Source organism: Zosterops lateralis, assembly GCF_965231275.1.
Source record: "Zosterops lateralis genome assembly, chromosome: 3".
NCBI lineage: Eukaryota > Metazoa > Chordata > Aves > Passeriformes > Zosteropidae > Zosterops > Zosterops lateralis.
Genome location: NC_139764.1, coordinates 31,483,798 through 31,724,711, shown reverse-complemented (window position 1 = coordinate 31,724,711; position 240,914 = coordinate 31,483,798). Strand labels below are relative to the sequence as shown.

The window sequence follows — 240,914 nt, the reverse complement described above, 5'->3', positions numbered from 1 at the left end:
CTGCTTTTTTTCTGAAGTAGGTTTAGGTTAGATATTGTGTAGAAATTCTTTACTGTGAGCATGGTGAGGCACTGGAACAGGCTGCCCAGGATACCCTGCACCTGGAAGTGTTCAAGGCCAGGTTAGATGGGGCTTTGAGCAACCTGGTCTAGTGGAAGGTGTCCCTGCCCGTGTCTGGGGATTTGGAACTAGATGATCTTAAAGTCCCTTACAACTCAGACCATTCTAAGATTCTATGACTCTATGTCTCTTTTTGCAGCAAAGATAGAACTGCAGGTGTAAAAAAGTTACCACTTTGAAAGACAGACTTCAAGAAAGAACTGGCCTGTGACAAGTATGGAATCCCTTCTGGGAACTGAGATTATAAAACATCTCATTAACTTCAGCCTCAAGTATAAAGATGTTACTTTGATATTGTCTTCTCTAAAGCCAAGAAACAAGTCATATCTCTGGGGATAAAACCTAACAATTCCAGCAAAGAATTCTCTAGCAAAATGCTACCACTGTAGCTTACAAGCTACAGTAACTAAATTTTCCCTAAAAAAGAGTTGCTTTGTTGCATGGTACCAGGGATTGGAATGTACCCTAACTATTTTCATTAACAGAAGTTGTACGAGATAGTATCTCTTTTTCCCTCTCTTTTCTTTCTTCTGGATTTCTCTTCCTGTCAGCAGATAAGTCTGACCTGAAATCAGACCAGATGTGATATTCCTTGTTGGGCTTCTCTGATTCCAATAATTTATTCACTCTTCCACCACCATCCTTCCCCTCCCCCTTTCCCAGACTCGGTGGAAATTTTGGAAAGAAAATAAGGAAATCCGTATTGTAGGCCAAGGCAAGACTGAATTAACTGCTAGTGTCTTGCCTTCAAAGGAAGCCAGATAGATGCTATTTTTGTCATGGTAGTGTGTTTTAAATTTGGACGTGAACCTTTCCACATCCGTAGGAACAAATACTTGCTTTTTTAAAGTTACTTTGTTGGTGTACTCTGCTTGCCCAGAAAGTGGAAGGCAGTGCAACTACCCTGTGAATGATGCTGATATCACATATCAGCAACTGTGATATGAAGTCCCTCTAAAAAGAGTCCATTTTGGGTTTCTCCATTTTTTTAGTCTCAAGTGCTGTTCCAGATATATTCCTAGCTGTCCAATGTGGGTTTTTATGAACACTTCTGCAATAGTGTTCCCCTTTGCTGCTAGTAGTTCCACACAGTTATATTGCCAGTTACCTCAGGCATTATTGAGAGTTTGGTCAAATAAATCTCCAGATAAAGTTTAAAGAGAAAATAAGAACATTTCAGTCGTTACATTTAACACTCAAGTCCAAAAATTACTTTCAAGTTGACCAATCTTCTTGTTAAAGGTATTTTTACAAGCTTACTCAAATTTTCTTTGTCATGAAATCTGTCCTTTCCTCCACTTTCTCACCATAATTCTTTTCCTAATATATTTGTATTACCATGCATGTCCCTTGATCTTTCATCAAACTTTGTTCAGCCTGATGTTTTTGGCTTTATATTAGTCTGGAGGTAATATAAAATAAGTATTTTTGTAATATTGAAGAATATGGTCATCTTTACAGCTCAAAATACAGTACTGGAAAAGATGCTATAAGATTAATTTCAGTTAATGGACTGCTACAAAAATTTGAGGGAAAACCCCTCATCTTGAAGATAAGGATACAAGAATGGAGCTGTGTGGCTTGATTCACTGGAGTCACCAGTGTAAATTGTTAGTGGTCTATTCATTTTCAAAACTGGTGTCAACTTTATTCATTTTCTCTGTAAGATTGTTATTCAGTTTGAAATAACTAGTCAATGAAATTTAAAATCAATATAAATAGAAGATATAACTGCACGTTTTTGCCATTGTCAACACAGAAATTTATCCTACTTACATAAAGACATTTTAGACTTTTCCATTTTATTAGTAGTTTTATTAGGATTATGACGGTGCTTCAAACAGGAGATAAACAACTGTATCAGGGGAGAAAAGAACTTATGATCAACTAATTCATTGATGGAACTTTTAGGCTATGCAGTAAGTCTATTAAATTTGACATTGGAAGGCTCCATAACTCATAAAGCAGGATTGCTCTAGATTTCCATGCCTTATAGCTGACAAAGTTCAGACCTAAGGTGAGTCTTAAGGTAGACTGAATTCAATAATTTTATAATAATTTTTATTAGATTATTATCAATAATTTATCTTATTAGTGCTACATAGAACATACATATAGATTTGAGTCTCCTTTAAACTAACATAGGACATGTACAAAAATTCCTTGTGTGTAAGAATATAGAGTCTACATAAAACATGCAAAATGAAAGTGAGACTTTGTTATTATTACTCATAATAGTAACAACTGTGTGCTGATCTGAACTTATCTGCTCTCAAATTTAAGTCCATAGGGGAGCTGAGAATGAGCATTTCAGCTCTGGTTTGGTGTAGTTACTACAGGTGGCCAAGATTTTATTTCATTATTCAGCAGTAGAAAATACTTCTAGCATTCTGAACAACTTTATCAGGAGGATATGGGGCAGAGAAACCTCCATCTTATTACCTTATAAGCCTATAGTATGAACAAATGTTGATGAAGTAGAAATAACAGTGTTCAGTCATAAAAAGAGATAGAGTCCATCAGGATTTATGCCATTGGAAAGAGTATTTTATTCTACTGGGGCTGAGAAACTAGTAGAGGTGGATTAACTTTTAAAAAACTGTACATGAAATTTTTATCTAATTTTCATTACTTAAAATGCAATATCATGGATTTTTTTCATTTTTTTATGTTTCAGCTCATTATCTGATATTCGGTTAATCATTAAATGAAGCTTCTTTAATTTAAATTTTGCTTGGAGAAGGACAATTACAAAATTTTCTGTTGAAAATGTGAAAACACTTTCAAATTCAGACAGATAATTATATAGCTTGATTTTAAACTATCACATGGGAATATGCAGACCATCCTGTATTGCAACCCAAGGTTGAAATTAATTTGCAAAAGCAAATAAATCTGTTGGTTGAAATAGCTTTATTATGAAGGAATCTTGACATTTTACTAGCAATATTAGCACATTGCTTTCTGTGGCTTAAGCTTTTGCTATTGTATATTTCCTAAATAATGAAGCAGCTCTTTTCTGAGAATCTTGACCTTTGGGAGAGCTGGAAACTAATACACTTTTATTTTTTTTAATCCACTTGAAATTATAAAGACATTCTGGTACAACACTTCTGATTACATTGCTGAAAAGGGGGCTGGCTATAAATTTTATTGTAGTACAGTGAGGTAGAAGATACAGTATGGATTTTCCTTTGATTTCATCCAGGAATTAGTAAAAAGGCTTTGGTGACTGTGATAATAATGGAAGCCATATTACCATGTTTGCTGTATCTTTAAAAATTGAGATAATTAATTTATTTTTCTAGCAGAATTCAGATACTTGATTTAACTGCTAAACAATATGAACTGTGACCATTTTTGTTCTTTTTTATTGTTCTCTAAATACAAAAGCACTCCATGTATTACATTTCTGAGTTATCTGAAGGGACAGATCTAAGTAAGGTATGTGAGACAAACCCAGCATCCTCATGAAGACATATCTGACCAAAGCAGCCACCTAATTGGGAACTCTGCTCTTCTCAAATATGTACTTTTTGTCTTCTGCTTCAGCTTATCATCACTAGGGAAAACATTTAGTTTCTCTTGGCACCTATCCAAATTCAGACTGCAACTGCGAAACGTGAGATAAAATATTAGGTGTGTTCTGGGCAGTTCTGAATATATATTCTGCGCTGAACACTGTAAATGTGCTAGGACCAAACTATTTCCTTACGTGTCTAACAGACATGCTTATCTGTAATGTGTTTTCTAAAGGAAAATAGAAAACAAAGAGTCTAAGTTTATAAGATTCTCTCTGTAGTATTTATAACTCCTTTTTTTTTTTTTTTAATTTATGGGGTAAACCAAATTGATTTGTTGAGAAGCAGCTATGTTAAACATGGCCCACAGTACAGAAAAATTATATTGTGTTTGATATATTGATAATTTCTGGTCATTTGAGGCATTATATCACAATCTCGATGATGTTTGTGGGCAATATTTTATTGCTGGAAGAAGACATTACATATACACAGTAATATTATTTATTGTTCTTTGGGCCATAGAAGTTAGGAATAGAAAATGACCTATTAGATCATGCAATTTATCTCCCCACAAAGCAAAGGACATCTCTGCAAGTGCAACTTGATGAGAGCTAGATAAATAATCATGGCAAGAGTGCTATGACTCTAGGAAGGCAAATATGCAGTCTTAATTAATTTTCCTAAAGCATGCAAATTTTTACAAGTTGATGCACTGCATTCACCAATACAACCAATACAATCCCATATATATATATATATACACATGATCTCAAGAAGTATTACAAATGTCGAAATTTACCTTTTGGCATCATGTCAAAACATGGAATTCAATTTCATACTGAACTGATAACCAATTGAAGAAAAATTGATAAATCCTTCATCTAGAATGTGCTCTCCTGGGAAAATTTCGGAACAGATAACCAACAATTTTTGCTGTAAGGTCTGAACCAAAATCTATCTGCTTTCCCTTAATAATGAAATTTATTCTCAGCAATAAGGACTCTAAAAAGTATTAAGTTACTTTTAGTTTAGGATGCAACCAGTGTTTAGTGCAGGGCAATTGTGTACTCTTGTTAAATTTTCCATAAATAATTTCTCCTGTGCAGTAGGCAAAATTAAAATGTTAGTGCAAGTCCTGATAGAAGAGGATAGATTTGTTTTGATATTGTAATGAGAATGGATCTTGAGAATATCTGAAAACTCTCCACAGTCATCAACACAATGATGATGGAAAATGAGAAAATGTTTTGCAAATATGAAAATGGACATTCTGTCTTTCAGAAAGATCTCTGCTTCCCTGCCCCAAACTGTAGACACAGCAAGCCAGTGTAAAAAGGCTGCATTTGCCCTACTTTCAACAGAGACTAGTCAAGATCTAAAATTACTAATTAAAATGTGCTTAAGGGAGATTGTCATAAAAAGAAAAAAATCCCCAAAACCTAAAAGACAGAAGTTTCAAAATAATCATGTAGTCATGATACATGCAAATAAAAATGCTTTGTTGTATACAACTCTGTAAAAATATGTGTGTTCCTATCAGTAAGTGAATTCTGATAAGAATAATGCATTTTTGGGTCTGAACACCCAAACTCATTATTTGTAAGATGAAAAGCCTGTCATGGCTTCTACTATTTATAGTGCCTTTTTTTGTTTATTTAGGGATCCATTCAAGAATTTCACTCCCTTTGAGTTGTACCAGTATCAGTAAAATAACTTGTTCATATTACTAGGAAAGTATACAGAGTAAATTATCCCTCAGCACGTGTGAGGTTGACAGAATCATTACCTCATTAAGTATAATGCATAATTACTGTAGCACTTCTTGTGCTATTACTTTTTTATTGGATATTAACTAGAAGTAAGTAGCTAGTATTAACTGTAATGTCAAAAAAAAAAAAAGATTTCCAGAGAATCACTTTTGTTAACAAATACTTATCTTCATTTTTTTTCTCTTTATTTCTGTCTGATGCAAAAAAAAAAAAAAAAAAAAAAAAAAAAAAAAAAAAAAAAAAAAAAAAATTGAACCTGGCAATCTTTTTCTTTATTTATTTTTTTAATTAAATATGCATTATATTAAAAATTGCTGCTTTGTAAAACAATCCAAGCCAAGCCTATGATTTCTGCTTACTTATTTCTGAAGGAAGCTCCAAGCACAAGAGCAAGTGGGAACATAATTGAGGTTATGTACGCATGATGAAGTGGAAGCTCATACCTTGGCTTGGATTTCTTCCATTAAGCTTAACGAATTGAATTTGAATAGCAGTTTTGAGAGCTCCCCCTGCTCATCTGTCAGCCTAAAATATATTTGTCAGCTCCATCTGGGAGCTTGCCAGCCTTCTTTCTCCAGCCGTTGTTTTTCAACAGTGGCATACTTTTACTAAAGAATCTGGGTAAATAAGGCAAAATAAATGCTCCAAATTTTACTTCAGAAGTTATTTAGCTGCTTTTTTCTCTCACATACAAACATATATAAATGATATATTAATCTATAGTTGAAATTTGAGAGACACTATTAAGTATTTGTTCAATTGTTTATGCATGGGATTTGTAATTCTTAGAAAAGTTGAACCATTTGTAATGGGACTTACATTTCTTTACATTAATCCTTTACACTTCTTTACAATGTAAAGTTAAGAGGTTGTCTGCTTGTATAGATCCTATTTAAATCAGCAACTACAGAAACAATCTAATTGAATGAAGTTGTTCTCCAGCAGAACTTGAAGGAATCTTCTCTCATGAAAAATCAGTGTGATTTTTTCACTTTACTTTGGTAGAAAATGATCTATAGGTCATTAGGATTTATAGGCTCATCATGCACAAAACCAAAAATACAGCAAGATATAAAGTTTAAAGGTACCCAACCAACAGCAGTAGTTGGAGTGATATTCCTGAATTTATATTAAGGAGAGATTGAAATATCTGCTTTGAGATACTGTAGGGGAGAAAGAAAAGGTTACTTGATATTTACTGTCATGATCTTGTTTTCTCAGAAGATTTTTCCACAATTTTGTTGGAACAATTGGTGGCTTGTACAGCTTGTGGCATGGACCCTTATATCACCTTGTCCTATTAATGCAACTGTTACACAACTGCACTTAAAATAAAGATGAAAGGGAATATTCCATGTGCACAAGGTACTTGTAGTTGTCTTAGTTCATAAATGTATGCATTCTTTGTTGCAGATCAGAAGGTAAATCTCTAACTCCTAATTTTAGATGCGTTTTCAAATGAGCCCCGTAGGGAGGGAAAACAGAAACAATTCTAATATCTGTATATGAGGTTGCTTAATAGCACATCTGCCCTTGGTAGCTAACTGGGAAATGGACTTATCTTTATCCTTATCCCTCATCCCTCAACCCTTTAAAACCACCTGTTTGAAGACTCAGTGACCTAGCATGGACAGGAGTACCTAAATTAGACTTCTGATGCTGGCAAGGTGTTCACAAAAACGCCTGTCCAGTGGTTGGGGAGCCTTCTAATGTTCAGGCCACAGGCACCTGAATCTGCACCAGCAACCTGTAGTTTTGCTCTTGCATGTGCCCAGTTGGAATACCATCCTGGTGAAGTGCTCATCAGGAAACTTCTGTGCAATTCTGGCATTAATCTCCCAGAGAGCTGCGGTTTTCAATCTTGATCTTGTTGTTTTAATGCCAGCTTTCAGATGTGTAATTTCCAGTCTAAACAAACAAACATGCAAAACTGAGCTGAGTCATTTGAAACAGAATCATGTTAATAACTACAATCAGCAGGGCTGAAACCTTTTCAGGCTGACAGCTGCTACTTTAGCTAATGAAGTATTAAGAGCAGCAGCTGGGTGTTGTCTTTCACGTAGAGTTGGAAGTGCTTTGGTAGAGTATCTAACTGATTGTGCAGGTCAGAATTAAGAGTCTTGGTTTAATGTAATTAATGCACCGTGGCTGCACTTCACATAATTTGTTCAGATTTTATATGTTTTAGTTTATTTCCTAATTTTTGAGCCCGTATTTACTATTCCAACCCCAATATTCCATTCTACCTCCTTGGAAAATACAATTTCAACTTTTCAGGCACTACATGTTGGGGTCAGACTTTCTGTCTAGTAATGATCCTCCCACATGGCACATACTTCTTAGATGTAATACATCTAGACCCATCTGTAGGTGTGTTATACGGGTGGCAGAATTCAACTTGAGCTCTTGTCTCTAGAGAAAGAGCGAGAAATCTCAAGATGATAGTTAAGAAAATGTAAGAATATTTGTAGATCTTTTGATTTTACAGAGTCTGCAGCAATTGTATTTCTAGATGGACAAGTATCTGGGATTAGGAGTATAAAATTCTGGCTATAGGCCATAATGACTTTATTGCTTTCCTGGTACACTGTTCTCTTCCTTAGGCTTCTTCAATCGGAACGACAGAACAGAATTCATTGCACAAAACCTTACAGGATAAGCATCCTTTCTGTTCTGCCAGTTCAACAACCTGGCCTGAAATGAACTCTCAAAAGCAAGAAAAATCCTTCTGTTTTTCTATAGACTTGGTTCCAAATTCAACTGTGTTACAAGAACAAAGCTTCCTAGGTTAGGGAGAAATAGGCCTATAGAAAACTGTAGGCTTGTTTATAAGCTAAATAATGATTTTCACTTCTCTGGGATCAGTGCAAGACAGCAAACCTAATTAATGCAAGCCCGAACTACTGGCAGCAGACTTTAGATTGAAAATGATAGCACTTTGTAGTAGGTGAGGCTTCCAATACAACACAAATAAAAATATATTAAGAATTCAAATTAATAAAACAATGAAAGGAAAATGAACTCTTAAAATTTTAATTGAAAATCTGTGCTAAAATCACCTTAGCATATGTTCTGAGCATTATGTAAATCTAGTGGCCTAATTGCCCCATTTCTATGTGGCTTAAAACTTGTGGGAGGCCCTATTTAAATGCACACATCAATTTCTATTATCTTTGTGAGTGAAAGGGGCCTAGGTAAAGCCATAGGAAATAATAAATACGCTATTGTATTACATTTCCCAATATGTATACACATATATCATCCAGGGATAAGACCATGGCATGCCCTTCGTGATTTTACTTCTAGCTACTGTCATAAATATTCCTGCTGGGTGCTAACAGCAGAGAAAGCTGAGCATGATTCATTGCATATTCCCAGTCACATAGGAATTTCCAAATTACAGCGGATCCAATTAGTATCTTAAAACTTCTGATGTATTTACTGCAGATACTGTAATCTCTGCACAGCTTTGAACACCAGCTGTGTTCTGTCAGCAGTGAAGCCTGTTGGCTGCAGACTTCAAATGTATGATGATACTTCGAGGTGTAGTAAAATGTTGTGACCATTTTCTGACATTTACTGCCAGTCTGTAGGTCTAAGACTTCAGTGGATGACAAGCAATACTCTATTATTGTTCCAGTCTTGGAGGAAAATGATTTGGCTTCCTGATCAGTGCTTTCTTGCAAAATATTGTGTTTAAACAGGAAATGGCCAAATCAAATCCTAGAAGTCTAAGGTCCTTGGGCAGAATTGTCTAAAGCCACTACCAAAATGATGTTATTGGCTCTGGGGTTTAATACTTCTATTACACAAATCAAAAGGATATAATTTTATAAATCTGTAGGAAGAATGTTGCTGTGGCACATCTGAAATAAAGATTTGGCTGAAAATATGAACCTTGTGTTAGCTTTATACATCAAACTCCCATTCCAACAATTCAGGTTGCACATGGAAATCACCCAGCCTCCAGCCACAGAACCTGCACATAAACAGTGGCAGAAGGACTCTCCTACCTGATGTCAGCTATTGCACTGCAACAGCAGTAACACTCTTACATAAAATTGGCTGCTGGTTTATGTGGAAAATAGGTGTTATTTAACTTATAGAAGGGCACATCAAACCAGGAACCAGGAGATAAAGATGTTCCACTTAATATTTTTTAGACTTCACTGGTGGTGCATTCTGCATAATTAACTCATTGAAGTGATCTCTAAAGGAAAGTCTGCCAAACCTGCGTGTTTAATTAAAACATCTGTAGTTCCTATGCAACACTGCTTCAAGAACTGGAATTTGAAATCAGGGGTTTTGTTTCCCTGTATTCTGCAGCTGAATAAGAATGAATAGGCTTATACCAACATAAATAAATCTGCACTTCTGTGCCTGTACATGTTGAGCAGTAAAAAGACAGTAACTCTTTCAGCTTGAGTGCCTAAGGCATGGTTGCTGCCTTACTGAGAATAATTTTGTAGCAGCACAGGACAGAAATTTTAAAGTTGGACAGGACTTCAGATTTGCCTGGATTATTTCTAGTTTTTGGAGATTTCTATGATTTTAATATTGAAGAGAGAGAAACAGTAGCATCAAGGCTTCTCTTTCTATGTAGGAGAAATTAGGGTAATCTATGATGATGAACCAAGCAGAGAATGTTCCTCTCATATTTTAGCAGAGACCAAGAGATGTGACAGTTAAGATTGTTTTTCAAATATTGACAGGCTTCTGTTGACAAGAAAATATGCTTTTTTACCATCAGAAGTGGGAGCCTCTTCTTTCCTTGATTAAGAAAAATTCCATTATCTTCATGACAGGAATTTTGCTGTTGTGTTTATAGAGAACTGAAGTCTCACTGGGCAATGTTACCATAATATATGTGGTGAAAAATAGCATAAGTTTAGAAATGCATTAGAGTATGAAAAATAATGAGAGAAAAATTGCCAATGTCTTTACAGATTTATGCTGATGTATGCCTGAAGAATTTAATTGTTAAAATAATACTGCCTTAGAAATTGTAGCAGGCTTACTTGAATATCTAGAAGGAATTAAATTTTTATTCCTAGATTTGTGGTGTTAGTTGGCAAAGTATAAAATAATTTTTTCACACCAAAAGGGTGATATATTTGTCTTTAAAATAAAAGAGTATTAATTTTAATAAAGAAATTGCTGCTGCATTTATCTAATTATATTGAAGCACACACGATGGGAGAAATAGACACAACAAGGCTGATTCTTTCACTGTGTCACTTTTAATCTAAATACCTGCATTAAAATAAATATTAATAAGAATACCTGGCTTCAGGATCCCAGTACACCTTATTGTTTATATTTATTAAGTAAGGAAGAAATCAGGTAAAAGAGGCAACCTTGCAAAAACCTTTGAAAAGATGAAAAAAATCTGCCTGATCCTCACACTTAATTTCCCTATAGTCATTCAGGAGCTTTTAGACAAAATGTACATTTATTTCAAACTAAGAAAAAAAGTAAAAATGTGAAAATTCTTTATTTATGACCACACTGCTTCTTCTGTGACATTTAAAGATGAAGTTCTGCCTGCAAAGTAGTTATATCTGTCTATAATTTCCACTTTCCTACTATACAGGTGGAGCGAATAATTCATCCATTCTTTAGATTATTAAGTTTTTCATTAGCATTTTCATTTTTAGGATGTTTTCTGTGGTAACATCCTATTTTGTTATGATACTCTGTCACTATTTGCATTACAAAGGCCCTGTTTTTTATGTGCCTCAGTTCTAAACATTTTTGCTTGGTTTAGAAAAAAGTCTTACTACAAGTGACCACTTCACAGTTGCCATATGTTGCAACAGCTCCAATACTTAAATTTTGGTTTTTTTAAGTGGCATGTGATGTTACTTGCCAAATTCAGAGCTGACACAATGCCACTGAATTACACCTTTAGTATAAAATTAGTATAAATATAGATCATTTGTTTCATCATTCAGTATTAATATAGATACCCTTTAAAAATCTTAATGTATCTTATCACCTTCTTTTGGGTCACAGCCATGAGATGTCTAAATTTTTGTGTACCAGGCTCAAGATATGCTTGTCCTCATTCTCCAGAGACATTGAAATACGTAACTTCAATTTCAATGAAAATTCAAAAGATTTCTTTCCAGAAGAATCATAACCTGAATATTCCACAACTGCAGTGCTCAACATTGTACTATTTTTTGAAAGTTTGAATCCTACCATTCAGGTTTTTGCTTGTGTTTTAAGTTTGTTGCAAGGGGATAGGCTCATGGTACAAGCAATGTAAGAAATGAGTCAACCTGGAACCAGAAAACTCTAATATGATAGCAACTCTGCTCATGGGGAAGGAATAACTTTTCTCATAGCAGATGTGCTCTTGATCTGTGTCACACTAAATTGACACAGAAAACATGATGGAAAAAGCTTTCTAGGTCACTTAGGAGGTATTTATTTGCCTACAGCTGTAATTTCATTAGAATTCTGAAACCTCCAACCGAAGGTTACAAAGTTAGTCTATTATGGCAATTTGTTCTGAAGATAGAAAAAAGACTTCAACAATAGTTTACCCTTACTTAGCAGATTGGTTTCTCTCTCAAAAAAACCTTTTTTGTTAAAACAAATAAGAAAATGATACGGCAGGAAAAAACCACCAATTGTTCCTTTGTTGAAGTATCAAGTGGAGGATCCATTAAACTACAGCTATTATCAGCTGACCATAGCTCCTCAGGCTCCTGATATCGCTGAAGCAGAGAATTAACTATCTTAGCTGTATTTTGTTCTCATTCTGGCACCTAGAATTGCAGCTGAGCATGGAGTGTTTTTGCCATACTTTGTTTTGACAGGTTTCTGATCTGCTTAACAATCTGAGAGAGGAGGATTTGTACATACATTCCGGTGCTTACGAACTTAGAAGGAAACTTTCAAGATCTCTTTGGAAGTTTTTACAAATATCTTAAATACTGATGTTACAGATACCTTCAAAGAGGAAAGCATTAATAAATCCTTAGATATATAGGTAGCTGTTGGCATGAAAGATTCTATCAATTTCATTATGAGAGGGTATGTAGTTTTCACTATCCTGGTCAGCAAAATTGCCCAGAAATTTCTGCTGATTGCTTGATTCTCTAGGTGTTTAAACACAACTAAGACATTAAAATGGAACGTATTTATATGAAATGTAACAACTTTTAGTACAGGATGTAAAGAAGCTGTATTCTAGGTAGGTAAATCTTGGGTTTAGGTTTCTTTCTTCCTGAGATTTTAAGGCTGGTGGTTCAAGTGGGTCTTTTTCTGTCTCTGTGCTCTCTGACCTCTGAAGGTTTTGAATCTGGCGCGAGAATGATGAGGAGTCTCAAGGTCCTGGTTTTCTTGGTTTCTCACGTTGTTTATTAATTCATATCTTACAAGTTCTTTGTGTCTGGCCAAGGTGTTCACAGCAGCTCGGACATGGTGCGACTCCCCTCGTGATGGGAGGTCACTCTCCTTTTATTCAGATAACTACGTGGTTATTATTAACAATTCTGTGCCAATGTCTAACACCTATACAGGAAGGGTCATTTCTACTTGTATCCTAGCAAACTACTTTGTGCCCACATCACTGCAGAAAATGGATGCCAAGGGAGAAGGAGAAGGACTCAGGGTTCCACCCTAATTCCACCATCTTGTCTCCTTGCACCTACATTCTAAAAATCCCCAAACTACAGAATCTTCCACACAGCGATAAAGTATACTACTGTCTGTTACACATTTGTGACTTGCAATTCTTCTCTGTGTTGGATGATTTTCACGTGGACCAAAATCAAAGATTGTGTCCTCCTGGGCTCTGTGCCAGGCAAACCCCCCTGCACAGACCCCAGACCCTCTTTTTCGGGTCCCAGGCCTCTCTACCGAGGTCTGTGACTTCCCAGGGCACCTAGAGGGATGCCCTCGCCTTCAACAGGTAAATACACTTTGATGCTCCTCTTACTAGGAAAATCTTTCCATTGCAATGTCTCAGGTAAATAGTAGGAAATGTCTCTCACTTTATAAGTATAGACAGAATTTCTTTCTGGCCATCTACTCTATGAATCTTTCCCTATGCCTTTCTGGTATTGCAAATCCTTGCCAAAGCAGATGTACTTCTCAAAATGATGAATTTTCACCTTTCCACATAGGAACAAAGTAGAGTAGCAATTTCTTACACCACTCTTTGGGAAGTATTAATGAAAATAATAAAACCAAAAGCTCTGCGCCTTTAATACAAGATTTTTTTAGGGATGTTTCATTGCTTCTTGAATATTATTTAACCTAGAATTATAAAGTCTATTTATAACTGGACAAGATGTAGTATCACTGGACTATATAGAATAAGATGAGCACATTGCATAAGCTGCGTCTCTTTTAAACTGCACTAGATTTTTGCTAAAAAAAATTTATATTGTGAATGTGCTAGTGCCTTGTCAACTCAGAAAAGTTATACCTTCAGTTAAACAGTATGTATTGTAAGGTTATTTGAATGTTACTGTAGCATAAAAAAATCCCGTTTGCACAGTAATTCCTTCAATCTGGAGCAGCAACTTGATGCAGTGTTGAAAACCTCTTGAAAACAAAATTGTTTTAAATTTGAAAGTAACATGACTAATTAGTGCCATTATAAGTCACTAATAATATTTTAACAATCATGATTTTACCGTTAAGGCTCAAGTTATTTGTCAAGAGGTCCCAAACTGAAATTGGAGTATTTTCTGCAGCTGTTACACGTTGTCACAAAATTGTTCTCTTTTTCTCTGTAAGCACTGGGTATGAGATGCCTTTCTGCCTTAGGATTAAATTCACTCTGTGTGAAAAATTATGGCCATTTATGTACTACTCAAGTTTTAGATTGTTCTACAATCTTACCTGAGTTATGAAGCTCCAGATCTGTGAGCTAAAAAGTGGCTCCCAGCCATATTTTCACACATAAAGGGTGAATTTCTCTTCAGGCAGAGGATTTATATAAGTAGGTGTTGAGTCAAAAGAAAGGTTCAATTAAGTGTCTGATAACCCAAATCTTTGGTATGACTTCTCCTTAGATCAAAGCTGGAGGAAAGAAAAGCTTTTGTTTAACTATATGTTGTCAGAAATTGAGGATCTGGTCTTTGCCTTCAGCCTACTTGAGACTTACCTATTCTAATTTGGGATGTTTTAGGCTTTACTCAAATGTTACCTGTATAATACAATGTGATATTGCAGTAACAGTTGTAACAGCTCTAGATCAGGGTGGGTATATCTGGAACTGGGACAGCAGCAGAAAGTGAATCAGAATGACTTTAGGCTAGTGTAAACACATGGTTTTGAAAAAATGTAACTAATAAGTTAACCTTTAAAAGCTTGCAAATTGGTGTGTCTTACTGACTGAAAAAAACCTGAACAGACAAATGCTTATTCTAGTTTATAGACCAATATCCTCTCTATGCATATAATTTGTCTGGGGAAAGAAGTGCCCTGCAGAGGAAAGTGGTAGTGTAGTTAACATGAATGGTGAAAATCCTAATTTATGTGTGAGTTAGACTAATCCAATGCTTTAAGTTCACAGAAAATTCATTCTTATGATAACACTAAACATTTTCTTATGAAAACTTAACTGACTACTTTAAAATGTCTATGATAATATTAGAGGAAATAGGAGGGTTTCCTCAACGTGTGATTCCAGGGAGGAAAATGATATATTGAAATTGCAGCACATTCTTAGTATTAGAAAAAGTGAACATTAAATAGTCATGAGTACACTTCATGAGAGCTGGGAACAGCTTCCCAATAATGATTAGTGCAGTGGTGGAAAGCACTCAGTACTGCTAAGTGGTGTGTCATCACCTCATGAAAAACACTGCATGATGTAATTGCTTGTGAAAGCTGACCCTATGAACTTGGCAGTTCCCTCAAGCCCCAAGGCTATTTCTACTTCCTTTTAACATTTGATCTTTTCTTTTAAGTGGACATAATTTTTTAGAGAGGATACCATATATCACTCCATCTTATTGTGGACTAAGCAGAGGCAAAGGGCACAGAGGATTGCCTCAGGTTGTGTTAGACAATGTGAAAATGCTCCATATTTTATTCATCACCCATGTTTTGTCATGGTGTCTGTAAAAATGGATGATCAACGTTTGCTATGATTAAACTTAATTTAATGCTAGGTTATGGTAATTCTCCTCTCCCACTTTTGGGGAAACAATACATTTTGTTAGCTGTGAATCTTTTTGCTACATAGAGGAATATTTGCAGATTGTTTAAATTTGAAAAAAACTGATGTTTTAGTTGTAGAAATGTTCATTCAGTTGAGAAACAAGGAATTACTTAATTTATTCAATATGTTACAAGCTTTAAATATCTGTTATCAATACTCTATGCAAATACAGAGCAAACATGAAAAAAGTGTTAGATTCTGAAGAACCTGGAAATAAGAGAAAAAAACCTCACTATCTTGTAAATTAGTCCTTCAGCTCTCAAAGCAGAAGAAATGGCTCATATCTCCATATTTATTTAGTAAATCTCTATACATCACCAGGACTAAAATAAGGACTGGAATTTTCTGTCAGAACAAAGTGAGGTCCTGCAGTATAGCAGAGCTCCTTGCTACTCTCCTCTTGTTTCTGTTTTCTTACACTCTTCAATGTTGCAGTGCAAAACAGTTCAGCAGTTTGGCTGAGAATAAGAAAGAAAATTCATTGCATAATCACTAGTTTCACATTTATCCCTGATGTATTTTTTCTAGAAAGCTGATTTTCCTTCATTTTCACAATCTATATTCAAGCTTCAAATAAAGAAACTGCAGCATTGACAATGAGAAGATACTGTATACTGTAATTATGACTATTTTAAAAAGCATGTGCTTTCTGTTATAGCATACAAAGCTCTAGCAAGCCTTTTGATCAATTTATCCAGTACTATCTTACCAGTTTTGTGACAAAAATAGCTTTTCTTTACTAGTTCATCCAAATTGTAGTGACATTTATCACTTCATTCTGTTCTTCTTTGTGCATTGCAAAGAGATAAATAATGAAAGAACTTCTGTTTGTCAAACGCTGTTCTTCTAGTCTCTGTTCATGAAAGTCCCAGTAATGCCAGTGAGATTTACACCTTGTGATGGTGGGAAGGAAGAATTTTTAATTCATATTTCAGTGTTTAGCAGAGTATGGCTTAGAGGTACTCATCTGCTCTCAGCTGTGGTAACTGATTGGAGTGAGACTTGAAGGAGAATTTGGTAAAAATTAAAGAGATAATTAAAGAAATGTTTTTAGAAACATTAATCTCATAAGAGTTACATAAAAGTTGAAGCCCTGTCACTGGAGTGCCTGATAAATGTGTCCATAAGCCATCTGTGCTCCCTTCCTAAAGTAAATGGCTCAGTGAGTCCAATTTTGCCTTCTGAATAAAGCAGTCTGGTCTCTGTTGTCTCAAAATCACCCCTTTTACTGTTGCACCCTTCTATGTTGAGTCCACTAACTCTTACCAGCAGCTCCATACCCTTCTGCAGTGAGGAGAACTGATTATCCCATTCAGTCCATCTTAATGTTTCCCTGGAGGCCTGGAGCTAGGCATACACTAGCTTGCTTTTCCCTTACAAGTATAAAGCATTAATGCCAGATAAGTCACCCATCAGACATTTGTTCCATGCTCACTCTCATTTAGTTTCCCAATACCTTGAAAAGATAGATAGCACTCATCTGAAACAGGCTGGTAGGTGGAAAGGTTGACATAGTTGCTACTGTCTTTTCATCTTATGGAGTTTCATAGCAGTGGATTAGATGGTATCAATCATACAGAGCTTTGTACAATATATGGTGTTTTCTCTTTTATGCTTTAAAGTAGAAAATCCAGAGGGTCTGTTTCATAAGCTCAGTGTACAGTCATATATGTGGTACCTCATCAGAGCAGCTGTTAGCAGTTTGGAGTTTTAATTTTCTATGACATAATAGCTTGGAAACATCTATTCTGGAAGCTATTGATTTTGTCTGAATTGCACAACTTAGTTTTTAAAATTTACATAGATTTCTACAGCTGCACTGATTAAATTTTCTATTTGCATGACAAGGTCAGGTACTTCTTCGTAAAATGCATTTTATAATATGCAAGCAGCAAAAGGAAGCATCTCTCTGTAGGGTTTTGCTGTTAGATTCTTAAGGTCTTTGTATATAAAGGTACATCCTTCTTAGACTCAAATTATTATTCTGTAAGTTGAACTCTATTAGAAGACCACTAGATGCTCATACTCTCACAATGCTATTTTGATCTGGGATACATTAATCAAATTCCAGTGACTTTAGATAGTGATTATGTGCTTTGTTTCCCCAGTGAACCAACTGGAGAGAGATGTTTGTCTATAAAACCAGATAATGCCATATCTCAGTGTTTGGAAGGCCTCCCTCTCCTATATCCCTTAAAGTATTCATTGAGATCTCCTTTAAATTATGCAGTGGGAAGAGACTCATAGAGCATTGATAATTATGAGGAGAATCAGCTATGAAAGAACAACTTTAAAATGCATACAGCAGAATATATTTCTGTGCATCTGTGTGTGCCAGAACCCTCACCTGAGAAAAAACAAAATTAATCCATATTTGCACTGAAGAAATTGCTTTCAGACCAAAGTAGTTTGGATTTATCAGAATTCAGCCACCTCACCCAAATTCAGAGAGATCTACAAGAGTTCCTCCTCTATTCTTGTGTGATTCTTATGAGGAGAAAGCCTGGGTGATGGATAGCCACAGAAAAGCAAAAACAGTGTGTGATCAGAGCTATAAGAAGGAGCTGCTATCAGAGCTTCTAAAAACTGCATCCAGTGAGGAGCTCACATTCAGGGTCCAGACCTCCAGATGTTACTTTTATGAGACTAACACATGAGTGACCTGCATTACTTCAAAGTTCTTTAGGTAATTTTCAATGTTCAAACACACATTTATATGCAAGCTGATAGCAGACTGGCAGAAAATACATATAATACAATATTCATGGTAAATTATTGTAGCAGTTTAACTTAGCCCATAGAGGTTTTTTCTATTCCAGTTTTAATGACCATATTTCTCAGCGTAGCTAAAATGTTCAAGGAAGTATGACAGGAGCAGCATCAGTGGTAAAGGGAGGGCAGAATCACAATCAAGGAAATTTTAATAAAAGGTCCTTAGTCTTGAATAAATCCAGAAAGGATTAGTAGATGTCAGAGGAAGGGACCAGGACAAGGCAGACCTGGATTCACTGAATCATGGGACACTGGTGTTTTTTTCAGCCTTTTATCTGAGCTAAAACAGATAATTGTAATGCTTTAGGGGTTTGGTTGGGTTTTTTTCCCTGAATCATTTCTTGCTACTTCTCACTCTTATTTTTAGCAAAGCTCTTAACAAAGAAGATAAAGCTAATCAACCCACAGAATAAATATGGAATTCCTCTGCGTAAAACCCAAATGGTAGCATGAATTTGATTAATCTTTTTTTTTTCTTTGCATATACTTGGTAACTTGCTAATAAAATATAGTATAAAATAAAGGCAGAGCATATAAACAAGCAGTGATGTAGCGTGTCATCCAAAGTGTGTTTAATCTGTATAACTTTAACACTCTTAAAGATTTCTAAACCAGATAATATATTGGGAACAGTGTTTCTTTTGAATTGCTCTGTGGTGTTCACCTGTTCATTTCAGGGCTAGCCTAAAGGTGAACATTAAGTTCCAGCTGTTAGTTGTGGTGCTGCTTCATTTACATTGAATTGTGCAGGTATCAGCTCTTCTCCTTATCACTGCTTAGGAAGCAGCATGGGATTCTGCAAATGAGCAAAAAAGAACGTGTGTAAAGAAAAAAACAGCAATGAAAAAAATCATGTCTAAGACTCATGCAACTTCAGTGTTCAGTTTTTCATGGAGATAAAATCATCCCTTTGAAAGAACACGCGTGTATATACACCATGGAGCAAGAGTTTTACTTCTGTAGCTAAGCTTGAATTGTGCTGTGTTTGGAGATCAAGGTTTCCATCTCTTGCTTATACCTGAAGAAAATAATGTGTTACTGCATACATCTGCTGCAAACTTTACTTTCTCTTTGAATAAGTGATTGATTTTACAAAGAGGACTGTTCATTAGATTTACATTTCTTTTTAAACTAGATTATTGAAGAACCTTAACATATTTTGACAGGGTTTTCATTATTCCAATTGATTTCATTAGAAACATTCAGGCACCTTGAATCTTCTAAATAATTTACATTCAGTGCAGAGTCACTATCTGTGCCTTGATAGTTCCTGAGTTTTCCCCTAATTGCTGGTCTATTTTTACTAATATTTCTAACTAAAGGTATGTTATGCAATAAAACAGGTAACAATCTTTTTTCAAAGTTTTATTTTTCTTTGAAGATCTTGTCCTCCATTTTATTCTTTAGCCATTGCAGTACTTCTCCACTCAGTTAAATGCATTATATATGTATCAACTCAACTGAAGTGCTGAGATGCACAAAAAATTCACAACCTGTCTCCCTTTGATACATGAGCTTATTATGAGAAATGGTGCAAGAAATAATGTTTGCAGTGTGCACTGGTAGACTGGCCAAATTACCATGTATTTTGCATTTGATTCACTTGCTAAAAATCTATATTTATTTCTAATATTTAATGTAGAAGGATCTGGAAATGGTTATATTGAGGTGATAGTCACTGCAGGAAATGTATTAGCTATTTTGGAGCGCCATTAAATATTTGCAAGAAAGCAGAGGAATAGCTGCTGCAACAGAAATGACTGCAAGGTGGAGTTAAGCAGACAGACAGTAAATGGTCCAGTCAAGGCAATTTTTAAGTACTTGAAAAAAAGGCCACATGTGATTGAGGCTGAACTTGGACTAGACTGACAGGACATTGGGGATATAGTTACAGAGTCATGAGACAGAATTACAGTGCGTAGAAAATGTGACACCAGGTCATCCTGGTCTTCACCATGGGTATGGTCATGAAGTGGTGATGTCAAAACCTAAGGTAAAAATTGACAGTCCAATCCCATCATAAGGATGCAGTCCCAAAAAACTGTTGCCTATTTGTGGGAATTAGATATATAAGATATATAGATATAGGTAGATATGTACATACAAATATATGTATATATATAGATGTATAAGGGGAATACCTAGCTAGGAATTTCCTAGTATGATGAGGATTATTAAATGCACTCTTTAGGAATTCTCTATAATTTTCATATTTTTGTAGTACTAGTTTATGGTACCAGATGCTTCCTCAAATCATGTGCCACTGACCATGTTGAAAAGCCTTGCAGAATTTCACAGATTAAATACTAAATTTAGAACTTTGATATAAGTTGATTTCCATTTCTCTTCTCATACAGAAATTTTCTTACTATTCAGAAAGTTTTATTGTCCTTATTTGTTTGTTGGTAAAGATAAAAACCTGTCGATTTAGAGCAGGATTTTTTGGTTGTGAAAGACATCAATGGTTTATAGATACTGATTAAGAAATAAGGTTGTAATAATAAGTAAAATGGTAATAAGTCTGTTGTAAGTTTTTTGATAGGGATATATAAATGCATTTTAATGCATTTGTTGATATGGTTCAGAACTATTTACATTCTGTGTCCAGTGCAGACCAAATAAAACATAAAGGACAAAACTCAGTGTGCTTTGCTCTGTGTGATGGTTCTAAATGTAGTAACTCCCCATGCTCTAGTAATTTGGTGAAAGAAACAGGTATTAGGCATTACAAATATATTGGTTTTTCCTAAACATGTTCCTTATAAAACAATTTGTGCTTGACTCCAGCCTGCTAAACATCAGAGATAAAGTCACATACTTTTCTGGTATTGTTTTTTAAATGTCAGAAAGGGGAAGACACATATTTTAGTGTGTACCAGTGAGAAGAAGTTAACTCTGTCTTTTCTGCCATGTACCTTTAAGTGGATGAAGAGAGAATTAAAGCCTCTCCATCTTTTTTGACTCAACGAATAGAGTTTTCTTAGCTTCTTCTCACAAAAACCATTTTACAGAATGCTGCTTTTTGTGAGAGAACCAGGGAAATTGTTGTTTGTTTATTTTACCTTACCAAACATCATTTGCAAGACTTTTCTGATTTTTTCAGGTGGTGTTAGGTAAACCAGATGCAATGCTAATCTAATGTCAGAGCAAGGTTTCATTATCACAGGTTCATGTATTTCTAGTTTATGCATAAGCATACTTGTGATTTCTGTAGAAATTTAATTCTTGGTACCTTGTGAAGTTATCTTCATAAAATTCTTATGACAAACTTCACCTACATCCAAACTGAATCTCATTCTAAATTGTGTCACTTTTGAGACAGCTAATAGAATATATCCTTAGTCGAGGAATTTTGTTGTATCTAGTAACTGTGAATGTGACTATGAGAAAGAGACTATAAATTGTGTAAGTCATGATGCAGAAGCTCTCTTACCCATACTTAAGACAGTAAGAAAGGATATGGTGGCTATATTTTTCTTTAAGTGGTAGATTTCCAGTGGAATTCAGATTAGAAGAACTGGTCATGAGGCAGTGACATGTCATTACTAAAAATCTGTAGAGTCTTGTAATCTCATAAGCATACAGAGAGAATTATTCTGTATTCTAAAATATTTTTATTTTGAAATCCAAAATAAATCATAGAATGGTTTTGTTTGGAGGACCTTTAAAGGTTGTGTAGTCCGAGTCCCCTGCAATGAGCAGGACTTCTTCAATGGGAGCCAGATGACCTTGAACATTTCCAGGGATGGGGCATCTACCACCATTCTGGCCAATTTGCTAGTGTTTCAATGCCCTCATTGTAAAAATCTTTTTCCTCATATTTTATCTAAACTGACCCCCTTTAAGTTTTAGTTTTTATCTGGTTATATCTCTATAAACCCTGCTAAGAAATCTGTCCCCATCCTTCTTATAAGCCCACTTTAGTTAGGCTGCAAAACGGTTTCCCTGAAGATTTATATATATCAATATACAGAGCAGTGATCAATGGCACCTGTTAGTCTCTAGCCTCACCATTTCTCAAAGAAGAATACGAGCATCATATCTGAGCCCTGGAGAATCCATGAAATGCAGTATTATGAGCTGATGCATCTTAGTAAGTAGGAAGTTGTTTGGGAATTTTATTCACATAATTATGTGTTGCCGTTGCTTTCTTGCCATCTATGCAGGGTTTATTTTTCGACAGAATGTCTTACCCTGTGATTTCAGGAATAAGCAAATGACAGCTGCACCAACGTGTCAATTGGATGTGTCATGATAAAGTGACCATCTATCCATTGTTGGTCTAGTGAATGATGATTTTCTCCCTAAATAACTTTGGAAAATAAAAGACTTTGAGTGCTCCTGCCCATTACCTTACAGGCAAGTATAGAAATGTTTTTGAATATATCCTTAACAACAGGTCATTTTAAGAGCAGTGTTTTTGTTCCAGTAGTGGTTCTTCAAGGGATGAAGAAACTTTCACTTCAGAGATTGTTGGCCTTACAATAACCTCAGGGTGATTCAGGATCTTTAGCAGAGTTTTCTAATGTTTTGCCTTAGACGAGAATAACACCAAAGAGATTGCTCCAGAGTCAGTTAGTGTTTTAACATGTCTAATTCACTTCATAAACGTTGGTTGTGTATTTGTTGTTGCAAAATTTACAGATGCTTAATCCAGTACTTTTTACTTGACATCTTTCTATGGATTTTGGGATGGCTATTACTAGAAATGAAAGGCAAAAGGGACAAATAAAATTTGAGATATGCATAATTTTCACTGACTTATTTATTTAGATTGTTTTATGTCTCAAGAGGTTTAATACATTAACACTCTCTTCTTAACTCAAGCCACGAAACAGATATGCACCTTTGGATTAAATTCAATTACAACAAGTCATATTTTCTCGGAAAAGCCGATAAGCTTTTCTAAAGGGATAGTGGCATTATAATGAGAAGTACCAGCATTTGCTATAGAGCAGATTAATACCCACATCCTTGATAGCAATTTGGTAAGTCAAATTGTTGCAGCTTCTTTGTTAGCTAGAGATCTGCTCTCGTGAAGGAAAATAGATTTTAGAAGAAAAACACAAAAATCAGGAAGAAAAAGTTAGCACAACTTCTTATATCTTGATGCCTAAGTGAAGGCACCTAAATCTGTGTTTGGGAGCTGAAATACAGGATCCAAATATCAGAGGTGTGGTCTTATATGTAGGTAAATATGAAGGCAAGTGTTTGATTCCTATCAATATTAATATTGTACATTTGAAAATTTCTTCCAATAGTTGCAGTCAACTATTCAACCAGTTCTGTATGTGACACTGGATATTTTACAGCACTGCCAATTAAATCATGAAGGTCAGCCAAAATATAGCCTTGAGAAGTATCTTCACAATTAATCATGGCAATTTACTTAATTCAGTTCTGCCTTATGCATTTAAGCACTTTGGGAAATTAATAGCTTTGCTGATTAGTGTAATAGAAACTGAAGAAATAGGTGTCTATTTTATCTTTGATATGTCTCTGCTAACACTCATCATAGTGCTTAAAGCCTCTAGATATTTAAATGTCACAGCAATAAGTAGTCTTTTCTCACATGCACACTATTTTGCTTATGCTGTCTGCAAATGGTTATTGAGAATAGATTGTGGAGTTGAATTTCTATCAGATCACGTAATTGTATTAGGAAAATATGTTTCTTTTAGTATATACTCATCTGAAGTATTCTTCTAAAAGACAAGATGTTTGCAGACTTCAAACATGCATGTTAACAATGTAAGAAACCTGGTTTCTCAATTAGGTGACCTCAGGTGCCTGCTTTTTCAGTGTTGCAAGGCAGAGTGATATCAGGAATGAATTAGATAAACAAGAGGTGTGACTATTACTTCTCAACCCTAAGCAAAAAGCTGACACACACTTGTATTTAATTACCAGTCAGGTTGCACTTTTCAGGACTGCCATCCCTGTTGTACATTACTCATTTTGTAGTTCCACCTGTGCTCAGTTAGTTTTGACTGTCCTTGAAGATTCCTGATACCAAAGCCTCTAGACTGCAGGAATAAATCAGCTACTAAAAACATTACCTGTCTGTGCTGAGTAATGCTTGGTTAATAGTGAAAAGGCAGTCAGGGAACTGAAAAATCACCTTCTTGACTATCAGAAGGGCAGTGATTGCCAGTAAATATTAGCACTGTAACTCAACTTTAAAGTAGTAGTATCTACCATCTGTTCTTCAAAACAATAATTGGTGAAAGTTCTTAATTTGTTTTTAGAAGAGTTTTGACTAGATCTGCTTCCAAGTGGAATTTCTCAGTTTGTGGAATTTTCCTGTCTAAAGGTACATACAATTTCTATATATATCTTATATTATTCTCATGTTTTCATCTGCTCTGAAATAAAACAGCATGACAAAACCTATGATTTTAATATAATTTTACATGCTTATCTTCCTTCTTAAAATGTATGCACACGCAATTTAATATCAGTAGATGATACTGTGCCATCTTACTTTCAGTAGAACTTCTGTTTGGAATCATAGGGAAGAGTACTTAAATGTTGGTGGCATAATATCCACTCAAGGAAACTAACAAAATGTTAGACCTGCCCATCATACGTGAGGAGGATTAGTTATGTTAGTATTGCAGTTGTCAAATGTACTGTAGCATGAATATTAACAATGGAACAGATTATTTGAATTTCATGAGTATATTTTGAAAAAAAACTGTGAAATTGCTCTCTCATGCCATGATTTTAAAATTTATAAAATACACTAATCTGACAAAAGCCAGGAATGGAGTCTGGGGTTTTGCAGAGTTATTGCTGTATTCATGCTTTTGTTCTTTAGTTCTTCAGATAAGAATGGTCTCTCTTGGAAATGTGAATAAGCAAAATGCAGTTGTACATATGGGCACATGTCTATTCATTGGATAATATAAATAAGATTGGAAGACTATCAATATATTATTTCACCAATCCTCACCATAATTCCTGAATTACTGTACAACTGTACAACCATTTCCAAAATGGTAGTGCTTCCTTCAGGCAATTGTTTAGACCTTGGTTCTCCTATTACAAAGTGTTTTCTAACATCTATTATAAATATTTCTTGCTGTAATCCAAACATTATTGTAGATCATATGCAGAGAACCCTTGCAGAATTTTGTGCTCTTGTTTGCTAAAATACTAGGTCTTTGATAAATTTGTTTATATTTTTCTTTTTTTCTCCTTGTAGAAAAGAGTCCATTTTCTTTCCACTATAATTTGTAGATAATTTGAGGATGATGTTTTCTTCCCTGCAGTCTTTTTAGTTGTTCCACATCTTGTATGTATTACAATGGTTAACACTCAGCCTCATAATCCAGGTGGGACTCTACCAGTATTGATCAGAGTGAAATAATTTCATTATGAGTTTTACTCGGTAATAATTGTACATAATAATTTCTTTTTCATGGCATCACATTGCTGTTGACATATGTTCAGTTTCTGCACTACCTTATGTTTCACATCCTTTTTCAAGGGAATGCTATTTATGTGGTTTTCCTTTTTCAGAACTTTTAGAATAACATTCAGCTAAATAGCGAAGGAGGAAATTAGTGGATTTTATTACCTCAGTTTTCATTTCTGCATTGATAACATATTGAAGAAATACTTTACTGAAGGTTAGGGTGTCCATATCTTTTGATGTCTTTTGAGTATTGGCTTCTGACCTTTACTTCCTGTCCCTCTTTCTCCCTTCTTCTTAATGTTCATTTTTTACTTTAAAGAACTTTCTAGCAGTGTAGTTTCAACTTAAATACATCATTTCATTGCTGGAAATTTACCTTAAAGCACCAGACAGAACTTTAATAAAGGAGACGTTGACATGAGAGAAAAAAAAGATTACTTTATACTCATAGAAAGTTATTGTTTGTTTTAGTTGTTTTCCCTGGGGAGGTTTCTAAACTACTGGCTGATATGGAAACTGATATGTCCTTAAAGGAGAGCAAAGCACTGTCTTTCTCAGGAAAGTGTTTGGATCAGAATATTCCTCGCTGATTTACTCAAGGCAAACTCATGCAAACTGTAAATAATCATCAATTACTCCATGTATACAGATCTAAATTAGCACTATATTTACTACCATTGCAAGTGCTGATAATTCCTAACCTACGAAAGTTTTGGAACCATAAGTACATACGATGTATGTTGGGAAGCAATAATTTAGCTAGAAAACACTATAGGCCATCTATTGGTTTAATTAACTGAAAAAAAAAAATAATATCTTTGAAATAAATCCAGGTATGTTGTGCGTAAAGGTAGTCAGCTGAGACAATTACTTCTGTGACTCCCAATTTGGTAACAAGAAAATGCATTTCATTTAGAATTTAAGACGAAAAATAAGTCACTTACTATTGGGGAAAATAACATAGATGATGTTATATGCACAAACTATGGAAAACTAGATGCAAAATCAAGCTTTCATGATTCAGGAATATTAGAGTAGATTGCCTGGCCTTGTGAACAGCAAACTTGATTTCCAAGCTTTATTCCAGCAAATAATATCATGGCGCATTCATCTGTCTGACCTTGACACTTGTCTGACTTTGCTAATAGTGGTACAATGGCTGTATCTTAATATTCAGGCACAACAGAGAGCAGCAGGTCTTTCTACTTTCTGACTTGCTGATTTTCTTCCTTATCATGGAATTTCATAAGTCCACTTATGATCTCCTGAAATGAAGGCAGTAAGAATACTGATAATATTGCGTATCACTCTCTCCTGCAGTGACACTTGTTTACTTTTCCATCCCTGCTGGCACTGTTCTTTCTACTTTTGGATGTTATTAAGTCAGCACTCTGCACCAAACAATTTTGTGGACTGAACTGGCTCCCCTGCTATATCTGGCAGATCTTCTCTGGTGTAAAGTTTAGACCAAAACAGTGTTTTTCAACTGAGCAGACAGTGAGTTGAGCAGTCTTTACCTTCCCTTATTTAGTATGCTGCATATCTATTCCCAGCAAAGTGATGAGCTGTACGTAATTGAAGTGTGTTAGCTGAAGAAGATGTTGTAGGCTTGCTGAGAAGACTTTAGGGAACTCAGCACTGGAATAAATTCACTAGGAATGCATAAACAAGTACAGAAGGGAAAAGAACTGTCAGATCTTTAAAAAACAAAAGTAAATCTTTAAGATTAATTTTGAATATGATTAATGATTTTTTAACATTTATGCTCTTCTAAAGTGCAAAGCGTATTTGGAAATAAGTTTTCAATTAAGCTCCTTCCTTGATTGTTCCCTCCTTGAGGATGTCTTTATTTGTGCTCATGAGTCCTACATGTATTTGCTCATAGTTGTGCCTTCATTGTGTGGCTGAGCAAACACATGTGGGCAATTTTAAAGATGCCTTTTGATTTCCTTGGCTGTTTAATGAAAAATAGCTAGAAATTCCTACTGTACTAACATTACATCCCATAGTGCTGCTGTCTCCAAAGGACTGTCATCTGTACAGCAGGTATAAAACACTTTCTAGCAGAATCAAAAAGAAGTGGAAGAATTACTAGATACAGAAATGTAATTTTCTTATCTCTAAAACTGATGGATGACAGCACAGATATATCCACAGTATGGAGCAAGAAATTGTTACTTTCAAATGGAGCCATGCCACTCTGAACAGAACTTCTGTCTCTAAGAGTATTCATTTCATTTCTACTTGTTGACCTGCAGATTTATTTCATATTATTCTATCTGTCTGATAGAGTTTCTGCTTGAAAATGTACAGGCAAAATCACTCTGTTGGTGTCCATTCTAAGAGCATTATTCTCTGTTATTAGTGCATCAGAAATGTACTTTCTAATTTGAGTAGTGCCATGAATAAACTAAATTTTAGAGTCCCATAGAGTTATGAAATTTCAGGTGACATTCTGAATAAAAATTCTATATATCTTACATTATTAACTGCTATTATTAACTACTGATCTGTTTCATGTTTTCACAATTACTATGGTCTCCACTTACAGTTTGTATAATGGACTCAGAGCTATCCTGGCTGATGTAGATATTGCAGAATTATTTCCTAAGGTTCCAAGCATCTTCACTAGGGCAAAGAGATTTTTGAGCCATGGACTGATTTGTCCACATGCCTCCATTTCACAAAAACTTCAAATTGGTGAATGTCTGTGGTGGAACTCAGATGTCTGAAAAATGTATTGCTTTTGAATTACTAAGTTCAATTTATTTCAGTATATTTAATATGGAATTGCTGATACAAAATATAAGACATTTATGTTCGTACATCAGTGTAAATTTGGGGTTCCGTTAAAGATATTTTCTTCCAGTCACAGAGGCATTGCAAATATTCTGAATTGAAATTTCAATTAATCTCAGTTCTCTTAACTTTTTCCAGGTCATCTTTTCTGTTCCCTAAGACCCTACCTTTTTTTAATGTCTCATATTTTTCTAGTGGTTTTGGCCCTATGGCAAACACTTTCAGCAGCGACCCTTTCCCAGAGACACATTATTGAAGTCCTGTTGACCTTGAAAAGGTTGGGAAATTTTATCACAGATTTTGATAGAGATTGGCTGTTATCCCTTTAATATTTATTGAAAGGATAAAAATGACATGAAATTCAATATTACTAAATGCTACATAAATGTTAGATATTACAGTGTAAGGATTATACACTGATGCATTATTGATCAGTTTTAGAAGAATATGGGTATCTCATGGCTATTGTTTGACTAGTTCAGTATCATTATTCCTGTATCACCAAATTTAACTGCCTAACAATGTCTGCTTTCAATTATGCCAGGGAAACTTCTGAAGATTTTTTAAGTGAAATATTTTCTGAAATTTTCACATATGTGAGCAATATTGTTTATGTTAAGCTGCAGTTGTAAATGAGTAGACTAAGATGATTTTTGAAAGTATGCTTTCTTTCAAACCTGCAGTTACCAACATCTTGTCACCATACCATCTGTCTAAATATTTTCAGAAACATGACTGCAAATAATGTTGCTATGTTACCTTTTTTGGCAAATGGCAGCAAGAAACAATGGCTGAAGTGCACTGTGAGTTTTGCGATTTTTTACAGTGAGGCAAGAATAGCAAGCTTCTCACAAGAAAAAAAAGTCACTGAAAGGCTTCTTTCTAGTCCTTCTCCACAGTATGTGGTGTTTCTTCTGTAAATATCAACTTGAATGATAGATACTCTGCCATTTGGAGATCACGCTGGAGTGTGAATAACAATGATGATACAGTCACTATAATAAATGAGCTGCTCGAAACAAGTGCTGGGTTTTACATCATAATATTGAACTTGATTCAATTTCTTGTCTTCAGAAATCCAGAAGAAATTGAAATGCTGTTTAGTTCTTAAATTAAGTGGATTGGTGACAAACTCATTAATATTTAAATATTTCGGCTTTTAACTACCAAAATTTCCAGGGTAAATAGATTTAAGGTGGTAGTTTTGTCCCTAAAGCTGATTAAGTTAGATAGCACAATACAACTTTTGAAGGTATAAAATTAATTGATCTTGGAAACAGGAAGGCAAGGAATATAATCTCTTAAAACCAAAACTTTCTCTTAAGACCAAAACTGTTCTTTGGACATATGACATAATGCCTTTGTATTACTTAATTCATTACAGTGAGAAGTGTGTTAATCTCATATCATGAAACAGAAAGAATTTCTGTTCTACCTTTCTGGATAGTGCACCTTTTTCTGCTTTTCCCAGCTTCCCTGTTAAAGCTGGCTATGGGGTTTGAGTGCTTTTGTGTTGGTTAGAGAGGAATCTCTTATTCCTTGTGTAAAAAATGTTACTATTTTCAAGTTAAAACCATCTTTTGAATATTAAAAATATTAAATACTTTAAGGTGGAAAGCTATCCCTGTGATGAAAAACTATTTAAAATATGGTCTATGATTTATTTCTTGTAAAAACCTCTTTACCATTACAAATGTGTTCCTGTATTATGAAGTAAAAACTGCTCACCGAGGATTTCCTACCTACTTGCTGTTAATGTTTTTAGTAAACCTTTCTTCTTAAAAGACGTATCCTTTTGAGTTTGATCTAATCTGGTGATTTTGAAATTAATTGATCAACAATACAATCAATGACAGCTTCTCTGAGTATTTCTGTGACTATCTTTGATGGGTCCTATTCTGTTATGTATTGTTAAGTTAGCAGGAGAGGGTCTTAATCTCAGAAAGGATAAGTCTAACATAAGAGAAATCCATTTTCCTCCTGCTAAAAAGGATAAAAAACAAATACTAAAACTGCATTTGTTTTCTTGATCCCAGAGAAAGTATTCTGTGGAAAAATTACCTGCAAAAGAAGAGCTAGATGAAATGTTTAATGCAGCTGCTATAGAGAACTCACACTGGAGAATAATAGTGACTGAAATTAATCCTCTTACAGTGTTTCCTGTACTGCAAAGTGTAAGTTGAAGCCATTTGGCTATTCTTTATTCATCATTGCATAAAATTGAGGAATAAATAATTAATGTGTTTTTCTCCTTAGCATGAAACAGGGTGATTACAAAGGGAAAAGGAACTCAAAGATGTAGAAGGATGATTTGAAATGCTAATGATTTTTGCAGAAAAGATTTGTCAGGAAAAAGAGCAGTATCACTGTAGATACAAATTGCTTGAAGAAAAATATTGGATTCTCAGTGAAAAGGCCTTAAAAAGGACATGGGGGAAAAGTGGCTTACACTGTACATCCTGTGTTTCTGTTTCTAGGGTTCCTAGAGAGATGTGCACAGTAATTCAGAGAAAATAGACCATACAATTCAGCTCACTTTCAGAAACTGATAGGACTGGATTTTATTGTTACAACTGTCAGTGACAACCACAGTGCTAACACAGTATTTTGCTAACTCTCAGAAGAAGATATTTAAAAAAAAATCTGTGTGTTGAAGTCTGTTGTTTGATTATGTTCACAGTATCTTAAATGATGCTGCACTACAGCAGCTGTATAAGAGAAACACATTAAACATCTTTAGACCATATATATAATGACAGATACATGTAATATATATATATTTGCACACACATATATACATATATATGTGTGTATATATACACACATACACACACACCTGTGTACATCTACCTGATGATTGTCTACAGTGTTTCTTCAGTGAGCCAATTCTGTAGTTAAATGTTATGGTTTAACAGGCAAAAACTGAATATAAACTCATGCACATTCTTTTTGATTTAAATCTTGGCTAGTCAAATGATGTACATTGAGGTCATTAAGTGATAATTGAGTTTTCATTGCAATTGTTACTCTAATTTCAGTACCTCAGTGTAAACAGTGATTTTTTTGTTTTTTATTAGTATGACCCAATTTAAATATCCTTTCAATACGAATATTAACTTATGAACAGGAGTGTTCTGAGTGGTGATTATTTTCAGAAAACTACATTTTAAATTTCATGATAGGGTGGCATCAGTGCATTCATTGAGTATCACATGGACTGTTTTTTCTCTTTAAATTCATGGTGAATTTGAGTATATAAAAGTGTAATGCAAGTGAAGAACACAACTGGAAATGTTTGACGTTGTTCTAATAAGCAGTGATTGAATTACAGAAAAAAGAAAATTTTTCATTTCAGGTTATTTGCCTTTTCTCTATCTCTTCTTAGTGGCTGATCAATTCTTCATCCTTCAGGTTGTTTAGACTTGCCCAGTAGTCTTCTCATCTTTGAAGCAGAACACTTGAAGCTGAACACTGTCAAAGTCATAGGCTGAATCAATATTTTATTAGCTCAGTAGATATTCTTATGTACAAGTACATGTCAGAGAATGTTGTGTTTTCTAGAACATTGAGTGTTAGTGCAAAACCGCAATTTTTTTCTCCCAAACTATTTTTAGATAAACTTAGCTTTGGATTTGATGTGATAAAGAATAAACTGAGCCTTATTGCATTGTCTCTGACCCAGTTTTCAAAGTAAATTCAATTAATTTTTCATGCTGAAATGACAGAGAGTTTGTGATTACGGAGCTTTATGCATTCCTAGTACCTTTTGACCTTGCCTTTCATTAACGCAGGTATTTCACTTATACTTACTGACATTCAGCAACTGCAAAGTTATTATAAATACTATTTAGAGACTTTCTTGGAAGAGACTTTTGGAGGACATGACAAACCTGCTCCCAGTGCAGTTACCTGCTCAGTCAGACCAGCTCTGGACTTGTACAAAGGAGTTTTGAGTTCACTGACAGGGATTCCACAACCTATCTGAGCAGCTGGGGTCAGTGTTTAAGCTCATCCATCCCTTTACAGGAATCTTTTCCTTGTCTTTGGAATTTCCCTTTTTGCAACTTGTGAGTGTTGCCTCTACTCCTTTTGCTGTGCAATTCCAAAAAGACACTGACTTTTTACTGTATTTTCTCCATAGCCATCTACTTGGTAATTGACAACTACAATTTGATACCTCCTTAACCTCTTGTTCTTCAGACTGAACAGATGCAACTCCCTTCACTTTTTCCCATATGTCATATTGGCAGGTACTTAAGCCTCTTAGCCACCATGATAGCAATCCACTGGATTCTTTTGTTCCTCAATGTCTTTCTGGGATGTTAAGGAGTCCAAAAGTTTAATACTCATTAATTGAATAATACTTCTGTCAAAAGCACAGGCCTGGTGACAATCCAACAATTTGAACTATGTAAATAGAGTTCTAAAAATCAGTGAAGGAGGAATATTCCTTGGAAAGTGATTCAGAAAGTCTTATCTCAATTTATGAGATGATCTACTTGCTGAAGGTATTTCTCTCTCTTCATTCACTTTTGAAGAAATTTGGATATCAAGACTAGCCTGGACACATAGCAGACAGACATATTTAAAGTAGGGTAGATCCATAGAGATGATGTTAAGACTGCAGTGTATGCTAGTATTTTATTTGCAAGTATAAGATATCAGCAAAGAACACGTTAGTTACGCTGGCATACCCATGGAACTGAGTTTTGTGAGCTAAAGCAATGACAAATTGTTCTGTGAGAGTGCTTGGGATCTAAAGCACCGAGTTGCTGTTAAGTAACTCTGAATGTGTACCAGGCTGAATCAGGCTGCTCAGTAAATGAAGCTCTGTTGCTGGTACAATTTATGGTCTTGCTATACTAATATCACTTTATATTTTATTTTTTCCATACTCAAGAAAATTTCTGTCACTCTTACTTTTACCAACCAGCAGCTGCTGTAGCAAAACTTAGGCTAATAAAGAAACCTCATTTCACCTTGCCTCAAAGCCCAGTGCTGCAATTAACAGTACAGAAATAGGTGTCTAAAGCATAGGTAATGATACAAAAAAAAGTGTACATTCATCAGCAGATATAGTCACAAACCTTCCTTATTCAGGGTCCACCTTCTAAGCATGAGAAAATTAACATCAAGGAGGCCCCAATTCTTCTGTGCATCTACTTTTAAATTCCTTCTGCTATTTTGCTCATCTGCTATCAATACTTCTCTATAGCCAAGGGCTGCTTGGGAGAATGCTTCTTTTTGTGTACAGAAAATGGTCACCTCTTTCACATACGACTTTTTTGCCCTTTTTCAAGGCATCTGAAGACCTATAGATAGCAAGAAAAAGTGACAGTCTAATATGTTAACATTTCTCTCTCCAAACATAAAAGTGAGGCCAGTGTGAGTAATTGCAGAGACCCTCTGTGGTACTGCCAAGCATTGTCCTCACCAATCTGAGTTCCCACAGCCCACATGTCTGAGGAGATTTCTCAAATAATCTTCACAAGCTTAGCTGTTACAGTGGTTGTTCCAATGGAAAGTTGCAGCCAACATCAGAAGATGGATTCCCAATAGGGTGGGTCCCAGTAGGTGGAGTGGAGCTTCAGGGTTTTTCAGCTGGGATCAGCTAAAGAGTAGAGAGAATTTGAAGAAAGGATTGAGTTAGATTCAATTTCTACCTCATTTGTATGTTGTTTCTATACATGAAAATGGTGGTATGGAGGACTTTTTGCACTTCCTTCTGACATTGAAAAGTCATTCCTCTAGGACAGAATTTCCACAGGTGGGGTTTATATGGGAATATTCAATCAGCATGGTCGCATTATTTGCCAGAGCAATTGGACTGTATGAAATGATGTTTGGCTCTCTGCTACAAGATTCTAGAGGGTAGGTTATGCTCACGTCTAGCATCAATTGACTGTTTTCTTGGCAGACTCAGCAAAGGATGAAATGTTTCTCAGATATGGAACTTAACATGACATCTCATTCCTGCACGAAGAATTAGAGCATGGAGCTTACAAGAGAAATTTGTGTGACTTGAGTTTTCTTTCTCCCTTGGATAAACACAGCTTCAGCTCAAACCTGATGGTTTTTGAATGCAGTGTTTCCTTGAAAATAGATGGTTAAAGAAGAGGATATTGATAACTTTAAGCTCCCTGCTATGAACTTAGGAGGACCTCTTGGAAGAAGAAATCAAGCATGCCATTAGCTCAGAAAGCCTATAAAATATTTACAATAAGTAAAAGAACAAAAGGAAGCAAACATTGAAAAGCATAAAGTTAGTCCCCAGCCTGAAATCCACATATAATTAGAGATAGATTTAGCCTTTTTTGTATTGTTCGTTTTGCTACTTATTCACATTTTCACAAACTAATAGCATATGTGAAAAATTTTCATATTAAAGATGTCACATGATCTATGTGGTTTAGATAGTCACTGCTTCTTTTTTCTTGTCTGTGATATCTGAAAAGTCTGCTAAGTGTATTGTTTCACTAGCTACATTGATTCCTTTTAATTAATCAATCAAATAATAATGCTGACAAAAAAATCATAGCTAATTTGATAAATTCCTCGTGCTGCAGTGGATATTGTCAATAGGTTATTAAATTTCTTTGCTATTTTTTTTTTTTTTTTTTACTTTCCTTAGATTCTTATGGTCTGTTTTGAATTACATCATCTGAAGTGAAATACACATCTCTTGCTCAGACACAACCTCAAGGGTTATTGAGATTCTCTCCCTCAACACAATAGCTATTGAGAATGAATTCTTCACTCCTTAAATCGAACTCATCTCCTGGGAGATGGGAGATAACATCACATTTCTGTGTCAGAGGAAAAAAGCCACAGTTCTACAGCCCCCAGTCTGTACAAGTCTTCTTTGCTCTCCCTTTGACAGCACTGAACGTGTGTATTGACTTACTGCTATTGTTCTGACAATTGGGTCTGCCCTAAAAAGGTGCTTGAAAATTATGTGTGGTTGTGCTGCAGACCAAATGTGCAAGAGATTAGCTGCCAACTGCCCAGGTTTGATAAAAGCAGAAACTGTCCTGAACCTGACTTCTGGTTCTCCTAAAAAAGATTTCTTCCTTATCACGTTTAACTAAAATGCAATGACATTGATCTAAATGTGGGGTTGACAAGAGCACCTCAGATAAAAAGTAAGTAGCTATCAAAAACTTCCAGATCTGTTTGGAAGTCATGGCTCTGCTGAGTTTTATTTTGTGTGAGGAGAGATTGTTTCGTTCCTTTTCTTTGAACCAAGATACCACGAGTAGTATTTATAACCCCTGTTGCATCAAATTAAGCAGAAACAAAGAAAATGTGCTCTACCTCATCAAACCTCTTTGTCTGCAGTTTCTCTTCAAAACTTATCACTGTCATGTCCCCTGACAGTACACCTCATGCTAGCAGCACTTTATCAGATTTTTTTAATATCATTCAAAGGAAAGCTGGAATTACTTAAAGGGGCCAATTAAAAACTGACGATTTGCAAATGGATGTATTTTATAATTTGTAAAAATGCTCTTTATTACAAATAGTGTCTATTATTTTTTCATATGCTGCATGTTTTATTTTGGGTTTGTCAGATTCTTTGCATCTTCCAAATAGTACTGGAGCCCATACAACAACAAAGGAGTGATACACTCTTTAAAAGGAAGATAGGAAAATAGGGCCTTTTTAGAAAAATAAGTAGAGGAATATTTTCATGGTGAATGGAGAAAAAAAGAGTATAGGCAATGGTACAAAAGCTGAGGCAAAGAAGTAAATTAAGATACTGGGAGTAAATGACTTGGGATCAAGGAACTTTTGTGAGAGAAAAGAGTGAAGACTAGATGAAGAGAAAAAGTATATTGTAATAAGGATGCAGCTATAACATTGGTCCCTGTCCTGAACCTGTGGTGGGAATTGTGGGAATGAGTTTTGTCCTTCAGAGAGTGTTTGAACCTCTCCAAGATCCACATGGAAGTTGGGATCTGGGGATGTGTGGCATTTAGGATAACTTCCCTCTGCAGGGTACCCACTGAAATTACCTCCACCGTAATTAGGAGAATGGGTAGGCAAAAGAAATACTCAGCCTCATCTCTTATGTGCACAGGAAGACAGTCAAACTCTAATGTGACTCTGATATCAAACCTTTACAGTTTTCACAGGATATTTTTTACATCATAGAAGAGTGAAGTGTCCTGATGCTGCTGTACTTCCTCGTAGCTCTGGTTGCCTGGTGGTTCTGGTGTGAGTCAGCATGATTAGGAGTTCTAAACTATTACTTTCTGTGAGTATGGCATAATTTTCCATTTGAGTATATGTCAGAATATAGCTAAAATATGAAACAAAATTTCAAGAAGGTAGAATTCAAGGAAAGGATACTGAAGTAACCTGAATTTGTTTGCCCTGTTAGCCAGCTTCATTGTGCATTGCCATTTCAGTGGTCCTGGTTTCCTCAGATGAGTCAAGTTGTTCTCATCTTTGAAGAACAAAAGAGTAATTAGATTAGTCAGGTCTAAAGATCAGTTGAGAAGAAAAGGTAGATAAATTGTCAATATAATAAAAGATGAAATTAATTGCTGACAAATCTGTAATAATGCATATTGGATGCTATTTGTAGGCACTGTTGAATTCTAAATTATGATATACTGAAGGAATGATTGCTTCCAAACCAAGGAAAGCCTCTAGCAGCATGCAACAGCCTTCACCAAGGCAAAGATAAATATTAAGAATGAAATGGAAATAATCTTAAAATTAATAAACCAGTAACTGTGTTAAATAAATTGTGGATAGTTTCATTGGAATATTGTATTTAATCTTCAGAAATATAATATTCAGAATATAATAGAAGTTTCCCTTTTGTACTTGAACACGTAAGGAGCTCCTTAGAGTGGAGAAATCGCTGACAAATTAAATACATTTTAGGAATTTAAAAGAGTAAACATTGTAAAATAGCATTTTGTAAATGGAAAATGAAGATTTTCTTCATTTTAAAGAACTTGAACAGTAATGAAAATTAAACTTACAGTAGGAAATAAGACTAATTATGAGAAATGCAAGATACTGCGTACCATGCAGAAGTGAGAAGTGAGTAAATGGATATGGAAAAGACCTGTGGCTCAAGCTACTGTCAGTTGGACATCACAGAACACTGTTTTCGCACTAGTATTTTATGTTTTTACCTTGTAGTTTTTGAAGGAGCCTGAGACCAAGCTAGTTTCTGACTTCATAGATAAATCTGATAAGGAAGAGATGTCCTCAGCTGGGCAGGAACACAAACTCTGAGGCAGTCACCAAGAATCCTGACACCTGTGTGTCAGTTCTGGAACAGTCAGTACCAAGTCAGGGGTGCAGGTCGTAGAGGAGAGAAGGGTAGAAGGAGAGGCAGATCATTAAAGGGGAAAAAAACTAGAACAAGCAGCCCGAAATTTTTGTACAAAATACAGCATCATCTTCTTATCTGGATGTGAAAAAGAGCCAATTTATTAGTTCATGAACATACCTGCTTTGTTCTAATCCCTTTGATCTACACAGTATCATCAAGCAGGTATATTCTGTCTGCTTTTCTTTACAAGTGCTCAAATTGCTCAGTAACAGTAAACTATCCATGAATTTTCCCCTCCTGGTCTATTTCTGAGTAGTTCTCAAAGAGGAAACAATTTCTAGTAGTGAATTGTAATTTGCCAAGGAAAGACTCAAAGATTAGTTGTTGTACTAAGTACATGTTTCCCACTTTGCCCTTTCCTTGTGTCACAACTCACCCTATGCATTTCCTCATTTTTCAATTTATTTGTGCTTCTTGCCTGTCCCTGAGAGCTGCCCCTCAATACCTTCTGCTTTTAATCTTTTACATCCTTCCCTGTGTACTGTGGTCACTTCACCTCAGTTGTACACCTGCAAACTCAAGCAATTTGGTATGCCAACAAAACAAAACAAAAAATGTTTTCATGCATGCACATGGCATTGTGAAAGCCACAGAGAATTTGTTATCCTCCCTCACCCTACCAGCACAGTCCTTAGGACTGCATTAGATCACAATTGATATAAAGGGATTAAATTCACGCTCAATATCCCTCAATGGCCTTTCAAAAGCATCACACATCAGCTGACTGAACCTAACTGCCCTACCAAAATAGTCTGTTTGAACTCTTCTGCTATAATAGACAAACAAAACAGACTTGCTGCTAGTCAGGGTACATCAGTAGGAGAACTCAGCTCAGAACCATGATGTTTTGGCAACAGTGACTACAACCACCCAATTATGGTCTCTCCTATACGAAAACAGAGACTCTCAGGTGAGACCACACTCCCCCAGCCTCAGCACAGATCCTGCACTACAGAAAAAGCTCCCTCCCTTTCCACATATTCACCACACTTTGCAAACATTAACTAATTAGTTAATCTGAGGTCCCACTTAGAACTGAGATACTTTTTTTAGCATCTGATTTAATGCTAATTAATTAAGATACGTTTTTGGCTTATTAAACTCATCATAATAAGGATGTTATTTTGATTAGTCTAGCATTGCTCTCTCTCTTATTTTTTTTACTCTAAATTCATATCATGCATGATGAAAGAATAAAAATTGCTTATTGAGAATTTAACGGTGAATAGGAACAGCAGGGGACAAGTTTGCCCTTATAAAAGTAATCGTGTTTCCCCATACTCTGTGATATCCAGAATGTTTTTGCTCGGTAGTAACTACAAAGGCCCACTTGTCCATTTATTTATATCCAGCACTGCATCCAGTTCAGTGGAATTTCAAAGCCCTCTGGAACATTCTCTCTAAGCAGACAATGTTTCTCTATATTTCTCTCCTCAAAAGCAGAATTATGTCAAAAACAATATATGAAGGGAAACCAACAACAAATGTATCAATCCTCAGTTCTGGTGAGGAGACAACAGAGAGGATGGACCTGCTTATCTACGTTCCCAGAAAGCTTAAATCTTAGATGCTGCTGTAAACTAAATCTATTAAATACCTATCCTTTTTTTTTTTTCTTTTTTTTTTCTTTTTTTTTTTTTGTCCACCTGAATTCACTGTCCACCAGGTTTTTACATTCCTGATACTACTGATACTCTGACCTGCCTTAGAATAAAGGATTAAAAAAACCAAGAAACAAATAATGACCTCTACAAAGCAATAGAGTGCCTAAAGCAGATTTTTCAATGTAATCTTATTGATTACTATGGAATAAAAATATTTTTACACGTATTTCTACTAGTCTACATATACATTTAAATGGACAACTTTTAAGTAAGCTTTGACAGGACTTCCAGTCTCAATAAATTAATGAATTTGCTCTTTTTTTTTCCATTACCTCATGAAACAATGTGGTGCATTTTTCAAGTCATATGCTGCTTCACATTTCTCTGCTGCTTGTTAGAAGGAAGTAATTAATGAGTGCTTGGGAGAATTTTTTTTCTTAAATGTAGCTCTTCACTTTTCAAAGTCCCAGACTTACCATTAGAGTATCATTAATATTAGTCAAGATTCATTTCTAAAGCTAGAGTTTGGCTATCTCATCTTTTCCCTTCTAACTTCTTTTTTATTATTTTGTCCCTTCTGTGAAGACAGAGGGCAGGAGCTAAGATTTCCTTCCCTTTGCTACAGTTCTCCAGATGCAGGTTCCCCTCTGTCTTCATCTTTCTCCATATACCTTTATTTCTTTACATATTATTTATCATCCTTTGAATGTGCAATAAACTTCATCTGCCACTTATCCACATATCTAGCACTTATTCAACATACATACATTTTAGATGTGTAACTTGCACATAAAAGGAATCTTCAAGCAAGAAGACATATAAATACAGCTGCTGGAAGAGCTACATTACCATTGGCAGAGCATTCACAAAACAATCATTACATCTTAGACTTCAAGGAAAACTTTCAAAGTATTATTAAAAGACAAACCTAAGAATTGAAGCTCATAACTTTAATCCACAAAAAATCATATAATGAGATCAAGACTTGAGAATTTCCCTTGTGCCAAACATCACTCCTACCTCATTGCTCCATAGGAGATAATTACTTCTTTTTCTGTATTCTCACAGGAGCTACTGAACTTCTCCTCCCTTTAGTAACATATCACCCTATCTTATGACTACTAAAGCCTACCTCTCTTTTTTTTTTTCAGACTGATGAATATAATTAAACTGAGACCAATTTTCACAAACTGTTTGAAGTGCTTTGTTTCCGTTTTTATTTTCTTACCTGAAAAAAAGTCTCTGCAAAAACTTGCCTATTTTTTCCATCTGTATGTGACCCTATAAACTAGGACTGTTCGATAGGACACCAGCAAGGTAATTCCACTTGGTCTCTCTTTTTCCAGTAGTACTTGACATAACCTCTAAAGATTTATTTGCCATCTGGTCAGTAAAAGCTATCAGAATACAACCTGGCATCCAGTTTGTAATAAACCGGGCAGTCCTGCAATACTCAGTGGATCTTAGAGCAAGACCACAACTTAAAAAAAGGAGGGAGGTATATTGTGGGCACAGGTATGAAGCAGAAGCATCCAGTCATTACTGTTTTCAGTTGCAGATGAAAGGCTCAATGGAAATTGGGCTCCTGGAAAATTCAGCACTTCTTTCACTCATAGGCTATGCATGTAAGTTCAAGCATGAATGTAGCATGGACTAACTTGGCAGGAGTGTTGAATGAAAGAATGAAATGTCTGTCTTGAGATCAGTTGAAGCTTTGGGGAGCCATAAGTGTGATAATGCAGAAGGTATCATCAGGTGGAATAGATTATGCCTGTAAAGCACTGTGAGTCATATGAGCTGAGCTCATTCCATAGGGAAAAACTAGTAAAAACAATTATAAAAAATACCTACACAGTGAAATCCAAAAAAATCAGAATAATCTCCTAGTCCCTGAAGCTAATTTGTGTTCATGTACCTATGCCTATACTGCTTCTGGCTGGTTCCTTCTACAGCAGGGAAGCTATTTACCACATAGCTTACATGGTATCCTGTAGCCCTAAAACACAATTGCTTTTATGTTCAAAGTGCTTGAAATAATGTGAGGAATGTTCTACATTCCACCAAAATGTTTTTATCACCTGGCACTGATGTTGTTTATGACAGACCCCAGGGTTCTTTGGTTGTTAAGGATGGGGTGGTGAAGAATTGTACAGGGTGGAGAGAGCTGACAGTGTTGCAATCTTATGATCTCTCTTTTTCAGTGTAATCCCTGATGTGAATCATCTGCAGATGAAGTGAGGGTACTTTGGAGAAAACTGGTCTGAACCATCCTGGGGGAGAAGAAACAACTGAACATTGCACTCAGCCAGGGGTCAAGCACTCAGGTTTGATTCTTTTCATTTTACCATTGCATAGATCCTTGAGGTTTCACTGCTAAGCAATTTTTCAGACTAACACTTATGAAAACAAAAGGCCACTGTGAGAAAAATCTGTTATAGTAATGCTTTACAAAAGAGGACAGGAAAAGGGCTGTATTGGAAAGAAAAAAGGAGAATATTTGGAGCACAAGAAGGAGAGCCCTTTTTCTTTTGAAAGTGTAAATAGAAGGCAGGAGGAAGAGGGCTCAAGAGAGAGAGAAAGGTAAAGAGAGGACAAGGCCAAATAGATTGTATAAGAGAGATGTGCAAATAAGTGCACAGAAGGAGGAAAACCAGGCAAAATTAATCAAGCTGGGAGCAAAGTGGAAGCTTGCTGCAAAAGGTCACAGCAGAGTGTGCCTATGGGATTGAATCAGGTTTTAAAGGAGGCAGGTGAGTCAACCTGCAAAAAAACTTGCAAATTGCTGCAGGAAGATGAGAATTTAATCCACAGGAGAACTGGGATAGAGGGAAAGCAGCATGTTTAGGAGCAGTAAGATAGAGGTAGCTCTGGTATTATTTTTCAAATGATAATTTTAAAAGGTATCTTGGAGTTGAAGTGGGTGAAGTGAAAGTGTGTAAGTAGCTATTGGCCTCATTTGGTCTCAGTACTTACCAGATTTGCCTGATGTGTACTTTTATGGCTTTCTTCCTCAGAAGTTTTACTTTGTCTATGGAATTCAAGCTATAGGTGATGTATGAGCTCAGGCACAGCTGCACATTGATGCTGATGGTATCTCAGTGCAAGGGTCTACTCTCAGTATGATCTCTCTTTAGGAAGTGCCTGAAACCCAAGCTGAGGCCACTGAAAGAGCAAGGGTGGACCTGAGTCTAATTTTAAGCATCAAACTTTGGAGTTGCAGATGAGCTCAAGTCACAGTTCTCTATTCAACCTGGAGATCTCCACCACTTGGATAACTCTGCTGCTCCCCAGAACTGACCTCTAATCACTCCAGTTGACCCTGCAGCATTTGCTAACATCCTTGAAACTAGTCCAAAACTTCATCTCTTCAAGTAAATGAAAATTAAAGAAAACTTCAACTGAAAAGAACTTCCAAGAAAGGTGAGCACATCAGGATGGATAGATGACTCAGTGTAAACACACCAAGCCTAGAAATAATAGTGAAATCCCAAGCTCATTGTAATCTTAGAGAAACACTGTTTCAGCACAGGAAATTAACAGTATAACAGAAGAGGTTTGGATTAGTCATTAACTGGCTAGACAGATATATGACTTGATGACAATCTCTTCAGTCAGAATCACAAAACATATGGTCTCTTCATTCTCTTTATTTCAATATGTCAATCACAATTTTTAAAGATTCCCATCCTCCACACTTCAAAATTACTATTGGGAATAAGCATAGAAACTGTGCTTTGTTTGGCCATAGAGGAGACCACCACCTCAAGTCTATTACTACTAGTTAATTTTGAGTACTCTTATTAAAATGTGAAAGGAAAGTGAACTAAGCTATGAATAAGGAGAGGACAGACATATGGAAGTATTCCCAGGAAATAATAGGATTCACCCTTCCCACCCTATGACTGATACAACGCACATGTTGCATGTTTTGCTCCTCATATGTATTTGTCACACTGGATGATTGGATGACAGATCTGTTGCTATCTCACAATAAACTCCCAAACAGCTTTATCTCCAACTCCTGTGTCAAGAGGCTGCATTCTTCATCACATCCTTTTATTACAAAAACAATTCAGCTATGTGTCCAAAGACACATCAAAATTGAAGGAAATGGATTATTTTGGCAAGCAAGAGATAGCATTGGGCTTGTTGCTGGTTGCTTGCAGCTGCAGGTATTAGCAAGAAGTGCAGTCCAACAGGAGTGGGTGTGAAGGGAGAAGCAGTTGATGCAGATGATGCAATGACCAGTGCTAGGGGTGCATTGGAGGGCTTCTTTCAGTTCAGTCTCACACAGGAAGTCTCTTGTAGATAATACAGCTACTTTGTCATGTGAAGCAACCCATGATACTTAGAGCATGAAGAGGGGATTTATTTCAAAAGGACACTCTTGAGCCAAACTCAAATATGAATGTAAACAGGCCCAATGAGTGACTTCACAATGTCAATGAATTTACAGGACATAAGAATAAATGTGAAAATGGAATAGAGGTAATTGAAGACAGGAAGAAGAGAGCAAACAGTTTTAACTGAGACAAGGAAGCACAAGAACTCTTAAAGAGCAGCTGTCTGACACATGACAGAAAAGTTTACCGATGCCAACAGTTACTCCTGTTCTTACACTGCTATTATTTTTTTCTTCTGCATCTTGTGAATATATATTGTAAGCAGAGGGGAGGATCTCTGAATCTATAACATACATTAAGCCACTGCCTAGAATAAAATAATACATGCAGTGCTGGGATAAAATTGTATCTGGTAAGATTCTAGAGAGGAAATGGTCTATATTCTCTTTTCAAATCACTCATGTACAGCTGTGAATGCCTTGGCTCTGATGGAATCTCTCCTGGCTTTCACTGTTTTATGAAACAGAATATCAAAAAATGTCTTCATGATAATGTCAACCAAATCAATACCTACCTTCCCTCTGTGTTTTTTTAGTTGAGACATTCTGAAGCAAGATCTTATTTTGTTTATAGTATAAAGAAACACTGCATGGAAGTTAACTTTATTTTTTTAAATAATTTGAATGTGTTTCTGGCTTTTAAAATCAAGTTTCCAGATTTAATAATGCACAGATTTTGCACACAAATAAATTCTTCCACATACTTAGAATCTGAGAATACAACTCATGAAAGAAGCTGCCATATAGGCCAGAAATACTTACTGAAAATTAGCTAAAATATTATCTACAATTTATGACTGAAATCACAATCATTCACGGTTTTGTTTAACTTTTCTATTGCTTAAGAATTTATTTAACTCCCTTTACCATGTCATTTTGCATGTGTCAAAATACTGAATACCTAGACTTGTACACATCGATCACAATACCAGCTAAATTCAAAATGCTTTTTTGGTATATTCTCTTTCAGAGATGATAATCTTTCTTCTATCTTTACATTACATACAGAGCACACCCCAATCAATCATTGTGAAAACATACGGACTTTTTTACAAATGTTATGATCGGAAGAAACAATTGCACCACTACCTTTTGGTAAGCTATTTAATACAAGGGATATTACTTAACCATGACCTTTTTAAATACCAAAGCACAATTTTGTGCGCTGCTGAGTAATACCTAGTGGGAACATTAAGAGACAGCTTTCCAGAGCTGTCATGAAACTCATTTATGTAACTGTAATATAATTTTGCAATTTTAATTTATTTTTTGCTTTGAGGAGTAAGTATCCATGTGAGTCTACTCCACCTGAAATCTTCAATGTCTGCTTTTATGTAAAATAGTGCATAGGAGAGGAAACACTGTTCTTTCCGAGTACACATTTTATTTTGTTATTCTTATTTCTCATCTTCCTTAATCTGAGGTTAGAGTTTTTACCAAATATATTGGTTAATTTTCAATAATGAAAAGCCATAGTAACTAGTGTAAATAATGTTAAAATAAATTTTAATTCAATTTTATTGACAATTCTATTTATATAATATATCTAATTTCAATAGCATTGGTGATTTTCAGATTTATTCTGAAAAAGATTTTTCTCTGGCTTGCTTTGGCAATTCAGAAATTCTTTTTATGAGATCAATATTATGCCAGAAGAATTCTGACAGGACTGTTTTGAATTGGCAGGAAACTGTAACAGTGTGCTGTAAGTTTTATGAATCTTCATTATCTTCTAAGAATTTTCTAAGATAAAAAGGCCCATTCTAGATGACTGAAATGAAAAGTTAGCTAATGTTTGTTGGAGGTAAGTAATCCTTTCACAAGCTTTACTCGGTCCTTTTTTCTGAGCAAAAGTGCAATGCTGTCTTTGCAATGCTCAGATTGACTTTTCTAAGCCCTGAACTGCTGATGGTTATCAGTACATTCAGGGTACTAGTAACAATTCTACTGAATTGATAAGTTATTTAATATCCAAGACAATTCTCACAGAGAGGTCAAAATCATCCTAATCAAAGTACTTTTTCCATGTATTAGAGACAACAATAAAATAAGTGGATAAGGTCACTGAATCTTCCACATTCTTTAAGGTAGCCTGATTATCTCCAAGTTAAAACTTAGCATTTTATTGGTGTTGGCTTTTGAGCTATTAGTTCATTTATTTCTCTTTATCTCCCCTTATACTAAGCACTGAGAATTAAATTAATATTAGACGTTTTCCATTTATAGGTGGTAAGTTCCTCCTAGTTAAGTCAGAATTCTTACTTTTCTTCTTTTCTTTATCTTACGTATATGTAACTAAATACTCCAGATTTCCCAGTTTTCCAGCAGACAGATTGGTATCCAACCAAATCAGCATTTTGTTTCATAGAGCAAAGCATAATTAGTGCACTTTAAGTCCAAGAGGTGAGTTGGGTGCAGGGTGGCCACATGGTGCTCTGTGGCTGACTGAGTGTATGGCATATACTGGAGCGTGATTAGGCTGATGGATCTCATTAACTGTAGTAGCAGAAATGTAATAAAACCAAAAATAGTGTGCCCCAACTCTAACAAGTGCACATTTGAATGATAAAACCCTCAAATGCTTGTTTTGTTGTTTATGTTAACCATTTTGACAGGTTAGGATGACTTAAGATAGCAAATAAACCAATGCTTACTGTTTTCTGAAATTTGGGGTCTGCTTTTACTCTTAAATAAAACAGCTTTGCAAATCTTTTCCTGCATAATTAAAGTATCTTTTTCAACAGATAAAATAGTTCCATGTGTTCTGAGAGGCTTAGACTTGCTTATAATTGCCTAAAATCACACTAGTAATATTGATGTATTGACTTACCTATAAAAATTGAATGAAAATTTATTCTGACACTATTTACACTAGTTGCTGTGTTTTTTCATAACCAAATATGTACTACCTGTATGAATTAAAGATCATATATAGCAAAAAATCATCTATTTTTGACTAGGTGCTCAGATTTCTTCTAGTTCCATCCTTCTATTGTGGCAAAGCAAGAGTATCTTCTGGTTTTAGAGGTAAAAGTTGCATGCATAATGTCATCTGACACTCTCTTTAATTCTACTGGAAGTTTTTTCATTGGTTATTTTTTTTGCACCACCTAAGATAAAACTTCTGCTCTCCTTGTAGTTAACTGATGATGAAAAATTTCTAAGGTTCCATTAATGTGGATGAATTATTAAAGCAAATTTAGGTGTGCTGAGATTTTTACTTATTTCACATATATTTATATATTTACAACCATATATTACAGATACAGGGATTTACATTATGTATGTTTATGTTTGTGCAGTATTTAATTTTAAAAAAATCCAAACCTATCCAGACTATGCATTTTATCACATATCTGGTGACATTGTTCCCAACAGTGCTATCTCTCTTCACAGAAGATGATAAATTTCTAGAATCATTGTGTTCCTCATCATTCTGTGGTGAAATAAATCCCTCTCTTGCATTGCTCATCTTCTCTAAAAGTGAAAAAAGATCCACTGGGGAGTCGGAGAACTGCTTAAAGTATGACTCACACATAAAGGTGGGTCAGTCTTTGGTCTGACTTTGGAGGAGAGCTAGAAAAGTGAAAAAGGTGGGAATTTCACTTACTTTCATTTGCAGACTTCTGCTTTAAAAAAAAATAAGAAATGCTGATGTGAAACATACTATCACTTTTTCAAGTTATGCCAAGAATTTTCAAATGAAAATAATTTTAGGATTTATATTTATAGTAAAAATAAAAGCAAAAACCTTGAAACACAAAAGCAATGCACTTAATCTCATAATTCATTAATTGTGATGGATTAAGATGTGCTCACATATTAGTATTTATATGATTATATACGTAACTGTGGAAATACAGCTTAGTAACTATAAAAAGGATATAATAAATTCTTTATTTCTTAAAATCAAGATTGTTGTACTAGGGCTTGTGAAGCAAGGGAAAAATATCAAAGACTGCTCAGACTAAGTTTTTTACCTGGTAGAATTTGACTCCTGCAGATATAGTTTTGGTTAGCTGTGGGCTTGTTTCTGGACAGTGATATTATGCTTTGACAGGCATCATAAAGACTGGAACAGCACAACTTAATTCCTTGGTGAAAAGTTTCTAAAATTGATGTTGTCTTTTTCTGAAAATATGCCCAATAAATAATTATCCTTTGTTTTTGCTGACTGCAAAGAGTGCAAGTCTAGGAAACCAAAAGTCTCAATCACATCTTTGTGTCTTCAAGTTGTATTATTAGGAATTAATCATTGATTTGCAATGAAATACCACAGCTGTGAGCTTGGCATTTTCCCACTTTCTTTGTTAGCTTTTTCTTGGTCCTTCCCTTTATCTCCAATAGACAGAATTGTATTCTGCTCTGAAGACAATGAAGAAATTTCTTAAGTGTTTCTTCTCCTACCTATATTTTCTAAATTCTGTGGAAAATTCATGGGGTAAATATTCTGAACTCTCTCTCAGCCTTCTGATTCTGCGTCACTTTGCAAACCTTCAAAATCTTTTCTCCTCTCTCTTCTGCGTTTCAGTGGCTCCACATTCAACATATTAATTTCTACATAATACATATTCATTTCTAATAATATATCTTGAATGTGAACCCTAAACCATGAATTCTGAAAGAGCCCCAACCATTGCTTATTTTGACTATTGAAAATGCTTAATGTTATCCAGCTTTACCTTCCAGTCTTTGAATATTCTTATACTTTCATCTACTAGGCTCATGATGTTGTTTTCAAAAATATTTCTCAGAATTATAGTTATGCGTTGTATAATCATGTCATACTTTGACTGAAAATGTCAAATCTTGCAATCCTTCAGTGTCTCTGGTGCCTGTTGACTTTCGTATTTGAGTGTGCACTGCACTTCAAAACCTACTACTGGGTTTCAACTTACTTAGCGTATCTTTATGTCTTACCTTACATAGTTTACGTCTTACTTTTTTGTGAGACCAGGAAATAAAGATGACTCTTTTTTTTTTCCATTTGTCCTCTAAAGCTTAAACTAAATCACAAACAAGCTCTAGTTCTGTCTGAGATAATTATTGGAGCACTAAATAACCAATTAAAACACATTCTCTATGAATACTGCTAAGTTTGAAGGAGAGAGATATTATATTATCATGTAGTCCATGTCTTCTCAGAAATTTATTTAGATTTTTATTTCCATGAAAAATGAAAATAAAATATGAAAAAATAGGCTTTCAGATCTGTGTGTGAGTTTTTTGCACACATGGCCTGAAACAACAAATATTTTATTGTTCTCCTCCCATACACAGAAAAGCATCTTGTCTGAGTAAAATGATTATGAGTGATGCAAAATAAACATTAAAGCAACCAAGATCATGTATACATGAACTCTGGAGAGCATCATCTCTCAGTGTTGTGACATTTTAATGAATTACTTAAGGTAATTGATGCAATTAAAACATTTCAGCCTGATCTTTTCTGTTTGGGTAACTTTCATTTTAAAAATACCTAATGCAATTGGCACATTTTTGATGAAGAGCAAGTGTTGGATTCTGCCAGCACTTTGAGGTTAATCAGAAGACCAAACTTTCCACAAAAGAGAAACACAAGCCCTGATAATTTTTTTAAACAGGAAGATTCTAGTGGAACACCTCCCACTAGAGCAGGCTGCTCAGATGCTGCAAAGGAATCACAATTTAAATTATACCATGTTTCTATATTTTGGAAGCTGGGTGCAGATAAAATGCTTTTTCTCCGGCTTCTGTGAATTATGCTCAACTCTTTACATTATCAGGTCCTTTGTTGAAATTAATTAGTCCTGAAGTCTTGTCTAATTTTTTTGCTCTTTTGAGGATGTAAATACAGCCTGATTTACATAAAATACTGCAACATGTAAAGATGTTGATAGGAATGATAGAGATTAGTTTTATCCAAAATCCAAGGCTCTGTGGTTTTAGATTTTTTTTTTAATGTACACCTCATGTTTTAATTGATAGTATTGAACAACAAAACCGTTAATTGAAATCTTCTGTAAATTCCCATTGGTGCCAGAAAATATGATGTAGTCCAGTGAATTACATTGCTATGCTGTATTTAATACCAAAAATACTAATATTCTGGTAAGTTTATTCTTTTATTCACCATTCTAACAGTTATTTTTCATTGTGCAATTATGGTTTAATTACTTTCTAACACTTCAATCTATCAGTGCTTTGTAATGGTTTGAATTTAGTGAGGAGGAAGAACAGCTGTTAATACATTCATGGCCAGTTCCAGAGAGGTCATTACACTACAAGAATAGCCTCTAATCATTTCTAAGCACTAAGTTCTCCTGGGCATGCATGGGCTGCAACCACATTTTTAAAACCCTTGCCACACTTCTCAAGCAACTTGCAAGCATCATTGCATTAGATTTTTGCAAAAAATATTCTCATCCCTCAAATACTACAGTTATAGAATATTTGGGAAGTTTTACTCTAAAATTGTAGTTCTTCAATATAGAGCAACAAGCATTTCATGAAGAATAAGACTTTCAAACATTAAACCAGAACTATAAGCTCTGAATAGCTTCTAACTGGTTAGCTACCAAAATCACCTTCCTTTCTACAAGAACAATGCGACAAATTTAGCCAGAGTATGGTCTAAACTTCATAAACTTCAGAATTCAGACATTTTACAATAGGGTTGAATGTTGGTCAAAGTGGTATTTTCAGTACTTCTTCTAAGATGTTTTGAAAAATGGAAAGTTGTGTTGAAGCTGTGCAAACCCTACAGGAGTTTAAGCAGGATGAAATGGCAGGTTAGCAAGGTTCACAATATAAGCCCCATTTTGGCTTAAGAAGTAAGCAGAACAGACTTCATTATGACACCTGAAGTTATGAAATTTGTAAAATATACATGAATGTTTTTCAGCATTAAAAATCAAAATAAAAACCTTAAAACCTAGAAAAAGAACTGGTTTTCTTGTCAGACATTTTGTTTAAAATTTAGTTTATTTTATCTGTATTTAGAATTTTTCCTATTGTCATGATTTTTGTTTTAGCAAATTGTGCCAGTATTTTGATATTAAAATGCATTGGTAGACTAAAGACTGTATAAAATAAACCAAAACAGTTTCATGCTTACAGTCAGCAAAAATCAAGGTCATTGCCTTTTGCCATCTTTCTGTGCTCATTGATATTGCAAAGCTCGAGGAAAAGTAGGTGACTGAAAAAACCAACAAACTCTCAAAGCACCAGCTTCCATACTGCAGTATGTACTTCTCATTATGAATGTTTTATACAGGAGATGCTCAGCAGTGTGGCTCCCCTATTAGCCCTGGATTGTGCAATATCCAAGTATAAAGTTGGCCTCGTTTTCATAGGTGCTTACAGCTCATTATCAAGTCTGTGTAATCTTACATTCACTGCACTGCTCTGTAAATCAGGCCAGCATCTTTCAGTAGGGGTAGTAATTAAAAAGGAGACTGGGAATGGGATGTTCAATTTGTGTGATAAATAAGACTGAATGTAAGCACAACTTATTTATCACACACAGTAGGGTGTGTGATAAATATACATTCATGCTGTTGAATGGTTCTAACAACCGTTGACAAATCTAGCAAAAGAAAATTATATTCTGTAGATAACTTAAGAAAAAATATATTCATGTATGTACACATATATACATACATATCCTCTAGCCCCAGTGCAGACTCTGCCTGCTAATCCACCATCCCAGCATATTATCTTCTCTCTCTTTAACCATTTTCCTCCAAGTTTCCACTCCATAGTTCATAGTCATTGATAATTCCCTGCATTTCTATTGTACATCTCTGCTTTCTTTCCCAAAATTAAGACTTGCACCTCAAGTCCTTCAGCTACTTAAGGCACATGGTATCTCTACAGCCCTGTGGTGTGTACATCACCCTTACCCTTTTTCTATGTCTTGAAGTAAGGCTGTTTCTGAGCTGCTTATATTCCTGCAGAAGCAACCCTACTAGCTCTTTAAAAGATGTGGCACAAAGTAACAGCTGCAATTTATCATTGCATTCACAGTTTTAGAATTCCCCTCCTTCACAATGACTCCAGTTCTCACATCATCCTGCAGAATATTTCATACTCAATGAAAGAAGCAAACAGTTTGATTACCCGTGTCAATGAGATTCAGGTTATTACTGGATGGGAGCTTGGAATGCAGAGTAGCTTCAGTTTTGCAGCCCTACTTGCTCTTCTCTGGAAGTGCTTTGCTGCCACTGCTCCATGGGGTTTTCATTGCCAGTGCTCCTAGAAGATGCAACCCCAAAAGGTACCATGATGCACATGTGGGTTGCGCTCCCCATTTGGAGAGCTCTGGTATGATGGCAGTGAAGTAGAAGTCACATTTTCATTTTCCACTTTCACAGACACAGAGAGTGTGTTTTGCTTCTAACTGTGCTGCCAGCTGCTTCAGGAAACATTCCTTTCAGACAGATGAAGAGTTTGTTTGTAATTGCCATTATTTTAATTGTGTGTCATTTGCTTATGTAAAATCCTAATTGGGAAAAGCTCAGATTATTTTAGAAGCATGGATGATTTTAAAGTCCTATGTATATATTTTCAGTACAGTCTTATGTTATAAGAGGTAGTTCTATTAACAAGAAAATATTCTCATGATTTGTAGAGCATTATAAATAGTTTAAAAACGAAAAAAAATAAAAATCAGTGAGGAGTTTGATAATAATTATTGCCAAACAAAAGCCACTATAAGTTGTATTGATAAAACATGGCCTCTTATTTGTAAAAATTCTTTGAAAATGTTAGAAGTATATTATTATCAGTGTATAAGAAAAATATGTAGCTTGCATTTATTCAAGCTTTGATTTCATTTTGTTCAGTGTGCTGATATCCCAGCTATGCACTGGAAGGAGATTCAAGCCAAAATTTAGAGATTCTGAGCTGAGACTGAACTCTACAAGGAAAGGATGATGCAATCTCTTCTAATGTCCAGGTCAGTCACCTCTCTGCTTCTGGTCCTATTTTGGTCAACACCATCAGTGTCGGAATCATCCAATTTCATAAATTACTGTGAAAAACTCTCTGGCAGCCTTCTCAGCCAAATGTCTCCATAGATCTCCCTAGTTTCCAGGCAAAGAAACGTATAATCAGAATAGTTACACACCTTTTATGAACTAGAATTTTCCTGTTGCATCCAAAAATTTGTCCAGTATCCCAGAGCCAACTGCTCAGAAGGAACAAACGATCTTGCTGAGGGCTGGGATCATAGGGGGCCTCACAAGTGGAAGTAGCTCTGCCCACATAACATTGCAAATTAAAGATTTAATACATGAATCTGCGTGTCTGTCTGAAGTGGATATGGATGGAGTGGGAGGTACTGGCCTGGAAGGTCGGGAGAGTTTGGGGGTCAAATGAATCTGCTAAGTTCTTTTTGCTGCCTGAAAACCAGACAGGAACTGGAAGGTAACAAAACAGTACACTTTTCAATACTTGAAAAGAAAGTTTAATTACTGGATAGCCTGAAGCTGTGCATGAAGTTGCTGCCTAAATTTAATAATCTAAATTAGGAGGTTAGTGTGGAATTCATCTCACCAACTTCCAGCATTTCCAACATAAGTTGAAGGCATATACACTTAAGAAAGTAATTTGAGTCTTCTTTTTAAGGTCAACGGGAGACACAGAAAGTGATTCATTAGACCTATTAGAGACATGCAGTTTGAAGAAGATTTACTCCCTATTTTTCCCACTGACCTTGAAAAGAAGCCTCAAGTGACCAGCACAGCTCTTCATACCTGCATTTGGTCAGACAAATCTCGTTTTTAGGCTGCCTTCCTATTCAACTTTCAGGAAGAAAATAGAAGGAGAAGCCACCTTTAGTGACTTTGAACTGTCTTCTTGCTCACTACTGACCACAAAAGAAAACCAAAGATAACTACATTTAGCATTTCAGTTACATATTTACAAATTACACATCAATAATTCCTCTGCCCTCATTTTTAACTGTTTATTTTTGCCATTGGTGATAATCAGAGAAGTCAGAATGTACTGCATGATAATTAAGTTGGTTGAAGATGTAGATGCTGTTTACATTACTTACAGCCAGAAAGAACAGGATTCAAAAACATTTAAAGAAGATATACAAATTGTTACTGTGAAAAGCAGAATACAAGAAACAGGAACTCGGGAGAGTTTAAACGTTAACATGATAAAAAATAGATTTTATTACAGGTATTAATAACTTTGAAAAGAGCATAACATATACAATGGCACAAACTCCCAGTGCAACCAGTGCCATCTTACTGTCTTTGAGGTCAGCCGAGGTTGAGGACAGCTGTTTTAGTAAGAAAAACAGGTTTGGCGTTTTTTTTTTGGTAAGGATGCAAAAGTTTAGGTAGAAAGGTGCTCAATGGAATGTAATCTTGATATTAAAGGATAGGTGAACTTTAAAAAAAAAAATTACTAAGGTGAGAGAAGTGGTAAATGCCCAGCTTCTTTTTATGTGAAAAAGAATTTTATAAGGAGTGGAAAAGTGAAATCTAAGCCTATGGTGAATACAGTAGAAAATTCCTGTAAGCTGCTCTGCTTATATACATGAATAGCTGCCCATGGCAAAGACACCAATTTCTGTGAATTTAGAGGTGTTCTGAGAAGGTCAAAGTCATCCTCCTGAACTTGAACTTGTCAAAGGAGATAAAAGCTCTCCAACCCATAATGAGATTGAAACTTTGATGGATGCTTGTCCTTTGGGAACAGCTCACAGGAATCATGATTTTACAATGCTATAGACTAATCTTTGTTACTGTCAGACAAAGAGATGATAAAACAGGGTTATGCTCATATTTAGTGTATTCCCTTGATGCTTCAAATTGTCTTTGTGTACTACAGTTCATAGAGTCTTCTAGAATAAACAAGTTGCATAAATTAGACAGAATATAAGGAAGGACAGGTTTTTCCCCCTACAAAAAGTTCTTTGAAGTGAATCAGGCTAAATCTAGGTCAATGCCTGAAAAGAATCTGTCAGCACTCAATATACCCCTAATAGTTATCAGCAAAAAGTATAAAAGCTTGGTCTACGAAACCACAGCCCGGCTTCCAGCTGTGACCACAGTGAAAGTACTTAGAGGTTGAAGATTTTCTTTTTTTTTTTTCTTTTCATAGACCCATTTTGGTCACATCCTCTAGATGGAGAATGTAATACATGTGCTGCTTTTTCCTGAAGCTTGATCCAAAGTGTTTTTTAAGGATTCTTATACCTCAGCAGGTGGCTTTTGTGATTTGCATCTGAACAGTTCACCTGTCCCTCAGCATTTTCAAGTGAAAAGATACCTTGAACTTGGTATCATTTGATAAATTAATTTCCAATTATCTCTGCTGTTCTCTACATATATTCAAAAATAGGTGATTCAACGAGCTTATCAGACACTTCCTTTTATAACCACTAAATCATGTTTACTGCAATTATTATTTGTAGAGAGATTTTTAGTATATAGCTATTTTACAGCATTAATCACAGTTATCCAATATAATTATCTAATTTATTTTATTTTATTTTTAGGGGCAAGTATAAAACAAAAAAATTGGTTTTGTTTAGAGCAGAAGTTTATTTCATCTTTTACTCATTTGTAAATTTCCTGTTACACGTGTTAGATTTTTCTGCTATATATTAATAATATTCATAGAATTCAAAGTCAGAGAAATATTTAAAATGTCTGTTTGACCTCTTAGATAATATTAATATTAAATTGCTGAAAGTCATTACTACATCTGACGTGCAGAATCCTCATTTGAATCTTTGAGAGGGACATCAATCCTAACTGAAGGTGATGAAAAATTTGTCATGTTCCATGATATTCACCCTCACTGTCTCACTACTAAATATGGCATAATTTTTCCAGTTCGAACTCTGCTAACTTCTTTCAGTTGTTGATTCAAATTCTGATTATCTCTAAAATCCCTTAATCCTTTTCTTGACATCATGGTCTTGACACTTTCTAGGCGAAAGAGCAGTTGAAGGAAGCAAAAGGCCACTGAAACCTATTTGTGTCTGACTCTTGGTCTCAATCTAAAATGAAACCTTCCTTCCCCTCATCTGGAAACAGCAACAACAGTGTTCTTGAGTCACTGTTTTGGCAAACCCAACTTTCTGTTTCCTCCAGGTATTTGTTCATTTATTTTTTTTTTTTTTGAGGCCATGGAGAATTATTTATCCCATTGCCATTTAATTGTTCCTCTCATGGGACAAGACAGCATACAGATTGAAATTCATTCTCTGCCTTGAAAATATTATTTAATGGAATAAGACTAACAAAAATAGCGACAAATTCTCATGTGGGCATTACAACTGTTCAAAATCAGATCCTAAAGTACACACTACAAATGACTAATAATTTTTATATCTAAACTCCATTTGAAAATAGCATCAAAGAATTGCCCATTTATGCTCACATACTCAATGTGTGGGGGATGAAATTTATTTCAGTGTTTTAAAGTATTTGAAGACTGTTAAAAAAACCCAACCACACAAAATCAAAACAAAACCCAAAAGGACAGCAATTATGTTCTACTATTCAAAAAGGTGCCACTTACACCACATGCACATTTCATCATTTGCTACAGGCCATATGATAGCAACTTTCTATTTACTGTAATAACACAAAAGGCTGATAGTTTGTTGATGAGTGTTTGTCCAACTCCTAAATTCTTTGGGGAAAAAACCACGAATATAGACAGAAATTGCCTCGCCTAAATTCTACTATTATTGTATGTCTATGTTTTTTCTCTTCTTTCTCATTAAGAAGATCTTAAATACCATTTGCATACACATGCACACACATACAAATTTCATAAATTCTTATTTTTTTAACTAAAAGGTAAATTCAAAGAAACAATTATCAATAAAAATGGTACACCAATATGTAATTTTCAGAACTGCCTTCCAGTGTGTAACAACAGCAAGTTCATATGTATGCTATCTTTTATAACTTTCTTGTAGTTTTCTCTTGATAACTTGTGTAAAACTAAAATGCAACAGGGCTGCTACAGGATGGAAATAAAATAAATTATAGACAACAACTGGAAAAACAAGAGATCCTCAAGACATCAAGTAAGGAATGGTCTCATGATACAGAATATCAGATATTACTCTGATTCTGTACCTGAATACAACCAAAAAACAATAAGCCAATATGCATAATATATTTTGAGCGCGTCCTAATGTAGTAATAAGGGAATCTTAATTCCCAGCTTTCTACTTGCTGTCTCTGTTTTTCAAAACTGCCTTCAAATTTACATCTGCTTCTACACTCTCGGCAGCACCCTTTAACACTGTGATTTTCTTTGTACTCTTAAAGAGCATTGAGGAGAAGGTACTCTTTCAATTACTTTTTTTGGTAAGAGCTGCAGAAATATACTTCTTTTCTTCTTTCTGGCCTTCAGGCTATGTTCAAATTTGCAGCTGCAATATTGAATAGATCACTTTTGAGGATTAGATACTACTGCTGAGGTGACTTTTCAGATTAAAATGCCTCCTCTTTCCCTGACATCTTCGGTCTTTGAAATAAATTGTAATATTTGGGTTTGCTCCTGTTGACATTCCATTTGTGTTATCACATCCCAGATTAACACATATTCAGAAGTTATTGCCAGGAAGGGACTTGCTACTGATAAGAAATGAAACACATTGATTGTAAATGCAATTAATTCCAATAGAACATTAAGGAGCAAAAGGTTTTGTAAGTCCAGTATCTCCTTCTGTACAGTACTTCTGGTGGTCTTCTCAGAGGGGTATACAAAGCAAATTCAGATTGTTCCCCATATAAAAGAGAAGGAAATACATTGATAAAATATATTTTTTGTCAGAGTGGACCAGATTATGTTGAGTCAGGGTACTTCTACTTATTCTTATGTATGCTCAGAAGATACTGGGTAAAAAATCAAAATCTGTTACTTATGGAGCATTTTTAATCATGGCAGAGAATATTTACCCAGTTCTAGGCAAGGAAAAATATATTAAAAATACTCTGTAAGAGATTTATTTATCATAGCAGTGTATTATTTGCAGCTCAAATAATGGTGCATATATTTTTGCATCAATGTCAAAGTACTGGCATTTTACTACGGATAAAAAACTGATGTAATATGTTTTGGCTTTTATTTCTGAGAGTAATTTTAGTATTACCTTTAAATAGCATCAATCTGTAGGAACTCACATTGATTGTTGTGATTAATAGAAATTCTTTCAAGCTATTTCTCCTGACCCTAGGATCATAGAGCAGTTCAGAGTAGCAATAATGATTTTTTTACAGGATTTTTTGTTGTTTTAAATGTTCTCAGAGTGAATTTTAAGGAAGTCTTATGTTTTTATTTAATTTACTAATAATAGTGTAATCTCAAAGCCTCTATTACAACAAATGTGGTAAAGATTTTTTGGCTACACAAGGACAAAGAACTACCCAGGAAACTTGCACAGCTTTTAGGAAGTGCCCAAATGCCTCTCTCAGCTATGAAGTCTGTTGGTTTTCCTGACTTTCTTTGACAAAATAAATTGTAGAAAGGCAGAGAATAATCTTAAGCAGTTTCTGCACCTATGCACTGATGGTATTTGCAGTCTGGAATAAGCAATTAATAGACTTGAGAATTACTAAGCTCCTTATTTCCCTTGTGTAGAGAGAAGATGCAGAGATTGTCTTGCATGAATGCAAAATCCAGCCCATTACAGAACTTAACAAATTAACAATGTCCAGCAAGAAATTTCCTACATAATCCCCAAGCAGATTCTATTATCTATCTTTTTGCTCTGTATGACATTACTAGATTGATGTGGCTACTGGCATTAGTCTAAACAGAAGCTTGGAATTTTTTTTCTGAAGTTACTCCATTATGACTTAATCCAGTATAATAAAGATTTTGTATCTCTGCAGGCTTTGGAAATATAACTAAGTTAGTAAACAGAGATAAAATAGCAGCAAGGGGAGGCAACTTGAAGGACCAGAACCTTGGTTCATTAATTTCTATTGTTTAAATGTAGGTTTGAGGTGTTAAAAGAGAGCATTCTGTCGTAACCAATGCGATGAATAAGACTGTCAATGTTGTGGCTACCACTTATCACCAAGGAGAAATCCCAGCACTATCAGATAACAGTTATATACTTTACCTTCTCTGGATAAAATTTTGAAATACTCTTGAAAATGTATTTCACAGTATTGCTGACACATAGGTGTCACTCTGTTGCTGATGCTTTTGTATTCTACAGCTCACTTTTCCTGACAAAAAGGCACGGTTTTTCTCATTGTAATGGCCTGTGTTTTCCATTGTCTTGTCTGGTTTTGCAGCCAGCAGCTGGAAAAGTTGGGCTGTTCTTAGTAAAGAGTGAAATTTAGGGCATTCATTTAGTACTGTCTTGTACAACTACAGTTCTTACAGCCTGGTTTCTAGCTTGTGATAATGCCCTAAGGCTTGACTAGTGATGAAAATACCATAAGGCTTTGGAAAAATGAAGGTAACATTACAATATGTACTGAGATATTTTGTAAACAAGGATGAGCCTCGAACAGGAGCACTGCTGCAACTGACCATACAGAACAGAAGTAGTGAGGAAACTGGCATGTTGCCTTGATGTTCCGTGGGTGGTTTGTTTATTTGTTTTGCATTCATTTTTATTGCTCAATATAATTATCAGAACAGCACTGTCAGAAAAAAAATCAATGCCCTGCAATTTTTATTCAGTTGTAAATAAATTTGCTTTCCCGTAGCAAAAATGTAGAAGCATTTCCATACATAACCATCAGAAAATGAGAGAAAAAGTTTTTTCACTGACAAAAACTCTCTTGACCTCATGGATGTTGGTTTCAATTTTGGAAAATCTGGTTTTGCACCTTTTGAAACATGCTCTTTCCTCTTGGTCAAGAGAAACAAAGGGCTAATTCTACTGTGAAAGATATTTATGTGTTGATTAAGTCTAGCAGGAAAAGGACTTTAAGATAGCTTCAGTACTTGAGGTGTTTTTGAGTGCCATAGAAACATAGACAATAAAACTGAGTTTTTGAAGCATCTATAATGTAGATGAGCTGTGCTCTCAGGTATGCAAAGCCAGTCAGGGAGAAATTATCAAAAATACTGTAGAATTATCCATGACCTTTCTAATGTAGCATTTCTATGGAGTTGGAGAAACCAACAGGCTTTTTGAGCAAGTCTTTATAAAGTCTTCATAATAATCATTCATGAGAAAGGAAAAAAATATCTAGGATCTAGCCCCAGAGGTAGAAATGGAAATACTCTGTGCATAATTTCTAATATAGAAGAATTTTAGAAGTATCAGTTCACCAAAGTGGAGCATTAATAATATGTGCAAGCAATTATATCATGTCATAAGAATTCCATTTTCTTCTCCTTTTATGTTGCTAATTTCTCATAAGTCTCACAAGTCAGCAATGAAATTATGTTTATTATAAACTGGTGGTAATGTGCAAGCCAGTAAATGAGTAGTTAAAGAACCTCAGGGCTGTCAGCATCCTAAATTAACTAATACACCTCTTTAGTGAGTATTTTGCTACAATTTTTTTCATGTATCAGAAAAAATGCATAAAAACCTTTTGAGACAGGATATACTATGCATGAAAGTATCAATAACGCATTCATTAGCCTTTTAATTCAATCATGTTTATAAAGTTAGTATTACCCAATGTTGCATTTGAATGTAGCTTGTTAATATTGTTTCATCTAGTTGGATATTGAGCTTTACCCAGTCCCATATGGAACTGGAAAAACTAGAACCACCTTTGCAATTGACTTTTCCACAATCACTTCAGTTATAGGTTGGGTTACTTGGGGTTTTTTTGACTGGGAACTAAAACTTCTGCCCACGCAATATTAACTACTATTACAAAATGCATGCTGTGATGGTGATGGAGGGGGAAACATAAGGGACATAAACTTTTCAGTGACACATGACCAGAAACATATGGGACAATGATAATATGAAGATATGAAGGCTATGGAGATGTCAGCAATCCCTGGTTCAATCACTTCTTCAGCACAACTTGTGTTAAGTGGGAGAAAAAATTTTGGTGTTTTTTTTTTTGTTTGGTTGGGGTTTTTTTGTTTGTTTGTTTGTTTCTGGTGGACTTAGAAATATCATTTTGAGTTAAAATTATAATTTGCCCATCATAAGAGGTGATGGGACAATTACGGTTTTGATAGTTCCCTGAAAACCACTATTCTTTGGAAAAGGTCAGGAAGAAAAAAAGGGGAGAGTTAGGTTTGTATATTTCCTGTTGATGAATCTTGGGGGCGACAGATTTTTAATTTTTTGTATCTGTCTTTGGAATTGTATGGATTAAATCAGGGTGCTGCCCAGTGGTTCAAAGAAAATATAGGCATAATCTTTCAGAAAATAACAAAATGTGCAAAATAGTTAATAAAATGTTCAACTACCTTCAGTTTAAACAGTGAATATTTCTTTTGATTTTTATTGCATGTAATACATTTTGATAATACAAAAAATATTTGACATTCAAAAATCACATCTTCAAAGACTTTGCAGACAATACAGAAAGGCAGTAAGTACCTGTTTGTACTGATCTCCATAAAAATAGAATCATGCTCTATTCTGTAAAGCAAGTCTTTCCCTTGTGAACTAGGAGAGAATACTGTTAATCAAGTATAGAAAAAAAAGTCTGGTGTTTGATGCAAAATAAGATTGCATGATTTTCTCCCTTTTTTTTTCTACCCAGTATAATTTATAGTCCTGTGCAATCTCAGTGAAAGAAGGTTAAGAAAATTTGGAGTTGAAATCTCAACAGCTCTGAGTTGCTGAAAATGTAATTTTCACTTGGATATCATGAACCAAGAGGAGACCCAGAAAAAGAGATTTCTTAGAACTTAGTAATTCCAACTAACATGCACTGTTTGCATTTTAAAACTACCTAGGCATTTCTTGAAATATAGTGTAGTGTGATTATTAGTCATTGATCATCAATTCTAGTTATAAGGCACCTGCTTTAATGTCATATTGGTGGAATTTATTAAGCATGAAAAGAATAAGATTTCTAACACAAAGTCACTGAAGAAAACTGCAAGGACACATCTCCACCTTCTTTATTTCATTTTGCTTACAAATTACATTTCAAATGTGTTAATAGAGATTTCATTTACTTCAGTACAGCAATGATCACTTAGAGCATTACAAACTCTGACTAAGATGTGGAGAGAAGCTCAGCTTCTGCAGAAAAACCTTTCTACTTCATGATTATAAACTGAATGAAAATGAACGAAGAGAGGAAGGGGAAAATATTGCCTTATTTTGCAAGATTGTCAACAGCCCATTGTTTCTGTAGAAAATTCTCACTTACTTTGAGCTTTTGCCTTCTTTTGTCCTGTGAAGCCATGTCCTACTTCCTCTTATGAGTCTTCAGGTCACCAAAAGGCACCAAAAATGAGACAGGAACTTGGATGCATACAGTGAGACCAGTGCGTTAAAATTAATGGGATTCACAGGGAGGAAAAGTGCCACAGGCAGCAATGGGAATAAAAGGCCACTTGCTTTCCTTTAGCAGGAAGAAAAGCCCTGCAGCCTAAAAAATGTGCTGCTGCTGCTGCTTTTCTTTATATCCTTCTTTTCTTCTCTTTTTTTCTTTGTCCTTCTCCTCTGTGGGAGGCCAAGTGGACATAAGGTAGAATGTTGCTCCAAAGTACAGGAGTCCCGCCGGGAGTTCAAGGAGAATTCTCAGTCCATGCATAGCTGTGAGCCCATCCATATCCCTGTTTCTCACTGGGAGTAGGTAGAAAGGTAGACAGAACTACAGTATACAGGCCTATTTTGCTCCTATATGTGGGAGACAAGCATACCATGCAGTGACTGCTCCTGTCCTCTGGGCTATTGATTAATCCACTCTGTTCTTCGTACGTGTCCAGAAATACAGAAGAGTCCAACAAACACCTGCTTTCTTGCCTTCTCTTCTTTCCTCTTTTCTCCCTTCCCTTCCCTGCCCTATTGTACAGAATGAACTGCACAATATGGAAGCATGGAAAATAATGAAGTTATTGCTGTGCTAGACAGCAGTTAGTTATCAATATCCTACCCTCCAAGCTTTTCTGCTTGGTTTCTTTTCTATTTTCATGTTCTTTCTGTTTGTTTTTCAGTGTGTTGTTTTTCCTCTCTGAAACCAAATGTCCAATAATGCCAAGCAGAAGACATTTGCCAAGGCAAATGTTTCAGCTTTTAAGGCAGGCTCTCTAACAAGCTATTAGCTGTACTTATCCCACTATACAAAACTACAGCAGCTATAGTTCTGTACTGCAGCCACAAATATTGCAGCTGATTTCCAAGCCCTAATGATAAACCAATCTATGAGTTACAAAAGTAACAGTATTGTTCCTCACTCCTAAAACAGTCTGAGAAATCACAAATCACCTGAGGAACTGCTGTCAATGGCCTAATTAGTAGTACAAAAGCAAGCAACTGAAGTCTCTAAGGTATCCAGGAAAAAAACCCCCTTGTATAACATTATTGACAAATTCAATAATTTAAAGAGGATGAAACATGATACATCCCCAAATGCCAAAATCGTTGGCAAAATTGATCTTTTGTATCTCCTTTCTGTTTCCCTAAAACTGTGAGGTGCAACCGGGTCATATTTTTCAGGGTTTCTTCTACAAGCCTAGGTTACTCCCCTCCCCCAAATATGCAACATGCAAAATTCTCACTTACTTGCAGAAAATATTTTGCATAGGATTCTTTGCTTGGTTGTTCTTTTTTAACTGAATATTTTGAATGCCATTAGCTGGTCTTCCAAATTACCATGGGTCAACCAGCTATTTGATGATAACCTCCTTAGGCTGAGTAATAAAGACATGACAGAACATGGCTATGGGATATGCTTGTGTGAGATACAATGGCCCCTGTATTGTGCTCTGAGGATTAAGGACAAGCTTTTCTTTTCTTTTTCTTAATTAATTTTGAAATTTTTATATTTGAGTTTCAAAAGTACATAGTGAATGATGGGTCTAAATAAGAGGGCTGGGTAGAGCAGATCTTCACAAGGTAAGAAGACTGCATTCTGCACTTCAGGTTGAGCAGCCATGCATTAGGTTTTGGCATTTCTGTCTATTCTGCCCTGAAGGTAATGGAGGATGCTCCAGATCTTCCTCACTTTTTAACTGGTACCTGGGTTATTTTACCCTGAATGTAAGCATCCTCTCTGCCAAGCCCTACCCACACCAGTGTTTCTTCTTTTGGTTGTGAAAATATCTGGAGGCACATTCCACTGCTCTTTCAGATGAGCTACATCAGATGTCTTTCCCAGCCAGTTATTTCAGTTCTTTAAAAGATATGTTTGGGAAGAACACTGGAGGAATATCAGCTCACAGTGACTAGCTCTTTGCTCATAAGCAGTATGTCAGGCAGTTGTTGTTTAGGGTTCAAAAAGTGATTTTTTACCTTTTTATCATGCTTTGCTTGTCTCCATTTTGAACTGCTTTACAGCTTGTATTACAAGAAGAATTATATAGGTTTACTGCTTTATTACATTTTGAAGACATATTCATTATTGTTAATAATCTAATTTTTGAAAAAAATATTCTGTAAAGAATTGTTCAAAATTGATTCCCTTAACATATTCATAAATATTAAGGCTTCCTTCCATACCTTACTAGTAGAGAAAAGTAAATATATATTTTTTTACAGAATTTAGTTCTATCTTTTGATAACTCTGAAGTGTATTAGAAGAATATTGAAGGATATTTCAAAATCAAATGTAAGTGGTGATATTCTCATCTTGAATTGTGAATCCCTCAGAGCAGACTGAAAAAGTCTAATTACAGTTTGAATAAAGAAGCTCCATTTAGGGAGATGGTTACATTGCAGGCACACAGCTAAATGCTAAACAGTTTTCTGCAGCCTCTCTGTTCACTCTTACATCCATTTGCTCGGAACCCAGCTACCAGGTTCCGTAATGTTGCTCAATCCTCTTCAGGCCAGTCCATCCTCTCTGTTTGCTATGCTCAGACTGGAGCCCCGCTGTCATTAACAGACTTGATAGTGACTTCACGCTCAGCTTTAGTTAAGACACACCCCCAGGGCAGGCAGCAAAGGAGGAAATGCTGATCTCCTCTCTCTGGTGACCAGCATTAGGACACAAAAACATGGAATGAAGCTGCATCAGGATAAATTCAGATTGGACATTAGGAAAATGTCTCACTCTCCCTGTGAGAGGGTGAATCACCAGGCTTCCCAGGGAAGTGGTGACAAGACCAAGCCTGCCAGAGTTCAGGGTGCAGCTGGATGACACTTAGCCATACTATTTACTTTTAGGTAGTCCTGCAAAGAGCAGGGATTTGGACTTGATGAACCTCATGGGTCACTTCCAATTCAATATATTCTATGCTTCTATATAATACTGAGATTATTTTGTTGATTTTTGGCATGGTGCTAGCCAGGCAATACCACATTTGCCTAAAGTTAGAGTTACAGGGAAAACTCTTGAAGAAATAGCCACGGAACCAACAGGAGAAATTTACATTTGATCAAAAAATTGATTATAGGGATGTGGCATTTATGGGATAGCCTCAAAACAGCATGTACTGAACTGCAGAAAGACAAGCCTGAGTCTTCTTTAAAAGCAAACTCTTGTCTCTTCTGGTGAAAACCCCATAACTGTCTTCATTCCTAGAAAGCCAGTCCTAATTAACTCTCACTTTGCAGTTGCCATTATCAGAGATATTATGCCATTTCTAAACTTCCTTTCCTTTTTGAATGGACTCTTCTGTCTTCTATGCCTTGCTGTTAAGAGAGGTGTTCACAGAAGAGAGAATCTTTCCTAGTTCTGGTTTCCAACCCCACAGAAGAAATACAGACAGAAGAAGCCTGTGAAAACTCTGCTTGGTATGTGATATTCAGGTATTGTTTACCTATATGGTTTCTTGGAATTTCATGTGAGCTCTAAGAAGTACATAATGAGCAAGCTGTGTGAATTAGAAGTACAACATGGTCAGTTGTGGATAAATTTTTACAAGAAAAGAGGAAGCACGTTCCTGGTACAAAATCAACCCCTTGTAAATTCTGCTTTTCTTCCAAAGCATGGAGCATATTAAAGCTCTTAAAAAAAGATCCCTAAAGTGGCGTTACTTTGATTTCTTAAAATGTTTCAAGAATTTGAATTTGTAAATTCTAGAACACCTGATAAATTTGGTTGATGGGTTTAAGCATTTACGTAACTGCTTCAGGTTTTTCAGCTTCTAACTTCCATTACATAAGGGTAATTAAATACTTTATAGAAGGGAAGTAGAGTGCTACAAATTGACTGGAAAACAAACAGCAATAACCAAGTATACTTACCAAATACTAAGATACCTTACACTGTATCAATCTTTTCTACATTTTCCTCAGGACTATCACAATTGCAAATATTTTCTGCATGAAAAAATCTTAGTGACGCATCTAGGGATTATCTGAATCCTTCTTGTGCAGTATAAAAAAGGATCATAGGCACCACGACAGTTTTCAGGAAAGGGAAATACATACTTCAACATTCAATAGCTTGAACATTTACAGTAATTTCTAGGTTTTGCAGATGATCAAAATTCCACTTTGAAAAAGGTTCTAATTACTTTTAATTTTCAGTCCCCCAAAGAAATTTGGATTTTTTTTCCTTTCTAGAGTAGAGCACACAAACTGTGACGACTGCACTCTCTCCTTTGCCAGTTTTCTGACTTCACCAGAGTTGGAATATTTCATTTCAAGATGAATTGGTTTAAGCCATTGAGAGTGTTTATGAAGAAAAATAACTCCTCCCTTAGAATACATTTCCTGTGGATTTTATTAGAATGCAACACATTCTGTACCAGAAGTCAGCAAAGTTCAGCAGGAGCATGTCTCATGTCTTACATGTGGCTGTGATAGGTTGGAGCTATGGCAATTCTGCCTGGCTCTGCATACAAGAGCCTAACCATATGATACAATGGAGGAAGCACTGCTTGCAGAGATAATATCCATGCTCCCTCATTCAGCTTTTATCTTCCAGTATAACCTCCAAGTGAGGGTACAGCTAAGTGAGGATGATTTAAGACTGTTTCTTTGAAGCTGTGGCTCTAAGGGTAAATGTAATGTGTCTATTTATGTTAATCTAATCTCAGAAGTTCATAAAAAGTAAGACTATCCTATATTCTGAGGATTTCAGACACATTGAGTCCTTTCTGAATCATAGTCATCAATTATTCAGCAAAGTGTTGGTCACTTTGGTCACATTAACACAACTGAGCAATCAGTGCATATTCAAATGGGTAAAATTAGGTATGAACCTACAGCTCTTCTGGCCAGCTCCAGCATGTCCCCTTTTGAACATGTTAAATGTAGCAAAAATATATGTATGAGGAAGAAAAATAGTTTTAGGCCAGAGAAAAAAACTACATCATTCATTCTTCCCCATTTTTCTGAAAGGTGAGACATTATACACATATGTGTTTCAATCTTCAGACCAACTACTGCTTCTTGGGGTGAAAAACAGTTTGTCAGAGACAGAATATTGGCACCTTTGACTCATGTCCCTTAATATAATCAAGAAACAAAGCTGAGCCAAATGACGGGATCTACACCAATGAAAAATCTAACCTTGAGTGTTGGTATTTGCATTTGTTTCCTCATTTGAACTAATTTATCTTGGTAGAAAACCCCTCTAGCCCTCTAGCCGTAAATCTTTTTGTGCTAGGAATCCGCTTCATTTTTGTTGTCAAGGTAGATGCATTTTTCTGAAAATTTTTATTTTTGCCTTGTATTGTTACAATTCTCAAGCTAGTACACATTGCTTGCTTTGTATCCCCATCTTATTACAAGTGGGTTTTTTTCCTGTTAGCATTTGGCACCAATAGTTATTCATTTCCACCTCCTTCAAATAACCGTTGACATATTCTGTATTTTTGTTTCTCTGTACCTTCGTTCTCCTTTACTCTGTGTTACTTTGTGAAATAGCGTCAGGGTTGTAAAGTAATCAGGAGTTTGTAATGCAGCTGTCAACATCACATAATGAATTCACCAAATCCTGTTGAGGCTCTACCTGTTTGACAGCACGTCTATAGTATTTTCAGCATTCTTGCTGGTAGTTGTGTTAGTAAAGTCCTAGCAGAGAAACAGCGAAATCCTTTACTGCATAACCACTGGGTTGAAATTTCCTCTGTAGTATGTAATCATTAACACAAAACCATGGTGCATTTTCTGGCTAAAGAGTGAAATGAATTCTAGGAGATCTTATCTCAATCTTTAGGTCTTTTACAGGCTACTTAATACCTTTTGGCATGTCTTCTTTGTATCTCAAGCTTTATCTGCTAAAATGGAATAACTGCTTCCTTTCTTTCTCTGATCTCTGTCCTGTTTATTCAGATAGAAAGCTCAAGAGGCAGAGAGTATCACTTATATCTATGCAAAACCTTGCTCAAAGAATCCCAAGATCTCTGTCATAGCAAATGTGGATGAGACAGTGTCTGTAATTTTTTTATATTGTACCTGAGCCATAAAGTATGCTAGGCATTGATTAATAATAATCTTTAGAAAACTTGTCCTGAAATGTTAATCATGTAGGTAATCTTCTGGGTCGGTCAAGCTTTATATAAAATACACTTATTTGTAAGGACATGATGCCCTGTAACACAAACCACTCTAAATCCAGGCTATTATTCTTCTCTCTTGCACCAACCATGTCGAAATGTTGTCCTCCAACTCTGCTCTTCTGTGTATAGCTGCTCTGATTCAAACACAGCTACCCCAAATGCTGTTAGATTAATTGGGCCATGGCAGAAAGATAAGCTTGTAGTTAAAGAACATGTGTCATATTGCATAATTGCACCTTATTTTAGGTGCTGTCACACCAATAAACATCTTTCTGGTCACACAAGGAAGTCTGATGTCTGATGCAATGTAACTCTTGTGGGGAAAAAATGTCTTTTGTGGCATAACTTTCTGCTTTCTCCCACTGAAAAATATTTCAGCAAATAATGATCCTTTCACCTCTATTTCACTGGAAGTCACCATCCAAATGCTTATAAACACTTCAGTGAAAAATGTTTTAAATCAATTGTATCTATGGTGGACAGGATGGCACAAATACAGATGAATCACTTTTTCTTCTAAGTTTTATTGCAGTTAGAAAACATGTTGTGTTTAAAACTTCTGATACTTAGTATGCAGTTGGACATTATTTAGAAAGTTCTGAGCTAATTTCCAAAAGTTAGTTATAATTTAGGTAATTTTCTTAAATTATGAGTAGTATCTTCAAAAATTAGGCAGAATATATTGAAAATTAATTTTCTGTTTTAAAAATGTTTGGATTATTTGAAAGTATACTCTTTTGTATGGTAGAAAAATATTTTGTAATAAAAAATGTCCTATATGTAAGATTGCTTTGGATAATTCCTCTTTTAATATGTTTTGTGCTGAAAATTTTGCTTAGTAAGTACAAACGTACACTACAGACGCACTCTGCCATTTAAAAAGAAGAAGAAAAAAAATCTGTGCTATTTTGTTATTTTTGAAATACATTTATTTCTTTGCACCATATTAAGCCTTGTGAGAATATATTGTTATTTTATTATTTTTGAAATACATTTCTTTCTTTGCACCATATTAAGCCTTGTGAGAATATACTTATGGGAGGTTTCAGAGTGCTAATCTCGGAGCATGTTCTTCCCTTACCCTGCCCTTCCAATCCATCCACAAAAGAATACTCACTAATGTTTCCTTCTCTTTATTTCCCTCATCCCCTAATTGAATTAATTTTCTTTACATTCTTTGTTGTTGTTGTTGTTTATGTAGTAGCATTCAGGCATTGGAACAGGCTGCTCAGGGAAGTGGCAGAATCACCAAACCTGGAAGTATTCAAAAGGTGTGTGGATGTGACACTTGGGGATATAGTTAATTGGGGAACAAAGTGTTAAAGGTTTGATTCAATTATCTTAGAGATCTTTTCCAACCTTAATGATTCTTTGATTCATGAAAGGTTGTTCAATTTTTCTCTCCTGTTCCTCCCTACACCTCAAATTGTGCAGATATAGAAAATATATCCCTTGTTATCAACCAAAATTTATGTATGTGTTGAAAATAAAAGTGAAAAACCATTCCTCTGTCCCTGAACAACTGTTAAAAAACATTGTCCCTTACAGTGTTTTTAGTCTGCTGACTGCTACTTCTCTGGAACAATTTTAACAACTTACTTCAGAGCAAGACTCCTTGAGAGCTCGGATCTTGTCAGCAGACTGCTTACTGCACTTAGCTGCACCAACCAGATAAATTCAGCATGAAGAACTCAAGCTGAGATAGATGTGAACCTGCCCCAGTAAACAGGAAAAAAAAAAAAAAAAGCCATGACCCTTCACAAATGTGAAGAAATGTAAAGGGTCTCATTCTCAGGGTAAGTGGACACCTATTACTTGCTGCAGATTTATTTTAAAGAAATGTAGGCCAAATTTTGTCCCCTGGTTACCGGTTCATTATACAATTATTTTTGTTTCATGACTCTGTGGGGACATAGAGGTGGAATAGAGGACAGAATTTGGCCCAATTAGTACATACCACTAATGAATATTATTTTAAGGTGCAGGATGAAATCTTGTCTGGAAAAGAATTTTGAGACCCAGAACTGAAAATGTTCTCTGGCAATGTATGGATGGGTGTGGGGGAAGAGATGGAGGAGAGCAGGAAGAGTGAAGGCAGAATTTGATTTGAAATGGAAGATATCATGTCTTATGTGACAATCCCTAGTGAAAGTGAGAGCATCCACGCTGGTATCCATACAGCACACGACAGACCCAAAGGGCCAGATTAGCACCTTCTTAAATCCTGGAGATGGAAAAAAGGCCACAGGAGAAACATTCTAGACCTGGACTTCTAGGTGAAGTAGATATTTTGATGATACTTACAGAATACTATTTTATTTCAAATGGAGGATGGATTAGTTGATGTCTCAGGTACTTTTTATTTGATTTCTAAAGAAAACAAAATTTATGTCATTACACTATTAGTTTGTCAATCCCAGACTAGTATGTTCTGGACACGGCTTATTTCAACCTAATCTAAGAGACAAGAGACGTCTCAAGACTAATGATGTTCCTAACAGGTGATTGTTCTGTGTGTTAAGGCTTATTATGTGTTTGTTTGTTTGTGAGTTTTTGTTGTGTTTGTTTGTGGTTTGGGGGTGTTTGTTTGTTCATCACAGGTTTTGTTTATGTTAAATCAGAGATCATGCAAAGAAGGAAGAGGCTGAGGTTAAAATTTCAGGCATGAGATAGAAGAGTTTGGGTAATAGTTGACTTGAGAAAGGGAGGGCTAAAGCAGGGAACATTATCAGTATTAGATGATGTCTCCATGTTATTTCTGAGGTAGGTGTCTAATATGTTCATAACCTGAAATCTGAAGCAACTCCAACTCCGAAACTTCACTTTAACTTTAGGTTTGACCCTTCCATTTCATACTTGTGACTGCAATTCTTGTCCAAAAACTGAAGATAAAGGTATAAATGTTTCAGATTGTGCTGCATAAGATTTGACAAAGCAACAATGCAGAAATTATTTATAAATTTCCATGTAGCAGTCTAGCTTTTTTTTTTTTTACTTTTTTCCTACTGCACATCTAGTGAGTCTTACAATTCTGACCTTGTCCTTGGCACTGTAGGACATTGCATTATAGGGGGGGAAAAAAAATCTCTTTTTTCTTCCCTTTTTTTTTTTTTTTTCCTCTCTGGTCCTTCCCTATAGCAAACCCATGTTTCAGTGGTTGGCAGCTGCTTCCAGGAGGTAATAGCAGATAGGCTTGGAGACATGGCATATCAGCATAGAGGAAACAGCCTACTGCAATGGGTTTTGTTTTTTTGCAGGCTGATAGAATTGGGGGGGTGCTAGGAAGGAGCTGATGTTTTGGTAATTCTAAAAATTGTTTGAAAGACAATTAATTGAATCTGGAACAGGCCAGCAGTATTGGGAGATTAAGATCTCTCTGTTTGGGTGTTTTTGTCAATTCCTAGATAAGAAGGCAAGTTCAGCTGAGCTGGGTAAGCAGGTGACAGTTCCCTTCCCACCTGGCTGCCAGGCCCAGCACTGCTGCTGGAGCTGGTGCCAGTCACAGCTCTCTGACTGGACAGCAGCTGAAGCCTGCAAGGCAATTGCTGCCTGCTGTTTTGGTCAGGTGTGGTACATTCTAAAAAGTGGGCCAGTGCTTGTGTGCAGCCCAGCTCTGCAATAGAAATTAGTACCTTATAAGGAGGCTTTGAATCTATTACAGGTGCTTGCATGCAAGTATTAGTATGCAGCAAAAATAAAGTTTTGCTATAGGAATTTTTATTGCTATAGGAAATTTTAGCTATATGCTGTTTGCTGATAAAAGGTCTAAGGTTCTTGTAGATATGCTGAATTGCTAGAACCCCTTCATTTAAAAGAATATGTTTAGAAAGCAGGAGCACAGGGAGGAGGTCCTTTAAAACTTATCTGGATAAGATTTTTGGAAGAAATAGAGCCTGTCTTTTTAAAAAAGTAAATCTGTTGTAGCCCTACCTACACGTTTCCACTTATATCCTGATTTTCTTTGCATTGGCCTGAGTTAACTCTGCCCCCTACAGCATTCATCCTGTTGATATAGAAAATGGAAAAATCTGTAGATTGCTTTAAAGGAGTTCCTCTGAGCCTTGATAAGATGGGCAGCGAGTTGAAGAAAATTGTATCCTGAACCATGGTAAGGTAAAATCATATAACGATATGCATGACTTGCATCTATTGCTAATTATGTATGTGTGATGTTTGTAATTTCAGTCATCCTTGCTGCTGTAGTCATCTGGGTCTGGAATCAAGGGGCCTTGACAGGAGCAGGTGTTTGGGTAATTCTGAAAATTGCGTGGAAGAGAAAGACATCAGTTTAATCCAGCTCATACAGCCAATTGGAATTGCTGATCTACTACAGAACTGATTGAATTTTAATGAGCTGAATTATCTTTGAATTAAATTAATTGATATGCTTGTGGTTGTTTTAACAAAACTGGGGAGGGGTTTGCATAGATCTAACCTTGAAATAAACTGGGACATGAAATCTGGAAAATAGCTCTTTACTCTTTTCAAGTCAGATTAATAACCAATGGTTATTAATATAATTTGAAAAGAGTAAATTCACTAGGGACTGATATTGTATTCTTAGCTTGTTATTTTGCCTGAGTAAAATTTTTATGAAAACATTAAAAAAAATTATAGTCATTAGATTACGTTTTCCCACTAGAAATCTCTTCTGCTTGGGGTCAGCAAGCAGCAAATGCTTTGCAAGCATAGCTTGTTCACATGATTTTAACAGACTTTTTTCAGGCTTCTTTCTGCCTTTTCTCTCTTATTCCTAGTAAGAGTAGGACTGGGATAATAATAATGTTGGCAGTAGTAGTAGTAGAAAGCAGCACACCTACATGTCAAAGAGGGTGTTTGGAAAGAGGAGCAAACTCTCTTTATAGCCTACAGACTAAAAGCAACTTTAGGACTCCATTTTCTGGCTGTCCTGGATAGGCAGAAAGAAGTTCCTCTGGCAGTTGAGAAGGTCTGCTGGTAGTGTAACTAGGGAAGGTGGGATAAATTAACCCTACCAAATAGCTATCATATGTTAAAACAAAACAAAACAAAACTTCATCCAGTGCATATGGGGGAATGAGACAAGTCTTGTACTCAAGTACAGTGGCATATTGATTCTGTTAGGAATATCCCAATAGTATTAAGAGATGGGGAGCAAAGCAGGTGGCAACTGTAGAGTGACAATAACAACTTTTCTTTATGAATATTCGCAAGCAGCAAAACCAAGAAAGATCAGAAGGATGAAGAAAAGGTTGAAGTGCTTCAGATACTGCTATAGAAACAATGTGAAAATTCTTATGCAAAACCAGCATAAAGCAGGCGTTCCTGATTTACAGCACACCAAGTTTTTCCAAGAACACTAAGAATATATACATATTTATATATATGTACATGTGCACCTGTTGGGATATGGTATATTTGAAGAAACACAGAGGCTCTTTTGTTTTCTTTTCTGTCCTTTTCTCCTGACTGAATGTTTGCATTTATTCCAGTCCTTCGGGAGTAGGTGCACGTATGAACATACAGAATTCCTAAATGGGCATCTGCAGCTGAAGTTCAGTTCAGCAGGCTTCTTATCAAGTTACTCTGTTTGAGCTTAGAACTGCTGCAGCTGGGATGTGCCATACATTAAATCTCAGTGCCTTCCAGTGTGTCCTGCATGCAGCAGGATCACGTAGGTCTCATTCCTGATCCAGGTGTTTTGAGGTTGTATTGATAATCCTGGAAATTCCTACATTTCCTAACTGAAGAAACTAGAAAGTTATTTAGAAAGAAAACTGCAAATCCTTTATACCGGTGAGTTAAAAGTATATAATATTGTGTATGATATTGATGGTATTTTGGTTGTTGATATTTTGTTACGCTCTTTTTTGTAGTAATATTTAGGTAAGGATTTTGAAATTGTCTTTCAAGGTTTAGAAGATGCTGTAATTTATGTTCCTACCAAACTTCCGCTACTCTTCAGTTTATTTTTCCACTATTTCACAAAGATACTAGTATTATCTATTAATAATAATCCTCTGGTATGGGTTGTGATCTTTGCCTTTGCCTTTAGAATTTTGACAGGAAAAAATAATTATCTATCTGGTTTCTGGCCAGCACTTTGCAGTAATACACCTTAAGTCCAATCATAAAGGATACTTTAAATTTTCCTTTTGATCAGATGGAAGTAGATCAAGTGATTAGCTGAGAGCTCTTTGATAATTTTCTCAGAAATCTGTCTGGATCAAGTTTACCATTCAAAGGCTATTTTCAGTTAACTGGATTCAAGTGTAGACCTCTAGTTCAGCATCCCTTTATCTGAATAGCTACATCAGTGTAGTTCTGCAGCAGGGGGAAAAAAATCTGCAGATGCTGATGTATCAATTGTAGATACTTATAGAGGCACCTATTTCCAAAGGACTGGAATACAGGCAAACACTTGCCTGATGGTAAATATTGAACAAGAAACTGATATGTTGTTCTAAGCTCCAGTAAATATTTCTTGATGCACTGTGTGAGAAAGTTTTCTTGTCTATACCTAATATAGCTTTACAGAGTGTGTGGGCAATTAGAGAGGTGGCTTTTCATAGCGTGAAAAAGGAAAGTCCTTTTTTTCCTGCTGAAAACACGTTTGAGCTAAATAGCAACACACATCAACTTCTACTAAAAGTGATGGCAGCGGACTATAGAAACCACCCTCGAAGGTCTTTTTATTTCATGAGAGAGATGCCAGGGATGTACGAATGTGGGCATCCCAGCGAGCCTGTCCGGTGGTACCACGGCAGCGCTTTGGTTTCTGAGGTTTGGTGCTGGCGGAGCCGCTGCGGCGGCGGGACCCGGACCCGGACCTGGACAGAGCCCAGCCGGGGCTTTCCTCCCGGTCAGAGGAGGTGCGCTCCTGCCTGCCCCGGGGAAAGGGCTCCTTCTGGTGACGCCCGAGAGCACCGGGAGCCCCTGCCCGGGGAGGAGGGAGGGAGGGGATGCGGTGACGGCGGGTGAGGTGCCTGCATCCCCATCCCCCGGCAGGGCCCCGCAGGGTGAGGGCACACCCAACCCCGGGATGGGATGGGCAGGGCAGGGCAGGGCAGGGCAGGGCAGCGGGAGGCGGCCCCGGGAGCCTCCGCCGTGCGGAGATCGGACAAAGGCTTCCAGGAGAGGGAGTGGCGAGCGGGCGCCCAGCCCTGGGCGGGCTGCGGGCGGGTCGGTGCCGCCGGGACGGGGGGAGGGAGAGCAGCCGGGACAACTTCCCCGGGGCACGGGGGGCCGCAGGAGGCAGCTCCCAGCGAAAGGAAGGGGCTCTCCCGCGGCGGTGGCTGCCTCTCCGGAGGCGGTGCGGGGCGGGGAGGCGGGGGAGGAGCCGGGCGCATCCCCGGGCGGCGGCGGCCCCTCCACTGCGCCAACCTGCAGGCGGGCTGGAGGCGGCAGCCCCGCCCGGCTCCTGCCGGGGCCGCGCCGCCCTCGCTCCGGCCCGGCCACACCGCAGGAGCCGCCGCTCGGGGCTGGGCTGGGCTGCAGCTCGCTGGAGCAGCAAGAGCGGCATCTTGGAGCGTCTTCCCACTGCCCCTCCATCGCTCCCAGCCCGCTCCTCTCTCCTACCTGCAGCCTTTCTTTCTCCCTCCACTCCTTCCACCTTATTGTCTCCCCCTTCTCTTACCATTTTCTGGTTTTAGGGTTTATTTTTTTTTTTTTCCTTCTCTTTCTCCTGCCTCCATCCTGTTCCCTTTTGGACCATCTTCGTTTAGTGCTTCTTAATTTCTCGGTTTCTTCTGATTTTTTTCCCTTGGACTTTGCCTTGTCATGTCAAGATGGAAGTCAGGCATGACTGGCTCTCCTCATCCCCCCATGAGGGCTTCGAGCAGATGAGGCTGAAGAGCAGACCCAGGGAACCTTCCCCAAGCCTCACCAGAGTAGGTGCGAACTTCTACAGCACTGTCAAGCAGCAGGACTACAGTGCCAGTGTCTGGCTGAGGAGGAAAGACAAACTGGAGCACGTAAGCCAGCTTCTTTTTCCCTCCACTTTTTAATTTTTTTTAATTTCTAGACCTCTGTCTAGGTATTCTGTTAGGCTGTCTGCCAGCTGGGACTCCAGAAGAAAAGTGTTGCTCCAGTAGTTTGAGCATGGCATTTCCCAAATGATAGAGAAAGGAGCTATTTAGAGGTCCCATAATAGTCAGATCTGAGGTAAATGGGATGTCAGTGCTGTTCCAGACTACATGCGGGTCTTCTTCTAACTGGAAGTATTTTTTAACCTTCTTGGCTGATTCCTTCTTCTATTCCAGCAAATTCAGCACTGATGTGGGAGGAGAAAGATTGGGATGGTGCAGATGGAGGTTAGAACATTTATCTCACGGTGGTTATAATGTAGTTCTAGAATAGCTAAAAAAAAATAGCTAGTGGTTGTTTTTTTGTTTTATTTATATATATGAGATTTTAGATGTGAATTTTCATTCTCCCCCTCCCCCATCTTTTTCTTCTCCATGCATGGGACTTTGAACACACACTACCTGTGTGGAGTTGGGATTTCCTTCAAGAGTTTTCTTGCTGCAGCACTACTACATGACATAACTGTGTTTGAGGCCACAATAGGACTGATACTGTGAATAGCTCTAGTGAATATTTTATGAGAATTTAAGGTGCTTCAAAGTGTTCCTGTCTTGGATGATGTTTGAAAGCATTTTTCATGTTACTTGTAACAGCAAGGAGATGGGCTGAGATGACCTGCAGGCTGTGTAAGTTCCCTGAATAGCTTATTAGGTGAAGCCCATTGTTCAGTGTACAGTACAATCAAGACAGGAAAGTGGCTGCATTTACAGGGATGCAAAAGAATGTGGATGGGCTTGCATAATGCAACAGTCTGCTATTCTTTACACTAGTGAGTAATTTGCAATCACAGTCACATTGACTTCAAGAGGCACAGGAAAATATTTCTCATGGTACAGCCACCTCAAGTCTCTTTGAATAGAAATGGTCTGATTAGAAGGATAAATTGCCTTTATTACATGAAAATCCTAGATGGCATAGTAGAATCCTTTAAAGATGAAACCTGAAAGAAGGTCCTTTACCAAGTAATTCATGGACTGTAACCCTCCCTTCCCCCTAACCTGCAGAGTATTTTATCCCTCTTAAATTGGAGTTGTTTATACTTCCGGGCAAATGACAAGAACTGATGATCTGTTGGAAGGATCGTATTTCTAATGTTGAGAAGAGTATTGAATTCTGTCTGCCTTTTAACACAATTTTGTGATTCTTCACACTGACAACAAAGGTTCACAGTAGTAAGCTTGTAAGTGGAGTGTTCTCCCATTGTCAATCAAGAATAAAGGTCAGTGCCTTATCTCAGTACAGCTAAAACATCGAAAGCACAGAAATCGGAGCTGTGGCTTTTGTAACAGATTTTGCTACATGTTGATATCTATGATCAAATGAGTAATTATTAACTGTGGGGAGATTAATCTGTCAGCAGTTTGATATCTGGTAGCTGAATGGTCAGATACCTGTATATTAAACCTTATCACAATATTAGCAGGAAGAAAGAAAATAGGCATTAACTTGTTTGATGATTGGAAGTGCAAAACCTTTATTTTGTGTGTGGTTTTGTTGCTGGGTTTTGGGTTTTTTTGTTGTTGCTCTTGGGGGTTGTTACTATTTTTATTAAGTCAGTATTTTGTCACAATAGTAGTCTTTAATATTCCTGCATCATTTGTGTGAAAAGCTTTCTCTAATCTGTAATGATGTTCTTCTGGGGGTTTCCCTCTCATTTGATCCAGTTATTTGTACTCCCACAGCCTATTTGAACAATGCAAAGAGAAAAAAAAAAATGGAGCATTGATAACCCTTGCTTGCCATAAACGATTTATTTAATTTACTTTTATTGTGACTACTCTTCAGTACACTGATATGCTAACAGTAGATACTTTGTTTTATGATTTAAGGCAACTGCATTACTGGTGAGTGTTGTAACAGGCTATTGCATGAATAGAAATAAAATGTCTATTTATTTATAAATTCTATTTTGCTTATACAGTTTTAGAGCAAGGTTGTTATTTTTTGTTTTCAGATGAATCTTTGAGGGTTTTGAGTGTTCTCTTGCTAAAGAAGTTACTTCCTACACTCCACTCTTCCACTCCAAGAGACAAACCAATTACTTTGAGATGCATCATTTTGAATGGGATAGTCATTGACATATGATATAGCTTATGGCCTGTATTGCATAATGAAAATATTTACATCCTCCATGCACCTCATGAAGTTTGCATAACATTTCATTACAGCTCCCTCTGAGATAGTCATGTTACTTGATACCTACAAAGAAAACCAAGGTCCAAGGAGTGAGCATTCATGGAGGCACTGAATTTAAAAGTATGCCATCACAGATTTGATGCTGCACAATGACAGGTTAGGCAGAAGAGGGGTATATAGTGAGTGCAAGTCAGGATACACATGAACAGATTTTGAAGTTTCATATGTACTCTTTCAGCATTGTGGAGGGGGATGGATTTGATTCATCAAAATGATTTCTTAAATTGATTTCAGCTGTAACAGGGATGAAATTGGGCCAGCATATTTTGTTCATTGCTTACAGTAAGACTTTGTAGACTACAGTAGGTATTTTATAATGACTTTTGTTGAGGTGAATAGCCTAACTTAATCATGTGCAACACTTACTAATCCACATACAATTTGATGGGTTAAAAAAATATTTCGAAATAGTATCAAATCTTTTGAAATAGTATCAAATTGTTTATGTAAAAAGATTCTCAAATATTGAAACAACGTTGTGGGTTTTGGTGTTGTGATTTTTGGTTTGTTTGTGTTTGTTTTGGGCTTTTTCTTATACAGATGTCAATTTAAGGGCTGTGGTAAAGAGATTCAAGAGTATGATAAAGAGGTTCAAAATTACTGCTTTATATCTTCTGAAAGCACAAAACAAGTTCAGATGCACAAATATATTCCAGTTTCTTTAAAACTGATCAATATTTAATTATTAACTGTCCACAGAGGAAGTAAAAATCTGGAACATCCTGTTGGTGTTTTACTAATTAATTATTCTTCAAATGGATCTTAATATAGTGTGGTTTATTGGCTAGCTGGTTTTGTATGGTTTATTATGCCATGTGGCAGCAACACAGCTTCTACAATAAAAGATTTGAACACAACCCACCCCTCTGCTTTTGTGAACTCAGATGCTGTATTTAAGATTAAATAAATTTGCTGTAACATATGTAACTCCCAATGAGGAGTTTTGGCTGAAGTGAGGCTTCAGTGTACATGCATGCTGTACCCAGTGTGCTGAAGAGCCATATTGTTAATGGAGGAATTTACAAGAGATGTGAGGAACTCCAACACTGTAGATGTGACTACAGTGATGTTGCAAACCTTTGCCTGAAATCCCTGCAGAGCTGAAATTGTTCGAATTCTATGTATTTGCTTCAACTAGTTCCTTGTGTCTCTTTGTGAAATTGTTTGCCTGGCTTTGGAAGGGTTGGAGAGAAGATGGATGTGTGAAATATTCTTAAATTCTTCTTTGCTTTTTGTTGTTGTTGTTGTTTGTTTGTTTCTTTCTCTATGTCTGGTGTTGCCTTTTTTAAATGAAATGTGAATTCATTAAGAGAAATAGGAGGAGGTAGGGATTGGGAAAGAGTAGTTAACCTGCTTAGGCTTTAGCTGATAGGAATTAGTCAATCTGGTTTAATTTGCAGCAGCTTTCCATCGTGTCTCTACATCCCACAGAAATGACAGATACTGAATAGTTCCTGGCACCTCAGCAAGGAATTCTAGAGAACTTAATTTTAAATAATTAAAGCTTCAAAAGTGAACAGAATTCTTCATAAGTTATAAGAGATATGCTTCAAGCATATATTTCTTTTGGACAAAAAAGGTATTCTTTCTCAAGGATGTATTGATAGTCTTCTCTAATAGCTTCTAAATTTAATTATTTGCTTAATTATGTTAAAAAGTTCTCTTTTAAGAAACTGGATCAAATCTACTTTTGGGGAGACCTGACATCAGGACAGTGTTATTTCCTGGCAATCCTCAGCCTGTTATTTTTGAAGAATCATAATTTGGAGAAGTTATTGACAATTATTGGTTTTTTGGTGGATTTTTTTTTTTATTATTTTTACCGAAGTTCTGATCAGCAGCAAGGGCAATGTTGAGATTTTCAGATTCTAAGTGCTCTTGCTGTTATTTGATCAGTTCATGTTGTTGCTCAGCACACTGCCGTGCCTTTGGCAGAATTGCTACCCAGGGAGAAAAGTGGCCATGAGGTATGAGAAGTGACACTTGGCAGCAGAGGCAGGTATCTAACATGCAGCTGTTAGGCTTAAGACAGTTTTCAATGGTGCCTGACAAGCGTGGCCAGAATATTTCTCAGAGATGCATAAGCAAATCCTAAATAAAATATAGCTTTAATTCACCTGTCATAATACCTTTATAAAAGTTGAAATTCCAAATCCAACTCTGCCAGTTCATTTTTATTATTCAAAAACTAGTAAGTCTGTTAGGCAATTTTGTTTTTCTCTTCTTTTTAAATGATATTGGAAATTCTTAACAAAATCATTGCTGGACAATTTCCAAGTGCTTTTCTACTCTTACATAAAAATTAACACTAATTTTAAAAGCCAGAAGATAGATTTGTAACCCAGTCAAGCCAAATCAATTGCTGCACAGTGGCAATGGCTTCAGTTTAAGGAAGAATAATGCAAGGATATAAATCAGAATTCAAAAAACATTCCTATATTCCCAAAACAGCCCCAGTTCTTGAAACAAATGCGAACACAGGTCTTCTTTTGAGTTAAATGAGTTAATAGAATCACAGACTCTCCTGATTTGGAAGGAGCTCGTAGGAATCATCTGCAAGTCCAACTCCTGGCCTTGCACAGGGCACCCCAAGGATCAGGTACCTGAGAGCAGCATTGCCCAAATGCTTCTTGAACTCCGTCAAGAAGCTGTGACTACTGTCACAGCTGTTGGTGCTGTGACTACTTCCCTGGGAAGCCTGTTCCAGTGCCCAGCCACCCCCTGGGTGAAGAACCTGTTTTCTAATACCCAACCTAAACCTCTCCTGACACAACTTCAGGCCATTCCATTGGGTCCTGGCACTGGTCACCAGAGGAAAGAGCTTGCTCCTCCACTTGCTCTCATGAGGAAGTTGTAGATAGCTCTGGGCTCTCCCCTCAGTCTTCTCCAGGCTGAACAAGCCAAGTGACCTCAGCCACTTCTTTTATGGCTTCCCCGACAGGCCTTTCACCATCTTTCACTAGCCCTCCTTTGGACTCAATTTTAACAGCTTTATATCTTTCTTATATTGTGGCATCCAGAACTGCACACAGGACTCAAGGTCAGGCTGCAGCAGAGCAGAATAATCCCCTTCCTCACCAAGCACAGTAATGCTGTGCTTGGTGCACAGTTGTTGGAGTCTTTTGCTCTAGGCAGGTGTAAATAGTTTGTCATCTGGAATAATGTCTGATACAAAGAAGAATAGCACATGCCATGTCAGGAAAGATACATAGATGGGGACAAGTCAGAGGGTTCTAGAGAATTAGTTTCCAATATTTGAAGCTTTTTGATGGTGTGGATGCAGATTATAATTCCAAATGTCTGTCTGGTCCTGGAGATAAATATCTATATTTAGGTTTCATCATTAAAATCAAGGGAGCAAACTCAATTAAGTTAGAGGGATTTTGGCTCTTTCTCAACAGGAGACTGGTATGTGGATTGCCTGCCTGGGGCAGTGGTACTTAGCATGAGTTGTGACTCTTGCTGAAGTAGTAGCATGCAGTTTGCTTCACTGCTGACAGACTGTGTGTGGAGGGGAATTCTTATGTGGAAATGCTGATTTCCTTGCAGGTGTCTTTCTGCAGTAATGTTTTGTAGACAAACATAATTAGAGAAAATAAATGTTCAGAAAAGTGGTAAAAGGGGACCAAAATAATTGAACAGTGTTGGGAAAATACTGAATAACATTTTAGAGCAAAAAAATATAAAATGTTTTCTTTTGAAAGTGGTATGGGGAATTTCAAATCCTGAGTAATTTATCACTGTAGTTACCACACATAAAAGTAATTTTGTATTGCAAAGCAGTGAAAATATGATAACCCAATTTTTTTCTCTCTCTTTTTAGTTGTAGTGGATTAACCTTGGTTTTCTGCCAGCTGCCCACCAAGTCACATTCTCTCTCCCCCCCTCCTCAACAGGGCAGGAGGAGAACATCTTCTAGCTTGAGATAAAGATGTGGAGATCACTAATTACTATTACAGGCAAAACAGACTCAACTTGCTGAAAAATAACTTCATTTAATTACATATAGGATAGGATTGTGAGAAACAAGGACAAGACTAAAATCATCTTCTCCCCTCCCCCCATTTTTCCAGGCTCAACTTCAATCTGTTGTTCCTGAATCTTTAACCTCCTTCTCTCAAACCCCTGAGTGGCACAGGGTATTGGGAAAGGTGGACTGCAGTCAGTTCATAACACTTTGTCACTCCTTCTTCTTCACAGTTCCCTGATGTGGTGTGGGATCCCTTCCACGGTATATAGTCCCTATCAAGCTGTTCCAATGTGGGTCCTCCACACAAGCTGTAGCACTTCAAAAACTGTACCAGCATGGGTCCTCTCCATGGGGTGCGCTCCAGGAATGGACTGCTCCAGCATGGGCCCCCCATGGGCTGCACTTCCTGCTCCTTTGTGGGCTCTCCACAGGCTACAGTTTCCTTCAGAGCACATCCACCTGCTCTGGCATGGGCTGCAGTGTGGGTACCTGCTATACCTGCTCTGGTGTGGTTCTCCATGGGCTGCAGGGGGACAGCCTACCCTCTTCCTGGGTAGCAGTGGAATCTCTGCTCCAGCACCTGGAATGCCTCCTTGCTGCTCTCCTGCACTGACCTTGGTGTCTGCAGGGCTGTTTCTCTCATGTTTGTCTTGCTTCTCTCCCATTGCTCCTGGGCAGCAGTTTTTTTTCCTTATATGTGTTATCAACAGAGGCACCAGCCAGTCCTATTGACGGGCCCAGCTTTGGCAAGGAGCAGGTTTGTCATGGAGCCAGCTGGAACTGGCAGTGTCTGGCATGAGGCAGCCACTGGTCTCACAGAGGCACCTCTGCAGTGGCTCCTGGCCCCCAAAACCAAGCAATGTAAACCAAATACACTAATCCTGGAGCAGCTCTTGTTTTTCAAGTGTATGAGAGAATAATTAAGCATTGCATTAATCTAACACATCAGTTCTGATGATTTCAACACCAGTCACTTTTGAAGTCCAAATCTCTAAAGCTGAATTTAAAATATTTGAGGCAAATTCACTGTAACAAGCCTAATTTGTAGTCTGACTTTATGTTGTTGCACAGAATACAAAGTAATTTAAAATTTCAAAGTTGCTCTTAAAATTAATTTATATATGCATGTATAAATTAACTTATAATTTAATTTGGCCCATTCAGGACTTCTGAGCAATGAAGTTTTCTGCTTTCTGATAAAAAGGCATGTATCTTAGTCTGCGTTTCTTCCAGATGTTACCTTCAGTGTAGGTATAGGAAAAGTGGTTTCCTAATGCTTTGTTTTTCCTAATGCTACCAAGCATTAAGGAAAATCCAAATTAATTTTTTTGCTACTGTTATCCTTTATTTTAACAGCATTTACCATCCTTGTTTAAGGATCTTGAAAACAGAGCTGCAGAAACTTGCAACTTAATCTCCTTGTCTGTTACACAACCACGCTGCAGTCTTCAGTAATTTGGTCTTGTAGCTGACCACTAACTGTAACACACTTAAGGGTAGTAGGAGTACTTAAAACACTAGGGAAATTATGCTTCATGAATATCTGCTCACAAATGCTATCAGCTCACTGTCTGTAGACAATGCCCAAAGAATCTAGGGTGCTATGACTGCTTGTATGTTTAGCTTAGGCCTTTTTCTGTTCCATAGCCAGGAATGCTAAAATACTGAAGGTAAAATAACTTTACCAGACTATCAAAAGGATGGAAATAACTGGCCAGCTCATGCCAATGATTTATAAACCCTGTTTTTTTTTTTTTGCTGTTCACAATGGGAAGTCACATACTCTTTATTGTTCCTGAAAAAGAAATTCCTGTGCTGGCAGTAAACTCACTAGATCTGGCTCCCCTGATGGAATGTTTTCTTGAGGCACAAGAGATGGGTTTTGAACAGCCCACCTCTTGGGCTGCTTTTTTGGTAACATCATTTCAGGTGTGATTTCCATGCCTATAATTCCACACCACTACATATTTATAGTTTCATTAATGAGAGGGAAAAAAATAGGCATCTTTCTAATGTCTTACAAGGTCCCTATATCCATATACACCAAATAGCTCCTCTCATATTTCAGAGTCTGAAAGGAGGCTTCTTAAAATGAAATTTGGATGCAATTTTTAAAATTTTTGCACTCCAAGATGACAGCTGGTAGAGTGAAAAAGTGTAACATTCATTTTCTCATGCAGTGACACTCCTGTAATGTCTGTAAGATTGTGTGGTCTGATTGGACAATCAAGTTGTTTTCAACTTGCCCTTCACAGTTTTTGGGACCAAAAGTGGATTACTTGAGGGTATAGCTCTGTTAGGCAATTATTCATGCTGGCATCCATATTCTCTAAACAGCCAAATCTGGGATGTGTGCTTGCTTGAGACCTGCATGCCCATTTGGCAGTGATGAGTGTGTACCTGGGTGCTCCCTTGCCTGGGGGAGATGGATTGATTGAGAAATGAGGCACTCACAGACTCCCTGGTCATTTGTGTTTCAAGGGAAGGCAGTTAACCCACTGTCACCTCAAGTGACAAACACTGGGCTTCTTGTGGTTGCTTGACTATCTACTGTGCCTGAGTGGGCAGAGAGGCCACTCAGCTAAAGAAACGTGTGCAGGGGGTTGGGAGAACCTCAGAAATTCAGGAGGGGGAAGAAAGGAAATGAATGATGCATTAGTGCTTATTAAGTGAATTGATTTAATCAGAAAATAATTTTTATTAGATTGGAAACTTATTCCTAGGGGCTTTTTTGAGTGCTTATCCATCAAAACTTAGTCTAATTTTTTTTTCTTAATAGGATTTGCTTCTCAGAACTCTTTAACTCTTATAAAGGCTTTCCAAATATAACATAGGATTTGAGTATTTTTATAGGCATTTGTCTTTCTTTGTTTTGATCAATGCGCTGTGAATTTGACTGCGTAGATAGCATCCAGCCCTGGACAAAGAAATATCAGAGTGGTATTTTTAGTAATATTACTTTGGCTTGCTCTCTGAAGATGACGAAAAATTTCCCTATTTTTCCCCACTTTTTCATGGCCTGTAAAATCCTCTATGTGCAGTATTTGTAGGTGAATAAAGTGCATTTTATTAATTTCTCATATTAAAACCAAAATTTTGAGAGAAGTTTGTAAGTTTAATTTTTGGCTGCGTGATGTCAACATAATCAGCAGCTTGTTTTGTAACTGATAAAGTTATTGCAGCTCATAAATACCAGTTACTCTATTTTTATTTTTGTTGCTATTCATGTATCTCTATTTACAGTTGTAATTAAATGTTTAATGGAATAAAAAAGCTCATGTATTTGAGAATTGCTGCTAATAAAACAAACAGGGATTTAGATAATTCCTGGCATTCTGATATATTAAATAGGCTGAATTTCACCAAGACGTTTTTAACTGTTTGGAGCAGAACCAAATGTGGAGCAGTGATGAGATAGTGATAGTGGCCAGCTTAGAATTCTGGATCCTGTTGTTACTGCAGGAAAGGCATGTGTACTTGGGGTTGTACTGTAACTTAGTTTTCTAAAAGCCAGTATTTGCTGTAAAAAGCCTGCCATTATGAGCTGATTCAGATTTGTTATGAAACACAGGAATGCGTAAAAGTTAATAAGGTGTTCAGCACTTCCAGCCACAGTAAACATGCCTTACTCTGCTCTTCATGTTTCAGAAATCCTGCTGCTGTGTCCATTAAGTTTCATGACTGATCTTTTCTAGGCAGGGGATTTTTTTGATAAGGGAATATCATTTATGGGCTGAATAAACTTCAGGCATTACTTCAGCCTCAGGCTATTTGCTTCTGAGAATGGTGTTTAAGGTGGCACTATTTCCTAAATGCAGCTTGTGCACTTTTGTTTGATCTTGTTCCAAAACCATGATCCATTGACTTCATTACTATGGATTTAAGTTGTGTATGAGCTCCTTGAGAGAAGACTGTAAAGACTGTACATCAACTCAGCTAACATGGCTTTGGAGCTTAAAAACAAGTTCAGTACCTCATGCTAAGCAGTTGGAGGAAAACTCTGTTTTGGAATCCTCCCTTTTCTTGACCTTTAAGTCTCTGGATTGTCAGGATGGTTGCTGTATAAATTATTTGAGAACACTCTGCAGTTAGCATAGGGCTATCAGAAGAACAGAAGGCATCCTAATATAACAGAGGGGTAAGAAACTGTAATATCTATGTGAATATGAAAAAAATATATAGATCCAGTGGTTCACTATTTAATCCCACCTCTAAGGTGTTTCAGAAGGGAGAATACACAAGGAAGTCAGATGGGTGCAGAGTGCATTTGAAACTGCAATTATGTGCCAAGAGTAATGAATGGGTATCTTATGAAAACTCAGCACAACAAAGCTATCTGTGAAATTATTTCTTTCTTCCCCATTAGAATACTTATGTATTTGTTTAGAAAGTGTAAGTGAAAAACAGTGCCAGTCATGCTAAAAAGCAAATCAAACCTAAACTGGAATATAATTTCACATTAATGATAGCAGGTATAGTCTGTTTTCATGTTTTGTGCTAATTTAAGTGGAAATGTGCACCTGCTTCAATGGTAATAATTGGAGAAAAAAAGAAAAATAACAAAAGCACCAAAACACTTTGTTGCCTCTTGTGAAAAATGAATTAGATGGGCAAATAGAAGAATTTCCATTGGAATGTCTGCTGGCTACAATAAAGATGGGGACTCATGTCAGATTCTGCTGTTTCCCCATAATTTGTTGGAGAGGACCCATGAGCATCTAGAAATGCTTGTATTCCTGGAACATTAAAAGAAACAAGTGATTAAGGGTCTTACAGAAATTCTTGTGGCTTTCTGGCAACTGCTGACAGAAGTTGGCCTTTGACAGAAGTTTAGTCCCTTCCTGGGCAGTGATAAAATAGCCAGCAGAGAAAAGGTTGGGAAGATGAGTGAAATGGAATAAATTAGAGCTAATGCTCTGTCAGTTTGCTCTAGGGCTGGAGCTCTAACAGTGTTTGCAGTACAGTGGGTGGGGATTTCTGTCTTCTGAAATAGAAGTTGACCTGTGCTGCCCATTTGCTATTATCTTATGGATTAAAGTGTTTGAAAGGTTTCAGGCCAATGGGTTGGCAGAGAACACACTGTTTTCTTTCTTCCCCTGAATCAGTACATTCCATAACTTCTTCCTGCTTATTAAAGAATTCTCGCAGGCCTGCAGCCATGTGTTTAGTCCCATAAGCTCTAAAACTGAAGGCAGCTTTCTGCTTACTTTTGTGATCTTGGATGCCTTATGGAAAAGTACTTTCCCTGAGTTTTCAACAGGATCCATAGTGCTAAATTCGGGTAGGATGGTGATAGTCTTTGCATCATTTAGATGTAGCTTCAGTCATTGCTTGAAGTGTTTGCTAAACTGTACAGATTCTCTATGTATCTTTTCACGGAAAACCAGTATGTTGTGTGACATCTGACTTTTGCTATTGACTAGGTAAAGAGTTGCTTGGAGTCATGCATACAGTCCTGTGCATAAGTGCTGCTTAAAACAAAATGGATTGAAGCATATTCAGTTCTGCTTCTCTGTTGGAACTGTGCTTTTTAGATCCTTGAGAAGATGTATCTTTTGAGTAATTCCTCTTACATCAATAAAGACTCCCCTGGTTAGTGCAGCAGATGGGATGGTTCTAATAAAAGATGGCTTGAAAATGAATAATTTAAAACAAACAGACAAAAAGATCACTGATCACTGATGCAGCTAAGCCAAACAATTTTGAAATTATTTGCAATTTTAAACTATTTTTGATTGACTTGTTTGTGGAATGTGAACCAAATCTATGATGCTGAAGACTGATTGGTGCTTATTTGGGATGTTGTGACCATCAAAATACATCAATACACCAAATGCTGTTTTCAGGCTTTTACAGTGTAAATGATTTATTGTTTAAATAACAGTTCCTTTGGGTCTAATGTGAAACAAAACCCTTAAGTGTTTTGGAAAACGTTACCTTTTTGAGCAATGCAATTTCCTTTGCCAGTATGAGCTGCTGTCCCTGCAGACTTTTCTTTCAATTTTCCATTGGGCTTGTGGCAGGCAGCTAACCCCTTCTGTGTTACTTTATCCCATTTTCTGCAATATTGTTCTCTCTGAGCCTTTTTGTCATGGCTTAGCTGCATCAAACTCCTGCTGTGGAAACCTGGAATGTGCCACACTGTATTCTCTGGTTCTGTATATGTGGTCTCAATGCACATCAGCCTAAATCAATTTGTTTCTGCAACCATATGACAACTGAAATCTCAGTCTGCTGGAAATCTCAATTTTTAAGAAATACTTTTTTTTTTCTGTTTGTGCACTTTGTTTCTCTAGTGTGTGTCTGTGCTAGGGCTGTTCTAGGCATTCTGTTTGGCTTTAAGTAATTGTTGCTTATATCCATTTTTTACAAGACACTGTATTGCACAACAGTTTCCCTTTTATTTCTCCAAGGTTGGGTTTACCTACCCAGGGCCCTTGGTTTTTAATTTTTTTCCTATTTCTATAATCTCATCAAGTCTTTCATGATGCTTATTTTTCTTTAAATTATTTTTCTTTATTCCCTTGTCCCCACTCTCTTGCTCTGTCCCCTCAAACTCCTTTAACAAATCCAAAGTCTTGTTTTGGTATCAAATGCTGTGTTCTGCAATGCACCTTGTGTGAAACACCCAGGGAAAATGTGGTGAGCAAAATATATGTAGGATTTGCAAGAAGGCACTTCTCTTACAAGGTTTATACATTTTTTTTTATTTTTTTCTGGCAGGGCAACACTTTCTGAAGTTCTTAAGTAATTTAAGTTCATAAATCCAAAATATGCACCTCTGAAAACCCTGAAGTTGCAAGGAAGATGGAAGTTTCTGAGTTGTGTGAGTGCAAGTTGGCTGACAGCCTTGCAAGTGTGGTCTGTAGATGTGGTAATATAAAAGGCAATGATTACATGAAGAGCAATAAAACTTTCCACCACCAGTATGAGTTTGTCGTGTCAGCCAACAGCATGTTCTTACAGAATCTCTTCCCTTTTAATTAAATCAGGGTTCTGATTTTTTTTTTCCACGAAGAGAAGTACAAGCAACTGTACTGTTGTGTCTTGAAAGGGATGAAAAAACCTGTTTCTTATGGAATCTGTTTTTCAAATGACTGCACATTTATTTCTGTTTTTCAGGAAGAGAAAAATGAGAGTGCATCTTTTCAAGTTAGTTTGTGCAGGTAGTAAATAGGATTTTCTCTGATCAAGTGAGAAATTTGTGGCAGATGTAGAAATGCCTGTTTATTACAGAACTATGACTGTACAGTAATACCTCCTTATTTACAGGCCACAGTACCTAAGACACACATGAAGTACTTGAAATTTTTATATGTTTTAGCTCTCAGGTATGTTATATTTTTGTTGTTTTGAGGGTTTTTTTAAATACATTTCTTTAAAAAAGGAGGGGGAGAGGGGTGTGGTATTTTCAAAAGGCTGTAAGATCCCTTCCTGTTTGGAAAAATCTGGCTGTTGTGTTTGAGCTGATGCTTTCTATGATTTCTTTTTCCTAAAAGTCTCTCCCTAACAGCTGTTTGCATTTTGGGTTTTTTTAAATGTGTGTTTCTCTAGTATTTGCAAGACTGAAAATATTTTATAAGAACCTTTGGGAATACTTGTTGCTTTGTTTATTTACTTAATGATTCTGTGTGGCATCAGATGTTCTCAGTTTATTTCTGGGCATTATTAATTTTTGATAACATATCTGGCTAATTTATTCAGGCTCATAGTGTGGAGCTCCTGACTTGAGTAGAACAGCTTGATGAGGAACCAGTTACTGATGAGTGTTTGGTTGTTACCACCATGAAGGTAACACCTTCCCAAAACACCATTCTAGATAATAATTCCATATCTAATTTGAGATATGATGATGGGCATGTAGTCTGAAAACAACAAAACTGCTGGTAGTGGCCTCTTTTCTGTGAGTTACATTGGTTTTACAGTAGCTTGTTCTACCTCTACTTAATTAACTTTAATTTGTATATATGTGTATACTTTTAGCCATTGGGCAGGATATTGTAACAGATAGCTTTGTTTAGTTGTATTTACTGCACACATTTATTTATTTATTTATATTCATTGTGTTGCCTTATTCTTTTAAAAAAAAAAGAAAAAAACGTGGCTTAGCCGCAGAAGAAAGGTTCTCTTTTCATATTGCCCCGAGTGCTGTGCTGTTAAGGGAGAGATGATTGGTTTTTTGAAAGCAACTGAGCCATGAGGCCCAGTGAAGCTTTTGGGGTGGAGGTGGGGCAAGCAGAGAGGGAGAGGAACAATGAAGCTTGAAGAAACTGGAAGAAACCACAGGCTGAAGATTGCTGAAAGGAGCAGAGAACTTGCTTGTAGGAGTACACAGAAAGATGGAAACACTTGTAGGGTTCTGGAGTGGAAAACATGATTGTTCAAATCAGCCTTTGAAAGCTTTTGACTTGGATAGCCAAATCAGAGGAAAAAGACCTGCCCTGCAAGGTGTGAGGGCCAAAATCTGTTTTTTTCAGATTTTTTCCATGCAGTATGTTTGAGTTCTGGATTCAGCTTAGTACTTTTGTACAAGCAATTAGAAATAAAATTGTGTAGGGCTTTTTCTTCTTGCTGTTTAGTTTTGTCTGTTCTTTTGGTTTACTCACAGTGGGAGATTCACTGATTTCTCCTGAAGGCTCTGCCTGGAGTATAGCTCCATCATGAATCTCCACATACAAACTGACCAAATATTGCAACAAGACAGGAACAGCAAAAGCAACTTTTGTGGTTGACTCCTTGGAATAGTAGGGTCTAAAAACATACACGGATGCTGATGCAGAGATTGATTTTCTTTTTTCAAAGTAATTGGTATCATGGACACTAGTGTTTTCCTGAGACATGTGGAGTCATTGCCTCACTGAACTAACTTTGGTTGCATAGCTTTAAGTGAGGTATGTGGAAGCTATGGAAACCACCAAAAAGGGGAATATTAAGTATGTAGAGTGAATAGCAGTCACTTTCCACAAGCAGGGGATATTCTAATTGTGAATTAGTTTTATCAAAGTCAGAGTGCATCTGACAAGTTCTTTAGGATTTTCTGTTGTTTAAATTCTTTATTTATTTGTAATTCACTGTGTATGACTGGATGCAAATAATCCTATCTTCACCTTGCTCTCTATTTTTTTATATGTTCTGTTTGCAGAGAAGGCACATGAGTAATTTCTAGATGGCCACATGAACACTTCAGACATAATAAGCCTTTGCAAATGTACATTTGCACAAACATTTCTGAGGTGAGGTTCTTTTTCAACCCCAAAAAACTCGTTCCAAAGTTTGCATGTATGGATGTCACCTGAAAACAGAAGTAAAACATAATGGTCTCACCTGATTTGTTTATACATACTCATTCTGAGATACAGGGTTTTTGGTTTCTTGCTGTAGTCTTTATGTCAGGCAAGTTGCCATTCATTTATGTAAAGATTTGAGTAGTTTTCATACCACTTTGCAAAGAAAAACTACATTAAAAATAAAATTTCTTCCTGAGGACTCTAAACCAAGATTACAGGAATGAAATAATAGTTTTTCTTTGTTATTGCCTACCATATAATCTGTAAGGTTGTACAACTTGGAGCATGTAGGGAGAACAGTGCAATCACTTCAGTCATGATTTTTTTTCATGTCAATAACCCATTACATGCTATGGCTAGTCTCCATTTGTCATTTGAGTGACAACATTGTCTTTCTGAGAGTTGAAATGCCTCCATTTCTATTGTGTTTCATGAGCACTTTCACTTGATAAGGGAAACAGGAGTTGATGTTGATATTTCAGATAATCAGGAAGCTTTTATTTTCTTCCTTCCTCTCCTTTATGTTGTGGAGAGGAATATAAAAAGAGTGCAGATACGAACATCAGGTCTTTTGGGTAAATGTGTTTTATGACCTAGAGTTGCCTCCAAGTACAGTATTAATGCCACGTATGGCAATTGCTAGAGTTTAAATTCTTACATTACTTTCACTAAGTTTGCATTTTCAATAAAATTAATTGTTGGTTGCAGATAAAAAACACTGGATTGTTGGGAACTTGAAATAATACCAGTGCTTTCATTTTTTCAATCCTGAATTCCTGACTGTGTGTGCATCCTAATGGACTAATTTCAGAGGGAGGGGAAAGTATTATTTAAAGTCCAACCTGTTTACAACTTTTGTTAAAGAACTTCAACTCTCTTAGGAAGCTACATTTCCCCCTATGTAATAAGGTTTGAGGGAATAAAGGTGTGGATTTTACACTGGCCTTTTCTTTTTATCTGGTCTTTTGGGATCTTAAACATAAGATAGTTTATTTTCTTTCATATTCTAGAGGTAGTGGCAGATATCTTGTTCTCGCAGACCTCAAGAGAAGGTATATACCACTTGGAAAGCCTGTTTGCCATTTCCAACTCTAATAAAGAAGTGGTCATAATTTCTCCCCTGCACCTGCTCTTAGGTGCACCTGGCTATTATCTTCCCGGGATTACTCTCAAGGCAAGGTGTCTGCAGTTAGGCTGACTGTAACTTTGCTTGAGAGATTTCAGAGCATATTTGTGACTAATTCTTTTTGTAATAGAGAAAAGAGTATCTGGCAGTAGAAGTACTACTTTGAGAATCAAAATGTTGACCAAGTTCCTCATATGCCAGCTGTTTCTTCTGTTGCAAAGTTAGCATTGCTTAGCTTCCCTGAATTTTCCAGGAAAATGGCTGGTCTTTGAAAGGGCGATGGAAATGAGCAGAGAACGTATTACTCAATCTTCACTTCGTTATGCTTTTATATTCAGTTTCTAGATTCAGTCTCTTAAAGTTGGCCGAGTGTAAAGAAATGTTTTGGGCATATACAGGGAATAAAATCTCAGGACAGTATCTCAGAACTACTCCTTTTTAAGATAGAGTGGAAACAGGTTTTGTGTTTTTCTAGCGACCTTGGGCAAGGTACCATACTCTTACTGCAACTTGTTTCTCTGTATGTATAAAGAACTAATACCATTACTCAGCTTTCTATAAGAGTTCTGGGGATGTATCCAATAAGGGTAATAAAATATACATGTAGACAAGTTGTAAACCATGTGAATAGTCACCAGCTCACCAGAATAGATGGTAAACTGGAAATTTTAGAAGCAATTCTAAGCATGTCTCCTCTGGGGTTGATGGCCAAATGGGGTTAGCCACATTCTTTGTATTGATCTTGTGATCTTGTGACCAGAGACTAAGCTGATCAACTTGCTGGTTTTTATAGAAAGTTTAATGGTTTTTTTTTTCCCAAATGGAATTGCTTACTTTCTTTCAGATGGGTGAACTGAGCTAGCAGTCATGTTGCTGAAGAGCGAGCAAATTTGATGGAAAGAAAGGAGCAGGAATGTGAGAATAGGAGAGAAGCTGATTATAAACCTCCCTTTTGATGGTTGGTGTACTCTGATTGGTTGAAATGCAAAGCAATGTGGCATCTTCAGAGATGTGTTTGACTTCATCTTGGTCTCAGACAGAGTATGCTTTTTAGGTCTCTATTTTTTTCAGGGTAGGAACCTGGATGGATGGCTGTGGCAGGCTGTTGAAATACACAATGATATTTGAGGACAGAGTACTTCAATTACGTGTTTGTCCCATGTCAATATCAACATTAGCCATTAAGCAATTAGATTTCATAAAGTGAAATTTGACTTACCCAAATCCAAAGTGTAAAAGGTAAAATATTTCCCAAAATGACAGGACTAGGTTGTTTCTGTAGACCTGCCTTCTGACTTTTGAGGTAGGGCTCTGATGTGCTTGGGAGTTCTTGAATTTACAAGATGTATCCTCACTGCCTTGCAGAACTTGGGGCTAAAGCAAATTGAAGCATATAATTGTGTTCTGACAGGTGGAAACTTAAATGCTATCTTAGTATATTTTAGCATTTTGCTAGAGCTCCTTCTTAAGCTTATTTATCTGAAGAAGGGCTTTTGTTTGGCTTCAGGGTGAAGGACAGTCTAGGTCCTAGTTTGAAAGGCAATATTAATATGAAATATCTTTAATAATGGCTGCTTCAGAGAGCCATAACGTTATGAAAGTTCAGATTTCTTGTCTTGTAGCATACTGATTTAGCTATTGTTTCCTTCCAGGAAGGGTGAAACTTTGAGGCATGTGTTATTAGACTTTTTTGATTAAACTTGCATTGCTAGTACAAATTTATAATATTACTTACCAGTCACTTCATTTCCCACATAAAGTACTTCTTATCTGTCTTCTTTGCAGAGTACACTTATTAAAACATAGGCACACAGGACACACACGCTCCAATAGCTTTTATAGCATTTATTAGTATTTGCATCCTCTGTGTGGCCATAGCTTCACACAGTGAGGAGAGCTTATCCTCAGATACTTGGATAACAGTGCAAGATGTCACTGGACACTGGTAAGTCTCCATTGTCTTTACATCTGCTTCTCTTCACACCTTTTTACATACTGATGAATGAATACCCTTAACTGTCTTCTTCATGGCCTTTTGCTTGACTCTCTCCAGTAGCCCCATATTTCTGTTGTAGACAGCACTGCAGCTGTAGCCTCACCAGGGCTGAGTAGAGAGGGAAAGATCCTCTCTCTTGACCTGCCAGCAACGCTCCTTCTGATGTAGCCCAGGATACTGCTGGTCCTGTTTGCCACAAGGGCATTTTGGTGTCTGTCAGTATCCCCAGGGCCTTTTCTGCAAAGCTGCTTTCCAGCTGACTGCCCCCAGCTCGTATTGACACATGAACTGCTGGGGTTGTCCCTCTTCAGGTGCAGAAATTTGCAGTTCCTTTTGTTGAACTTCTTGAGGTTCTTCCAGGCAGTCAATGTCCCTCTGGATGGCAGCACAACCTTCAGGCATATCAGCCACTCCTCTCAGTTCTGTATCATCTGCAGACTTGCTGAGGGCATACTCTGCCCCATTATCCACCATCACTCTCTGGGCCTGACCCTTCAGCCACCTTACAATTCTCACTGTCTGCCCATCCAGCCCATATTTCATCAGATTCCATATGAGGATCTTCCCAGAGACTGTGAAAGATCAAGTATTAAACCATGTTTATTCTTGATTTGTAAAATGGAAAGAAATTACCAGCTCTTTTCATTTTTCTCCAGCCACTGGAGAAATTTAAACCAGCAGGTGGTCTTTGAGAGCTAGATATTAAAATATTTAGTTACATTTCTCTCTAATTTTATAAAATACATTTTTTCATTAAACTGTAAGCTACATATGCTAACAGTGTGGCTCAGAAACCTATTAACTGTTAAGCTGTTGCACTGATAAAAGATCACTTAACTAAATACATGTAATAGATGTATTTTCTGAGAATATAAAAGTTGCTTTGTTGGGAAATGGAAAAGAGGAAAAATGGCATAATAAGATAGTGTTTTTACTTTCTGTCAACTTTTACAATCTTGTATGTTTGATAATTGGATCGCTGGAAGCACGCCCATGAAATATGTTCCTCTTTTAACTAAATCATAAAAAACAAGACTGAAAGGAAGATTAGCAGTTGTAGAGTCCATGCTTATGCCTCTGGAATGCATTAGCTACAACTAAGTGTAATACTGAATGATGGGTGAAAATATATTTTATCATCAGTGTAAAGACTTAAAATAGTAGTTTCCTTTATTGTCAGGTTAAAGACTTAAAAGAGTGGTTTCTTGTAAAAAATATTTAGAATTTAGTATTCTTGCATTTTTGCTAGAGTTATGACCAATGTATCAAATCTTTTTCATTACAGTTTATATAAAAATGGTGATACTTTGTTCTTTGCTTACAAAATTAATAAGTCCCTGTGGGTTATAATACATTTATTATTGCTTTTTATGTTTGGTTTTATTGTTTTATCTTGAAATAAGCTAAAGATCTTCAGTTCAAAGAAACTGCTGCCTCTTGCATGCAAATGTAGCCTGCAGTATAATTGTATTAGGATTTTGAAATAAAGCAGGTGTGCGAATTGCTTCTCAGGAAATAAAGTATGCTCATTCTTACTGTTAATGTGTTTTTCTGTTGCCTTGTCTTATATTCCAGTTTGCCTGTGCCTGCTTATTTCTCTAGGACATAATCCAAAGCCATTGAAAACTCTGCTAATTCCAGTGAACTTGAGATCAAGGCATTAAAATTCTCAATTTTAAACTCTGTGGGAAGAAATGTTGATGGCTTATATAGTGCTGATTGCTGTGGAGCCCTTGTCTTGAGGGCCTTAGGCTGTGTTTCATTTTAAAATTATATTCAGCACAGATACTGACTTGGTCTTTAGTTTGTCATAATTTGAAATACAAGTCCTTTTCTTTATAAGTGTATTGTATAACAGGGGTTGGGGCTTTGGGAGTGGTGTGGTTTTGCTTTTGTTTGTTTGTTTGTTTTCTTTCTATTTGAACATGAATGAGCAACGCTGTATTTAAAGTATATCTTTCCCTCCCTCTGTTAAAAGGGAACACTTTAATAATAACAGAAAGCCATGTTTTATGTAAGGCTGTAAACCAGAGACCTGACATAATTATATTATCCTTTTTTTTTCAGAAAATGAATGTTATCTGTATTCCATTTTAAAAAATAGTGCAAGTAGGGCATATAGTTTTAAGTACTTCTACTCTTCTGTAAGTCTGTATACTAAAGCAAGCAAGTACTAGTTTTTGATTCTAAAAAATAAAATTAAAAAAGATAACAAGGTTACCTGTCCTGCCTGTCTAACAACTACCTTGAGCTCTACAGGTGATTTATAATTTGTTGACATTCTGCACTGTTTGCCATCTGGAGTCCCAGTGTTTCCCATTCCTATAGGTTTGGAGTACTGCAGAGTAGGCAGTCATGGTGCAGTAGGTGGAGGGACAGTATAAATCAGGCAGTATTCAAAGAACCTTTTGTGATGGCTGCACTCCCATTCTTCAGAGAGAGAATTCTGTTTGATCAATATTTGCAGAAAATGTGAATCATTGGGTCATTTTTTAGTAAGATGAAATTTGAAAAAGCAGCTTGGTAAAAGCTTACTGTTATCAATCAGCAATTGTAGTTTTTGTCTTAAGTAAGAAAAAGTAGAGACTAGGTAAAAATGCAGGAATACAGTAATTCAAAGAATGATTGACTGTCTTGGGTTACAGACTGCAGCAACTATGCTTTGCTTACAAAGTGTGTTGGGCAACACCTATTTAATGTTCATTCTTATCAAACTTCTATTACAGAAAGGATGGTTTTTCACTTTTGTTGTTGGGATATTTTCACTGAAGAGCAGTGATTTGTTTTACACTTCTGTGCAGGCACATATGCCAGTTAAGACAAAAACAGCCATTCTGTCTCATTTGATAATGCCATCAGACTACTTCAGGTTACAGGCTTCCTTATTCTTCCTTGCTTTTTATGACTACAATTTCACCTTTTTTTTTTTTTTTTTTTTTTTTTTTTAATACCTGCTAAAGATATCTGCACAGTAACACAGAGTTTGACAGTCTTTTACTTTGCTACAGATTTGTCCATGTTGTGGTAGATGCCCAAAGGATAATGTTATAAATAAAGGCAGAAAAGTGTGAAAACCATGCCTTTATTTTGGATACAAGGAGAATCTGAACAATTTCAGATGACTTTATCTTCGCAGTAAGAAAAGCCCCTTGCCTCAGGAGACTGTAATAGCCACTTAATATAATGTTTAGTATGTATTCAGTGGTTGGAAAACATGAAGGTCACCATTGAAGCATCTGCCTGTTCTGGTGAAATTGTTTTCTGGGTTTTTTATCCAAACGCAAAAGTTGTTTTGGTTCAAACTTAGTGGAAAATCTGCATTTAACTCTACAAATTTGAAGATATGTAGGCATCTATTGTCAATTTTGCAGTTCTAGTAGCAGTGAAGATGGAGGGACTTGGCTCTGGGGTTGTCTTTTGTATACATTCAGAGATTTGGACTGGCTTCACAGGTCATAGCAACAAAGCTGGACAGGTTCCATGCTCACTGTATGACACAATCTTAATTTATGGATGTATATATCCTAATCCCACAGAAATTAAATTGTGTGAAAGCATGTAGAGAAAGTTGGAGGTTGCCTTTATATTTTTAACAGCATATTGTATAGTGTGGATTAGGATTCTGTACTGAGATTAGGGTCTTTTATGCAGTATGCTGTGCAAATGCAACTAGAGGCCTTCTCATGAAGGCTGAGGCGGTGAAATAAAGGCAGAGAATGGCAATTTGTCTCAATTTGTTGGTTTTGAATTTAAATTAGCTCTCTAACTCCTAGATTAATGTCCTAGCCACTATGTTTCACTTTTGAGCTTGTCTTTTTTTATTGCAAGTGTCTGGAAGAAGAAGCACACTGCCCTCAGTTTTCATCTGGCCCTGGCACTTGCACAGACTTATGTCTACAATCACAAATAGTACAGAAGCAATATAAAATTCTAATTAAGGTACTCAATTTAGCATCATTTAGCTAAAAATAAACTCTTCAGGAAAACAAAGCAGTGTTTGCATTTGCATAACATATCTTACAATTGCAGTTCATGGGATTGAATCTCTGGTCCTTGGGTTGGGGAGGATGATATAGTTTTGTTTTTTTCCACAGAAATACATTCCTTTTCTTTCTTATATCAGGACTGAGTTAGCTGGAGATTCTCCTGTGTTCACAGGGCTCAATAAAGTTTTGAAAGCAGCCTACTGAAAAGTGGGCAGAAAAGATTTCCAATGGGAGTATGTCAAAGTGTAACTTTCTTTTCTGAAAGACTGGTTTTCACGAAGTAATGAACTACCTTGTTTTGAGAGAACGAATGTAAAACTGGTGTTAAACAAATCCCTTCAGTTTATAAGAGATCAGAATATAATCCAAAAGTAGTTGGTTTAATTGAAAAAGACATAGCAAAGAAAAAATTCAAACATTTAGATCTGTGGGAAGAATTTTGTAACTCAGACTAGTCTGATTTGTGGTTTTTAATAGTTCCTGTAAACTATGTGGACATGCTGTGGCTTTTTCTCCAATTAGTGGTCAAATTATTTAAAGCAGATTCAAAGGTTGATACTATCTTAAGGAAATTTATGTATACAGGAAGCTTTATTTTGTTGGCTACAGAAACATTACATGTAATTCCTGTAAATAATGAAAATTATTACATTTCCTTCTCTCTCCTGCCCAAAAAAGACTTATCAAGAGAGGAAGTATTATATATATCATACAGAGGGTTTAATTGATTTAAAAATTAAAATTGATTTAAAAATAAATAAATAAATAAATAAAATTGATTTAAAAATTAAGTTTGGATCATTGGATCTTTGAAGTTCTTTATTCAAGAAGATGCCTTTAGAGACAGGCTTCTCTCTTCTGTAAAGTAATGTGTGCAGCAACCAGGTGCAATGTGGAAGTGTTCCAATCATGGTTTTACTGTTCAGGTGTCTGACTTATGGATTGTTCAACCCCTTGTGTGAGGTATTTGGGTCTGTTCCCACTGAAGCTTAACCAGCAGAGGCTGAAAAGACATTAAACAAATGTAATGTCTCCGGAGAGCCCTGCTGAATGCCACTTTAGTGTGCTGTTAAATTTAATAGTAATAGTTTTTGCACCTCATCAGGGCGGAATCTTCCAATGCTTTATCTGTTTTTAATTTCTAATAAATTTTCTGGTTTATGAAGTCTTTGTGGTACTTAGTTTACACACAATGAAAAATGGTTAGTTTTTCCCAGCTCCAGTAAAAAACTTCTGATCTGGCAAAAAGAAGCATTCAACATGGCTGCTTTATATTTGCTATGAAATATTTTGAAAATAATTCTTCATTTATGTTCAGATATGGCTTTCCTTTCCCTGTGTTTAAAATACAGTAATTCTTAACAGTAGTATTAAACAGCCTCTTCAGGAATGCACTAGATGTATAAGTCAGTAGTGGAAAACAGTAATACTGTGATTTAGTGGTAACATTTCAGAGAGATTAGTTGGGCTTTGCAGAGTTTTGTGTATCACCTGGGAAAGCATGTTATTAGTGTTTTGCAGGTGAGCAAATAGCATCAAGGCTTCTTTAATATGTGTTTGTGTGAGTATTTTTTTTGCTTTCTGAAGACACATTTGCCAAAAGAAGAAAGGGAGAGATGAAGACATCATTCTGCAATGTGTGGCATTCTCTCTGTATATTTCTCAGTCCTTAGTTTTTCAAAGGTTATTTTTGTTTTCCTGGCAGGTCACTCTGTATCTCACCAATGCCATGTTTTTCAGTTGTGTAAACAATTGGAACATAGCAACAAGTGCAATGCAGCTGAAACTACTGAGACTGTATATTTGCTATGGCAGCAAAGAATTTGGCCAGGAACAATACCTAGGCCCTAATTACCTCTGGATGCCTTAAAATCATTAGATGATTAAGCTATTAATGAACTTAAGCTGTGGCTTTGGCTCAGCTTGACCGGTAATAAGTTCATTAGGTTACTCATCACCCAACATTAAATTTCAGCTACACTGCTAAAATGTGGGTATTAATTTAAATTACTATAAATGCGCATTATTCCTTTCTTCCTCTGCCAATGCAGTATAATGACTGTATGCACCAGGCACAGTGTATTCTTGTTTTGTCTCATGCTTCACTGCAAAATGTTTTTTACTTTGCTGTTCAACCTCTATTCCACTGTTCAGTCACTTCCTCCTAGCCTGCAAAACACGACTTTGTAAGCAGTGATCATTTTTTATCTGGAAGATGTGTCCAGACAAGTCACGCAGCCTTTATTTTGGCTTTGAGTTTTTGCTACCTTATTCATCACTTTTCTTTCTCACTTTTCTTTCCTAACTGTAGCTCTTACGTCATCCTACCAGCTGACTTCAGAAAACCACTAGAAACATTTCATTTGAGAAGTAGGCAATGCTTTGGCAACAAAGAGCAAGGCTGAGAATGTTCATCTAAGAAGTTATATCTGATTAAATAATTTATTTCTCCATAGAGTCTTCAGAGTTAACACCAACTCCATCAATGGTGGCTTCAGGCGGCAACATTCTCTCTTGTGTTAAAACTTGCCTAACATGAAACTGTCCATATTGTCTAGATTGCTCTCTTTTTCTGGTTGCCTGTACTGACAGTCAATTGTCTTGCAAAATAGTTGTGTCCAACTGTGTCCAGCTGGGATGTAGGTAATTTTTTCACAGTTCTGTGTGGTACCGTGTTTTGGATACATGGTTAAAACAGTGTTGATAATGCACTAATTAGCTGCCGCTGAAGAGTGCTTGCACAGCACAAAGGTCTTTGTTTCTCCATCTCCACTCAAATTCAGTAGAAAAGTAAGTGGGGAAGAGGTTGGGGTGGGTTACAGCTATGACTGCTTACTTGGCAATAGAAACTGGGGGTAGAAGGAGGGTATAGGGGGTGTGTGAGTGTTTTCCGTGGTGATTCTTGCTTGAAGGGTATCCACACTTATAGGAGGTAGTGAGTGACTTCGAGTCACTTGCTGCTTTGGGAGTGGTGTGTCCCCTCTTTCCTTCACCTGTTAAGCTGTCTTAATTTGATCAACAAGTTTCCTTGCTTTATTCTTTGTTTTGTCTCCTGTGTGCCACTGAGAGGGGGGAAGTGAGTGAGCAGCAGTGTGGGTGTTGATCTTCTGACCAGGGTCATCCCCCCACAATAGTTTATGCAAGCATAAACCATTTTCAGACCTGTGGCTGGAGCAGTGTTGCTCCCCAGGCACCTGTTTCATGTGCCTGTTAGGTCAAGAGTATCTGTGTAAAAGCAGATTGTCACTCTGATTTGTGTGTCTATATTTCAAAACCCTTGGCCATTGGACTGGCAGCTCCAGAGGGAGATAACTTATTCTTTCTCAGCAACTTACTAATGTTTTAAAAACAGATACTTACAGAGTTTACTGTAAGGCTCTTGACTTCACTTTTTCATAGGTTGGAGCCTTTTACTGCTCAGGACATGGAATAATCCATCTTGTGATCCTATGTGAAATGGACAGGTTTTAAGCTTGGTTGAATGAGTGAAAGATTGATCTCACTGTATTTGGCCTTAATTAGTTTAGGGTAAGGCCATAACTGCACTGTTCCCTCTGTCTTTTAAGCCAGCAGTTCATCCCTTAAATCAGTTTTCTCCTTTTTGGTTAAAGAATTAGTTCAGAAGCTTGTGCAGAGTTTTTAGAATCTTTTCCAAGACCTTGCCACTAAAATCAGCTCTTCCCTATTCTTCTTTCTTGTATTCTTAGCACAAGTGGGCCAGATTGTCATCCACTGCTATGATCAGTTTTTCAAATGATCTGTCATTTCCAGAGATTGTTTCTGTTCAGCTGTCTGACCACTTGCTGTGTCTTTTTGTAAAACGCTATCAGGTAAAGGGAGTACTGAGCTTGCATATGTCTTTCAACACTGTGCAGGTCCATTTTTTGCTCAGCCTGTGCCGGAGATGCATATTGTGTACACCTACACTTCTCAAGTTTTCACAAATCTGTAGCAGTCATTTGCCTGCTTGATTTCTTGCTCCTGACTCTTCATTTGGAAGTGGGTTTAAATCAGCATCACCTGCTTCATAGTGTCTGGTACTTGAACAAGTGCTGTTCAAATACTTTTCATTTCTTTCTTAAGACTGGTGCCTTCCCTGAGAACCACTTGTGCAGACACACGTGGTGGTTTTCAAAGTAGACTAAATCTGTCACTGAGCTTTTTACACTGGACTAGCTTGGCACTCTCCTGGCCCTGTTGCTTGGGATGTGCCACCATGTCTGACAGGTAGTGTCACACAGGAATATGAGCCTTTGACCTCCAGTGCCTTTCTGAGCACTTACTTGTCTGTGTGACTTTGCAGTAGCACTCTGCTGTGCCTCCTATTTCATCTAGAGTTTTCCAGAGTCATCCATCTCTGGGATGTGTGTCAGGCATTTGCTTTCTCAGGACTGCTTTGGAGGGATATCATGGTCAAGGAAGTACAACAGATAGGGGTCACTTTTATCTATAGTAGCCCTGAAAATCAAAGCCCTGAAAATCTCCTTGGGGGCTGCTCCATTTTTTCCACTTCTGTATTTGACTGTTTGAGACTGGCATTAGGCAGAGTATTGCAGCAGAATGAAATGTCTTTCATGATCCAGTAAAATCACATTAAGCGTAATTCCGCATGGAAACAAAAGGTAATTACATCAACACGGCTAATGTTGTTACATAGGAGGCCGAATACTAACTGGCTATTTTTAGTGTGTGCATTACGTAGGCTCTTTCCATGAAAACTCTGCCTTGTTGAGTACTCAGCAGCGTGTGTTGGGGCTGTCCTTGCTCTTGCTGGCGGAGTGGATGGAGGTGCGTGTGATCGCACAGGGTTAAATTGATTTCTGAAATAGCAAGGGCCCGAAAAACAGGGGATCGGCTCTACTGTAACCAGGATGTTATTCCATGCTATTTTTTTAACTAAACCAAGTATAAAACTTTGCTCAGGTGGTGAGGGGAGAAAAGGGGGAACACTGGTAGAACACAGACTTCAAAGAATAAAGTTAGGTCAGGAGGATCGGTACCAATATAATCATTAATATGACGCATGCTAGAATTGTCAATTGTAATATTAGTTTGGTAACTAAATATGATTATTTTCTCCAACCAAAGTCTTGAGCAAAAATCACACAGACCATTGTTCCTCGGGATGGAGTCAATGGAACAACGGGGTTTAATGATTAACACGAATCCTTATGTAACAAGAAAGGTATAAAATTGTAACCATTTAGCATGTTGGACAAGCCGAGATCTGGGTCCGGGACGCCCGGCTTCCAGAGCTCTGAAATAAAGCACCGCACACAATTTGGCGATTGTGTGTTCTCTCCTCGGCCAACCTGTGCCCCCGGTGGTGCCGCCCCTCGCCCGCCGCCGGCAGCGCGCCCGCGGTGCTGCACCGCCCCCCGGTGGCCGCGGGCGGAATCGCCGCCGCTCCTCTGCTTCCCGCCTGCAATTCGGGAGAGGACCCCCTCGCCTTAAAGTAATTTGTAAGGGAAATGTTGTTTCCTGGCAACCACGTTTCTCAGTGAGTGAAACAAATTGTGTGCTGAGTTATGCTGATTGTGCTATCAGTGTTTTAAAGGCTGTGTCTGCTCTTCACGAATGATGAAAAAAGGCAATTTTTTTGTTTCCTTTTGCCTAAAATAATAGGATTATGCTCTATTGGCGATTGAAGGAGAGACGAGGAGACTGACCATGATCAGAATCCGATTTTACTCAGGTTTTCTAAGAACTTATATACCATTTCAAAGTTAATAATTTCTGCTACAACAACTAGGTTAAAAAATTCATACAAACAACTCATACATTTTTCAACATACCTATGTAGAGAGTTAATTGAATCTTCTTCTTTTAACCAAGTTTCTAATCCCGTCTTCTCATGAGCTCAAAGTTCTGTTTGTTCTTTCCAGGGCATCCTAGTCACCAGACTAGATATGCTAATTAAGTCTGTCTTACTCTAGTGAATTCCTCATAAATGCTCTTTGTACTTGGCTTTTTTTTGTAGAAATGTCTCTTGAGCTACTTTGTGATGGAAGGATTGCTGCAAACTTGCAAAATAGTGATCTCTGATTAGTGCTCAAAATACCCTAAACTTCTTTAAATGGGACTCCTTCAACATCTGCTTTTGGCTTGAGAATATGATTACAGCGTGTGCTAATTTCAGTGTATAGATCAAGAAATGCTGGGCTGCTCTGAATGGTTTGGCTGCAGCCTGCAGAGAAACAGTGGCATTGCCCCTGATGACAGAAAGTGAAAGCTGCACAGCCCATCAGAGCAGCTCTGCATCTCTCCCTGCCCTGTCTCCCCCAGCCATCTCCCTGGAGTGGCTCCTGTAGCCCACCTGTTGCTCCAGGTGGAGGAGTGGTGGGAGACCAAGTCTCCGTGGAGCTTTCGCAGGACCTGTGCAGTGAGAAGGTCTAGTAACTGTTTTCCTCTATGAGGTTTTGAGGGCAGGAATTAATGTGCATATGAGAGAGATGAATTCAGCTCTGTTTTGAAGCTGATACCTGTCTGGGCTGTTTAAGCAATGCACAGGCTCAAATCTATGTGTAACTTAGCTGGGGTGGTTCAGTGCGACCCCCTCAGAAGAGTGGCAGAAACAGAGAATGTACTTATTGTTCCTCAGCCCCTGGAGATTTTCTTGGCCATGGAATCACTGTAAAAATAGGAAGACTTGTTCCAGGCAGCTGGACTCTGGGAGGCAGCACTCATATGTTTTTTCAGCTGCATCTGATAGATAAGGAGGCTTTTTATTTCTCTCTCTCTCTCTTTCTCTTTTTTTTTTTCTTTCTTTTTTACAAAAATGCAATGGACTTTCTTTTGCAACTGTTCTTACCTTTAACTCACACTTTCTGCTCCTCAAAAATCAAGGGAAAATATTTCTTTGAAACATGTAAGCAATGTTTGTGCTTGATGGCAGTGACAGGCCATCATCCTCTGTGTATTGATACAGCCTGTATAAATAGCTCCAGTTACAACCTGTGAGCTGGCACATCAATTTAGGGCTGGATAATGTTAAACATCCAGGGCCATGTTTCAATCTTTGGTTACTGTCTGAGCAGGGTTTTAATTGGTAAGGAATCTCTTCTATTCTGTAGATGCTGTACCAGTTTCATAAGAACTATATGTATTTCTGCTGATTTGAAATTACCTTCCTACTGTGCAAGGTCCAAACCTCTACAAGCAGAATGTTGCATAAAAGTTTTCTTTTCTGCAAGGCCAATAGACCATCTCAATCTTCTTTCTGCTTCAGAACATTATTTGAAGTGTTTGAGGCTGTGCTTTTACAAGTCCTTTTGAAGAACAGGGTTTTACCACTTGAAAGTTTCGTTGATATTAATATATGAATTGTGAACAAGTGATTTGAGGATGTAGCTTATACCTGAGATTTTGGTAAAGCTTCTTGCAAAGTGTAATACTGCTGTGTTTGTGGAAGAGTAACAGACTAGGTGGGGGATATCAGTCTTTGATTTTTGGTCTTGTTTGTTGTTTTTTGATCTAGCTATTTATTTGTAGATCTGGCAAGTCTTGAAGATGGACCAGACTGAGATACTGAAAAGTTCTGCCCCTCTCTGCACCCTACCCTGCCTCTGCCAGCTCTCTTCTTCTCTCTTTCTACTTTCTCTTTCTTTCTTCCCTACAACTTACTTTTTTCCTGCAAATCCTGTTGCTTTTCCATGTTGCTGATGAAACAGCAACATGATGAACAATGAAGAGCTGATACTGGCATTTATAGTTGTGTCATTTGGTTTTGGAATTCCTATTCTAGCTGGATTTTTGAAGGCATTGAGAATTCTTGTGTTCAGTTGACCTTTTTAGCCCAGAGTTACAGCATTTTACCAATTTACACTCAGAGTGCACTTTGGACATATTTCTTCACACACACACACACACAAAAAAAAAATTAAAGTATTTTAGTGATAAATTTATAAATTTCATGTTTTGTCTAGGTGTCTTTGAGGCTTTGTATCTGTTTTAGTTTGCTGACTTCTAGAATTCCTGCAGGCATATATAATCTTGTTTGTCTTCATTCTGTGATGCCTAATAATATTGCATGTTTTTGTCTTACTACTTATCAAGCTGTGGTTTATTTTTGTCTATTTACAGCAAATTGTTCATAGAGATTTTCATTATTTTTTGCAATTTATGGGGAGAGAAGGTGCTTCATAACAATTTGGACAGACTTACAGGGTGCCCAAGAGAGCCATAATTGCGTGTCCCTCAGGCTTTGTGGCTTCTCAAGCAAATCCAAAATGACTCAACAATTCTGCATTTAAATTTATTAGGACTTTTCATTTCATTAAAAATTGAATTTTTTCTTAATTCTTCCCTCCAGACAGCAATCAAATGCCAAAATAAAAGAAATTCTATCAGGGCACAAATTCAGTTCTTTGATCAGTTGTTTCATGTTTGGTACCAGTTAGTACAACCCTTCACTTGTTGCAGATTGAGGGCTCTAGTCTGAATGGTTACATGTTGCAAAGAACACTTGTGAAATAGCTTGTATCTATTAGCCATCTCTAACCTCTTTTTATCACAAAAAATAGATTACTTTTAATCCAACTTAAGTTTTTTCTGCTTCATTATACATTCCTTGATCATTCAGGGCATTCAAGGGCATCTTTATGTTGTTTAAATAAGTATTTAAATTATATGGCCTGCTAACTACATTTCTAACCTAAAGAATGTTATCAGATACCTTTGAGCGCTTTGTTTTTATTTTTGAAGGAGTCTCCAAAGCATGGAGCTCATGGTGGCAGTTAATATGCTGAGAGGGGTAAAGCCTGATGATAGGGTTGTAACCAGTCAGCAAGGATTAAATTACAGGTTTTACCTCAAACTTGGGATGAAATTGGTTTCCTCCAAAAGGAGGAAATAAAAAGAAGATATTTTGGACCTGTCTGGAAAATGTAAGCTCCCATTGCTTGTGGATCCTTCAAGAATTGAGGGGAGAAAAAAAAAATCTTTTAAGGCTTATAGATGTAGAAGTTGGAATTCACATTAAACTTTTGCTGTTGTATTAGTACATAATTCTTTCACTTGGTGGACACTTCTCTTTCTGTGTTAGAAGGAGTTCAAAGTAAATGGAAAAGGTGGCTTTGTTCTGAAGCAGGTGTACTAATGTTGAAGTAAGTTAATCAACTTGATTTTTTTCTCTGCCTGTATAGGCACAATATGCACAATAGTTTTTGTTCTGTATAGAAATGTCTTTTAGTTGAATTTAGGAGGTGATATTTGTGCTTGAATTTGGGAGGTGCATGTTTTAATTGTGTGAAGACCGACAGAATTCATTCTGAAATTTGTATGCATTCAGTAATTGAATTACTTTTCAGTAAAAAATGGAAATATTCTGGCTTCATTGACTGAAAGGTAGAAGTGAAAATTGTTTGTATGTGTGAATAGGGCCATACTACCCTGTCCCATACACATTTTTTTGTAGAAACATGCAAGAGCACAACTTGACTGCGTGTCTTCATATTTGGCATCTGTTCACTATCCCAGCAGGTACTTTTGTGAGCATAAGGGTTTTATGCTCATAAATTTCAAGGATTACAGGAAAGGTTTGTGTAGACTAGTAAGATGACCGGAAACTTTCTGATGGAAAAGTTTTTATCTAAAAAGAGCAAGACCTCTGTAGCCTGATTGATTGCAACTGATTTTTTTCCCAGAATTCACTGTTGGATCTCAGTGATACAACATGTGGAGCCTCTCTGATGGGAATCCCATTAGCAGTGTGACTCATATGAGTGCATGAGTTGTTTATGGACACTGCCAGAGTTCTGGTGTGGCACTGGGCATTGACCAACCAGTGCATCTTCTGCTTCTTCCATGCTGCTGATGTTGCTTGAGACAAAGTATCTGTAGACAGCTTTCTGATCAAACAATGAAACTAGGGCTGTCTACTGATTTTTTTTGTCCTGTAAGCTACCTTGTATAGTGTTGTCCCTTTTTCTTCCTGAAATTTTGTCTCTCTTGGTTTCATAGAACCTGGTTTGCTTATTTTTTTACCCTTCTATCTTAATCAGCCTTTCAGTGCCTCTTTCCACTCTGTCTTGCTGTTTTTCTTAGGGATTGAACCACAGTTCTTTTGTTTACATCAGACAAGCTCGTCTGTAAATACAAGTCAAATTCATCTTTGCCATGATGCCTTGCAAATGAATTTTTTTAGCTCTGGCTGAAGAAGAAGGGTCTGGAATAAAGAGAGCTTCTTGTGGCTGTTCAGCTAGATGTCAACAGCTTAACATGGCTAAAACAGGCCTCCTGCAGACTCCCCTCCTGCTGCTTCCTTGTCACTCCAGAAAACAACCTAATCTTGTCATGGTGTTCATAACACATGTCATTTATTACTTTGTTCTTTCTCTAAGTTCAGATATGACACTGTCAATGTTATTGATGATTGAATCTTATTTTTAAATGTAATTTCTTAAAGTAAGTTCATCACTGTTTCAAAAAACATTCAAATCTTCCATCCAGCTCTTCTTCACCTATTAAACAAACTTGCCGATTAGTCCAGCATCCTTTTCTTTGTGTTCTTCAGGTCAATCCTGCACTTTCATACCCATTCAGATTCAGGGAAAATCACTGTTTCCTTTTGCAAACAGAATAGAAGAAACCTACAGGCATCTCTTCTGAATTTATTTTCCCTCCTTGCACAGAACATGGACTTCACTTCTCTAGATCTTTATAAACCCTCAGTTGTTGCAGAAGCATCACTCCATCCTCTTACATTATTCATTAAAACTTCAGGCTCAGTCTTATGCTCTCTTAGTACAATAATATGTTTTCTTCTTGAGAGTTTTAATATGCTTTCTAGTATGCTTTCTTCTTGAGAGCATCTTCAAGGTAGTCTCCATACTCTCTTGATAATCCTTTCATTCAAACCCCTTTATTCCGAGGCCCAAAAAGCTTGGAAATTATTCTAAGTACCTGTTAAACTAGCCACTAATATGGCTTGGTTCCTTTTGCCTCCCTCTTTGTCACCTCTTACTGTGTTATTTGATAGCAAGGTCCATGGAGTTAGGACTCTCTTTGTTAGTTTTTGAGTTTGTGGGTTTTTTTGTTTGTTTGCTTTGGTTTTGTTTGGGCTTTTTTAAATTTTATTTTATCACATCAAACACAGAAGCATCCTGTTCTACCATTGAGAACATTAAGATTATCATAATGTCAACTAAGTAATTAACCACAGTTGTAGCATTGCAGGGAAATTTGCTGTGAAATTTGCTGTGTGAAATTTGTTCTTGAGAGGAGTGTCAGTAGAAGTGCCAGTTGATCATTTCATCCCTTTGGAGCTTACCACCTTGTCTTCCCTAGGGAAAAAAGTGTTAAAAAAAAAAAAAAAAAGAAAAGCCAACAAAGAGCAACCACATTGCAAATAAAAGATGCTCTTAGCTAATCTGAAGGGGCATTTGGCTGCCTCACAAAAACACTGTGTATTTTGGCAGTTAGGAGCTTTGGCTTAGGAAGATCCATGTTTGGAATAACAGGGTGTGTTGCAAGTCAAAATTCAGGTATCTTGGCTGAGATGTATGCGTAATCTGGCATGATGCCTTTCTGCACTGTGCCTAGCTAGAGCAAATGCCAAAGTCCCTTGTGAACAATATATGAATCTCATTTTGGGGGAGAGGGGAAAAAAAAGAGGAGGAGGGAAAAGGGAGCCAGGATTTATTTTAACATTTAGTGGATATAAAAAAAAAAAAGTATCAAGAAGCAAAACATTTCCATGAGGCATTCACTGTGGAAATTCTGCAACTTCTTGTTGCAAACCTCTTTATCACTTGGATTGGCTGATTTCCAGAGCATCAAGGCTAGGAATTGAGGGACTGAAATATAATCAGTGGTGATACATTTTAACCACATAAAACATTCTCTGCTTCCAAAGCCTCCAGTGTCTCTAGTAAGCAGTGCAACAGCAACAGCTCCTTGCTGCTGAACTCCAGAGACGGGGAAAATACTGGATCAGGATGGTAAGAAGCTCTTTACTTTTTCACCAGATCTAGGTTATTACTCTGTAAAAAATGTTTGAAAGATGATGAAATTAGCAGAGGTCACTTTTTTTAAAACAAAAAACCAGTATGTAAGATACAGAGGAGATATGGTTTTTTCTGCAAGAGAACAGCAATGCAAGTTGGTGACAAATATATCTGGCACTGAACATGTTGTGCAGCTTATATAAAATCTTTTAAAACTGGGAAAGATTGCTGACGAGTATTTGATGTAAATTTTAACTCTGTCCACTTGGTTTATTTCAGAAGGACAGCTGTATGGGCTTTAAAAATGATTTTGGATTAATAATCACTGACACAGACTTTATACATAAAAATATAAATAAAGCTATGCCAATCACTCATACAGGCTTTATGTTTATATGGTTTCTTTTGTAGGGATTTTGAGATTTTGAATTTTAGAAAGAAGCAGATCTGCTCAGTATATGCCTTTGACTTTTAGAGAGCTATGAAGTTTTATTTTTCTGGGTTTTTAATCCATGAAGACCTGCTAATTATGTTGTTTGTCTAGTGCATTTATTTGGTGGGAAAAATAACCAGGGAAAAGTTTTTAGAATAATGATTTTATTATTTGTAGCAATTTAAATATTCTGATCTAAGTATTAAAACAATAGAAGTAGAATATAAAGCACCTAAATGTGGGGTCTGAATTAGTGTAAATTGATACCAATGCTATTAATGGTTTTAAAAAATGCCTGAGAATAGAATAAAAATATGTATATTAGCATTTTTCTACATATTAAAGAATTGGAGGGAAGAAACGTATCTTGGGAGTGTTTACTCTCAAGACTCATTGTCAAGACTGTTTTGTTGGGATTTGTTGTTGGGGGTGGGGGGTGGGTGTTGACTGAAATAAACATCAAGCCAAATCTCCTGTATGGGAACTCAGCCGTTCATTTTAAGTGCATACTAAGTCCAGGAATTTATTGATTAGGGCATTACAGTACAGTCAGAGTGAAAGGAAAACAAATTACTAAATAACTCTGAAGAGCACTGAAATGCATTTAGTTGACAGTCCAGCTTGATGTGTAGGGAATTATTCTCTTTGTGATTCAAATGGAAGAGGAGATTTTTAACAGAACAGCTGTGAGAATTTGAAAAGTCTATGGCAAATGTGAAACAATGTTTGATTTGTGTTTTTTATCTTTTTGTGTATTTGTTCTTTCTCAACAGTACAAAAATTTAAAAACCCTAAAACTATCACTAATTTCTTTCTGATCTTTTCCTTTTCTCAGTGGTTTTACTGAAATAAAAGTCATAGAGTCAGTCATGTTATCATAGCCTATATATTTCATGTTAGACATTGCACTTTGATGTGTTAAAAATTTATGGTTTTTCTCCTCTATGTGCAAAATAGATTGCAAAATCAATAATTGAATGGCAACCAGGCTGTAAGGTTCTTGGAAAGATGTTTATTATGAATCTACGTGTAGGTGGTTATTGTTGTTGTTATTATTATTAATATTATTATTGCTAATTTTTTTACAAAAATCCCCTATGTTGAGTAACCATTAAACAATACTGCTGTACTGAAGAGATTTGAATATATTGTTGTTTCTTGTCAGAGAATATTGTGCCTATAGTTAGTATTATTCTGCATCTAAATTTTCGTATAGTAAAATTCTGGAGGTAGGAGATCTGACTGCATTTGCCTATTGTGATCACAGAACATAGTTAATAGCAGATGATGTTACATATATTTCCACTTTTGTGACTCTTTAGCTGCTACATAAGTCAAATGCTGATTATGCTTCTGCAACAGCAAGTGAATAAAAACATTTCCTTCTAGAAAAATAACATTCTTATACTGCCACATACTTGCTGTTGGTAAAGTTTTAGCCAAAGTAAACTTACATTGTGTCTTGCTTGACAGGGATTAGTTCAGTAACTAAAGCATGGAGTTCACAAGGGATATATGTCTTTCCTAAGTTACTGAAAGGGAAGGAAAAAAAAAAAAAAAAAAAAAAAAGAAAAGAGGCATACACCACACACATCCCCCAAGGGCGTACCCTTAATAGTAGTCAGCAATGTAATAAATTACATTAATAGTCCAGAGGGAAGAGACTCTCACTTAAAGTTTTTAGATGATATGATTTCTTGTAGAACGTAAATAGTAAAAATAGTAAATGGTCTTAAAGAAGCCCAAGTTGCAAGCTGTCAAATGCATTAGATATCAGGTTTAATTATTCACAATGTTTTTTCTAGTAAGTCTAAGGAATAAGGCTAAAATTATAAATAATGTACTGGCTTTACCAGAAAAACTAAGAAGTTGTAGACATGACCATTACAGTGCTAAATTCTAATAAAGTATAATTAGTGCAAGGGTTGTATTTGGTATGGCACAGTTCATTTGCAGTGAAATTTTCCTGGTGCAAAATTTAAAAAAACTTGTTCAACAATTGGATGTATTATTCATCCAGATGAATTTAGGCTACACTTTTTTTTGTTTGTTTGTTTCAGGGACTAAATTGAATTCTGATAATCTGCCTGAAAATGTAATCCTTATTTAAAGAGGTATATTATAAATAGGTAAGCTGTGGACCTTATAGCTAATAAAAAACATGTTTAAGGAAAGGAAATACGGCTTTGTATCTGCTATGAACTTGCTTCAAGACTTAATATTCTCAGGCTTTGCTCTTTGAGTACATTTTTACTTTGTTATTCTGCCAGTTTTCTGATAAAAAAATAGGAGTTTGTTCATTCAGAAGTACTCATGCTGACAGTAGTCAGAAGGAATCCCTTGCAGTATAGCTTTATGCCTGTGTTTGGTATTAACTTACACATCCCAAGTAACTTTTGGCACAGTTTGGTTTGGGTGAAAAAAACTGCATGCCAAGCTGTTGACCACACCAGTAGGTCTGGCACTATTCTAGAGTGAAATAAACTCTTGCATGCTCCATAAGTATTGTTTGTGAAGGATGAAAATAAACCCTGTTGAACTTTGATTGAAATGTAATGCTGAAATATCTCCATATATTCATATATGTAGTATTAGCATTTACTTGTGATGAAATAAGTTTGTATTTTAAAATGTCAGCATCCATGAAGCTTTATGGAGCCTGAATAGTTTCAGTGAAAAAAATGTCAGCAAGCAAGGTTTATGCAAGAAGAGTAGTTTTTCAGGTGATGAAGGATTATGTTTTTAAGCCATTTTCCTTTTGATTCTACAATCAACCTACTATGCTTGATCAGGTTTCCCTCACTGAAATCCATCTTTTAAGCTGTGCCATTACACTGGTAGTATAACTTAAAATTAGTTGCTCTCAGGAAGTTATAAATTATTTGATGTGTTTTACACGATGTATTTGCATTCCTGATGCATCTGTGTTCAAGACAGGGTTTTATTCCTTCAGCCATGGGATATATGAAGGAACTGTTAAAACTGGATGTTTTTAGCGTTAGTCTGTCCTTTTGGCTTTGATCCTGTCATGCCATCAGAAATGAAGTTGGTGAAAATGAAGGCAGGGGAAAAGGTCAGTCTGGTCTCTAGGTGAAATAATTGGTAGAAGCAGCTTCCAGAGGAACACAGCTTTAGTGAGAAGGTGGCTGGATAATACATACTTTTCTGCATCTGCTTAATATTTGCATCGTGGCATTTGCACTGTTTTGAAATATCAGGACAAAATTGTGCTTCCCATATATCTTGGGACCCTCATAGCAACATGGTATTTTGCCTCACATAATTGTTCTTGTACTTCATGACTATACTGAGAATACTGAAAACAGTGAAGGTTGAGACTTACCATGGACCTTTTATGTAAAAGAATCTAGAGATGATAAAAGGGTACTGACAACTTTATACCCACCTGATACTGTGCAGATGCAAGAAGAGCAAGTTATGGAGTTGTGCCCTGAAGGATACGTTTCCAGCACTTGTGTAAGGAGTGGGCTCTGACCAGAGCTGAGGATGGGTAATGTGTAGTGGTGGGAGACATGATGCGTTTTGGGTAGATTTCCTGGTTTGCTTCACTACACAGAGTGCTGATGAGAAGCTGCCATTCCTAAAGGAATTCTCTAGACCTTTCACTTGAGTTTTTAGTCTACTGTAAGTGTGTTGCTATGAATATTTCATTTAAATGTTTTCCAATGTTGCAGTGTCACCTGAGGCTATGCAGCCCTATTATATCTTTTGATAATGAACTTTCAGCTTGGAGATGAGAGTTGTCTAGTCCCCAGGCCCTGTGTTGGGGCTGCACTTCACTCTTCTCACCAATATACATCTTGGGAACCTGAATAGAAGTTTTGGATTCATAAAGATTTTTGAAACCCACAGCAGAAGGTTGGTAATCTCTGGTTTGATCCTTCTTCAGTCAAAGATGGCAGAAAAATCCAGTGGTGAAACCCTTAACCCTTCTGACTCCATTACTGTAGTAGGGTGGTTTTCTTAATGGCCATGGCTTTACCTTCATGGTGCTAACCTTTTCAACAACTCAGAGACTGATACCTTGTGTTGCAGCCTTTTTTCCCCTTATGTGATGTGGCTTTCATGACAGGATTTTTATGTAATAATTCTCCCTGTCACCATATAGGAGGTGGTACAGGTGTGTCAGGCTACCAGGCTAGAGGCTCTGGGGGCTGCTGATGTGTTCTTCCTGTGGCTGGATATACATGTGTCGTGTAACTGGGAGAACTGTCTGAGCCATATGATGGGTGTTTATTTGGCCAGGTGATGACTGAGACTACATAGTTCCTTGGAAGAAATGGCAAGAAAGAGGATGTTATAAGACTACACCTCTGATTTAGCTTCCTTTCCTGTAAATACCTACTTTTAGCAGTTTTAGTTGTTGTCCTTCCTTTTCAGAAAGAAAAGACCTCTCTAATGTGGTAGAGATTTTACTGCAACTAATTCTAGAGATTAAGTTTTGGAAAAATATATATTTGATTTGGGACAAACATGCTGTCTGGACCATTTGGTCTTGAGTAACTAAAGAGCCACTGCATGTCTCTAATTCATTCACGTAAGAATGATCTTCCAATGACTCAAACTGGCCTACAAAATTTATGTCAGAAAAAGAAATGTTCCTCTTCTTTTTTTTTTTTTTTCTTTTCATTGAAGAAATAGAAGGGACTAATTTTAGAGAGTGCTTGATAACTTAAGAGAAGGTCTTTAAAGTCAAATAAACTTTTAGGTTCTCTTCTGACTGGACTTGTATGCACTAATGTTAATTTTCTCTTTTTTCTCTTTGAAGGACTGTCAAAAGTATTAGGCGTGTTAAAAAACCCTTTTTTTGGTCCTACTCCTTATTCCACTATTACAGAAGATCGATGACAAAATCATCACTTGCATCTAATAATTCCTCTGCTATGGCACAGGTGGACAGAGAAATTGCTTTCCTTGTACATGCAAAGCATGAAAAAGTGAGTTCTGTGTGAAGGATGAATACAACACACTAGGCATGTTTTAGACAGAATATATTAAGGTCTCTACTAGCATTTGTTTGGTGCAGAGATTGTCATGGAATGACGCTTGTAGGTGGCTGTTACCTCTTTGTGCACTGAGGCTGCATTTCCTCTGCCCATCAGTGCTGGTGTGGTCCTGTAGTTAGCAGGTGGAGTTCCCTCATCTCCTGCTGTGCCCTGTGTATGCCTTTTGTTGTCAAGGTCATTCATCTATTTATCATCTGAAGCCAGCTGCTTAGTTTGGTCTTCTAGGAGGTTGAAGAAGAGCTTGAAAGAATGAGTCCCAGAAGAGTTTTCTGCCTTAGCGATCCTGGCGGATTTGACGTTTGGGATTGACAGGTATTTGCCATATTGAGGGTTCCGAGAAAGGAGGCAATCATAATTTTGGGTTTAGAGTGTGTTAAAACGAACCAAAAAACACTAGGAAATTGTTTTTGTGGATATAGTTTTTTATGGATTGAGAACACATGCTCTAGGGTGGCAGCAGCTCATTCCTCTGGTGCTTGGCAATAACAGCATTTGTTGTGTGCCATAGAACAAATGCATTGTTCTTTCCTTTTCAAGAAAATAAAAAACTAACACCTCCACAAATTTAATATTTGAAACTTTCACCAAATGTGTATTTAGTTATTTTACTTTGGATAGGGAGCAGTTCTGCAACCTAATAAGACACATTCATTTGGAGCTACATGCTTGGAAAAAAATTAACAGGTTTAAGAGTGTACCAGCCATAAACATCTTCCTACTGCATCAATTTCAGAACTCCTTGAATTTGTGGCAAATGCAAGCAATCTAACTGAATAAAACAGTTTTGATGCAGTGCATCATAACATAGAACATGCAGTTTATAAACTGTTACAGAAAGAAGTTCATTATACAATATTTCAAAATTCTATATGACATTGTGAAATATTAATTTTTGTAGCAGATTTTGGGTTGTCACCATATCACAAGTCACAAAATGCTACACCTCTTTCATAAATTTTATAGTGACATTGACTTCACTGTTGATTACAGTCTCTTTTTAGTAAAAGGAAATGTAAAAATATTTGTGGGAGAATCTGAAGGTTGAAAAAATGCTGAAATACTTTTAATTCATATTTATGCAGAGTGACTGTAATAGTTTTACTAGTTGTTTCAACCTCATAGATTTTTCTAGGGCAGGTTAGTGGAAGTCGTGCATTTGCTGTGGATCATTTTAATGCTCCAATGAAATATTCACTCTGATCTGTGTCAGTGGGGGTAGGGAAGCACATAAAATATATGCTTCCAGTCAGTGATGAGAGAGTAGGAGGATTTTTCATGAACAATATAATTAAATTCATGCATGTAAAAGATACCTGCAAAATGCTGCTTAAGAAAGTATTTTATAGCAATAGATAATTATAGGGAAAAAATTACTTTTCTGGAATGATAGTAGATAATATTAATTTTCCAGTGGTGTAAAGGTTAGTTTCCCATCTGTAACCCAGCATTTTTTTTCTAATAATCAAAGAAAGCAAAAGAATTTTTGATCAAAATTTTTGTTGGACATATTAATACAGCACTGAAATTTTAATACAGGCCACTGTTGTAAAGATTTGTTTCATAGTTTAAAAATTATTTGCACTTGCAGAGGTATGAGAACTACGGAAATTTTCCAAAGTCATAGGTTTTCTTGTCTGTTTAATCCAGTTTTAATTATGTGCATAGTTACCACTGCTGTGGATCATACCCATGTTTGTTTAGAGGTGTCCAGAAGAGGTGATACTGATTCACCTGCTGCCAAATACTCTCCTACTTAGAAAGTAACTCAGCAGTGACTCAGGCATAAGAATTGAAGTCAGAGTCAGCTGGCTAAATCTCTCAAGGGCTTACTGCTGGTATGGTGTGTTGAGAATTTTCTGTGTTTAATTGTATCCTAAGCAGACAAAAAAAAAAAAAAAAGAAAGATGTTCCAGTTCCCCTCCTCCCCACTAGTTCTTCATTTTCTGTGGGAAGAAAAAGGTTTCAGTGGATTTTGTTTTAGCTGTCTCCAAACAAAGCTGTAGGCTGTGTGTGTGGTAACATTTGTTTGTAAGAATGGGCAGCTTAGATACACCTGGAAACTCTTGGTCAAAAACACATGTTGTGGGCTGTGCTCTCAGTGTTGCCCAAAGCAACCCTTGGCATGAGGAGCTGGAGTCTCCTGAGGATGCTCTGTGATGCATTGACCCTCAGCCAGGAGCTCTGATAGGATAGCAGAGGCCAAGGCTGGCACTCACTGCCCTGGACCCTGCCTGAGCCCATGGCTGGAGCATCTTCTGCTTCATTGACAGTTTGATGTGGAAACTTTTGGTTCTAGGCCTGCCCTAAAAAGTGCTGTGGACACAGTATGTGGTGAAAAGGAAATGGCACAGCAGTTAACCTTTGGGGAAGGTTCATTGGAAGATGTTACATTGAGTCATCATTAATTTCAAGGAGGAATCCTCACCAAAACCATGAAGCTGATTTTTTTCAGGTATTAAGAGGTTTCAAAACCAAAATCTATATAACCGTCTCACCTTAAAAAAAGTCAGTGCTGTTGGTTTTAACGGTCAAAGTGAGACCCACAGCTGAATATGGCAAACTTGCAGAATCTCTTCTATTTTCAGTAGTGACATGTATATTTTCTCCTGAGTCTCTGATCTCAGACTATGTTGTGTAAATGCAAATGTATTTTTTTTTTTAATCAAAAGCACAGTTTCTGAATGGACAGTGTAGTCTAAGGAAATAGATGTAGCAGAAGACCATGCTTAGCTTAAGATTTTTACTATCTTTAGGGCCTGGCACTCACTAGGCTGCAGTGAGAAGTGTATTATTTTTCGTTATAAACACCCTTCTATGTTAAATTCTAAAATAGTTGTTTCCCGGAGGAGGTTTGGAATAGAAACTGATGTACCTGATAGTTAATTAAAATTCAGTGTTGTTTGTTCTTGCTTAAATTAGTGGGGGAAAAAAAAAAAAACAACCTTCCAGGAAACACCACAGAGAATAACATTCTGAACATTTCAAATTATTCTGAAAGATGAGAATTCCCATGGCTCAATTCTTTAAAGAGTTGGAACATAATTCAAATGCTTCATTGCCACCTGTCACTTTTTTTTTTTTTTTTTTTTTCATTTTTAGCATGTGTATTTTCTCTCATAGACAAATAAAGGGGGTGAACACCTCATTTCCCTTTTTGCCCAGGTTTTTTTCTGTATCCTAGTTACTGAACTACATGCACACATCAGTTCTATTATAACGTTATAAACCACCTGCACAAATGCACACCTAGCAGGAGACCAGTTGTTTCATTAAGTTACACCAGAGTCTGGCTAGTATTGTTGTACAAACCAGAGAAAACCATGTGTAACTGGTTTTGTTTGTAATGTGAAGTTACTGATTAGCCAGCTAATACCATTTTCTTTCCCATGCTCACAACCTCCCACACACAGAAAGATGCAAAAAACTAGTATAAAAATAAGGTTTTAAGCTACGACAATGAGATCTCCAGATGTCTGATTCCTTGGTTTAGAAAACTGCACAAGCGCTTATCTATTCCTGAAATAAAAATGATTTAGATAGTCCAAACTGTCTTTCACAATCTCCCATCTGCTAGGGTGTACATTTCATTTTCATGTAAATAAATTTTCTAAGTAATTTTTCAAATCCTCGCTGCACAGTTCATTACAGAGATCTCATGCTTGCTGATATTTACTGCCAGAAGGCGAAAGGACTGATAAAGCATGTGGAGCACTCATAAGAGGCTTGCAAGGCAGGAAGTCCCTCATGGAGAAGGGAATATTTCAGTGGATTTATGTATAGCATTAACCACTTCACCTGTGTTACTTCCCTGTCACCTCTTTCAAGAAATGCAGATACCTAATGAGGGGGAGAGTAAAAGAAATTTTCCAAGCTTCATTTTTGGATTTCTGAATTTCACCTCTAAATCTGACAATTGGATTTTAAGCTGTCCTTTCATGTCGTGTAGTCTCTTACAGTGGATTCATACCTGTGCTTAGGTAGGCAGATCTCTAGTCTTAATGCTTAAATTGAGAGTCTTATATTGTTGAGATTTTTGAAAGGTCACTCTGACAGTTTGTGGGAGCTGACATGTTGGCAAATCAAGCCCTTTTTGTACTTTATACCAAAGTCACAACTGGAGAAGAGGAAGAATCACGCTGACTTATATTTCCAGAACTGGACTGACTTACTTACTTTGCTAGATGTGCAGTTAATCAAAACAGCTGCAACTCAGAACACCTGGAAGCTGTGCAACTCTTAAATGTCTAAATGTAGATTTTAAGAATCTAATTTTAAGCAGGCAAATTTGATCAGTTTGCCCCATCGTTACCCAGGAAACCACTTAATTACCGTGCCTTTGCTTCATCCCTCTGCATGTAGCTTTTAAAACATTTTGTTATAATTTTTCTTTTCTTTTGTCTTAAGCTAGTGTTTGTAGAAGGGGCTGGCTTGACAGCTCTGGCAAATGAAATAGTCTGCCTGCCCACGGAATATGTGCTCCCTAGACAGTGGCAGTCCAAACTTCCACATGCTGTTTTGTCAGTGTGCTACAACTTTTCTTTGGGGAGTGGAGACGGGAGGGAGGAAGTATGGTCCTTGTACAATCATGTCTTTGCCACTAAAACGTGCAAGTGTTGTCAGGAAAAATGGCCTGTATTTTCCTTCTAGCACAGAAAACAGGCAGCCAAAAAAATGGATCAGTGGATGAGCTCAAGCTTTGGAAAACCCATATGTAGTCTGTAAGCTATCATTGAGATCACAGGTTCAATCCTGCTGTCTTGCAGTTAGCATTGATGACAGATGATCTCGTAAACTGAACAGAGATTTCCTTGCTCAGTGCCAAGACAAAATGATTTTTAAAGAGTTCTGAGTTCTGCTGGGCCTTCAACAAAAAGTCCTGGGATGTTATTTGCATAGAAATGGAAAAGATGGGAATTTACTCTAAAATATTAAGACTGTGTCTTCTTGTGTTTCCCTTTAAGAATGTTAATCTTAGCACATAGAGTTCATTACATCAGTCTGTCTTGGTGATGACTTTTTTTCAGATACATATATTAGATGAATTGTGATAGCTGCGAATTCACCTAGTGCTCCTAGAAGAATCACCCAAGGAACAGTCAGTCTTTTCAACACAGGATTGTGTATTTGATTTCCAAGTGGTTTACAGGCCTCCTGGTTCATTCAATTGGTAGCCTGAAAGTCATGGAAGATCAGTGACAGAATCATACTGCTGTTCTTTAGTGATCAATGTGAATTCACAAATGTTTCAACAAAAATAGCAAGGCAGTAAGAATGAAACATATCCATGACATATTTAAATTTCAGAAATCTTTGCTCTACTATGACTGAAAGTGGAAATACAGAAGGACCATCTACATCATCCAAAGTAAATCATCTGGCTTAAACAGCTACAACACTTCATAATCACTGTTGTTCTCGATAGTTACACAAGAGGTTATCCAGCTTTACTCAAAGCAGCTGAAGTGATCCAGTCCAGGCTCACGTTGCTGCCATGCCCCAGGCCATGCAGCTCCATCCTTTTCCTCCAGCCAATGCCATCTCTTGTAATGGACCAGTTCTGGGAGCTGCTTGCTTGGGAATTAACCATGAGGTTTGGACTTTTGGGATGAAAGGCATTGTCTGCTTGAGGGAGAGTTTTGCAGGCTTTGATTTGGCAAGGAATCTGTGATTGGGCTTGTAAAAGCAAGAGTATTGCTAAGCATAAATGAAAATGACAGTATGTTAAGACTGTGAAAGCACAAAAGAAAACACTGGAATTTACTCCCTGGTCATGAAAGTCACTTAGAGTACTTATGTTTTTTGAATGCTGTTTTGACATGCAGAATAATTTCTCAAAGCTTTTTGGGTCAGACTGTGCTTGTGGTCTGAGAAACAGATGGAAATTCTACTGATTTTCTTTCTGCAGCCTGTAAAACAAAGATGCTTAAATTACTAGTGCTCTAAACTAAAGAACCTTTTGACCATCTAAATCCAAGATTCATTGCTGCTTTTAACGTTACTCTAAGAAATTAATGGTTCATTTATATAACTCTCACTGTGCTATCAGCATTGGTCTTGTACATGCTGCTCTCCTTTAAATGATGAGAAGTAGGGACAGAGCATAGGAGAAAATGGAAAACATCTCATCATCTGGATTAGAATATATAATTACTACCTGAAAAATCAATATTTTAGAAGAGAAGGAGCACTATGCTTTGCTTTCATGATACCTTTGTATTGTTCTTAAGTTTTAGAAACCAGTAATCCAGAAAAGAACTACAGAGGGGGTTTGCACATGAAGGTATAAAGAATTTGGTTCTGTTGTGGACATGTTAAAATGTATTTATAAATTAGACTTGAAATCCTGCTTCATAGCACTAAAATTTTCATTTTTGAAGCCTAATAAACCCTTCTTTTGTGTGTGTGCAACTGATTTTTAAATTTTAATGTGTTAATTTTTTTCTGTTTAAATAGCTTCATTTTTACATAGCTGGTTCTCTGATTCTAAAATTGTGGCCAGGTAAACTCTGAATTATTCACAGAATTTATGTAGATTGTATGTTTTTACTGCTGAGTGGTTTACTTACTGCAAATACCCCTCATACCTGAACAAGGAAGAAAGATACTAGATTTAGAGCATGAGAGTGCTGAAGAAATGCAGAAGAGTCTAGAATATCTTCTTTACTTTGTTGAGACTGGCTTAAGAAATAGCCAGAAATTGCCCAGCTGCAATGGATTTGATTCCTGTATTTATTTCCCCTCTGTGCTGGTCAACCACCAGCAGACACATTTTCAGGAGCCATAAGATGGTAATGACAGTTTTCTTCCCTAGGTTGTTTATTTGTTGCTAATTCTGTTTAGTAGAAACTTGGATCAACTTACAGCCTTCTCAAGTTTGCAGTGGAACTAGCAGATCTTTTTCATTCACTTTAATGATATCGACATTGTGAATTCTGTGCCAGTTCCATTAAATTCAGTGAAACTTTCTTTGCCCACTGACATTGAGTGTATGTTTTGTCCTATTTGCTGAGACATTTACAAACCTTTCATAATTATACCAATTTAAGGAGCTTGAAACCTTTCCTTTGAACTTTTTTTTTCCCAGTAGGGATGAGTAGCTCTTCCTTTTGTTGTAATCAGAATCTATTCAAAATGAGCAAAATCTGAATTCGTAAAATGTGTGTTATAGGCAAAAGAGAGAGAATAGAGACTTCTCAGGTAGCTGTGGAGTACTGCCAAAATTAATTTATCTTCTGTTATTATTTGGAAAAGAAGAGCAGCCAAAGTAAATAGTACCTTTGTGTATGCAGTTATTGAGACTTGTTTGCATTGCTGCTTGTGTTTATATTAAAATTTTATATGTGAAATCACATATAAATAGAAAAATAGAAAATAGACATAAGAGCTGTTCTTATGGTGGGCAAGCACTACTTTTTCTTGATAAACTTGGACCTTAAAGTAGAAAGCAAGGAGAAAATCAGTCTGCTGTCTTCATGAATCTAATATATTTGCTATCTGGAAGAAGAGTTTTGGCACAGAACACGTGGCAGTGTGTGGCACTGGGATGCTCCAAGGTCTTGTACAAAGTGTCCTCCTCTGAAGGCTAGGACTAATACATTAGTAGCTGGTTTTAGATTGATAGCATTCCTTCTTTGATAGATGTTATCAGATGTTGTTTGTATTACATGAGACAGTGTTAATTCTAGCTTTATTATTTAGCATCTGAGCCAGTTTGTTGAATTCATGTTGGTACTGTTTGTATATAGCAATTGCTGTTGTTTTTATTGAGGTCATAAACTTTAATGAACCCATACAACACTTGTCATAAATTAAATACAAATGGTCTTTAATTTTGACAGATTTATGTAAAGGAGGTTCTCTGTCTTCCTTCTCTTCCTATGTCATGAATAAAATTTTATGATCAGCCCAAAGTCTTAATTTTTTATGCAAGTAATACATCTCCTTTGTAATTGTGACTGGATAAAGCTGACAAGTGGAAGTTAATGTCCACTATACAATGATGTGCAGAAAGAAAGTAATCTTGAAAATGTTCTTCAGAATAGATATGCTGGAGGTTAGGAGAAGATACTTTCATGAAAACCTCCTGGACAGTGAGACTTGGGGCTCACAAAAAGCTTGACACACTGACACCTAATGAACACTGAAATTGTGGTAAATGCAAGAGAGTTCAACTAAACTTTTTTTTTGCCATTTATTGCAATCTTAGGGCATAGAAAGAGTGTGACTTCATTGATGTGTTTAAGGCAAATGACTACAGAATTAGATTGTATGGTCATTCTTCACTTAAAACATTAGGACCACTTACATGTCATGACTCAGCAGTGAGAACTCTGGGTCCCTAAAGCAGGAGCAGCTGAGACCTCACTGTCACACATGACAGCCTGTGTGCAGTGCAGTAACCTTGCCCTTGTGCCTGAAGGACTTGTCCCTAAAAGCTGTGATCAGTGAGGGTGTCCTCTGGTGCAGATTTTGAGGGATCAGTGACTGCATTGCGTTGCTGTGGGAGGTGTAAGTACAGTGCAGTGGGCACCACTGGTCAGGATGCCATGTGTGCCAGGGGTGCCCCAGGAAGCAGAGTCCAGTAGGAGTGGGGCTCCTGCTGGTGGGCTCTGTCTAGGCAGGGAATGATGTCCAGGGCCCATCCCACCAGCCCAGCCAGGGAGGAGAGCACCTGGGGGCAGCCCTGGTGCCCCCCATTGTGCTGCAGGTGGCCCTGGCTCAGCAGTGCCCAGGGCATAGCTGGGGGAGCTGGAGCCCAGCCATGCTGGGGCAGGGACTGATATCCCTGCTAGCTGACATGGGCTCCTGGAATGTGGGCTGGCAGGAGGAGCCATAGGGTCTAGTTGGGACCTGTAATGTCCTGTTACATCCTTTGAAGCTCCTGAATTCAAATTCTAGAAAATACAGTGTTTGTATTTTTGCCATGAGGGACTGTGTCACTGATACTGAGCAGGCAGTGTGTCTTACAACAGTATTGCCCTGAAATACAGCCTTGGAGTGTTTAGCCAGAGTTGTTCTCCGGGGAAGGAGTTCTCAAGGGCAGCTTTATTGTTCAGGCTAAACATCTGGCCAGCCTTCTATCCTATCTTTGACAGGACCCTGGCAAAGTGGGAAGAATATAGACACAATCATGTAATTTCCAGTTCCTGGAGTTGGCACTTCTCTTTACTAGTTCCCAGGGCTTTTCCCTATGAAGAAAACCCAAAGAAAACCCATTTTCAAATCCAAATAAGTTTCTATCACCTATGTGTCTCATGGCACGGGGTTCTACAGCTTAATAATGCCTTGAGTACCTTTTTTTGTTTGTTCATTCAAGCTTGTCAACATAATTAATTTAATGCCTTCTGTTTTTATTGGAAGAGACAGTGAATAACTGTTTCATAGTCATCATTTCCATGCTGCTTATGAATTTATAGTTCTGTCACATTGCTCTGTTAGTCGTGTCTTTTGCCAGGTTGAAGATTACCAATTTATTTAATCTTTCTTTATATGGAATCATTCTATGGTTTCATTTCCCTTTTTACCTTTTTCTATACCTCTTCCTGTTGTTCTGTGATTTTTGAAATGAGTGAACCAGAACTTTATGACTTTCAGGTTTTGGGTCCACAAATGTATAAAAATTTACAATGTGAATAAATTTTCTTTGGTGTTCTGCTCCCTTTCTAGTAAACTCAGCTTGCCTCTTTGACCTCCAGGCACTAAGTTGATGTTTCCATAAGTTTACTTGCTAAATCTGTCATCTTGCTTATAGGTGGTTATAGTTTAAAAATAATTTTGAGGCAAATAAAATCAGAAATGTCATGGACATTTTTCTGCACTGTAAGTAGCATGGAGTGTTTCAGTATTGCACTGGTATTTTGGAATTAGATGTCACAGCTTCATAGGTTTTTATGCATATTATAGATGGAATAATTTGTAATAACAACCATAACAGCTGTGGTCATGGACTGGGACTTGCTGAAACTATTGGAAGTTTTCAGGTGTTTATTGAAAATGACAATCTAAAATGGTAGATGGAAATGGCTTATGCTATTCCTCCTGTTTTGGCACTGTCCTGTATTCTCAGGGGACTTTGATGTTGCTTTCTGACACTTCTGACAGCAGTCAAAAGATTTTTGTAGAACATACTGTTGCCTTTCTGGCTATTTGAGTGAAGGTGTTGAGGCATGCTACAAAGCCTCAATGCATCTTTAGTCTCCTGTGCAAAGATATCTTTTCAGAGATAAGACCGGGAACTTGCTGAAATTGAGGGAGAATCAGTGAGTGGCTGCAAAAAGATAATAATATTGCATAAGAAATAGAAAAATATACAGTGATTGTTATATGAAAAGATTGGAATTTATTCCTTGGGTATGCCCAAAACTTATGAAAGTCTACCTTCTAAAGGTATATTTATAGAGGTATAACAGACACAGATAAACAGGGGAAAATAGATAAAAGAAATTTGAGCATAGCTTCTTTATGGAAGAATTCTCTGAATATCAGATGCACCATGACAGGATTTTTTTTCCCTTCATTATGCTCTGTGCTCCAACATCAAGGCCATGGAGAGTGAGCACAGTTAGAGTAGTTACAGTGATAGCACTGAGGCCCTCATCCTGGGCATCCTTGGGGATACAAGCATGTGGCTTTAGGTCTTTTGCTAGATTTGTCTGCAAGTCAATAATATATTATTTTCAAGGAAATTCAGTAACAAATACCAGTAATATTTTTGTAGTATTCATCTTCTCACTTTTCTAAAATTAGTTCTTTAAATTACTTGTCTTATCACTGTAGTTAGTGAGCTCCAACTTTTGTCTTCCTTTTCTATTCTCCTCATCCTGTAAACCTGCCTCATTCTAATCCACCAAGCATTGTTCTGTCAGAGAGGCTGAAAAGGATGGTTTGGAACCTGTAATATTACATAAGGGAACCACATCTTGTGATTATTCTGGCTGTGTGTGTACCTTGGAGAAATAGATACTGAAGATTTTTCAATTGTTTTTCTTAGCAGCACTGGCTGTTACAGACAGCCCACCACCTCCCATCTCAGTTTTGATCACCTTGTACAATAAGCCAAGATTACTGTTCAGAAAGATGGCCTTAAATGACTTCATTATCCTAAACTGCCTTTAGAATGCCATCATCCTAGAGAACATTAATTCACTTTGATGGCTTTTTGGTGTTGCCCTATAGACACTCCAGCTCTTTGAATAGTGATGGGGCAGGGCAATTCCCTTCCCCTCGTACCACAGCAGAGTGGCTTAGTTTGTTTACACATTAGGTACCCTCCTTGATGTAGCCCTGTGAGCTTTATGGCAGCCCAGCAGAGAGGCTGGAGAGGAGACAGGGCTTGCTTTTCAGAAAGGGTGCTATCCAAATAATTTATTATAATTTATTATAATTTATTATATTTTTAAACAACTGTTGGACCACGTGCTGTGTTCAGTCCTGTGCTTGACTAAGGTAAAGTAGGAAGATGACTGCAATTTTTTTCAAATAGTTTCTTGTGGTTTTTGTTTTTTTTTTTTAACCTTCAGACAGTTTCTTTTCTCTCTCAAATGTGAAGATCTTCATTTCAGTCGAGAAGATTACCCGGGTGCTTTCTTTCAGCTTATGATTCTTCAGAGTCTAACAGAGAAGAGTACTGGAAAATTCTTGAATCAAGCCAAAAAACTTGAGATGCTTTTAGTCAAGTAATCATTTACAGTCTCTGAGCCCATTCTTACCTAGCAAAGAGATAAATTGCCAATCTTGCTATCTACAAAGCAATTTGCACAGCTGCAAAACATCAGAAAGGGAATATATTAATTTCTGCAGATATAGCAAATAGATGCAATGTCCTTGGAGGGATCTCTGGATAAGCATGAGCATATTTATTGAATTTATAAATTGCTAGGTAATTTCCTTTAGTTTGAATTATTGTGGCTTTGATGGAAACTAATTATTTTTTCCCCTTATGTTTAATAAAATAGTTTATATGCTTCTCAAGCAGAACTGCTAAGCTTTATAATAACTTTGCAAACTGCCTGTTTATTATTAATATGTAGTTGAGATAGAAAGCTTAGTTAGCTTCCTGCATACCCATTGTTTTTTTAATCTAAGAATTGAGCTGAAAGCCATGCAAGAAGCAGATAGATCAGAATTACATGTATTTAAATGTTTTCATCTTTACTAAATAACTTTATCAAAGTTTCAGCCATGAAGTAACTAAGAAGGACAAGGGCTGAATTCTGTTCATGTGTATACTAGCACAAATTTTGAAGGAAGTCCATGAACTATGTAAGGTTATGATAGCAGAACACAACTGCAAGCAGAAGAAGAAATTACTGTAACATTTCATTGTTCAGGTTGTTCACTTACTCAGTAAAGAACTCAGCAGCTGAGTGCAAAACTGATGTTTAGCAAGAAATTAAGCCTTGAAATTAAGTCCTAGCAGACAAAGTGAGTTGTTTTGCCATTTGGTGTTTCCCCAAGAGGAGCAAAATCGTCATAAGAAAAAGAAAATCTTGAACTTTTGCATGTTGTGGAAAGGTCCCTAAAGAATATAGAGAAAATTATAAATACGTTAAAAAGTCTTAGAAGCAAAGGAAAGTGAAACCGCAATCTCCTCTTGGTAATATGTCATAGGGTAATATGTAATAGGGTAGTATCTAAATATTCTATAAAATGCCAGATGCTTTGAAGCAGCAATTAAGTTTTGATCAAGGCTTTTGTATTCAAAGTATACCCAAGATGATGGCTTGACACTATATCTAATAGTGTTTCTTTATATATTTAGTTTAATCTCAAAATGGGATCAAGAGGTTTGTCTAGCAGAGGACCATGTTAAACAAAAGTGCTTGAGCTATCAGTGTGCTACCTGCTTGTACAATATGAATGTGGCAAAATTAATGTGGTAGATTATAGCCACAGTTTTATCTCCATGGCAAAATCTGAATATGAGCTCAGTGACATGGATGAGTTTTAGCTTGGGCATGTATCTAATTATGCGTTTAGGGCCAGGGGAAAAACTGGAGTTTTCATAGACTGGAGTTTTCATAGAGAAAAAGCAAAGAATTGAGACAATGAATTGTGTATTACCCATGAAAAGGTTGTTTTGAATGAGTGACTTTTATGTGATCCTAGTCTACATTTTAATGCCCCCTGAAGAAGAAAGATGGCTACAGTTTTATGATTTTAAGGAAATTTATCACATTTTTATTCAAAGTGTATGTTTGGCTTTTGCAGTATAAATTCAACTGTATTCTTTCTGATCGTTGAGCTAAGCCTTGTTCCTTTTAAAGACAGTGGCCAAATTGTTATTATAGACAGAGGCTTTGTCAAAGCCAATAGCAAATTCAATACAAAAGAGAGGTGGGTAGCCAAGAAAGGCAGGAGCAGATGGGAAGTTTGCCATCAGTATAAAAACGGGGAACATGAGAAATGTCATAGATCATGGCTCATACTGTGATTTATATCTGCCTTGGGAGTGTGCTAGCAAGCACAGTGGCTATTTAGTGGGTAAGGATGGCCTTTCAGAGCAGTCCTCTCCCCTTGTTACACTCCTTACTGAATGTAGCAAGTGTGGTGAGCTTACTGCAAAGCAAGTGTCATTTCTACTGATAAAGTATCTCATTGTGTTTGTGGACATTTCTGTCTCTAATACATGCACATGCACATCTTCAGCTCAAAGCTGCTACAGAATTTTGCCCTTTGCTGTATATTTGGAATACATATTCCAAGCATCTCTGCTGTATGTTTGGAGAGATAGGTTGTAGTGAGGTCTGTGCATCTTCCCCATATCTCTCCGCTGGAAGAAGAGGGAATTTTGACGCCAGATTATTAAGCTCTCTCTGTTAAATTTGTTTGGTTGTAGTCTGGACAGCACTGATGACTTACAAAAATTATGGGAAGTCATCTGTAGGTGACCCCCTGAACTGTATTAAATATTACTTCTTACTTGACTTTCATTGCAATTTCAGTTTTTTGATAAAAAAAGTTGTGAGTTTCCATTGTAGCTCTTGATGTCTGGCAAGGTTTCAGTGACAGAGAAAGTTTGGGAACTATTACATGCTTTTGATGCACAATGGCATTGACCAGAAACAAGCTCTGTCGGACATATGTGTGTGCACGGACGTATCTTAAAAATGCCAGCAAAGATATCTATTGATTTGCATGGCTGCCAGTAGTTCATTCAGTTCATGTTGGTCAACAAAATGAAACTATTTTAGTTTATGAGGCAAGGCTTTCTGTGAAACTGTTTTTGTGGAAATCTCTTAATAGATTAATATGGGAATAAATTCCTATAATTAAAAAATAATCTCTACATAGATGTTAACATGGAGTATCAATCTGCTGATAGTATGAGCACATGCTTGGCCTTTCATATAGCTTCTACAGTAAGTCTGTTTTGTCTTCTTCAACTGTTGTATACTATAAAAAGTATTATAAAAAGTAAGAATTGTTTATTTTGAATGTGCTGTGGAAGAAGCACATACCTAGTGCGTCCGTACCACTGGAGATTTTATTAATTATTTTTTATTAAAAGCTAGGGAACTAAGAAAAGCAAGCCTGTTGCAATTAGAGTTATGTTTCCTGTAGGGAGGGAATCTGCATGTGAAGAATTGTGGGAATCACTGTTGTCTCAACAAGCGTGTATAGGGACACATGGTGACACAGAGTAATCTGGAAGTGTTATCAGTTTATACTATCTGAGTTCGCTGTTTTTGAGAAGTAAAGTATCTCTGTGCATTGCTTAAAATTAAACTTGTTAAAATATTATACATTCAGAAAACAAATATGGACCCAATTTTACTTGAATTTCATAGGTTATTTTACCAGAATACACAGTAAACACTGTATTGGTTTTTTATTCATATGGAATATATTTAAGCCTTAAGCAACACATGCAAAAATTATTAGGAATAAGCTTGTTTTTGTGAGTAAAGTGTGCATGTGTTACACAGCTACTGCTTTCAGGAGATAACTTAAAATGCAAATTAATACAGCAGTGTAAGATCTGCCTATCTCCAATTACTTCCAAAATGCTATAAATTAGTAAGCATTTTGATGCTTTCTGAGCAATGAGGAAACTTCTGTAATTTCAGACCTTTTTGAACATTATTTTATGAACATTTCTGACAGTGTGGCAAAATAAATGCAAATGTCTGTGTAAATTTCATAGAACTTAACAAAATGGCTGCTTTTTTGAGTGAGAGCTTCTAATAAATTGTTGCTACTACTTCTAGATTGGGAATGGGACTGTTACCCTGAGACTGATAAATCTCTTTACCTTCCTCTGGATGCTTTGCTGTGTCATGGCCTGGTATTGTAATGAAAACTTAAGCTGCACTTTATTTTTCAGTTTATAAAGGGCTTGTGAAGTATTGTAAGATAAACCTGTGCCCATAACAATTTTCATCAGTTGATAGCCTGCCATAAGAGGCTTTTGCTCCAAATAATTCAGTTTCTTTTCCTCCTAAGAAAGTATTCCAAACAAAGTTCGTTGTCAAAAAAGAAAGGGAGAGGAAAAAACACCAGAGTAGGATGAAAGGTGATAATGGTTAATGGCACTCTTTGGGATGCAGTCACTCTTTCCTGGAACTCTGTCTGGTCCATCATCATCTCTGTTGGTGAGGTGCAATACACCTCCTCTGTTTTCAGGAACATTGAAACTTCACTGAGGGATTTGTACCACCTCCATGTCAAACTGCAGTGTGGCTGTTTTGTATTCAAGGTTCATCTTCATCTCTTTCACTATTTTACTTTTTTGGGATTCTCTGCTACAGAACTGAAAATAAGAAGACAGAATTTCACTGTACCTTTATTCCATGTTTTATTTTACAGAATGATTAAAAATTCAAAGTTGGATATAATATTTAATCTCTAAGATCATTTTCCTATTGAACTGAGACTTTTGTGGTCATGGCTGCACATAAACATGTAAATTCATGTGCATTCTTAGTTTTCTATCTGAATAACTTCCAAATTCATAAGTTCACTTAAACATTATGTAATACAAAGGAGGAGTTCTTCCAGACATTTTCAAGTCAGATGCCATGATATTTGAAGGTGGGTTGCCACCTAGTAATGTGAAAGGTTTTACATAACTTGGCTCTGTTTTATCTGGTTTTTAAATTACTTGGATGCAATAAACATTGAAGGACAAATAGAAAATATAGAAAGCCAAGTTAACGTGTTTTATGTATGCCCAGTCAGTTATGATGTTGATAGATTGTCTTTATATATCTTGTGGAGATTGTTATTTTTAAAAATGATTTTATTTATCCTATAAACATACTGAGAAAATAAAAATCAGTATTTTGCCTAGATATTAGAACAATAGGCAAGAGCCCAATTCAGTAGAATTCTACAGTAATATATTAAACAAAGAAAAGAGTAGGACAAAGCCTTTTCTGCAAAGGTGACAAATGAGAAAAACAAGGCTGTGAATAAAACCTGACAAAATGCCGTAAATCAGGACACCTTGATATCTCAACATACCAGAAGGAGTCTGACCTTATTAATATGGAGATAAGGCAGCACAGGAAGGGCAAACAGCAGGGAGCATTGCTGCTGGTAGACGAGGTATCTGATAATTCCAGTGAGAGGTGAAAAGTTAATCAGAGTACAGTAGTTTTCACTTTGCTGCTGCAGGAACCTGGTTGCAACTCTCTCAAAAAAAAAATAATCTCTTTGACCCTTCAAAACTAGATCCTGCTGGTACTGATTATTTTTTTTTCTACCCTCAAGATATCCATTATCTTCTGCTGGTTCTGAAAGCTGGTGTCCATGTTGTGCAGCTTTTGTCTGCACAGTATGAAGGCAGAAACATGTAAGATGGCAGAATAGAGTGGGGCTTGTTAGCTGGAGTGAGACAGTGACAGTGATGAATTATTTTTCACTGTTTGGTGAAACAGGGAAAGGGTGAATATAGTTGAAATAGTGAAAGAAGAAAACATTTACTTTACCCAGTTAACTTGATTCTCTTACCTTTATCTCCTTCACCCGTAATGGTGTGTGTCAACTCCACTAGAAGCAAAAAAAAAATACTTGAACAGTGAGGAACTCTGAAAACACTGGAACAGATCTCACACAGAAAGAGACTATGCTAGGGGGAAGTAGAAGATAGAGGTCTTAAATGCCTGCTGCTGTTTGTTTCTTGTCTTTATTTCTCTTGGTGCTCTTTTTTGTTTGCTTGCTTGGTATATATTTGTGTGTGCTTATAAATTTATTCTGTTTGTAAATAATCAAATATTTGTTCATTTGTTTTGATTCAGAGAAGCTGAAGTCATATGACAGTCCCATCTTTACTGATAATATTACATACTACTCAGCCAGTAAAGGAATTTTCAATCAAGCAGAGTTACTTAATATATAGTATGAACACTGTCATTTAATTCAAATACAGAATTCTGTAGGATAAAAACCATGTTACCTAAATTACCTCTTGAGTCTTTCACAGGAAAGAAAGCATAGATCAGATACACTTAATCACTATAATTAGCTAGTTTACCTTTATATCTCTGATTAGCTGCAGATCATAAGCCTCTGTTTTCCTTTCTCTCTCTTTAGAGTAGAATATAATTCCTATTGTGAATGTCACATTGGTTGTGCTCTTTGTAACAATGGAATTAACTTCTTGGCCAGATGGCAATTCTATTAGTTCAACATGTACTTGCAATGTAGTTAAAAATTCAGAATGAGCTAAAATTAAATGCTTCACATATAATTTCTTTTCCTGAACTTGTATAATTTAGAAGAGAGTTAATAAAACTTCTTCTTTAAGTGTATGTTGTCAGAATAAGTGAAAGCAAACTTAAAAAAAAAAAAAAAAAAGAAATCTTCTCAATTTGCTGTTTATACTTTATGAAAGAGAAACTGGCAATTTGTGGTTTATGTAACAAAATTCTTTAGTATGTCCAGGTTCGGTTACCACCTGCCTTTGATTGTAGAATTATTGCTTCATAGGAACTTAATGAGATAATGCTGTACTTGATGGTAGATACATTCTTAGCCTGTTCCAATTGCAGGATTTAATGCTAAAATCTCATTGAGAAGCTTTAATGTAATGTATTTTACCTTGTTAATTTGGTTAAGAAGACACATGTTCCAGGTAGAGTGATGAATTTGTAATTCCACAGAACTGCACTTGAGCTCAAATTTGTGTCTAACAGCCTTCCTGATGGAGTCTGCGTGCCAGTAGCCACAATTTTTTATTTTTAGTCTTTTTTTTTTTGTATTGTCTCCTTTGGAACGTATCTCAGCAAAACAAAAGCTGTGTGCATGAAGCTTGAGCAGACTGTACATATGATAATTCATTGTGCAAAAAATGACGTATGCAAACACTGTGAATAAAATTTCTTCATTACTTTAAAATTTCGCTTAGTTTCTCTTAAAGCTTTAATAGCAGCACTATTATATAAAACACTTTCAAGAAAGAAAGTGAGTTGTAGTTGAAGCTGTGCTGTCAGCAAGTTACTAACTTAACTGAGTACATTACTTAACTGAGTACATTACTAGAATTTTTTCAATAGTTACTAACCATACAAAAGTAAATTATAGTTATTTTTAACATAAAAGAGGCATTGACATTTGAAAATTAGAGTATTGGAATGTAATGTAATTGTAATGTAAATTAGTGTAAATCAGTGTATTCATCTGTATAGAGTCTGGTCTGCCTTCATGCTACTACTTCAAACTGCCTAATGCTAATTTGTCTTTGTGGTTTAGAGACTGGTTGGATGTTAATGGTCATTATTACATGTCCTTTTGTGTGTATAAATATACATATTTAAGAATATATATACACACAAAAAAAATTAATAACTGTTCTGGAACAAGAATCTGCATTACAAATGCTTGCTGATTTCAGGAAACATGGCACACAGAGATGCTTTGGTGCTTTTTGGATGCCTCAGTGATATGGGGTGATCTGTCACAGACATTCTTCCACTGATATTGTTAGGTTTACTGTATTTTCTTTTTAAAGTTCCTTCACATAAAAATATATTTATCTTGTGCTCAGAAAATAGCTGCTCAACATTTTGCTAATCTCCTTTGTCAGGGAGGCTGAAACTCTTTGACGCTGCGATGGTAAATGCCATAGTTTGCTAGGGCACACCTTGTCCTGTCCTCTCTTCCCAAATGCTTCCTGTCCTGTATTCAGCCTTTTGAAATATACTGAATATCTGGATGTTACCATCTAAACAGATTGTCTTTAGGCTGAAACATGCTTTAATAGAATGACAGGGTTATTGTTAAAATATAAAACATTTATAGCTGTTATATATTGCTCCTGTAGGAGTCTTACCTGAAAAGCTAAAGCTCTTTTAGTTATTGCAGTCCTGCCTAGTCTGGTGCAGAATTATGGTGCCAGAACAACAGGTATTAGACTGATCCAGAGGAACTGGGATGTAATCACTCTGGAGTCATTGTAGCCAAGGGACACTTCCAGCTCACTTTTGTATTCAAAAGTGACCAGATGAAAATAAAAGCTGAAATAAATCCTAAAATAAAAGCATGATTTCAAGTACTTCAAATGTGGGATGTCTTTCCTGGTGAGATGTTTATAATTAGTCTGAAATATCTAAGAGGAAAAGTTTTCACCATGTTTAACCAGCAACTGAGAAAAAAATTACAATTTTCCCCTTTTTTTTAAACTTGAAACTTTCCATTTAACTTTAGTATATTTATAATTAATCTTTAGATTAGAAGTTGAACGTGTACAGTAAACAGTTCTTTCCAGAAGAGATTTAAGAAATTCTTGAACCAGTGTTAATAGAAAAATGTGATTTTGATGAATGCAGGCAATGCTTGGAAAAGAGAGTATTACTGTAGACTATCTCTTTTCAGCTGTTGATTTTGAAAGACAGAATTGTTGGCTAGAGACAGATGCAATATGGCAAGTTACTGCAACTCCTTGTTTTATGTCCATGGAAGATTCTGATATTTCAGTCTAGTTTTTCATTAGGAGTTGAGGCTGTCAACATCAAAATTAAACTAAGTGTTGAGAGAAGTAGACCTACAATTCAGAGTAGGGCTTTCTAACTGCTTGGTTTGCATGCTGTAGACTCCAGAAAGGGTGTAAAATTTGAAAGAGCATTTTATGCTAGAAATTGGACTTCTAGACTCTAGGCCAGTCTTTTTATCATCTGCTATATACCCCCAGCTGTCCTCTGATGATTATAATTGATTTTAAATAGATTGTTCTGCAATATATTAATGGCTTGCATCTTCATGAAGTTATTAATTTCATTCTTACTCAAAATAATGCCTTATGGGATCAAGCTCTTGATGGGAAATAATAGACCAAATGTTTGTTTGCTCAGTTATTAGTTGCTGGGTTTCACCTGTTTTCTGAAGAGTTTCAGTTTTTAATTGTATTTGTGAAATTAAGTTGTACATAGATGGTCTCTTGTCTGTACATAAAAGATGTAATATAGAAAATTAATGTATGTGTAACACAGTTTTGTGGTGTTTCTTTTGTTTGGTTTTTTTTTTTCCTGGTGAAGTAATGGCTGCAATGCTATCTACAGTAGGAATCCTTACTTAGAGGGTCCAAGTTTAAAGATGCACAAAGATATATTGGAATATAGAAATCTTACACTGTTTTTTCATACTAATGAAATATTAATAGTCTTCTGAATTGGCTGTTCAGGCCAGGTTCAGATTGTTCAATACCTTTTTTCTTTCTTTTTCTCTTTGCAGGAGACACTAGATTAGAGTAGAGTGTTATTTTTAGAGTAGACAATGGCCTTTTTTTGACATTGCCAAATTATAAAACTGCCTTACATTATGCTGAAGACTGAGTCGATATATCCTGATGAGAAGTCAGGGCCCAGTTTTGGGAAAATGGCACATGAGCACTTAAATGTATTCAGGCTTTTCACCTGTTCTCTTACGCCAATTTTGGTCGATAAATTGCAGCAGAGGTTGGTTATGTGGTGGAAACCTTTTTTTCTTAGAGACCTCATGTTCTGAAGGCTAATATCTTTCTGCAGTATAGAATTTTGTGTGGAGGAGGTCCAGATAAGTAACCTCTAAAGCCTTGAATTTCTTCCAAAGTAGTTTATTGTTTTTCTGTTTATAGCCATGTGCCTGTCCATGTGTTATGTCCGTGACCCGTTGGAGCAAAGGTTTGTTCAGAGAGCAAGTGGAGCCAAGGCAGCTGCTTGTCTGGGTGTGTGCTCAGGGCCCCCAGCCCTCACCAGGCAGGGATTCCTCCCACCCCTGTTCCATGAGGCTGCTGGCTCCTGAGCCCTGAGTGTGGTGGAAGGCAATCCTTTGGACTGTCTATCCCTTGGAAGAGGCACTTATTTGTGTCTTTCTCATGAAAGTCAACCTACATATGGTAGATTTCTAAAATTCCTGAGATAATTATATTATATTAATCTTTCTGTTATTAATCTGAAATACAGATTCAAAAGGAACTGAGAAGACAGGGAGACTGCTGGACAGTGTGTCCTTTTGTTTGTTTGGAAAACACATTAAAGGATGTGTTTGGAGAATTAGTTGGTGATTCTCTTGTTTCAGTGGGTAACTATAGGACTAAATACTTACTGTTGATTTTGCTTTAAGCTGTCTGCATTCAGTCTGGAAAGGTAAACAAAATATGCCAACTTGAAGTAGAGGCTGAGGTTTATTTTTGCCTTGCATGCAGTTCAGGCATTATGGCAGAATGTAGAAATCTAAGTCAACACAATGTAACGTGATGTGACATGATCAGGTTGTTCTCTGCTCTGACTCTTGATTCCTTCTGTAGAAAAATGGAACTATTTAAGAATGTAGGAAATACATTCTACAGCTTGGACTCACGGCATGTCTAGTTTTGTACCAGTGGGCAGTGGCATGTTTCCCATCATCTCTAGTAGAGGGCACATCCCAGCTTGTTTTCACTAGCATCTCATGAGGATGTATTTTTGAAAGCTTTGTCTAATCTCTTTTTAAACCTCCTGCTGCTGTTTGCTTTCACAGCCTCTCATGGCAACAAATCCCAGATGCTTAATATCATCTTCATAAAAAAGTACTTTATCTTTTTGAATTGCAACTCCTGAAAGTTTCAATAAACATCCACTATTTCTGGATTTGTAGTACCTGGTGAACAATTCTGCCTTCACTATACCTGACGTTCATGTGTAGATACTGTACCCCTTGGTCATATTTCTTCTTCTCTCCAAACTATGGACTCCTACCCTTTTTTGGTCTGTCTTCCTAAAACATCTGTTACACCCTGTTAATGATTTTGGTTATGCTTTTTCATAGTAGTTTTTCAGTTTCTGTGTATGTGCAAATGGTTGTTCCTACCTGCTCATAGCTCTTTTCCTTTATTGAATTTTAACCTATTTTTGTTGACATACTCCCTAAAGAGTCAAGAACATTTTTAAATTTTCATCTAGTCTTCAATTTGTACTGCTTTGGTTTTGATTGAAAACCTAATTAGCACTTTACATTTCTACTCCATAATTTAGATTGTTAATGGAGACATGAACAAAAACTGATACAAAGCAGAATCCTCTGGATGCATTCTAAATGCAGAATCCATTCTGAAGTGTCCTCCCATTTTTTCAATGAGCTTGATTTTTCAACCAGCTTTATACCTCTCCTGTGATAATCTGGACATAGTTGCTGTGATTTGAACGAAAGTTTTTATTAAAAGTGAGAGTATAGGTTATTTTCAGCTTCTCCAGCAGGATAATAGGGCTTGTGACTAGGAGAGATAGAAATCAGAATTGATCAATGTGACTTTTGCATGACAAAGCTTCTTACCTTCTGGATATCTACATATTTTCTAGAGACTGAAGCTAAAAAAAGTAATTTATTGTTTCCCAACTTCTACTATCTGATCACCATTTTTTCTTGAATATGGGTAACACTTTTGCTTTTTCCAGGCTTCTGATATTTCACTCAGGCTTGGGAGTTTTCAGAGGTGAGTCCTTAGGGTTCTGTGTTAGTTTCAGCTGCTGCATTATATATCCAAGGATGAAGCTAACTAGGTCCAGCCAATTTTAAAATATTTAACTTACCTTAGCAATCTGTTCCTTCCAATTATTTTAAAGAGGATTTTAAGTGTTGATTGGCATTAATCATACTAGCTGGGAGATTCAAGGCTGCAACAAAGATTATTAGTGTATGCAGGTTCCAGATTAAGGGGAAATAGTATTTATAGTAATATTTTTTCTCTAATAGACACACATGACCAAGGGTAATCCAGGAATGATTGCTAATTATTGAAGTCCAGTTCTTTACTATCTTTGGCAGGTGTATTGTAGCACCTGACTCTTAAGCAGCTCTTTAAAGGCAGTTGAACAGTTATGGGTGTTGCAGACAACTGCTTTTGTTGTCATATTTATGTTCATGTATGTTCCAGGAAAAAGCAGACTAATGAAATGACCATAGATGAGAAAGCCTGCCTCTTAGAGCCACAGCAGTTCTGACAAGCAGATAAAAATTCTGTATTTGTGTGGTGTACGAGTATTGCCTTCTTCAGTCTTTAAATAGGTATAAAAAAATGAAGAACAAGTTCAAAGTCGTGACATGTTTTGTTGTTATATAGTCAGTTTTATCAGTAGATGCAGTATTGCAATGTCATGGCTTCTGTTTTGGGAGAGGACATTCTTGTACTGCATTGGAGGAAGAAAAAAATCCTGATTAAAATCTCAGTCTCATAGAAATGCCTGTTGTTGGTGAAGAAACTGAAAGCTTCAGGAGCTAGTGAAGTGTTCTTAACAGCTTTTGAGCAATGTGAGTGCAGTAAAGATGGACGCCTTTTTCTTGCTTTCATTCTCTGATAAGCTTAATTGACAAAGGTGTCCTTTTTTTTTTAATAATAAACAAGCAGGTCCTTCCCAGATTAAACTTTAGTCTGAATAGCACTGTACTGAATACTCATAGTGTAGCTTTTGGCATTTCTTCTCACTCTCCCCCTAGAGGTATAACAGCATGAAAAAAATCCCCATGCTTTGTTTTAGTAATTCAGTGTTTTGGTGGATTTATTTTAACTTAGGTAGTGTTTAAACTAGTTGAGCCAGGTGAAATAAACATGTTTTACTCACAGTATTTTTGATAGTCCTTGTTCCTGCAGGAGTTTCTTTCCCAATCTTCCTTAAATCCTGAACAAATCTTTTTCTCCTGCAACAGAATTTCTGGGCTTGCACATCAGTACAGTCAAGCTAGTAGGTGGTCTGGCCCTGGGCCTCTTAGCATCTATAGCAGCCTTTAAATATGTAAAAGAGAGAATGAAATGCTCTGTTCACTGTTTTCCATGAGTACAGGAAGGAAAAAAAGAATTGTTGCAGCATAAGAGACTTAAATTAAGCATTAGTCAGGGGCTTACATACGGGATGGGGTTGCCTGAAAAAAACTACAGGATCTCTGTCAATTCTAGATAAATTCTGGATAAGTCTGATAAGCTTGGAGGGATCCCAGTTACCAAGGGGATGTGCAACAAGACAGCATCAAACGAAGAATCTGCCCAAGCCCACCAACACAGGAGTCTGAAGAGCAGCAGGTCCCTTCTAGTCTGTCAAGCCTGCTATTGCTTGCACAGACACACTCAGAGGCATGCATGGATGGTGTAATAGAACAGGGATACAGTCTGTCCTAATCTGTTTCAATTAGGAAAAGGTTATTTGAAAATTGTCAGTATTATGGCACAGTGTGTGAAAAAAAGACTTACTACCATTGTGAAAAGATAGACTCAGAAGAGCTTGTTTGATGCAAGTAGCTGTTTTTATTCTTTCTTTTCTAGTATAAATATGAATTTAAATGTAAATGATTTCCAAACATTAATTATAATGTAATATATAGATTTAAAAGCACTGAAAAACCCACCACTCAGCAGGAGTAAGTTCAACGTGAACTGTGAAACTTCTAAATCCTCCTTACTCTCTTTAATTCTCTTTTACTGGTCTTTACTTGACCCTTCAGGCTTGTGGCTGAAAATGTAGAGTTAGGAAAATCACAGTCTTGGAATTTTTGCGTTATTTTATTTATTATTTTGTGCTATCCTTAGTTCAAAGACAAACTACTGTAGCCACAGGGAGGGTTTTGAATGTTGATTTAAAAGGTTCCCTATGCTATTTGTAATCATACTGTTAAGCTGGTACTTAAGAAAAAGTGAGATAATTAATCCATTATAGTTGTAAAAGACAACTGCATAATATAAAAGGATCTGTAAAATAAGAGCAGTAAAATAGGTTTGTGTGGTTCTGTCTTTATTTTAGTGCTGGTAGAATAGCAGTGGTCTTACTAATGGTATTAAGTTTGTGCTGCTTACAGTGAGCAGTAATTACAAACTGCAGAGCTTGACAAGCTGTATACATGAAAGAACAGGGATTTAAACTTCATACAATTTTCTTCTACAACACAGAAGTCAAGAAACTTTGAATATGTTCCCCAAAATTATGTGGAATGAAAATTAATGCTAAGTTAGGAGGATCCATTCAGAATTATTTTGACCTCCCCTTTTCTTATTTTTTTTAACATGAGCACCTAGAAATTGCTACCATAAGATTTCCTGGTATTTAACTTTAAGCATCTGTTGCAGCTGCCTTTTTTCCGCCACCCGCCCTCCTCCTTGTGATACTGTACTATTGCTGGTACACTTTAGACTTTATATGGATCTGGCCTTCAAGCTTTAAGCAGGTTGAGAGATTTCTAGAGGTGTGTTACAGCTTACAGCACTGTGTCCACCTTTTAGTGAAGCATCTCTTGCTGTCTTCATGTGTACTGGCCCAGGCTCAAAGGCTGATGTGGTCCCTGCTGGTCCAGTGATCCCATTACTCTCTGGAGTTGTTGTGCAGCTTGCACTGCAGTGTAATAAGAAGATCAGAGTTACTCCCTGGAGCAATAGCAGGAGTCTTTCACACCATGTGGCAGCTGGGATGCTTGTGCTGCAAATGTATCCAGAGTAATTCAAGACTAGTCCCAGCGTGTAGGATGGCAGCAGTTAGGCTGATTTGTGAGGAAAAAGAGTCCTATTGTTGTGAGCCCCGCTGGGTCACATCCCCTGCTCCTAGAGACTAGAAAATGAGCCCAGGCTCTTTTTGGTTTGCTGGTTATGGGAGTAGCTTTGCTGTCTTGCTGCCATGGTGATACGTGCAGTGCGTGGAGGAACCTGCTTCAAAGAGTTTCTGCAAATACACTTGCTATATTGCAAAAAACTGCGTGAGACAGTGGTCATCTTAACAGCAGTCTGAAGTGTCCTGATGAAGAAATGGCATAGAACAGTGTCCCACACCTGAATACCTACTTTTCTTTGGAACTTCTTTGTTTTTCTTGCCAGTAGTATGAGGTAATGAGACAGTATTTGACAATTTTCTCCTATGTCCCACTTGTGCAGCCTTAGTTCTGGACACCCAGTCATTTACAACTCTTCTCAAATGCTGCCAGGATTCTACCTAGCAGCAGGAAAAAAAAAAATCCAATTTTTTTTTTATTTCATATGTTGGCTTTTTTGTGGCTAAAGAACTTTTTCTTATGGTGCTTCTTGTAAGATTTTAGTTAATATATTAGAAACACAGTTTTAAACATAAATTTGAAATGTATAAAAGTGTCTAATATGCATTATTTTTAAAATATGCATATAACCTGAACCACACATTTGGTGTTACTGTTAAAGGATAGTTCTGTCACTAAATTTCAGATGAGTTTTTCCTGTTTGTTTGAAGATGTTGTTTGCTGTATTTTGTTTTCACAGACTGAAGTAAAATCATTATATCTGATTTATTCTGAAATGAAACATGAGCATGTTTCTTCTGAGGAGTGCACTAGCTGGGAAGTATTGGAAGTTTTTTCATTTTTAAAAAAAAAAGACAGTTTCTTTAGGTGTATGGGAAAATATTCTTATTACTCTGAAACTTATTGCCTCTTAAACAAAATATCAGGAAATACTGGTTATCAGCTGCAAGCATGATGTTTCCTTTCCCTCTGCTTTCCTGCTTTCCCATTCCTTTATGAGGTCTTTTCCTCCAAGTGACATTTTAATTACAGGGCAATAATGAAAATTAGAAAATTAACTATCAGAACAGAAGTTGGACATTGATATTTTTATATGGATGTGGTCTTGCTTAAATTTATTACAGTAGAAAAATGCCCAGCATATTTGTTTGAACATTTGGCTTCAGAATAGAATATACTTTATGTTTATGCAGGTATGTAAATTGCATGTCTAAAGACTGTCTTTCAGAGGTTTTACATTTATCTAGGGCACTACCAGGTGCATCTGATTTATTACTGCAAGATTTCATAAGATAGTGCTATGCCATGTTTTAATATTTAATCTGAGATGTGGAGGGCATTACCTGTCATACTGAGCAACAGTCTCCCATTGTTTCCTCGACTCCCATCTATCATCTGCGAATTTGTTTTCATTATATTATAAATATTGTGAGGTAAGGACTTCTCAAAGTGTCTGAGTGGCTGTGACAGTCATAGTGACCATGTCAGGTGTTTTTTGTAGCAATAGAAAAAAGTATTTTGCTCTTCAGCCTTCTTGCAATGGAATGTTTTATTTCAGCCCAACACAACAAAACTTTTAAGTGCCATCCCAAGTGTGTACTTTACCTGTGAGGCGCAATCAGAAAATACGTAGTTAATGTAGGAGTCATTATTTTGAAGCATAATGCTTTCCTTGTGGTACAAACAGAAATCAGTTTAAATTATGAATATTATTTATGACATGAATTATTTAACAGTGTCTGAGAGATTTAAAATACATCTCAAGGTGATACATGAAGGACAGCTTCGAGAGTGTTTTTATCCTGAGGTGTGTTTCATGTTGACAGCTATGGCACTAAGATCTTCAAAGAAGTTTAGATCTTATATAAAAGTTTTAGAGTCTCAAGTCATTGACTAGAATGTGCTCATGCCATTAAAACTTTTTTAATCTTAATCTCTTTCAGTCCCAGCAAAGATGCATTGTGATCTTTGCACTGGTATGCTGCTTTGCAATTCTGGTTGCACTGATATTTTCGGCAGTGGATATTATGGGAGAAGATGAGGATGGACTATCAGAAAAGAACTGTCAAAATAACTGTCGGTAAGAGGTAACAAAAAAAACTTCTCTTTTGGGGTGGAAAGGAACATATATGTGTTATATAAGGGCATGAAGTGATTGCCATGGTCCTATGGTGTTATTGAGAAGAGTAGCTAACAGAGGAAGAAATGGTTTCTCATTTTGAATTTCTGGTTTCAGAGATTAGTTTAACAGAGTAAAGCACACTTTTTGAAGTTATTTTTGGTGGTGTGTTTTGAGCGAGATCCTGGTGTTTGATCAATTATTTTGTAAGCCTGAGCCAAAGCCGATTAAGTTTCAGTAATTGAATATTGAGGTGGATCACATAGTTCCCAATTCTTTCATGTCCATTTCTCATCAAGACCACTTCTTTCTTTCTCCAGAAAGGTCACTGATGCCTTTTGACCTAAGATTGCTGTCCCTTCTGTGTAGGGGAAGCTTTTCTATTTCCTGTTTGGTGCATTCCTGTTATAGACATGGTGAATGTGTCTATATAAACCATGTCTATGAACTGTGAAGGAAATTAGTGATATGGTCAGAAAGATGAGTGTTGAATCAAGATTTGCCTCAGACACCTGCCATGGTTGTGTATATCTTTTAACTTCTGGTTCTGTTACTTTTAAGTAGGTTGAAGTAGGTAAGTTTTAAGTAGGATTATTTTTGGACCTTTCGTTTCCAGACTATGAATCTCATTTTGCTGCTCCTCACTGTCAGCTTCCTCCATGAATCTGTTCATTAGCAATGAGCAATGCTTTTCCTGGGTCATATTGTCCCAGGTCCTCTTCTGCCCGCCAATCTGATTTAAAAATAATTTGTAGGATTCATTCCCAGTTGTATTCTGTTTGGGTTTTTATCAAGACTTCTAATTTTATACAGAGCACCCTCTCTGATCCACTGTGTGGGGAAAAAAAAAAATCATTGTTAAATAACTTCAGAGAAATCCATTCTAATCTGATCATGGAATTGCTGGAGTGGGAGGGGGCATCTGGGCGTCCTCCAGTCCATGATCCCACTCATGGTCACAAGTCAGCTACAGCAGGTTGGTCAGGCATGTGCAGAGTCATGCTCTTTAGCTCCAAGGATGGACTCCACAGGCTTTCTGGACATCCTCTTCCACTGTGCAAAACTTACCAAGCTACCAATGGCTGGTTATACAGTGGGTAGGAGCTAATTGACATTTTTATTTTAGAATAATTTAATGAAAGATTAATGTTTCTTTGCTCCTTATTTCCGCTATTCTTTGTTCACTTTGTGTGAAAACTCTTTTGGGACAGTGTCTTTTTATGCTGCACCTGTCACACTGCAAACCGCACTAATTCAGAATCCAGGAAAATTTTTAATAATTTTTTAAAATTACAATGGGTTTTTATAATATTGTTTGCATGCTGCTAAAAAAAACCAAAAAAACAAAACCAAAAGCAAGAAGAATTTAAAGAATCTGTATCTCCTTTCAAACAGAATATACTTGCAGCATCAGGTAGCTTCGTCCTGAAACCACTGTCCTTCTGGCACTTTTTCCCATAATTGTTTTTAGGTTTGGTTTTGTTCACTTCATTGTACTCCTACAGGTCTGGGCAGCCTTCTGATATCATCTCTGAGTTTTCTAGAGTTCAGCCAGCTTTCCTTTCCCCATCAAGGTCTTAAGTGTCTTTCACTGTGAGATGGTGCCTTCCAAAATTTTTGAAGATACTGCATATGTCACCTCTACACCCACTGTCTCCATGTGTGAATTTTTGACAGAACTAGGTCAGATGAGGGGAAAGTCTCTGCTCATTAGCTTCGGTGTGCTGCACACGACTTCAACGCTCTCAGAAACTACTGCACCATGTTTCCTCTTAGTTGTATCAACTAATGGTTCCCATTTTGTTCTGGGCAGCTGTGCAGGTCTAGCCAAGGAAGGTCTTCACCTTCTTCACTTTTTATTCTTCAAAGGGAAAAAAAACCCCTCAGAGTACATGTGATACACAGTACTAAGAAAAACAGGGATGTTATTTTTTTCCAAGTAAGAGATTGATTTCTTCTGTCTCTTTGTATGGGTTACAGCAATCTGCCTTTCCAAAGAACACTTGCCTTTGCTCAGTGTTTTTTTGGTTCACATGTGTCAGTCTTGTCCCCTCCTGGATTGTGTTAGAGGACTGAGACTTAATTCAACACCTTGACTTTAAACATAAGAGTCAATTAAACTGTTCTGCGTTTACAGGGATAAAAGTGAACTCAGACCCCAGCTCTATTTTAAGGTGCCTTTCACAGAGTGATTCAAGTGCGTGATCTAGCTACTAATGCCTGAACCAGAAGGCACGTAAATGCTGCGTGTATAAACTGCCTAAACCATTTCTAATAACAGTATCCAAGTGCTGGCAGCTGCTGCCTGCTAACATTGAGTCCTTCTCTACATGATGAAACTGGGGTGCTTTATGTGTTAAATACATCACAGAGTTAACCAAAGTGTCACAAATCAATTGCTGCCAATGGCATATATTTAGTACTTGGGCTAAGCACTTTTATTAAGTAAGATGAGACTTACTGAATTCTTGCATTTCTGCTATGTGAGTACTTCCCCCGACATTCAGGAAGAGGTGCTTACATTTGTAGGATGTGCTGAGACAATGGTAATGGATGATTTTTTTTTTTTAATGAAATATTTGTCAAGTATAAGTTTATATTTATGAGCCTATAATTCTGTTGGGGTTTTTTTGTTGTTGTTATTGTTTTTTAACTGATTGAATTTCTGAAGAACACTGATGGGAAAAGATGCTGTTGATTTAAGAACTTTACTGATGGTTTGTTAATGGCTGTTTTCTTTGGAAAATTTAATTTCTGTGGTTTTGTTTTAAAGGAAAATAGAACCTGAAATAGAACTGTGGTCTAGAAAAATTCTCTGACTAGAAAGATTTGGAGCTTGTGTCAAAAATTAGAATTTTTAAGAGAGAGGAAGAGAACATAAGAGGAAGCCTTTTCAAATCTAGAGCTTTTGCAAGTGGTGTTTTCCAGTAAAGCTTACATCTCTCTTTGTTGTGATTGGATTGTTCAGGAACTCAAATGCAGCTACTCTGATCTGCTTGTTGTAATTCAACATGAAGTTCCTCTTCTACAAACCACTCCTTAAACTCTTACTACTTGGGGAATATGTTCCCAAAATGACCTTAGTCTTTACTGATGTATTTATTTCTCTTGGAGACTTTGTAACAAAAATAAGCCAGGGAGTGAGAAATCAGGCTTTTTTGCATATCTTCTTTGATTGTTGGTGGGATTGATGCTACCTCCATCCTATTAAAAGGAATGCCAACTGATTGAAATAAAAGGAATAAAAAAAGTAGCAGTGACTGTGAAAAGTTGAGGCTTTGCAGTTTGTGCTCGGTATGTGATGGAAATAATTCTCTTGAGACATCCACAGTAGTGTTGTTAGGTAGCCTTGATGGATGAGACTGGTTAAAAGGATATGCTTAGCAGTCTGGGAATTTTGCCTGTCTTGCTGTGGGTCCATTAGACACTGAATCTATAAAATTAGATTATCATAATTTGAAAATAGTGCATTTTAATGGCTGATCTATTGTGAATAAATCTTGGCAGGCCTCTGATGTAACGTCAGTTAAGACTTACTTTACTTTGTTGGAATTGACTGATAAACTCTAAAAATGACAATTTGGGAAACAGAAGAAATGGCAACTATTAAGAGATTGTCTCTGCTGTCCAAACTATTTGAACAAAGGTTGTTTTGATTTATTAATGGTAACTTGAGCTGTTCAAGGCTCAACTTCTTCTCCTGCTTGTTGGTGCTGATAGTCACGATAGAGATCCTACAGAGTTTGCACATGCCCTTAGTTATCCTTGTCTCACTGGCTTTGCCAATATCCATTGAAGCAGTGGTAGCAGCTGCCATAGCTCCTAGCTCTGGCTGTGAGCTTGTCCCCATCTTTTGAGAGGGACTACAGAACAAGGTAGAAGGGGAGGCAATGGTAGCTACTTTCCATGCTTAACAAGCTAAAACTAAAACTGTTGTCCTGATGGTTTTTTTTCAATATTGCCTTTCTCTGATGATAATTGGAAGGATTTTCTTGCTTTCCGTTGGTGTGTGTTTACAAGGCAGATTCTATCTTGCATTCTGTTCCAGTGATGCTGTTTTGATGATTTCTCTTCTCCTCGGAGTCATATATAATGAAGGCACTTGTTCTTTTGTGTTTAGGTTTGCGTTGGAAGAATTTGCTGTTGATTATGACAGGAGTGGCAAAGCCTATTTAGTTCACTTCTTGATTGTAGGGAGGCTTTTACTAATGGTGCCCTATAACAAGTAGGTGATACCTGAGCAGTGTTTGTGATTTCTTTAGGTATTGATTGGATTGTTTTGGATAAGGGATGGTATCCTGGAAAGGAGCTGAATCATCCTGTTGACATGCAGAGCCTTAGAATTCAACAGTACCCTGCAACACTGAATTTCAGAGATTAAATCTAGTTGTATACAATAATTACTTATATTGAACAATTACTGTGTGTTGCATGCATTGCTTTCAATTTCATTAGATTATTATTCTCTGGTTGTGAAAGAGGGCCCACAATTGATTTTTTTTTTCCTGTTGCTTTATAAATCTTTCTTTCAACTACTCTGCTATTTCACTAAGTAGGGTTTTGCAGCACTATTAAATAAGCATATTGCAGCACATGCTTACATTCATTTACCTTGGTAGTGCTTTGCCCCTGGCTTATTGTGGAGGAGATTTTCTCTGTGCTGCGTGGGTTCTGAACATAGCAAGGTTTATATTGACTGGTTTCTATTTAATAAACAAACTATGACAAGCATAATAGTTAAATGTCTAAACAGAACAAGATGCTCAGATCTTGAAAACAAGCCTGTTAAAGAGCAACTGAAGATTTCTGTTTACAAAACAACTATTCCACTTGGCATAAAAATGCTTTCTGTCAACATGATGGACTAGAGGATCAAGTCTTCCCTCAGTCAGTTTGCAGATAGCACCAATTTGACAAGGAGTGTTGATCTTCTGGAGGGTAGGAAAGCTTTGCAGAGGAATCTGGAGAAGCTGGATCAATGGGCCAAGGCCAAAGGTATGGAGTTCACTAAGGCAAAGTGCTGGGTCCTGCCCTTGGGTCACAATAACCCCATGCAGCACTACAGACTGGGGCAGAGTGGCTGGAAAGCTGCCCTGCAGAACAGGACCTGGGAGTGCTGGTTTACAGCAGCTCAACATGAGCCAGGGTCTGCCCAGGGGACCAAGAAGGCTGATGGCACCTGGCCTGTATCAGCAAGGGTGCTGCCAGCAGGGCCAGGGCAGGGATTGTCCCCCTGCACTGGGCACTGGTGAGGCCTCGCCTTGAATCCAGTGCTCAGTTCTGGGCCCTTCACTGCAGGAAAGACATTGAAGGGCTGGTGTGTGTCCAGAGAAGAGCAATGGAGTCGGTGGAGGGTCTGGAGCACAAGTCTTGTGAGGAGCAGCTGAGGGAGCTGGAGTTGCTTAGTCTGTAGAACAGGAGGCTCAGGGCTCACCTTATTGCTCTCTTCAGCCAGCTGAAACAGGCTGTAGCCAAGTAAGGGTCAGTGTCTTCTCCCACATGGCAAGTGGCAGAGAAAATGGCTTCAGGTTGTACCAGGGGAGGTTCAGGTGGGATAGTAAAAACTATTTCTATAGTAAAAACACTGCAAGGGTTATGAAGCATTGAAACAAGTTGCTTGGGAAAGTAGTAGAATCATCATTAGGAGGTGTCTAAAAGAGATACAAATATGGGGCTCAGGGACATAGTTTAGTAGTGAACAGGTGCTGGGCTAATGGTTGGACTTGGTGATTTTAAGATCTTTTCCAGCCTTAACAATTTTAGGGTGACTGTTTTCCTGTTGGTTTTGGGTCATACAGAGAATGAACTACAAAACCTCCTTATTTTTAAGATGATCTCTATTTGTAGTAATTTTTATTTTTGAAGAAGGAATGCACTTTCAATTGAAGTTTCTTGGCTGGACACTGCAAAGACTTGGTGTACCTCCTGCAAGTCCATTCAACATCTGAAGCCATGGAGGGAAATCACTCATTCAGCTTGCACAAAAATAAATTCTACCTATCCTACCTTTTATTTTTCATTTTTTGAAATGGTTTTCAATGGAAAAGATAGTGTATTAACAATACAGTACCCGTACTGATACAGTTACCTGTACAGAGTAGAATTTTTTCCTGTGTTTCGGCACAAAATACAAAAAACAAAGGATAATTTTTCTTTTGTTTTGCATTTACTTTCAGCTATAGAGAGTGTGTTCACAAATTAAAAAACAAGTGACAAAACTCATGATCTGTTTCGATCTTGTTCTGTCTGCATTACTCCCAGCAGATAGTTCATTGTTAATTACATTGTATCAAATAGGTCTGGGCTTCCACTCATTTGATTCAAACACACAAACCTATTCTTTTTCCTACTTCTTGTTCCGTTAAATACAATTATTTTCTGTGGAGTTTAGAACAGAGGGCTTTAGAGTCTCCTTAGGGCAGCTTTTCCTGCCATGATACATGTTGTTTGGGATGTAAGATAGAGATTAACATATTTTGTGTTCTTGGAAATTACCTTTTAGACTATGTTTTTATTTCTCCTTTTATGAATGAGAATTTATGAATTGATAACAGAGAAAATGTTCCAAGCTAATAGAAATCAAATTCCAATTATTAGAATGTTCCTAGGTGATGCAGGTGGGACAAAGGAGCAATTAATGTGTTTGAGTGTCCTATTCCCTGTGTAGTTTGCTGGAGCTTCTCTGTGATTAAATATTTTTCTTTTCGCTTTTTTTTCCCCCTTTCTTCTTCTCAGCTTAATTTGTTCTTTTCTCTTTTCACCTTAATGTCTTCAGAAGACTGAAATTACTTCATCTGATCAGAACTCAAAAAATTTCTGAGGTAATTTTCTATACCAGATTGTAAGACTATACTAAACAGTTATTAAATCTAAATTTACTAGTCATTCTCATCATCTTGAAAACCGATTTATGACATTTCAGAGAGGTTTTTATTCTGCCTGGTGAGAGTAGCCACCTAGCTTAATAAAGCTCCCTGATTCTTCCTTTTGCTTGTGGGAAAGGTATCAAAAGTAGCTAAAAATGTAGTAGAGTCTGTCTGAATTAATTCTCCATTTCAGGGTGACCTGTTCATTTCAACCAGAGCTGACTTTGCATCAGATCCCAGCAAGCACCTGTTCCAGTGACACCATTTATTTTCAATTGCTTCTCCACCCTCAGAGCAATGTATGAAAAAGATACTTATTATCCTGTCAGGTTACATTAGATGTATTGGATTCTGCCTCTAAGCCTAGGACGGTGCTGTGGGCTGGCATGATTTGATACTCCTCTGGAGTGCAAGTGTGGAAATCCACCATGCTGGATGATTTCTGTGACCTGCTGGGTAAGTGGCTGAGCCTGCCTTTCAAATCGCCAGGGCAGTGCTGTGCTTAAGAAGCAGCAGGTGTACCTCAGATGCCTGCTGAAGCCCAAAGTGTTGTGCAGAGCTGGTGGGCTTGAGCTGGCTCTCCTGCTCATCCACCTGCAGCTCATTTTGCTGTGGTGGCCCTGAGGTGGCACCCCGAGGGCAGTGGCTGTCGGAGTTAATGCCCTGCTGGGAGGCATCAGGGAGAGCTGCTGGCTGCAGTTTGTTAGGACTGTTTTTTCCAGGTGCTCTTTATATGTACAGGGAGACAGATTTTGGTGAAACGTTCGAGGTTTTTCTTTGTTATTCTGTAGGTTTTCTTCCTGGTTGATTTTCCTCTGAATGCATGGGTGAAATTTAGGTGAAGCCTGAGTCACCTCTCAGTGCTCTCTGATATGGTGTCCATATGTCCATGTCTCTCGAGTTAGTAAGAGCATCACTGTGACTAATGCTTCAGATACAAAGTACTATTGCATGTTGGGCAAGATGTCAATGACCTGTGTTAATCAGGAAAGTATGAGTTTGTTTCATTTATTCAGTTTACCCACATCCAATTGTCTTGACCAAGGGTAAAAAATGCACTGTAGAAATGTTTCATTATCATTAGTCTTTTTTCTTTTTATGTTTTGGTTTTGTTTTTTTTTTCCCGTAATCATTTTACTTCCTGTCAACCAGACTGGGGAAAAAAAAATGCACACAACCAGCTTTGGCATGTACCAGATGCAGATCTATCATTTATCCTCTATTTAATGACCAGTGCTTTCCAAATAAGATTATTTCAAAATTGCTATACAGCTCAAAGAGAGTTTTTATGACTGACAGCATCACAATTTGGTAGGTTTAAAGCTGATTTCTTCACATACTAAGTGTTGAATGGCTCTTCTGAGAACCATCAGTGATTTGCATTCCTTCTGAGATGAGGTGAAGCATTCATCTTGCCTCAGACTAAACTTTTGATTGATATCTAATGGCACATTGGAAGCATTGGCTTTGACTTTTTACTCTAGATCTGGTTGGAACTGTTGGAATAAGTATATTACACTCATATATATGATCACAGATATCTGATATCTTTTGTCAGTTTTTCAGGTTAATTGGTTTTCACTGATTTATCAAAATATTTCTTTAAAGAACCTATTGGGAAAATAAAGTTATTTTGAAAAATTTTCTTTGTTGTAATTTTTGAAATAGCTCCTCAAGCCAGCTAGGCTTGAATAAAAATAATTTTTAGAACTCTTCTACTGGCAGAGCATTGGAGAAAAATGCACTTTTACCAGTATTTTAGCAAAATATGCATATGCATAAGTTTCATTACTGATCATGACACTTTAGGCAAGAATGGATGTGTCACCAGCATCAGGCAGGCAGCTGTGATTTGGATTTTGTTCAAACACTGTCGGAAACTCTAGCCTTTTTTTCAGCCAGTTTGGGTCACTTGTATCAGCTTGGCAGTGCATGTTTTACAGTTCATTGGAGATGCTGGTGGAGTGTAGGGTTCAATAAATGCATTAGAGGATACTTGAGTTGTTGTATTTGGGCCATTGGAGGCTGAAGTGCTGGGCTAGTGGAAGTGTCTCCTCAAAGATGCACCCAGAGCCAGTGGGATGGTGACAGACTGCAGGAGCTTCCCCGTCTGGTGTGTTGCATAAATGCATGTGAGCCACCTTGAAGACATCCCCAAAAGCCTTCCAGTTTTGGGCCAAGACAGGCTGCCAGAACTGGAGCCAGTCCATCACTACAGCAGCTTTGGGGAATGGTGTGGGAAAGCAGTAGAGATGTAACCTCTGTATGGTGACAGACAAGCTATTATTTTCCCTATGACAAATCTGTTTGGAGGATCTTCTTCAGGACTGACTAGAGAGGAGAAAACAGTGAATTTTTCAATTTGCTTTTGAGAAGCGTCATGCAAATACCTAAAATGGGCAGCCAACTGATTCTGTGTCAGAAGTTCTGCTTTGGCCATGTATACATTGTAGAATTTCCAGAGAAAAATGTACTTCTGATATTTGAGGGGGGGTTATGTTTTCAGACCTTTTTTGAGAGTCAAGATTTTGCTGTTAAAATGTATTCCATAGGGTAAATACCAATAAGTCAGTTAATGCTCTCTACTAAGACCTCAAAAGGTACTGTGTTGGTTTTTTTTTTGTTATTATTCTTTGGTGTTCTTAAAACACACCTTTATCAATCCAGATAGCTTGTGTCTGTTAGGGGATGAGGTTCCTGACTTTGCTCATCTTGGAAAGAAATGTACCCATCAGTTTTCCTTTTTGTCCCCCCAGGTTTTGACTTGAATGCAACAAGTTTTAAAGATGTAATTTCAATCAGATGCAATTCTAGATGGACCTAACTTAATTACTATTTTAAAAAACCCCAACAAACAAACAAACCCCACAACCAAAACAAAAATTAAACAAACAGTAACAAAAGAGAAATACAAATAGATACCACATAAAGCCATCTGATAGTAGTTAAATCTATCTGCACTCTTGAGGTATCCTGGAACATTTCCATAGACTCTTGCCTCTGTAATTTGAGTGCTGGCAGTGTCCTTTGGGAATGGATACTTTAAGTACTTTATTCTTTTCATCTCTGGATTTTTATTACTGTTTCTACCTTGACTATATCTGCTGAATTTGCAGTGCTGATTTCAAATAGTTGCTGACTAAAGTTTTTACCTTCAATTTTCCTTCGTTGTTTTGCAAAGCAGTTTTGTTTGTTCTTGCTGGGCAGGAAGGGCATTAATTAAATTTAGGGTATTGTTGGATTGTGTAAATGCCAACATCGTAGAATATAATTTAATTTCTATTCTGGATAAGAGAGCTCTTGCTTAGAAAATTCTCATTCAATTATTTTTAACACCATAAAATTCATGAGGAAAAATAATGTTTTGATTCTTGATTGGTTTCTATGACCATAAGTTAAGACATTTATCCATCCCATGTCATACCAAGATGATCAGGGCCTTTTAGAAAGATGCATGGACCAAAAGAAAAATAGTAGCAATCAAATTCCCACTTCTTGTGTATTGATCTGTGATTAGTCAATCCAAATTAATGTTGCTCTTTACAGTTACAAAATGGCCATATGAGAAGATCAGGGGTTGTATGGAAGGAAATAAAAAGGCAACATAAATTCTGTTACTTAAGAGAAAAAAAGAAAAAAAAAAGCCTAATTTTGCCTGTAGTACTTTGCCATATTCAAGCCTTATAGAAAGGTTTCATATGAACATAGTCACAAACTGAATGTGGAAATAAAATAAAAACATCTGGTTAACTAATTAATGTATATGACAGCAGCTATTTATACAATGTTTGTTGTTCTTCTGAGAGGCTTTTTAAAGTTGTTGTGTTATGATATTTCAGTGTTTTTTACAGCTGGGTGAACAGTGGATGGGCTGCTGCTCCACAGAGCCAAATAGGCATGACCCCTGATGAGGGACTTGTGTGGCTGCTAGGTGGCTTTGTACAGGACTGATTAAATGCCTCAGCTGTTTTGTTTTACATAATTTGAAAGTCATGGTGATGGTATTTACTCAAGACTTAAAGGTACAAACAAAGGGAAGAGGCTGAGATTTTTTTCTGATGCCTGAACAGGTACCAAGTGAGCACTTACTGTCATGCCAGCAAGTCTCAGCTCCTGATTCCTGACTGATGGATATGCAGGGTGTTCCCTGAAGCATGTAGCTGGTTTTCTTAGGCATGCCAGGGGCAAGAATGGCTTCACCTAAGGAAGGCAGCATTGCTGTGCTCATCTCTGTCACAAAGGAAGCTGCCTGCCATGGGCTGGGACAGAGCCTCCCCAGCTGCAATTTAGGTGCATTGCCTGGCATCGCTGTCAGGAAACAGCACTTCATGTGGGGCAAACTTCTCTATGTTACTGTATTTGGAAGATTTTTTTTCTAATAACATTTATGGATAATGAATCTTGGAAACATCAGCTCAGAATTAGGAGTGTGTAAACAAATAAGATGTTGAGGAAACAAGGGGGTTTTTGTGTATAAATTGTGGATATGTTAGAATTGTGGCATCAAACTGCCATGAAGGTATTTAGAAGCACAGAAATAAAAACTAGGCCAGCCTTTCCATATTCCTTGTAAGGGGTCAGAAATCTAATGGGCAAAAAGGGGTTAAATAAAATAAAAATTGGCTGGTCCTTTCTCAATACTAAGGAGAAAGTGGGAGGGGTAAAATAGTGCTTTTGGTAACTAAAATTGGGGTTTAAAAAAAGTTTCTGTTCTGATGGTGTCCTTGTCCTTTCATGTTTAAAGATTAAGTGTGAACTTTTAAAAGATGTAGACAACGCAATTGTGTGGGTTCTTTGATAAGCATATCCTGGAGATCTTCAATTACAGGATGGTAGTGAACAGAGAAAACTAAATGATGTAGTGCCTCTTGGTTAATGGTATATATGGCATTCTAGATAATAAACAGACATGACAGATAGATTTCTTATTCTAAATTCAACAGAATTGGGTCACTGTTTCTTTTTTTTTTTTAGTAAAAGTTTTGCAAAATATGCCTTATCTTTTTTCATTTCAATTCACCTCAGATCCTCAGGATCCTCATGTTTTTGTACTTTATCTTTCAATGTAGCTGTCTACGATGTGATAATGTGAACTACAGATCTGCTTTTTACAAGGGCAAGGTTTTAATTTTTTTTTAATCACCGACTGATATAGCACCTTAATGTTATGAAAACAACAGAGGCACTGTGGCTGCCACAGGCAGGATACTGGCAAGCTTTAATGCAGGGAACACCATTCCTCTCATTAACATCAAACCTGAGAAGCAAGCTAGATTTCAAGAACTTTCATGTGAGTGTGGATGTTTTGAATAATGAATGGTGGTGTGTTAAATTGTTAATACTTTCTCTACTAACTCTGACTTGAAGTCGTTCATCTTACTGCTTGTGTGTACTTCATTTTTGTGGCTTACATACTGATTAAATCTTGTCATGCAATAAAGATGTTTCCTCATTGCTTTCTTACTTTTTACGCTTTTTAAAATTTATTTTCCTTCCCCTTGACAGACATCCGTAATTCGTTTTCCTTCTCTCCTTCTTTACCTTTTCATTTGAGTTTGGCTTTGTGCAGTTCTGGCGGTGTGCTTGCCCTTCCCTTGGGCTTTTCATTACAGGCCTCTTTGTGGTCTTTCCCTATCCCCCAGTGGTTTAGAAACTCCATAAACTCCATTCCTTGGAACGTTTTCAGACTACCTCCCACACACATGTGTGTTCCCTGCCTAGATGAGCTATCTCGAGTCTATATTTGGAGTCTGAGAGTGTCTGGAGGATAAATCTGTGTTGGCCACAGTGCTGCAAATATCAAACAAATTCACAGTTTTAAGTATTATATTAAGACAAGAATTTGGCTAATTAGTTTTGATGTAGTTATTAGAAGACTGTGTCATAAGCGAGTTAATCCAGTGAATAATGCTTATTTAGTTTTATTAGACTTGAAATCAAAATATATCAACTCTTTGTACACCTGAGAAGGATTATATTTTGTGACAGCAATTAGTAGGCTTTAATAAGATGGACTGACTGAAACAAGATGAACTCTTCTTGAGTTGCCTAAGGGATGTCTTTGGGGCGAAATATGTGGGATTAGTGTTTAAGTAACAGACACTGTGGAGAAGATGTGCTATTCTGCTTTAAGCAGAGGGAAGTGTGTTTAACCTCTTACTTAGGATTGGATTCCTTAATTTAATTCATGCTTTGAAAATGGGCATCCAGATGCTGGATGACTCCCCTGTGGAATGGCAGCTCCTGGTACTGCAATACTGCTCTGCCAGCCAGCCACCTCAGCATGGAGCTCTTCCAAATAGCTGATTTGTTCCTTGTGTTGCTGCCACCTCTCACTGTGTCCCTCACATGTACAGTTAAGTAATGTCCTTTGAAGAAGCACCTTTAGGTTGGCCACACTGCTGTCCCCATCCCCAGGAGAAACTTGAGACCCGTTCGTGATTTTGCTCTTCCTGGCAGTAATTACTGGGATCTGGGAGTTAAACCCCATATACTAGGTCCGAGTTATGGGGGTTGAAGTTGCAATGGGCTGTGCTCTTGTTCTTTGATGAGTTCTTACAGAAAGCTGCTTATTTTGGTAAGATCAAGAAAAAAAAAAAAGTAAGGATTTTAACGTTCCTTGCTACACAGAGCCCATGGATCAGGAAGAGGCTTTCTTTGGGTACACTCATTGGAAGTGAAAGGTGCTGTTTGAATTTTCTGTGCAGTGTGAAGACTGGTCAGGTCAGCTGGTTTCTCCTGCCTCAGCACCCTCAGGCACTTGTCTCTCAGCAGTCTGCCATAAGAATCCGCTGACCAGCTCTCAGTTCTCCCCACAGCTGCAAAACCCATTAAAATGTTGTAGTGCTGACAGGCAGAAATGCTGTAAAAATGCAAATTTTCTTGTGCTGGAGGGCAAGATGCCAAGAAATGCTTTTCAAAATGTTTCACTGCTGCATAAGGATTTAGGGTATGGATAGAGCTGGAATGCTAAATTTTATGCAATGGGAGAGAAGCTTTTACCATTAGTGAGTTCACTAATGTTTTGGTTTTTCAGTCACCTGAGAACTTTGATGCAAAGGGTTTGCTTTATGTCCTTTTGTTTTTTTACTATTTTTATTTTTAAACAGAGAATAATGGGCTAAGAGATGATGTTCTGCTGTTGGTGCACAAAGGAAGGACTGCTTCCTAGGCTCAAAAATGACACAGAGGTCACCCACCTACATGCAGTACTTAGAAACTCCGTAGAAAAGCCCAGGATAGAAGGGTCTGCTGTGTTTCAGCAGGTATTTTAGCTACTTGTTCCCACTGATGCTCTGTAGAGCAGTGGCCAGTGCACAGAGTGGTGCCCATGACTCAGACAGTAGAGTACTAAGCCAAGGAGATTGTTTTTTCTTTAAAAGCAAGATGCTTTAACTAAAATGATTATGTCTTCTATTGCAAAAGAAAGTGGTGGCGAGTGCTTTGTGCAGATTTTAGAAAAGGCAGTGGCGTGATCAGAAAATTTTAATATCATGTAACCGTTGACTATCAAGGTTGTTTTGAAGGATGTTATTTTCTTCCCTAAACCATGGTTTGAAAAAGGGGAGGAGTTGATGATATTTCTGCTTTTTTCCCCACTGTGGTAATGTACTTTCTATTGAAACAATTCAATAATTTCCTCCTCTGCTAGTCCTCCTTTGCCCTGTATGAGCTGTTCAGGCATAATGTGCATTATAAATTTCCTGTGAAGTGCAGTCAATCTGCACTGATGTGCTGTATTTGTGTTGCTGTATTTATGTTGCTGTATCTTAGCTCTAAGTTTTACATCAGATGACGCATAACAAGGACAGGTAGGATTTGGAAAGGCTCACTTTGCAGCTCAGCAAATTACTTTTCTGAAGATTGTCACTACCACCTTCAGAATGCTTTACACAAGTGTAAATAATAAGCCAAAATAATGTATTTTCTGTGTACTTATAACACTACTGAGGTGCATTCTGTGTGTTTAATGAGCATTTCTTGATTCAGCAATATCAAGAAATGGGAGCTCTTTGTAATAAAGTTTCAGTAGTGATCTCAACAGTACACAAATATGAAATTAATACATATACTTCAGTATTGTCTAATTTTAACCTGAATAGTCAGGAAAGGGGCATACCAGATTCTCATAAATTACTCAGAAAAATCTGAGTCACACACAGATGTCTGCAGTTTTCCATGCACAGTGTGGAAGTCCCATTGATAGGAACAAAATATAAAGAAGGCAGAAAAAAATTGTACCCTTCCACAGGGGAATGAAACTGAAAAACGTCAAATGTGGGATGTTTAACACTGTTTGAGAAGCTCAGTGGTGTTGGCACAAACATACCCTGAAGGTGTGCACTAATTACAAAAGAGTAGGTTGGCTTTTTTTGATCTCAGCAACCAGAGACTTGCTTTTTTTGTAATCCTTTGGTAATCAAAGACCTATCAGCTGGATAATCTGTTGCTGTACCAAACTTGTTTATCCTTAAGCTTATCTGAGAAACCATGTTGCAAGATAGAGGAATTATCAGTGGGCCTCACTGAAGTTAAATTAGCTGTTATGGTATTAAAGTGGTATGCATTATCTTCGTTGTCACCCAGATATATTTGTGGAGTATTTGTGTGGTATAGCTGAAAAAAAAAAAAAATCCCTATTTATATTGACCTAGCATGCTACTAGATAAATAACATGTGTGTACCAATTCTAAGAATGAGTTACTTGTAGATTCTTTACTGAAAACAGGTTTTAGTTGTTTCAATTATATTTTTCATCTGGAAGTAAACTGGAACTGCCATATCTAGAGCCTTAACTCAAAAATTCTGGCTTTACTGTTTTTAGTTATAACCAAGATAGGTTTATTTTAAAAATCTACTAAAGATAATAAAAGCATTTTATCAAATTCAAAGACTTATCTACAAACAGCAGATGGTTTGCTTTTAATTTCTTTGAGAGGCACATAGGTGCAGTGTTTAAACAGTAACAAACATCAAAGAGTAAACATCCATTTTCTAAATGCTGTCTTTTATTTGGAAGTAATTTATTTTGTATGAGAAGTAAATTGTCATCATAACAATCTTTGTTGTTGTTGTTGCATCTTCTCTTTTCCTCTCCTTTGCTCTCCAGATCCAGCAATCCATCATGATGATGGTATGTACCTTTTTTTCCCCTCTTCCAGGTTTCAGGTAATTCCATTCTTTGAACTCATTCTGTTGCTAATAATGTGACAATGAAGAGGGACATTTGTTTGACATATTCAAGCTTAATGGACTTCCTATGTGTCTTGCCATCTAGCGAGGCAAGAATGCTGATTGGCCTTTTATTAATAATGACTCTAATATGGGATAGATATTCTTCCTACGCATAAGCGGCAAGGTAGGAATACAAAATAGCTGGAGTTAGAGTGGAAAAACAGCTAACCTATTGTTCCTCAGCCCTCAGGAAATATTCTGTGTTAGGCTTTGTTCAAGGTCAAAAGCAGTGGCAGAGCATTGAGCTCTCCTATCCATGGCTTCTCTTTTAGTGAGGTGTGTTGTAAATATTGTTCTACAGTTTAGTGCCAGTGTTTTAGAAAGCTAATACTGGAAGGTCATCACATTGAATGCACAGTGGCCAGCCTTGAAATTGTGCAGAATACCTGATTGCATGAAATGTAGCTAAATAGAAATTACCCATCTCTGTATCAGAAAGAGAAAGAGATAAAGAATGGATCTTTGCTTATTTTCTGAGGAACACATTCCCAGCAGGGACTTTTTTACTATTTTAATTTGTTAAAAATCCAAGAAGGCTCTTTTCTGTTGGGTAAGCACCTCAAGTTAACCATTCTAAAAGCAAAGCACTGCTCACCTCACTCTGGTTTGGTGTGATGTTGTGCCCATACTGGTATTGGATGAAAGTAGTTAGGACAGTAATCAATGAGAGCAGAGCACAGAAATGGAGTAACTGAATTCTCTATCACATTGCTAATGAGGCAGTCGTGGTTGTTTATGTCCCTCTTGAGCCTTTATGTTTTACTGCCAGGCATTTTGCTTCTTTGGGAAACTATGGTCACCTCTATCCTAAAGTACTTCTCACAATTCCCCCCCCCCATCAGAATCCATGGGTAGGAAGGGAGCGTGGCTGTAGGAAAATGTGCTGTGATCACTACTTGCACCAGCAACAAGCTGGGACACCTTGTCTCCATCTCCACCCTCTGGGTGCTTATTTCTTGTAATGGGATAATAGCAATTATTCCAATATTGGAGTACTGGATTACTGAAGTACTCCAGTATTGGAGTATTATTGATACTCCATCCAGTAATACTGGAGTATTACAAATTATCTGAATCTGGAATTACCATGTTTGAATGCAGTAACTACTGAGTTAAAAGTTGAAAATACTTCTGCAACTTTGTACTGGACTAAAGAGTTTCTGCCTAGTCTCTCATTTGAGGAAAAAGTCTATGTCACAAACTACTTCCAAATTAGTCTAAGACACCTGTTACCAAGTGTTTTCATTGTCTGAAGAGTTAATCTCTTAAATTTACTTCTTCCCCCCCCCTGCACCCCCAAATTTACTGCATTTAAATACTTAGCTGCTGCTTTTTTTGGGTTTTTTAAAATTAATATGAGAGTGAAATGAAGATTTTTATTAACAGAGTTTTTCTTATTAAGAGTAAAATTCAATTTAATTTAGGATTTATTTAATATGCAAAGCATTTGTTGTAAATTCAACACTACTTGGAAGTCTGTATTTTGGCATGGCACTAAAGGAGTGCAACAATAACGCAAATTTTCTTATTTCATTAACCATTTATTGGGTTGTTAAAAAACATATCCCATTTGCAGTGAAAAAGAACCAATTTGAGATAATAAAATAGAAAGCATTTTCAAACTGCTGAAACTTCACTCTGCATTTGAAGAAAGCAGTGGGAAAAGTGACTTTCATGACATTTCTTGATGATTTTGTTGTTTCTTTTACTACAATAAAGTCTAAATTCCAGGTAGTTAATAATTCAACTATTCAGCTTTTGGGGTTTGTACAAGAAGGTGCTTTGTGTATGTGACTTCTGGATTTGGGGCCTTGATAGTTTTTGATAGAAAAGTTGATGTTTTCTACCTACAACAGTTCTGGGTTTTATTAATTATATTCTCATGGAATGGTTGGGAGTAAAAGTCAGTCAAAAACCCTAGGCCAGTTAGCCAAGTGCAGCTCAATACAGTCTTGATGTCTCACCAACTCAGAATTAAACTATTAAACAGACAAAAGTTCCCCATTTTAATTTCTACAGAGCTTGTTCTTTTGAGAGGTGGTACATAAAGGTGCATGGGTTCAGCATAGTTCATATGTCAGCAAAGCTTCCTAGTTTGTTTGGGGTGGTTGTGGTTTTTTGTTGTTTGTTTGTTTGTGTGTTTGTTTTTGCTGGGGTGGAGGCTTTTGTGTTTGTTTGGTTTTTTACAGCACAAAAACCCTATTGTTCTAATCCTCATTTTAGTTGCTTGCTGTCTTCTAGTTATTTGACTTGTAGTAGCAAGCTTGCAATGGCAGGACGTGCTTGATTTTCATACAGTCCCACCCTGATGGGACAGTCTGTTTTATGTGCTGAAGAGAAGACAACAATGCATATTTTTGGTTTTCATATGCTTTGAAGCTGAAGTAGTTTCTTTTTCATGAGATCCTTCTGTTATGGCTCACTGATATACTTCATAACAACAGTGTAATTACAAGTTATGTGGCTATTGCTTCTTGGTTTTAGTGGCTGAAATGACAAAATATAATAATGAGTAAATTTTTCATGTTCTGATATTTTAACAAAGATAGATTTCCACTTAGCAATATGATTCTCTTGTATTCCAGTTCAGACACTCTAGGGCTGAAAACTTGGCTAAAACTTCCCTTTGTATTATGCAAGACACATTTTAATTAACTAACACATTACTCCTTTCACCAAAGCTCTCAAAACTACAATTGCAATGCAGTTATTAAATACAGAATTAAAATTCAGCAATAATGAAGGAGATAAGGAAGAACTGTCTGGAAGATATATAGAGTTCATAAATGTAAAACAGTGTTATGAACTTTAGTGGATACTGAAAACTACTATTCCATATTGGGAGATGGGGAATAATACATTAAAATGTAAAAAAAAATTAAAAACCAAATGAGAACGCTTTATAACTTTTTAAATTTAATTTTAATTTGCCACTAACTCTATACCTGAGTTCTGTTACTTAATTTCTTCTAGATTAAATGTCATATATTAAAAAAAATCAAATAAGAACTGACAATATTTGGAATTTATTTGATTAAAATACATTAAATCCTTCTTTAGCTTCATTCATGAGGCTTACAGAAAATCTTGCTAAGTATGCTACATTTTCTTTGCATCAAAGACTAAAATTATTGAGATTTCTTTTAATAGTGGCAAACTAGTAATGAGCTAGTTATATAGCAATTTTTTTTTAACTGTCTTTTCACTATTTTATTCTGCTTATTCTCAGGTTGTGTAGTACTATACTATAAAGTTTTATGCTTGATACAACACAGGTTGTGTTGTTCCTTTTTGGGGTGTCATTAGGGGTTTGTTTATTGGAATCTGAGCAAGTTTAGGGATATTCAGTGTCCATGCCAAGCTGTGCTCAGACAGTTGTGTCTAAAAGACACAACATGACTTTAATGCTACTGAAGACAATCTCTTTTATTTTTTTTTTACTGGCATCTATTTGCTATTAAAAGAGTACGATATTTTCTAAGCATTTTTCAGACAAAATGTGCCCCACTGTGTCAGGCTGTGCACAGTGTTACTATCTTGAGTCTGCATCTCATATTTCTCTGCTTTCATTGATGCTGCAGACTAGAGAGTAACAGGGATAAGCCAAATCCATTTCCAAGTATCAATACCTAAAAGATCCATCCTAAAGTTGAAAGCTCCAACCATGGCGTTTGGGAGTCCACCTCTGGCTTCTTATGCATTCTGCCTCTGGGATGGTGGTTTTTTGTTGTTTGGTTTTGGGGTTTTTTTGGTGTTGTTTTTTTGGTTTTTGTTTGAAGTTTTTTTGTTTGTTTGTTTGGTTGGTTGGTTTTTTTGTTGTTGTTGTTTTTGGGGGGGTAGAATTAGGGTGTTGACAGTGTTTGATTAAGATCTGTCCTGCTTGTCCTGCTTTTTATTTTTGTAACCTCCATTGGAATTTGTCGTTTTGTAGTTTTCATTGATTTTTACTGAATATACATACTACGTGGTGGCCTTGTTTGAGTTTCTTATTTACTTTAGCTTTGTTCTTCCAGGGATCAAAGTTGTTTCCCAAACATTTAGTTATTTTCCAGGCATGCAATTTATAGACTGATAGCTATTTTACTGTGTATGTTTGTAAGGTGTCAAAAAAGCCCTTTCTGTTATAAATTGGCTTGTGGTAAAAATTGTATTTTTCTGATTGTATTTGAGCTAATAGCAAATAAAAGAGTGATTTTATTAATCTAGTTATTCTTTGAAGCCAGATAGAAAGAAAAGACTATAGAGAGTATATAAAATAAGAATATAGTGAGAATGTAAAATAAGAATCATTTTAATTGTTCATATCTGTGCTCTCTAAGTTACAGTAATAACTGTGTTATTATCCAAGTGCTTTTCTTTTTGCCCAGGGTAGATATCCAGAATGAACTTCCAAAACCTGGATAATCAAATAAAGCAGTGAGGATGTGCCAACATAAACTTCTGAAACTGAATTGATGACTTAATGTGTATTTGAGAGTCTGTCAGCCAAGACTTGAAGGATTAAGGAAGGCTGGGAAAGGAAGCTATGTTGCAACATACTTGGGGAGAAAAGGCAAAACCATTATTTGGCAAAGAGACATAACTTTATAATGAAAGAATTCTTTTTGAATGCTTTGTAAGGTAAATAAAGTATTGACAAGTATTCATCATAAAAAATGTGATGAATTGAGTCAGAATACAGCTAATGGGAGAAGGCAAATAGGATGGAAACTATCCAGACAAAGGAGTATTGTGAATTACTTGTTTCTTATCTCCACAGTACTCAGAACATGTACAACCCTAATTACATAAGACTTGGTCATGATACTTTAAAACAAGTCAGTGGAATATAATTATAAGTGTCCCCAGGCACAATAGTAGGTCCTGTCTTGAACAACCGTTTCAGCTAAATTAGAATGAATTCTTTCAGTGTTGGTTTTTGAAGATTTTACTCCTGTGTCCAAGTTTTTCACCATTTAATAATGCCAGAATTAGAAAGACCAGATAATATGCTGTGCTGGGTTGACTTTGGCTGGATTCCAGGTGCCCACCAAGGCTACTTTATCACTTGGTGCTCAGCTGGCTTGGGGAGAGAGAATATAACACTCATGGGTCAAGATAAAGGCAGGGAGAGATCACTCCCAGTTACTTGCCATGGGCAAAACTGACCCTGCTTGGGAAAGTCAGTTTAATTTATCACCAATCAAATCAGAGTAGGATAATGAGAATTAAATCCAAATTTTAAGAACAACTTTCCCCCACCCCTCCCTTCTTCTCAGGCTCATCTTCACTCCCAGGTTCTCTGCCTCCTTCTTCCCAGTGGTGCAGGAGAAAGGGAAAGGACTGTGGCCAGCTCATCCCGTTATTTCTGCCATTCATTCTTCCTCAAGGGGAGGACTCCTCACACTCTTCCCCTGCTCCAGTGTGGGTCACCCATGGAGTCACAAGTCCCTCCAGCAAACTTGCTCCAGTGTGGAGCTCATCTTTCCATGGATTCACTGGTCCTGCCAGGAGCCTGCTCCATAGGGTAACAGCCTCCCTCAGGCGCATTCACTGCTTTTCCATAAGGTCCTCCATGGGCTACAGGGAAATCTCACCTGTGGTGCCTGAGCACCTCCTCCCACTTTGTCTCTGCTGGTACTGGTGTCTGCAGGGCTGTTTGTCTCACATATTCTCATTCCCCTCTCCAGCTGCAATTGCCCTTGCACAATGGTTTTTGCCTCCCTTCCCAACTGTGATATGCTGGAGCTGTTACCACTGTTGCCTTGGCTGGTGTTGGGTCCATCTTGGAGCTGGCTGGCATTGGTTCCACATCCCAAACCACACCTTGCACTGAAATGCAAATTTTGCAGAAACTAGGAGCTGAAACAGAGCATAATCCACACCTTTGGTTTTTAATCTATTAAAAAATTGGTTCTAATGAAAAATGTGCCCCAACTAGGCAAGGTTTCTCGTATTCTCCATTTCTAACACTGCTGCAGAGTTCTCCATCTTGTCCTTCAGAAAAATTGGGTTTAAAAATTAAAATATTCCTCTGGGTAATTACTGATCTGGGAGATATTCTCAAACAAAGCCAAGCAGAGCTCACCACTGAGCTCAGTAGGTGAGGATGTGTGTGCCTGTCTTTAGAGAGTGAGCAATAGATGGAAAGCAGAAGAGCTGAGCTGTAAGCTTTGCTTTGCATCTCCCCTTTTGGACGAATGTCTTAATCAGCATATCAGGGGGGTAGCCAGGTGTGTGTGTTGTGGTGTGTTTTGTGCTGTCTGTGAAAACTGTGGGTAGGAAATAATGCAGAGTTCACAGGACCCATATAATGAGCAGCTGTGTAAGGAGAAAGTGTGTGATTTATTAAATGTTGTGTGCTGTATGTGTGGGCCCACTGATGAGGCTGCTCCTAAGTGGATCCTGTCCCTTACAGCAGATACTACACTGCCTCAAATGGGTTTTTTTCTACAATGCTTTTATTATCAATAACCATTTAAACTAGACTGTTAAAAGCATGCACTTGCAAACTGAACATTTGTAATCCTTCTACATACTAATTATTTGTTCCTTTTTTGTATGCATAAAATCATGAGGCACATAAAATTCCTGGGCCAGAATTAACTAAAGTTGATTATTAATGTGATCAAGCAGACAGTTAATGGATTTGAAAAGTGAACTACTACATAATTCTTTATGTATGTTTCCTGGAGGTTATTTAAAATGAGTAACTTGGAACTAAGTTCTGTTCCAAATGAAGTGTTTGAAGTGCATTTTGTTATTCACTTTAGGGAGTCTCGATTTTAATTTGTTTTGCTTCATCACAATCCACCATCTGCCTCCTCAGGTGAGGGACACATGAGGGATCTGTGAACAGTTTCCATAAACAGTTGGCTTGCACCTGGGAGGGCTGAAAGAAACCTATGACTTTTATGAGAAGTTTTTGCTTGCCAGTGGACAAATAGGGGAGACAAAGAGCTGATATTTTGTTACTGTTTTTCTTTCTGCCATCACCATTACTATAAAGTTCTTTAGAGTCTCTTGTTCTCTGTGGTTTTGTCTCCATTTCTGTCTTTGGAGCATAACTAAGGAGGGCTCTGTTTTGAAGGTGCTGTGCAGGTTATCAGTAATTTGTGTTATTCATTGGTAGTCACTGGAACCAAGGGACAGAGATAGACTTTGACATGTTTTTCCTGCCGTAGCATCTCCATTGATATGCATAGTTTGATTAAAGAGAGTCATCAAAATTATTCCTTCAGGGCAGATATTATTAAAACATTTATCATCAGTTACAACTGAAGTACCAGCTCACAGAAACAAACTCCCCTGCTCCTTCTCAGCCCTGAGTTTTCTCTGGTTTTGGGAACAGAGATGTGAAGTCTTCAGAACAATATCCTCTTTTCAAACATCTTCTTCCATAGTATAGACGGGGGTAGTAGCTTCAAAAATTGTGTGATAAGATGATTTACTCTGAATTGTAGCTTATTTGTTGAGGCTCCAGTTGTTTTTACCAGTAAGGCCTAGGAACAATAAATTAGTCCAATTGTAATCTGTTGTTTTTATCTGTCCTTTCATCTCTTTCCATCTTGACATAATTCTAATATGGTGTGAAATGTATTCTTGCCCAGGATATGTTAGATACTGCACAAAACCAGGAATGACACTATGTATACCTGACAGAACTCAGTTTGAACTTGAGAGAATGTTGGATATAATAACCTTTCATTATATCTCTAATATCCCCCAGAGGAATCATGCAAGAGCGAATGTGGCTCCTGAGAAGATTGGCATGGAGCAAGGCAATTCCTACCTGAAAATGTTGAGTTTTCATCAGATGTTTTTATCTTGCAGTGGGAAAGTAAAATTTCAGCAACATAGACTTGTCAATCTTTGTTCTTTGAGTAAGCCTAGATAAATTGTTTATTAGAAGATACTGCAGCACACAGGTTATGAGATGTATTAGACAGAATAAGAAAAGAATGAGTGGTAGTTTATATGGGTAGTTTTATATGGGTACTGCAGGCAGTTCTGATGAACTTGCCTTTATTTGTGTTAACTGAGAAACTAGAGATCCAGAAAATACTAGAAATGGCAAAATTAAATAATACTGGGGGTTTTTTAATAGGGAAAAGGATTAGCCTGAGTAATGGGTAGCCAATAAATGTGGAGGTTTTTTTCTTTTTGCATCAAGGTAAGATGGCTTCATATCTAATCACTTTGTATAAGGTAAAATAATAGGACATTTTATGTTCCTCTAATCTTGAACCTATTTTTATATAGGGATTTCTAGTTGTGAATGTCTCAATTAATTTATAAACAAATATAAATATATATATATAAACAAATGCTGAACTAGAGTATATTAGGTAATAGTTCTGCTTTATTACTTAGTGTTCCTATTGAAGTTCTTTGAAATAAGCTTTAATTTTGGTTTTATGTATCCACCTTTCTTGTCTCACTCTTGGTTTTGTTCTGTAATAATTTAATTAATCATCTTCATACATCTCATTCGCTGTTGCAAGTGAATTTTCTACATCCCATTTGTATTGCTTTAATTTACTGATTATAATTTGCTCATTAGAATTTATGATTAAGTCAAGAAAAATTCTTTTATCTGTTGTGATGAAAGTCTGGTCTCTTTAGAATAGGTTACTTGAAATTTTGTGCTTCCACAGGTAGTGTTTGTAAGTTAACATATCTTCTGCTTAAAAAACTCCCAGCCTGTAAATTTTACTTTTGATGTTATACAATACTTTAATGAAGATGTTGGCAAGAGGGATAAAAAATTCCCTTTATTTTGTATTAGATAGGTTCTACCAGACTAATGCACTTCCAGTGATAAGGAAATTCACTACTTTAACAAGGTCAGGCAGAAGATGTGCTCTGTATCAGTCTGAGCAAATGTTTTGGTGGGTGAGAAATTACCACAAGGAAGGGCAGCAGTGGTACTGCAACATCAGGAACAGGAAATGTAGAGCAGCATTTTTTGAGAATGAGTGATGCTCACTGTTGCATATAGGTAAAGGCTCTAATAAAATATGAATTACAAAATTTATAAATTTATAAAATAAGGGCCTTGTTACCCTTGTAAAACCATGGCTCAGGCCTGCTACTTCAGCTGAGTAGAAGAGAACTATGGGAAAGTGACTCTGCTGAATTAGAGATAGAAAAGCAAGGTATGTAACCATTAGGTGTTCACATCGTGGTGTGTGGTAGCTGGTTGGATTATAGTTGTTATGATTTAAAATTATGTAACTGATAAAGGCCTAGCTGCTTAAAAAGGTCTGTTTTTTGCAATAAAGCAGCTTTCCTTTGCACTGCCTGGGGACTCTGTGTCGCTCTGCATTGTACAGCTTGTTACCAATACCAGTTCGTATTCTAATGAGCGTATTTTGTGCTCAAAGACTAGGATGAGAAATACTGTGACTGTTTGGAAGAATTTGAGAGTTCGGGACAATATCATAGAAGGCAAGACATGATCTTATGGTCTGCAGTTACAGAAAAGTCACTTAATACTGCAAAGCACAAAATCATTCATTTACAGATGAAAAGCAAGAATGGGTGCTGCAAATGAAGAACTGGAGGAGCATGGGGATTAGAGCAAGGCATCTCACTTTATTATTGACATAGGCACTTTGACTTTTCATAGTCTGGGATTGAAAGAAAAGCCTTACTCGATTTCTCAGGTTGCTGGAAAGCACTGTTAAAGATTAGACTTTATCATAGAATCTTCATCTTAAATATATTTTTTTTTTCTCTATTAAATATCAAAACCGGCACCCAGAGAGGATTGTGTAATCTCCATCCTTGGAAATACAGAAAACTTTACCAGACAAAGTGTTGAGGAACCTGTTCTAAGAGGACCTGCTTTGAGCAGGAGGTTAGACTGAATGGCCTCTGTGAGGATCATCTAACCTGAATGATTTAATAATACTCTCTGCTGTTTCGTTTGCTGGATTGCCAGTTGGAGCTCATTATTCTCTTCTGCAGTGGTGCTATTCCTTATAGTCATATGAGCTTTTTATGTGCATTCTTGGAGGAGTGTTTGTCCTCCCTATGATTTAGCATGACAGAAGTGATTCTGGCAGTCGTTAATGTCTTGCTAAGGATTAATCCTGGATCTTTTTCAGCACAGTTTTGTGCCTTTTTTTTCTGCAGATCCTGTTGTGCAATTTCTTACTGCATGGACTGGGTTAACACCTCAAAATTGTTCTTTGCAGATTTTCTGTGTTTTTACTTTCTTTTTGTTGTCCCTACTTACCAACATTTCTCCTGTTTCATATTTTGTGGAGTTTATCACTCCTTAAGTTCTGAGGTTAGTCTGATCTTGAATTAGTTGAAAATAATAATACAACATTCTTGGAAGCAACTTGGAGAAAAAGCTACTTCAAGCGTCAGCTGTTTTATTGAAACATGTTGCTTACAGTTTTAAAACAGGGTTGTAGAAAGAATTTTTTTTTATGCCTGTTACACATCTTAGCATCATCTGGATTTTAGTTGGTTTACTTCTTTACTCTTGGTATCTTTTTACTTCATTTTACTCTTTGAACTTCACAAATTACAGCAATCATGCAGAAGCTGGAAATGACAATAGCAGGGAATGGCGGCTGACTGTAGAGCCTCCTAAAGATACATTTCTTTACAGAGATCATTAGAATTAAATTTGAACAACAAATAATTTTTTCTTAAGGCAGAAAATAATTGAATTATCAAAAAATGCCCTTTCCTCATAATGAGAATGGAAAAACACTTTTTTCAGATTTTTGAATTTGAAAATACTTTTTTTTGGTTTCTCTCAGTATCACTTTGGTTAACAGTTTAATTTTTTGTCATTCCCAGACAATAGTCCGACTGAAATTTTACTAGATTTTCTATCTTTATGCTATTTGAGGGAAACAATTCCTTAGGGAAAATATAATAAAAGTAGACAGAATTGCTTAGACATAGATGCAATACTATTTATATCAGGCAAGAAAAGTGCCAAGTATTTAATGCTTTTGAAAGGCATTGATAAGTTTTAATCCGAAACATTGTGTGTAACTGACCATCAGTAATCAAGAAGGTTGAACTCATGCTTAATAGGAGAGGGTTCTGGAAGTGAAAAGGTGCATTACTAAGAAAGATAGTAAAGGCACTTGACTGTGCAGGGTGAAAGCTAAAAAGGGAAATTACTGTCATTCATGAAAATAGCACAGGAGAGGGAAATTACAGGTTGGGATGTCAGTTATTGAGGATAAAAGCTAGAGCAGGTAAAAGGATATCAAATGAGGCAGGTTTCTGCCTAGGAAAGCAGCAAGATAAAAATATTCCAGTATGACAAGTGATGGTAAAAGCTCTTACTTGTCCTATTATCTTTTCCTCATCTGGATGCCAAGGTCATGGATTCAATCTTTGTAGAGGTCATTCACTTAATAAGAGTCAGACTTGGTGGTCCTTGTGGGTCTCTAACAACTCAGAATATTCTGTGATAATTTAAGAATAAAAGTATATGAAACATTGCCTGAAGTAGCAAAGAAAGAGACTTCATCTCCCAGTAAACCTTCTCCATTTGAGTTTGGAATACCTACTTAAGGTCCTACACACTGTCCACAGGTTCCATTTTTAAAGTGATAATATCTGGTTTTGTATTTGCTGCAGCTAAAGGAAAGTTGCAGGAAACTTGCAAAGAGTTATCATTAGAAATAGTAATTAGAAGTCATAGTTGTTACTGCTGTGCTTCTTGTATTTAGGAAGCTGCCAAGTTATCTGTAAACCCCCTTAAAAAGACAAAACACACAAAAAAGAAAAAGCCATATACAAAAAGCTGTCACCCAGAACAGTGAGGCAAATAGGCTTGCGTGAGGCATCTTATGTAATGAATTGAACAATGACAATTTAGGTAGCAGTACTTAAAAGTATGTCCCTAGATAATGCTTATTGTCAGCGGAGTTTTTCAGAGGCCCATGCTGCTTCTTTCTAATGTAGTAATTCCTAGGAATTTGCCAAAAATTAATCTTACTTTGTCACTACTACTTGAATAACAAGAAGTGCCACTAATAAGAGCTTTCAGTCTACCTGGACAAATCAAATATGGTGGAGAAACACAATAGAATGCACAGATCTGTCCTGGAGATTTAATTACAGTATTATCTTTTCTGCCAATTAAATAATTTGGAAGAAATTTATTGAGAGGAAGACTAACTAGATGGAGAAAAACAACAGAGGTCATTTAGGGTTTAATGCATGAAAGAGGGAGGCAAGGGGAGAAGAAGCCATGAGAGGGGTAGAGTTCAAAACAGGGCACATCTAGAGCAAAAGATGGTGGGGGTAAAAAAAAAAAAAAAAAAAAAAAAAAAGCTGGCACATGGTTGGGGCACGCCTTTTTTGATGCAGAGAATGCCCAGGAAAAAAATACAAGAGTAGGCTTGTTGTCTTTAGAAAATCCAAGGATCCCCACAAAAGGACTCTGCTGCCTCCATTCTGACTTCCTCCCAGCATTTCTTTTCTCAAGAGCAAGAACAAAGAAACTCTCACAAGAATTAACAGTTCATTCAAAGGGATGCATTTTGAGCACTTACCAACAAAGTTTAAATTTCATTGTATAAAACATCATCACAGGGAAAGATAACCATGAGACAAATTGTCTTTGTTCCCTCTCACAAAGTGCTCCACAAGAAGCTGGAATGAATAAGCATCTGGGGACAAAAATGAGGGAATTGTTGTGAAATATGGGAGCTAAAGAATGAAGTAGCCATAGAGAAGCTGGTTAAGATACTTGAAGCTTGACAGAGCAGATATGAGCTCCTAAAGTGCTGTTGGGACCCCGGATAAATATCAGTCAAATGCAAACATTGATATGACATCCTTTGTTGGTGATGAATTTTTCTAATAAGATTAAAATGCAAGCTGTTATCCCTCTGTTGTTTTTAAACACTGTTGTGAAATCACCATCTGAAAGGAAGTTGTTCTGGCACGTGATAAGGTGCTGAAGAGTTTTGTAGCACATTTTAGACACGACGAGGACAGGGGTGTATCACAGACAAATTTTAGAGCTTCTTGTCATGATTTGTCATAGCCTAACAATAGTCTAATGGAAGTGTCTTACAGAAAGCCCAAATATATACGAGGAACAGATGGCAGTTTCTGTTCTTAGTCTGTGTCCATTAAGTAGATTTCACACATATCCTCAAGGCTTATATCTGTTGTGCATAAAGAGAGCCATGAGCAGAACACTGCAGCGTTTGACCTCTGTATTGTGCCTTCTTGTATGTGAAATTCATCTACAGCATGCTCTGGAATGAATGATGATCAGTGTCTAGAGATACTGTTGCTTTCTTTGACATAAAAGTGCCTTGGTGTTTCATTTGAAAAAAAAATTCCAGTAATTCAAACAAGAGATTGTGAAATAAGATTTACTTGAACATAAGAGTTACTTGAACCTTAAGATATTTTTTTTTCTGATGAAAATATAGGCATTATTCCATTTTAAAAGGGTGCAAATCAAAGCTCTGACAGCAACCAAAGAATTGCACGAATCTAGAAATGTGACATATGATGCCTTTTCTATTGATTATGAGTTTCAAAAGGTCAACTTCCATCAGAACATGGGGAAAGTGAGATGGTGGCTGTGTTGGTTTGGTTCAAGTAATGTCTTTTTGACATTTCTTTGTGACCTTATCAAACATTCCATTTTTGCAGTATGATGTTTAGTAAATGTACTTATCTTTGTGCTGAACTTTTAGGTAAAGTATGAAAGTTGTGGTATGTTTCAGCTCTGATTACACAGCACAGTGGGGCTCCGAGAACTGCCAGCACAGGCTGGATTTAGATAGTAATGATCAAGAGCTCATCAGTTCCTGCAGGATTTCACCTGAAGTTAAATGATTCCACACGACACCTGAATGTTTCCTGAAACGGATCTGCATTCTGTGTCTTGGAAATTCAGATGTAGTCATCACTATTGCAGGACTGGTTGTCACTGTATCAATTCTTCCCTCCTGGAATAAGGCACTGATTCTCATAGATGAAGATGGGAAAGCTGGGACAATAAAGCCTAGCATTGGAATAGTGTAGTGATTTTCCAGTCAAACCACCCTTAACTAAGTCTATGGTTAATCTGTTGTTAGTTTCAGGTATTGACTTCTTTTATTCTCCATGAATTTATATACAGAATTGAAATTAGAAGCAACACAAGACCTCTATTATAAAAGTTTTAGCTTTATTATTTTTTTACACTTGTTTTTATTAAATGTAGCTGTGCTTGTTTCTGGTTTGATGATTTAACTGCTCAGCTTTGTAATATAATTTTCCTTAGCTGGTGTCAAAAAAATTCTATCCAAGTCATAAACAATGCAATATTTATAATTTTTCCATAAAGTATTTATATGTTCTGGCATGCTAGGTCTTTATCTGTTTGATCTGTATGTATATAAATGGTTACAGAAGGTATAAAAAAGAGGATAAATTGTTCTGAGATTTGTATGTTCAGGACCTGTGAAAAATTGTGTTATTGAATTGGTGGGAAATGCCAGACTGAAGTCTAGAAGACTAAACTCTACATCCTGTCTTCTCAGTAAATGAAAAGCCAATTCACTAAACTAAAGATTTCTTTGGTTCTCTGCATTCTTACAATAATAATTCTACCACTTACAGATTTCAGAGTCTCAGCTGTTGATACTTATTAGTGATTACTAGTTCTCACATTCATTTTACTTGTATATGTAGACTTTAGCAATCAGACAAGGTAATTTGCTTTTGAAATAATTTAAAAATATGTAATTTATTTAGGTGTTCTCAAACAGGGATGCTAATGCAATGGTTCAGCGTAACATAGCAGAGCTAGAAACATGAAGCAAAACCACACCTTTTTATTCTAAAAGGGTCTGTATACATATTTTGTGCGTCCTTTTCAATTAGGTTGTATCTTTTTCTTCTTCTATGAGGGTTCTTTTATTGACACCTAATGATGCTAAATAGTTTTATACAATGGAAACAACAATCTTATTTCAACATCCTTATTTTAACATTTAGAGAGCAAAGGGCAGTTGGTAAGGATTATTTTGGTATGTACCTGAATATTTAAAAGCATAGAAGAAAGATCAGTATTGAGTGGACTGTTCTGAAAAATTCACAAGAAATCCTAAGTCTGCACAAACCATATAAAAAGTCCTAAGGCTACTTAAGGCTCTGTGCTCATTGTACTTTATTTATGTTTTTTTGAACTCAGGCAAATATCAGTCATGTTGGTAAAATAAATGAAGATCTATAATGTTTGCTGTTTATTCTTTCTCCTGCTCCTTTTTCATTTGATACTTTATATGACTGCTGTCTTGGTTCCACTATTAATATGATCTTGGCAGACTGGATTGAATTTTCGACTAAGGTTCAGGTTTGCTTTGACACCAGGAAAATACTGTCCTCAGTAGGTGGAAGTGACATTGTGAGACATCTGGTCAATTCTTTCCCACTTTCACATGCAGTTTTGCCTTTGGGAACTGAAAGCTGAATCTGAAATGCAACTGTGAAAACTTAATTTTATCACTTAAAATGTGTTTAATTAGAAAGCATTCACAGGTTTAAACCTTGGATGACTGGTTTGGTTAGTGGGTCCTTCTTTTGAAACTTTTGTGCTTATGGCGTGTTACAACACAGATACTGTGTTATTCATCACAGTAGGACTTTGTTATTGGTACATTCTTCTGAAGATGATGGTGTCAGAGGGAGGGTGTAATCCTTGTCGTACATAAGAATCCATGGACAATCCAAAGAGAAGAGGTATTCTGGGAGTGCTTCCAGTTATTTTTTCTATAGACCTAGAGAATTGAGTCTAATCTTTAACTGGTAAAAACAATACTGTTCCACTGACATAAGTGCTGACTGAAAATTTTATTTTCTATATTGTACCAACCACGAATGTGGGACATAAAATCTGCCAAGATTAATGGATGTGCTGTGCGTGTCTGTGTGCTGTATTTGTCTTCTAGACATCGTGATGAGTGGGCACAAAAACAATTATGTAGGCACAGCAATAACAAAGTGATCTTCAAGTTGATTACAAAAAATATAAAAAGGCCTAAATGGTGAGGAGTTAAAATATATTTTGAAATATAGTTACCATATTTCAATTGCTTCTATGGACCAGAAGGAAAAAATGAAAAGAAACTTAAGTGCAAAGAAGAGGCAGCCATTGAAGAGGAAAGGTGTAAGTTCTAATTACAGGAATCAACTGGTGTCCTTAAGGCTGGACTTCACTGAATACTTGAAGTTGGCAGGGCTTTTTATTCCCACTCTTGTGCCACAGCCATCTTCTGCAGCTGCATGTTTAAAAGGATCAAGCCACTCACTTGGCTGAAGAGGCCTGTGTCTTCTTGAGTCCAGTCACAAATGGTATTCACAGAATTTCAGCCTCTGTTTAGGAGATTTGTCAAAATGTTTGCAGTAGGTGCAGGACAGCTTAACATCTCTGGATTGAGACAAACTGGAGTGAACAATGTTCCAGAGTTTGTTTTAATACGGTTTGAACCATTAAAAAAAAATTCTTTTTATACTAGTAGAATTGTTAGAGCTAAATTTTCTGACAGAGCTATAAATTTCTGCCAATACCCCAGTTTTTTCAAGAGACAGACATATAGCATCTGCCTGTTTTCACTAATGCTCTCTACTCTAATTAAACCATGTGCTAAATTAAGAACTTCTTTTTCTTTCTGAGGAACAAATTGATGTGAGATCAGAAACTTGCTGCTTGCTTTCTGACCAAAGACCTGTCTATGATGAAGAAGAATCCTTTACTGGGTACAGAATTCACTTGGAATTGCTAAATGCAAGTCATAGCTGAGCTCAAAAGCATATTATTGAGGTCATGGCTTATTCTGTGGTAGGCATTAAATACCATTGTAGTGCCCCATTTCTGTTAGCTAAGAGGAGCTTCGATCTCTCTCTGACCCTTGTGCCTCTGTCTAACTTCACAGAAATTGTGTGACATTACTTTCTCAGTCTGTGTGAGGTAGTTTTTGACATTTTCAGCCATAAAATGGAAGAGACAAGCTTATGTTGGCATTATCAGATGAAATAGAGTACCAGGAAATCAGAGAGGGGAATGACATCTTTGTTCAACAGGTGTAAGGTTATCTGCTAATGATTTTGAGGATAGGAAAAATCTGTTTTAATCACCATGGTACATTTGTGTTTTGCTTTGTTAATATGCCATTTTTGCAGAATAAATTATGTCACTATGTCTAACTTACCTCAAGGTCTGTGAATGACCTTCTCTCCTGGAAGTTTTTGTAATACCATATTTGAAGAACCTCTTTGCGGGTCATATTGGAACAAAAATGAAATCTAAATTTAGCTTTTATTGATAGAATTGGGCCTTGCAAACTCAAATTTTTGCACAGAAGTTTTAACAAAACTCTTCTTGACTAAGCACTGGAACTTTGTTATTGTGCCAAACAAAAAATGGAATATTATAAAGGCAAAATCATTTAGTATGAAAACTTGGTGCCTGTCTTTTTGTATTGCTTCTGAGCCTGGTGTTGGATTTTAACATTGGAGGTCTATGGCAAAATCAATTCATTATTAAAGAGAAACCTACACTCAGAAAACAATGTTTTAACTAGTGCCCTATCTAGATGAAATGTCTTTCTTTCCCGCCCCCCCCCCCCCCCCCCCCTTTTTTTTTTCTTTTATTTTTGCTGAAGAACACAAAATAGAATCATAGAATGTGATAAGCTGGAAGGGCCCCATCCGGATCACTGAGTCCAGCTCCTGGCCCTGCAGAGGATTGCCAGGAATCACATCATGTACCTGAGAGCATTGTCCAAACCCTTCTCAGACTCAGGCTTGGTGCTGTGACCACTTCCCTGTACTTTGGTAAAGCAGAAGAGTCAGACAAATATTACCAGATGGTGTCTGTTCTGAATAAGTTTTGTTAACTGGAATGCATTTGGCTTCTACTGGACAACCAAACCCAAATTATACAATGGCAGGAGTTGTGCAATTGTGTGTTTTTTAGTGCTGGTGCCATAACCTGATGAATGCTATGCAGATTTAGAAGTTGGGAGATTTCTTGCAGTGAAGAGCAAGTTCATTCCAATAGTTGGGACAAACTTTCTTGCCAAGAGGCACCTTGTCCTTGACACGGGCCCTTTTAGGAGAAGTTCAATTCCTTATTGCCCAGTAAATTTTCCTTGCTACTTTCTTTGAAAAAGTAAAAGCTTTTAACCCATGACAAATGAAGAAGAGCCCAACTTTTGTGCATATCTTGATGGCATCTGTGAGAAGTGTATGTGAGCAGCAATGACTCATGAATCTTCCTGCATTTTAGATTAATGCACACCTAAATTATGTGAAATCAGAAATAAACATGTATGTGTTTGGCTGGGTCAGGTCCATCATCTCAAATATGATAAGTTTTGGGTATGGAGATAATGGAGATATGCAAAAACCTGACTGGATAGTGGCCTGATCAACCTGCTGGCATTGACCCTCATTTGACAAAGAGGGTTGAGCTACATGAACCTCCAGATCATCTTAGCCCTTCTGTGGCAGGGTTAGGTTTTTGGCAGCTCTCAACTTGCCAGAGAAAGAGACAGGAGAAGTGGAAGTTAAACTAATTCTTTCCAGTGAGACACAAGTTCAGTACAGCCTATCTACAGTAGTAGAAACACTACTAAAAGCCACTGGAAGTGACTGTGACAGATTCAGTCCTATCAGTTATTTTGTGGGCTCCTGTGTAATTCATTTGTATGAATGAATTATTGAATTCCACTAGATAACACCATGTATGTCAGGCAATATTCTAATGTTGGGAAATTTTGGTCACTACTTGTTCAAGGGAGTGATGTGTACTTTTAAATTCTAGCTGAATCAGAAATGTATTTGACATAATATTATTTTTTAATAATTATTTGTTACTAAGAATGTCTTCGAAGAATATTCAGAATAACTCTTTCCTGTATCTAGACGTGATTGAGTTGGGAGTGGAAGATTTCAAAAAGAGGTGCCTTCATTTCTGATCTTTGCAACTGGATTATGAGGAGAGTTACCTGTCCTTATAGAGCTCACTTTATCTTATCAGCTTCAATTTCTTGCTCTTTGAAGGTGGCCATCCTACAGCTCTCCATAAAAAAGTTCTGGAAACATGGGCATGCTAAGAGTTGCAATATGGTTAGGAATGCTAACTATTGAAAAAGAGCAAGCCAGGCTTTCAAGGGATCTAACCAAAGTTTTATGAAGTTCTGTAACAGGATTATTGGCAAAAGTAAGCCTAAACCCCTGAGTGTTAGGAGTAAAATAGTTTATTTTTAAATGTTTTAAAAAGGACACTTAATTTTTAGAGCACTAGTTATTTCAGACAGTTTGTAAACAAGGTAGATTAGAATGCTTTAGAATAAAATATACTTTAAAGACATTAAAAAAACGTTGTTGTGTTTTTAACATTTTACGGTTTATTTGCTGATTTCCAACTCCATTACTGCAATGTAGCTAAGTTTATTGTGATAAATAGAGTATTGTGTTCAAAGTAAGTTGTGGAGAGTGTCATTGGTAATTGCAGCTGTAGTGATACCTTTGGCAGATTTGGGGGAATAAGAGCACATACAGGGGAAGCTGTGCCTGTCCTGGTTTGGGTGGTGGGATTTTTTTGCCAGGCCAGGAGATTGAGAGTGTGATAATGACCACGGGTTTACTTTATCACAATTCTTGCTGAATTTTCTTAACATTGTTTAAGAGTACCAATCTTTAGTCTGTTAATGGGTTCACTTCAAAGACATGCTTGATATTCTGAAATAGCTGTAAAAAAATAGCTGTAAAAGTTTCCATGTGAACCCTCTAGGATGAGCTGAATTAATAGAAGATACTGCACTAATCTGTTTTTCTAAGAGTGAAAACATGTACAATTCTCTTTTACCCTGGAATTTTGTAATAATGATTTACTTAAAGTTTACAAATTATATTCATATTACTGAAGTTGATAATTAACACTACTGACAAGTACAAAAACAGTGTAGAAATGCTTGATGTACTTGTATGTAGTAGAGGAGTGTACTCTGAGTTCCTATTACAGCTTTCCTACATCTGGTTTGTATCATTTACAGTAGAAGTGGCAGATGTTGGGGGCATTTATATGAAAATTTATTCTCTTCGCCCAAAGACAGAATTAAATAACTTGTTTGACTTCATTTCATTTTAAAACTCCTCTACTGAGTGTAGAAAGAAGCTTTACCTGCTGCAATTTGAGGAAACCTAGCAGTGATGTGGTGTGCTGAATGAAAAACATCATTTCCCTGAAGCAGAGGAGCATGTTTAAACCTGACGGCTTACTACAATGCTTGTTTGGCTCCCTGGATGTGATTGTATCTGTATGAATTTATGTACTCTAATTTGAAAATGTTTTGAATACTGTAGACAGTAAGATCAAAGAGCTTTCCAAAGAAAGCCAGAAACTAAAAGGTCATAATTCTTTTTTTAAACACTGGGTCCCAGTTAGAGTCTTACACAGATAAACAAAAGCAGAAAAATTGGGTAGCTTAGAGCAGTTGGAAAGGGAGAATTCATATGTAGAGATGGCAATGTAATTAAATGTCAGCTGTAAAAGCAGACCTAAGAGAATGCCAGGGAGTGTACATCTTGCTGCATTCCTTAGAGAGAAGAAAATATATTCAGAGATGAGAGTGGAAAAGCAAGAGGAGATTGTTTGATTCTTCTCATCCTCACCTTAAGGACTGATTCCCACTTATTGTGTTGTAAGAAGTAACCTCTTCCCTGTGTAAGCTAATTTTGCAGAGCTTTGAAAGCTTAATTGGCCTTGCTGCTTTAGCAGCAGTAGGTCTCTTCTGCACTTCATTGTTCTGGGAAGCGTGGAGCATGACAATCAGATGTTTCAGAGAGAGTTTCAGGGTGGCAAACTGCTGAGAGCCTCTGGGAGCAGATGTTGAACCCCAGGCCCAAAACCTGAAGTTCTTTACAATTTGGAACCTTCTGATAAAGAAAAGTGCTTTTGTTAAGTGGTTATTTTTTCCTTATCTATTCTCAGGGTTGCTCTCGTGGAAAATATTCCTGAAGGGATCAACTATTCAGACAGTGCACCATCCCATTTGTCTCTTTTCCAAGGCTGGATGAATTTGCTTAATATGGCTGAAAAGTCTGTTGACATAGTATCTTCCCAGTGGGACCTCAATCACAGTCATCCATCAGCATGCCAGGTATGTTGTAGCCTAACAAAAGAGTGGGACCGTAACAGTCTGTTCTTATTGTCAAACTATTAATTTTACAGAACTAAGACCCTTCCCTGTAGCAGAACTATTTGTTTGGGTAATCTAAAAAATAATTTTCTTCTGGGGATTTTCCTGCCAGCACAAAAGTTTCTGAGAGCAGTGGTGTGCTTGGACTAGATAACATTCAACATACTCATAGTACTTCCATCTTAGGAAAGAAAGTCATTGTGTAACCTTAAGAAAGCTGTCAAATTGTATCTATATTAGCACATCCACCTATTTGGGAATATTCATAAATCTATACCATTACTTTCTATTTGTTGCTGCTGATGAAATAAAAATGCAAGCATGTGGATAAATTCTCCAGCCAAATAAATGGATAGATTCTTACAAAGAACAATATCGTATCATAGCTTTTCAGAATAAATCTCGGGAGGGAGCAGTGTCCAAGGTTTCTGCAATTAAGAACAGCATGAAAAATCATAAAATCATGGTGAATAAGGCAGACATGCATTACAGTGATGCTGTGCCAACAAACACTTCATTCTTGTGAGCAATTCTCTTAGAAATGTGGTCAGGAAAGGTTTCCATTTAGCATCACTTGTGAAACTAAGATATCAGAGAAGGGATAGGCTGAGAGTATCTCCTCTTTTCCACTAGATAGATTGTTTGCTGAAAGGAGCCACTCAGCTGACATGAAATGAGGCTAAAATGACAGCCAGGTAACTGTAAGGAACCAACTCTGTTATACCATGGCATAAACTCTTGGCTTTTCTTTCTGGTTCTGTCAATGCTCTGCAGTAAAAAAATGCCTTCTGTTAGATGACAGGCAAATCTTGGTATTCTAACCAACTATATTCTGGTTGTTTTGAAGTAGACTGTAGCCTAGTTGAGCAGTGTACATGAACTTTTCTTCAGAATAAGTTAGCTGCATGTCCATTTAAAATACTGAAAATATAAGGTGAGCAGATGAATAGAAAATGTAATGCAAACCCCTCATTTTGGAATGCTTATAAATATTGCAATATGGTTTGTGAATAAATTTGTGGAATATCAAAATGTTGACTTTTTTCACAATGTAATCATGCAGCTAAGCTTTATTTGAATTCATTGCCTAAGTAGCTTAAAACCCATGTACTGTCATTGAAGCAGATGAATTCAAGGAGATAGTGCCTTAGATGTTTCTAGGATGTGCATGAATTGATATGTGCATGAATCTTTCAAAAATATTTTGTTGGAAAAAATTCAGCATGTCATTTGCTTCAAAACTGACAGAGCCTAACGAATCCCAAACAGAGGACAAAAAAAATAGCAAAAATGAAATTGGGATTCCAGTAGTTAAGCATCAAATCCATTTCCTTTTCCACACTTGCATTACAGATACTGTTCAGCAGGGAAAGGAAGAAATATGTAAAAAGTGGATTTGGTCTTTTGTCCTCAAATGCACAGTTAAAGCCAGAAAAATGAAACATTTTTCATAATATTCCATTCTAGCTATCTTTTTCTGCCTGCTAGTAGTCTTACAAAAATGAGTAATTACTTCTGTTTAAAGGCAATTAATATTCCAGTCGTTTTCTCATTTGTACAGCAGTGTGGGCTGAACAGCTGATAGATCTTTCTGTCAAGCTTGTCTAATCATGCTAAAACACTGTATTGTTATTGGCCAGTCTGATTGCTAAGAATCTGCCAAGAGGCAGTGTTTCCTATCCGATTGCTGCCCCAGAGAATGTACACAAAGCTCATGCTGGGAAAGGGAAGGGAGAAAACTTGTATCATTACATCTGCTTTCTTCACTTGGTGCCATGAATGTGAAATTTCAGAGGAGCTTCAATAACTATAACCTAGTCATTGTTTGGAGAATAGGTCCTGTGTCCTCAAGTCTTTGCAGTTTGTTGGGCGAATTTGCCCAGCATAGCAGAAGTATTATGAAAGGTAAGGGGCTGAGATGCAAAATTCCCAGGTAGTACAGTGCTTAGTGAATCAGTTTTAATTGTTCCTTGAATGATTCTTGTTTTTTAGAAACTAAGGACATAAACATTTTCCATACGGACCCACATCCTGCTCTGTAATTAGCAATTTCCTTTTTATGAATATTCAAGTCACGTTGGAGGGCAAGGTTCTCCACAAGAGCACTTGAACAGACATGGGTTTTTGAAGATAGATATGCCCAATATATGTGTTATCTGTATGTATGCATATTGTCTATCTTGTTCAAATACATATTGGACATACATAGATATGTATACATTTACATATATAAAATTGCAGAACTTCCTGCTGTATTTTTCTTTATTTTTGTTTGTGGGTATGTTACCTGGTGTCCTTGACTCTTGCTTGCCTGTATTTTGTTGTTAGAAATCTAAATAAACATTCATTGCTGACTGAGCTGTCCAGGTCACAACAGCCACACTCAGTCATCTGAGATGATGAGTTTTGCTAAATTGTATTTTCTAAAGACAGAGACATGATGAGACAGTTTTTCTGGGCTTCAACACATAAAGCAGTCAGGTAAACAAATACTTTACTTGCAAAATAGTGAGTTCTCGCTACACTGCTTTTCTCATTCAGAAAAAGTCCACATATTTTGGCAAGTTTGTATTGTCATATGTGTGTTTTCAAGATAGCAGGGTAGTTTTCTCATAGAAGCACTGAGGCTTTTGTGGAATGTGAGTATGTGAGTCTTCCTGTGGCAATCTGATGTTTAGAGATACTAGAGGAAAATGGAAGCTTTTTTTTTTTTTGAGGATGGCTTTTGATTAATTTTCAGTGAAAAGAGGGAGGTGAATACAAGATCATGCCAGTTTACAGTTTTCACAGTTCATTTCCTCTGGCTCATCTTTTGTTTTGAAAATTTAATTTAGAATGACCTTTTAGATTTCCAGCAAGTCCTTCACAAACATCAGTGTGTTTTTCACAAATCTGAATCAATGCTATCATGGCTTATTGATATTGCCATGTATATGATGCAGTTGTCCCTGGATGAATACTTGGAGAAACATAAGGTGATCAAAGGTAGATCTGCATTTGATTTTTGCAAGTATCACATAAAAAAAAATAGATACTTCTGATTTTATTCACCAGCCTACTGTGCATCTCCCAAATGGCCTGATGGGAGAAGTCCCTCATCCATCTGATGCTCTGTCTCATGTAAGGCAGCTGTCCAGCTTTGCAGTGAGTCTCTTATGAGGTTATGAGTCACTCACACAGTCATTGCCCAAGGAGCTTAAGTGATTTGTTTGGTAGAACAAATGTTAGTGCAAGGCCTTAAGTTCTCTTCCTTGAAAATTATTTTAAAAAGCAAATAAATAAAAAGAAGAGGATATCTGCAAATCTAGCAGCTCCCAGTGGAAATTGGATAGGATCAGCCATAGAGATCTATAAGCCTATCTTAACATAAACACCTCTCCTCTTCAGATGGTGATGTTCCCCTGGTACTGACTGAGGCATAGAAAATAAATTCAACGAAAGGAGAGTTTTTAAAACAAAAGCATATTTCATTCCTTTGCATTAGCTGTTTGGCTAGAAGAACTGAGGAAAGTGTTTAAGTTTCTTTGTTTTGTAGTAAATAGCAGCAGTAAAAGTTAGGATTTCTTGATTTATTTGCTCTATTGGTTTCTGCCAGCTATGGTTTTTAGTGATGTTTTAGAAATATACCCAGGGGATTCATTATGGGAAAACTTGGGAAAAAATAGTAGAATTATATATTAAAAAAAAAACCCAAAAAAAACCAAAAAAAAAACCACAGAAGAAAAGTCTATGAAATAACCAGGTTTTTCTGGGGGATTAAAAAGATAAGCATTTTCTAAACTGTAGGCATCTATGTTACTGAAGAGTACAATAATGCAATTTGAGATTCCTTCAGTAATTAACAGCATTTTCATGTTTGTATCTCCCCATTTTATTTCTTATGGGGAACCTGTGCTGATAGACACAAAAACAGACAAGGGAAATCAGCCTGTCTGGAGTCTGCCAATAAATTGCTTTGGGGGAAATTTCAAGACCTTCTGGTAAAGGCAACTTTGGAGGTTTTTAAATTCACCAGTTTTCTTTGGCAGGTACAGTTGGGACTGATGTTTGAGATTTATGATAGTTTAAAACTACTATGCGAAAGTAAATTTTTTCATGTGATAAATACTTTTTACATTCTATTTTGTCACCTTTGGTAAGGTTTTTTAAACAGCCCAGCAAAAAGTGTAAGAGAATATTTTGTCAGGATAAGTAGATTTCTGGTGGTATTGTTTGTTAAAATGCAGATATTGCTATAAGGCAGCCACATTTTCCTAGGACTTGGCTGCTCCTATTTCTCAATCCTCACAAGCTGGGTACATAGAAATGCTTCTGATCACTGTCACGTAGTCGTGCAGCAGCCTGGTATTGTCTCACAAAGGGAATGTGGTCTGAATGACAGCATAAGGGTTTGTATTCAGCAGAAGCATTTCAAATGTTCTGACAGCAGTAACAAAACATTTCAGACCTTCCATCCCATCTTTTTTCCTTTTCATAGAACAAACCTGTACAATTGCTAGTAAACATGTCACAAAGTGTAGAAACTGGGTTTCAGATTAATATTAATGGGGAAGAAGTCTAGGTTCTTTAGCAATGTGGGAAGAATTTCTAGTAACCTTATTTACTGGAGTATGTATTTGCTTTCAAAAGCAAGTTGTGAATTTTTTCCTTTTTTTGGTTTGTCGAGCTGCTAAGCCTTGGTGAGGGTATAAATGCCTGCTGAGGGATGATGCAGTAACAGGAGAGACAAAGGGAATTCTTTCCAATTTTGTCACAGGTGGTGGTCTTTATGTACCTGTATAAACACAAATTTGTGCTGAGGGCACTCCTAGTTTTAACCATCACTACTTAGAAATGCTTTAAATGTTGAATCAGTTTGAGGTTTTACCATTTATACACGCACTTGGGGAAAAAAAAAAACCGTAAATGAATAGCTTGTGGTGTCCCTGATGGGAAAACAGATGCATTTTCAGAGATGGTTTCATTGGAATGCAGGGCTGCACTCCAAGCACTCTATTAACCCATAGGATGGGCTGTTCAGCAGGCAGCATGGCCTGTAGGAGACAGCAATGTTGGTTGCATCAGGGTGTACTAATATAAAGGAAAACTCAGGAGGTCCTGCCAGGTCCTTTTTTGTCCAAACTACAGTAAATACAAGAAGTCCAGACTTGTTTGTCAAAGCTTTTATAAATCATATGTAAATATAATCTCCTTCAGGTAGAAGTGACAATGATATCTAAAAATAACTACGATAGAGAAATAAAATTAGGAACCATCCCCTGAAGCAATTAATTTTATCAGTTTTAGACATTAACTTTCTAAGCGTTACTTTATCAGAATTTAATGCAGTAATTTGTATTGATAATTATAATCATTTTCCATCCAATCTGTGAGTGCATTTTCCATTTTTATTTTTGTATGCTAGAGCTTTCTGCTGTACTTCTAAACAAAATCAGTTTTTACAAATAACCTAAACAAAAACACAGTGTTTATTTGTCTACCTGGTAAAATGGAATCAACACAGAGAACCTGAGTAGCTGTTTCTACTTATATGTATATTAATTAATATGCATAATGCAAACCTTTTAATCCTTGATTTTCCCAACTAACTTTTGCAAAGATGTAGCTCATGAAAACCAAAAGTGCTGGTGTTTCCAGTCGAGGGACCCATATGAAGCACATCCAAAGGCTGGCTGAGCTCTGGCATACAAGGAACTTGATATTTTGGGGTAGCTGGGGGATGGGGCAAAGCAAGGACTGGGAAATCAGCAGACAGCAGGGCAGCAATGGCTGTTCCCAGATTTGGTTAGAGTCTAGCAGTGCCAGACTGTAGCACTTGCATGAGAAACCCTCTTGGTTGGAGCAGGGCACCCAGGTACACCAGGCAGTGCACCTCTGCTCCCCCAGAATCCTACTGGAGCAGCTGCATAACTCTGCATGCAGCATCCCTCTCCTCCACACTCCTATCTCATTAATTCTTACATTCTCTGTAGCATCAGCTCTCCTTCTTAAGAAGACCCAACACAATTTTAGCTTGATGGGGTATGTGAGGGAAAACCACTCTTTGACTTACACACCAACTCAGGGCTCTTGGGTGTGTGAGTTAAACTCACGGAGGGCATTTCTTACATATGGAACCACCTAGTCACCTTGAGAAATGCTGAACCTGAATACAAGAAGCACTTGGAACTTCATGCAAAGAATATTTTTGTTTTTCTGTTCTGTTAGCTGTTCTTTAATGCTTTCACTATGGCAGCATTGTGTTCACTGCTGAGTTCTTGTGAGCCCTAGGATGAGCAGAGAGCTTTACTGTGAATTTGGGTGAGCAAGCAGGCATAGTTTACAAAAGTAAAACAAACAGTAGTTCTGTTTCCATTGCACCCTCTGACTGATTGGTAATTTTCAGAAAGCTATAATTTAGAGGCGTGGGTATTTTTATTTTGCCACATATCTTCAAAGTAAGTGAATATTAAAAAATAGGTCTGTACTTTAGACAGGGGAAGCACTACTTTCTGTGCCTGTGTAATGCTTAAAGCCCAGCAAGAGTCAAACTATCAATCTGACTAGGCAATTACAGGGAAAATTTCTTGGCTTTCCACTGTCTGCTGCTAATGGGTTTTCAGTGTGTGTGGAGGGCTATTGTCTGAGGTTTTGTTGGTCCATGCTGTATCAAATCATCCCAGGCTGTTCTTGGTTTGTTCATTTTTGTTGAATTAAAAGTAAGATGCTTTTAAGATTCTTAGTTTGCACAATTATGTAACATGGTTCTGTGAAGAGCTTTATATTCTACCTGTTTGTTTGGAAGTTGATGTGTAGCTGTTGCATTTTTTGTTTTAGGTTTATCTTGGGGCAAACATTACATTGAATCTAAAGTGAACTGTGCAGGTAGGGTAGGCATTTTGTCAGGTGTATAAGCCCTAGGTCTTTCTGTATTGGACTGTTAATTGAAAGTGGTGTCTGCAGTGCTACGTTAGAATAGCACAAGGAAGTGAACTCTGGCTGTAATTGTACTAACAACACAGGAGTGATACACTGGAGAGTTTATTCTTTACATGGCCTAGTTGGATGTTACTAAACTTTTTTTTTAATTTAAAATATTAAACCTAAAATTTAAATGTTTACAGTGCAATCAGAAGTTTTACTTCTTGTTTGTTTCTTGGATATAGAAAAATGTGGCAATTTAAAATTTTATTTTTCATATGAAACAAATATCTTCATTTCTTTTTTGACGTGTATCCAGCTCAGTATGAATTTTCTTGTTCTGTGTTAGAAATAGAGTTTAAATAGTAAAATTTTACAGCAACATAAAAAGTAAATCCACATAAAACACCTATAGATTGTTTTCCTTCTTGGTTTAACTCATCTAAAGATGAGCATGCAACTGCATGGGAATGTGTTATACTATGGTTAGAACCACTTGCAAAAATACCACTCAATGCCGAAAAAATGTAATAAACTGTTTTCCTTGAGCTTTTAATACTAAGTCAACAGACTGCGATTATTTAGAAGAAAGTTAATGTCAAAATGTGCTTATGCAGCATAAAACCCCTGGAAACTTCACTTTCTGCCTGGCACCTGTCACCCTTGTCAGTATTGCACAATCTGAGAAAAGCAAGAAACCTTGTTGGCCTTCAGAACAGTATTTCGCTTAAAAAATGAATTTGAGTTGCAAACCTTTAGGGTAGGTTTAATCATATCTAGGAATATTAGTTACTCAGATGTTGTTTATAATGTTTTTGTTTTAACATGCTTTTTCAATTTGTTGATGTGAAGTTTGATCAATTTTGGGTCTAAAAGCTTCTGCTTTCCTTTAATGTTCTTCCCAGGGTCAGCGTCTTTTTGAAAAATTGCTTGAACTGGCGTCCCGAAATATTGAGATAAAACTAGTGAGCGATAAACTGCCCATGGAATCAAAGGTATTAAACGACTTGAAAACAAAGGGTAAGACCAAGGTCTTTATGTTGTTATGCCCTTGATTGCTGCTGATGCTCCTGTTACTTAAACTGCAGACTTGGATGGCACATAAACTGCACACTACTGGTATTGCATCCTATAATCCTTCAGCATTCTCTGGTTCCTAGATGTCAGGAATCTGAAACTGTTCCTGGAGCTGATGTTTGCAGTTTGCAAGCGAGTAAAATGCATTAAATAGATGTTTAAATTCCCTGCAGCCATTTTAATAGTAGGCAACGTAAACTGAGAGGCTGGGCTAATACCTTGTGGGACAAGATACTTTTCCTCTTTTGAGCAACAGCAAAATAAATTAATAATACAATGTGTGTATGGTACTGATGATTCTGAAGCAGTGGAAAATAGACCACTGGTCAGATTTACAGGTTTGGCTCTTCTTTGCAAGGCAGATTGTATACACAAATCAGTCTGTCTCCAAGCTGTTCTGCTAAATATGAGAGGGAATTGCTATTGCATGAAGAGGGCAGAAGAGTCCTGCCTTTCTTTTCAGCAGAATGAGTGATCAGAACCCCTGGGCTGTGCCCTCATGTGATGCAGACTGGTTCCTAGGGCCAGGATGGGGGATAATTTGGCTGTTGGCCACAGATGTACCTGTTAATACATTGCCCAGGAACCTTAAGGGAGTCTTCAGGTAGCACGCCCTGTCTGCATTAAGTAGCCTCAACATAGTGGGATTGGCTAAGCCCATGGGATTGCTTGAAAACCAGCACTTGGTCATCCATATGTTTTCATACAGTGTTTTGTATTTTTTGTTCAAGGAACCACGATAGCCTCCTGTACTGCTGCATCTCAACACAGGTGTTGAGACTATTTCTGCCAGACAGATTGTTCCAGCACATCTTCCCTTTTCCTAGACAGGCATGCACTGAGTCCCCTTGCTTCTTCTACCCATTTATGAAGAACTGTAGAAAGCAGTTTTTATAGATCTTTTCCAACACAATGGTGCATCCTACCTAGAGTCCTCTCCACACATGTCCTTCCTCTTCAGCAGCTGTCCCTATTGATTAATAGAGGAGAAGATTGAAATCTGGCTTCAAATGTGGGCTGATGGGGTAAGATAAAGCATAACTTACGTGGATGGGAGAGCAGAACTGAACTGATGTGGAGTAAAATAAAATTAGTAATTCACAGTTGCAATGCTACTGCACACATCTGAACTAACTGTGTGCCTGCAGGTTTCTCATCATTACAGTCAGTACCTTGTTTTTTTGCCCTGTCTATGCTATCCTGACTTACTTGAGGTAGCTGTAAAGCAAGGGAGCTTGATTACAGGAGTCCAGTGGCTGCAGTGTGAAACATGGATTGATTTATTGTGCTAACACATACCACACTGTGTCAGCTGTGGTGACAGGATTCTCTGACTGCTGAGATAATGTCCATTTGCCAATAATTGTTGGACTGTGGGAGTGTTATTTAGTTGCAAAACTAAGCATGCAAAAATGAGGAAATATTAATCCCATAGTATACATTTATGATGGATTTTAATTACACTATCAGGTTCTGTATTTTACAGAGAATACCTGACTGGTATTTATTGTAATCTTACTATATTAATCAGAGGGTTTTCCCTTATATTGAATGAGAAAACATCAAACATTTAATGCCTAAGGCAGTTGATGTTCATTCAGGGGATATTATTTCTGCTGGTAATAGCTAGAATCTTTTTTTTATCTTCATATTTAATGTATGTCTCTAGGCTTTCTTCATTGCACATCTGCCAGATCCTGCACTGAATGCAGAATGATTAATTTCCTCATAGGCCTTTCCGTGCTGTTTCTCACTGTGGTATCTGAGTGCTCTGCAAATACAGTATTAATGAATTTCTTTTTACAACATCCCTGTTACGTGAGGTTTCTTGCTGTTTCTGTCTCTTGGGGACAAGCAGTGATTAATGGCTACACAAGCACCAGAAGCCAGACCCGAGCATTTGTTCTCTATAGCCACAATTAAAAATTTAAAAAGTATATTAGTAATTAAAAAATAAATAACCACATGTAAGTTCTCCCAGCTCATGTTGTTAAAATTATTACTAAACTATAACTAGACTATAAACTATGATATTTTTATAGGACATGTGTGTATCCATACTATACATATCTGTGTATGACTCTCTTGTGAAAGGTAGGCCTGACTTTAGGCAAAATTTGGCTCATTGTGTAAACAAACATGTTTTTCTTTATCCTCTTTGTAGTGTGACAGTAGCTTATTAATGCTTGTTTTCATGGTTATTGTTTTAGCCTTTCCTCAGCTGTGGCTCAGTCTACTAGACTGAAACATTTCTTGTAACCCTCCCCCTCCTTGCACATAATTATGTACCAGGCTTTGTTCATCAGTAACATTTGAATAGCACTGTCTCTAATTAGCAGATTGTTGTATTATTTCTCACATTTACAGAATCTAAACCCCTTACTAATTGCTATCTTATTTTAGCTGATAGTGTTCACGCTTTTTAAGACATACCAATGGATTTTCCTTCTTTAATTTGCATTGCTTTCTTCCTTTTCTATTTCTTTTTTTCCCCAGTACTCCTTTTTCATGAAGCATTTTTAATATATTTGCAAGGAATATTTTGTCTTTTGTCAGTGGTGGCTGAGCCAGATAAGAAAAGAGGAACCTGTCCATGTCACAGTGAGATTTAAGGAAAAAATATCCTCTAAGTCAACTAATCACTTTTGTGTATTAGCAAGGAAACCAGAGAATAATAGGAAGTCATTGTCACAGGGCAGGATCCAATCAGTAGATCCCATGTGCAGCTGTTATTCACTGAGCAGTTCATGCACATTTGCCCAGGATTACAGTCTTCCCTAATCAGATACAACCAAAATAGAGAAACTAAAAAGTTATATTTTTGCAGGGTAACAAATAAATGAATAGATAGTAAAGCTCTAGAAACTTTTTATGCATTGAGTTGTGCTCTTTATATTACAAACACTAACAGATGCAATTCCATGACAAATTAAATCAGGTTATATCTGGGCAGCTGCAGCATCCCAGCTTCCTCTTTACTCTCCCCACCATATGTTGTCCCTGCCTTCTTCCTTGCACCAGTGATCGTCTGGTGAGACAGTTCAGGGGGCTGATTTGGCTACAGACTGCCTTTTTTTTTTTTTTTTTTTTTTTTTTTTTTTTTTTTTTTTTTTTTTTTTTTTTTTTTTTCTCTAGCTTAATTGTCATTTGCATTAGATTTCTGCATTTCAGTGTGTGATCTCACAGGCTGGGGACAACACAGAGAAAGGAAATGTGTAGCTGGGGTGGACAAGGAAGGAAGGACCACTGGAACCTGGTTGCAATAGGTTCAATGGCACCAGAAAGTTCAAGTTCATGTAGTGTCAAGGGACTTCTAGAAGTTTGAAAGTTTCCTGTACTTTCCTGTATAGTCTTAACATAAGTGTAGCACAATGGACAGCAGTAGTAAATATGGTTTATAGAAATGTTGAAATGTGTTTAATTCCATATTCTGCTTCTGTTGACACACTTAAGTTGCTGCATATTTTTAGAGCTGGGATGCTTGTGGGGCTTGAGTTTTTACCATTGGCCACAATCATTTCCTCTTTCCTTGTCTTCTTGCGGGGGAAGGAAAGACATAAATTTTAACATACTGTCGAAGAACTGAAAGACATATTTTATGTCATAGAAAAGACGGAGATTGTCTGGGAATATCAGAGAAATTTCTTCTTACACAATAAGCTGTGAGTTTGGCACATTTTTTTCAAACCAGAGCCTTTGTGTACTACAAGCCCTAGGAATGTGAAACTGACCATTTTGGAGAAACCGACTTTTTTTTTTTGAAAAGTTAAAGCTATAAGACTAAGAGAGAACATTAAATGATAAGTTTCTTTGGGCCTAAACTGTTTGGCATTTTGGCAACTGAAGTTTTTTGACAGCCATTGCTAGGGTAAACCATGATGACATGGATTTATATTAAGCTCAGAATACATGGTTTTAGTATTATTAAAAAAATGTTCAAAATATGGGGGCAGTGGTCTGTAAAGAGATTAGACAAGATCTATCACTGGCAATTTTAAGAATAAAGTAGACAAGCCTCTGTGAGGAATGGCCTCATATCTCTGGTGCATGGGAAGAGTCTAGATTGATTTCAAAGCTGGGTTTAATAGTTCTGTAAGGAACTATTTGGAAGGAGAGCATAAACTTATGTGTTTAAAGGACGTTCATTTCAAGATAAGAAGGAAATTTTTTTTTAAGTAAGAACCTCTATTCACTGGAACAACCTTCCTCAGGGACATGGTAGAGTGTCCATCACTGAAGGTTTCCAAGTGTGACTGGACAGCATGCTGGATAATCTCGTATAGACTCCCTTTTTCAAAAAAAAAAACTGGGTCAGATCATCTTCTGAGGGCCCTTTTAACTTGGGATTTTCTAATTCTAATTAAGACTTTAATTCCTCTTCATGTGAAGATAATGTTGGGAATCAATGTAAACACTCTGCAAAGACTAAAAAGAAAATACACTCTGTTCGTATAATGGGAAGCTGGAATCCTGAAGGTGGATCTTGATGAGATTTTTTGCTGTCCAGTGGCCAGTTTTTGCACAATATACCATAACAATAATACCATCTGATGCATGTTCCATTGGAGTGTTAAGAGTGCTCTTGACAGCTGATGTTCAGTGGATGATTTTACACAAGGCATTGAATGGATCTGTTGCTCCATTACTTTCTTTATGCATTTTCTAGGCTGGATTCTCCAAAAGTGTGTGTCAGGGAAGGATGTTAAGATCAGGCAAGTTCCTGCAGCAGTACCAAAACCAGACTATTTTTTTTTCCTATGTTTTTTCATGAAGTAAGCAGGATTTTTTGAGGGGTGAGTCTTCTGAAGGAAGCAAGTAATTTGGATCTGAGTTTCATAGACTTAAATAAATAAAGGTGCATGTGAACAGAGGGAAAGAAATCTCTTCCATTCCCTTCAAATCATAAATTGACATTTTTCTAAAATTCTAAGTCACAATTGAAAATATGTGAGTGTACAAAAGACAGCTAATGAAAATTTCACTGGCAACACCTTTGACATCTGATTTTAAAATTCATTTTTATATTTTGATTTATTATGAATCAGGCCTTGTTCAGTTTTTATTATTAATTTAGACAGCTTGGGTACCACAAAAGAGTAGATGCATGCTTTGATTTAGCTTTTATTAGTGGCTGCTGGAGAATGTTTCCTGATATTTCCTCAAAAACTTTAAGCCTGTGACAAGCAATCTTGAAACCAGTTCCAAGATAAAAGATCTCATTAAGTTCTTTGCCTCTTAGAATGCATAGTAACTTTGACAGATTTCTGTGTAGTGAGAATTATCCAGCTGAATTTCCAAAGCTAGCTGTATCCCATCTTAAAGGAAAGAAGCAGGTACTAGTTTTGCATCAGAGATTCAAGATTCGTACCTAACATCTAATATGCAGAAACTAAGTTTGTTTTTGGAGAAACATCTTTCTGTTCAGGCATCTAAACTGTCTTACCTCAGTTTATGTTGCACAGTGTGCACACATCCACGGACATCTTGATCACAAGGGAATTTTCAGCAGTGGTTTTATGCCTAAATCCCATGAGAACTTATATGCAATGTTTCTTATTTATTTCAACTGGGGAGCTGTGTCCTGCAATATAAAGTAAGCCACATCCAACCTTGTGAAACATGACTGAAAAGAGCAGGTGGGGAGTATTTTTGTTACATGTGTGTCAACAACCGAATGTCTTCAACACAGAACGTCTGCCTGAGTTGCAAAAGATGATGCTGAAAATCTTGCTTTGTCTGAAAGTTTCTAAACTGCCAGTTTTTACCTTACAGCTGTCTGCCTTACCAGGCACCTGACAGAAAGCAAATCACCTAAGCTAGTACTGAACACCTTAAACTTCTTGAAACTTAAAATCACAAAAGTTTAGGAAGAGCAGAAGATATTTTGTAGCGGTGCTCCCTTGCTCCTTCCTATTTGAGTTCTAACAGTTTGCAGAAAATCTTTTAATCTGTGTTTGCATTTAAAGATGGCTGTAGTAGTCACACATTCATTTGGGATAGAGGAAACCTGGCTTCCAGTCCCTACTCTGCTTCTGCTCCTTCTATTGCCTCCAGATAAATTTTGAAAGAAATGTCTTACCCTTAATAAGTAATAAAACTTTGAAGGTTCTGATTGTAGGACAGAATTTTAGAACATTGTTGGAGAATCCATCCTTCTGTGCAATTCCAAATGAGGAACTGGGGTAAACAACATACTTTCCATCAGCATTGCCTGCTGCCTAGAATTGATGTCTTTTAGCTCAAAAAATACAATAAACTGGTGATAATCCATTTTTTATTATAGGTTCTACAGGAAATTAGATGCCTAATCTGGGAATGAAACTTCCCCTGGGTACACAAATATCCTCATTTTAGGCACCATAATAGTTCACAGTGTGAACAGCTTATTTTCTCTTGTGAGCCTGAAGCACACTAACTTTAAAAAGATTTAGGCATAGCCTGACTTACAGAATTCTCTAGCAGGAGAGAAGTAGCAGTACGAGGCTGTCACATCCATAGCCAATAGAGGGAGAACAAAAACCAAAACAACCTTCACAATAATTTGAATTCTGAAGGCAGCCAGGGCCTTGGGTTGTGCTGGCTTTTTTTGCAAAGGGGAAGGGGAAAAACGTTCACTTAAGCCAAAAATTCTGTGTCTTTTAGAGCCAGATATGTAAGTATTCTGATTCTAAGCTCTACAGCTTCTGTGCCTGTAGACTTAGAAATGAGTACCTTTGCTGAGAGAAAGGGCTGTGTACCCAAAGACAGTACCCTCTCATTGGTGATGTGTACTTTTGCATTAGGAAATACCAGTCATGCTTTCCAGTATCTGTAGTCACCCTTTCAAAAATACATAGGCAAATAATAATACATTTATTTAATTATTTTTCTTCCTTAATCAAGAACAGATGCACTATGAGGCATATTTAAGATTTTAGGTGTTTAGTAGAAACAATATCATAATTCTTCTGCTTTGAAATTTGTAATGGAAAAGTTCTTTCATGGTAGATTGGTCAGTATTTTAGTACATAATTTCAGTTTGCAAATACTGCACTCCAGTTAGGTACTGATGAGTGTGTATTCATGGATTTGGCAGCAGTAGGCACTTTTGTATTTCGCAAGCTCCAGCACAACTATGAGCATTTGTAATCCAGTCATCTTGTGAACAGCCAAAGTGCTCTTGTCAGGTAGGACCTAGGCAGGTCCAACATGGCAGCTTGTGCCACAGGGATCATCTTCAAATCTTGCTTGGTGGTTTACGTGCTAGAAAGGATTCTCGTATGGCACTAGCTGCTTTGAGTTGCTGACGCTCTTTCGTACAGAGGAACCAGTAACGGATGGCATTAGCAGAAATTAGTTGTGACATTTTTAAAACATATGGATAATATGCAAGTTCCTACCTACAGCTACTGAAAGAGCTGGTAAGAGCTGCCAGGGCCATCTGAGCTCAGAAATCATTTGTTAGGTAGCTGTGCTCCCTTTGCAGAAATTTTGGCATTCCATGCTTTCTCTTGTATGCAAAAGCACTGACATTATCTCATCCTGAAAAGCATGAAGGCTAATGGTCCTAAAGGGCTCCAAGGAAAACAGTTTAATTTCGGTCAGTTTTGGTGTGTGCAGTCATGTCATTTTCACATACTTAATATTCACTGGAAGCCTGACTGTTTTCTTGGAATTGTACCTTGGTCAGTCAAAGCAGTGTTGCTGGTATGATTTGGTATATTTTTGATTTGTACAGTTTTGCAAGCAGGCTCCAGCCTTCTCAGTGGGTGTTTTGTCTCTCACCTTGCTCAAGTTTTGTATGTCATCTAGATTGAAGTATAGCTTCAAACCTGGGCAGCTCTGAGGAGACCATCACCTGCAGTGACATGACACAGACACTTGTATTACATTCTTTTAGCTCCTTCACTGCTCAACTCAATCCATATAACATTTCTGCTTCAAACCTGATTAAATACTGTGTGCTCAAAGTTATATAAGAAGCCTTAATAAATGCCCAAACCAAACTGGCAGTCTTTGACCAACACCATTTGGTTTTCATTTGATGAACGCTCTGGAAAGGCTATTCAGTTTGGGTTATTGTGTACAGCACGACTGTAGCACAAAATAAGCCCATGTGCCCAAATCTTGCTGGTTTATACAACATTAGTTACCAACCGTGATCTTTGTAACAAGGATTTGCCACAAGGATGGTAATACTGATCTTTCTGGTAACCTCCTATAGCAGTTTCCAAATTAGCCTTCAGCTTCTACAGCACTTTGCTGTGTTATGAATTTTTACACAGCCTAATGGTTGGAAAGCAAATTGCATTAAGATCCCTCTAAAGTTATTCAACTGGAAGCAAAGTTCTCAGAGCGATATCTCTGTGTTACTCTCCATCTTTTCCATCTCTTTCTGTATGTCCTTATGGAGCAATTGTCTCTAATGTTTATCCTTGAGAGCAGAGTGATTTCAACCCCTTTTCCATCCTGTGGACAATATATTAACTTTCTACAGTGTATAAGTATTAGTAATTATGTAGTACAGAAATTGACAGTCATTTCAGTGACTCAAAGCAAAACAGATCCCTGCTCTTGAAGCTTTTAATCTCAGTAGTCTTGTTAGCATTGAAATGATGGGCAAAAGTGCCAGCAGTTATAGAACAACGTAATAACTATACTAAGCTTTAAAATCATTTCAAAAGAATATTGTGATGATTGCAATGAGCTTTCAAAGATAACAGTTCCCAAGCAAAGGACCACAGAGCAGCTGTTCTCAGCCATAAGACAAGGGATTGTAACCAAGTCTATGATTTTGTATTGGGACTTGAAATGCCTGTGCTGCCTTCTGGTCTTGCTTTCATAGAGATTCCAGTAGTTAACTGCAAGCAATCCAGTTCCACAGCCCCTGTCCTGTACCCTGCTGTTATCCCAAATGGCTCTGAATTGGTCCTTCTCTGTCTCTTATTGTCCTCAAGCTTATTCTTTGTGTCCTGTGTGGTTTGGAGTAGAAAAAGAAGTCCAACAGACCTGGTTATCCACCAGTTCAAAATGTTACAGGGGAGTAATATACCTATATTCCTGTCCTTCACAGGCAGTTGCTGGTATTTACACTGGAGAAATGAGACAATATTTGTGGTCTAGTCCCTCTGCGGCGCTAAAATCCTGTGTGATTTCAGTGTGCAGTTACTTTTATTGACTGTATATTGTGTGTGTCCTTCACCCAGATAGTAAAATAGAATTTGTGGAGTTGTGGTTTCCTTTTGTTTTGCTTTCTACATTTCAAATAGGCTGTTTGGAAGAAAGTCAATGCATGTTAAAAATCTGCTTACTAACAAGCTATTGATTTGTATCCCCTAAGTATTTTCTCAAATTAGAGGATTTTTTTCCCCATACACCTTTTGTTTTTTTCTGAGTCCACTGTCTGGATTTTTCTGATTTTGATATCAGGGCGTGTCCATTTTTCTCTTTAAAATGCCTCCATTTAAATGAATGAAGTATCTGTGTGACCAAGCCTGAATAATGAAGTCCTCAAAAATGCATCTGACAGACTAGTTAGAACAATAGTAAATCAAGTGTAAGACTCTACAGTCTGCTACAGCAGAGCTGCAGTGTCTATTGTACATGCTTACTTTGTTGCAAGAAGAGGCTGTAGAAATGTCTTGTTCTTTCAAGAACCTTAGATTCGTGGTAATAAAAAGCTCAGCTTCAGTTGTTGTTTGGACTAAGAAAGCAAGAAGAAATTCCCAGAGTCCTAAATTGCAACAACCATCAGAAATCTTTGTTTATTTGAGGGCTGTATATCATGAGTTAATGCCTGTAGAAGTCCTAGCACATGTAAATAAAGTAAAATTAGGACCAATCTGGGTGTCCCAAAGCCATGGTTAGTCTTAGAACTCTTAAGAAAATGTGTTTCTTCTTTCCACAAATTGTATGTAAAGGCTTGAAGAATATACCATACTGCATATATACTTATAAAATAAAATATGTTCCCTAAGTAATTGGGGCAAGAGAGACTGAATGAATAACTGGATGAATTATATGGTAAATGAAACAATGGAAGAGTAGGCAAGGGCAAAAGTGAAATTATGAACTGAGTATGAAGTGGAAGAGAGCAAAGAAGAGGATGAATGATGTTGGGGGGAAGTAGTGGGGAAAATGAAATAAGAGGGAGGAATAAATCAGATAAAACTGAAGGTCAGAAACTGAAAACTGAGTAATTACTTTAGGAACAGATCAGAACAGAATGTTGTCAAAAGGTGAAGCATGTTATTGGTGGACTTGTGAAAACATGGAGAGAAAAATAATTGCCATTGAGATAGGAATGACCTGAAAAAAATGTACAACCGTCAAAGACTGACTTGGCAAGATAACAAGATAGGATCAAAGGAAAGAGGTGGGGAAAATTGCTTAGAGACAAGGGAGAAGTAGTGAAAGGAAACATCTGTGCCACTGGCACACCCTGGTTACTTCTGGCTGCTCGTCTGCTTTTCTTGTATGGCCACAGCCAGGTCAGCTGGTGATCTTGGCTTTTGGTAGCCTGCAGATAATACTCTAGGGCTCCTCAGAGAATCATCTAAGGAAAGTTCAAGGAAAAAAAAAAAGATTTTGTTATGAAGATATTGTAAAAATTAAAAGCAGCAGCCACCTAAGGCGGCAAACTCTGTCCTCACCTCTTCACCTGCCCTGCAGTATCTCACCTTCCAGAACTGAGATTTATTTCTCCTTCAGGAGAAGCAAACTGACAGAACCCAAAGCAGAGCTCCAGATGTCTGAGAAGCACATTTTGAGAATGATGCACAAGTGTTGTTACTCCTAGTCAGCATATTTAGAAGTGACTGTTGCCAATACTGATGATTTTAGAATATATAAATATCAGAATGAAATCATGTTGCTAAGTTAAAAAGAGAGATAGAGATAAATAGTCACTGCATTTTTCTTGGTAAGATTTAGCCTTGTTCATTCATAAAAGGTTGTGATCCTAATTCCTCATGCATTAGGCTGAAAAAATGTCAGTGAATTCTTGGATGTTTCATCCAAGAAGTGTATAAATAAATATAGTGGTTCACAATGCTAATCCAAGTAGAGTCTTCAAAAGGAAGTGGGGTAAGCAGTGTGCAAGTTTACTAATCTCTCTATTATATTTAAAATAGCTTTCTTTTATAGTAGAAACATATACAATTATACTTAGGCAAAGAAAGAAAGCCACAATCCAGCTTTAATAATGCTTTAACTGATTGTATTATAGTCTTCCTTTAAGCATAATATGCTTTGTCACCCAAATCAACTAAGTAAGAAAATTACTTTTCCCAATCTCCAAAGCAATCACTTTTAGAGCTTTGTCTAGTAAATGAGCAGTCTGCTCTCCAATAATGAAGGGCAAAAAAAGATGTGGATTTTTTTTTAATATTCTAGAAAACTTCTTTGAATATGAGTTCTCTTACAGACTCTACTGAATCATCAGACTCTCAGAACTGATTTGTACTAAGAAAATGCTATTTAAAGGAATGCTGATTTCTGCTAAGGGGAAAAAAATTGAATGATCATCTATGCTCTCATTATTCAAAATTTTATTTGAAATTTTCTATGACTTGATATGAAATACTTAAAATAGCTCAAAATTAAATAGAAATTGATTTAAAAATACTGATATCAGAGTCAAGGCAGTAAAAAATTAGGATTTTTCTCAGATTTGTCACATCAGGCAGCAGCACTTTTTAAAAAAGGCAGAAATGTTCATTACTTCCAATAAAATTACTAGAAGGAAAGGAAAAGCTGTTTGGAGCTTTTTAAATTACACTAAATTCTTGTGTATGGACTGAATTTAGTTTTTGTTTAAAGACAGACTAAAATGGGAGCCCTAAACTTTGGTCCAAACAGTAAGATATTCTTTAGCAAATATAGCACAGAACATTGCTGTATTTGCACAGAACACTGGCTTCAGAGGCCACATCTAGGAAAGTGTAGAGTTGAGCATGTCCTTTCTGTCTTGTTCTATGTAGTGAGCTATACTGTTGGCTGCTTGCATTTTCTACTGGGTGGCAGCATATGCCTCTCAAGGACGTGCTGATGCCCCAGATTTCCATCATTGTTGGAAGGACTAGAGGTCTGTATTTATATGAGTTTATTCCCTCTTTGCAGTCTAAAATTCTGTGTATTCTGTCTGCACATGATTTATCAACTATGAGGGTGAAGAGGCATTGAAACAGGATGTCCAGAGAAGTTGAAATGATGCCCCGTCACTGGAACTGTTCAATGCCAGTTTGGATGGAGCTTTGAGCAACCTGATCTTCCAGCTGGTGGAAGGTGTCCCTGTCCATGGCAGGCTGCTTGCAACTAGATGACCTTTGAGCCGTCTTCTAGCCCAAGCCATTGTATGAGTCTGTTCATGGGGAAGGTCAAGTAGAGTGTTCTCATGCTGTGTCTATTCTGCAGGCAAAGAGAGGAATCTCTATCTCTGTGCTGTCATATTTGTGATGGACCACTGGCTATTTGCTGGTGAATCAGAAATTAGGGGTAACTGGGTGGGAAAGTATTACAAAGAAATACTGTCAGGCCCCTCTTTTGTCTCTCCAGTGAGATGGGATGGGAAGCACTTCCGTTATATTTCTGGGATTTTTCTGCTGAATAAATCAAAAGGAGCCAGCAGGCAGCACAAAATGCATTCACATGGGGGAGAGCTGTAACTCCCACGCTGAACTCTAGCTACAACTGAGTACTTAGCTGAGAAATCAGTGTTTTTATAACTTGGACTAGCAACAAAGGCTGACATTTGACATCTTCAAAGCCAGTGTAAGGGCATATTTAGATAAATGTTACATTGGGAACTAACTAGCTCCCAATGTCAATGAAGTTAAATCAGCAATTCCAGGAAATTAGTTCTGACCTTTCCTTTGTTCTCAAAAATATGCCATCCTGCATTCAGTGAGCAAACTCTGCACACGAGGGTCCCTGGTGGATCTTTTCTTGATCTTCTGTGTCACTGTGGACCCCTGTGTAAGCATATGGGGAGTGCCAGCCCAAGCAAATGCCAGCATTGCTTTCCTGTCGACTTTGCACAAAACAAATCGTTCTGCAGGATAAAAAGTAAACAAATTCTGGAGCTTGCCACCTGGAATTACTGAGGCCTGATTTTGAGAGGAGCAGAGGCTGAGACTATGTGGGTATACTTTTAAATGGCAACACTGGCAGTTCCTGCATCTTGTTGCACCCAGCCACAGCCGCTCATTCCCACATTTGCACCTTCAGCTGTGTTGGAAAAAATTGTTTACTGCCATGTAGTGAGCTGGATTAGTGAATTGTTCTACATTTGAAACAACTTTCTTGCTTTTATTTATGTTTAACCTGGATCTATTTTTTGATCCAACTCATTCCCTGAAAAAGCTACTTTGGCACAGCTGAGGAGGCAGTGGAGGGACAGAGAAGGGTTGCTGAAGACGAGATCTGTTAATGCTACTATTTTGGGGGGTAATTGGTGCTGATTTTTGGGGGTTTGAGGTTTTTTCCCTTTTTTAAACATGCCAGTTGTAATTCTGTAATACTTTGGTTTCAGTTAGAGAGCTGGGTTTTGTAATGCTTGTTTGTCACTATTCCTTTTTCTTCCTGCTCTTGTCCACATTCTCAGCTCGTGGCTTCCACAGCTGTGTGGATAGAGCAGTTTCTGGGGCTGTACTGCCTCACAGAAATTATTTCAACCCACTGACTGAGTGAAAAATCAGAGCGAAAAACCAACAGAGGGTGTAGAGGATATTTGCTCCCCTGCTCATCCAGGGCAGAGCCCAACAGCATGTTGCAGTCTGCTGGGGAGGGAATGGAGTCAGGCAAGAAGCTGGCACGGGGCCCGGAGAGGGGGCTGGGAAGTCAGATGGCAGCAATGGAGACCTCTCTTCTCACGTCCTCAGCTCCACAGGGAGATCCTTGACTGCAGCCTGTCTGCTTAGGAGAGCTCTCTTGCAGCAGCAGCCTTTCTTCCAAGCTCCAGCCAGACAGGGACACGTGAGCTGGCTGGGGAGCGTGCCAGTGGAGATGAGCAGCGGCAGCATTCAGGAGGCACAGTGAGTGCATGTTGTCCCTGAACCACCCACGCCACAGCCCCAAGCATCTGAGCCCATCCACTGCAATTCCAGTGAGTGCTGCAGGCACCTCTGTCTTTCCAGAGAGAGACCAGAGGGGCTTGTGCAGCTTTGGTCACAGATTCCTCTCCTAGGCATGGATTTCCTCAAAATTATCTTTGTATCAGTGACCTCAGATGCTGTAAAACAAAATAGTAAGCATTACAGTAAAATTTTGTGAAAAATATCTACATCAGAAACAGCCCAGTTTTCCTAAAGGCAGTTTTGAGAAGCTACATTTGCCACAGCTTATGGTCAATTGTACATTGGGAGTAAGTGTTTCTCATGAAGGTAGTTTGAGTCTAAGATGGGCCAAGATGGCATGAATGTAAATATTATTGCAAAAACTTTCTGGAGATTACTTGGTTTGTGCTAGAATGTAATTTCTTTGAGTAATTATGATTTCATTTTTTGCACATGTGACAGTTGAATATAGAGCAGCTAAAGAAAAGGCAGCAAGGTTTTGATTCTAGGCTGCTTCTTTTTTAAATCACTGTGACTTTTTAAAATTATTTAGACTGATGAATAGCACATAATCCCCTAGTGACAGGGATTGGTCAGTCCTGGCAGTTTTTAAAAAGGACAGGGGGATGTGTGTGAGAAAGAGAGAAGCAGAGGGCAATGTAAACAAAGCAGCTGATTTAAAGTTAAGGTATTACCATCAGAGATTTCCCTAAAAGTCCTTGAGTGTTCTCTCTTTAAAATAGATCTGAATCATTAATCTTTCTGGGCCAGGCAGACTTTTAAATTGCATTTCAAATCCAATATTCCATAAAGAGCACAGAAATAGTAAATAGTCTAGTTTGTCTTTTAATCATTCAGAGACTTAGTAAAAATAACTTTGTTTCAAGTTGTGCATTCTTGTGCTTTTGTACTTGTCCTCTTCTGAGTGGTGGCTGGTCACACTAATGAGGCTTCTGGAAGAAGTCCATTCTTTTTGCAATCAGTTGAGAAAAAAGCCTGAAAATTCATGGGGAGGTCATCCTTTACTTGGGTCACTTGTGTCTACCCCAAATGAGACAGCTACTCCACCACTTGTGACCACTTGTATTGAAAACTCTGCGTTTTTGTCTCAGTAGAATAAAAATTATGTTTATTCATGGCTGTACTTTGTGCTAAAGGTTATTATCAAAAGCAAATAAATTAAATGAAAGCATATATTGCAAAATACAGAGAAAGAGACATTTGTATCTATACAGACTTCCCAGATAACTCTGGCTCTCCTTTTACTCCTAAATTTCTTCCCCTTATTTTTCTTTCTCTCTAGTTTTAAAAACGCTGTAGTGAAAGTAAGAAAGTTGTGAAGACAGAAGACCAATTTTAGGCATGGTACAAGCAAGTGCAGCTTCTGTTTCTTGGGCGTTATGTTTGCTAATTCCAGAGTGAGTTTAGCCTGTAACTGGTACTGCTGAAAACTGTGGCAAGCAGAATTTGCATGTTTGCTTTCAAGGCAGCTGTGATAATAGCAGCCTAAATAATTGCTCTTTCTGGGTCTTCCTTATAAAAATTATTTACTGCATCCACCAGTGAGGGGATTTGGCGTAATGATGTTGCCTCAGTACAAGGACAATGTCCTAAGCTGCTCACAGATGTTGGTTCCAAAGCCTCAAGAAAGTGAAGACCTCCAAAGAAGATGCACCTTCTCCAGACTGTTGCATAAACTTGATGTGGAGGCCAAGTGGCAGCCCTGTGAGTTCTGACCTCCTGCAGTCTCCCACAAAGAAGAATCTCCCAGTTTGTGTAGCTGTGTGGTGACCAGCCCCGCTGCCATGGGCAGGGCCAGTTTCCACTAGACCAGGTTGCTTAGAGGCCCATCCAACCTGGCCTTAAACAGTTCCAGGGACAGTGCATCCACAACTTCTCTGGGCAACCTCTTCCAGTGCCTCACCGCCTTCACAGTAAAGAGCTTCCTCCTAGTATCTACTTTAAATTTACTCTCTTTCAGTTTGAATTCATTCCCCTTTGTCTTTCCCTCTTTCCAACATGCCCTTGGAAAAAGTCTACCTCCCTCCTTCTTGTAGGCTTCCTTCAGGCACTGGAAGGCCACAATTAGGTCACCATGAAGAGTTCTCTCCAGGCTGAATAATCCCAATTCTCTTCAAGTTCCTATTCTTGAAGTCAAGCTTCCCCTGTACCTTTCAGACATTGTTAGTGAAGTATCTGAGAGCAGGCAGTTAGACCAAACAGGGTGTTGCAAGGCTAGAAATTGTAAATGACATCTGCTTGGGCCATTCGTCTTCTTTGGGATTACTTTGGGAATTGGATTTTTTTTTTTCCTTAATGGATGAAAAGTCAATCTTTCTTGCAATACTACTGATACCTTCTGTTTTCTTCCTCCATTATGAGACAAAGCTGGAGGCTAAGTTGCAGTCTGGCACTTCCCAGGGGCTGTGTTCACATCGCATGCAGAAGGTCCAGGTTCTCAGTGGCAGGGTCCCCTCCATGCATCCCAGACTGCATCAGTCATCTGCCTTATACAGTGTAAAAAAATTCCCCACCTAGAAGAAAAAGTACCCAGATAAAGGTCTGTGACTTACAATATGCTTTGATCCCTACAGTGTTTGTTTTGTTGTGGGTGTTTTTTGGTTTTGTTTTGTTTTTTTGGTTTTTTTTCCTGCAGAAAATGTGTAATCTCTCCCAGCCCTTAAAATGCGCAATTTTAAGGGACAGGCAAATCCACTTAAGTGACAAGCCCTGTTTTTTTCTAAGTTTTTATCCTGAATTTTAATCTCCAGTGAAACAAAATAGTTAGATTTATTTGGCATGTTTATTAGAAATCAAGCCTACAAATGTGCCCTTCTGGTTGAACTCAGTAGAGTCACAGCTTTGTGTAATTGAGACTGCAGCATGACAGAGAGTTCTGTTATGGCTTCACATATTGATCAGTCCAATTTAATTTCCTCATGGGACCTGAACCACACTAGGGATGGTGGATTGTGCTGAAGGCTTGATAAGCCTGTTTTAACAAAGCATCTCAAGGGCTTCTGGAACAGAGGCAATTATCAATACTGATACATGTTTCCTTTCATCAAAAGGTAAGGGCTCATTAATAGGCTGCACAACAGCTGTCGTTTTCACCAAATGATTTTTTTTTTAATTAACTTGGAGATACTGTTTCCTCACCTGTTCACTTACCAGTTGGCTGTTTCCAAAAGGAAATGAGTTCAGGTTTTGATTTTACTGGTATATGTGATAGCAGTGTCTTCTGCACTATTTTGATAATTGAAGCCTAGATTATGTTTTAGAGTAATAGTCCCATCCAACTGCTTATGCCCATGTCTGAACAACCCACGCCAACAAATTCTGGTATTTTAATACTTTTGAATTTTGTGTCAAGTTACTGATGATGTCTGCTATTTTTAACGTTAGTATTACCGGTTAAATAGTCTCCTGTTATAGCTGTGGCAGTCAGCATTTTTGTTCGTTATTGGATATTTCAAAAATGTTTTTAAATCGTGTTTATTTTAGGCTCTCAATTATGAGAAGGAAGCTCATTGTTGCTTCCTATTGTTTTATCTTTACTATGCAAAAATCCTAACATTTCATTTATAACCTGTTTGGTGTAGGTGTGTTGTGGGTGTTAAATGCATACTGCTATTTAATGCTGCAAATCAGATGAATGGAAAGAAAACATCATCAAGGCAATCTGCTTTGTTAAACCAGATTTTAAACATAGTTTTTGGATCTCTAGCTAGAAGTTTAGTGTCTTACAGAATGCTTATCCTTAGCTAAGGGCAGTTGCTTTTGTTTTGTTTATTCACCAGGAAACAATTTAAACCGTTTAACAGCTGCTGTAGTGTTTTCTGATTTCTTTTCCATTTCACACTCATTTTCTCAATAATTAGCACAGTTCTACTCGTTAATGCATTAATTGAAAGTAGCAGCACTACGATTGAAGAAAATTGGAAAAATCTTTGTTTCTAAGCATAGATGAGTGTGGGTGAGAAAAAAACTGGAAAGGTAGGTGGGTCAATTGCACCAAATGCAATTGACCAATGAACCAAACCCCTAATGTGCTCAGAATGTTGTTTTGTGTGTTCGGTGCATCATGGTAAGTGGCACCTTACCTGTTTTTTTCTTCTTTTCTTGATGTCTGAACTTTAAGAATATTTTTTTTCAGGGAAAGTTAATGTTTTCATAATAATAAAGAAATATTTAGCACTGGTAACTGTTGCCTAAAATTGTAAGTCAAATGTTGCTTAGGAGATCAAAAATAGGAAATCTGATGAAAAGAAATATGTTTTATTTCTTTATGTATCCTGGAATTCTTTTAAAGTTGTGACTCATATTCAACCATTACTGGAATTTATGGTACTGAAGGCTCCATAAATGTTTAATGGGAGATGGCTAGTACAATCACTGTCCCCAGGCTGCTGTTTACTGTCAGTTCTCTTCCCTGGTTAGTCATGACTGAAATGTGAAGATGAGTGGGTTACTGTAAAATGCCTTCAGCAATGATTAATTCATATTAATCACCTAATTTTGCAAACACTGGAGCATTGAAAGAACAGTAATGGTGTGAGAAATCCCCTAAACTTACCTAATATTAAATATATTCTGGATTTAGTTCTGCAAACATACAGACGTAGCCAATTCAGACATTCCTAGTGATGCGATGGAGCCAACAAGGAGCTCCTTTGATTTCAGTGGCCTATAGTCATTAATAAAACAATGCCATTCAAAGTGGTAAATTGGATGTCACAGATTAGCAGGATTAAGAGCAGTTTCAGCATACTTTATTTAGGCCTTTGCTTACTTCCTTAATTCTTCACCCATGTTCCTCTTGTCAGGGTCTGTTCTGTGTCATGGCCACTGCAGCTACCTGCCTAAATGATTGCACAGAGCAGGAGGAGCAGAGCAGAATCTGCTTTTTAGGCAGAGGTTCTAAATACATTCATTTTTGAAAGGTCATTATTGCAATGTGTAGCTGATTTGTGCTACAGAATAGAAATTTAGAAATGAACTATTTTTAGGAGTATACAGTGCTGGGAAAAAAATTCATTATTTGATTCTAAAATGGAAGGAAATTAGGTAGACATTATAATGTATGAGAATGTTCCCTATACCTGGAACATGCATTAAGTAAATTTTTCTTCATATAACTGGAATATATGTTAATTAAAGTCTTAAATATTGGGACGGTAATAATGTTGATCATTGCTTTTAAACCTTATGTTTCATTATGCCCCTCACTAATTTGGGAAACTGAGACTGTGAAATGTGAAGTCATTTCTTCTTTTAATAATGTAAATTATCTCATATTAAGTAATGCCATTTATTATTTTATCCTTAAATCTCTAGGTGCTGAAGTGTTGTATATGAACATGTCAGCATATAATGAAGGCCGGCTTCAGTCATCGTTCTGGATTGTTGATAAACAGCACGTATACATTGGAAGTGCCAGCCTAGACTGGAGATCCCTGGGACAGGTAATTTAATTGAAAAACTAATCCTATACCCTTTGAGTGTATAATGAGAAAAAAGATAACATTTTGAGTACACATGGATTGCTCTATTTTCTGACAGCTTACTGGCAAAAGTGCTAGCATCAAAAATTGTACTGCCACTGTTTTGATGACTCTTCCATATTGGCAAGAATGTACTATTATAAATTTTTCTTCTTTTCATTATAACAGGTATCTTCCATGGTTCTGCTTAAATTTTAAGTATTTTATTGTTTTTATTGATTTCTGTGATGTCATTGTATGTTCCAGTTTACTATATTAAAAAAAAAAAAAAAGGTGAGCAAACCCATTGGTAAACAAACCACTATGGAAACTCTGTAGTAATATCATGGGCAAGACCTAATCCCTCTGACGTGCCATTTAATAAAGCAAACCCTAGATTTGGAAAGACTTCCAAATGGATCATGGGTATTATACTGGAATACTCACTGCCTTTGGGGAGGGTCAGATTAATGGGTACAGAATGTTAAATAGCATAATGCTTTTGAAGGCTGCATGTACTAGAGATAATTCCACATTTTTATTCCTCATGAGAGTTGAAGCAACAACCAGTGCTAAGAACTCTGTGCAATCTGTGACCATTTTGAGGAATTCATAGTAACAGAGCTTATTTGCCTTTTTGTAGGTATGTGTGCCCTTTTTTTATTTCTGCAACAGTCTCAGGATCATTAGAGGTTGTCATGTTCATTTTCGTGATATACACTGACTATGTGAGGCTGCTCTCAGCCACACTTACGGAGTGAAACCTGTAGTTTGAGATCTCAGTTACTGAAATGCACAACAGAGAGGGAAAAGCAGCAGTCCTAGGTAGTTATTAGTTGCTGTAAAAAAGCTTGCTTTCTAAATATGAGCAGAATCTCAGAAACACAGGAATAATTTTGAACATAGGTTCTACTGATCTTGTAAAGAAGGTGTGTCTTGGTTTTGCTGAACTTTTTAAGATTTGTTTTCAGCTAAGAGACTGGAAGTCTGACTAAAAACAAATTAGCCAATTTAGTAAAGAAAGTGAATAAATGCTTTTTTGCTCTTCTTGTGATATTAATTTACTTAAAAGATATGTTTATAAAGGAATCTGGAACAGTGATAGAAAAATAGTGTTGTTAGAGAAAGTCTTGGAAAAGAGGATGTATTTTCAGTCAGTGGAAGAACATACAGTTTGGACTTTTGGACAGTTCAGAAAATGTTTTTACATTATCTGTGCCTCATGAGCTAAACTCTTCTGTCATAACAAAGTAGCTCTTCATAGGATTTATTTAGCTTATCAATAGTTTGTCTTTGAAGCCTCTTCTATTTGGGGGTTTGAGTACCAGTGAAAATAATAAATAAGGGGAAAATAAGCACATTTACCACACAGGTTATTATATTATTTCTATATTGCTTATGTATTTATGATCTTCATCACAAGATTATACAATTCCATGTAGGTTTGGCCTTCTCATGCTGAAGTAAATCTTAAATCTTGTAACATACCTGTGTTAAACTTTGATGCCAGTTACTTGTAGGCCAGTAATTCCTCACTGTTAATTTGATGACTTTTTGTGCATGCATTTTGACTTGTTCTCATCTATTGTCATGTAACAGTATACTTTTATATGTAGTTATAAGATGAAGCTCTGAAGAATATTTGTACAATGCAAAAAGAAATCTCTCTGCATTATGGTAAAAGAGAATGTGCTTTCAGTTAGTTGAGAAATGTATGCTGGGGTTTCAGAAGAGCCAAAGGAAATTAGATGTTTGGCTCCTGTTGACGTTAGATATGAGTATTTAATTCCCTTACCCCAGAGTTGCAGGTTAATAAATCAGGGCAACTGTCAAAGAGATCTGATATGCTGTCCTAAAATAATAATGTCTTGAACTTTCCTTTTCAAGTAAGAGGCAAAATAAGCACAGAACTCTGTTATTTTATTCTGAGTCCTTTCCTCAAGCAAAATGCTTTGCACATGTGTGGGACCTAATCTTAAAACCCACAGTGAGCTGATCCCTCACTGGGGAAATATATCTCCCACGAGTTCTCATTACCAGAGTCCCAGTATAGCTGCAAATGAGGGATCAGCTCCCTCTCCCTTTCCCTCTCCTCTTTTGTCCCTTTGCCTGATACTAAAAAAAAAAAACAAACCCAAAAAAACAGCACCAAGTCTGTTTAGCATCATTTGTCTCATAGGAGGCTAACTCTAAAGCTGAAACAATAATTTAACTTTTAACAGCTCCTTGGAAAACATGACGAGGACTTAAGTGCTTTGGGTTTGCAATATTTGTTGAGAATTCTTTCTGTTTATAGGCTGGATACTAGAAATCAATCACATATGAAGCTTATTTAGTTTTGTTACCATTTCCTTGACTTGCCAGCACTGACAAGAAGCAATATGACTATTTTCTTAAAAGTAAATTTTCTGCATCAAGGAGAGATTTTCATATGCTGCAGATATTACTTAAGAATAGCCTTTAAAGTTGCACATATCCTGTGCCTCTGCTGGCAAAGTTTTAATACTTGCCAGAATCTCAGCTTTGAAATTATGAGCAAGGCTAAGAGCACATTATTACTTTTCAAGCAAAACTGTGTTTCAGTTAAATTGAAAGTTTGTCAAAACTGTAGTAATTCTGGCTGAAATATCCATGCCAGCTATCTGATTCAATCTGAAATCAAACCCCACAGGGAAATGTTAAATATTGCTAGGATTTCCTGAAAACAGGGGTTTACAAAAATTAGATATTTTTTCATTCATAGTAGAATATTTTGAATTTTTTTTTGTACAGGTCTAGACTTTGTGCATCATTTTCTATTGTTACAAATATATCCTAATATTACCCAATTACATAACCCATTGGAAATTGAGAATTATGAACAACCAGAGTTTTGCCACTTTCTTAGATGTAGTAAGCTCTGTAAGATTTTACTGGTGATATCATCTAGTTTCTTGCTGGTAAATTTATATATACTGATAAACAACTAAAAAATGAGTCACTCAAACATGCCTAAAATTGTGTATGTATACTGATTAATTTTTTCCTGTGACTTGAACTAACAGCAATCAAGATGGCCATGCTGCTGTATTCTAGTTTCTAGTTCCTTGACCCAGTAGCTTGTTATTACTTAATAAAAGAAATTGGTTATATAACAATTGTTATAATCCATAAGCTAACTAAATGTATCATATATTTCTTTCATTCCATGACTCCCTCCAATAGTTCCAGCAAAGCTTGAAAATGCATTTATCTCCTTAATTCTGTTAAGGAGCATGAGGTTTTTAATACATATGAACATTTCTGGAGCTTTTTATGCTAGCAGCATTTTTGGAAAAGTTTTATTCACCCATGAATAATTGAATCCAGTGGGCAAACAACTGTAATGGATTAGTTGAGCCACTTCAGAAAAATGCATTTATGTGCAACAAATAATCAGCTCTTGGAAAATACTATTACTGAAAATTCCTGAAACAAGTAAAATTAATCCAATTGTCTTCACTGGAAGTGAAATCAGGCTAATATTAGCTAGTCTTGTTGGCAAAAAAAATAGCTTAAGTCATGAATACTAACAGTACCAGGTAGTTAAGTGTATTTGTGAAGGTTAGTGATCAAATTCAAATCTTGAAGGTCTCAAGCAGAAGCTTGCTGTTTGCTCCCTGGAATTGTGGAGTCTGGCTGTAAACACCTGGACTGAGGGGAGGTGGCTTGTCTGGGGTTCCAGGAGGAAGTGGTCTTGAAACAAAGGAGGGGGACCCAAACCGAAAAAGGTAAAGCTTCTGACTGGAGAAAAAGTCCTTAAAATGAGAGAGATCCTGGAGATTAGAGAGCTGTGGGTAAGATGGAAGCCAGGGGATGCACCAAAACCACTGGCTGGTAATGCCTGAGACAGGTGAGCAGCCATGCAGCAGGGATGGACCCAAATTTCTCCTCAGTATCTGGGGCCGGCAGCCCCTTCCCTGCAGGAACTGAAGGTATGGATGGATGGAAGCTGTGAAATACAATCAAGCAGTTGGAAAAGCTCCCATCTTGTTGGTTCTTAAACAAATCTCAATATCTAGATCTACCTCAGGTAATCATTTGCTCTCTCTTGCCTGGCAAAGCACTAAAAGCATTATCTCAAAAATTCTTGCTTAAATTTTGGCTCAGCTGGTGTTGAGTTGAAGTTCCTAGGCGTGATTTTTTCTCTTAGCTGTGTGAAAACTGCTAGCAGAGGATTCTTGTCTTCTTTAAGGACAGAAGAAGCCCCGTGTGATCTTTTTCTCATTTTCCCATTAATTTCATGTCTCTGTTGGATTCTTTGTGTGATTTGTTTCACCAATATAAAGTAAGACTTCAGAAAGGCATTTGATTTCCCTTCATCTTAAAAATTCATCAGTGTTTCCTTTCAGTCAGTTTCCTCTCCATCCTCCTTTTACTCTCTTGTTGTTATAAGTTACAAATTGCTAATTTTATCTACATAATTTAAGGCAACTGGAAAATTAGATAAACTGCCTGTGTTTAATCTGAGGAGTTTTTATTTGATGCACCTAAGATGTTAAATAAATACCCAGGAGGGCTAAAGTACTGTAGAAGGTGGGATATGACAGTGTGTGAATGAGAAAATCTCTGTGAACTATTTTTTCCTTATGGTTATTGGTATTTGTAACATACTTGTCTTTTTGTTGAGTCCTACAGCACATAAAAGTTGTAGCAATTATGAATTTTTCAGTTACATTTGAAGGATAACGAATAAGTTGCCCAGTTCATTTATTCTGTTAATACAGCTGAATCAAGTCTAATTAGCTGAGATGGAGAGCTATGAGAGTTATTAAAAAAAATCTATTAAGCATCTGTAGATACAGTAGATAAACTAAGTTTTGTCTTTTATGATAAATATGAATAATCAAGTGCATACTTATGGTGAAAGGATATTGGATTCTGAAATCAACAAGCCTATACTCATTAGGAAAACAAACAAACAAAAAAGCAAGGGGAAAAAAAAAGGGGAGGGAGGAAACCCCCAAAACTTTGGTCAAAAGATAGACTATTTGTGTGTGTTCATTTTAAGTAAAAACTGATGAGCCAGTATTTGATTTGTTTTAGTACGAGTCTGTTTCTTGAACTAAGCTATAGGAAGGCTTGCAGCAGGATGTCTCCAAGAGTGCTTGGAATGTGTCTGCTTGTCTTGCCTGTTATCACCAGACAGGACAGAACTGGTTTGAGAAATAATGGGAGTTTCAGTTGAGTTGTTCAGGCTGTCTTTCCTGAAACAGAAAAAGGAAACAATAGCAGCAGTCTGAATTCATCTGTACCATCTCTCTAATCTTTTGTGACAAAAAGACTGATAAATCCCCAAATCTTTCCCATCCTATTCTGAAATGACAAAAGTTGGTAAATGATGGTATTTCAGGTATTAAGAGCTGCATCTGAAGGGGCAGGTTTGGGGCAATCTATGTTTCTGGGAATATTAGAGGAGCAGCCCTTTCATTGGTTGTGGTGGGTAAAATCAATTGGAAGCAATCCACATGGTTCTTTACTCAAAACTCTCATCCCAGTTATATTGACGATACTCCTAAGGAGGAGCTATAGCTCAAAGGCCACACCTGTGAGGGACAAAACTCATCTCAGATTTATCCCTTCTCTTGGACTTCATTTCTGGGGATATGGATTCTAATAAAAACTTTCCCATAATTCAGGAATCTCTGGAATGCTGCCAGGAGCAAATGCAACCTGTGTTTGTTTTTATGTATCTCTCCCAGGGAAAGGGGAATCATGATTTCCTCATATTTTATCATCAAACACTGTATTTTCTATTTACTTGTGTGAAAAAAAAAAATTGTCCTCCAATAAAACCAATCTGTAATAAATACTGAATTTCCATATATCTCAAAATACATCATGATGATCTTATTTGTGTCCAGCTTCATCAAAATCTTGCTATAGCAGAGCCACCTCTCAAAACTGATCACTGAGACAAGATCTGCACATTTGCAATTTCTGTTGATGGTCTTTACAGAACTCACAGAGCAAAAGCAGGCTATAATCAGTCAGTCATTTCTCTGAACTTTTATCTGAGCCTCTTGAAGTTATGTAATGGTGCATCTGGTCCTTTTGAGATAAGATATTTTGTCTGACAGTAGAATTCCGTCTTTTCAGTCAAGCAAAAGTTATATTGAGAGTTTCCATTTGATACCATGTTGTGCTAGTATGAATTACAGATTTGTCTCTAAAGTGCACTTTGTCAGCTTTTCCCATCTTCTAATAATTTGCTTAATTTTCTTACTATCCCAGTGGTGTTCAGTATCATATTGCTATTAGTAAACTGAACACAGTCTCAAGTGTCCTATAACATGAAATAAGGCTCTTTCAACTTCGTTGTCCACTGAGGTTCAATCAAGCTCAGATGGGTAAATACTAGACTGAAAGTACAGGCAACATAATATGGGTGCATTCTATCTAAATTCATATTTCTGTGTTAATAAATCTCTCTTACATAAGACAGAGAGTATCTCCTTCTAAAAAGTTTTAATATGCTGTTATCCATGTGATCCAGTCCTTAAAAAAAAGCCTTCATGGGTTTTCTGTCTATGGGATCATTTCCCAAGCTAGCTAATATTTTAAAGATAACAGAAAAGTGCAGCCCAGGTCTTCAAGCACAGGTAAATGAGGCAATATGTGAAGAAAGCAGGTATGAGGAGATATTACAGAGCTGTATTACAATTATCTTTTAAGTGATTTATTATTTAGCCTATTTATTACTTTTTTCTATTTCCTGCTGCAGAAATCTAGTTGTATTGTCAGAACTTTGCTGTGATGCTATTACAGCTTGTCCTTCAAAGGACAAGTTGAAAATACTTTTATTATTTTCACTAAGAGCTTTTGGCTAGGGTTTTTATCTTTGACCAAATCTAGAGTACTTCAGTGGCCGATATGTATCTCCAAAATTGCAGCTTTTCTATTTTCTTTCTTTTTTTTCTTTTTCCCAAAAGTTAGGGGACTGGAAGAAGATATGCTGCTCTTGTAAATGTGCAGATCTCACATCATGCATTTATGATGGTGTAGAGTTTGCATTTTTGGAAATACAATGTTTTGTTTGACTCTTTAACTGTGGCTGCTTTTTCTCTTTTACATCCAGTAAATCAGGACAGTCAGTGTTGCCCATTATGCTTTCTCTGCTTGAAATTTATTACCTGTGCATCCAGTATTTACAAACAAATATCAGTGAAGCAAAAGGACTGTTTGTCTCTTGCTTTTACCATTGCTGTGCACTGCTCACAGCGGGCTGGTTAAAGCTGGACAGGAACACAGTGATGTGGCTGCTCTACTTGTGTCTTGTGTGTGCTGCACCGCTGCCTGGTAGTGTCCTTGGCTCCTCCTTACTCCTGTGGGCTTCTGGTTTTGTGATTTACTGACTGAAAACAGCATGGGATCTATATATTCACCTTGCAGTTGGAGCCAGAAAGTCCTTTCAGCTTGGCTAGTTTCTTTAGGTGCAGTGCTGATTCCCAGGAATTCAGAAGTTATTCCTGTTTGTCATACTTCTCCCACTGTTGTGCTCCATTCTCACATGCATCAGTGAATGCATCATCTGCATTATGTGTCTGTATTTAGTGTAGGAGAGGGCAAAATACATCAACAGCTTTTGCTGCATGTTTTTATTTGATTTCTGTTGACTGTAGGAATATGCTCATCACTCTGTTTCTGACCTTTGAAATTAGAGATCTTGTCTTTTTGATTTTTTTAGGTTTCTCTGAAAGTCCTGTGATACAGGTTTATCTACTGTAAATCAGTAAGTAATGAACCTGCAGACCAAAATGATGGAACATTTGGTTTGAACAGATAAACTGATTTTATTTCAAAGCAACATAGTATATTCAGGTAGCTCGGTACCTGAATATTGCTGAATGCCAGGCTTAATGTGAGTAGATTTAGATTGGATATTAGGAAGAAATTTTTATGGTGAGGGTAGTGAGGCACTGGAACAGGTTGGCTTGTGAAATTGTGGATGCTCCATCCCTGGAAATGTTCAAGGACAGGTTGGATGGGGCCCTGAGCAATCTGGTCTAGGGAATGGCATCCCTGCCTATAGCAGGGGGATTGGAACTAGATTATCTTTATGGACATTTTAAATCCAAACCATTCTATGATTCTGTTTTCTTCTCATCTTTTTTTTTTCAGTTTTTTAGTTTTTTTAGCTGTGGAAGTCCTGTGAACAGGTTTACCTGCTGTTGGAATAATTAAGAATAGATTGTAAATCAATAAATAATAAGCCTGCAGAGCAAAATTACAGAATATCCATTTTGAATTGGTAAACCAACTTCTTTCCAAAGCAGCATGGCATATTCAGGTAGTTGGATCTCCAAAACCCATAGGAAAATAGAAGGTTCTTTCTCCAGTAAAACTAACCTCATAATCATCTAAATAATCAAATTAAATAATCATTTGCTTGCTTTTTAATACTTGCCATACCATCACTATGTCTTCATTAAGAGTCATAGGTGTTGCAAAGAGACTATGATGGGTTCTAGTTTGTTACTGGTCCCTCAGATACTTGACAAATAATATCAGTTTACAAGCTGATTATCAGACTTGAGAATTTTGAATGGGTTCTAAAAGTGTTTAGGGAACTGGAGGCAGGCAGATATTTGCTGCCAGAACACAAACTGTACACCACTGCACACAGGATGGAAAATCATTCATAAAAGTGTGTGCAAAAAAGGAGACAACTTTAAAGATCTCTTCTGCTGTCTTGAAGTGAATACCATGGTGAATAGACAGCTGAGGTGTGCTTGCGTGAGTCCATGGCTAGGGATAAGACTCAGTAGCCTAAAAGTTAAGCTGTTGAAATTTATAAAAACTGTTTGGGAGGATCTCCCAGAAACTGCATCACAAGTAGATCACCTGGTAGTTGTCTTGCCTTAAAAAAAAAATACATTGGTTACAAAGGTGAAAATTGTTTCTAGGCATATCTCTATAAAGTCTGTTTGCAGTGATTTACCCAGGGTTAGTCTGAAATAACCAGTAAACTTATATTTACATAAAAAAGCAGTAAATCCACCACTTTCTCAAAGATTTGATTTATGTTATGCTGAAAGAAAACTTGTTCAGTAAACTGCAGCTGATTCTCTGATGGGGTGGCTAATGCCCCAGTCTATTGTGTCATCTTCCACAAGAATTTGCTGGCAGCCAGTCTTGGTCAGTGATGTTAACAAATGGAGGCAGATTCCTCTCAGAGGGATTTAGGTATTAGCATACGCCATCAGATCAATCTTGTTCAACTAAACAATTAAAATAACAACATTAAAATAATCATGAAAGTGTATTCCCAATATGTGATTCCACCCACACATACACACTATGATATTGCACAGATGACAGTTTCCTCCTAGAAAAATGTCTTCATTCAGAACTGCCTCAACTCCAAAAGGTTCCCAGATGGAGTCCAGTCACCTCCTGCTTGAAAGTTTGAATCCTTTCATGGAAAACTGGATTTGGTATTGTCCTGTGAAAAAGACACGCAGTAAATCAGGCTGAAATATCATGGCATAAATCTCCATGACTCGGGGTAAGGAAGGACAATCATTTCAGTCATTTTATAAAAGACAAATGATTCTGCAGTTCAGAATAAAATCTCATCTTTCTATACCCATAAGTCATCAAGCAGAACAAAATAGATTCTGACAAAGCATTCCTTCCATATGAATTTGCAGCATTAATGTCATCACTAACCTTTTCAGATTTTGATACTGTTGTCCTAAGCATCAAGGCCTGGTTTAGAAGTCAGCATGCAGTCACCTTTCTTAACTTTTCTAAGTAAACAGCAGTCATCAAAAATGTGAAGTCATTGACGTTTTCCTGGAACTGCTCAGTGGAAAACTATTAATCCCTGCATGAAGGAGGTGTATTGGGCAGGCAGTGCCTGCAGACAGAATTGTTAAGTGTGTCTTCAGAGAACTGGAATCGTGATACTGGACCGGCAACTTTTTCTAATCATTGTGATGACTTACTAGGCATTTCTTTCAAATGTAGTGCTAGAGCACCTCAAAGGAAATAGCTGAGGAAACTCACCCTGTTGTTTAGCCTGGAGGAGAGATGGTTGAGAGGAGATTTCATCAATGTCTGTCAGTATCTTAAGGAAGGATATCGAGGATAGAGGCAGACTCTGCTTGGTGCTGCCAAGCAATAGGACAAGAGGCAGAGGCCAGAAACTGATGCACAGGCAGTTCCACCTGAATATGAGGAAGAACTTCTTTGCCATGTTGATGTCTGTGCACTGGAACAGATTGTCCAGAGAGGTTGTGGAGTCTCCATCACTGGAGATATTCAAGAACTGTCTGGATGCCACCCCGTGCAATGTGCTCTAGGATGACCCTGGCAGGAGGGAGGCTAGACTAGATAACCTCCAGTGGATCCTTCCAGCCTTACACAGTCTGTGGTTCTGTGTTCTCAATTTTACTGTTAGAGTCAGGAGGCAGAAATACGATGTATTAATTTAATTACAAGTTTTTCTTCCTAAGGCCCTATACCAGGATTGTATCTTTACAAGAGACATTGCTTCCATGTCAAAGCATCCAGAAACCTCCCAAATATCTAAATGGTTATTCAGGAGAAAAGGACAGAGAGCACAGTGGATTTCTAAAGTAGATTTTCATATTGACTAGCCATTGTTCTGGGGCTGCCTGTGTATCATTTGGCTAAATTGCCTTACATATCTAAACTGCTTGGATTTCTAGCTTACCTCAAGGTCCTGTAAACTGAATTTAATCAAGGCTCAGTCAAAAATTAATTAGTGCCTTTGGCCCTCTGTTAACACCAAGAAAATAGATTTCTAATTCTGAACAGGTAGTCTGGCAAAGCTCAACAGTCATAGCAATAATTCATATGCAATGCCATTGTCCCAGTTTGTGTCCCCAGCATTCCTGCTAACAATCTCTATTCAGTTTGCAAAAGGAAAACCCACTCTGTGTGTCAGTAGTGTCATAAATAATGCATCCAATTAGTCAACTACATGCTGTTGCATTTCCCTGAAGGCCATGGATCTGAAAGCCCTAAGAAACTGTGTGCTTTGAGAGAAATGTTTAGACATAAATATTGCCCTTACTCTGAGATCAGCCCTTTGCACTCTCCTCTCTCTGTTGCACAGCAGCAGACGTATGAAGGCTGCCCTTTGCAGCATTGCACAGGATGAGAACAAATGCTAAAGGGCTCATGCTGGGATTTCCAGCTGCGTGAAGAAACTGTGAGATAAGGGCTGACAGGACAAGCTCTGGTGTAAGGAAGATGGAAAGAGGCTTCAGGGAGGTACACACATGTATGTGGTGGAGGAAAGTCCAGCCCTTTTCAGAAGCTAGTAGGGTCACTTCACCTATTGGTTTTTTTATGGTTCTGCTGGAGAAGCAATTTTTTTAATGTCATCTGAATGACACCCAGACTGAAATGTGATGCAGCTTGCCAGCAGTGAGATGGGAGGCCAACACAATGTGATCCTTTTCTTTCCAGCCTGCACTTTTCTTTGACAAAAGGAACAAAACTATTTCAAAAGAGAAACAGAATCAAATTAGAAATCACATTAATTAGATTTCCTGCAGTAAAACAAGAAATAAATCAAAGAAGATCCTGGAAAAATGTTTTCTTGCTGTTGCAAGCTTCCATTTCCCCTAAAGAAGACATTTGTGTTTGCTTTGAGGGGGTAATAGAACTATAAACTGAAAATTCATTTGAATATTATAAATTAGGCTGTGATTATGCCAAGTGATATTAATTATGCTGATAGATTATGTGGCAGTGAATTTTTAACTGATTCAGTTCTGCCGTCTGGCTTGCTCTGACAATTACCCATGTGTCAGGCTTGGTTCATTAGTGAGCCTAAACAACAGCAGTAAAAAACCCAAACTTGCACTCACAATTCTGTGGTAGGGTCTATGTCAACATCATCACACAATGGTCCATAGTTTATACAAACTACATTTGAATTTTTTCTACAAATAATTTTTTTCTGAGTTTTTCGTATCAATAAAACAGATGGTGAAAAAGAAAAATCATTATGGACCTTCTTTCTAGTGTGATGAGGACACAGGGGATTTCTGATTTTCTGCTTCAAAGATGCATTGCTACCTGTTCATTACAAAATTCTTTTTAAACCACACCATTTTAAAACAATCCCCCCATTCTGCCTGGATGCCTAACTTGCTTTGCATCTCAGCAGCAGTACTTTTCAGCAGAAATGAAATGCTGAACCTATCTTTTTTCTCAGCATGATTTTCTTAAGATCAGGGTGCTATGAAAAAAAATGATGCTGCTGAAGTGAAGTGGAAATTAGTAGAGCATCACTACGCAGTTTTGTGTTCTTTGCCTATTGACCACTGAAGAAATGAAGGGAATACAAAAATTAGCATCTCCTCAAAGATCTTCTCTGCCTTGTCATGGCAGCTTTTTGTCATTAGGTAGTATTAGTAAAAACAACATATGAAGCTGCAACTTGGGACTTTTATTCTGTATGAACTACAGCTCCAGATCTATCAAATGTACTTTCTAAAGGTGAGAATTAAAGACCAGTGGACTGCTGGTGACTGGCAATTCAAATTTATCAGCTTCAGTGGTACAGTCAGTCCACTTATACCACTTCCTTTCCTTTGGTGAAAACGTGTCATGGTTTCGTAGTGACATTGAGTGCCAATGCTGGGTGCAGTCTCTATCAAATGCATCACCTTTTTTTCCTTGGTCACATGCTAAGATTTATTTCCAGCACAGTGGCTTGAGTGACAGTTTTCCATTTTCAGTGGTGAGATTGAGTTCCAGGTTGAAATCTCATTCTTTTGTCAAGTGGAAGGGCTTTTTTCCTAGCTCATTAGAAATTCTACTTGGCAATTATTTTCATATTACTTAAAACCAACATGATAGAAAATTAACCTTTAGCCTTAGATGACAGAAATGTAAAATCTACAAAACTGTAGGACATAGGCCAGGCACAAGAGAGATCCAAGTGCAAAGTGATTAATTTGAGAATGATTGAGAGCTGAATGTAGGATTTTAAAAATACCATTGATTCAATAAAAGTGTCTATAGAAAACAGGAAAGTTGCACAATGAAACAATAATCTCAAAATTTAATCTGTTTGAATTCTGTAAGTAATATTCAAAAGCAATTTGTGGTTGTCAAAATAACAGGGAATTCAAGTAAGAACATTTATTATGCCCTAGATGATTTCTGACATCCAAAGATGCTGTTAATTTAGGTTTATTCACTTTCCAATAGTTTAAGCTAGACAGTTTTATTCCTGAGAAAACAGTGCTTTCCCATTTGTATTAATGTTTTCTGTTTAGTATTTCCCAATATCAATATAGCTCCCATTTTCTTAGCAACAGGAAAAGAAAAAGTGGAGCTTGAACCAGAAGCAGGACTGTTCTGGATTTGGATTTCACTGGATTACTTTTGGTTTTAACATAACAAAGTGTGAAGTCTCTGAACTGTATTACTAGCCAGACATAGAAGGAGGATTTTTGTCTCAGGGATGTAAGGGCAGGTTGCAGTTTCTAGTGAAGTGTTAGCTGAGGCACATCTTTTTGCTGTTGTGGGGGACTGTAATACTTGCAGAGGTTTTGTGAGAGAGGAGCCAGGCGGTGCTACAGCCTTCTCAGCCTGTTCAGCATCAGGTTGCATGTTTGGTTTACACCAAAACAAGAGCTGCTGAATGGGGTCGTTACACTGAGTGCATTTGTGATAAGTGGTAGCAGCCTTCAGTGGTACTGTGTATGATTGGGAAATATTCACTCAGTATTAAAGGATACCACATGAAAACATAAGGGAGGTCTGCAGCAGGGATCAGGTAAGGCTGAAAATGAAAAAGAAAGTATGTTTGGAGTGCCAGGTAACTGGATAATTAGAGCATATTTTATGAAAAGACTAATGTACCACTATAAATATCTGTGATTTGTCTTAAGCTGATAATGAATACATTGTATATAATTTTCTTTAGGAGCTGTTTACATCTTAGGCTTTACTAATTGGTTTATCAGTATGGAGTGCTTTTTGTTACTCCATTAGTTTACCCTGTTGTGGTTCTGGCTTTGCTCAGTCATTCATTTAGAAACACACCATTAAAAAAATCAGAAGCTCAAATGCACAATTAAATACATTTTCAAACACAGGGAAATGACGGATGCATACACTATCCTGTATCCCTGAAGTCTACTTTAGTAAATTTTGGGTGCAATAGGCTACCTGTAGTTAATCCAGAGTTTCTGTAGCTCAGGCAATGGATTCCTGGCATCCGCCAGTGGCCAGACCTTTTGGGCAAGTGGAAGTTCATGCCTGAGGAGAGCTGCCTGTTGTTTACAGGATCAGGTTTGGGTGTGAACTACTAAAAACTTCATTAAACAAGGGGGTTTCTAAAGCTTCCTGCTACATTTGCCACAACTCAGATATTGCAAGCTGTGAACCAGATTGTGTCACTCTTATGTAGGTCAAATAGTAGCTTGCCTACACAGCAGGGTTGTCTCTCAGAGTGGCTGAAGGTAAATAAATATAAAATGAGCTGTCTCGTCTGCCCAGTGCAGGGTAAGGACACAATATACACCCTCTCTGGCCCATGACCCAGATGGACCAGAAAAGTCCTGCTAACACTGTTTCTCAGTATAAGAATCTTACAGTGCCCTGTGTCCACAGCCTGGATTGTTCTCATTTTTTCCCATGTTTTTTTCTTCTTTTTGCATAGGATGCATATGAATGTACATGGAAAAAGAATGAGCAAAAATTCCTGTTTGTGAAGTGCTGCTTTTTGACCAATTTAGCAAGGAATTCCTCCTCTTGTCATAAAAATTAATATTATTCTATCTAGGCCATATTTATTACTTTTTATAGCTTAACTGAGTTCTGTAGTTAGAGTATCATTGTACAGTAGCAGGAAACTACATTTCTTAAGCCAAGAATAATTATTCACTTTTCTGGTCCTTTAGGAAAGACCTTATGCAAGAAAGTCAAACAGTAATTTGGTAGTCTTTAACAGTTCCTCTACACAAATGTAAATGGCATGGGGAAAAACAAGGAAAATCAGCTCCCATATTTTTCATTCTTTGATTAGAGCATGCATGATAGTTCTTAACAAAGAGGAGAAGAAACGTGCTCCAGAGAGGACACAAAATTCTCTATGCAGATAACCATTCCTTTCCCCAGTCCCTGGCACTTGCCCTGGAAATGTCACTCACAAGCAAGTGTACAACTTTACCATCCAAAACCTTTTGTTCCATTTTGAGATAATCAAATTTGAGACTCTATATTTTCATTTCACATTTATCTTTCTTAGTTTCTTTAAAACTTTGATTTTTTTGAGATCTTGACTTCAATTTTTCAGTGACATTTTCATTACTGTATTAATTGCTCTTAAAACACAGGATGAGGAAACACTTCCCTTGCTCTAAGAGCTCCTGCCCTGAACGGTTTTACCTTAACAGATACCTCAAATGATGCTTAGCTGAAGGTTTCGATGATGACAAGCCAGGGAGCAACACTCAGATTTTGATTCTTACTATGTAGATGTTTTTTTCTGCTTCTCTCCTGAGACTACTAAAAAAAAAAAAAAAAAGCCTGTAATGACAGCAGCTCTCAAACAGAAGAGAAAGTCTTTTCCCTTATCTAGATGTCATATCACTCCATACTAAATCTGTCACTACCACATCCTTGCTGCCCCCTGTGCCTCCAGGATTGTAGGCTTCATGATTAATAGGAAGAAGAGCAGTTTCTCCTCACCTCAGAGTACGGGAGTAAAACTAGGCTCAGGGTAGAAGGTGCTTCTGAAACACAAAACACCTGTTTTGGTTTGGGGTTTTTTTTGTCTCCATACTTATTGGGGCTGTTATACAAGAAAGGAGACAGGTGGGGGTTTATTACATGTATGTATTGTTTGCATTTCAAGGGGATGTATCACACCTAAGCTGAGAGGGTCTCAAAGTGACAGGCTGACATCTAAACCAGTTTCTTAAGAAAATTCAGTTTGTGCAACAAGCATCAGAGTCCCTGTCTGCACTCTACCTACAGCTTTGAATCTACTGTTCAGGTTGAGTCAATTTTGAACTTAAGTTTTTAAAAGCCTAATGAAAACAGGCAGCAGAGGATATCTGTGTTTTCCCAGCGAGGGAAAGGAGGAGCCCTGCCTCTATCGTGTATTGGGGAATCCCCACGGGAAAAAGCTCTTACAACAGCTTTGGAATCAGGAAGAGCTTTGATCACTGCTTTGGGAAGCCAAATACCTTGGGAAGGCAGCGTTCATTACTGCGCTGTACGCACATCTCTGGGTGGCTCCATTGCAGCCCGTGGTGTGAGCAGCCTGTTCCCTGGGTGAGCATCAGCTCCCTGCGCTCCCTGGGTGCTCCTGTACCCATTAGTGCTCCTGCCTGCCCCCCTATCTCCACATGAGGACCCACTTAGGCAGAAGCACAATCTCTTAATTCACAGGGAGGGGACACACTGCAGGCACTCCTGGTGCGAGGAGAGTTGCTTGTGCAGATGCAATCCTGGCAGCTTCTGGTGTGCAGTGAGGACCCTTTCATCTTTCTTTTTAATAGAAGGAATAAAGTGGAATCGTGATAATGGGACTGATAAATGAAAGGAAAACTGTAACCACATAATTATGTCAGAATCAACTAACAGCCATGAAAAGCCGATTAAACCACATTATGCAGATAGATGTAACAGAGTACTATTAGCGAGTCCTCTGCAATGGCATGCCTGGCAATTAAGAGAGCTGTATTGGCAGCACACAGTGAAAACAGTGATAATGTATAGTTAAAAATATTTGGAGACAAATAGTGCCCAGACTACGGGGACAGCCTAGAGCTGAATACAGGAGCATCCTCAAAGATACCAGCACCCAGGGGGAAAATTAAATATATTATTCCAAATAGATTCTTCAGCTAGGATGTTGGTTGTATTTATATTTAGCATCAAAATTAATTTACTGATTTATCCAGAAATGAAAGGCTGCAGTGCAGTATGTCTGTTTTTTCCAGCTCTCTGCAAATTTCAGGTTGTGTAGGCTAAAGAAGCTTGAGGAATATTCTGATTTAGGTAGTAATAATATTAGGTCTTATTCCTGTGGTTGCAACTATTTGGCAAATATTTAGGAATGAGATAGCTCAGTGTTAAGTATTCTTAGGTATGTGGTATTTCCAGGTTGGGGACATGAAGAATGTGTTACCCATCGAATTTCCTTCTCAACAGAGTAGTGGTATTATTGTTCCTGCTCACCCACCACAGAACAAGTCAAAGTTCAATTCTATCCTTCTCTTTCCTTCTGCCCACTCCTGCAGAGTGATTCTCATCTGCAGTCAGGGAGAATTGCACTGGAACAAGCTCTGAAATATCATCAGTGCAGGGTTCAGAGTTCCCACGGGCTTTACAGAAAGATAGGCTTTTACCAGAAACTAGTCCATGTGGCTCTGGAGATCTCATCTAAGGGAATAACATCAGTGGGAATATTTTGGAGTGAAAGGGTAACCATGCTGGAGAGTTCGTATTACCCTTATTTTCTTCATCATGCCAGGCAGACTTCGCAGGCATGCTACTGAGAGAGTTTGCCTGCAGAAAACCAGCATGGATCCTTTAAATATTTATCCTCCATATGGTTTTCCAACAGATACATGCATATTTTCTTCTTGCTTTGTTTTAGAAGATGGCTGAACTATTGTTAAATACAGGTAATGAGAGGTCAATAGCATCCAGGCCCACACCCATCCTTTCTTGAGCTGTTCTAAAGCAAAGAAAGGGAAGAGAGTGAGCATGAGGTTACACTTTGATTACAAAAGCCAGACAATACATTCAGCATGAAATCCTGTGAACAGCTTAGGGACTAGGAGTGTACAATTAATGAAATCTCTGCCAAAACCAGATTTATGATTATCAGAAGACATGCCTTTACCTAAATGAGAAGTGGGTCTGTGCCTGTTGAAGACTAAAGAATTTAATTGTACTCTGCTGTCTGTATTTACTTGGACTATTTTTCCAATTTGCTTGAACTATTTTTCCAAAGATCCCTTTTTATTTATATGTGAGAATGTTGATGCTTACAGAGTACTTTCTGTAAGAGAAAATATCATTATCTCCCTTTAACATATGAAGACACTGGCAGCCTGAAAACTGGGGTACCCAAGGTGAGGCTTTTGTGTTCTTGCTGCATAATTCCATAGATTCATCAGCGAAAATATCACTAATGATCCAACTTTTAATTTCACAGATGAAGGAGCTTGGTGTCATTGTATACAACTGTAGCTGCCTGGTCCTGGATTTACAAAGGATATTTGCCCTGTATAGCTCATTAAGGTACAAGAACAAAATACCTCCGAGTTGGTCTAAGAGACTCTATGGAGTGTACGATACTCAAAATAAACTGACACTGCAGCTAAACGAGACAAAATCAGAAGCTTTTGTGTCGGTAAGTTCTGAAATGAGTTCCAGAGTGAGGAGGGTGGAGGGGAAGGGAAGAAACTTACTTTAACCACAAGATCTTCGGAAGACCTGGAAATCTGAAAAATCACAATTCTTTTTTTTTCAATTGTGGTTTCTATGACATGCAATTTGCCAAGACTGAAGATGCTGCAGGATTTCATTTGAGCATCATCCAATTTCCCTTTCTCTGTAATGTTCAACATTTTTCCACTCATGTTCAGAAAACGATACAGAGACCCTTCAAATTAAATTATTTTATTTACACTAATAGGTAAAACATTATTTACTTGGGAGCAAATGAACCATTAATCAGACATAAAAAATGAAACAGAATAAGCCTGGTATCAGAGCTTGTATTTTTATCAATGTAATTTATAAGGATTCACCCTATTGCAAAGCATTCATACTTCTGTACAAGATCATCTACTTCAGCTTTATTTTTAAATGACATTTTCAAACTTCTAAAATTCAAGCAGTGATCCCCATGGAAGCACTGTCTGTGCATGTATTTTTAATGGCAAGAGATGGAGTTCTCCATCTCATCAGTGATATAGCAAAACTAGAAAAAAGTGCCCAGTGAGATAGAGATGATGGAAGATGTGGGGTCTCATTCATTTTGGGGGAAATTACATGAGTGTAAACCACCCCTGCAAAATCAGGAATATAAGTAAAGTTGCTGAGAGTAATTTTCCATTCTCTATAAAACAAGGGCAAACCCCCCATTGCTTTATAGCCATGGTTTGTCTAAAACACAACACACGTAGCCCACTATTAAATTGAACAGCCACTGGCATCACATAGTGCGGATGAGTGGTTACACAGGGCAGGGTTCCCCTTCCCCTTCACCTGCTGGGCGCCAGGCAATGTTCCACTCTCCGGGATTTTTCATACTCCTACAATCAGTGGACAGACAGAGAACTGTTTTTGAGTGAAAATGTGGAAGTGCCTAAGACAGCCAGAATTAATAGTGGTTTGAAAAAGTGGACACGTCCATTGATTCTGGAGAATCTCAGGGACTAGCTCAAAATAAGAGACAGACTTTTGGATAGTTTGCTAATGTACTGTGGAATGAAATCCTACTCCTTTTCTAAGAAATCTGAAATTGAGCAATCCTGCTGAAAGTCAGTCCTGGAGGGGAACACAGAATAGAAAGCTGGTTAAGGCCCAGTTTAAGGAATCTGTGATCCTAGACAAAGGTAGATGGAGAGAGACTCTGCCTTTTTTTTTTTTAGTTTGCTGAGTGTTCCCTTCCTCTCTGTGATTTTTTCCTTTCCTGTGGCTGAGGAAGCCTCTTCTCATGGTATTTCACTTCAGAAAACAGAAAGGACTCAGTGGTACTCAGAAGCTCAAATCACTGAAGTCCAACTCCAAGAGCTACCTGAATTTGTATCCACAGCCACTTGGGCTGGTTCTTTCTTCCTGAAAACAGGCTCTTCAATAAATTTCTCACCAACTAGAAAATTCTCAGTGTTTGCCAGCATGACCCTCTGAAGTGCAGTCCTGGAGCTGCTTGGGGCTGACTTGGTGGACAGGGTGCTAATGCTGCTGTGTGTTCCTGAGCTACTGATCAGAAGGAAGTTCCCAGGAGCCAGGCAGTTCCCTTGCTGCTGTGGCAGTCCTGCCTGGGGCAGAGACAGGCTGCTGCCTCCCTCTGAGTTCAGGATAGCTCACCCTTGAGCAAGGGCATGGAGAGGTGCTGTTGCCAGCCAGAATAAAGGCCTGGTAGGTGGAGAGAAGGAACAAGTGGGTACTTGATCAGAACAGCGAGTGCTACACAATATGGCCACAAGTCTTAAACTAGTCCATGGCTGTGGGGCAGGGATCAGTTGTGCCACGGACTAACAACTGGAATGCCAAAGCACAGTGCTACAGTGAGAGTTTTTACTGAGATTTTTCTTCTAATTATCTTCAAGTAGCGTCTCACTTTCTGGTATTTATATTGAATGCATCTGAAAAAGACAAGTGCATGAGAATTTCTTTCTTCAGCTGTTCTGTAACTTAAAAGTTCAAGAAAATAATACAAGTGTTAAGAATAACATCTCGGAGCAATAGCCTCCAAAAATTTTCAGATAATTGAAATAAATTATATTTAATTCTTTAACTGTGTTTAAATCACTTTACACTTTTTTCTTGAGTTGAAATTCATTTTTTGAAAACATATTTCCATGTTTGTTCTATATAAAACAAGCGTAATACACAGTCATTGAAATTTTTTTGTTATACTTGGGAATCATGGCTTAACGTTGCTTAGCAACAAACTCATCTTCCAGACTGGCTGATAAACTGTTAGATGTTTTGGTTTTTTAGCATTCAGGAATGGATCTGGAATATTGGTCTTGAAATCTTGCTATGGTTAATTTTCTAGTCTTTTCTGTACTTAGTTGTAGTAAATCCTTAACACCAGTCAGTATTAAGAAACCACTGTGACAAGCAGTGTACTGAAATTAAGGAAGACTAATAAAACTCCTGGAATCTGCCTCTAAAGGAAAAATATTCATCTGGATGTCAGCTGCAACCCCAGCAAGTAACAAAGATGGGAAGGTGACACAATGGCAGGAAAACACCTGTTCCAGCTGGGTTAAAGTGCCTTCCACAACCTCTGTCCCAGGAATGAAGGTGTTGCCTGCAAGCAACTTGAAAAGGGGATTCACTTTTCTCTCCCTGCTTGTGCAGGAGAGTAGGAAGTCTTGGGCATGTCTGCCACAGATGAGCAATTTCCACTGGCTTCACCTTGCCTTTGACAGCCTCAGACAGAAGGCAGAAAAGGTGCAATCTGGGCTTGGCAGTTACCAGCTTTGTAGTGGGTAATTTATACCTGAAGCTTTGTTTTAAAGATAAGTTTCTTGCAAAACTGCAGCATCTCCCTGCAACTGACGTAGAACACTTTAATTCCTGCTCACAAAGTGAAGGATCAGGCTCATGTGACCAGAACATATGAACACCTCATCTAATAGAAACCAGTCCTGGGGCTCTTTGGAAGAAAATTCTCTGAAATGTAACTTCAATTACAGCTTCTTTGATGACAGTGGATGTTTTGCAGTCTGTGTCCTCTGCATTTTACCCACAGTTACATCTAAATGGTGACACTTTTGAGGGCCAAGTAAACAAGTAGCTCACCTTTGTAGCTTTGAGTATTCTAGCAGGATGGTTGAAGGCATTAGTTAATAATCTCTGCTAAAATAATGGATACTACTTAATCTCAAAAAGGCTGAGGGGGAGAGAAAATAAATCAATTATTTTTAATGCCATATCTGAACTTTTCCTTTCACAGAATTCACCTAAACTCTTCTGCCCCAAGGACAGAGTCCTGGATATTGAAGCTATCTACAGTGTCATTGATGATGCCAAACAGTTTGTGTACATTGCTGTCATGGACTATTTGCCCATCGTCATCGACACCAACGCCAAACGGTGAGTGTCCAGGTCCAGGCCCAGCTGGTTACCATAGTGCCAGTAGGGTCTGCTGGAGAAAATGAACCCACAGGAGATTAGTTACTACTGTGCACCAATTTCTTGGGGCCCAATTCTGCTCTTATTGAAATCAGTGAGAGTCCTGCCATTGACTTAAATGGGAGCAGAATTGGGACCTAAGAGGACAGTTCCAGTTCTGGGTCCTAAGCTTTGGATCTGCCTGTTGAAGGAGATCAGAAATTGTCTAGTCTGACCATCTGCATGTGACTGGGACCCAGGAATATAACAGTCTGTTTACCCATATACGTATTTCTTACACTATTATATTGACTATTCTGAGACTACTACTACTGGCATATGATAAGTATCATGCAGATATTCAACATGACAGAGTGTGTGTGTATGTGTGTTAAGAGAGAAGTGGCATGGTAGAGCTCAGATTTCATTAGCCCAGATGTTTGGATGCTGCTGGAATGTAGAAAACATGCATTTTTCTTTGTTTAATTCTCCCTGCCCTGACCTGCTCCCACTAAATGTCAAGAATACAAAGCTGTCAGCTGTGAGAAGAGCGCCATGGAAGCCACCATCCCATTCCTGGCAGAATTCCTGCAACCCTCATCAGGAAAAAACCTAGTATCCTCCTTAAGTGACCCACCTCACCTGCTGCTCCTGAAGGACGCAGGCACCCTGCACAGCACCTCTGTTTCCCAAGGAGGAGATTACAGAAGGCATTACAGTCCCCGGCCTGCACGGTCCCAATGCATAGGGGTTAAACAAGGGACCTCAGTCAGGGTGTTCCAGTTCCCTGATCTGTGCCACAAGGGAAAAGCATGTGTGGCTGTCTGGGCTGGCCAGCAGCGCCCTCTGGCGGCGGCTCTCTCAAATTTATTAAAGTTTTAAAAAGTTCTCTGCAAATATTGTCTTCTTTCTCCACAGGTACTGGCCATATTTAGATGGGAAGATAAGAGAAGCATTAGTTCTACGAAGTATTAAAGTACGACTTCTCATAAGTTTCTCAAGAGACACAGATCCCCTTACTTTTAACTTCGTTTCATCTCTGAAAGCTATTTGCACTGAAGTTCCAAGCTGTAGTTTGAAAGTTGTAAGTATAATCCATATTGCTTTAAAATATAAGATATTCCCCACCCTCCCAAAAAAAGAATAAAAAAAACATAACAACTGAGAATTTTTTTCTGTTATTATCAAAGTCTTTAAATTTAATTAAATATAACGAAGTGTAAAATACTGAACATAATTTACTCCTAGTAGTAACAGCATTCAAAATTAAGACAGAAAATATATTGGTGCCAAAAGGCAGCCAGTGTGATGGACAGTCTGTGCAAAACACCACGTGGTCTTTCACAGCAAAGCCAACACAGTGAACTGTAGCCACTGGTTGTGTTTATACTGTGAGAGAAGAGTCAATCTGACAGCACATAAAAATATGATTTAGTTGGCATTCACATAACTTTACTGTTAAGCTGTGTAAGCATCTACTTTTTCCTTCAGTCAAGTGCAAAGTAAAAGAAAAAATAATGAAGATTTTACATTAAATTCACACTACAAATTCAAAACTGTGAAGACCAGAAACACCAATCTGGGGCCACATGAGACATGCAGTATAGGATAGTAGAAATACCATACAAATTGTCTGGTAAGTGCTACTTCCAGTGTGATACACTTCACTTTTATGAAATTGAGGGACCCTGCAAATCAGCCACCTTGGATCTTGGCGGGGAGAGTTGTGGGGTTTGTTTTGTTTGTCTCAGGTAATCTGCTGCATTATTTTGATTTCCTAAATTTATAATCCCATAAATCCTTCTGGCTTTTTGAAAATTGACAACAGTTCTGAAAAGGAAGTACTATTTCTTATACATACAGTAAGTGGTATTATGTATATCTAGAAATAGGGGTTTTTGTTATAATGCATGTTGTTGTAAGTTTCCTCAGTAAAAAAGCAGCATAAAGGTTTTAAGTCAAAAAGTATAGGTTTTAAGTCAAAAAAAAACATACATAGTTGACTCCGTTTAAGCCACTTCAATTTCACATAACTTCCAACTTGTTCCATATTTATCATCAAATTTTTGTTAATGTTCAAAATTTTTTTTCAAGTGGTAGCTAATACTTATATACATTGCCACCTATTTACAACAGGTAAAATCTTTTGTAAAGAAATTATCGTGTCAAGAACTAAATAATTAAAGGAAAAAACCCTACTTCTAGACATCTGTTTTAGGTAAATAGTCCAGCTAGAATGTCTGCAGTTAGAAAATACAAAAACAACTTCCAGTAAAAAAATCACCTGTAGAGAGTTCTAAAGGTAAAGCACTAAGTCAGTTACCTCTGTGCTGTGCATCATGTTTCCCAGTCTGGATGGGCCACTGCCTTAAATAACCTTGATATGAGTAATAGCCCAAGGTCAGAGTTTGCTGGTATCAATTTGATTTTGGCTGAAAACTGTGCCATAGGCTCCATCTCAATACTCTTTTAATTCAAAAAGCATGCCAGATGAGCAAGTGCCTTTCAATGCTGCATTTCTTTTGTATTCATCTGTTATAGCCAGGGTCAAAGTGAAACAAAACTATGTATGTGTATGAAGGAGAAAGAATAGGTCAAGAAGGTAAAAACTAAATTACCTTTTGAACTATTGAAAGTTACTCCTTTTCCCTCTTGGTTCTGCTTTGGCTATGAGAAAACATAAACTAACTACAGTACAAAATATATTGTCTTGCAGACATGTATTGTGTGTGTTAATATACAAACCCACTGAAATTTTAAGAGAAACCTGTTACAAATTATGATTGAAATTACACTTAAAATTGCTAGACTGCTGCAATACATGGTTCTGACCAAAATGTCACACACACCTGCACCACGTGACCTCCTATCCCCTGTTGTTCTGTTATTTTGGGGATAAAATATCCTATAAAGCATACTCAGCAAATTCTCATTTTTCATTTACCTTTTGATCCTTGTGATATGTCTTGTCTTGATTGTTTTTTTGTGGTTTTTTTTTTTTTTTTTTTTTTTTTTGTTTTGTTTTGGTTTTTTTTTTTTTTTTTTTTTTTTTTTTTTTTTGTTTTTGTTTTTGTTTTTGTTTTTGTTTTTGTTTTTTTTTTTTTTGTTCCTTATCCCTGTGGAAAGACCAGTTGACCAGTTTGGCTTGAAAGTTTGCAGTGAGTACCAATGGTTGGCTGCAACTGCAGGGTACGCTGGTTTGCCAATGGTCATCCTGGAGAAGGAGTTGCAGATGTAATTGCTCTGTTAGATGGGAATATCCTCCTGATTTCTCCTGACCAAGCTAATGCAAGTTTTGGTATTGCCTGACTGCAAGTATAGAGTTAGAAACAGGGCCCTGCAACCCTGTTACACCTGGCATTTTCAGCATCTCAGAGTCCATTCACATAAGCATTAATAACTACTGGATTCAAATGAAACTGTCTTGAGAAGGCAAACTCAATACAAGTACTCTGAAGAAAATGCTCACTGGAAGAACTTGCACCTAGAAAGCTTTGTTTGAGGACTAACTAAATGCCATAATGCAAGGAGTAACCTGCATATCAAACTGCTGCTGAAGTGGGGAGCTCTGTCCTATGCACATGTGGTCATGAAATTAAAGCTTGAATCAGCAAGGGCAGACCCAAGGTGAAGAGTTCACCATTGTGCTTCTTGGGACCTTAATTCCCGTTATTCCTTGAGTTTTGTGTACTTGACCCTGTAAATGCATCTTGTGTGCACAAATGCCTGGTGTAATTCTCAAAGGAGCAGCAGGAAGGGGCCAGCTCTGTTGGGTGCAGTGCTGAAAAGAGGAAGGTGTGTGCTTTGAAAGGCCCCACAGAAGTCATGACCTAGAACAAAATAAAATTGTCTTTAGACAACTGGAAAACACAAAGGAATGGCAGGGAACAGACACGGAGCTATAGCCAAGTTATTCTTGAGCCTCCACATGAATCTATTTTTGAGTTGTGCAGGTGTATTCTTGCTGATTTTTGTCTGGTACTTAGCAGACAGGGAGTGCATATAGCTTTAAAATTATAAATAAACAAACAAATAAATAAATCTTGCTCATACTTCAGTCTCCAGGGTAAAACATTTTATTGCCTGGAAAATTTGATCTCTTCATGTAAAATTTAATCCTGAGAAGCTTCTAAGTTTCTGAAATGCAGGTTTCCTGTTGGAAACTATGCAATGTGTGATTGCAGAGGTATTAATTCAGCTGTTGCTGTGTCTGCTGATCCTGATCCTGAGGCAGACTTCAAACCCCAGTGTCCCTTGAAAAATGAGTTAAAGAAAAGTTCCTGGCTCTTACCATGGAGAAGAGAAAGATGGGTTGTTTTTTTGGGTTTTTTTTTTTTCATTTTACAGCCTTTAATATCTGGCACTGTATTGCTTTTAGCATGGAATAGCCATATACTTTGTATAGTTCATAATGCCAAGGCAGGAGTATTACAAACTATGAGAATTTAATTAGAAATACAATGTGCAGCATTTTATTAAAGGTAATGCTTGGCAATAAAATCTCAAGCTGTTCTGTAGCACCAACTCATTTTCAATAAAGATTAGAGAACAGACTGTATTTTTTCTGTCGCCTGTAGTGCAAGTCTCATTAACCTGTGCTTCCTTCTATTTTATGGCAGAAATTCTTTGACCTTGAGGAAGAGAGTGCCTGCTTTCTTAAAGAACAGAAGAACACTTCCCTTCCCAAACTGAATCGTAACAAATACATGGTGACTGATGGAGCTGCATATATTGGTAAGTAACCACATCTCAAGAAATTCTAGTTTGTATCCAAAAGCCTGAAATAACCACCTTTTGTAGATGATAGTAATCTACAGCTGATATGTTCTTTAAGTGAAGATAACAGTTCATTTCTTTGAGAACCTGGATCATGACTAAACTTTGAGACTCTTCTCTTTTAAAACCTTTTATTCCTCTCTGGATCAGTTTCTCAAGACCAACATTCTCCTTTCAGTATCTTAAAACAGACTGAAAACACAAACATAACACAGTTTATGAAACATAAACTTCATGAAGTTCTGTAATCCAATGAAGATGGAGTGTTTTCCTTTCCCCATGTTATTACTAGAGCTATGGTCAATCCTGGCAAATACTATACAGATGTTGTTCATCCTCATCATCCAAAGCCTTACTGCATTTATTATTATGACATTTCAGACATCCTCCTAACGTTAGGTACGTATCCAACTGGTATTTTGGGTTAAAAGTGTATTTAAGTGAAATTGCAGTGTGGCAATAGTTCATAACCAGTCCAATCCCAATGAACGCAGGCTGAAAACTACCTTTTGAAAAATGTGAGTTGTGCGTAAGCTCACAGGATCAGAAAACCATTACTGAGTTCAATAGCAGCTCATGACATTTTAAAAAGCCATCTGATGTGCTGCAGCTTGATGCTTTAGGGATCTTACTGAAGCATTGCCAAGGGCTTACCACCCATGATAGCTGAGGCAGTGAGGAAGGGCAAAGGCTGCAATCCAAAAGCAAAGCCCACACACATCAACAGTGGGACATCCCAAGTTGTGTAGAGATACAAATGAATCTTCTCTGAAAGGCCCACCCTGATGGGCTCAAAACACACACCTCATAATCTATCCAAATCTTATCTTTTTACATCCAATACTGCAGTTCAGTCCTCTCTCATCTCCAGAAGGTTTTATGATACCCACCTTCCCCTCTCCCAGATAATTTTTTCCACTCCATTTTAAATTCTTTCATATAGCTGGATCAAATCTCAGTCCTTTGGAACTCATCTACACATCTTAGATTCTTAGCCAAATCGGGTTTTTTTCTTTCCTGTTGTCCTTGCATCCTTAGCTATGTATAAATACAAGAAATTATCAAAGATCTGTTAAAGCAATACACATGCACGGGACCAGACACATCTTTTACTTGAAAGCATAGGAAAACTTGTCCTTTGTGATGAGATTTCAATTTACCACCCTTGACAACTTTAGAATTCTTAACATTTCCTGCAGAAGTAACACCCTTGTTTGTCCGAAATACTGCATGTGTTTTAATTCCAGTTTTAGTGAAATTTTAAAAAGTAACTGAAGCACTTGATTTACCTGTTTTCCATTAGTCCAATTATCCTTTTTGCCCTCCTATCCCCAGGATTCAAAGTGCTTATTTGTTACCTTAGATTTCAACAAAGATTGTAATAACTGGCATAAACCAGTAAAATCTGTTTTTCTTTTCTCAAATAGTATCTGTCAACAGGTAAGTTGTAAAAGATCTACTGGTTTGGAACTTTGAATTGTTTATACAGCAAAAGAAAACCAAAAAAAATTATTCTTAGTACTGAAAAGACCAGTGAGGAAAGTAAATGGAGTAATAATGTAAGAGATGTAAAAGGAAGAGCAAATTAGTTTTGAATAAATAGAAGAACCTGTTTTCACTTCTGAAGGATTAGAGCTGTTAAGACATCCAGAAACAATCTTCACTACGCATGGTATGTATTGGAGCTTTTTTTTTTTTTTTTCCTGCTGGTATTAAAAAAAAATCTATTTCCATTTCTGCACTGAGGAAAAGGGTAGTGTTTCATTCTGGATTGCCTTTAGGGAGATGGGTTTGTTATCTGGTTCTTTTTGTAATGTTAGAAACTCACTGTTTATTCCTGCCTTTGCTTGCAGGTAATTTTGATTGGGTAGGAAATGCTTTTACGCAGAATGCCGGAGCTGGCCTTGTTATCAACCAAGCAGACGCGGGGAACAGCACAAGCATCATTAAGCAACTCAAGGCTGTTTTTGAAAGGGACTGGTATTCACATTATGCCAAAAGTTTACAACCAACAAAAATCCCAAACTGCTTTAACCACAAACTCAATAAAGGAACTTCAAATAAGACTGCCATGAGCAATGTGAATTAGAAAGACTATTTTACCGTTTAGTATGGCAATGAAGAATTATGTTGGGGTGTAGCCTTCTTTCATATTTACAGACAAAAGACTTAAACAAAAAGAAAAAAAAAAAGTTTGGTTGGGGGGGTGTTTTTAGGAAAAAGCACACTTATATTAAATCTGTCTAACCTATATTCTCTATATGAATTATTTAAGACTTTCAAATTTGTTACTTCTGACACTGAATGTCATTTCCACTTCCATGTGAATTTTAATGTTCCACATTTGAATTTATCAGCATGTGTCAATGTTTCTGTTTTAGGACTTTCCCCAATTGCCAGCCTGGCTAAAACAAGCCTTGAGGCAAAATGAAGATTCAAGCTATGAAATGGCATTCTAAGATCAGTTATTATTGACATACAAATAGATGGTAGGTTTACTGTAATAGAAGATGTAAAGGAATAAGCAAAGTTTCACCCATATAAATAATTCCCTTTAAATAACTACCCCATCATAAAAATACTTCTTGGTTTGGAGCATTTACTTTGAGTATCACTATTCCATGTCTTCTAACTAGCCTTAAAATACATTGGAGTTACAGGACTGGTAGTTCATTCATCTCCTAACAGTATAAGAAAATTTTGAGGGGTTGGGGTTGGCCTCATGAAGTTTTTCCTATTCCCTAAAGTCTCCCAGAGTTTTTTATCAAAGTACTGTGAACTCCTTTCAACAGAATAGTTATTTGCAATTACATGCATTTCATCTAACAGTGAAAATCTCTGGGTTAATAGCTAAAACCTAGGACTGATGGTTTTTATGTTTTTGTAATCTCAAGAAAATTTCTGCCCCAAGTTAATTATTTATTACATGTGAGTCAGCAGAAACATGATGACTCATTATTAAACCAATGCACATCTTAAAATCAAATACTGCTTTTTAGAAAGGCCAAGGGTTATGCAAAATCATGCAATAATTGTTGTTTAATGATGCTACAGTAATTTTGTGGATTTTTACACCAGAAGAATTTGCTTTCCTAACTTCTACTTTAAAAAGAAATAAAAATTGCGAAGTGACATTTTTTGTTAAAATGTCCTCCATATAGGTAAATACACCTGCATGGACAGAAAAGTAATGCCTTCATTTAGACCACTGTTTTTGGTTGGTGTCAAAAGTGTGCCTCTACAATCACAACTAAGTTGCACCAAGAAGCAGCTGTTCTATAGAAGTGTGAATTTGCTCCCTGAAGAAATACACATAAATGTTTGATGACAGATTTTTGTCCATTCAGAGATGTAATAGCATAGCTTCATAATAAAAATGTTTCACTACTATGGCTCTGCTTCCATTGAAGAAACACGGCCACAAAAGCAAACTGCATTCTGCATTTTGTTAAATATTCACAAAACCTTTTCCACAATGATGACTTTTCTTCTCATCTCCTGAAGTCACACTTCAAAAGCAGAGGGCAAAAAGAGAAAAAAATCCAACCATGTTCCAGTGTATTAGTTTAATCTTAAGAAGAAGTTGAAAACCCACTTTGAATTTCAAAATGTAGCTTACACTTGGTAAGGAAAAAATTCAAATTTATTTTACAGTGAGCACAGCTTAGGAAATTCTAATAAATTAACATATGCACAACTTCAAATTGTCTGCTAGAGACACCCCACAAGACTAATTATGACCCCAAAAGGCACACTTTTGACAAAGAATCTTTGTTTATTTTGCAATTGCAAAGATTTACATCATCTTACTGAAAATAATGACAAATCAAAAAAAAAAGAAAAACTTTTAAGATTCTCAACTTTTACAGAAAATATTTTGCACAGCTTCAATAGTCAGTAACATTTTCTGATATTCAGATAAACATGTGCCATGTGTTAGTCTCACACACACATAGAAAACCATATAATCTGACATACTGATAAGAAACAAGTATTTAAAAAGAAAAAGGTTTCCTGAGTTGCTATGAGGAAAGATCTTTGTGAGGTGAATTTTCTGGATTTTCTTCCTTCTCTATTTAATTTAGAGTATGTATACCATGTATGGGAGAGAGCTTCCAAGCACTTAACTTACTTGTTGTAGATTTTTTGTTTTGTTTAAGAATAGAATATTAGTCCAGATTCATTACTGGTGAAAATTTCAGCTGAGTTATACTACCAATAACTTCAGTCTTGTGAGTCAAAACCCCACAAAATGAGCAAACAAAAACCCCATCACATTTTTAAAAGCTGGTTAAGACAGTTGTACAGTTTCTGAGGTCCTCGTGGATGGGTGATCTTAAAGTTTGAGATAAAGTTAATACCATGTCCTCACATAAAACACAAAATAATTCATGCAAACAAAAAAACCCCACTGTCTGGAGTTGTTAATTGTAGCACCTAATGGCAATAATATACAGTAATCAATAAATGTAGGGACTTTTTTCCCTCTTGCATTATGGATACTGCAAATGTGTTAAGTTTTTTAAATGACATCTCATGTAAGTAATGGAGGATCTGAGTGGAACACAAATTTGTCAGATGATAAAGCTCAGCTGTTTACTTAGCAGGCTTTATTGATTAAATCAGACTGACCATTGACTGATTTGGTGTAACAAATAAATGGCAAAATAGTTTTACTGGGCAGACCCTAGGAAAATGCAGATCATGAATACTAACAAGATCCATTAGTTTGCAAATATTTTCTCACTGGCTAGATAAACAGATTCTTGGTTTTCAATGACCCCCCTCAAAGAACAGATAGATAAAAGTATTTTTTTTAAGTGGCAGTATGTTTTGGTTTTATGAACGGAAGAATTTGTGTGGTTTTGAACAACTTTCAATGTGAAATACTGGCCAGCCAACCTATAAATGGAATGGCAGACTCAAATTTCACTTGGTATAAAGTATGGATCAATACTGTAATAACCATTTAGAA

The 240,914-nt window shown here is 37.1% G+C and overlaps 1 protein-coding gene across 4 annotated transcripts; it reads left to right on the top strand.

The window, feature by feature from the left end:
• The first annotated feature begins 75,788 nt into the window (after positions 1-75,788).
• On the top strand, positions 75,789-239,350 carry PLD5 (phospholipase D family member 5). Of its 4 annotated transcripts, none has more exons than XM_083858084.1 (10): positions 75,789-76,446; positions 144,388-144,524; positions 181,635-181,803; positions 189,648-189,762; positions 209,190-209,317; positions 227,523-227,720; positions 231,006-231,145; positions 232,082-232,247; positions 235,783-235,897; positions 237,793-239,350. In XM_083858084.1, the coding sequence occupies exons 1-10, from the start codon at positions 76,261-76,263 to the stop codon at positions 238,026-238,028; spliced, it is 1,590 nt and encodes a 529-aa protein (XP_083714210.1). In that variant the 5' UTR covers positions 75,789-76,260; the 3' UTR covers positions 238,029-239,350. The 4 variants fall into 4 exon arrangements, with proteins under 4 accessions (XP_083714210.1, XP_083714211.1, XP_083714212.1 ...); XM_083858085.1 differs by lacking the exon at positions 75,789-76,446 and adding an exon at positions 110,986-111,058; XM_083858086.1 differs by lacking the exon at positions 75,789-76,446 and having other exon boundaries at positions 144,394-144,531.
• Positions 239,351-240,914: the final 1,564 nt, after the last annotated feature.

Bases quoted from the DNA above. Each gene is read 5' to 3' on its own strand.
- PLD5 (XM_083858084.1), top strand. From the start codon at position 76,261: ATGGAAGTCAGGCATGACTGGCTCTCCTCATCCCCCCATGAGGGCTTC. The intron at 209,318-227,522 runs GTAATTTAATTG...TTAATTTCACAG, and splicing joins ACTGGAGATCCCTGGGACAG to ATGAAGGAGCTTGGTGTCAT. The intron at 232,248-235,782 runs GTAAGTATAATC...ATTTTATGGCAG, and splicing joins CAAGCTGTAGTTTGAAAGTT to AAATTCTTTGACCTTGAGGA.